Source organism: Xyrauchen texanus, chromosome 5 (assembly GCF_025860055.1).
Source record: "Xyrauchen texanus isolate HMW12.3.18 chromosome 5, RBS_HiC_50CHRs, whole genome shotgun sequence".
NCBI lineage: Eukaryota > Metazoa > Chordata > Actinopteri > Cypriniformes > Catostomidae > Xyrauchen > Xyrauchen texanus.
Genome location: NC_068280.1, coordinates 8,590,578 through 8,817,258, shown reverse-complemented (window position 1 = coordinate 8,817,258; position 226,681 = coordinate 8,590,578). Strand labels below are relative to the sequence as shown.

At 37.3% G+C, this 226,681-nt stretch overlaps 6 protein-coding genes across 12 annotated transcripts; 5 read left to right on the top strand and 1 right to left on the bottom strand.

Annotated features, from left to right (window-relative positions):
• The first annotated feature begins 13,965 nt into the window (after positions 1 to 13,965).
• pkn1a (protein kinase N1a) lies at positions 13,966 to 74,665 on the top strand. 3 transcript variants are annotated; one of them, XM_052126972.1, is made up of 22 exons: positions 13,966 to 14,690; positions 50,335 to 50,635; positions 51,977 to 52,125; positions 52,210 to 52,330; positions 58,247 to 58,392; positions 59,809 to 60,022; positions 60,348 to 60,542; positions 61,918 to 62,027; positions 63,331 to 63,474; positions 63,655 to 63,730; positions 63,880 to 64,009; positions 67,750 to 67,837; positions 68,775 to 68,857; positions 68,987 to 69,062; positions 69,288 to 69,379; positions 69,605 to 69,781; positions 69,906 to 69,968; positions 70,098 to 70,174; positions 70,360 to 70,502; positions 71,231 to 71,338; positions 71,558 to 71,638; positions 71,886 to 74,665. In XM_052126972.1, the coding sequence occupies exons 1-22, from the start codon at positions 14,670 to 14,672 to the stop codon at positions 72,087 to 72,089; spliced, it is 2,799 nt and encodes a 932-aa protein (XP_051982932.1). In that variant the 5' UTR covers positions 13,966 to 14,669; the 3' UTR covers positions 72,090 to 74,665. The 3 variants fall into 3 exon arrangements, with proteins under 3 accessions (XP_051982932.1, XP_051982929.1, XP_051982930.1); XM_052126969.1 differs by lacking the exon at positions 13,966 to 14,690 and adding an exon at positions 42,306 to 42,534; XM_052126970.1 differs by lacking the exon at positions 13,966 to 14,690 and adding an exon at positions 48,536 to 48,613.
• A 1,666-nt stretch (positions 74,666 to 76,331) lies between these two features.
• On the top strand, positions 76,332 to 103,599 carry LOC127644156 (dual specificity mitogen-activated protein kinase kinase 7-like). 2 transcript variants are annotated; one of them, XM_052127191.1, is made up of 12 exons: positions 76,332 to 76,471; positions 82,561 to 82,608; positions 84,729 to 84,873; positions 84,965 to 85,031; positions 88,461 to 88,574; positions 88,917 to 89,036; positions 89,267 to 89,374; positions 90,682 to 90,861; positions 93,673 to 93,753; positions 93,936 to 94,078; positions 94,242 to 94,287; positions 96,570 to 103,599. In XM_052127191.1, the coding sequence occupies exons 1-12, from the start codon at positions 76,351 to 76,353 to the stop codon at positions 96,711 to 96,713; spliced, it is 1,317 nt and encodes a 438-aa protein (XP_051983151.1). In that variant the 5' UTR covers positions 76,332 to 76,350; the 3' UTR covers positions 96,714 to 103,599. The 2 variants fall into 2 exon arrangements, with proteins under 2 accessions (XP_051983151.1, XP_051983152.1); XM_052127192.1 differs by lacking the exon at positions 82,561 to 82,608.
• Positions 103,600 to 106,867: 3,268 nt separating this feature from the next.
• Positions 106,868 to 153,048, bottom strand: LOC127643970 (patatin-like phospholipase domain-containing protein 6). 2 transcript variants are annotated; one of them, XM_052126926.1, is made up of 34 exons: positions 152,994 to 153,048; positions 147,189 to 147,269; positions 142,859 to 142,918; positions 142,633 to 142,720; positions 142,288 to 142,462; positions 142,055 to 142,195; positions 141,140 to 141,299; positions 140,846 to 140,926; positions 137,074 to 137,202; positions 136,898 to 136,978; positions 136,574 to 136,703; positions 133,317 to 133,391; positions 132,560 to 132,663; positions 132,202 to 132,369; positions 132,020 to 132,097; positions 131,610 to 131,815; positions 128,779 to 128,910; positions 128,414 to 128,537; positions 127,596 to 127,785; positions 126,726 to 126,875; positions 126,575 to 126,638; positions 126,303 to 126,471; positions 125,922 to 126,104; positions 125,697 to 125,815; positions 124,031 to 124,187; positions 123,628 to 123,744; positions 123,367 to 123,436; positions 115,472 to 115,588; positions 113,786 to 113,934; positions 111,642 to 111,794; positions 111,002 to 111,118; positions 110,613 to 110,700; positions 110,316 to 110,467; positions 106,868 to 108,686 (listed from the first exon to the last, which is right to left on the bottom strand). In XM_052126926.1, exons 2-34 carry the CDS (start codon positions 147,231 to 147,233, stop codon positions 108,609 to 108,611), a joined length of 4,050 nt encoding a protein of 1,349 aa, XP_051982886.1. In that variant the 5' UTR covers positions 147,234 to 147,269; positions 152,994 to 153,048; the 3' UTR covers positions 106,868 to 108,608. The 2 variants fall into 2 exon arrangements, with proteins under 2 accessions (XP_051982886.1, XP_051982887.1); XM_052126927.1 differs by having other exon boundaries at positions 110,316 to 110,464.
• A 3,269-nt stretch (positions 153,049 to 156,317) lies between these two features.
• Positions 156,318 to 157,601, top strand: lipt1 (lipoyltransferase 1). The gene has a single exon (XM_052127492.1). The coding sequence runs from the start codon at positions 156,478 to 156,480 to the stop codon at positions 157,597 to 157,599; it is 1,122 nt and encodes a 373-aa protein (XP_051983452.1). The 5' UTR covers positions 156,318 to 156,477; the 3' UTR covers positions 157,600 to 157,601.
• Positions 157,602 to 158,515: 914 nt separating this feature from the next.
• Positions 158,516 to 180,219, top strand: LOC127644282 (eukaryotic translation initiation factor 5B-like). Its single transcript, XM_052127399.1, has 24 exons — positions 158,516 to 158,631; positions 164,143 to 164,262; positions 164,385 to 164,460; positions 164,655 to 165,309; positions 167,201 to 167,409; positions 167,488 to 167,638; positions 167,736 to 167,828; positions 167,983 to 168,069; positions 168,850 to 168,915; positions 169,033 to 169,322; positions 169,442 to 169,549; positions 171,164 to 171,274; positions 171,378 to 171,445; positions 171,547 to 171,688; positions 171,782 to 171,913; positions 172,029 to 172,211; positions 172,298 to 172,459; positions 172,683 to 172,814; positions 173,039 to 173,170; positions 173,377 to 173,453; positions 173,546 to 173,710; positions 176,870 to 177,008; positions 177,249 to 177,410; positions 177,761 to 180,219. Exons 1-24 carry the CDS (start codon positions 158,597 to 158,599, stop codon positions 177,866 to 177,868), a joined length of 3,603 nt encoding a protein of 1,200 aa, XP_051983359.1. The 5' UTR covers positions 158,516 to 158,596; the 3' UTR covers positions 177,869 to 180,219.
• Positions 180,220 to 180,887: 668 nt separating this feature from the next.
• On the top strand, positions 180,888 to 226,413 carry LOC127644095 (rho guanine nucleotide exchange factor 7-like). Of its 3 annotated transcripts, XM_052127114.1 has the most exons (22): positions 180,888 to 181,162; positions 188,625 to 188,708; positions 199,608 to 199,692; positions 200,469 to 200,602; positions 201,467 to 201,668; positions 204,064 to 204,152; positions 212,238 to 212,332; positions 212,425 to 212,520; positions 214,370 to 214,492; positions 214,676 to 214,814; positions 216,365 to 216,424; positions 216,549 to 216,695; positions 218,899 to 218,985; positions 219,310 to 219,388; positions 219,497 to 219,630; positions 219,777 to 219,998; positions 221,366 to 221,459; positions 221,734 to 221,823; positions 222,593 to 222,760; positions 224,889 to 224,988; positions 225,092 to 225,146; positions 225,250 to 226,413. In XM_052127114.1, exons 1-22 carry the CDS (start codon positions 180,998 to 181,000, stop codon positions 225,370 to 225,372), a joined length of 2,571 nt encoding a protein of 856 aa, XP_051983074.1. In that variant the 5' UTR covers positions 180,888 to 180,997; the 3' UTR covers positions 225,373 to 226,413. The 3 variants fall into 3 exon arrangements, with proteins under 3 accessions (XP_051983074.1, XP_051983075.1, XP_051983076.1); XM_052127115.1 differs by lacking the exon at positions 222,593 to 222,760 and having other exon boundaries at positions 180,889 to 181,162; XM_052127116.1 differs by lacking the exons at positions 180,888 to 181,162; positions 188,625 to 188,708 and having other exon boundaries at positions 199,677 to 199,692; positions 200,522 to 200,602.
• Positions 226,414 to 226,681: the final 268 nt, after the last annotated feature.

Here is a 226,681-nt window from a genome sequence, read left to right as displayed (position 1 = left end):
AAAAATAAAAAAAATAAAAAAAAATAAAGGCATACAGCAACGTAATTGCTCTGCCCTGTTTACATCACACTTATTAATTTTTTTGGTCCTGTGAAATGACTGCTGCTGTGTGGTACATTTCCAGCTTTGTGTATATTATTGTAATTTATTATTTTGAAACAAAAAATTATTTCTCAAGTGTTTTAATGAGAAAAGTGGTAGACCAGGGCTGCTGGCAGGAATTTTCTGTAATGAATTACATGTCTGCAATGTATTTGAATGTTTCCATCATGAAAAATAAAGTTGATTGGAATTGAAATATAATCTTGAAGTCTTTTATATTTAATGGTCTTTCCATTAGTATTCTGACTCTCCTAACACACAACAGAAATGGCAGAACAGCCAGCACTAGAAAAAGTACATCCAGCAGGAGAATAAGCAAAAAAACATTCTGAAACACCCAACTGGTGAAAAAGGTCAATCTAAAGATTTACAACTGTTAACTGTGCAGTTGTCACCCTTTAATAAGAGAGCAACTTTATGAATTTAACAGACCAAACGGAATGGGCGAGGCAATTCCCAGCACATTCTTATGTTTCGGCAACAGATGTGCTATTTATTTTCTCAGACAACAGCACCCCCAGCAGGCAATTTGTGGCTGTGCAGGATGAGGGCTCTTCACTTCACAGACAACAGCTGCTTGTACTGAACACAAGGGACTGAACACAACACCCTTCAACACATACGCAGATAATTAGTAGCTAGCCTGACATGGTTTACCATAAGTTATATACACATTGCTTAAAAGTTGATCTCAAAATTATCTCTAATGAGACCGAGCACTTATCAAGGATAAGTTTGTTTCTGGTAGCTTATTTAGAGCAAAGCAGACACTGTTCCTACACTGTTCAGTCCTTAATTTCAATAAGAGGATTGGGGTATTTTACTGGGGCATATTGGGTTAGGTGTCGGGAGAAGTAATTTGGAGAATTTTAATGACCATTTTTCTCAACATTAATGTGGGACCGAGTACAGCTAATAGTCCATTACCAGTCAGTGACGTCCTCTGTGTCTGGGTCAGGATACATCTGGACCCACTGGCCGATAGGCTAAATCCTTGTCACTCTTCTATCTCTCCCAGTATCTGTCCTTTCTCCCTCGCTCTTTTCTTCTCCATTCTTGTCGTCTGCTGCCTCAGGAATATCCTCAAAAAATTGTGGAGGTGGATGTTGTAAAGATCATCTCCTGCTAAAATTAAACTAAAGAGAAACCCTTAGCTGTGTAAAACTACTATAATAAAAATTATAGGATGGCTTGATCCTCTAACTCTAAAAATCCTCAAATGGATAGTTAACCCAGAAATGATCCTTCTCTCATCATTTACTCTCATTATTTACTCACCCTCATGCCATCTCAAATTGAATGACTTTCTTTAGAGGAACACGAACGAAGGTATGTTAAGGCTGAATTATGTTTTTTTTGTGGATACAATGTACTTACTGTAAGTCAGTCGGGTCCAAAACTTTCAAACTCAAAATAGGACATTAAGGTAGCATTAAAGTAATCCGACTCTATTGGTTTAAAGGGGCCATGTTATGAGGAATCAAATTTTACTTAGAAGAGGTCATTGTACTATAAAAACACACTGGCGTTTCAGAACTCAAAGCTTCCTCTCCAGTCCAAAAAGAGCATTTATTGTTTCCATCCTTCAAAACCAACTCCTATAGTGACATAGAAACGTGGTGTTCATTTGAATAGCCCCACGCCTCCACATTCACAACATAATTAATCGTTGCAGTGAACTGATAGATTGACTAAAATACTTCAACACTGAAAGTTGTTCTTTTGTTACTGTAGTTTGTTTTTAACCAATGAAAAGATTAAGATGTCGAGTAAGGTCACCATATGTTGTGGAATGAGCTGCTTAAATTTATTTAAAGTAAGTTCCTGAATGCATCAATATGGGATTACAAGTTTGATCGGCACATTTCTCTAAGGATTCTATTGAGAACGATTATGAGTCAGGCTTTCAAAGGACCTTAATTTAAAAAATGGAGCTGTGCCTACTCTATCAACACAACGGTGAGTCAACGTGCCGGTGAGCAACAAATGTAGTACTACTGTTTCATCTTTCTGTGTTTGTTTGATATGTAAGGAATTGTATAGTCAGTCATTTCTGTCGCAGAATAAACCATGCACAGGACTCCAACACAGAGCAGATCATGCTTATTACATGGTTAATACCAAAGAAATACATAATTGCTCACAAAATATTGATGTGAGATTTAATGATTTTATGGAAGAACATGTAGCACAGAGTGCAACGAAAGACAATTGTGTAGTATAGCCTAGAAAAGTTGCCAGCTGTCTCAACTCTAAAATAAGCTGGACGTCATGCATTTTGGCTGAAATGAATGCATTGGGACACTTGCTGTCCCATATTTAAGCAGCGAAACGGTCGAGGGGAGTCATGTATATTACTTTATATCACCACAGTGGTGGTGGCGGCGTAGTGGGCTAAAGCACATAACTGTTAATCAGAAGGTCGCTGGTTCGATCCCCACTGCCACCAACATTGTGTCCTTGAGCAAGGCACTTAACTCCAGGTTGCTCTGGGGGGATTGTCCCTGTAATAGGGCACTGTAAGTCGCTTTGGATAAAAGCATCTGCCAAATGCATAAACGTAAATATCTTAAAGATGAAGCACATAGAAAGCGTGTGTTTCAGACAGAGTGCCAGAGACAGGGTGGAAATGGTCATTTAATACTATTAATAATTTTTGTGCAAAAACCTTCACTATCATAAGTCAACCTCACAGAAAATAATAATGTAAAAAAAATATATAAAAAAGCATGACATGACCCGTTTAATCCATGTCTTTTGATGTGATACGATCACCTTGGGTGTGAAACAGACCAAAGTCCTTATTCACTATAAATCTTCACATCCGGCCCGATTGGAACACAGTGCAGGCTTCAAGACAGTCATTGCTTGATGCTGCATGAGATTATGCAGATAGCTAATTCCGATATCATTATACATCAGTAAAGCTGGTGTTTCCCTAGTTTATTTTTTTTTTAATGATTTTCAGGTGTTAGCTTCATTAACATAATCACCAGCCAGGCAGAGGGAGTTGACACACACATTAGCACCTCTCAGCAGGAGGTGTTCATCTCTTCACCATCGGGACTTCCTGCTGAGTTAATGGCAATATCATGTAGCAATAAAAAAACATCTGTTTTGTTTGAAAAAATTATTCTGTCACTAAGGTGGGGTCTTGTGTTCTCAAGTGACCAAGAAGTGACCTTTCTTTACATTTACATTCAGTCATTTAGCAGACACTTTTATCCAAAGCTATGTTTTTTTACTGAAGAACTGACAAGATGTCATGTGGATCTGAACTTTTTTAGCACACTCGGCTGCATATCATCACTGATTGAAATCCATGGTGATTCTGTCACCAAGTTTTTTTCCCTAAACTAAAATTACATTATAAAGCAGTCACAACAGTCTGTTTTTATTGATCGAAATGTATTTTTACTCACTGTAAGCTGCATATGGACAATAGCACCTCGATGTGATAAATACACATTCACGCACTTTTATAAGGTCTTCACGATTCACTCTTTTGGACAGCAGCAGAACAGACACAAGTAGGATGGCTTCAGCAACTTTTTGACAGAAAAATCGTGTCTCCACTCTTTAAGTGTGTATGTGTATGCAAGAGTGCAGCGAGATAGAGAGCTTTGTGACCGTGAGAACAGGTCCTTTTCAATGCAGAAATAATGCAAAATAATGGAAGAAAAACTGATGACAGATTCAAAATAGCCATGAGGGACATTTTACAGTTTTGGTGCATATACAGTGGTGGCCAAAAATATTGGCACACTTGGTAAATATAAGCAATGAAGGCTGTGAAAAATATGTCTTTATTTTTTATCCTTTTGATATTTAATTCCAAATATTCACAAAAATAGATCCTCTAATGGATATCAAACAATTGCAAACACAAGTTTTATCAAAAAACAAATATTTTTGTGGCACAATTATTGGCACCCTTTTATTCAATATGTTGTGCAACCTCCCTTTGCCAAGACAACAGCTCTGAGTCTTCTCCTGTAATGCATAATGAGGTTGGAGAACACATGACAAGAGATCTGAGACCATTCCTCCATACAGAATCACTCCAGATCCTTCAAATTCCAAGCTCCACATGGATGACTCTCCTCTACAGATCACCCCACAGGTTTTCTATGGGGTTCAGGTCAGGAGACTGGGATGGCAATGGCAGAACCTTGATTTTGTGGTCACTGAACAATTTTAGTGCTTTGGATCATTGTCCTGCTGGAAGATCCAACCACGGCACAGGTTTTGATTTAGTATCTGTAAGTATTTGATAGAGTCCATGATGTATGTATCCAAACAAAATGTCCAGGACGTCTGGCAGAAAAACAGCCTCACAACATTAAAGATCCACCAACATATTTAACCGTGGGCATGGGGTACTTTTCCACATGCTTACCTCTCTGGGTGTGCCAAACCCATCTCTGGTGTTTGCTGGCAAAAAGCTCTATTTTTGTTTTTTCTGACCTTAGAACCCAGTCCTATTTGAAGTTCCAGTAGTGTCTGGCAAACTGAATATACTTGAATTTGTTGTTGGATGAGAGCAGAGGCTTTTATCTTGAAACCCTCCCAAACAACTTGTGATCTAGGTGACGCCTGATTGTAGTTTTGGAGACTTTCTGACCCCAAGACCCAACTAGTTTTTGCAATTCTCCAGCTGTGATCCTTTTAGAATTTTTGACCACTTCAACCATCCGCCTCACCGTGCTTGGAGACAATATAGACATGCGTTCTCTTCCAGGTCAATTCTTAACCATAAAACAGCTAAGCAGGGTTGAGCCTGGTCAGTACCTGGATGGGAGACCTCCTGGGGAAATCAAAGGTTGCTGCTGGAAGAGGTATTAGGGAGGCCAGCAGAGGGTGCTCACCCTGCAGTCTGTGTGGGTCCTAATACCCCTGTATAGTGATGGGGACACTATGTAAAAAGGTACCATCCTTCAGATTAGACCTTTAACCAAGGTCCTGACTCTCTGTGGTCATTACAAATTGCAGGACACCTTTTGAAAAGAGTAGGAGTGTAACCCCTGTGTCCTTGCCAAATTCCTCCCATTGGCCGTATCACTTCAAAAGCCACTCGAATCTTATGGATTGCTTTTTTGCTTTTATGTCCTCCATGGAGCTTGAAAGTTTAGGACCCCATTTATATATATTGTATGGACAAATACACATACATCCTTCAAAGTAACTTTGTTTGTGTTCTGCAGAGGAAAGAAACTCATAAAAATTTGAGATGCATGAGGGTGAGTAAATGATGAGAGAATTATAATTTTTGGGTATACTATCCATTGAAAGCTAAAGTGTGTAATTTGTGCACCACTAGCATCACAAAACAGAATTGCAAAAATAAACATTGCTTTTGTTGTGGCAAAAAATTATCAACCAACCATTATCACTGCGTAAGAGACACTCTGACTCAAACAGTCTTTTAAAATTATTTATTCTTGCAAGAAGGACCCGGTCATTACACAGGAGTTAATCTGTGCCGTGAGTGGGACCCAGAAAGGGAGGGCCGACTTGTATTTTATACTCTTTTATCCCAAGGTTTTCCGACAGAAGCAGATCCTCCCCCTCTGCATCCCTTAGACACAGAGGCATTCCCTTGCAATGACTATTACTGATCAATGAGTATCAAAATTTCTACAACACTTTCAAACAGCTTTTTTGAACACTCCTCCCCCTGTCTGCTGTTGATAGAAAAAACTGATAGTCCCAACCCAAAAATCTAAATTGTCTCAAATGAATCTTAATTTTGTATATACTAGGGTGAATATGGGCTAAGTGGGACACTTGTGGAAATGTTCCATTTCTTGACGCTTTTAATTATGATCCAAACACATAACCTAACATTATACCAGTGAAGAAACTTAGGATGTCTTCTTCTTTAGTTAAAAGCAAAAATGAACTTCCCAGTGTTAAGAATCTAGAAAATATTTACAAAGTATTTGGAATCAATATTTATATTTTTGTATACACTTTTACATCATAAATCATAGTGTAACATTTACAGGCATTACACCTCTAAATATTTTGTAATTTTCTTTACCGTTGGTTTTCCCACCAGTGGTCAGAAAATGAGCACTGCCACACATCCCAAAGTAAAATCATCAATTTAAAACCTAAAAAAGTTAAAGAGATAGTTGATCCGAAAAATCACAATTCACTCATCATTTACTCACCCTCATACCATTCCAAATGTGTATGACTTACTTTCTTCTGCTCATTCTGCTCATTGTACTAGAGGCAAAAACTTTACCATGAGACCAATTATATATCCATGTTTTTGCGCACTGACTAACTAAATCCCAGTCAAGTTATCAAATTAATTACAGTATGGGAAATATTTTTTGGAGCTCTTGAATTTGTCACCAAGACCAACTGTTTATCAAAACAGTGAATGATTACTTGAAATGATCTGCATACAACCTAATTGATATTCATGATTTTTGCCACTTCGTGGCTTCACTTCCTTTAGCGCCCTCTTATGCTCTGCGCATGCGTCAAATACTAGGAAATGTAATTGAGCTTGAAATCATGATCGTACATAGAGACTGCAATTACACGATGTACAGTGAAAAGTAGTTATATTTTGGTCTGTTCTTAGTCTGTTCTAATGGATCACTTCAGAAGACATTGATAAAACTACCAGAGTCTTTTGGATTACTGTAATGCTGCCTTTATGAGTTTTTTGGAGCTTCAAAGTTCTGGTCACCATTCACTTGCATTGTATGGACCTACAGAGCGGAGATATTCTTCTACAAATCTTGTTCAGCGGAAGACAGCCATTTATAACCGGGATAGCATGAGGGTGAGTAAATTATGAGAAATATTTCATTTTTGGGTGAAATTTCCCTTTAACATTCTAAACAAACACATTTTGTTCCACCTAAGAAAGAAAGTCATAATGACAACGTTTTAATGACTGGTTCAACTGACTGAAACCTGTCACCGAAAAAATGTCTAACTAGCTGTGCTTGAAACTCATCTGCCTTGTTCAGCAGGAAGTTAAGTTTCTTTTCAACGGGAGATATTTTTTCATCCATCATTCTCTTCTCCTGATATGATGGAAAAGGATCCGTTGCGACTTAAATCAAGCAATACCTCTCATTTCCAAAAGAGGGCGCCATTTAAACGTCCTCTGCAGAAGGAAGAAAAAAAATAAATGTTTCTGATATGCATCATTGTGCCGATTTGAGAGTTAATTATATTTTTCCCCCCTCTATAACCCATAGTCTGTGTAGTCCTTTCTGCTTATTTCAAAAACTGGTTTGTTTCGTTCTCCTTGCAAGTAGAAGACAACTCGGTGTCTTTTATGTTAGCCATCATGGTTTCAGTCAGCTAGCCTAAAACCACGAACTAATGAATTCTGCGACTAAACAAAATATGCAATAACACATCTACAATTACTTAACGGCTGTTGTTCTTGCCAATACAATCGACAGTAAAGCCTACCTGTCTAAATACCGATAACTAGCCTGGTCCAATCGACATATTATTTTTTTATTTATTTTTAAAGGTGTGCTATTAGTGAAAAGAGTGCAATTGAGAAACTTTAACCACGTATAATGGTTGACTTTAATGATTATATTCGTATATTATGTTCCACCTGTGACACACCTTATAAATAAACAGTAAAGTTAATTGAGCCCAAGTGTAGTATATTTTTCTGTTGATATGCCACTACTAGCAATTGGCTAGTTGATTTTACGAACGTTCCATGATTGTCAGACGTCACTGGTGGGCGATGGTATTTCCGGTCTAATGCTACGTTAAGTTCATCGACGACGCCGGTAACTGTCAGGTAAGACTAGGACCAGATAAACATGGCTTTCTACACCAGATCCCTTCAACATCTGCCAAGGATAACGATAAATGACGTACACCGAATAATTCAAGCGTCATCATCGGCTCCCAAGAGCAAGAGGGAAAAGGGTTTCAAGATATACGTCTCTTCATTCATTGACAATTATGAAGGTAAGTTATGCTATGTCTTTAGCTAGCTGTAGCCCTAACGTTAGCGATGATGCTAGGTGACGTTAGGCTAGAAAGTAACCTTTACAAAATACTTAATAAACGATTAATTTTAGTTGTTGGTCACATGTGGTTTATTATATGTTCATTTTACTATCTGACATTGAATAAATGTATGGGCGTTTCTTCAACAAGGGGCACTTTTAGGCTTGTGAAGTTGAATAAAAAAACTTGTTCAAAAGTCACGTAACACCGTCTCATAAGTTTAAATTATTTGTCTAGTTTTAAGGTCTGTAAGAGGACAAACTTAGATTACAAGAGAAGTTATGAGACTGTGTTAGTCTCATAACTAAGAAGTTATGAGTTATTCTGTTTTTAGATAACAGCAGTGAAATGTCATTTCCACCACATCTCAATGCTGTTATTTAAAAACAGAATAACTTATGTCAGTCAAGAATTGTCTAGGATCATTTTTGTAACTAGTTTTATCAGTTTTTCCACAATGTGCAATAATTATACATTTGTCAATGAGATAAATTAACTGCCCTAAGGACCAAACGGTGAACAGTACACCTGTCACACTCCGAAATGTAATACTGGTTTGGGCAAGAGCTTATTAGAAAATAAATGACTTGCATTTTTATATTAAGTAGAGCATGATCTCGTAAATTGTGGATACATTTTTAATGTGTGATGAGAACTTTTTAAATATTTTTAAAAAATGTGGGTGGTGATGGAAATTACAATGAATTAACGTGAATGTAGAGAAACAGTGGAGATGTTTATTAGAAAAACAATTAAACTCATCACACTCAGTAAACTCAATTCACAAAGCCATTAAACATACCCACAACTGTTTTTAGTGTAGTGCTGAGTTTGATGTATACAACTGATTTGTCTCACAGATGAACGGTTACAGTGCATGTAAATAACTGACACAACTTATGGCAAGGCAAAAATATAAGCAATAAATGATGCAACAAAATTTAATTTTCATTCATCTAAATGAAATCAATTAATATAAAAGTATAATTTAGAAATAAAAATAATATTCTAATCTAAATATAAAAAGTATTGTAATGTATTATAATATAAAAAGTATTACACAAATCTACTCTTGCAATCCATATCAATTGTACTTTGGTCATATTTTAAAAAATGACATTTTTGGTTACAAAGTACATAAAAGTGCCCATAGTCTAAGAATCACCCATATACTAATGACTTGTGTTGTTCAGTTACATGTATTGACAGTATTTGGTTATCCCCAGTATCAAGTAAAGACAGACAGGGAGAGTCAGCATCCGTGCTACCTGTCATAGGTCTTTGAGGAAACATGAGAAACCTCACACCATCAGAGTAGGATGAAAGACAGTTCAGTTGTTCGTCTGATCCAACCAGTTCTATTCTGGGGCTTCAATTTGGCAATGATGGGTTAAACTGGCAAACAAATGTATAATTACCTAAACAAGTTGAACATCTTAGACAACTATCTAGCTAGCCAAACGTTTGAAGTAGGTAACACTATGATGACACGTGCCTGCCCTATTAGTGTTCTAGTAGACCTACCATTCCTATATGAAACCCCAGAAGCTGGTTGTTGAGACAGTTGCTTTGCTGTTTATATTGTGTTGTGTTTAACTTACTTACTTTCTTACTAACCCTAAAGTAACCTCATTCTATAACTCATAGTAGCTAACTTGAAAAATAATGCAAAATGCACTTTTGACTTTGAGATATCTGATCAGTTTGTGATCTCTGCTGATTATAACACACTTTTTTGTTTTTTAAAAGATTGTCCTAGAAGAGTCCACTCCTGTTCAGCTCTATGAGGTCGAGTGCTCCTGTGTGGCTGGCAGAGCCTTAATCATAATGTTGCATTACTGTATCAGACTGTACAAAACATGTGTTTGTGTGAAAATCAATGTAAATAGTTCTCTTTAAGAAATGCACATGTACATAAACAACAAACCTATACAAGGTACCTTTTGTTATTATGAATTCAGTGTTAGTAGTTATTAGATTACATTAAATTTTATTGTCATTTAGCAGAGTACAGGTACAGAGCCAATGAAATGCAGTTGACATCCAACCAGAAGTGCAAAGAAGCATTAAAGTACTGTTGAGTACTGTATTACAGGTGAAACTCGAAAAATTAGAATATTGTGCAAAAGTTAATTAATTTCAGTAATTCAACTTAAAAGGTGAAACTAATATATTATATAGACTCATTACAAGCAAAGTAAGATATTTCAAGCCTTTATTTGATATAATTTTGATGATTATGGCTTACAGCTTATGAAAACCCCAAATTCAGAATCTCAGAAAATTAGAATATTGTGAAAAGGTTCAGTATTGTAGGCTCAAAGTGTCACACTCTAATCAGCTAAACACCTGCAAAGGGTTCCTGAGCCTTTAAATGGTCTCTCAGTCTGGTTCAGTTGAATTCACAATCATGGGGAAGACTGCTGACTTGACAGTTGTGCAGAAAACCATCATTGACACCCTCCACAAGGAGGGAAAGCCTCAAAAGGTAATTGCAAAAGAAGTTGGATGTTCTCAAAGTGTTGTATCAAAGCACATTAATAGAAAGTTAAGTGGAAGGGAAAAGTGTGGAAGAAAAAGGTGCACAAGCAGCAGGGATGACCGTAGCCTGGAGAGGATTGTCAGGAAAAGGCCATTCAAATGCGTGGTGGAGCTTCACAAGGAGTGGACTGAGGCTGGAGTTACTGCATCAAGAGCCACCACACACAGACGGGTCCTGGACATGGGCTTCAAATGTCAAACGTCTTACCTGGGCTAAAGAAAAAAAGAACTGGTCTGTTGCTCAGTGGTCCAAAGTCCTCTTTTCTGATGAGAGAAAATTTTGCATCTCATTTGGAAACCAAGGTCCCAGAGTCTGGAGGAAGAATAGAGAGGCACACAATCCAAGATGCTTGAAGTCCAGTGTGAAGTTTCCACAGTCTGTGTTGGTTTGGGGAGCCATGTCATCGGCTGGTGTTGGTCCACTGTGCTTTATTAAGTCCAGAGTCAACGCAGCCGTCTACCGGGACATTTTAGAGCACTTCATGCTTCCTTCAGCAGACAAGCTTTATGGAGATGCTGACTTCATTTTCCAGCAGGACTTGGCACCTGCCCACACTGCCAAAAGTACCAAAACCTGGTTCAATGACCATGGTATTACTGTGCTTGATTGGCCAGCAAACTCGCCTGACCTGAACCCCATAGAGAATCTATGGGGCATTGCCAAGAGAAAGATGAGAGACATGAGACCAAACAATGCAGAAGAGCTGAAGGCCGCTATTGAAGCATCTTGGTCTTCCATAACACCTCAGCAGTGCCACAGGCTGATAGCATCCATGCCACGCCGCATTGAGGCAGTAATTAATGCAAAAGGGGCCCAAACCAAGTACTGAGTACATATGCATGATTATACTTTTCAGAGGGCCGACATTTCTGTATTTAAAATCCTTTTTTTTATTGATTTCATGTAATATTCTAATTTTCTGAGATTCTGAATTTTGGGGTTTTCATAAGCTGTAAGCCATAATCATCAACATTATATCAAATAAAGGCTTGAAATATCTTACTTTGCTTGTAATGAGTCTATATAATATATTAGTTTCACCTTTTAAGTTGAATTACTGAAATTAACTAGCCTTTTTTATATTTCCTCGTCCGTTGTCAGTCAATTTGGCCTACTCATCAACGTATTAAAGTTAATATATATATCATTTGTGTAAGTTATTATCTTAAACAATACGCAAACCCAAAACTTACGACCTGCTTTCTTCTCATTTCAATGGATTTATTATTTTATTATTGAATACCTCATGCATTGTGATATAATGCCAACCAGCCCTGTTGGTTTCAGATAAAACCTATGACAGTCACGCACATTGAGACTGAGCAAGTATCACGTTTAGAACAATGAACTATCTGTGCTCAGAACTTGATTACAAATTACATGACTAAAATTGTTACCAGTAATTGAATCAATTGGTTTACATTTTTAAAGTAATCTAATCTGATTGCTTTTGGATTACATCTGACCTAACTCTTGTTTTTTGCTGTGACGTGCATTTAATGAGGATAATACCACTTTGACATAATGTTGCTTAAATGCATTAAAGAAAACATAAAGGAATATTCCATGTTCAATACAAGTTAAGCTCATTCCACAGCATTTGTGGCATAATTTTGATTACCACAAAAATTTATTTGGATTTACCCCTCCTTTTCTAAAAGATAAATAAATTCTTGGTTCCAGTGAGGCACTTACAACGGGTCAATGGGGCCAATCTGTAAACATTACAATTCACACTGTTTCAAAAGTATAGCCACAAGATGTTAAAATATGTTTGTTAACATGAATCTAGTGTGATAAAATCGTTTATTAACCTTTACAATGAACAGTTAAATCCAATTTTACAACTTTGTTACCATGACGATGTAATGTCAACAAACCCTAAAACTCTAAAATGATTATAAAAATGAGGATTTAAACAACTTTACAGCTCAAATAATACATGAGTTTAAACAGAAGAATTCATGTAAGTGCTTTTATAAAATTATAAATTTCACATTTCTGCCTTCAAACCCTTAAAAAAATAGGCCCCATTCACTTCCATTGTAAGTGCCTCACTGCAACCTCTATTTATTTTTTATTTTTTTAGTAATCAACAGTATGCCATACATGCTGTTGATTGATCTTAACTTGTATTGTAACTGGAATATTCCTTTAAAAGATCAACATTTTAGAATGTATATAATTTGTGTGTGCGTGTGTTTTACTTTCTATAAGTCTGTTTCTGAAGTAAATAAAAAGGCACTTAAAATGTTCTTACTATACTTAAGCAATTTTGGTATTCATATGTGATAACAGATCAGACCAGTTATATTTGTGAATCAACATCACAAACCCTCAAAGGGATCATTAAATTATGAACAATTTACTGTCGTTACCTAGTTAATATGTGATCATGCAATCCAAAACAAAATAACTGTTATCTAATTACAAGTAATTGATTTTTGTTATCTGATTACATAAACCAAATGACGTGTAATCCGTCACTACCCAGCACTGTGAACTATTTTGTTTTAGAAACAGATATACTGAAATATTGTTGCTCAGATAAATGCTTAAGAGCTTAAATATTTTATATAACAACGTTATATCGCTTTTGTACAAAGCACCCTCTGTAACCTTTGGACATTTATACTCATTAAAGGAATATTGCAGGGTCAAAACAAGTTAAGATGAATCGACAACATGTGTGGCATAATGTTGAACACCACAAAAACTTATTTCGACTTGCCCTCCTTTTCTTTAAAAAAGCAAAAATCTAAGTTACAGTATGACACTTACAATGGAAGTGAATGGGGCCAATTTTTGGAGGGTTTAAATGCAGAAATGTTAAGCTTATAATTTTATAAATGCACTTACATTAATTCTTCTGTTAAAACTCATCTACTATTTGAAATTGAAAATAAAAAATCATAATTTTTAAGGTTTTAGTGTTTGTTGACAGTACATCATGGCAACGTTGAAAATGTTAGTAACCGATTTTTTAAAACTAAAATCATGTGGCTATACTTTTGAAACCGTGATTATTATAATGTTTACGGATTGGCCCAATTCACCTCCATTGTAAGTGCCTCACAGGAACCCAGATTTTTTAAGAAAAGGAGGGGCAGATAAAAAATATTTTTGTGGTAATCAATCATAATGCTGTCGGTTGAGTATAACTTGTATTGAACCCGGAAAATATTCCTTTAATGTGACTCATCAAGGAGCGCCATGGAAGTTAAATAAATTTGCATGTGGATGCACAATGCAAGGTCATGTGACTCACGGGAACGCGCAAACGGAGCACTGGCTGTGTCCACAATGCGCGCTCCCGGGAATAGTAACGACCCTCCCGCGCGAGCTATAGACACTGGCGCGAGACCAATACACAGAGAAGATGCGCGGCAATCCTCTATAAACGATCGTTTAGGACGTTATTCACCGGCTGTGAACGTGAACTCCTCTGGTCTCGTATGGTAAGGAGACGGCAGTGATCATATCCGTTTATATTGGCGAGGTGATGAATTAAGAAGCGGAGCTCAACTCTGTCGTCTTAGTACCCTGCCCAGTTCAAGTTGCGTGTGCGGTGTCTGTGTGCAGCTTCGCCAGAGTAAGTCTTTTAGGATGCCGTCATGGAACAATATGTGCGACTTTACTGCAAGCTGTTGGTGTCTACCTCCCAGTAGAGGGTAAGCGTGAATACCCGTTGTCGTTTAGAGACCTGATGCTTTTGTGTCGTTTTAACTTGTAGTTCTTTTATTTTGGCCCCTCGCCTTGAATTTGAGGAAAGTGCAAAGGTGATTTGGTGATATCCATATAACACGGATCTGCTTCAGGTCTGACAGTGATGCAAACGCCTTTAATACAAGCAGAGAGTTTTAATCGACTGGCGAAGCGCGACTGGATTTTACACTGTTGCACTGGAAGCTGACAGAATAATAGGACGTCTTTGTTGGCGAACATTGGCAATCTGGCAAGAGGATAAAAGACAACGCTGATCTGGGTGTCGTGACACTATCCCAATACAACCATGGCAAATGACTCCATCCAAGTAAGTTGATTGATATTGTAGAAACATACAGTCGAAGTGTTTCACTAATAGCCTCAAACTTGAATAGAATCGATGTTGCAAGACCACCGCTTGTTTATTTTACCAAAATAATCCTATGAATTTGGGGTCAGACAATAGAGTTGCTTTTAAACCCCTGCATATGCGTACACAGTTATTTAACAAAGCCATTCGAATGGATGAATGAAACCAGTTCATCTCTAAAGTGACGGAGTCCCCTACCCACCCTATATGTGAGGGGGCATTTCTCCCACCCTATATGCGAGGGGTCATTTCTCCCACCCTATATGCGAGGGGTCATTTCTCCCACCCTAGATGTGAGGGGTCATTTCTCCCACCCTATATGTGAGGGGTCATTTCTCCCACCCTAGATGTGAGGGGGCATTTCTCCCACCCTATATGTGAGGGGCAGGGTTTCCGTTGTCCGGTAATTACCGGACATTGGCCGGTAAAAAAATTAAATGTCCGACAAAATTAAATTTCTCCGGTCAAATTGTCCGATTAAAATTGCCTAATAATCCCGTCCCCCTAACACAATCTGAATTTGAGAATAAGCCTAAAATGTATAAAGCAAAAATACACCGATCTCTTGCTATGTTATAAAGGAACAGGCTCTATCGTTTGAAAGTTATGAAACAACATCGCATGCTGCATTTCAAATAAAGCGCACGTCTAAAACGGCTGTAATATAGACCTAAACGATTGCGCAACTCCCACCCTGTATGCGAGGGGTAATTTCTCCCACCCTATATGTGAGGGGTCATTTCTCCCACCCTATGTGCGAGGGGTCATTTCTCCCACCCTATATGCGAGGGGTAATTTCTCCCACCCTATATGTGAGGGGTCATTTCTCCCACCCTATATGCCAGGGGTAATTTCTCCCACCCTATATGTGAGGGGTCATTTCTCCCACCCTATATGCCAGGGGTAATTTCTCTTCCATTTGGTGGCTAAACAAAGACAAAGTGTTTGGGCTGTACACAACATTTACAGCAATTAATATGAAAAGACCTGCTTTGTGTTAAACACCAATATTTATGTTTCCCCAAACACTCCTCATGGTGGTTTGTCAGAGATATGTGTGTCTGGAATCTGTTTTCCCAGTGACATAAAAACAATAATGGTAAAGTCATAGTTTAGAGCAGGCTTTGTGTAGATTTCCTTCATATTATTTAATGACTTCTGTAAAGTCTTAAAAGACTCTCTGATGTTTTTTAACAGTTTTACACGTATTACTGTTTATGGTCAACTCAATACAAACCAGACTTTTGTTATGTAACATGGACACATAAGCTATTTTGGCAGAAATATAAAAAGCATATGATTATAAACAATTTAAAACACATTTATAGCTGGCTATTAAAGTGGTAGAGTATTGTGAGCATTATTAACTGGCCAATGCAACAATCCCTATTATTTGGTACATTTTGGAAATTTTGAACATTTAGGCTATTGGACCGCCAACGTTTCGCCAATCTGAACCTTTCTGTTTATACAATTACTCTGGGCGAATGTGAATGATTGTTGTCTTGTTCAGAGGTGGTGGTCAGGGACACATGGACAAAGTGATAGTTGTACACAAATTCTCTCAGTTACCGGTACATAAATTCACAGTCTCTTGTAGCATAGCCGTACACACACTTGTTTCCACACTTAGGATGACTTAGCAAAAGCAAGTCATTATTAGGAATGTGAATGTGATTGAGTCAGTGGCAAACTGACTGAATAACTCAATCACTTGTGTTGTGTTCGTTTGTGTTCCTTTTGTGTTCTCGGTCAAAAATGACCGGCCCACTAACATTGTTAGTAAATCTTTCTTATTGCATATATTGTCCCAAGATATTGCATTCAATAATAAATTCATAACTTAAAATAATAAAATAATAACTTAATAACAAAAAAATAACTTCTTTTTATTGATATATTGATAGAAGGATTCATTGAACTGAGCTTATACGGGGCTATTGGGGGGCATTCCCTGCAGGAAAAAAAACTGTAATAAATTATTATCCACTTGCTTGATCTAAACAAAATAGGGATCATTTTAAAGCTTAGAATCTGGACTTTACAATGCAGATACGTATATCCTTCCAATTCGTAAATAATGCTTTTTAATTTGCTGTCAGATTAGAACTATTTTGTTCTCATAATTAGCAAATTTGTTATCATAACAATTATATTCAGAGGTGTTAAAAAAAAAGATGAGATAGCCATGTGTTTTATATATCACTGGAAAGGTCTGAATTAGTAAATGCAATGAGCAAACTTATTTTACTTAAGGGCCAAACTGCAGTGAGTTTTAGAGTATGAAATTCCCACTGACACACATAAATATAATAATCAGGAGTGTCTTTTTGTTACACTTTTCCTTATTACCTCTTGAAACATACATATACCATAGACAAGGACTCACCTGATTCAAATGAGCCCAAACACATCATATGATAAGTAGATCTTGAAATGTTCCCCAAAGATTGTACATGGAAAACAATGCACAAAAGGGCGCACAACACATGTTGTGTGTCTGTGTGTGTGTTTGCGAGCACATGTCCAAGAACTTTGTGTTTGGAAATGCACTTCCACAAATGTGCTCATCTAAAGGATTGTGATTCTCCTGAACACTTAATATTTCTGTATTTTGTAATCTAATCCATTCATTTCCAATGGCTGGTCACTTTAGACCAGGAACACAAGTGTAACAAAGTGATATAAAACTAATAAAATTGTATGAAAATTATCGTAAAAAGTGTATATATACATAGCAGAGTGTTCAAATCTGTCCTAATCCTCACAAAGACACACAGCAGGATATACTGTACACAGATGCATCTCACAAACATGACATAACAGTTTGTTTGCTCAATAGATTACTAGTTCACAGATGGAACTGACAGAACTTAATGTGATGTGCTAGTGCCTTCTGTAAAGCCTCATCCCATCTTGTTGTGTGTATCTGCGTGTTTTATTAAGTAAGTTCCCGTTATGCATTAGACCAGCTTAATGGGGGTTGTACGAGTAAGCCTATTCCCAGTTTCCTGCCCTGTCTTCACTTCGCTGGCTTTTAACACAACTGCATATCGTTTTTGTCAATAGGTAACATCAGCAAATTGATTCTCTTGTGTGTACGTGGTGTATAGAATTAAGTAGACCATGCTCCTGCTCTGCTCAATATTTTGTCTTCACCTCTTGATGGGAAATTGGAGGTTCATTTAGTTTAGAAAGCATTTTTTTGCAGTCCTGCTTAATTGAGAAGGAGCAGTGGTTTTTGTGGTTGTAAGAGTATGTTTTTGTTTGGCTTATACAACAGTTAGTTCTGGTCCATTAATGTGATTGGACAAGTCAAGTGGCATTTCAAGAGAGTTGATATTTTGTAAAACAGCACTGGGATGCTTGATGCTTCACTGTTTTTATCACTCTGTTTGTTTGTGTTCACTATATAGAATTCCAATCCTATCCTCTGCAGCATTTTTACAGGGCTATTTTCATTGGCGGAACATAATTGTGTCAATTACTGACCATATTGTGTCATTGCGTCGATATTAACTAGGGCTGGGTATTGATACAGATTTCCCGATTCGATTAAATTCCAATCACAAGGTCTCAATTACATTCTGATCTCAATTTGATTCGGTATTGATTCTTATGGGTGCATTTCTGCTTCAGCGTCCATTTTGCTCACATATAAAATACATTTTCTCTTATTTATAAAGGAAATTCCCTCTTAATTATAAAGGAACCTTCTACTAGGCAACCCTTCTGGGTACAATTTGAAAATATTAATTTTACAAATGAGATATTATCATTAGTTTTTCATAAAATTGGTCACATATTAGCTTTTGAAAAATTTTCAAATTCAGTCTATTCTATCAATTATTGTCTTGAAATTGCATATATTATGTTGCATATATATTTTTAGGTACATATTTATTGTTTCCTTGCATAATTTGTTGATCCGATACCTGATCTGTATCGGCTCCGATACTGAATCCGATAATGTGTGTTAGTCATGTTTGTTACTGTCAAGCTCAAAAATGAACATAAAAGAACCATAAAAACACAATTAAAGTTGTTCATATGACTCATACATTTTATTCAAAGCCACTTGAAGATGTGCGATAGCTCTGTGATTCACAAAAGGCTGTGTTTAATAAGTAAAATGCACGCGCAGTGAATGTCGCTGCTCTGTTTACACACACACACACACACATGTTGTGTTTCCATGTTTTATGGGGACTTTCCATAGACATAATGGTTTTTATACTTTACAAACTTTATATTCTATCCCCTAAACCTAACCCTACCCCTAAACCTAACCCTCACAGAAAACATTCTGCATTTTTACATTTTCAAAAAACATAATTTAGTATGATTTATAAGCTGTTTTCCTCATGGGGACCAACAAAATGTCCCCACAAGGTCAAAAATTTCGGGTTTTACTATCCTTATGGGGACATTTGGTCCCCACAAAGTGATAAATACACGCTCACACACACACACACACACACACACACACACACACACACACACACACACACACACACACGTGGCTATATTTAGCCCTCATGCAGTGCGCAATATTTGAGCGCTACTCATGAACAACAACTCAGATGTAGATGCTGAAAAGTTTGGTTCACTTATAATATGCATTTAGAACGGCACCGGCGGTGCTTTAAAAAAAAAAAAAAGTATAAATATAAAAAAAACACCAGTTTAGTTATTTTAAATAATTATTTTAATAATTATAGTTTAACAATAATAATTATTATTCTCCAGAACTCCATGTTTTTAAGTTTAATTGAATTTCATTATCAAAATGGTGTCTAATCAATTAGTAAAAATGTTATTGCTTTTTTTTTCAGACTTTTATTCAACAGCAGTCTTGTTTGTGATATTTTGAATAATAATAATCCATCCATCCATCCATCGTCAACCGCTTATCCTGTGTACAGGGTCGCGGCAATAATAATAATAATTATTATTATTATTACAGTGAATATTACATTTTACTATACAGTTGTTATATATTTCTGTTACAATTACTTCAATTTAAGGCATCTATCTTTTATTTTGATTGTGCTTTTATTATGACGAAATCTCATCTTTTTACACTGGCCTTTGAGTCTGACAAATGAAATGTAGGAAACAGTTTTGGAGTGTTTGTATTTTAGACTACTGGTGTTTGTGTATGTGGTAATTTTGAAATGTTTTGTATTCAATTTTATTACTGTGAAGCACTTTGGTCAACTCTTGTTTTAAATGATATGTACATAAGTTTGAGCTGAGATTAAAGTGCAAATACTGTGATTTAATTATATAAATATGTTGTTTGCGTGTGCTGTGTGGTTCACAATGGATGAGTGCTCTGCTCTGTCATCTCATACAACGTGAATGTATCAACGTCTGTGGAGTTTCTCAATGTCTGTGGAGTTTCTAGTGGATGAGTGGTCAGATTTATACATTGAAAGTATGCAGCTCATTCACACTAAGATTGCAGCTATTAGCAGTTTAATAAATTACCCTAGGACATGCTACGATTTTAATTCGATACATTTCCATTTCAGTGTAAAAGGAGTTACAGCACGTGTTCAAATTAAGCCTGTGAGCATTTTAAAGCTGTCGTTGTTAGTAGGGCTGGGCTATAAAACGTTATCGATATATCACGATAAAGAAAATCCACGATAAGCTTTTGAGGAATTTTCGATATTTACTGCGTGTCTTTAAAACACAAGCAGTTTGGCTTTCTCAGGCTGCGTTTCCACTTGGGCGGACAAAATCCGCTCAAAGGCGCTCACAGCGCTAGGAGAGAGCTTGCTCCGCACCGCTGCCAATCCTACGAGCATGACGCTCGGCTTTCATAGGTATTAATTGAAAACACTCTCAGCTTCTATCACAACGCGCCAGTGGTAACGTAGGGTCTGACTGGATGAACTTGTTAATGCTAGCTGCCTTGCTAACAATTTGGTTACGTCGGAAACCGGATTGATTCCATCCGCATCTCAAGACTTCATGACAAAGATTGCGCCCTCTCATCGTCTCTAGTGAAGAGCGCGACAGAACAACAGGGATGTGGACAACAGCTCTGATCTTTCTGCGCTGTAATCTTGATACAAAAAATATTTCATTTTAATGTAAAAATATTCCAACAAATACTGGACTGCTGCCACTATGCTTCAGAACAAACAGATGATCTTTTAACATTCATTTTCAATTGATAAACGGTAAAAGACTGTAAAATTGGTAAAAGATCCCGCAGACCCCACTGCTTTGGCCGTCTAGACCCCACCATTTGGCTGTTTAGAATAAATGTTTTCTTCTTTTCTTCCATCAACTTTGAAATAAAAAAAGAAAGTGCAATGTGTAAAGGTATATCGTGATAAATATCGATATCGAACAATATGAAAAAGATTATCGTGATAACAATTTTGGCCATATTGCCCAGCCCTAGTTGTTAGTCATAATGCATGCTGGTAAAGGATAGAGTCATTGCAGAAACACTGATATCATTACACCTTTTTTATTTTAGTATTGACTTGGTACCAAAATACCATTGCTTTTGACAACACTAGTATATATAGCTAGGCGCTAGCTACAAATGTAATATCCGCAATTTACTCACACTGTATGGCGACGTACGAATTACGCGGCGTTTCAACTTGAACTTAATATTGAAATAATCATTGTGCCACATTGCCATTATTAATTACAGGACTTACTATTAGCTGATTACAACTGTATTTTAGTTGTTACTACAAAATGCAAACGTTACTGTGTAGCTAGCAAAATACTCATCGGCCACTTGAAAGCAAGCTACATATTATCTGCAAATGGCAACAACAGTTCACTTTCTTTGTCGTCGTAGTTGTCATTTAGCTAGTTGTCTCTTAGTGTAGTGTCTCTCAGTTTTCCAAAAAAGTTTGGAAAAACAATCAGAACTTTCACAACTTTTCCTGTTCCGCAGATGAGCGAACAGGTTGGAGGAGTTCCTGTGTTTCTCTGCCTCATTTCTGCCACATGTTTTTCACAAAAGGAAACCATTTCCATAAAACAAACCCAAAATACTTCCTTAATTCAGACTTAACCCTATTAGAAGGTGAATAAAGGGTTAGCTGCATTCCTCCTTCTGCTTCCTTCTTGTTCACATTGCTTTTGTTTACATCAGAGTCCACACGTGTCATTTTTGCTGCATACACACGTGCTGTGAATCTTGATACATTAGTGGGAAAAAAATTACTGTGCTTTCAGAAAAATCTAAACAATTTGGCTAAAAGTTTAGCTAGAATTATTTACCGTAGTTTAAAGTGCCTACGACAACAATATTGTGCATGTTAATTACCGTGAAATACCATATTACCGAATACCGTCACATGTGTAAACTGCATGAAGAGTTTCTCTGTAGCTGAGTTCACATTCACAACAGCTGAATACTGTTCTCCTAATTTTAACATTTCCTCTTCTGTCCAAAAATACCTGGTTTCATGGGTAGTATTATTTGTATTAGTATTAGGCCTGTCACAATTATGAAATTTGGCTGGCGATTAATTGTCTCTTTAACACCGTAAGAAGTAATTTTTACATATTTAACTTCAAATTTAAAACGTTAAAGCTATATGAATGACATACAAATATGTGTATGTATATATAATATTAGGGCTGTCAATCGATTAAACATTTTAATCAAATTAATTACATGAATTAATCGTGATTAATCGCATATACACATTTGCTGAGAAAGCCCCTCATATAACAATAATTCAATATATATTGATTAAATAATTATACATAGATATCTTTAAATATAAAAATATTATATATATAATATATATAATATATATATATATACAAAATACAAAAATATTCAGATAATTAAAATGCGTTACATTCTTGTGACAGAAGAGTTAATCATTGATAAGACAATACAAAAAGCGGCTTTAGAATACAATGTATTGTTTACTACCATATTATTGATCATAAGTCAATCATTGGCACACAGTTCACAGCAATCCATTTCACAAGTGAATTTCTCAATCAGTTGGAGATTTATTATGAGGGCTTGTTTAAGGACCCGTCAATGCACACCTGCGTCAGAGATTTTTTTTTTTTAGAAACAACCCTACAGATATATATACTACAGATATATTTTACAATAATGCCAAGACATTATGTTCATTACATAGTGCAATGGTTTTCAATGCTTTGGAGTTGTTGGAGGTACAAAGAGTATTTAAATAATATTTTAAGTCTTTACATAAAAGTGCAAATAGGGGCTTTATAGACATAAATTTACACTTATGTATAAAAAAAACACATTCCAAAAAAGGCGAGGGGCAGATTCATCTACATCGTTACAGAAGGAGCAAGGTGGGTCTATTTCAGGGAGCATGTTTCTTAAATAAAGATTGACTGGGTAAAAATGGTGTAACAGCTTACAGGAAACCTCCTTAACCTTGTTGGTCATTAAATATTTGTGAAGTAAAGACCATACGACCTGCGTCAGACATGCTTGTGTTGTGTCTCGGGTGTGTTGCATCATAAAAAAAAAAGTAAAATTTTTAGGTCACTGTGTCAAGATAAATATATTGTTTAATACTCAATCTTTAAACACATCTTAAGATTCCTTAGTTCACATTTGCGCTCCTTCAAGTGTTTTGAACGCAAGACCGTAACGCACGTTTGTGTGTGTGTCCCCGCTGACGGGTTGTGAATGTTTTGTTCACTGTAATAAACTGTGTGTTGCTCACACAGCTGAAATTTCACTTACTGCCCTCTGGAGTAAACAGGTGGTACTACAAGCTTGCATCTCTCAGGAAAGCATTGCGATTAAATGCGTTCATATTTTTAAAGCGTTATTTTTTGTAAAATTAATCGCACGTTATTAACGCGTTAAATCGACAGCCCTAATATATATATATATATATATATATATATATATATATATATATATATATATATACTTTTTTTTCTCCACAATTTTGGAATGCCCAATTCCCACTACTTACTAGGTCTACTACTTGCCGTGGTTACTCACCTCAATCCAGGTGGCGGAGGACAAGTCTCAGTTGCTTCTGCTTCTAAGAGCTTCAATTTGTGCATCTTATCACGTGGCTTGTTATGCATGACACCGCGGAGACTCACAGCATGTGGAGGCTCATGCTACTCGTCACGATCTACGCACAACTTACCATGCAAGAATCACTTAATCGCAACCACGAGGAGGGTATCCCATGCGACTCTACCCTCCCTAGCATCCGGCCCAATTTGGTTGCTTAGCAGACCTGGCTGGAGTCACTTAGCACACCCTGGATTCAAACTTGCGACTCTAGGGGTGGTAGTCAGCGTCAGTACTTAATTGTCATATTACAGAATTGCTCGATATAGATTGCTGTTCAGAAACAAGATAAAGCCGAATTAATCAGAGGTTTAATAAACAGTAAACAGTTGAGAAGATAAGTTTGCGTTCCCTTTTTTTCTCATAAATGTTCACACCACTTTCATAATTTATATAAATATAAGAGATAAAATATTTTATTATTTAGTACTGCTCTTAAAAATCTACATTACAGATATTTACATAAAGTACTATGCACCTTGTGTAATAGTTGTGTAGAAGTCAAAAGCTTGATTTTATATATACGGTGCATGTATGTATGGTATGTAATGTAATGTAAAATATTGCCTTAGTCTTGCTTTACTGTTACCGGATTGCCCATACAGAGACTACAAGAGAGCAAATCGAATGAAAAAATAATGCAGTTTATTGTGATAATCCAATTTTCCACAGGTTTCCACGGGGCATTGAAAAGCATTAAAAGTCATTAAATGGATTTTGCGAAAATTAAGGCCTTAAATGGCTTTAAAAAGCTTTAAATGTTATTCCTACACGCATTAAAAATATAGATAGTTTTGAGAAAATAATATTACAAATTTATTTTGAATTTAACCTTCATAATTAATAACTTTGATTTGATGTCGCAAAAATATGTTCATTGGTGTGATAAACACTCGGAACCAGTTTGGTAATTGCCACCGGCCGGTGCAAAATTGCCGTAATGCCGGATGTTTGGACAGCGGCAGGCTGGGACCTGGAGGAGTTAGAACAGAGAATGTAAATTTAGTAAAGTCGAAAAGAAATGGGTAAGTGCAGATTCCAGCAAAAGTGGCTAGAAGTCAAAGAATTTAGGACATGGTTGCAGCCCGTTGGTTGTCAACATGGAGCCGTTAAATCTCATATGCAGTCCGATGGCCACAAATCGGCTTTAAAAAGCAGACAGCAATTAACTATCTCTAGTGCTGTGACCGACAAAGTAACCTCTTCAGCAACTACTACTACCATCACAAACACCACAACTGCTGCTGTAGTGACCACCGCTTCCTGCGGAGCCACTACCGAAGGAAAATCGATCGACCTTTTAGCAGCGTTTGGTTCGAATGCGACGCTGCAGGCAGAGGTGCAGGCAGACGTTTAAGACACCAGAGCGTGCAGCACCACTCATACGAATCAAAAGAAGGTGTTTCTGAGTTGTTCCAGGGAATGTTTCCTGATTGGCAAATAGCCAAATCTTTCACCTGTGGAAAGGACAAAACCAGCTACATTTTAATATGTGGACTTGCCCCATACTTAAAAAATAAACTGATATCTGCGATTAACAATGTAGCCTCAGCCAGGACCATATACAGGATAAATACAATAATAATACAATAAAAAAAAATACAATAAAAACCACCTGACCTGACCTGACCTGAGGATCTACCTTGATGAAGAGAGGAGGAAGAGACAGGGTGCCACGTGTGGACTTAAGAGAAAAGCTTTGGAAGATGAGCTGGAAGAACTGAAAAAGAAAAGGGAGGTGTTGATGGAGATGTGCGCCAGCCTTCAGAATGATGTCGATCAACTAGCTGAGCAGGCCAAAAACAAATCTAACACTCTCATGTCTCAAATGATTACAAAATCTAATACTCTGAGGAGATACAAGGACAAATGCAATGAATTGAAAAATGTTGAGTCAGAGTTGGAACTAAAAGTGAGCAAACTAATGCAATGATTAATTATCTTATTTACACAAATTTAAAACTGTGTAATTTCTATAGAACTTGAATTTTGCATAAATAAAGTTCCAGCCTTAAAAAGTTCTGAGTTTTTCCTTCGCTGTCCAGACTGATTGAATTTGGGGATATAGTTGAAGGAGGTCACGTGTATTCGATGGTGGTACAATTTACACAAACATAAACATAGTGGCTTTTTTCAAGTCATGGCTTGATGTGTATATGTATGTATATATATATATGTGTATGTATATAGAGTATATGTGTGTGTGTGTGTGTATATACGTGGTTAGTCATGGCTCGTGTATGGCATTATTTTTTTTTTAAATGGCATTAAAAAAGGCATTAAATAGCATTAAATTAGATTTGATGATACCTGCAGAAACCCTGACTCCATTGTATCACCACAGCTCCAGATCGTGTTCACTATTGACATCATGTCCTGCTCTGTCACCACACCCTCAGCCTATTTACAGACCCATAGGAGCATGTGTGCACATAGCTCGCTGCTGTCATGTTTGTGTTATCCTCCTGGGCAGGATTATGTTATTGTGTTAAGCTTAGAATTGGACTAACTTGGTGGTTTCTGTATTCACTCGCTGACCACTTTATTAGGTTCCTAATAAACTGTTGCTGAGGTGTAACATGGGTTGGTTTGCCTGTGATCACTAGTAAGTCTTCATAGGGCGTTCACTAGTGTTCATGGCCTCATATAGCGTATATCCAACCCTGCGAAGAAAGTATTGGTATATTTAAACTTATCAACAGCTGTTTTAATACTTTGTCAGTACTTTGGAAACTTGATCGTTCCCCTCCCCATTTTTCACCCAAGTGTAGAACAGCTGCATTTTCTCATGATCTCATAAAGACTAACTATATATGTGTCCCATAGCCTTGTTCCATTCCTGCCCCTTCCCATTGTGACATCAACAGTTCTGTTGCCGTGATGAGTTCTGCTCATTATCCAGTGTTTAAAGCTCAGCATCAGAGCAGCTTTGCTTGCATAACTGTCCCATTACAAAAACCACTCTTCCATTATTTCAGAGCCTTGGGCTAGTCCTCCATACATTGATGCTGTTGTAAAGCACTCATTAACTTTGTAAAAGCTAGCCCATTCTCTCTTGCTCATCTCGTACTGATCTTCTGTTGTGTTTGAGTTGCTTGATAGAATCTTTCATTCATCTTGAATAGCCTATCAAAATTGGTTGTTTTTTTGTCTGTTAAATTAAAGGGATTGTTCACCCAAAAGTTTTAATTCACCCTCATGCCATCCCAGATGTGTATGACATTATTTCATCTGCTGAATACAATTTTTTGAAGAATATTTAATCTTTTTCTCAGCAAACACACTTATCTTGTCTCTTCACAAGACATGGATTAAACCATATTGATTTCTTTTATGGTACTATGTGCTTTTCTGACCACCATTCACTTGCAATGTGTGGACCTACAGAGCTAAAATATTGTTCTAAAAATATTTGTGTTCATCAGAAGAAAGAAAGACTTGCACATCGGGGATGGCATTAGGGTGAGTAAATGATGAGAATTTTCCTTTTTGGGGGGGAAGTATTCCTTTAATGTTTTATGAGTGTGTTCATCTCCTCAAATTTCTAAAAAGCTCTGGATAAAGGCCCTGGTTTCCTTGTTAAACACTCAAAAATAAGAATTATTTTAATTTCACTCGCCCGGAATAGTTTTCTTTGGATGCCACCCTGTTAATTCATTCCAAAGCAATGAATATTTAATTCTGTAAAAGCCATCATACTCCACAGAAAGACACATCCTCCCCTCCCTTGGACACTGTCCTGTTGCTCTTTGTCTGAGAGCGGCAACAGATAGGGTGTTGTAAACTGATCCACAGGGTGTAGTAGTGCCTGTAATCTCTCTCCCTTTCTCTCTCCCTCTACTTCTGTCTCTCTTTCCCCCTTCCTCTTTGTTCACAGCAGAAACACCAGCTGCTCTGTTTCTCACTGAGCTCCCCCGCCTTTACTCCAAAATTCCCCTCTCTTTCTCCCTTTATCAGACATTCTCCCTCATTCCCTGGCTCTCTTAGATTTCCTTGCTCAATTTAGGATTCAGGCACTCTTTTTGGAGATCTGATTGGTCTGACAGAACATGCTGAATTTGAGCCATAATTTTGAGAAATTTTCCGCGTTTTGTGTGCCTGACAAATGACGATCATTGAAACCTTAGTTGCTAGGGGTGTAACCCATCAGTCTGGATCGATGTGCAGTGGCAAGAAAAAGTATGCTCATTGATTATTCAGAAAATGTCTCGCACAGGCACATAAATCACACAAACACAAAAGCCATCAATCAGCCAGTGATTTTTCGTCATTTGTGTCTCTCTCTACTCTCTTTTCTTTCTGGATAACAAAATCGACCAGTGATTGTCTTGCAATCGACTGGCCGAACGTGATCAACATCATATTAGGGATGCACCGAAATGACATTTCTTTGCCTATACCAGTACTGATTTTAACAAATACCTATTGTCCGATACTGATATTTTGTCTTACACATTGCTGAATGAAGTGCTGAATGAAGTGCTGATTGCAGTCTATTTTTTAAACGAAGCCTTTCAAGTTTTTGTAATCGTGCAAGACAATATTGCGATTTCAATCTTAACTCAATCAGTCATGCAGCCTTAATGGATACCATATGCTGCTGGTTTGAAAGCGTTTTGGATGGTTTTACCTCATCATGTATAAATGTGCCACTCTCAAAACTGTCACTTCTGTTAGAAAGTTTTTTCCTCAATGTGAGAACAAGAATGATTATAAATTAAATATTACATGTTCTTGGGAGTGCCAACACTTCTACATTCTGTTGCTATAATTATTTCTGGATTCTACATTTGAATTCAAATAATTTTTACAAAGTATGTTTGCCATTTTTTATTTTTTTTTTTATCCCCTTTTCTCCCAATTTGGTAGGTCCTCGTGGGGGTGCGGTTACTCACCTCAATCCGGGTGGAGGACAAGTCGCAGTTGCCTCCGCTTCTGAGACAGTCAATCTGCGCATCTTATCACATGGTTCGTTATGCATGACTCCACGGAGACTCACAGCATGTGGAGGCTCATGCTACACTCCGTGAAACACGCACAACTTACCACGTACCCCATTTAGATCACGAGGAGGTTACCCCATGTGATTCTGACCTCCTTAGTTACCGGGCCAATTTTGGTTGCTTAGGAGACCTGGCTGGAGTCACTCTGCACGCCCTGGATTCGAACTCGCGACTCCAGGGGTGGTAGTCAGTACTCGATGAGCTACCCAGGACCCCCAAAATCTGTTTATAATTAATTATAAATGAACCATCAGTTTTTCATAGCTGCATTTTCATGCTTAACTGATTTTCAGATGGTTTTAATTTGGTCAATAATTGGCCAATTAATATTGCCGGTCGATACATCGGTGCATCTCTACGTAATATGTACTTCTGTCATTGAATAAAAAAAGTTATGTTGTGATTTTTAGAATCAATATCAGAATCATTCAAATGAACGATCGCAATTAATCCAATTTTGTTTTTGTTTTAATCCAGCCCTAATATTTACTATATAATTTGATCTATATAGTTTATAATATATATATAGTTTAGTGATTGGTTTGATCCAAAAAAGATTCATGCATACTCTTAGCAGTTTCTGCGTAACAGTTTATTTCTTGATTGAGTTGTATGCGCCCTATTTCTTTAAAGCCAACACTTTATAGTAGCATTAGGCTATGCCTAAGTAATTTTACTTAAATTTATGTTTTTATTATATTACTAGGTAAAGAGAAAAGTTCTGCAACTGCAGTCACACCTCAGTTGGTAACCAGAATGCACACATTCATGTCAGAGCGTGTAAGAGAATAATTAGACAAAGAGGAAATTTTCAATTTCCCAGAAGATTTTTTTTGACTAAAACAAGGCAAAGTAGATAAGTTAATAGGTTTTATTTTTACATTTATAAAGAAACTTAGTTGGACACTAATTTTATGTAAAAGGAAATCAAAAAGTCAGAGTGCTTGTGTTTTTTCTTGTCTGTCACATTAGAAAAGAAGATGTGCACATGCCTTCCTGTGTTTGTGTACATGACCACGTGTGTATGCGTGTTTGAAAAAGAGAGAACCTACTCTGGTCAATGTGTCTCTGCCTAGTCCCCTGACTCTGGGTGGGTCCACTGTTATATAGTGTACTTAATGCTGTATGTGTGTGTGTGTGTGTGTGTGTGTGTGTGTGTGTGTGTGTGTGTGTGTGTGTGTGTGTGTGTGTTTTTCGGTATGAAAAAGGTACTTCTCCCTTTCGCAACACAAGTGGCTACAACTCAACAATCCCATCATTCATACAATCCAAGATAGCAACACTCTATATGATCTACTCCAGGAAGAAATAGACTGATCTTATCCACACAAACACACACTGAGCAGAGATAATGAGATGTATATGGAAGTAGAATGGCAGTGAAATATAAGCCTATGTAAACTAAATTCTCCATTCATCAACAGTATCTGACAGTTTGCATAAGGAAGCATATTTTAGTTTGATGTTGCTTTAACTTATGCAAATACATTACAATGTGGTTTGCAATGTATTTAGCATTTCTCAAATATTGTTTTTGTTTCCCCGTCCTGGTCGTTTTTTTGACGTTTATTATATACACATATAGAAATTTAGATCAACTCTGCTGGGTTAAATGCACATTGTGTGAAAAGTGATACATGTGAGACCCAGGAACCTGCATTGGGTGTGATCACAGACAGGTGTATCCACTATACAGGTGTATCCTGGACAACAGCTGCCTTAGCAACCACGATTAGTGATGTCACAGGATATTCTCTCACAGGAGAGGGGAAGAACACACACACAGAGCTTTTTAATTAGCTCAGGCACTTTAATTAAGGAACATTATGTAACAATATGTATTAACATCATGTAAAAAATCTCATTCTCATTATTGTAATGACAACCCCCCCCCCAATAATAATCTTATTTAAAATGTTAAGAAATTATAACATGTTGTACTCTCTGTAATTTATGCCGATATTATAAGAATAGTATTTTTTTCAATTTGGATAAAAAAAATGTTGGTGATTATTTAAAAAAAATATTGAGATTGCAATATGATTGTAAAACAGTTAAAGGACGGGCAAGGAGGAGGCGAGAACTGGCTTGTCAACATAAATTATATTTTAATGAGAAACTCAAACCAAAAGCACAAACATAAACACACATGACGGACATGCCCGTAATTATCTCTCTCTTGAACCATCGTCAACGGCCGCCTTTATCCCTCGCGCGCCTCATCAGGCCGATTGGCGACCGGGCACGCGATATTCCGACCCGGTCCCGCCCCCCTCCGCTCCACAATTATTTACATAAAAAAGAAAACAAAAAAAAAAACCTATAGGCATTTCCTTTTGGCAAACATACTCTACTGCCAATGGAAATACTGTTCAAGAAATTGTATTCACATTTGACTCCTCTTAAAAAGAACTAGTATAAATAAATAAAAATACAGTAAAACATACATCTTTACATTGTATCTGTTCACTGTGTACCTGTTTTTGTCGACTTTGTGATATGGTCTCAGCCCACTTTTAATCAGTATTTGGGAACCCAATAATAAGAAATTTTCTCTGGAATATATACTGCCTGCCCAAAAAAAAAAGTTGCCGTTTGGATTTAAATAAGTAGACACTTAAGAGCCTATGATTGGATCATTATTGCTATGATTAATATGTTTCAGCTGGCAACAATTCTTTTAACCCTAACTGATGCAGTATGTAGCTTCTCATTTCTTAAACAGCCATGTTGGAAGACGTATCCCGTGGCCATGGAAAAGATGTTACTGTGTTTCAGAAGGGGTGAATTATTGGCCTGCATCAAAATAAGAAAACAACTAAGGAGATTGCTGAAATCATATATATATATATATATATATATATATATATATATATATATATATATATATATTAGGGCTGTCAATCGATTAATTAATTAATTACATGGTGTCCCGATTAATTAATCGCGATTAACAGCTGAAATTTGACTTACTGCCTTGAGTAAACAGGTGGTACTACAAGCTTGCATTTCTCAGGAATCTTCCTTATTATGGTCCGTGGGCATGCGATTAATTGCGTTACTTTTTTTAACACGTTATTTTTTTTTATTATTATTAATCGCACTGAATTAACACGTTAAATCGACAGCCCTAATATATATATGTGTGTGTGTGCGTGCGCACATGTTGGTCTATCTATCATTACGTGTGTGTATGTGTTTTAAATTCTGGAATAGCTTTGGTGATGAGATATCCACTCATGTAAATGCTCACTGTTCTGATTTAATGAAGAATGGTGGCGGGCACTAAAAAGGTCTGTGTTTTAATGACGCTCTTTGGTCTGTTTGTGGTACTGCGACCAGATGAGTAGGTCTCTGCTTAATGTGCCCCCTCTCACACATCTAATGTCTGCATTTTGAGGTTTGTCATGTAAGTGTATCCCTGTGTGATAGAGGATTTACTCACAGTGGAGGAAGAAACCACCTCTAACATCATCAATTCATCCCACGTCCTTACTCATGATAGGTGTGAAGAATGCTGTTTGGAGCAGATGAGATGCACCTGTTGCACCTATTCACCACTGCTATGTGCACTTGCTAGAAGAGTACACAGTGTAGCAGAATTGGGACACCTCATACCCTTTGACTCAGTACCGATCTTTCCTGATGGTGTTAGGAATAGGATACCCTGAATCACAAACCACTTCCTGGAGACTTTAGATCCTCTTCCTTTGTTTTATTAGTGGTGATTTCTAAGGCTAAGCATCACTATGTTGGCTTTCATACTGTTATTCTATGGACTTGATTTTTTTTTTTTTTTAAATGCCTAAACTAAGGGCACAATTGCTGACTGTAACTTGTCCCAGTGCTCTCAAGCTACATCATCCAAAAACACAGACCTTCAGACTGTTCTGACCCAGGTCATGCTATGATTTTTCAAACTGATCATGCTAACGGATTTCACGTAGTGAAAGAGCCAAAATCCCATAGATTTACATTGACTGATTGTTCAAATGGGCCAAGATTCTTCAAACTCAAACTGTCAATAAATTAAAATCAAATTCAAATCCATCCATCCAAAATTTTCAACCAGTGTTTAGAACTTGAACAAAAAATTTCAGAATCGAATGTCAAATTGGTTAATGTGTCAATTGCATACATTCTTTTTAGCCGATTAACATGTTAATTCTGACAGCTCTAGTAAAAATCGAATTTTTCTTACACTGTGAAAATGTCTGTAATTTTAACAGTAAAAGTCTGCAAAAATGCTACAGTAAAAAATGTTAATTGTAAATGGGCAGTTTATCTTCAAATATATGGTAAAAATTATAATATATTTAAAAAGACAATGTAATTTTACAGTACAATGTTGTAAAAATGTATTTATTTTCTAAGCTTTTACCATATAATTAACGTTAAACAATTATATTATGTTAACAAGCGAGTACGTGTACTTTTTATGGTAAATTATTTTTTAAATTACGGTTAAAAATACAACATTGCATTCCCAGAATTCCCTGCGTTACCCATCACCCTTCATTTCATTATATTGTATGGGTATAGTTATGTTTGGGGTGTTCTGTGTTATATTTGATGTAGTTTAGTTAATATTTATTATATTATTTTAATTTCACATGCATTACCCTGATGGTGTTGTGTTTGTGTGAGTGACACTGAGCAATACCTCTACATGTTTATTGATCATTACTCTTGTAAAGGCCACTACTGATGAACTTCATGTCATCATGTGCCTTTCTGTAAATTCTACGGTGGGTAACAATACATTATAAAGTGAAAAGAAGATTCTTACTGTTTTAGAAGGTTAAAGTATTAAGTTTATATATTTTAATAATATAAATGGTAATGCATTGTAAAATATACAGGCATCAAAATTGCATCCCGTAAAGCCTGAATCGTGGTTACCGTATTTTTCACAGTGAATTTTTGGCTTACAGCTACCAGTTTTTTTTACTGTAAATTTTACAGGATTTATTATTTTTTTTTCAGTGTAAATAAAAGCCTTTCCAAGGCCAGTCACCACCGCTACGTTCACTGTGAGTTCATATATCCGGAGATAGAGAATCAGTATAATAGTTTATTATGTCGTTTTTAAAGTGAAAGTTCAGGAGTATTTAATTTAGAGTGTAATCCACTCTACACAATGATAGCTTACAGCAGTCTGTGGGATTGAGTCAGTATAGCAGATACTTTAGGAAGGCTTTTTCCTGACAATGCTACAATGAAACTATTCATCTGAACTCAATGCACACTCACACACACACACACACACACACACACACACACACACACACACACACACACACACACACACACACACATCATTCATTTCAACCCATAATGAACACACTGAAATGCAACAAAATGACTTAAAATACTCTTTGCCTCTCCATGTGCACAAACACACACAGTCGGTGTGCATCTGTTGGCGCATTGGATCATATTGTCAATACATGAGATGGCCATCAATCTGGGAAAGAATCAGACATTTCGCAGTTCTGTCTATGCCATCATTATCTTTATATGTTTAGATACAGTAGTGTGTTTGTGGGCGTCTGTTTCTATCCATCAATCTGACACTAAACACTAAAGCTCACCACACGAGAATGCAAAGAATGCTCCAGATGTGTCTCTGTGTGTTTGGGTGTAGTAAAGAGGCCAACAGCAAGCTTTTCCACTTCTTTTCCATCCCTTTTCAAACTGTTCTTATGAATGGATGGCCACTTTGGCTTTGTTCACACTGCACATGAATCTGATTAATTTGTTTTTAATCTGATCTTTAGGACTGACTGTTCACTGCCATTATGCAAGAATAAAATGCACAATACCAGTAAGACAGCATGTCAGCGTCCTCGTCTAACTAAACTTGATATAAGCAAAATCTCACCAAAAATTTAATCAAACTGTCCAAAAACCTTGAGTTCATGGCAACTGTAGCAAAATGTAATGAAATGTTACTCTACCAAGCAGAGCCTCTTAGCACAACTGCATGAGAAAGGAACGCAAGCTTTCCCGGATCCAAGTGCTGCTGAGTTTCTTTTTCTTGGATCTGAATAATTCATAACATTTCTGCAACATCGATTCTCATGCATCGATCTTGGAATATGATTTTTCAATTATGAATAGTTAGTCTTTGTCAATAATCGATTTAAAATATATAAATATTAAATTATTACGCGAGTGATATAAATGAGACATGCATGGCTTCATTCTCTAGCGTATCCCGGAGCATGCGCTCTCACAGATTGCCCTTCACAGATGCGTGGTGCTCGCTTCCATCATCCTTCATGGGATCTCAACTGCTCTCCGTTCCATCCGTAACTCTCATTGAAGCTTTTTCTGTGCAGCTTTTCAAGTATTTCAAGCACCTTATATCTGGTATCTCCTCCAAATGGCCACTATCTCACGAGCAAATATCAGCTCGCAATAGCACTCTTGTCGTGAGTCAAACACGCTCAAACCAATTGATACAGCTGCCAACTCACTGCGTTGCCACTACATGGATGGAAATTAACGGGAGCTTGGGGCAAAAATGGCATTAAAAATGGGGCCTGAAATCCAAATTAGGTGACAAAAGAAATCCCTCATAAGGAATTCTTCCATTTTTTATTTGTAATCTAAATATGACTTTTGGACCATCAAAGTGCTGGCACCCATGCATTTCCATTATAAGGACCTGACAGATCTCTATCTTCTAAAAATCTTCATATGTGTTCTGCTGAAGAAAGACACATCTGGGATGGCATCGGGGTAAGTGAATAATGAGATAATTTTCATTTTTGGGAGAGCTATTCTTTTAATGTGTTAATTAGGGATGGCCACGAGTACTCGGACGTGGCAGCAATGATCGATCATGAAAACGATGATCGATAGTGATCACGCATGATGTGACTTTTCACTTAATTCAAAATCCAGTGACAATTACCTGACAACTAAACACAAACGTGTGAAAGAGGGAGCATATTTTTTAATTTTGAGATAGATTATATTGTGACTTTGAGGGGTAAATTGATTTGACTTCTCATGGCAAACAAACTGATACGACGCTGCAATGCTATTGTTACAATAATCAAAACAAAGAGAATGTAATTATCTGTGTTCTGAAAACCTGTCCCTGTAAAACTTTTGCTGAACACGCTTTATTATCATTTAATGTAAGAACTTTGACTTGTTAATGGATATTATTTAATAAAAGTGAATGATAGTCACTGACTAAACCTCCCTGCCCTGCGTGACGTAACACACACCTGCATCTTGAAGAAAGGAATGAAGATTTATGCTCGAGATTCCAAGTTAGATATCCGATATAAAGTGTCATTCCGTTGCAGTTTCCTCAGTTGACAGGTGGAAATTCAGACTCTCCGAGTTGAACGAACGCTTCATGAATCACAGCAACAACAATACAGAGCATCGTGGCTTTCCTCACAAGAGCGCACATTTGGACACACACACATTTAAACATACGCACCAAGCGCGTGTGGCAGTGTACAGCAGGCGAGTGTTTCAAACAGATAGACAGAGCTAGACAGAGTGCAGTTAAATGCAATACAATGCAGCATCTTCAAAACTGAACTTCAATTTAACATGCACATTAAAACGCAATGGTTATGGCATCTCCTTTTATTTGAAAATAGACGGTTCAGATAGTCACAAAAAAACAACAAGATGCAATGCAGCAGTCATAGATGTTTGTAAGACATGTTATTATACAGTTATGAACATGTAATTGCCCCTTTAGAACTCGACGAGTACTCGAGTAATTAGTCAGAATACTCAAGTAGACAAAATGACCAAATGCCCATCCCTAGTGTTAATATTTTGATTAGTTTACTGATTCAGTGTCCCCACAGTCATGTAAAACCTGGAAATATCAGGGAATTTTAAAATTGTGATTTCAAGACCTGGAAAAGTCATGCAAATTATTTTTATAATGAAATATCGAATACTTTTCTAGCTATGTTCAGCTCTGAAATATTTTATTGGCACATTGTACTCTTATACTATTATTGTATTCCAAGTAGCCTGTATATACAGTATATGTATTTAATATGTTTTCTTTCAAGTTACTTTTGATGCCATAAACAATCTTAAGTAGTTTGTCTTTCTTTTTCTTGCCAAATGCCTTCTACACACAACACGACTTTCAAAGCCGTCGGATCATGGTACTATTCATATTGCACAACTGTCTGTCTTGTCATATAATTCATAGCGTTTTCAAATTACACGGAATCAGAGACATGGGTGAACACATTACAAGTCATTTCACTGTTGGTGAATCCCCGACAGTTCTGCCTGGACTCCAAATTACGTTTCACAACAGCGTACACACGAGAAGTGATACGAGATACAAAAACAAATGCATGATCACATGTTATGCGTTTCAGAATATGATGTGTATATTTTTAAATAAAAAATATTTTATTGGTTACAATATGAAAAAGTACCTCATTCTGAAAAATCGATCTATTTGCTTACCTGTCTGTCCAAGAGAATTGGCAATTGCTCTCCAACTCTTCTCTTTCTCCACCCGGTTGTGGTACAGTTCAGATGAAACATCAAATCTGGGTCTCCTGCCAATGTTCCACAAATTTTACCTCCATTGCTTCGGTCCAATGTGACTTTCTCAATACCGCACGCAGCCTGTTGCAGGTACATCAAGACTCACACTGAAACTTTCCCTGCCCCGTTTCTTGCTCTCTCATTGTCTGTAGGTCAACGCTGCAGTTGTATTCAGTCAAAGCATATTTCACATTGCACGATTTGGAATCCGACTGGTCCAGATATTTAATATTCCAAAGTCGCTGATTCTCTCAGATCGCGTCTTTGATAATTCATACATTGGAATCGTTGCTCAAGGGGGTGAGCTCTGATTTGCCTACGATTTCAGGCTTTTGTTGGCGATCACCACAAAACTGTCGGCGAGCGAAAATCGGGCTTAAAATTGTGTAGTGTAAACTCGGCATAAGACACATTAGGGAAAGCATTTATAAAATACTATAAATGCATTTGAAAAAAATGCTGAATTGAATTGTTAATCAAATCGAATTTCATTGCGAATCAAATTGAATTGAATCGTTTTAAATTTGCAAAAATCTTTTTGAATCTAATCCAAAACATTTGAATCATGAATCTAATTGATTCGCTGTCAACACAAAGATTCACACTCCTAATCACCACTTTGATGACATGTTAACTCTTTATAATGAGACCATCAAGCAACTGCTGGGCTCTACTTCGGGGTGGATGATGTAAATGTGTTAGCAGCTAGAAATGTTCAACTATCATTTCTATCGCGGTTATGCAAAATCCCACCACGTGGCAGGGAATTAGTGTTCCAGAAAATTATGATATTATTTTTATAGGTCATTATACTTTTGCATTATTTTGCATTTCTCACAAGTAAAACAAGAAATGGAATGCTTCAATAGACTGTTATATGTTAACTTAGTGTTGCACATTTGCCTACACCGGTGCCATAGTACTACCACATGCTCAAGCTTCATAATACTGGTGGTACAATAGTGTTTTCCATTAAATACTGTTGTATTTATGTACCTAATGCTTATGCAGCAAGACGCTGATAGGAGAGCAAGGCATAGTCAAGACACAACCGGCAAAGACATCCACTTCGGGGGTTGTTCACTCTGAACGAGGTCGTCTTTTTTTATGAAAGCATGCGATAGATGGACGTCTTTGACCATTGCGCCATGTCTTGCTTTTTTTTCTGCGTCTCCTGCAGCAACGATGCTTTTTTTTTGGCGCTGTGTCCATTTAAAACAAAGTTAAACTTTTAAACTGTGTTTTATTAGTTGCACTGCATCTGTTTTAGCCCAAGAATGTAACTCATCGTCAGTGCTTGACACACATCCAAAATTCGAATGCTCATTTTAGCATTTAGCATTTTTATGTTAAATTCAAATTTCAAATTTGACTACTTATTGTAAATTACAACATATACTAATACATTATTAATATTAAAAGTTGTATACGTTACCATTAGTTAATGCATGAACTAAAAAATGAACAATTGTATTTTCATAAATTGACATTAACCAAGATTAATGCTGTAAAAACATTGTTCAATATAAGTTCAAGATACCTAATACTAATGTGAACAAAAATAACCTTATTTTGAAGTGTTATCAGTCTTACCAGTTACCATTCTCACAGTTTTGCCCTCTCTCTTTGTCAGAGTCCTAACCTCTGTCCTTTTCTCTCTCTTGCACACCGTTTCTTTATTTTATCTCTTTTTCTCTTTAAGTTTATGGCCTTCATTCATTCGTTAACAGTGACATTTTGAAGGCCTGAAACCAAAAATGGAATGATTAAGGTAAATAAATATGGGGTGAGCTCATGACTGGGCAAAGTGAGGAAGACAGAAGGAAGGACAGTCATTTTGAATTCTCCATTTGGCCTGAGGGGTTTGAAAGATCTCAGAATTGCTGCCATTCTCACAGCAGCTGAATAGAGCTCCCTTTGTATGTGTGTAAGCGTGACTGAGCACTGTTCAGTTTTAGAGTTGAACAGAGCAAGTTCTGATATCAGGGTTGTCTAGGTGACTTTCTGTGTTGTTCAGAGGTGCATAGTTTTAGGTCTGCCCCCCATATTAAATAAATGTATGGTGTGCAGTCTTGAGAACAGATGGTAAGAAAAGGACAAAACATTTGAATGTTAATCTGTTTATACAACTCAATAATACAACATTTTATAATAATATATACAATATTATTATTGTATAATTATTAAATTGATATTGTAATATAATTTCAAAAATTATAATTATATTCTAAATTATAATCAATGTTATATTATTATTATTATAAATATTATAATTATAATATAATAATATTGATTTAATTTTAAATATGCCGATTTGTTTGTCATTTTGAAAAGTGATTTATTTATTTACATTATTTTTGTATTAATAAAAAAAATCAATTATTTTTTTAAGTGACACTCCTCATTTTCCACAGTTTTTGTGACCATGTTATGCGTGCAAATTATTCTGTATGTGTAACTGAGTTGAGTTAAATACTTCGTCATGCTTCTGTTAATGATTCTGTGTGTATGTGTGCGTTTTCTAAGCTTGTTTAAGTATTATAAAACAAGTGTGACTCAAATATATGCGTGTACACTCCCTAAATGACCTGCCCCGCCACACACACACACACACACACACACACACACACACACAAAGTTCCAGGCTATTTATAGTTGGCTACATCATCATACCATTAAATCTTCATTAAACTGAGGCCTTTTAGACATGCTCTGAAGACACACTTAATATGACCTTCATTCCAGATGCTCATTGAATAACAACTGAGGTATGATCTGAAGCGAAACGGAGTGGAACTAGATTGGGTTTAGTTAACGCATTGTACTGCTTGCTTTTATCTTTGTGTCTCTCATTATTCAACTACTTTTAACATATTTCACCCTCTTCATCTTTTTATGCCCCTGTCTAGTGGCTGCATCTGCATTCTGTCCTGTTTTGCCTTAATATGACAGCAACACTCTTCCAAATTAACATCAACAAATGTTCCTCCCACACACTGATATCAAGCAGACACTTTTGACTAAATTCTTTGAACATAAACTGTGTTTTCACAGTAAACACCCCCTAGTGTCCAAGCATAGAAGTACAACCTGCATTTTGCAAGCACACATGGGAATTATTTTCCTTGCAAACCTCTGTTTGTCTTTGATGCACCTAGACAGACATAGAGATTGAGAGCACATGAGCTGTTATTTGACTGCACCATTGATGCATTTCATTTTCTAACTTAAGTACTCAGTAGCGGTGTTTCCACTATTGGCCCAAATGAGGGTGTGCTATTGCGAGCCAGAGACAGTGGCGTTCCCACTCTGACTTCCGGGCTTCATTGTGCCGCCACAGCGATTTGTCCTTGGGGCAAACAAGGCCAACTGGGCATTGAAGTGGGGTCAGTGTCAAAGGCGGAATTTTGCTGAGTCAAGTCAGGGGTTTCAGCACCAAGATCACCGAACTTGCAGGTTGTGTATCCAGCTCACAATGGTGCAGGTTCTGGAAAAATAGAAAAAATTGCAGGCAGAGTACAAATCAGTTAAAATGCACAATGGACAAGGCGATGCCCAAAGATCATGGTTTGAGATCATGGATCATGTGCTGGGACACCATCCTACTGTTAGTGGAGAGTCCACTCCGGACACCATAGCAGTTACATTCGGTGAGTTGTCAATGCTAACTTATCTTGCTGGCTTGCTAATGTTTACATACGATATAAACTCAATATTCTAGATAACATGATATCTCCGCTTGAGCTTCCCTCGTGCTTGTGAAATGGGTGGGGTGTGTGACGTTGGCACAAGGGCGGTGTATTAAGGGTAAGTTTTAGGTCAACGCTGCGGGGCCGTTAGCCCAGTGGTGGGAATGCAGATTGTTTTTGGTATCGCGGCTATTGGCCTAGGTTGGCCATTTGTTAGCCCTTGCACGGTCTTGATAGTGGAAAAGCAGCTAATGAATTGCAGAAATTGGGAACCAGCATATGTGTCTGAGTTACAGGTCTGCAAGTGCTTTAAAAATAAACCTGACCAGTACTCGAATGGTACAGTCAAATTTTAAGCCAGGGCCCGACCCCGAAATCGTTTACTCTCTTTATAATTTCTTCTCCTAGCAAGTATTGTTGCAATAGGCTGTATTTTATGCAAGCATCGTTAGCAACATTCGTAACAGTATTGAAACAGTAAACATACACTGTTTTATAAAGGCCCAGAGCCCCTGAATACACTACAGCAGAAAAAATTTCGGATGGCTTGTTCATTTTTTCATTAATTACAAACCCGACCTGAACCTGAAGTCCTACTTGAAAAGTGACCCTGGTGGGCTCTCAGGTCCCGTCAGGCCCAGGTCGGGTTGCAGATTTCTAGTATCAGATTTCCTGTTGTAACTGTGAAAACATATAACTCTCACACTCAGCTCATACACTTTAGTGGAGTAGATTGGGTACATCCACTTCAGCACCTTATATTCCATTTACACCGTGCATAAACCGCAGTGAAGCTTTATTTCTATTCTTCATCAACAGTACAGAAAATGCTTACCAACAAAACTACTGTAAGCATTCCCAGTTACATCTTATTATGATCAATTACAAATATCTTTCACATTGATTCTTGAATTGATGCACCCGTAACTTGGAATGTTTAAAGACAGTCATGAGTTTCCAATGGATAAATACAACATTCTTGTGGCATTCATGTGTGCTTATGTCAAAATACATTTCTCCTCACTATGGTCAGAAACATACTTTACACAAGTATGCGTAAACAGATCCGAGCAACACACATCATTGGTATAATATAGATAGTCTCAGAGTTACTGTTGAAAGTAAGGAAGTAAAGGGCGGGACTTATTTACAATTTCCCTCGCTGTCTTAATCTCTCGCTCTGCTTATTTGTCCTCTATCTGCAGCTCACTCCCACTTCGTTTCCGTTTTTTATGCCTTTCTTTAGTCGAGGGGGAAGCTGTGTCTCTGTGTTCTGTAGTGGGACTGATAAAGAGGGTCTCAGTGGGGGGTGGACTGACTGGAGATTTTATTAGCAGTATTTATCACGGCTGGGTGGGCACACGCAGTTTGATAGAGGGTGTGACATGGATAACGAGGAGGGAAGAAATACATCCCTCACGGAACAGCACGACGACATCACTCACTCTGAGCTTGCAGCCACAACACACGGGGTAGGCCTGGTGAAGACACCCCAAATCCTTTTATAGCAGAAGCTGAGCAAAAACTCAGAAAACTTAGAGTTTTGTTGAAGGATGTTCAGAAATACAATTTTAGATTTGAATTTACAATGGAAATAATATTAATGGAGTAAATATTCATTGTATAATAGGTATTGGAGGGTACAATTTGTTGTACAAGTTGGTTGTGCATCAAGTATTTGTTCAAAGAAAGTGGCCAACACTGTTTTTATATATGCAGTGTTGCAATACTTTATACTTTTTTATGCAATAAGTTCTTTGCTTTCCGTGTTTACTTGCACTTCCTTAAAAAAAAAAAAAAGCAAGCTGTTTTTGTCACAATCTTTGACTTTCTTATTTTCTCCTTGCGTCATTTCTCTCATTCCTGTATATTTCCCCATTTCAGTGTTTTTTCAGGAGTTAAACTGTGTTCCTGTGCAGACTGACTTTTTGTTTTTGTGGACAGCACCCTCCCCCATCATCTAATATCTTTGCGAGTTGCATCACGTCATTTCCCCTCATCACCCTCTTCCTCCTCTGACTCTCCCTTGTGCTTTACTGTCATTGTTTATGGGTTTATGGTTTTCCTTAGTTTGACACCCTTATTTGCATCACTCTGACTAAGTGATTTTCTGTTCCTTCGTGAAAACTGACGTAGGCCTGTCGCGATTATTAAATAATCGTCTGATCGCGGTTATTTAATCTAAACATGGTTATTTGATAACCGCAATTATTGTGTACTTCAATTTTAAAAGGAATTTTAAGCTAATAGGCTAAATGTCATCAATGGCACAAATGTCAATCAGCCGCTTCTGTCTGGAAGAGCACGTGAACTGCTTTTCTCATGCGCACTGATGCATGCACCATTAGCGATCGTATAATGGCAAAAGTTTCTGGTCATTGTGAGATCATATACGCAGTGTTAATGACACAGAAGAGGAGATCTGCGTTTACTCTATTTCTGTGGAGTGATGAAATGTTGAAACAAAATCTCAAAGTTTTGCTTCATGAGAAATAAGTGCTCGTGGTTTTTATCAAAGAGCATTAAAAATGTGTGAAAGTGAAGAAATTAGGACAGAAATATTTACTATTGCAGAACATAATATAATATTTACAAAATTATATATATATTTTTTTATAAAAATATATAATATAAAATACAGGAGTTTCAAAACAACAGTGTAATATAAACCTGACCAAAAACGAAAGTTGACCAAAAAGAGGGACAAATGTATTTAGAAATATTATTGATATTTAAAACATTCTTTTTTATGTCATTTATACATTTTTAAAGCCTTAAAAGGAAATCATATCCCTGTTTTATTATTTGATTTATATCTTTGAAGATAAATATGAAATGTGACATTTAATCTTGAAAGCCCTAAAATAGACAATTCTCATAATTGTGCCAAATTTCATAATCATGACAGCCCTAAACTGACCTGCCCCACCACAGTGAGGTTCACTCTGCATCATTTTATTTTTACATTGTATTATCTCAGTTGAGGTCTGATGATTGGCACCTTTGCAAAATGGCTGAAATGGTGCTGTAGTTTTAGGCTCTAACCATAGTTGCTGTAACATTATCAGTGTAACCACAGCGATTAGCTCTGATGTCATGACTGAATCCCCTATGAACTGCTTTAGGGTTATTCTCGTAGTGTTTGTTTACCACCAACAACCTATGAGTCAGCAGTTGCACTTTGGACTTTTAAAGGTGCACTAAGTAAGTTTGTCCACATTTCAAATAAATTCAATAGAATTTTGACCAATTCAATTAAACTGATATACATTCACATAAGAAGAAGACTTATGCCACTGGTCAAAACAAATCTGTGATTTGCAGGGTTCCCATTGTCATGGAAAACCTGGAAGTCGGCATGAAATAAAAATGTACCCTACTTATTTTCTTAATGTATGCTACTGGTTTTATTGTGAACAATTTATCGATGCATATTTGTTTATATATATATATATATATATATATATATATATATATATATATATATATATATATATAAATAAAATTACCTCCTAAATCTTCTTTGACTTCTCTTACCTCCCGTATGTGAGACCTCATGGCATTTGTGTCCAATAGCCAATAGTCAAATGTTTTTTAATCAAGGTCACATGATGGCATGGGAGGAGCAGACGTATGAGCGACGAGCTCTGCGCACTTTGCTAGTTTTTAAAAGAATTATTTTCATGTTTTAATCCGGTGAGATTCGATACGCCAAGTTACATATTCGTTCTTTGTGGTAAATATGGCAAAGAATTCAAAATCCTCGGGCTCTGGAGATATAAAAAGACAATTACGTGCTCAAGATGAAACCTCTGATGGGCCTGCAGACCGGGGACTCGATTTGGATGGCAGGGCTGGGAAATTCAGCGTCAACTGTCCAACATGTCGGTGATACTGACGGAGGTTGTTGCTGACTTGGAGGATCTTGCTGTAATATGACGATTGATTACAGCAATGTACCACTACAAGTTAACCTTACCTGTCAGAGTCCCAGTCATAGCCCCGCTGCATTCATCAGTAGTTTTGGAGGAGGACTCCTGTGCTGGGCATGTTCATGGAAGCTCTGTGGCAGGAGGACTCTGAGAGGATGACTGCACCAGCTCGGTCTTCTTGCAGTTGAAGACGGAGCAACTTTCTGCTCTTAAGTTTATTCCGTGCACTGTCAAGTGCTTCATCAGATTTGTCGTGTTGCCGGTCTTGGCAGCAATTATCTTGTCGCAAATATTGCATTGCACACTGTTGGCATCGAGCCTGGTGAAATGTTGCCACACTTTTGATCTTTTCCACATCTTTTACATCTATGGGGGTTGGGACGCATACACACTACAGCCTCACGCAGTACCGCCGCTCCTATACGCATACTACGCAGACTGCGTAGGGCACCAACTCCCTAGGAGGGCACCAGAAAGTCCTTACTCGCACGTTATATGTTATTCAAGGACCCGAAAGCAGTTGCGGAACACAGACGTTCACTTCACGCTCAAATCACGCGAACACCCCTGGAACTCTGCGTAGGTCATCAATTTGGCCAGCGGCGGCCCTGGCCTCACGTGTGAGCCGTGTTTCTAGGCATAACCGGCCTAAACTTGTATTTTTCCTTGATGTTTAAACACAGCCAATCTCTGGCACTTTTAGATTTGGGCAGATCTAACATGCTACATGCTTATCACTGACGTTGACGAGATTAACCCTTTACATATCGAAATTTGGTAGGGAACAACAAGAATTTTTTTTATACTCGATTGTTTGGAGGCAAATCAGTCAGTGCCTAAAATGTATCGAACTCGATACCCAGCCCTACTCTTCCACACTTGCTCGTTACTGCCATAGCGTGAATCAGCCGAGTCTCGGTTGACAAATGAACTCAACAGAGATATATGGTTGTCACAAACAGTAATACAGGTAAAAAAGGTAAACCTGCAATAAAGGAGTTGAGACATCTTCTCTCAAATACATAACTTTTTGTGATTTGCATTGCTTACCTAAAATAAATCTTAAAAGAGGGTAATAGATAATTATGTGTCATTGCTTTTGAAGCTAGTATTGGATATAAATGTCTTGTTTTGAGGGCAGTGTATCTCTGGTGTGTGTTCACTAGGTGGCCAGTGTGTCATGAAAGTGACAACAGAACAGATCATCATCTTTCTATATAAGGCCAAACATTTTGACATTTCTCAAAATGTAGATTTTAATTGTACATTGTCATTTTTTAAGAGTAGTGCATTCTGCTGCAGTATATGTGCTTGTCACAGGTTTTTTTTAAAAAATTGTAAAGAACCACACTTTTACAAGTATTATTTATGCCTATTGGCTATTTTTTTTTAATGGGACAAGCCGTTCGACATGCCCCGCCCCTACTTTCTAATTCAGTTGGAAAATTGTTTACAAGGCCTGGGAAAGTATGTAACAAAATGAAATGTAACAAAATCAAGGGAAAAAAGGTGAATTAATATTTTTAGTTTTTTACAGCTCTAAAATATTTCATGAGCTAGATATTGCTCTTGTGTAGTGGTGCATGATATGTCGGTGAATTGTTCTTTTTGAGCAAGTTATTTTCAATAAATTAGTCTAAATGATTCGTTAGCAAATCAATCTGAATGAAAATAGTAAAAAAAATAATTATGAAAAGATAATCACAAATGCCTTTAAATTGAATGGAAAAGAAATGGAAATGAATTGGCCAATAAGGGTGGGAACCTTTAATTTGATCATAGTTCTAATTTGAATATATAGGTTCTGTGGCTATGTTTCTATGGGAAACATATTCAGGTGGCATTTTTGACCATTTAGCATACATAAGTAACTATTTGGGGTAGAATTAGCTAGTGTGTGTTGGCCATGTAGAAGAGGGTTGTTTCAATGCCAATGAGTCACAAATCTCTCACACACACTCCTCACATCAATCACATATTACTGAAATGACTCAGTGCATGCCAAACTTTACTGCAATAGACTACCCACTGTGTGTATGCTTATCTGTGTTTGAATCTCTGCAGACGTTGAAACAATGTTTAGTATATTTTGCAATTATCCCCTGATAAGTGCTAGCCTTGGGCTCTTCTGTATTAATTTGTTTTTAGATCAGATAGCAGTCTGATCTCAAAGCCTAGTGCACGACTCAAGCTTGTCTACTTTGATGTATTGAGGCCCACTGTGGTCTGATTAACATGCACAGATGATGGAAAAAAAGTAATGCTTCAATCGCATTATCTTGGTCTGTTAGTCCAGCTTCACAGAGTTTTTGGGGATTTCAGGTGGATAAGCATTTTACATGACATTTTAAAAGGACAAGAAATTATTGTTTTAGTCCAACTAAAAGTGCATTCAAGATGCAGCAGATGCAGAAGTGGTATATTGCGTGGAAAGTATTTCTCTCCCATTATTATCAATAAAGTTGTCTTGCAGTGCCTGTTGTGGCATATTGCTATGTGTCTGTTGTTGATGGATGCCCCGTTTCTATATTTGATGCACTGCACAGCTATTCCAGTCACTTTATTTTCTCTGTCCAACTTAAAATTATTTTATTTTCAAATAGCATTAATTTAATTTTATTTGTTATATTTAAATAACTTGAAACCGTTAAACGCGGTCTATAGCAGGCACGTCCGTTGATGGGACGCAACGCAACGCAATGGCTTGAGCTTGTGTTCACTGGATGCATCGATACGAACGTTCTAAACCATTTATTTGGAAGTAGTAGCAGCAACATGTGCAATGCAAAATGGAACGGGATATCCGTTTACAGTTAGTGTAGACAGCAGCATTGATAATAGAGGATTCTATTGCTTTTGTTGAGATGTGTCCGGTATCGACAGGATGTTACATCAAAGCCAGATTGTCTCTGGCCTACTAATTTAAATAAACATTGTTTCTATCCATAAACGCAATTGTAATATTATGTATAATATTTTTTATAAACAGCAGTTTTCTGTGCAGTTCAGTCACAGAAAACTCTGACACAGAATATTTTTCCAGTCTTACAACTTGGTATATCTTGGTATCTCTCTCTCTCTCTCTCTCTCTCTCACAAATTCACTTTTCTCCATGTTTCTTGTTCTCTCTTTCTCACTCTACTTCTCTGAATAGTTGTGTATTGTCCATTCCCCTCTCTGTTTCTTAGTAGTCTTCTACCACATATGCAATCCATGGTTAATAACGTGGAGTGAAACGTGGAACTTGGCAAAGCCAACATAACATAGAGTATGTATCATTGTTACTAAACCATGGGTATTATTATTAACATGAAAAAAAGAGCATACACACGTGCATACACACACATGCCATATCCTGACTGCTGGTGTCATCTAGTAAAGCCAAACCTCACAGAAAACAGGAAGAGACCGTGCAGAGGTTTAACCGGATATCCTGCACAGAGAGGGTGACCTCTGACCACAGCTTTCCTTTCCTCGTTACTCTCTAGCTCTCTCTTTCTCTGTCTTTTCCAACTCACTCTCCCTCTGTTTCCATGCTACTGGATGGTGTCATTGTACTGGAGGAAAGAGAATGTGTTGGTCTGGTGAATGGGATCACTGGGAATATCTGGACATACAGGTGACATTCCATGATTGACATGATTGTTGGTCGTTAGAAAGAATAATCTATACTACACTTTATTTTTGTGTTTTAAATGAAAAAAATCTGCTTATTGCATGTATTTCCCATCAGTTAAATAGTGGAGTGTTGCTATAGCAAGGCAGTGATTGCAAAACTGCCACTATAGTACACAGTTTCACAAAGTCGGCTGGATTTAGGATGGCAAAACAGTGGTAGATCATTGGCTAATTGGAATATTGTGGAAAAATATTTTTGATTGTTTTATGGGTGGGTTTAGTGGGCAAAACAAACCTGTAAAAACAAAAATGTTTTGCAGTTATATAAAAGTTGTTTTAGTTGCAGTTTTTGTGTGGCATGCAGTAGTTTGTTGTTTTTGTTTTTACACTGGATTCATATGGTCAGTTCTTAGACATAGTTACGTCCTGTTCCTGTTAAATCTTATATTGTTGTATGAAAGTGAGCTGTTGCTTTGTAATGATCTTTCTGTCTGTTTTTTTATGTCTTTGATCCAGAACTTCAGTATTCTGTGTTTCTGTTGTTTCCTTTTTGGACAAAACTCAAACTAAGCTTTTTCCGCGAGTTTGCATTCAGTCATTGTAATTGAGGGTTGGTGCTAATTTACGTAGTCTTGATAAGTCAGTCAAAACATATTTAGGTTAAAACATCTGTTCTCGAAGACGAGATTGTTGATTTGATTGATTGCAAATGCTCCAAGTTCATTCCTTTGTGTGAAAACATGGCGAAATGACATAAAGTTGACTTTCACTTTGACTTATATATTTTGACTTGAATATTTTCATTGATTTCTTGAATTTAATTGAAATAGTTTTTTGGCAGGCAGTGGTGAATGTTACAGATCTTTGGAGCAGTGATTAGTATCCTGATGTGGAAGTCAAGACTAGCAGGATGGGAAACAATGGGGAAAGTAACCTCAAAAGTCTTGATTACATTGTTAATGTTTGTAAGTTGCTTTCAGCGAGAGCTGGAGTTCAGACTCTGTGATCTGTGAGATCTTTGAGTCTAATATGATTCATCAAGTACATAGAATGATTAAAACATCCCATTACAGTACAACACTTATTTTTCTGAATGTTTCTAGACACAGCCTAATTAGATTAGAAAATAAAGTTAAAAAGCTAAATTAATTTAAAAAGTTTTCAGATTTTTTTGATATATTTGAGGTCTATTTGAGGATATTCTAAACTGTATGTTGTGTAACAGACAAGAAATATGACTGGGACTAGTTTCAGCATCAGAAAGTAAGCCCATGGACTGTCTGATACATATTATTTTTCAACATTGGAAGTCTTTCAAAATGGCAAGTTCCAGTCTGATTAGCTGGCTTCCACACCATTTCCAAGAGTCACGATTTGAAAGGCACCAGGCAGCTATAACAGTGTTTTTGAGGCAGAACTAGTCATTGGAATTGACAAAGTTTGTGGCATTGATTTTGCATGTTAATGAAATAATCAGTACTTATTACTTTTGGACCAAGTTCTGGCCACAAATTTTACCTGCAATTTTAACCCATAGCTAAGACTGTTGTGCCATATTTGATCCATACATTTAGTGGATTAATTGAAAGATTCATTAGCTACTGTTAAGATATTTGAAGCTGAATTTGATATGTACATTTGATTTAATTCTGACCTAGATATATTAAATTACACTTATGGCTGGCCCGGCATCATCTGTAATTTTCATATTTCTGTTTACAGAGTGATCCCGGTGGGCTGTCTGTTCTAGAGCAGCTGGGATTGGACCACAGCTCGGATTTCTCCGACTCTAGTGTTCAGCAGCGATTGGATGAACAGCGAGAACGTATCCGTAGAGAAATCCGGAAGGAGCTGAAAATTAAAGAGGGAGCAGATAATCTCCGCAGAGCCACTACAGATAAACGCAATGTCCAGCAAGTGGAGAGTCAGTTACGGAGCTCTAACCGACGCCTGGACTCACTCCACGCTCAGCTACAGGAACTGGATGCTCACATTGTTGTCAAAGGGACGGATGATTCACGTGGTGAGTGGGCAGAGCATTGAGTGTTGATGAAGTAATGACTTTTAAATTAAAAGAGCAAATTAGTAATCATCTACTTATTTTACTATAGCTATTGACCTTATGTACCAGAGAAACCCGTGAAAATTTTGTCTCGGAACTTCTGTTCTAACGGTTCTAAATAGATTTCTATGGTGTTTATGTCAATGTGTAATTAGCTAGCAAAGTTGATTTACAGCTTATAGAGTTGTCAAAAGATATCATGAGTATTTTAAAGTGTTCAGGGGATATCATAATAACTGGAAGCACAACGGGAAGATTTTAATACAAGAAGAGTAGTTCATAAATACACAAGATCCCACCTTTGTTCTGTGGACATACTGATATGCCTCTGTGCTCATGAAACTCTAAGAGACAACACTCTCAGATATTTTTAAGTCATTAAAAATATCTCGTACGACACCTCTGACCATCTTCTCGTGTCATTCACCCATCGTGGTATAGTTAAGGTAAGCAGATTTTTTTGAGTGTTAAACCGGAACTCGGGGAGGGGTTCAACTATATATATACACACACACATACATGTGAAAGTGTTTTATTTAATATTTACAACAATTTTAATTATTAACCAGTTGAAATCAAAAAATTAAGCAGAAGAAATTTTTTCTGAATGTGACCTGCCAGGTCCAAATTACCTACGTGGATATTGAAAAAAGAACATTTAGAGTGACAGAAAAAACACCTCATTAGCATTTTCACGTAGTAAAGGGGTGCTGTAGACCATCACCTCTTGGGGAAAAATACTTTCTTTGCTCCCACACGTAATCCATTTTGATCGACTCTTCTCAGTAGCTTCAATACAAACAGGAAGTTAGATGACAAAATTTTTATGGAAAAGGGGCGGGCTGAATAAGGTGAATAAGTATAGATATAAACATATATTTTAAACAGTGTTTGGACTATTAAGTAGATGTTAATAGTCAAGTTTAACAGATAGCTAAACAACGTTTACACAATATACTGATGGCTGATTGAGTGAAAATTTCCAGAACAGTTCTGATTTTGCATCTGTTGTTCTAATATCATAAATATTTAAAACCAACAAGAACAATTATGTTTAAAGTCTCAAATATAATTTATTAATGACTGAAATATTAATTATTTATGTATTTTTTGATTTTACATTTTGTAAGTTCCATTCTTAAATCCCTCAGCAATTATGTAGACATTCACACAAAGGTAACAGATCATCCAAAAATTTTGTTTACACTGATTACAGTAGAGCCAGCTTCCTCTACTTAGATATTAGCCACTAAAATAAATCTGGTCTCAATAAATCTGAAACTTTTCACATTTTACTTCTAGATGAAGCTCCTCATTCTCCAGGCACAGAGAGCCGGTCTTCGGCGCATAACGAGAGAGTCGCTGCGCTGGAAAGACAGCTAAACATTGAACTAAAAGTGAAACAAGGTGCTGAAAATATGATCCCCATCTATGCCAATGGCTCCACCAAGGTATATACACACAGTCTGTCAATAATAGAAATGAGATATTTACTTATGTAAGGAATAACTACAATGATGCTTGTGTCTGTGAAGGATAAGAAGATGTTGCAGACTGCACAGCAGATGCTGCAGGACAGCAAGACAAAGATTGACATCATCCGCATGCAGATTCGTAAAGCTGTACAGGCTTATGAACACAACGATGATTCACAGGGTATGGCTGTGTGTGTGTGTGTGTGTGTGTGTGTGTGTATGTGTGTGTGTGTGTGTGTGTGTGTGTGTGTGTGTGTGTGTGTGTGTGTGTGTGTTCACTGGGACTGGGAAATAGATATTAAATGTTCACTATACATTGGCAGACAGGTTCTGCTCTTATGGAAAGAAATTGTTACTTTTTTCACCAAAGTGGCATACAGCTGATCTTAATGTATAGTCAGGACATTAATAACATTTACTAATACAATTTACTAATAATGTTTATTAGAAACTGCGTCAAAGAGTTCTCATCAAAAAATCCTCCACGTGCAGCAATGACAGCTTTGCAGATCCTTGGCATTCTAGCTGTCAGTTTGTCCAGATACTCAGGTGACATTTCACCCCACGCTTCCTGTTGCACTTGCCATAGATGTGGCTTGTGTCTTGTCGGGCATTTCTCATGCACCTTACAGTCTAGCTGATCCCACAAAAGCTCAGTGGGGTTAAGATCCATAACACTCTTTTCCAATTATCTGTTGTCCAATTTCCGTTTCTTTGCCCACTCAAACCTTTTATTTTTCTGTTTCAAACGTGTTTTTTTCTTTGCAAATCTTCCCATAAGGCCTGCAGCCCCTGAGTCTTCTCTTTACTGTTGTACATGAAATTGGTGTTGAGGTGGTAGTATTCAATGAAGCTGTCAGCTGAGGACATGTGAGGCATCTATTTCTCAAACTAGAGACTCTGATGCACTTATCCTCTTTTTTTATTTGTACATCTGGCCTTCCACATCTCTTTCTGTCCTTGTTAGAGCCAGTTGTCCTTTGTCTTTGAAGACTTTAGTGTACACCTTTGTATGAAATCTTCAGTTTTTTTGGCAATTTCAAGCATTGTATAGTCTTCATTCCTCAAAACAAAGATTGACTGACATGTTTCTAGAGAATGCAGTTTCTATTTTGTCATTTTTTATCTAATATTGACCTTAAGACATACCTGTCTATTGCACACTGTGGCAACTCAAAAACAAACACAAAGACAATGTTAAGTTTAATTTAATGAACCAAAAAGCTTTCAACTGTGTTTGATATAATGGCAAGTGATTTACTTGTACCAAATTAGCAATTTAGCATGATTACTCAAGGATAATGTGTTGGAGTGATGGCTGCTGGAAATGGGGCCTGTCTAGATTTGATCAAAAATGACTTTTTTCAAATAGTGATGGTGCTGTTTTTTACATCAGTAGTGTTCTGACTATACTTTGTGATCAGTTAGTTGAATGTCACTTTGGTGAATTAAAGTACCAATTTCCTTCCGTAACAGCAAAATCTCTACATTATTCCAAACTTTTGGCCGCCAGTGTATAATTGTGATAATTTTGTGATTATCTTAGTTGCAAACCTTCAGTAGAAAAAACAGATAGAGTTGGCAAGTTCGATTCATTTCTGTGAATCAGTTCAAACTGTCCATTTTAATTAATCAATCTGAAATAATCCATCACTCCAATTCAATCCTTTTTGTTTTTGTTCACAGAATTCTATGTAAACTGTTTTAGGTGCCAAGCACAGAAAGTGTGAAGCCCTACTTCTTATTATTATTTTTACACTAAAAGTCTATGGCAGCCCATGAAATTTGGCACACTGATGGAAAATACTCAAATGTAACTGACCCAAATTTGGGGTCTCTCACTTAAACCCTCTAGTGCCACCAACAGTTCAATGTGTCACTTACGTTTTGGCCTATAACCTTTGAACCGTAAGTCCTAGATAATTATTTATTTATTTAAAAAATTTTTTTTTCATTTTTTTAATCTGATTCTTTGTTCATGCCCCACATGAAATTAGCATAGTTTTTTAGAAACTTACTTTGTCATCACAAGCATGACCTGAGGATACCTGCAGCGTTTCGGCACAGTGCCACCTAGTGGTTAGGATATATACAAAATATTTTTGCTTATAACTTCTGAATAGTTTGGCCTAAAATGATGAAGCTGGTCTCTTTAGATTCCTTGGGTAATGCCGAGAACAGTTATACCTAATTTCCCACAGTCGTCCATACTTCCTGTCCAAATTTTTTATTTATTTGAATCATGCTTGTGTAATGCATCAACGAATTTAATGGAAACATGCTAATAAGGATCTGAGGCTATATCTTTACAATGCTTTGCCATATTGCCATGAAACTTTGTATGTGCTATAGTGACCACACCCTGACAACATCACCTAAATTTGGTGACAGCACCCCCTATTGGTCAAAAGTTACAATTAATTGTATTGTAATATTAGTAATTCTTCCTGTTTTTTATGCTGCTTTTCTTAAAGTCATAATCAGTGATGTCCAGTGATACTTCCTTACATGCCATTGGTGATCTTGGCCCTGTAATTGCTGCTTGCAGCTATATTTTACTTCTTGCATTAAACATTTTCAATATACCTTGCACACAAAGGATGTTTAGTTGAAATTATAGTTTCTATAACAGGAAAAAGCCATTTCAACGCAAATATTTAGTGAGGTATTTATATACCTTGAAAATTGTTAAAAGGCTGAAAGATATTGCTAGAATTTGTTTAATTTCTTTATCTGTATTGGCCAGCCCTTCACTACAGTGTTATTGCTTAGAGTTCAATTTCATAGACGAGCAGAGAGATAAACAGATCAATAACCACCTGGATCCCAGAAGACAAGTGGTGTGTGATTGCAGGGTGTGTACAGGGTGAGAAGTGTGCTTGTGGAATCTGGAAATCAATAAATGTCTGAAACATTGTTTGAGTGAATCAAACACACACACACACAGGGTTAAGCTGATCTCAGCTCCTTTTCTGTCCCTTACTCTTCTTTCAATTATGTCTCCACACATACTCAACAACACTTTTCAATCTTAAATGCTTTTAAAGTAAATTTACTCCATGACCTCATCATTCAAACATAGACCAGAGGCAGGATCATATGACACAGAAATATTGCAGGCTCAAAGCGTCATTATAAAAAGCACATTCTTTAATATTTCTGAATAAACATATCAATGTGTACATGTTCACACATCTTTCCCTAGAGTCTGTTTCTAAATTATGTTACATGGGCTTACTGGTGTGGTATTTAGATCCATGCCTTTTATTGGACAAAAACTTCCACGGTTAATCCTTCTCACTCTTCATACCTCACTTATACCAGAGTGGGGTTATTTTAGGCCTATTTTTACATATGCTGTCTCCTATAGAAGGGAAAATTAGACAGGTAAAATAAATAGAGCTACCTTTATTTCAAGACATTTGTTATCAGTTAATATTATAAAAATTAGTCTGTGACAGAAAGCCACAAACAATTGGCCTTTTAAAAAAAATGTGATCCATTGGGTCAACTTGCCTCAAAGTTAGGGATACATTTGCTGTGTCACAACAATCAGTAAACCTCAAATTTAAAAGAAAAAAAAATACTTTGGCCAGCAAAAAACACTCTTTGTATAAAAAATGTTTCCCTTTTCCCATGTGCTTTTACTGTTCACAGCCAGATAGAAATGATTAAAGGTTCATACAAGGTGCTTGAAGTGCTTGAAGTACTTGAATTTGGCTTTTTCAAATTTAAGTCCTGGAAAACCCTTGAAAATAGACATTTTTAACAAGAAGTGTTTAAAAAGTTTTTGAATTATAGAAAATCTTTAAATAAGTTGCCTAAATCATTTAATAAATTTAATGTATTTATTTATTTATTTTTGGAAAAACACAACGACAGACCACTAGACCGCTGCTGAAGCAGGCATCGCATAGACGGCGCTGTCAAGTGGCACCTGTTACTTTTGGTAGCGCTGTTTAGAATGGGCCAATCACAATCGAGTGTTACTGGAGGATTTAAAAATATATATTGTATAGATACTGCAGTTGTGGATTTAACAAGTATGAATCCTTGCATCTATCAGTTTTAATTACAATTTACTCTCCAGAGTGAAAGAATTATATGAGATGTAAAACGTTTGGAATGATTTGAATGCAGATCAATGGAGGATTCTGTTTTGTGAGCCGTCTAGTGCCCCCTTCTGTAAAGAAAGCTTTGTGTCTCACAAAATAGGTTATTTCTGAAAACATTTGGGTCAATATCAAAATATGTCCCTTGACTTTTTTAGTCATGAAAAAGCTTTCAAATAGCAATTTTTTATATGTCATTTTATAACATAACCTTTAATGGTATGAAATGGCTTGACTCTTGAAATTTTTTAGACAATATATCCTTGTTCCCTTCCTCTGGTACACTACTTCTATGAAATGTAAAGTTATTTGTGTATTTATTTTGTACTTATTTTTAATAAAAGCATTAGTACAAGGCCGAACAAGTGTGCAAAAAAGCAAAACAAAATTATTATTAATAATATTAATAATTTAAAAAGAATGTTTGTCCCTTGACTTCATGTTTTTGGTTTTATCAATGTTAAAAACTTTTTTTTATTACAATTAAATTAAATTAAATTAAAAACACATACCTGTGGATGTATTTTAAGGTCACGAAGCCTTGGCAGTACCAAGGCTTCATGAACTGCAACAATTTATTTTTCAGTATATAATTTTCAGGTGTGTATCAGCTGCACGCCCAATGCCGGTGTTTGCTGCATCGACTGATAAAAAGTCAGTTTTCAGCGGAATATTCTACGTAAAAAAAAAACCTTCGGATTGTCAGATGTTTGGATTGTAGCGGCATCAGAATACAATGTTATCATCCAAAAGCTTTTTCAGAACAAATATTCGTACCAAAAAAAACAGCTTTGGTGTGAACTGGCTTTAAAGCACATTAATATCATTGCAATATTTACAATGTTGCTTAATTTTATCACAAATATTAGTGTACTGCAGAAAGCTAAAATGTGATATTTTTATAAACTGAAGGACGAATAGACATTTTCTGTAATCAACAGTAGCCTCAGATGCTGTCAATGGAACTTAAATTGTATTTAATCTATAATATTCCTTTAACTCAAACACACACTAGCCCAAACAAGCACTCTCTCACCTAGTCTCAACAAAAGTAAGAATATAAAAATGATTGAATAGGAAACAAACACAGCCTGTAGTGTCATCTATGTCTGAAAAGCTGGAGAAAGTGCTTTTTCAATACTCTTCACCTCTGGAAGGTTTAGAATATTTACTGTAATGCTTTGAACGGCTGGTATTTCAGTCAAAACTAAACAGACGAATATGAAGGTTTATATAATCCCTGAACACCATGCTTAATGTTTTTGATGGTTTGGCAGAATATAACACCACAGCATCTTAATCTTTCTGTTTTTAATCCCTAATAATCCTCTTATTTCTAAAACTTTAGCTGGAAGCATGGAAGACCTGGGTTGATTTTTAATATCTACAATCAATTCCCCGTTTGCATAAGTATAGTAATTACTATATGAAAACTTGCTGTCCTAATTCAACATCATCTCTCATCCTCTTTAGTCAACCCGATTTGGCCTCTTAATGTATCTTTGAGTTAGCATCTGTTTCAGGGTCTCATATAATTGAGTTTCATTGCAGTTAATGGTTAGTTGACATAAAATGTCTACAGTCTGACATGCTTTATCGATTAAAACTGTTATTTTAAAAATAAAGCTTTTTGACAATATTTATGTATTTGCTCTGAAATGGCTTAAAAGGGAGACTAAACAACCACGGTTGTCAAGTAGATTCAAAATATATAATGCAAGATATAAAATAATCATGGCATGTTTTCCACTTTTTTCACAAAATTAGCACAAGGAAGAATTATATTTAATAATTTTCATTCATATGCATCAATATAACAGTACATTATAATAAACAGCTATATTTACTGAAACATTGTGCTGAAATGGCTCTGACCTCAATCCTTACCAGCACTGCAGCCATAATTCAGCTTGATTGCTTGTGTAATTCACAGTGTTATTGTCCCTGATATTGATTGCCCAATCTGTGTGTTTGTGTCTCTTCAGGAAAGCTTGACCCATGTGGTATGGAGCTCCGGATTGAAGAGCTCAGGCATCATTACCGCGTAGAGCATGCTGTCGCTGAAGGAGCTAAAAATGTCCTTAGACTGCTGGGAGCCAGTAAAGTACAGGACAAGAAGGCCATGTCAGAGGTCAAAAAATATATCTCCCCACACACATACTCCCAGTTTGAGGCCACTTCTAAATTAATACACTTTTATTTGAAAACACATCTTTTTCTCTAAGTTTTAGCCCTCCGTCCACACTGAGACAGCGTTTTTGACAGCAAAAATTTGGTAAAAAAAAAGCTGTTCAAAAACGCTCTCCCAAGTGGATAAATTTGAAACTGCCATCTTCACGCTGTAGTGTGGACAGGCAAAACTGAGATTTTCAAAAACGATGATGTATTTGTTGTCATATGGCGCAGTCATGCGATCCATTCAACCCAAAACATTCAAGATGGTGGCCCATGTTGTTGCGGCGTTGTTGTGCGTGATATTCACTTTGAAAGCGTTGTTACTTTGTACAACCTTCACATTGCATTCCTTCAAAGGTAATGGGAAGTTTACTCAGAATTGCTGTCCGGCGATAGAACACAAGGACAAGTGCGTTTCAGACTGTACATGGAATGGTGATTTTTCGCATGAGCAGAAAGGGGATTTAAAATGTTTGTTTCAGTGTGGATGAGAAACTTTTGTAAAACGCTTGAAAATGGTAGTGTGGACAAAGTGCGTTTTGGAAACCAAAACGCCATTTTCAAATAAATCAGGATCCATGTTTATGTAGCCTGAGTTTATTAAAGTACAGGATATCAAAACCATACACTCTTTTGACATGCTGGCTCTGTTACACAACATGGTGAGCTGCTTGCTGTCTACTGCCTACATAGGCAGCTTTTCATACCAGATATGTTCTTGTATTCTCAGTCTGTGCTATTTATTTAATTATTGGTCCATGTAAACATGTGTTAGAGGTCTTTGAGGACTGCAACATCTAAAACAAAAACATAAAAAAAAGTCTTGCTGCTTTTTCAGAGACTTTTGCGCCATTCCAAAAGAAGCTATCTTAAAAGGCAGCATGATGGGTTATCACGATCCAAGATTTCAGTAGTGGTTACCAATAACATAATTTTCATGATTAAATCAATTTTGATGCCACAGCAAAAACTTACTTGCTAATTGTTCACACCCTTTTATTAAAAAAATTTAATATTAACAAAAATTAAAACAATGGCATGTAATTTTCAAGCATTTCTTAATTAATTAAACATTTCATTATGCAAGTAAACAGTCAGTAATAAAATAGAGAACAAATAAATCAAGAGCAGTAAGTGGTTGTCTCTTTTATTGTCACTATTGTTGTTTGATTAATATTAAAGACATTGTAGACCGCAGCAGGTATATTTGGCTGCATTTACACCACATTGTTTAATGCAAATCCAAGTTTTGGAACAGCTTCATGTCGGGAACATGCCTATGATACTTTTAAATGCTGTTTAGGTAGGCAGCTAGGTTTTTGAAACAGAGCCATTATATCTCACCTCTCACCTCCTGTTATTCTCACTTCAGGCTCAGTGTCGTCTGAGTGAGTCTTCTCAGAGGTTGGATCTGTTAAGAGATTCATTAGACCGACGGTTAGCAGAACTTCCTGAAGATCATCCCAAAGCATCTCTGATTAAAGAGGAGCTGGCGTTAGCCTCATCACCTGCATTCAGCTCCCGCCATGGCGCCCCCTACCAGCACAACCAGTACAGCACCCTCTGCAAACCTTCTCCCCTCACTGGTATACAAAAGTATCATTTACATCTCTATGTTGATGTACAATTTTGCCACTATCTTTTGCCACTTTTTAGCACAACCTGTCTAATTTAATATCCACCTACAATAAGTTTAACCAGGTGTTAAATGTACTGAAAAAGTGCTAGGCAGTGAGGATAGTAATTATTTCTAGAATGAAAACAGCCCTCTGTAAATTAGGCTCATAATAGATGGCCCCTTAATCACAAAATGCTTTCTTCGCAATTTCTGCCTGCAGAAAGCATTTTTAGAGATATGAGGCTTGCAACTTCTGATTTAGTTTCTTTGTGTGTGTGTTTGTGCGCATGCAGGCACACTTCAGGTGACATTGCTGGGCTGCATGGGTGTGCTAGAAGTGGTTCCCGGCCGTTCCCGTGGCAGCCAGGTAGTGTTGCCATGTTACAGTCCTGGAGAGGGGCGGTCCTTCATGCGGAGTGGAAAAGGCTTGTACAGTCGCAGTGGCAGTGTTAGTGGAAAAACACCCCCCAAAACAGATGAGCTCTCCTGTGAGTCTGTGTGTTAAGTTTGTTGAGGATGTAACATTCTTAGTGTGGTTTGTCAGTGCTGATGTGTCAGTTTTGATGTAACTAGATATAATCTGTTGGTCTCTCAAGTGTGATGACAGCTTTTGCATTTAACAAAACTTAAAACCAAATGGGGTGGAGCATTATCGGTGCTAAAAATACTTGCACGTGATTGGTTGAAATATTCAACATGACCATGTTGGGCTTAAAAGAATATTCTGGGATCAATACAAGTTAAGCTCAATCGACAGCATTGGTGGCATATTATTGATTACCACAAAAATATATTTTGAGTTGGCCCTGGCACTTAAAATGGAAGTGAATGGAGGCAAATTCGTAAACGTTAAAATACTCACTGTTTCAAACATTTAGCCACAATATGCAAACAATATGCTTGTTAACATGATTTTAGTGTGATAAAGTCACATACTAACCTTTTCTGTGTAAAGTTACTTCCAATATAACAACTTTGTTACCATGACAATGTAATGCCAACAAACCCTAAAACCCTAAAATGACTGTAAAAATTATGACTTAAACAATTTTACAGCTTTAATTACACATGAGTTTTAACAGAAGAATGAATGTGAGTGCTTTTATAAAATTATAAGCTTCACATTTCTGCCTTTTTAAACCCTCCAAAAATTTTCCCCATTGACTTCCGTTGTAAGTGTCTCACTGTGACCTTGAATTTTGCCTTTTTTTAAAGAAAAGGAGGAATGAGTAAAAAAAAATTTGTGGTCATTAATTTTATGCCACAAATGCTGTCGATTAAGCTTTATTTAAGGCAAGCATCACATTACTATCGCTCATATGAATAGTTTGTGATTTTAACAAATATAATCTAAATCTTAAACCTAAGTATTACATTTTGTTGAGTAACTCATCCTGCACCGTTTGTGATATGAACATGAATGATAGCTCAAATTGCGCAACTTGTTGAGGAGAGTTGTGCTATTATTTTTCTAAGCAATTAGACTTAAAAACTGTGACAACAAATTTTACTTAAATTGAAGAAAAGACCTGTGTCTACATAATAGAGACTTGGTAGTGGGCTTTTGACCCAGTACAACCTAGCATCCACCTATCTATACAATATAAAACACCCAAGCAACACATACGTAGAAACTCACTAAAAACCATTTAGAACAATTCGGCAACAGTATAGCAATGTTCTGGCAATCACCCACAACTCCCTAGCCTTCTGGCAGAATTATTTTTAATGGGCAAGCACCCTTAAAACATTTTTTACAAGCAAGCACCCATTACATTGATAAAAACAAATGTTTTTATCTTTTTGTTATCGCAAATGTATGTCTATGTGTGTGATCTCAAACATGTCTTTGTGTGTTTGCAGCGGAGGTGAGCGCAGTACTGAAGCTGGATAACTCAGTCGTGGGTCAGACAGCATGGAAGATGGTTGGAGAACAGGGCTGGGATCAGACCTTCACTGTAGATCTGGAGAGAGTGAGTTCAGCTCAATGTTAATAGTAGATTAACACAGATTAAAGGTTCAGTGTCTATTTCATTAATTAAAGCTTCAGGCAATAGGCTGTAATTATCAAAGTTCTTTTGTTGTTGCAACAACAGTGCCATGACCAGTGACTGGAGCATATCAAATGACTCTAGTTACTGTATCACTCCTGCTTTTGTCATTATTATTACTATAAAAAAGATAGTTCTGGATAATTGATGTACAGTAGTTATTTGTATAATCTAATGGGGCATTTCTACAGCACGGTACAACTCGGCTCGACTCGACTCTGCTTGCTTTTTGGGGGTTTCCACTGTGGATGGTACCTGGTACTTTTTTAGTACCACCTCGGTCGAGTTTCCAAGTGAGCCGAGCCGATACTAAATGTGACGTCAAACCCTGCAGATCACTGATTGTCAGAGAGAATCGTCACTACCAGCATCACTGGATTTGGAACACGGGACATCAACCTGCTAGATTTAAATTTAGCAACAGCTATAGCAGTATCATTTGTTCACGTGACTTTTGAATTATAAAAAGAAATATCTGTGCGCAAAACCACACCGTGGTCAATAAACGAGGTGCAGATGTTCCGCTCATTAGCGACGAACGAAATGACGTGAAACTAAAAAGTCTTTCAGGAATTGTCTTAGCTGTTGGCCGCACACAGCTACCACTGGACCTACCAACAGTATAGGGAAAAGTAAAACATTTATTTTAAAGTGACTACAGAACCATCAAGGAAAAGTGGAAGTGGTTCGTCCAAATGGACGCTATCTAAACCGGCGAGCAATGGAAGGGAGAGTGCCCTAGACTGATCCACGATGGAGGATTGTATGTTTTGTTATGTTAACTCTATACTCTGCTTGAAAGCTTCACTTTATTTAGTTGACCAGCTACTGGAAAGCTTGCTTCTAAAACAACCAGACCAATTTAACTTTTACACTTGTGTAAAATCACCACGCAACAACTGCTTTATGCAGCACAATGAGCAAGTAGCTAACAGCTAGTGGTCGTGATATTGTTTTTGGTCAGTAATGTTTGTTGTCGCATTTAAGATGTCACAGCAGTAGAGGCAGCGCAACTATGACGATCAGCCTATAATCCCACCCACGTTGAGGTGGCACTAAACTGCAGTGGAAAAGCAAGCTCAGAAAAGTAAAGCGAGTTGAGTCAAACTGTATCGTGCAGTGGAAAAGTGCCATAAGTGATGCATTCTGAAACTAAGAATACATTTGTGGTGAAGTAGTACTGTGGAATCTAAACTCGCTAATGCCTGATTGGTTTTGTGTGCAGTCCAGAGAGATGGAGATCGCAGTATACTGGAAAGACTACCGCTCTTTGTGTGCCTTGAAATTTCTAAAGCTGGAGGATTTTCTAGACAACCAGAAACACAGAGTCCAGCTCGAGCTAGAACCACAGGGTCTGCTGTTGGCAGAGGTACACACACACAATCAAAAATATGTTTCTTGTGTACTAGAATCATTTCTACTTGAATTTGCTTTATAAACACACTATCACACAGACAGTAACAAATCCAGAACATATCAATGTGTTAACAGTGTCTTTGTCACTATTTATCACCATTGAAATGTGTGACATGATGTATCTCTTCGTCAGGTCACATTCTTTAACCCTGTGATCGAGAGGGTTCCACGACTAAAACGACAGAAGAAAGTTTTCTCCAAGCAACAGGGTAAGACAGAAATTAGTTTTTCTCTCTGCTCAATAAATGAGTTAATTGATTAATTTATCCATGTGAAAAAAGAAAAGTGGTATTGAGTGCCCTCTTGTGGTCCGAGATGGAATAACACTGTAAGTAATGTGTATTTTGTTCATGGGCAGGGAAAGCATTCTTGCGAGCTCGTCAGATGAATGTTGATATCGGCACATGGGTGAGATTACTGAGGAATGCCATACCAACTGTCAACAACACAGGAACCTACAGCCCTCATGCACACACTGTACAGACTGGGTAAATGAGATGCACACACACTTGAGTGTAATTTACAGGGTCTCTTCGTAGTCTGAACTGAAACATTCCTCATGCATGCACATTTCTTCACATTTGTTCAGGGTTTAGAACAGTGGTTCCCAAACTTGGTGCCATGACGTTTGCCAAGGGGTGCCGAAGAATCTCTGCCTATTTCACTATTTTAATAGAATTCTATTGTCCTCACTTTATACCTTTCTCCACATATAAATACAAGATTTTAAAACATGTAAGAACATAATAAATAAGTTAATAGACGATGGTGTCTTTAATATAAATACAAATTTAAATGTGTTTTTGTGCCACCACTTGTTCTCGTGAGTGCGGATTGTCCCGCTCTTTTGCACAGTTTTTGATTCCCGGCCTTGATGGAAGAATAAAAGGCTACAAATGGATAGATTTGTAACTTTAAAAAAAAGAGAAGCAGAGACATTATAGCTCAGAATACAAACTAGGTCCAAACTAGAACCACCACCAGCCAAAAAAAAAAAAAGATTAGGCAGTACATTGAAAGCTACCTGGCTTTTGGCTTCACGTGGATTGGAGATACTAGCTGTCCCACTCCCGAATGCCTCGTCTGCATGGAAAAGCTATCAAATGCAGCAATACTGAGTAAGTGAGACATTTTGACCTAAGACACCCAAGTTTAGCCTGCAAAGGCATAGAATACTTCAAGCGATTGAAAGAAAAAATCTAAACAGAATCAACAAATGATGTCATGTGTACGTGTTTCTTTTTTTTTTGAGAGAGAGTGAAAAGAAGAACATAAAAAAGCCCCCCCACAAAAAGCGATAACAGAATGAGATACAATAGCAATAGTGATAACAGTAATGGAGAAAGTAAAATATGTCCTTGATACAGTGGGCAAATATGGGGGGGTCCTTCCACTTGAGCAAAATTAGGTGTCTAGCAAGGAAAGTAACAAAGGCGATGCAATCATCTTCTGCTTTTGACAAAATAAGATGGTCGGATGAGACACCGAAAATGGCTGTGAAAGGGCAAGGTCTACTGAGATCATTCAAGCATTCAGAGATTGTTGTAAAGATAAGAGACCAAAATTCATGAAGTTTATCGCATGACCAGAACATGTGAGCGGATGTGGCAGGTGATAATTTGCAATGAATGCTGATAGAATTTAGAAATGTTTTGCTTTGTCCAATGTGAGCGGTGCAGGATTTTGCTTTGCATGAAGCAGTACCTAGCGCAAATGGACGTAAAGTGAACGCTCTTTAAAATAGATTGCCACAATTCCTCTGTAATAACCATGCCCAAGTCCATTTCCCAGGCCGCCTTTATGGACAAAAGATGCGAATGATGTTCCAGAGACATTTTTCTATATAGTATAGAAATAAGGCCACTTAAAGTCAGGGGTCATTCTAAGAGAACATCACTTAAAGGGCATGTTGGCTGGGCAGGTAATGATGGCGACATTTTACGTTGATCTTACATAAATCTTTGACTTGTAAGTAGCAAAACAAATAGCTATTTGTTAGATTAAACTTGGAGCGAAATTGTTAGAACGTTTAGAAAACAACATCAATGTATAGATCATTAAAAGATCTAATGCCAATTTTGGGAGAGTATTCATTTGTATTGAATAGATACGGCCTGCCACCGAAAGTGGTAGAGACCACCAATGCTTAAGACTAAGCTCCATCTGAACTGCCAGAGGAGAAAATTAGCAGAGAATGTTTGGTGAAATTGTCTGTGATGGAGACACTGAGATATGTACATTTGTGTGTTACTTTGAAGAGAAAATAATTACTGTACTGACGAGCAACTTTGTTTATAGAAAATAACTCACTCACTGATCTAGAATATGAAAAACATGAGTTAAAGATTTAACAGGGTTAGAAATGTTCAAAAGCAAGTCGTCTGCATACAGGGAAACTCTTTGTTCAAGGCCTTCCCTAAAAATGCCTGTTATTTTGTGTTATGTGGAAGAGCAAGTGATAGAGCCATCTGCTCCTGGGCTCTTGCCACTTTACATGGCAGTAATATCGTCCTTCACCGCTGCTAATGTTAAATGTTAAAATTTATGAAAATCTTCAGAGCTAGGATTTTGTTCAGAAAAATAGAGTGATATATAAAAAATCTGAAAAGCTTTATTAATTTCTTTGGGGTTGCAGCTAAGACGACTACTTATATTGATTTCTGAAGTTAGTTGCGAGGTGGAAGATTGCCGAAGTTGATGCGCCAAGAGCCTATTCGGTTTAACACCATATTTAAAATAGGTGTGCCTGGATTTGATAAGCATATCCATTGCATCGGTGGGAGAGGGGTTATCAAATTTTGCCTTGAGAGAAGTTTTTCTTCATATAACTCGGTGGACAGAGAGAGTATATAATTGTTGTCTAGTCATAGAATACGGTTGAGATTTGTGAGAGGAATGTCATCTTTTATCAAATGATACGCAAGATATTAACTGTCCTCTCATATAGGCCTTGAACGTCTACCATAGAGTGATAGGACAGGTCTCAGGGGATGTATTGGTCCCGAAGAAAAATGTAATTGTTTCCATATGAATTCAACAAAATTGGCATCAGATAGCAGTAGAGGTCGACCGATATGGGTTTTTTCAGGCCGATGCCGATCTTTTGAAATCCGGGTCAAACGATGGCCGATTAATGCGGCCGATTTATTTTGTATATATTTGGCCGATATGTGCTTGTTTTTAACCTCTTCTTTGAACCTTTTATTTGAAAGATAAAATGTAACACAAATAATTACTTAAGATAGACAAAATTTGTCAACAATTACATTTATTGAACACTTGACCAATCTGCACTTGTAAACTTAAATTTAAAATGTATAATGTAAAAACACATTGTATAAATAATGTATAACAAATATATTAAATAAACAAAGCAGGTGTTACGAACTGCTCCGAGACACGAAGGTTAAGATCCAAATACAGCTTTAATTAAGGGGCAATCCAGACACGTAATCCAATATTCAGAGCATCCAAGAGAAGCACAGGCATAACTAGGGATGGGTATCGTTAAGGTTTTAATGGTATTACTATCTTACCAATACTGCTTATCGATCCGTACTTTAACGGTATTCTTAACGGTTCTTTTTGTTATATATATATATATATATATATATATATATATTAAACAAAGATAAACAAAAGATAAACAATTACACAAAGATAAACGTTATATAGGCACAGTGATTTAATTTCAGGAAGTACTAACATTACTGTTCAGGTGTGGTCTACTGTCTGTCAGGCCATAGAGAAACAAAGGCCTGATAATAGCAGATATAGTGTTGTTACCATCAAGACTGCGTGGTGCCGGTTGGTCGACTGGAAGTTATTCAGGTTCTTCATCTGAGAAGCTCCATCAACGGAACTGCTGGGGATTTTGGAAGTCACTGTAAAGTGGCACCTTGGTTTCAGAAAGTTTGGCAACCACTGGTTTAGACTGACCCAAGTTTAACACATTTAAGTGCAGTTCATTTAATAACAGTGATAAAAAGAAACTGTGTATTACTTAAATAACATAAAAATGTATAACTTAAACTACTATTACATAAGCTATAGAGTGTGCTCTTAGAAAGCAATAGAATCTATTATTAAATAACACACTCACAGGTGTGATTGCTGCACATGATTGTATAATTGCCTTGTGAAATGAGTGTAAATCTGAATGTACTGTGTCATGCCCTGATGACAAACAAGGTGGAATGTCACCTTCATATATGCTTTTGTGTTACAGAGATATATCAGTGGAGAAATTGAGCTTAGACGGTGACACACCCATGAAGGTGGAAATCTGGCAAGATGTGACAGACACACTCACACCGGTGGGAAAATCTTGTCTAGATAAAAAAATAAAATAATTTTAATTACAAGATATTCAACAATGGAGGGAAAGGCATGAGGGGAAATTGTTTTTTTTTTTATTTACTCTGTAACCCCTCCTCTCACTCTGGAACTCCTCCTCTCTTTAATTAACCACTCCCCTCTCTCTGTAACTCCTCTTCTCTTTCTGTAACTCCTCTCTTTCTGTAACCCCTTTCCCCTCTCTGTAACCCCTCTTCTCTCTCTGTTACTCCTCCTCTCTTTCTGTAACCCCTTTCCTCTCGCTGTAACTCCTCCTCTCATTCGTAACCCCACCTCTCTCGCTGTAATTACTGTAAACCCTTCATTCTGTAACTTCTGTTTCTCTGTAACCCTTCCATCCATTCCATCTGTAACCTCTCCTATTACTTTCTATGTAACCCCTCCCCTTTCTCTGCAACTCCACCTCTCTCACTGGAACCGTCTTATCTTTCTGTAACCCCTCCTCTCTTTCTGTATACATCTTCTCTCTCTGTAATCCCTCCATACTCTCTGTAATACCTCTCCTTCCTCTCTCTTTAACTCCTTCTACTCTCTCTGTAACCCCTCCCCTTTCTCTGTAAATTCTCCCCCCTTTCTGTAACCCCTCCCCTCTCTCTGTAAATCCTCCACTCTATGTAACCCCTCTACTCTCTCTGTAACTCCTCCTCTCTATGTAAACCCTCCCCTTTCTCCGTAACATCTCTCTTTCTGTAACCCCTCAACTCTCTCTGTAACCCCACCTTACTCTCTGTAATTCCTCTAATGTAAACCTTCCTCTATCTGTAACCCCTTATCTTACTTTCTCTGTAACCCCTCCTCTCTCTCTGTATCCACTCCTCTATTTCTATAACTCCTCCCCTCTCTCTCTATGCTGGTTTGTAACTCCTCCCATCTCTCTCTCTATGCTGGTTGGTACAGGAACAACAACCGGTCACTGAGCCCATCTCTCCTCCTGACCTCACCACTCCTGAACGACCAAACAGAACACAATCACTAAGCAGGTATACACACACACACACACACACACACACATATGGTATACAGATATCATCATTAGTAATCTTTCATGTGTATCACTGTATTTAGGCCTCAGTAATAAATTGTAAGTGTCTGTGTTTTTGTGTGTGCAGTAAGCAAAAAAAGACTCCTTTGAGTCTGCAGGATTTCAGGCTAATTGCTGTTCTTGGTAGAGGCCATTTTGGAAAGGTGATCTTCATTTTCTCTTGTCTTTATTGTGTTAATTTTCAATACACTTCTGCACTTTTTGATCATTCACTCCATTTTAGAATCTTCCTTGCACCTTTGCTTTTCAGTATTTGTACTTTTTCCATATTCAGTTATTCGATTTCTAAAGCTACAACACACACACAAACACTTTTCTATCTCTTTCTCACTCACATTCTCATAGTATATCACATCTGTGTCTCTCAGGTGCTGTTGGCAGAATATAAGAAGTCAGGCAGTATGTATGCAATTAAAGCGCTGAAAAAAGGAGACATTGTGGCCAGAGATGAAGTAGAAAGGTAAACAAAGGGGCACGGAGATAAATTAATAAATAGGGATAGATAACAGAGTTAAATTAACCAAGAAATAAGATGCAGAGTTAAACAGACTTTTAAATGAAATCTTGATTGGGCTATTTTACTAATACATTGTATTTAATTTTTTTTTGTCAACTGGTTTCAGTGTTTTCAGAAGTCTGACTAATTTACTCCCAATTTCTTGCTTCTCTCTTTTTCTTCCCTCAGTTTGATGTGTGAGAAGCGGATTTTCGAGACGGTGAACAGCACGCAGCATCCTTTTCTCGTGAACCTGTTTGCATGTTTCCAGACTCCAGAACACGTGTGTTTTGTCATGGAGTACACGGCAGGCGGCGACCTTATGATGCACATACACGCAGAGGTCTTCACTGAGCCACGGGCTGTGTATGTAAACTGTGTCTGTTTATTTTGAAAACCAAACCATACATTTTTACTATGCATTATTATTGTGTGTTTTTACATGTGTTTTAACATTTATTTATTAGTGTGTTTGTATGTGTGTTTTCAGGTTCTATGCTGCTTGCGTGGTTTTAGGACTTCAGTTTTTACACGACAACAAGATTGTGTACAGGTGAGGATGCTAAGAATTGTGTGCACATGTTCTGGCTGCTGCAAGAGCATTAAACATGCATTAAATGTATTACTACATACATTGTGCTTTTGGAAATAGCTTAAATAACTTTTGTCATTTCTCCTTCAGAGATCTGAAGTTGGACAACTTGCTGCTCGACACAGATGGTTATGTGAAGATTGCTGACTTTGGATTGTGTAAAGAAGGTAATGACTATGTGATGCACTCTTTCTCTCATTCTGCCTCTCAATAACTTTCAAGATGTTACTTTTCCTCCATACTTGTCTGATCATGTGCTTGGTAATGTTCACTGCATGTTGATTTCAGGTCCGTTGATCTGTTGTGAAGGTTTGTCAGATTTGCTTGTCTTCTTGTCCGCTGTCTTTCACAGGTATGGGTTATGGAGACCGGACCAGTACGTTTTGTGGAACTCCAGAGTTTCTGGCTCCAGAGGTGCTAACAGACACATCGTATACACGAGCAGTGGACTGGTGGGGTCTTGGAGTGCTTATATATGAGATGCTGGTGGGAGAGGTGAGAGAGAGATGGTGGAAGACAAGGGTTTTGAGTATTGAGTTTTTGAGATGTTTTGACGATTAATTTTGGGGCCATTAATGGTTCTCCCAAAAATGGAAGTTATCTCATCATTTACTCACCCTCATGCCATCCCAGATGTGTATGGCTTTCTTTCTTCTGCAGAACATAAACAAAGATTTTTAGAAGAATATTTTAGCTCTGTAGGTCCATACAGTGCAAGTGAATGGTGACCAGACCTTTCAAAGTCAGCATAAAAGTAATCCATGTGAATCCAGTGATTTAATACATCTTGTCAAGCGATGAAATTACTTTGGGTGATCAGTATTTATCAATATTTCAATCCTTTTTTTGCATTAAATCTCCACTTTCACTTTCAAAATGTGAATGTAAACGTGGAGATTTATTGTAAAAATTGACTTAAATATTGACCTGTTTCTTTACCACACCTATTATATTGCTTATGGATTTAACCACTGGAGTCATATAGATTACTTTTACGCAGCCTTTTGTGTGATTTTTGGAGCTTGAAAAGTCTGGTCACCATTCACTTGCATTGTATAGACCAATGGAGCTGAAATATTTATCTAAAAATATTTGTTTGTGTTCAGCAGAAGAAAGTAAGTCATACACATCTGGGATGGTGAAAATGAGAGAATATTCATTTTTGGGTGAACTGTCCCTTTAAAACATCAGTAGATTAAAAACTCCTTTTGGTCTCTTTCTAGTCCCCATTTCCAGGTGATGATGAAGAGGAAGTTTTTGACAGCATAGTGAATGATGAAGTTCGATATCCACGTTTCCTTTCTTCTGAGGCCATTGGCATCATGAGGAGGGTAAATAAAACATACACACACACATCATTTGAGGGATATATTGGTGCTTCTATATGTCTTATCTGTCCGATTCTCTCTGTCTGATTCTCTGCATATATATATATATATATATATATATATATATATATAAAATGTATTTTTATTTTATTTGTTTTGGTAGATAAAGCAACATGGAGGTTATTGTGGAGATTTTGACTAAGGTTTTTTTGTCTTTAACAGTTACTAAGGAGAAATCCAGAGAGACGACTGGGCTCCAGTGAGAAGGATGCAGAGGATGTAAAGAAACAACCATTTTTCAGGGTGTGTTTTTTACCTAGTATTATAAAACTGGGCATTATAAAAAAAATGCAGTTTGCTTGCATCACCACTTTGAACAGTGTAATTTGCTGTACATGAAATCAGACATAACATGACTAATTATACAAATTATGTAAATATAGTCCATACTTATCTTTTCACAAATTGTATGCTCAAAGGTCCACCATTACAATGATAACAAAGACCATAGATAGATTAATAAACATTATGTTGCTCCTCTTTCTCTAAGAATATGGACTGGGAGGCTCTTCTCCTTCGTAAACTCCCTCCACCCTTCCTTCCATCTATCCGTGGAAAAGAGGACATCAGTAACTTTGATGAAGAATTCACAACAGAGGCTCCGAATCTCACTCCACCCCGTGAACCCCGGGTGCTCACGCGCAAGGATCAGGACAGCTTTCATGACTTTGACTACGTCTCTGACCTATGCTGAGAGTGTAATCACTGTGATGGTGCCGTAGAGAGAGATTTCTGCTCTGTGACTCAGTGACTGTGAAGAGAATAGCGTCCAATCTAGGTTTTGTGTGTGAATTCTGAATGTGCTGGACCTGTGAACACTGTGATGGTCAAGAGAGCTTGAGAGAGGGCTGGAAAAGACATCAAGAAGCTAAGGATTGGATTAGAAAGAGAAAAGAGGATTGATGTTTAAGCATAAACCTTTAGATCAAAAATGTTTTAAGATCATGGAAGCAGTTAAGTGTATCCAAACTTTTGACTAGTAGTGTACTTGTTCTTTCATTCTCACAGTAGTGATAGAAATGGTCTCAGTGAAAGGGGTAGTTAACCCAAAAATGTGTGGGGAAAACAAGATTAGGCTAACATTCTGCTGGACATCTTTTGTGTTCCACGGAAGAAAGAAAGTCAAGGTAATTTTGATGACCAACTGGCAACAACTAAAAAAAAAAATCTTTCTTCATCCACACTTACCTTTCTCTGCATTTAAATAGGACCTACTGTTACTCTGAATTATCTTCATTGGCCTGATTTGGACCAGGAACCCAAAGGAACTTGGGTTAAGAGACTCATTTCTGCATACACTGTGACATCAAAAGGAAGACGAGAGTTACACTAAGAGCGGAGCTTATTTAAATAGACCAATTTATGTTTGAACCTTTGAATGTGTACTTGCTCTTGGGGTATTCAGTGGTCGAGGAGTAAACAACCTATTAAGATCCATTAGCTTTGGGTTTGTCCTGCCAAAATGCATCTTTAAATTCATCATCTTTTAAATGTCATGTGTGTAAGTCGAGCATATTGAACTCAATGAAAACAGTCTAATGAACAGCTTGGTCTCCACTTATTAAGTGCACTTTCTTGTGGAAATATTAGAAAAACAAGTGATCCTCTCATATAAAAATTGGGTTAAAAATATGTATTTTATGCTGTTAATCATTTGACTTCACTGAGGGAGCCAAACAGCAGAAAACTTTCATCTAGATTGGAACTGAACATTAAAAAATATCAGTGAAGAGAGATCTTTTTCCAAACTCTTTGAAATACATTTTGAGGTTCTGATGGCCTGTTTCTCTTTGTATTTCAGGGTGAGAACAGCTCTTGCTGCACTAAACCTTAAAGGGATCGTTCACCCAAAAATGAAAATTATCTAATTGTTTACTCAACCTCATGCCATCCCAGGTGTGAATGACTAACTTTCTTCTGCTGAACACAAACAGAAGATTTTAGAAGAATATGTCATCTCTGTAGGTTCATTACAATTCAAGTGAATGGTGATCAGGTCTTTGAAGCTCCAAAAAGGAGATAAAGTCAGCATCAAATCAGAATTGCTTCAGAAGACATTGATTTAGACATTTAGATTATGTATATTCTGACTTTATCTCCATTTTGGAGCTTCAAAGTTCTGGTCACCATCACTTGCATTGTATGGACCTACAGAGCTGAGATATTCTTCTAAAAATCTTTGTGTGTGTGTTCAGTAGAAGAAAGAAAGTCATTCACATCTGGGATGGCATGAGGTTGAGTAAATTATGAGAGAATTTTATCCTGAGCTATCCCTTTAAGGTTTAGTGCAGCAAGATCTGTTCTAACCCTGAAATGCAAAGAGAAACAGGCCATCAGAACCTCAAAATTAACTATTACAAAACGATTTCTTTAAGTGGGGAAATTAGTATTTACCTTTTATTTATAGGTTTTTCACAAAAGCATATGTAAAACTGGCACATGCTTATCAAGACTGTCAAGAAATTACAGGTCAGATTGATTCAGAGGTAACGTGAGATCCGTGTAAACTCGATGATCATTTGAATGTGTGTGTTGTATTGAAGCAAATGAGGAAGAATGTGTTTGGTTGAATATTTTCATTTATTTCACAAGCTCCAATAATTGCTTTTTATTTTTTGTCATCACTGAAATTGCATGAGGAAAAATTGTTAGATGCCTTGGTAAAATTGACCAAACAGGGATAAAACCACTTCTCTTTGAAAGACTCCGTGGCCTCAAATAGCAGATAGTGTATGATGGTTTGTCTCTATTTTATATATATATTATTTAAATACATTTTGATATTATTTGTTAGATTTACTTTCTGTTTGTTTTAGCCTTGATGTGCATGAACGACGACTAGTGACTGTTACAGCAAAGAAATGGACGTGTTCTGGTTTCACACCCTTCATTACCTCAGAGCTGTTTTGATGCATTTGAAACCTAAGTTTGTGAAGTTCATATTGGTTAGTACAATACACCAGAAACAGACCATGCCATATCTGTTTATATTGTTTTTTTAAGGATTTTGATTTGACAAACATGGATCAAGCGGAACTTATTGTTTTTTTATTATTTTTTATGTGTAGCAGAACTGCAGCCCCAACACATTCTCTATAACACACACACTATTTGCAGTTGAAGAATTCTTATATGCTTTAAGACTAATCTGATCTTAATTTCCTTTAAAATGCCCTTGGATGTGTTTGACTGCAGAATAAATGTATGTCCTGTACAATTATACAATCCATCAAACTTATTACAGGAATTGTATTTATAAAGCTGTTGTTGAAAAGACCACGTGTTTTCTTTGTAGGTTAGATTTTGAAGACCATCTTAAATTGTTCACGGACTTCAGCTTTGAACATTTATGCAGGAAAATCCAATTAAAACTTAAGAATTTGGAAACAGAGGTTAATTATCTAAAGAAAACAGCCTTTAGAAGTAGGCTATTTATAAGAAAAGTCTCAAAAGTGTGCATAAAACTTTCCATCTCACGTACTCAAATATACAGATAAACCGAATGATCGACCACGTGATGCTGATTTTCCCGCCTTTGGGCCTAGAGGCGATAAGTGTCTCTGTTTTCCCACTAAAATGTTTCCAGATGTATTTCTCCTTAGCGGCCACTAGAAGTCAGTAAGTGGCTCTTTTTCTCGTAACCGCTGCTGCGTGGCAGTAAGTGAGAAAGTGGTACTGTTTTCCCCACAGTGGCCACTAGAGGTCAGATCATTTCAAATTCTTGGTGCTTTATTACCGTAATTGTTTAGCAAGCAATAGTCGTTTTTGGAATGGGATACTACATAATACATTTACTATGAAAACAACGACAGAAAAAAAGGTTTGGTGATATATGGTAATGGTTATGGCAAGTACCTAGTGGCGGCCACTAGAGGGCAGTGGGTGGTGCTGTTTTTCCTTCAGTGGCCACTAGAGGGAAATGGCAGGTGCTGTTTTTCCCTCAATGACCGCTAGAGGGCAATGAGTGGCGCTGTTTTTCCTACAGTGGCCACTAGAGGGAAATTACAAATAATGACAGGTGCTGTTTTTCCCTCAATGGCTGCTATAGGGCAATGAGTGGCACTGTTTTCCTTCAGTGGCCACTAGGATGCAGTGACAGCGAGTAGGACCTGGCTGCAGCCTGCAGAATGAGGCGGGGCTACATATGTCGCCCCGCCCATACTATAGTCTCATTGGTCTGATAATCTTTCATGAAATTAATATTAATCAATTAAAATGTTTATATAACAACACTGAATACACATTTGTCATTCTATGGTGATATTAAGTATGGTGATATTCACTCTATGGTGATATTACATTTATTACATATTTTATAATTGATTTAATTCATAAATGATTTCTCTAACCGTGCGTTATAATGAAGGCTTTGTGAAATTTGAATGACAGCAAACACATCAACACAGTTTTTTCATCAGTCCACGCCTCAGTCTTTCTAAATTTGTTTGAAATTACACGTGTCTTGCCTAAATTATGTAAACACTCAATACGACCGCATTAGAGCTGAATCTTCGCCATAGTAGGATTGGAAACGTTGTCCCCTGCTTTCAACATGTCTGAAACAACAAAAGGCTGCTCAGTAAGACTCCTGTCACATCTGTTTGCAATGCACCGTGAGGTACCACATAATTTCAAATCACTTACGAGCCACAGCACTATAATACAAATGATCGGGCTACACTATTTTAAAAAGCATCTGCTATCATGTACACCAATAAAAGATGATCGAGCCAATGAGAGTACGTTATGGCCGGGGCGACACATGTAGTCACGCCCTAATGCGTTGCCCCGCCCCGCCCCGTTCCGCAAGCTGCAGCCAGGGATACAGCCGCTAGAGGTGAACATGTTTTTCCCTCCGCGGCCGCTAGAGGTCAGTCTTAGGCGCTGTTTCTCCCCCTGTGGCCGCTAGAGCGCAGTAAGTGGCGACATTCGATGGTGCTGCTGAAGTTTTCAAGATGTCGCTAGAGCAGAGACTCTCACGAATCGAGGAGAAACTCAAGCAGGAAAATAAAGAAGCCCGCAAACGCATCGACCTGAACATCGACATGAGCCCGCAGCGGTCGCGTCCGAGGCCAAGTGAGTTTGTGTGATGATGAAGGAATGATAGTGGTGTGATGATGACGGAGGGATGAAACACAGCCTACATGATATAAACAAACCGATCAAATCCTGACACTTCACTCACATTCTCTCTAATGATTCTCTATTGAAGGTCCGGATGACTCAGTTTTATCAGGGGTTGACCTACAGACTGTTTTAAATGATCCATAGGTTTAGTATTGAAAATATATAAATAATCTAAAAATCTGGCAATCAGATCACTAGCGTTAGCCTGGTGGCTAGCAGTGTTTAGCAGGCCCTTATACTCGCAGATCAGTCTGTATGTGTCTCTCTCTGTATCTGATACTCGCATATCTGACTGTCTATCTGTCTGTTAAGCTGTTTGTGAATCTGTCTGTCTGTCTGTTTCACACAATATCAGGCATAGTGTGGAAATACAATCATCTAGAGATGTTGTTGCTAATTGTTTTGTGTTGTAAATTACAATGGTCACAGTCATGGCAGTCTTGTGAAATTGCTGGTTTGTTTGCTCTTTGGGTCTCATGGAGTGTCCTTGTCTGTTTTAAGGGGAAATACATGTTTTCTTATTTTTTTCCGTTATTAAATTGCTAACAACTTTTTATTTTAAGAAGACAGACATGTCAGATAGACTTGACTTGCCACTGTTAACCTATACATTGACAATGTGTTATTAATTGCCATAATTGATATTCTAGATTAATATTCTTGAATATCAGTGATACCCACTAAACCCAGTTTAGAAAGAATCCCTGCACTGTAAAGTACTGTTTACTTGTCAATTTCAGTCTCGTGATGGCCTGGGTTTTTTGTTTGTTTTGTTTATGTCCCAACATCTTTTAATTTCCCCCCTAATCATAAGTACGCTTTTTTATTATTGTTATTTATTGGAACCGATTTATTTTTTTAAGTCACCAGAAAAATTTAATTAGCACGTTTCTGTTTTCTCCTCACAGAATATCATGTTTGCCTGTGAAATGTATGACATTATGAAAGAAAATTAGTTCCATATGTGGACTTTATTATAATCCAGATCTTGCTTTTTTATGTTTATGGCCAGAGATGTTTTGCCTAGTAGACTAAAGGGTGTAAATTGAATTCCAACTGTCCATCCTGGTCCATGGTCAGGAAAGACTACAAAAAAAAGCAGTAGAAGTGAAAGCGATCTGCGAACTTGCTTTGGATTCATTGTTGGATTCATTAGATTCAATTAATTGTTGAAGTATATATGAGATTGTGAGTTAAATAATTAGAGTGAATGAATCAGCTGGATGTGTGTGTTGGCATTGGTATATTTATTCATGAAAGTGGCATTCATCTGATCTTAATGTATATTCAGGACATTAATAACGTGAAAAATTACTATTACAATTTGGAAAACAATTTCAGAACTTCTTAAACTGCTTCAAAGTGTTCTCATCAAAAAATCCTCCACGTGCAGCAATGACAGCTTTGAAGATCCTTGGCATTCTAGCTGTCAGTTTGTCCAGATACTCAGATGACATTTCACCCCACACTTCCTGTAGCACTTGCCACTAGGGCTGGGATAAACAATTAATTTTAAACGATTAATTTAGCGATTATTTTTTCCGATGCATCGATTAATCTAACGATTCATTTTTCCAGTCCGATTCGATTTCGATTCGATTATCTCCCCATTAATTGACTAATAGCAATTTATACATGTTGATTTACATATCTGAATGAAAAAAAAAAATGAATTCCTTAACATTGCAATATATGTTTATTGCTCTTAAAATCCCAAAATAAAAGACTATACAAGTGAAAAGTAATGCATTCTTAGTCAGAGGTAGCATTCAGTAAAACCTTGAAGCTTTGAAAACACATAGGCCTAGCTTACTGAAAAAAAGTGCATCTTGTAATTCTTCTTTCAGATTAAAATAACAACAACTTGATGTCTAGCATTCAATAAAAAAATAAAAAGGTCACCCAAAATACTTGTTTAGAGCAATTGAAAGAATAAAGTAACCAATGTAAACTTGAGGGATTTAAGCTAATACAGTAGTGCTTTTCCAACAAAAAATAAAAATTAACAGCAACCGTGGGAGCCAGCAGACTGTCATGGCGTCCTTCCTGAACCAACAGAATTGAACATTTATGTTAAAAACACATAGTCCTAGCTTACTGAAAAAAGTGCATCTTTTAATTCTTCATTCACATAAAATTAACAACAACATATAGTAGTAATACACTCTGCCACTCAAAATTCAAAAATAAAATTCAAGTAAAAGTGTACAAGAGCAAAATAATGCAGGTCACCCAGCCACCCTTTCTTAGAGCTATTGAAAGAATACAGTAACTATTGTAAACTTGGGGGCTTTAAGCTAATACAGAAAGTGCTTTTCCAACAAAAAATAAATAATGAAAATAAACATTCAGAATTCAACATTTATGTTGAACATACTGAAAAAAAGCATCTTCATTCACATGTAAATAACAACTTACAATCTGACACTTTCCTTTCACCTTAAGAATACTGTGTGTGTGTGTGTGTGTGTGTGTGTGTGTGTGTGTGCGCGTGGCGCCTCTTCAGGTGCTGGTGCATTGGCGTGGTGCTAGAATGGAAGGCCATCTCCATTTTGCAAAGACGACATATCACGGAATTGTTTCCTTTAATTTAAAAGAATTCCCATACTTTAGAGGAACGAGTGCCTTGCACTTCTGATAGTCTGAGGAGCCACTCGTGTTGCTGCTACTCTCCGGTGCCGCCATCTTTGTTTTGGGTCTGACGAATCGACGCGCATATTTTGCGTCGACGTATTTTTTGCGCGTTGTCCCAGCCCTACTTGCCACAGTTATGGCTGTCTTGTCGCAAAGATCAGTGGGGTTAAGATCCATAACACACTTTTCCAATTATCTGTTGTCCAGTGTCCTTTCTTTGCCCACTCTAAACTTGTATTTTTGTTTTTCTGTTTCAAAAGTGGCTTTTTCTTTGCAATTCTTCCCATAAGGACTGCACCCCTGAGTCTTCTCTTTACTGTTGTACATGAAACTGGTGTTGAGCAGGTAGAATTCAATGAAGCTGTCAGCTGAGGACATGTGAGGCGTCTATTTCTCAAACTAGAGACTCTGATGCACTTATTCTCTTGTCTATTTGTACATCTGGCCTTCCACATCTCTTTCTGTCCTTGTTAGAGCCAGTTGTCCTTTGCCTTTGAAGACTGTAGTATACACATTTGTATGAAAGTATTTTATATAGCCTTTATTCTTCAAAATCATGATTGACTGATGAGTTTCTATATAAAGCTGTTTCCTTTTTGCCAGTTTAGAAGTTGAGTTCTGAAGTTTTTTTTTTTTTTTCAAATTCTAATAGTACATTTTCACATTATTAATGTCCTGACTATACATAGTTATCAGATGAATGCCACTTTGGTGAATAAAAGTACCAATTTCTTTCCATAAGTGCAAAATCTGTACATTATTCAAAAATTTTGGCTCCCAGTGTATATCCTCCTGAGACCCTGTGTGACTGCTGTGTGCATTTCCCATTTCTCTTTTTGATTTGTAACTAACAGCATCTAATAAACAAGCAAAAAATTCTAGAGCAAATAAAAATGTATGTCTACATATGTGGACAGCGAGACCACATTGTGAAATTTTAAATAACACTAAGCTATAGAAAGTCAGATATATTTTTTTTTATTATGTTTCCAGAATTGTTGGTTATTCATGTATTTGAAATGTTACAGACATTGCAGCTGATTTTCTATAAAGTTGAGTAAATTATTCTTAATTCAAAGTAATGACCAGCATCATCCAATCACTGCCAACCATGTTAAAATAAAATGTTGCGTTTTAAAATTCTGAATCTATGCACTGATTATCATTGTCCCATGACTGCCAAACTTGTTGAATGGTTCAAACATCATCTGCTGCCTGAAACTGAACTTTTGTTTGGATTTTAGGATTGAATGCTCTTGGCTGCATAGAGAGCTATAGGATGCTTCCTTGCTCTCTATTTAGTGAATGACTTAAACTCCAGTGGTCTCAGTACAGTTAATAATGTACCTTATTTTCATACTACATATGAAAAAGCAAACATTTTCAGCTTTTGGATGAACCCATTTATTCTCAGTCTGAAAAAGCACAATAAATATATAGGAATGCGTTTATTAATGTTAATGAATAAAATCATATTGCAGAGATAACAAAATTAAACATAACAAAAAGTATATTAAAATGAAGCCAAATGACCCACAGATGTGTTTGAGTTTAAAGTTATTTAAAATAACTAACATGTTTTTCTACTTTTGAGAAAATGCAGTGCCAGTGTCCACATATGTAGACATCGTGTTTATCAGCGCGCTGATGTGCGATATGTGACAGATTTTTAAAGCGGCATATCAAATGAAACTAGAGATGCTACTCTTTACAACCAATTAGGTTTTAATAAAACAAACTAAGATATTTCTTACCAGAGGCACATATGTTGGCGCTGCGTCCGTAGGAGCGCTTCAAGGAAATCAACAGCATGCTGTCACATGACTCGGTGCTGCAGAAGTTCACCCCCAAAATGACAGTCTAGAATCTTGTGAACCGTATTCAGGCAGTTTTTATTCATTTGAGTTATGCATATTGTATAGCGAAGCCAAAATACAACGTCCACACATGTTGATGCAGGGTCGCACGAGGATACATATGTCATTCTTTTGTAGATAATTGTGATTAATTGCAGATGTTTAAAGTGCTGAAGTTTGACTATATATGCTTTTTCCTGTCAAAATGTATTTATTTCCATCTTAGGAAAGAAAACAAAACCGTATGTAACAATAGAATTCTTTATTAACATCTTCCAAACAAACCCGTCCACCGTATAAAGATAGAAATGCAATAAAATAGCACCAATTTGGGTAACATTAAACATTTCCCGAAGTCTAATTGAGAGTTTGACTAATTGAAAGAACTAGTACCCCACCTAGGTTCCATTTACATTGCAATGGGCATTAAATCTCTTAAACTCTCATCCTTCACAATATTTATCAGCAGGCAGACTGTGGCTATCAGCTTCCTACAGAAATTGTGATGCTGTGTTCATGATTCGTGTCAATGTCCAATAATGTCCAATGTTGACTTTGAATTCCACATGAAAAGCGCTTGGAGACAAAAACATCTAATTCTGCATTTTGGTGATACTTAAGACTTGGTGTGCTTCTGTGGTAATTAAAATGCACCTTCCATTTGAAGTACCATCTGGGCTTAATTAATATGTACATCAAATAGCGTTAAAAGCGCCTTTCTCCATCGCTTGATCATTGTGTTGTAAAGTTTGTGCATCAGTGTACTCCAGGCAGGCACATTACAAGGGTTCTGCCCTACTAACAAGTGTTTATGCTGGTTTATGCTGTATTAAGGGAAATTCATTAGTCACAATTAACTGGGTGGCTGTGGCTCAGGTGGTAGAGTGGGTTATCCACTAATCACAGGGTTGCCAGTTCGATTCCTGCCCCACATGACTCCACATGCCGAAGGGTTCAGTGTCTTGTACAAGACACTGAACCCTAAGTTGCTCCCAATGGCAGGCTACCGCCTTGCATGGCAGCTCTGCCGTGTGTGTGTGTGTGTGTGTGTGTGTGTGTGTGTGTGTGTGTGTGTGTGTGTGTGTGTGTGTGTGTGTGTGTGTGTGTGTGTGTGTGTGTGTGTGTGTGTGTGTGTGTGTGTGTGTGTGTGTGTGTGTGTGTGTGTGTGTGAATATGAATATGAATGGGTGGGTGAAAGAGTCACAGTGTAAAGCGTTTTGAAAACCACTGAGGTTAAAAAAAACAAATACTCTTGAAAATTTACACCACAATTCATGTACATTTAATGGCCTATTGATAAATCTATTTTTGATGATGGAATAATAACGGAGGACCGCATGTTGAGTAGCGCTGAGTGTATATTTAGATGATGACCATGCTGAAGGGGAGCATGTCTGTGTGCATGTCAAAATGCACATAATGTTTGAATGTGAAGAAGGAAGCAGTGATTCCTGTAGGTAGGTAGGTAAGTGTGTGTGTGTGTTTGTGTGTGCGGGGGTTTGATAGTAATGAGTGTGTGTGTGTGTATTTTCTCTTCTCTGTATCTAGTCATCGTGATCCAGCTCAGTCCAGCTCCTGCCCCCTCCCAGCGCGCAGGTACCATCATCACTACATCTATGCTGCATCATCCTCTCTCTCTCTCTCTCTCTCTCTCTCTCGCTCTCTCTCTCCACCTTGCAGGTTACATCTCTCTTTTGTCCTCTCATCTTTCTCAGGCTCCTTCCTCCATTTTTTATTATTCTACCACCGGTCATTCACACAGCATTCTTTAATTACTCTTTCATTTACATTAAAAATAGGGATACACTTACACAAAATGTGTGTGCCGATACAGTATCTGATCACTTAGAACAACATCTGCCAATACCGATACCGATAGTTTTGTGGTTCTGCTTTTTTAAGCTACCTTGTTTCAAATCACTTATACACACATTTGAAAGAAATTTAAATAATAACTTTATTCTCCATGTCTTGAATTATTTTCAAAATAGCATTAACATTCTTCAATCACGTTAACTGAATTTTGAAAGATTGTTTTTTAGTTTTCCTTCATATCATTCATTCTTTTATTCCTCTTTCCATCTGCTCAGCAGATCAGTGTGTGAGCGTGTGTGAAAGAACCATATGTAGGATTAACTTGTTTTGCTACGAGATCAGACATTATGCATGATGTGGCTATAACTGCATGGCCAGATTGCGAACAAACGCGCACAAACTCTACACATGGTGTTCTGCATTCAGTAACTGTAGGTTTTGAGCTTGTTTGAGGCCAGACATTATCTGAGGCCAAACTATTTTTTTCCTTTTCACTCGGCTCTTTCTCAGCTCTCTGTCCGTTCTTTCCACAATCGTTTTTTTTTTTTTCTTCTGGAATAGACTGCTCTGTCTTCACCACAGATGTGGATTATGGCCATGCGGGTGCCTGTGTTTGTGTCCAGCAGGTGTGTCTTGAGCTGTGTGTGGCCGAATTGCCTGACCTTTCTGACTAACACAAGCTAACTGATTATCTCCCATGAGCAGGGTTTCCCGAGGAGGAATCAGAAGTTCAATGATCTATGCTTTCTTTATCTTTTATCTTATTTGCGAAATATTTACAGGAGTGGTCCGTTTATACAGCTCAATTATCAGCACAATTTGAAATTGTTGTTCATCCAAAGCGTAGTACAATTTTACAGTTCTCTGCTCCAGCAACAAATTGTCAACAACAATATTAAACGCTTAGATTTGCATGGTTTGGTGAGCGAATGTCAAATGTCACCTGGTGGTGGCTGCTTGTCTCTTATTAGCCCCGGTGCATGCTGGGAATGCTAACACTAACTCCAGTGGCTGGTTTTCACTGTTTCATTGACAGTGACTTCTGTATACAAATATGTCTGATCTTGGCATGTTACTGATGTAGCCTTAGGATTTTAAATTTGTGACGCAGGTCATTACATAACAAGGATAACAAGGGGGCTCTTTTTTATTTATTTATTTTTTTAAATAAAGAGATTCTGAGAATGAGAAAATGACTGACTGAATTTCTATGGCTTATATAGACTACAGTAGTTGAACTTTGTAGTAGTGCTCAAAACAGATAGCTCCTGACAACTAGGATATAGGGATGAATCTCATTTCTATTACTTTAATGCAGAAAAAAGGATCATCACTGTAATGCAAATTAATTACTGTAGTGTAAAGTTAAATTGTTAGAATACATTTAATGTACTTAATTTATACTAAAATAATACATTTATTGTATTGTGGCCTGATGGGTTGATTTATGTTTTTTAAATGAGCATAATAGCTGAGAATTGTGCTTAATTGTCATGAAGAAAATACATTTCCAATGCAAAAAATAATTTATGCAAAATATAATTAGGTTTATGTATGTGTGTATATATATATATATATATATATATATATATATATATATATATATATATATATATATATATATATATAAGTGGTTTTCATTTTTTCATTTGATTTTGGAGTGAAATATGACCAAGTTATTGCTTTGTGAGATTTACCTGTAGAAGAATACTAAGAGTCCTGATCTAGAATTAGTGTCTGCGTATCTCATATCAGACATAAAGGAGTGAATCTGGATTCTGGGTGGTCTCTTAATTTGGGATGCTTTATAAACCGTGTTCCCAGTAAAGACCATCAATTCACTGACTTTCTGTTGTCTTAGTCTCATTCTCTCCATCCTTCCCTCTGGTCTTTTTTCATAGCTCTGCAGTTACCGCTAGCCAACGATGGAGGAAGTCGCTCATCCTCTTCTGAAAGCTCACCTCAACACCCCTCATACCCTAGCAGATCCCGACAAATGCTTAAGCTTCCCACCTCACCTTATAGCCAACCGAAGAGCCTGGAGAAGTATGTCAAACACACACACACACACACATATGGAGCATGAGCTAGTGGTGAGGGAGAGTCAGTGTTTTAATGCATAATATTTTTTCTTCAGTGCTGAAATCGATCAGAAGCTGCAGGAAATAATGAAACAAACCGGTTACCTGAAGATTGACGGACAGGTGAGAATCACCATTTCCAGCTTTCCTTTGTAGATCCTGTAAAGTAAGGCTGTCAACTAGGAATATTCTTTGAATTAACATTTTAAATTTGGATGTGTGCCAAGCACTTATGATCTCTTGGGCTAAAACAGACACATTGTAATGAATAAAACAGAACGCGGGTGCCTCGAGATAGACCAGAGTGTAACTACTGTGTGCATTTTCCATTTCACTTTTTGATTTGTAACTAGTAACAACTAATAAACAAGCAAAAAAAAAATAATAATTGTTTCTAGAGTAAATAGTTTACCAAAAATGTGTCAACATGCACTACCTTTCAAAAGTTTGGGCTCATGATCTTAAAAAAATCTTTTGATCTTAAGGCGTATACTTAAATGTTTGAAATTAGATTTGTAGTCAAAAATAAAATTGTGCCAACATTTTAATTTATTTAATTACAAAACAAATTTATATATATATATATATATATATATATATATATATATATATATATATATATATATATATATATATATATATATATATATAAAAAAAAAAAAAAAAAGTTTTTGAAATGGATGACTTGGGCCGAATAATTAAGAAAAGCAGCCACTAAGTGCCCAACATATAGATGGGAACTCCTTCAATACTGTTTAAAAAGCATCCCAGGGTGATACCTCATAAAGGTTGGTTGAGAAAATGTCAAGAGTGCATTTCTGCAAAGTGTGGCCACTATGTAAAATATTACATAGATTTGATTTATTTTGGATTTTTTCACAACATAATTCCCATATTTCCATTTCTATTATTCCATAGTTGTGATTACTATTATTCTAAAATGTGGAAAATAAAGAATAAGTGACCCTAAACATGGTAGTGTATGTGGACATTGAGACTTAGTTGTGAAATTTTAAATAATACCAATCCATAGAAAGTCTGACTTTTTTTTTCATCAAATTGTCTGTTCTCATGTTTTTGAGACATTACTAAAGTTACTTCAGAAATTAGCATAATTAATTCTGATTCAAAGTAATGTCCAGCATCATCCAATCACTGCCTTCCTTGTTAAAATAAAATTATACATTATAAATTCTGAATCTATGTACTGTTTACCATTTTCCCCTGTCTGTCAAACATGTTGAGTTGTCCAAACATAATCTGCAGCCTTTTAGTAATGAATGTACTCACTAAATAGGGAGCAAGGGAGTATTCTCTAGCTCTCTGTTCAGCTGAATGACTTAACCTCCAATGTGCTGTCTGTCTGCACTGGTCAAAAATGTTCAGCTTTTGGATGAACCCATTGATTCTCAATGTAAAAAAGCACATTGAATATAGAAACGTGTTTGCTAATGTTAATGAATAGAACCATATTGTAAAGTGATAACAAAATAAAATATAACCAAATTTATATTAGAATGAAACTAAATGTCCCACAGATGTGTTGATGTTGAAAGTTATTCAAAATAAATAACTTTTTTTTTCTTTTTCTTTTTTGAGGGGATAATGTCCCAAAGATCATATATGAGGACATCATGGTTATCAGCGTGAAAAATGTATAATTTTCAATGCAAAAAATGTAAAGAGGTTTTTTACCAGAAGTACTTTTGTTGGCTCATCGCCTTTAGAAGTGATGTGGGGCGTCAATAGTTTAACCCTTCAATAACATTCTAGAGCAGGGCTCTTCAACTACATTCTCACGGATGCCAGATTATCCAGATGAAATCTTGGCGGGGGCCAATTGTTTTTACGTAATTATCTTAGCTAATACTTTCATCTCAAGTAACATGATACTTTAAAAATATCCTTAATACTGTGCATTATACATATTAAAATGGTCACAGGGTTTTCACTATTCCATTTTCTCTATAAAGTACCATCCTGTTCAGTGAGAAAAAAAAATGTCTCCTGCAAATATTGTGAATTTGCACACAATAGCCACTGCAGGAGCCAGATTTTTGTGTAGGTAATTATTGGCAAAATATGAACAAACTGAGTTGATACTGTTCGTGATTAAGAGGGCTGATTCACAGCTGTATAAAACCTGTATATATTATAATTCTTTTCCAAGCCCTTCAGAGCTTGAACAGATGAGACACGATCATTTGACACTTCAAGAATATTGAATAAAAGCAAACATTCAGCACATTTTCTTTGAACATTCAGTTTTCGTAATCGTTTGCTTTTGTTGCCTAATGTGTATACAGTATGTGCTGACAACATTTCTGTCACAACTGCGGTGATCATTTTATACATCTGTAGATTTTAATGCACTCCACACAACTAAGCAGTTTTATATGAATATATTGGATTGAAATAGACGCTATAAAATGCTCACCTAAACGGTGTAATCCATGTTTAGCAAAGCTTAAATGCACGCTCTGGTCCGCACAACTGATGATGGCTGAATGCTCTTCCACGTTCCAATGAGCGTTGTTAAACTCATCGCTGATTGCTGAGGCTCGAGTCTATGAACACTGAGTTTTGCACAGAAAGGGATCTGATATTTCAGATGGTGAGACAATTTGATGAAAAATTAGTTGGAGGGCCAGACAAAGATGATTGGCAAGCCGGATTTGGCCTCTGTGCCGCCAGTTGACTAGCCCTGGTCTAGTGTGTTGTGAACAATATTCAGTTGGTTTAAATTAATTGAAATTATACGTTGCATATAGTGAAGCCAAAATACAACGTCCATGCATGTGGATGCGGGGTCGCGTAAGGGTAAAGTTTGAGTTTCCTTTTAAATTGACACCGTGTATATAAAATACAACTTAACTGCAAGAGACACTGAAAAAAAAAAATCGAGACAATGCGCAATGGTCAAAGATGTCCATCAAGCGCATGCTTGCGTAGAAAAAGACAGGTGTGTTCAGAGAGAACTGCCCTCAGATGTGGAGGTCTTTAGCAGTTAGGTCTCGCTGCATAAGAATTAGGTACATCCACACAACTGTATTTAGTTGAAAACACTGTGGTACCGCTGGTATTATGAAGCTTGAGTCTGTGGTAGTACTATGGCACCGGTATAGGATACTGTGCAACACTAAGTTAAAATAGAACCATCTATTGAAGCGTTTCTTTTCTTATTTTACTTTTTGTACTTATTTAAGAATATGACCAGATTAAATCTTTGGACTTGTTCATTTTATGCACATTTGTTAACAGCCAGATATGTTCTTTGCAATAAACAAAAGCTAACAAAATAACACTGTGATAATTAATTTGGTTCATATTAATATGTTGCGCCCTCTTGTGGACGTAGGAGACAACGTTGATTAAGAAATCAGATGTCTTGTAGATTTGTCCCCCTATCTGAAATAATATCTTAAAATTTTGAATATAATTTTAATTTTGGTTATATTTCAGTGAAAGATTTCCTTTCTCAGCCCTTTTGACAGACCTACTCTGAATATGGTATTTAAAAAAAGTGCCAGACCTCTTCTTTGTGTTATCTAGCGTTATCCCGCAGAGGTGACAGATCTGATCAGCGAGGGAGAGATCGGCAGTGGAACATGTGGACAGGTGTTTAAAGTTCGCTTTAAGAAGACTTGCCATGTCATCGCTGTCAAGGTCAGTTAAGCTTTCTGTCTCTCTCTTCACAGTCTCATATCCCTGATAATTAGAAGAGAATACTTAATAATCATCACTGGCTTCTGGATGGGAATAAATTACAAGGCCTATTAAATCACGATTCTTTTAAGATTTCCAGTGTAGCTGCTCACCTAGGTAACATGAAAAGCGTTTAATCAGGCTTGAAGGTTCTTTACTGATCTCAGATCAGCTTTTGGATGCTTTTTTTTTATGATGGGATTTTGTGTTCATTTTATTTGTCTAATTGAACTTTTCTTGTAAATATGGAGTCATTAAAACAGCAGTGCAGCTCTGGAGTAATTACTGTGTTTTTATCTGCAGCAAATGAGGAGGACAGGTAATAAAGACGAAAACAAGAGAATCCTTATGGATCTGGATGTGGTGTTAAAGAGTCACGACTGTCCATACATCATCCAATGCTATGGTGCTATAGTCACCAATGTGAGTAGCACACATACACACACTTATTATCTGTGCAGTTTTACTGCTTTTTCCAAGTCCTATGCTATGCTGCATCAATAACTGTATTCTTATTAATAATTTAGTTAATTCAGTCATTATTATTTGTTAAATATGCATTATTTGAAGAATCAGCTCTCTTGGGTCTTGATGGTAAATGTTTAAGTATCTTGAATGACTTCAGATCTCAAGGTCTCTCTTCTCCTGTGCAGACGGATGTGTTCATTGCCATGGAACTAATGGGGACATGTGCAGAGAAGCTGAAGAAGAGGATCCAGGGGCCCATACCTGAGCCTATTCTGGGAAAGATGACCGTGGCGGTAAGTCTTCTTTATACCAGTAGTTCTCAACCTTTTTCTGACGAATACCCCTTTACTTCATTCTCTAACCCCAGCCACTAATATTGCATGTTTTGTCCCACTGAAATTCTCATTCTACATTACAGCATTGATTTTGAGTTGATCAAAATATTATCATCTGTATTGAGGACATCTCGCTCTCTCTCTTTTAATTTCAGATAAAAATCAAGATAGTTTTATCGCCCAGCCCTATTGATATCATTGCATTAATCTCTTACAGCAGCCCAATAAACTCAGTGATAGATAGCTACATTATAGGCACATAATCTGGTATGCAGAAATATGAAATTTACCTCAATATGTTTCTTAAAATTTGAGGCAGGATTAATGCTGATATCTGGCTTGAGCAAGTTAAACTCACATGACACAGTCAAGCAATTTACCTTTTTCACTGGGAAAAGCCCTTTCAGGTGCGGCCGTGATGTTTAGGTGTTAAAATGTGTTCTACAGCTGCTGTTCACATTTTTGTACGTGTAATTTGATGGGAGTCACGAGACTCTCCCTAGCCAATCATGTTGTTTGATTAAAATAAAATCAGGACAGGGAAGTAGCGAACACAGATGGAGGGAAAATAGCGCAGAAAAGGTATTGTTACAGAACTTAAAATGTACTCAAGTAAAAGTATAAAATGTTTAAACTACATAAAGTACATTTCCTGGGAAAAACGAATTGCAGTAATGAGAGTATTTGTAATTCGTTACTTTACACCCCTGGTAGCAAGACCATAGTAAGCACATGGAAGTATGGATCTTCACTACTATGGTTTGATGTAACAATTTCTATTGCACAAATTTAGCCATTTTTGTAATTACAAAGAGTAGGCCTACCCTAAACAAATATAAAAGTAATAAATGCAAAATATAATCATTAAAAAATGTATGTTCCCTTACTCCCCTAATGTAGCCTATGATAAATTTAATAGAGCTGAAGTAGTGAAATGATAATATTTGAATGCAAACAGGAACTTGATGATATTAACGCCTCCCATTTGTAACCTAACGCCCACCACCACTAATTTGCTCTCAGCACCCCCTGGTATCCTTTGAACACCCCCTGTTGAGAACCACTGCTTTTACTCTCTTGTTACAGCAAAATTCAAAATGACCTCTTCTCTGCCATGGCTTGGATGGCACCTCATATTTTCCTCAAATAATTAATGTTTCACAAGGTGAAGAGTGGTTTTCACGAAGCACTGCTCCAATCTTTTTTTTCTCTCTCTCTCTCTCTCTCTCTGCTGCTCTTTCTCACTCTGTTTATCCTTAATATAGATTGTGAAGGCTCTGCTGTACCTAAAGGAGAAGCACGGTGTGATCCACAGAGATGTAAAGCCATCAAATATCCTGTTGGATGCCAAAGGGCAGATCAAACTGTGTGATTTTGGCATCAGTGGCCGACTGGTGGATTCTAAGGCTAAGACTCGAAGTGCTGGCTGTGCTGCTTACATGGCGGTGAGCACACAAACACATTCTCTCACATACGTTCAAAGGTGCTGAATGCGTACGTCAGACTGAGCCTCCAGCTATTGTTGGAGAGGAGAGAGTAGATTTATAGATTCAATTAATGGAGGGGGATTATTAGGAGGCAATGATTGATACGGGCCAATTGGGGAATTTGGCCAGAACACTGGGGTTATGCTCCTGGGAAGTACCCTGGGATTTTTAATGATCAAAGAAAGTCAGGACCTCGGTTTAACATTTCATCCAAAGGATGGTGCCTTTTCACATAATAGTGTCCCCATCATTATACTGGGGTATTAGGATCCAATTTTATAACTTTGCAAATTTATTAAAAAGAAAAAAACTGAAAATCACATTGACATAAGTATTCAGACCCTTAACTCAGTACTTAGTTGAAGCAACTTTGGCAGCGATTACAGCCTTAAGTCTTTTTGGGTACGATGCGACAAACTTTGCACACCTCGATTTGGGGATTTTCTGCCATTCTGCTCTGTCAGGTTGGATGGGTACCGTCGGTGGACAGCCATTTTTAGGTCTCTCCAGAGATGTTTGATTGGGTTAAAGTCCGGGATCTGGCTGGGCCACTCAAGAACATTCACAGAGATGTCCCTAAGCCACTCTTGCATTGTCTTGGCTGTGTGCTTAGGGTCATTTTCCTGTTAGAAGGTGAACCTTCGGCCCAGTCTGGGGACCTGAGCTCTCTGGACCAGGTTTTCATTCAAGATATCTATGTATTTTGCTGCATTCTGCTTTCCTTCTACCCTGACCAGTCCCACAGCATTATGCTACCACCACCATGCTTCACTGTTGGGGTGGTATTGCGCAGGTGATGATGGGTACCTGGTTTCCTCCAGACATGACGAATTGTGTGCCTTACCAAATTATGTCCAATCAATTAAATTTTCTACAGATGGACTCCAGTCAAAGTGTAGAAAAATCTTAAAGATGATCCAGAGAAATTAGATGCACATGAGCTAAATTGTAAGTGTCATAGCAAAGGGTCTGAATACTTATGTCAGTGTGATATTTCAGTTTTTCATTTTTAATAATTTTATCAAAATGCAGTTTTTTGCTATGTCATTAATGGGGTATTGGGAGTAGATTGATGTGGGAAAAAAGCATTTTAGCATAATGCTGCAACATAACAAAATCTGAAAAAATGAAGGGGTCTGAATAGTTTCTTAATGCACTGTAAATATGATAACATGATTATTGATGAAATTTGCACTTTTATTTTTTCAGTCTAAAACAACAGAATTCACGTTTTAAATGCATGTACTATATATAATGGAACATTACAATTTCATACTATGCATATGTTGGGCAATTCCACGTAAATGTTAACCACATCAAGGAAAAATAAAGTTTAAACAAAAGGAACAAAAACCCCTTTTAAATTCCTTCAATATAGTGGTTTAATGGATAATGCTGTCCAGACCGCTAGAGGGCACTGCTTGCTCACACAGCACTTGCTGAAGCGCTGAATGCAGAAATGCAGCCTTTTAAGGTAAATATAATCATGCAAGGCCATATTGCGATTTCAGTCTTAATGCAATCAATCATGCAGCATTAATAGATATCATACCGATGCCTCAGAAGTCAAAGTTTGCTGGTTTCAAAGGTTTTTTTGGGATGTAGCCTATAGGTAAGTGCCATTTTCACTCAAAGTGTCAAATCGCAAGAACAAGAATTAATAAAAATTTTAATATTACACGTTCTTAGGAGTGCCAACCCTTCTACATATTGCGGCCATAATTATTTCTGGATTGTGCATTTAAATTCACTTTTTACAAAGTGTGTTACTAATTAATTATATACCAGATTGTCTACACCTGCTGTCGTATTGGTCACTCCAGGTTAACACACAAGTTTTTAATATTAGGAGAAGATTCACCAACATGTACCTTCTGCCAGAATCTATTATCCCTGAAACATGTTTTATTAGACTGTACTGGTCTTAACTCCATGGGAAACCTTTTTTATTTAGTCAGCACTCGGGAAGAAATTTTTAACAAAGTCAAACTGAACGCAATTTTAGAGTTTTTAGGAAAAATTTATATTAAAAACCTGTTATAGAATTCCTTACAAATTTCTCGCCATGGAAATAGCCATAGAAGCTGGCATGGCGTTAAAAACACGCAAGCAAACAAACAAACTAATTAATTATAAATCAACCATTATTCATACCGTTGTTTTCATGCTTATTAGCAACATACAGATGGTTTTAATTTGGTCGATAATTGGTCGAAATATATCGGCAGCCAATACATCGGTGCATTCCTAGTTGTACCGTTGACACAGTCACAGTGCCGAAGAGCAGCGTTGCGTTTTCTCACAAGTTGTCAAACAAAAGTAACAAAATAGCACCATCAACTGGCAACTGTTATGAATTTTAATATGCCGTTAAACATAAATTATCTGCTTCAACAACTACAACATGCAAAATTATTGACCAGCAGAAAGCACATCAAAGTCTTCTGATTGGCTGATCAAAGAATTTGACAGAGGCACATGGCCATATTTTGAGGTATCTCAGGACACTTATGCCAGTGATATCTTTCAGGGAGTAGGAACATTTTCTGCATGCCATTTCATATAAATCGCTTACAGCACCTTTAATTACACATTTCCTTTGCATATTTGATTTTGGATACACTGATCATAAGACAGATGTATCACCTATCTGCTTGAAGAAATTGAAGTTATAGTGGCATCATGGATGATGCTATTACAGGCATTTCTGTTTTACTCTGGCAGCATTTACCACACGTTAATCTTCATAATCTCTTATGTGTTTCTCAGCCTGAGAGAATAGACCCTCCAGATCCCAGTAAACCAGACTATGACATCAGAGCTGACGTTTGGAGTCTTGGTATCTCTCTGGTGAGTTTCTTCTTCCTTTTGTTGGTTGTTATGCATCCAGCAGTTGGTCGCTATGAAAAATTCAGGGATTTGCTCATGTAGTCATTAACTGTGGAATTGAAATGTAATTAAAGTGCTGGATTTCAAAACACCATCTTCTTGAATTGCTATTAACAAGTATCTATATACCTTCCTGGCTGTAGGTGGAGTTAGCCACGGGACAGTTTCCTTACAAGAACTGCAAGACGGACTTTGAGGTTCTCACCAAAGTTCTGCAAGAGGACCCGCCGATCCTTCCTCTCAGCATGGGCTTTTCCACTGACTTCCAGTCCTTCGTCAAAGACTGGTACATCCAACCACAAGTTTTAGCTTCAGAAAAAGTTCAGACGATCTTTGATTTCTTTCTGGACACATTGTTGGAGGCATATTTGTATTCACACAACACAAGTGTACTTTGGTTGTATTTGTTTGTGAATTTTGTATAGGCCTAATTTTTTTTGTCTCTGCAGCCTCACAAAGGATCATAGAAAAAGGCCAAAATACCACAAGCTGCTTGTAAGTGTCAGTCTTCCAACTGAACTCCCATTTTACTCCCCTGCTCTTATTGTTTGTCCACATGTAGAGTGTCTTTAAAATAGAATTACTAGGGCTGTCAATCAATTAAACATTTTTATCAAGGTAATTTACACCTTATATTCCACCTAATTAATTGAATCGCATATAAATATTTGCCGAAATAGACCCCAAAATAATCCCCCCAAATAGAACAATTAAAATGATTATTCAAAATAAATGTTTTATATATATATATATATATACACACACACACAGTATCTCACAAAAGTGAGTACACCCATCACATTTTTGTCAATATTTGATTATAACTTTTCATGTGACAACACTGAAGAAATGACACTTTGCTACAATGTAAAGTAGTGAGTGTACAGCTTGTATAACTGTGTAAATTTGCTGTCCCCTCAGAATAACTCAACACACAGCCATTAATGTCTAAACCGCTGGCAACAGAAGTGAGTACACCCCTAAGTGAAAATGTCCAAATTGGGCCCAAAGTATCAATATTTTGTGTGGCCAACATTATTTTCCAGCACTGCTTTAACCCTCTTGGGCATGGAGTTCACCAGAGCGTCACGGGTTGCCACTGGAGTCCTCTTCCACTCCTCCATGACGACATCACAGAGCTGGTGGATGTTAGAGACCATGTGCTCCTCCACCTTCCGTTTGAGGATGCCCCACGGATGCTCAATAGGGTTTAGGTCTGGAGACATGCTTGGCCAGTCCATCACCTTCACCCTCAGCTTCTTTAGCAGGCAGTGGTCACCTTGGAGGTGTGTTTGGGGTTGTTATCATGCTGGAATACTGCCCTGCGGCCCAGTCTCTGAAGGGAGGGGATCATGCTCTGCTTCAGTTTGTCACATTACATGTTGGCATTCATGGTTCCCTCAATGAACTGTGCCGGCAGCACTCATGCAGCCCCAGACCATGGCACTCCCACCATGCTTGACTGTAGGCATGACACACTTGTCTTTGTACTCCTCACCTGGTTGCCGCCACACACGCTTGACACCATCTGAACCAAATAAGTTTATCTTGGTCTCATCAGACCACAGGACATGGTTCCAGTAATCCATGTCCTTAGTCTGCTTGTCTTCAGCAAACTGTTTGCAGGCTTTCTTGTGCATCATCTTTAGAAGAGGCTTCCTTCTGGGATGACAGCCATGCAGACCAATTTGATGCAGTGTGCGGCGTATGGCCTGAGCACTGACAGGCTGACCCCCCACCCCTTTAATCTCTGCAGCAATGCTGGGAGCACTCATACGTCTTTATCCCAAAGACAACCTCGGGATATGACGCTGAGCACGTGCACTCAACTACTTTGGTCGACCATGGCGAGGCCTGTTCTGAGTGGAACCTGTCCTGTTAAACCGCTGTATGGTCTTGGCCACCGTGCTGCAGCTCAGTGACAGGGTCTTGGCAATCTTCTTATAGCCTAGGCCATTTTTATGTAGAGCAACAATAATTTTTTTCAGATCCTAAGAGAGTTCTTTGCCATAAGGTACCATGCTGAACCTGCTCCCCATTCACACCTGAGACCTTGTAACACTAACGAGTCACATGACACCGGGGACAGAAAATGGCTAATTAGGCCCAATTTGGACATTTTCACTGAGGGGTGTACTCACTTTTGTTGCCAGCGGTTTAGGCATTAATGGCTGTGTGTTGAGTTATTTTGAGGGGACAGCAAATTTACAGTTAAACAAGCTGTACACTCACTACTTTATATTGTAGCAAAGTGTCATTTCTTCAGTGTTGTCACATGAAAATATATAATCAAATATTTACAAAAATGTGAGGGGTGTACTCACTTTTGTGAGATACTGTATGTATATGTAATTAGTAGCACTTAATTAACACATTAAGTATTTATTTGTAGTTGACCAATATGTATTTTTTTAATGTGTGATGGTCAATATAATATAGGATGGTCAATATAAAGATGACCTAAATAGCAAATAAGACATCTGCAAAATTGCTGAAGTTCAAGTAAAACATTTTTTACATTATATATTTTCTCACAGTTAATTACATTATTTATATAAAACAGAAAATGTGCTTCATTGATACTTTGACAAGGCTGTTGTCACAACACTTTTGAACTGATACAAGGAAACAGTTCTATTAATCAGCTGAACTGAAATTAATTTAGGCTCACATTGATAATCTTAAAATCAGCAAATATCAAATTAACCAACCTATTCGATATAATGGTCCATCACTAATTCACACCTTTAACCAATTCTTTGTGTGTTTTCCCATAGGAACACAGTTTTATCCGACGTTATGAGGTGTCAGAGGTTGACGTGGCGGGTTGGTTTCAGAGGTTGATGGAGCGCACTGAATCTCCACGCAGCAGCCAGTGCTTCAACCATCACCAGCTCCACCATTCTCTCTTCAACAGGTAGCCAGACGGAGAGAAAAAGAGACACGGAGGGAGAGAAAGAGACAGAATGATGTGATGTTGATTTAGAGACGGGCAGATAAAATGTACATTTGAACGGATGCGAGGAGTGGATAAGGACAGATTGTGAAAGAGAGAATGTAAATATGGGAGTTTGACAGATTGACAGACAATCCTGAGCAGGTTCGATGTACAGTAAATTTGAAATATTTATGTCCTCATCCACCCATCAAACAGGTTGGACCATCATGCTTTCGTTGGGGGCCGTTCGGACCGAATACTGAAAAAACAGCAGGGCTTGACGCAATGGTCAAAAACGTCCATCTAGCGCATGTTTAAGTTTGAATGGCCCCTTACACACTCACTGTGACATACATGCACACACACATTTACAATAACACACTGTTTCACATAACCTACAAGCATTTACCGCTATAAAATGTTTAGCCACAAGTATATATGTATTCCTCGCTGCACGCAGTGGGATCTACAAAATGCTGCACTGGGAACTTCACTTCTGATTCCGCTCAGTCCATTCAGTTCAAAATCAGCACGTCTTGAAGTCCTCCATATAGCCCCTTACTCAGGGACTGAACAGAGTAGTCAAACAACACTGTGCAATGATGTGCGTGAGTGTGTGTGTTTTCCGTTTATCAGTCTTCGCGTTCAGTGTGTGGCAAGTCTTCACTTTCCTGTAAAGTTTGAGAACAATTGTTCACAGCCATTCAGTAAATCTAATAGAAACTAGGGAGCGATTTTATGATGTATGTTTTATAGAAATGTTCTTTTCTGAGCTTGCAAGCATCATCAGTTATTTCAGTAATTGTTACATATATTTAAAGAATTAGTGATTCTTAGTAGTAGAACTTTTAATCCTTGAAGCTCAGATTGTTATAATTAGTTTGGTCTGGAATTTCATGTATGAAAATAGATATATTGGTGAAGGGAGAAATTTTGTATTTAAAAAAAAAAAAACGAGTGGTTGACCGATTCTAATACTGATATCTAGAGAGCATGGTGGCATATGGATAATTATGATGAAATGGCTGTCGGCATATTTTGGACCTAGGCGAAATGACAACTTGACAAAATGGCCAAATAATAGGCGATTAATAGGTCTGGCCAATATATCGGTCTATCACTAAATAAAACACACAAAAAATTGGTACAGATTGTGTAAAGTTGTGCACAGTGCACACCTCAGGTCGATGAGTGTTAGAGATATGGCGAGAGTTTAACAGAATTCAGTTCTGTTTCGGTCTTAAGAGTGTCTGAGGAAGAAACGGCAATTGGCCACCAGAAGAAAAGATGAGAGATGTTGTCATAGGCACTCCGAACACTTTTATGTTTTTTGTCTTGTGTTGAGAGACAAGCGGGGAAGTTTTTGGAGTAATCAGAGGGAGAAAGCAGGTTATTTTAGTGTTGCCTCCATTTCATTCTCATGGACCGTTCTCTTTTCCCATCAACATTTGAGTTCCTTCAAACAGGGTTCAAACCTCAAACCAAAGCTTTTTTTTTTTTTTTTTAAACACTTTTTGACACAGGAGCACTGCTTTGTTTTTCTGCCAAGCTGTTGTTCTCAGTGGATTTCAGCACTTGTTCGTTGGTCGCGCTGAAGATGTTCAGTGACTTTCACAACCAAAGCTGTAGAGTTTGAGATTCACTGCTTTAAAAAGCCAAATCACCACTAGAGTGACAAGAGAGAAAAATGCACAAATGGGCTTGGAGAGAATCGGAGGGTAATTGTATGTTGAGGCAGGAAGGGACTATGGTGTTTAAAATTTTTTTTAAAAAAGACTGTGCAAAGACTATTGAACGTGGCAGAGGAAATAACAGACAATGATAGGTGGAATATGGAAAGTATGAAAGATAGACTGCATTTAAGTCTTATAAAAGTAATGGCTTTCTTTTTGAGATTGTTTTGTGTGTAGGTCTGGTGAGGTTTTAGGGTTGAGCTGGAAGGTGTTGGTTATTTCATAGATGTTGTGAGCTGGCAGGACATTATATAAAAGCTTTGAATTGTATTGAACCAATGTACCAGTTCTTGGTACATTTGTTTGTTAATTAGTTTGTGTTGTTTTGCATCTTACCCTTTTGTTATCCTTGAAACTTTTTTGTATTATCTGCTATTATTATTATTTATTTATTACCTTACTGCTGCTACTGATTACTTTAGATGCTGCTGTCAATGATTTTATTCCCAAAGGAAAAGTTTTTTTCTAAACCAAATGCATAAAACAGTGTAATGTCTATACATTTACCAAATACGAGAATGATTACTGGTGGAGCGTTGGAGGAGCTCATGATGTAATCCATTAAGAGGAAAAGAGAGAAAGCAAGAAAGTGTAGTCATTTGAGAATATCTATATCTTAATGGTTTGCTTTTAAAACTAAACCACTATGCTGATTCAGACAAACGTCACCGCTCACTATGGGCAACTAATAATGACAACAAAATTATAGACATCAGCTGGTAATATTTATATATATTTGAGGTAGATTTTCCATATTACACTATTAAATGTCGATCATGCGGGTAGATATTTTTGTAATTGTCTTCCTGTGATCATCCTGAGGTGGATGGAGTCATGTTTTTAAAATCCGACCACTTTAGTCATCCATTAATAAGTTTGAATATATTCCCCATATTAAATAACTTGATTATAAACAGGGCCACACTGAAACTCTGTCCGCAGACTTTCACAGAAATCTGCAGAACGGTGATCATTCACAAAGTTTTACGTATTTCCCACCCATTCGTGTGCATTTATTAAATATGTAATATCAATTTGATTAGCTTTCAGCTACCAGTACTTCCATTTGCAGTACAAAGCTCAATTAAACACATTTTATAATGTTTAAAGGTGCACTTATTTTTTTTAAATACACTTTGACTTGACACCTAGTGGCTTGGATGCAGCATCATTCAAACACAGTAGTTTTCAGTTTCAGATGCCATTGTAGACATTCACCTTTCATAGATTAATCCATGAGTGGAAGTGTCAAATAACAGGGCTGTTGCTGAGATTAACATGTAACAATAACATGAGGGGATCCTTTCCATGTAGAATAAAACCGCTTTTATAAGGTAACAGATATGACTGAGTCTTCATCTCATGTGAGTGCTCATGATTTTATAAACATGTGTTTCAAAATTACTATTAATTTCTTTGAAATGACTGAGTTCACCTTTAAATGCATGGTACGCTCACATCATGTCATATTTATTACCGTAATTATGAGATACTTGCAAAAAGCCGTTCACGTCTTCATAGAACTATAGAATTCTATAAAAGCTCAGACTTCACAATGAATTACTGTAAAAAGAACCAAAATTGCAGCGGCATCAACAGTTTCATATTTTTTTCAACAAACATATTTCAGTTTCATATGCCATTTTATTATTGGCCGTGTTACCTGGAGAGCTTTCTTTATTCTTTAACATTTTGCAAGAACATAAAGAGGTGCATTAATGAATTAATAGTGATTACATATTTTGCTGTCATTAAAAACAAAACCATACAATGATCCTTTTTGGTGTTATGAGCGTTGCCGTAGAAACAAACATTTTCAGTCATAGATCATGAACTGCAGCAAGTAACATTTTCATACCGTCTTCTCATAATTACAGTAATTCTGACCGGTTGTGAAAGCAACCTCATTCTGCAGAATTATGCAAATTTTCCTCCAAAATCAGCACAGAAAATGTGAAAAATATGCAGATTCTGTCTAATTCTGAATCAAATGAATCTGAAGGAATCAGAAACCGTATGAAACACTTGTTCCGTTTTTCCAACACTACATTAGTAACAGTGCTGTTGCTATTTACCTCCCAGTAGTTTCTTCACTCCACAAATATTTTTTCACAAGCCAAATAGAGCCTATAACTGAACTTGCCATCAACATAACATTGATTTCCTGTTAACTCATAACATGCTGTTGAAATTCATCTCTGGTTCCTGCCTGTCTGTCCGTCCGTCATTCTCTCAGTAGACCTCATAGATATAACTGCAGCATTACACACCAAAGGTGTCATCAATAAAACAAATTCAAACCAGTGACGTTTTTATTATTGATATTGATGTTATATTAGCTGATGCTGGATTGTTCTTAGCTGAGGAGGACCTCAAGTGAGGCAGGGAATATGCAGCTTCATGTATGTAAATGTCTGTGAGAGAGTGATCGGTGAGGTGCTGGTGTTCAACAGTCCAATGCCATTCTGATTCTATCCCTCCTCCACACACTTTAATATAGCTCTTCATTTCAGATTTGGACACGGCACCTTAGTGGTCTGTTATCGGCAGTTCCTCACCCTTCACTGTTGTATTGCTGACCCACACACACACACCTATGGAAATATGGCTTGAGATCCTTATTTTCTTGGTTTATGCTTGTTTTAATGTGTACTTCTATTCACTGTTTTCTGGCACTACTGTATTTTAATTTATCTTTATTTTGTAATGATTCTTATGTTTTACTATTATAAGCATCACTCCTGTGGGTGTGTGTGGCAGCATCACTGATATTTTTGGAGTGTTAGCTTAGGCGTGTACATTGCATCATGGAAAATTGGGTCTTTGTTAAATATAAGAATTGCTGTTGTTATTATTTAAGTTATCTTAAGGATGGCCCACCTGTAATTAAACCAAATACTCACTATGCAGTCACTCAAATCAAGTCAATTTGCTTTTTCCGTTAACTTCTGTATATACACAACTACTGGAGCCACAGGGAATTTTAAAGGAATATTCCAGGTTCAATATAAATTAAGCTCAATCGACAGCATTTGTTGCCAAATATTGATTCCCACAAAAAAAATATTTTGACTCGCCCATCCATTTCTTAAAAAAAAAAAATAAATACAAATCGAGGTTACAGTGAGGCACTTACAATGGAAGTTTAATGTGTTGTTTAATTTATATTGAACCTGGAATATTCCTTTTAAGTCTTGTTGTATCTCTTTTTCTCCAAGACAAGTGAGTGAATATCATGTCCTCAGTTAGTGCGAGAGAGAATTTTTGATCAATAGTGTGAGAAGTGTTTTCTTTTTATTTTGACAATGACATATTTAAGGATTGTATTGGGGTAGGGGAAGGGTGGGTTGGGGGTGTGTTTGGGGTCAGATGGGGTTGGTTGTTTCGGGATTACTTTGTCCAGTGCTGTAAGTATATCAATTGCATGTTATTATCTCTGAAGTAACTGCTGTTGATTTTACACATCGTTTTGGGTTGGAGGGAGGGGGTAAGGGAGACATAAAAGTTGTATCTTTATTTATGATTTTTACAAGCATATATAATTTATATATATTCTGTTTTTTTTTTCTTCCAAAAAATATTAATTGTGTTAGAAAAAGACACACTTTTGCCATTTTATATCTCCTGACATTGTTTTGATCTGCATATGCAGAATTTTTACTTTTATTATTATTTGCTGATTTCATGCTGTTAATAATGTTGTCATTTATATTGATTCATGAACTTTTTGTTTGTTTTTCATCCATGTTGTATTTGCGTTTGGTTGATCTACAAAAGAGTGCTACTAGAGGCATAGTGTCTTCAGCTGTTAGAAAAAAGTCTGTAATTTTGTATTAGTTTTGGTACTTTTTGTTTTCAATTTTACATTTTTGATAACCATTTTGCTTATTATTGTAATGATTTCTATCATATTCAGGGTGAAAATCACACCAAATTAAGAGAAATGCTCCTTGAGAAAAGAGTTATATTTCAAGGTGTTTCACAAGTGTTTCTTGGGAATGTTGCGTCAAAGGTGTGTCTTTTTCTGTTGAAGCCAAGCAATCCCTTTTCACCCTCTGATGTATTTTTATTATTATTTTATTTTTGCTGAATGGTTAATGTCTCTTTGTGGAAATCTCTATTCGTAGCTGCTGTTGCACTGGAGGGTTTTTTATATTATTTTTTGATGTGATGGAATTTAGAATCGTTTAGTTCACAAAAGTGTTTAAATCTGCTTATTTTCTCTTTGATGAAGCAATTGAGATGCTGTCAAAAGCAATGGTTGTCAATAACTTGTGTGCTCCATTATTGTTTTCTGGCATATGGATTTACAAATGTTATAAAATATAGACATTATGATGCAACATTTTGCTCTCTTTTGGGGATTAGTTTGATTTAAAGTAAGATTTTTGGTGTGAAATGTAAAAAAAAGTGCAGTAAGCGATTTTATTTTTTCCCCATAGAAAGATATGCAAAACAATTTTCTTCTCCCTGAAAGATATCACTGAAATAAGTGTCCTGAGATATCTCATCTGTCTCTATGAAATCACTAGACATTGTAAACGGCAAACTAAAATGTGTCTCTGACGCTTTCTGCCTGTCAATCATTTTGAGCGTTCGAATAGTGCTGTTGTTGCAGCGAGTTGTTGAGGCTTAATGCTATATTCGGATTCATAATTTATCAGTTGAAGGGCGCTATTTCGCTACTGTTGTGTTTGACCACCGAACATGCTTTGTGTTTTCAACTGTATCTGTGCGGTGTTTTGGACAGAGGGGCGTGGCTAAATCAACGGCTCAGTCTCGTTGAAGTTAGAACGGCTAAAATCGTTTACAGCACCTTTAAATACTACCGCTAAGAACGAATATAACTTGGCTTGTCTTTGCTGTTTTTTTTATTATTTATTTCTTTTCTGGGTACCATCTTAATTTTAGCCTGGAACAAAAGCATCCCCCATTGTTGTGTTGTATTGTATTGAGACACAGCAACACAGTTTTCTCATTGTTTTAATGTTTTTCCCCCTTCCCCACTTTTCTTATCTAATTATTTCAAATGAAAGAAATGCCATTATATTGTGAATACCTCAGGATTTTTTTTTTTTTTTTTGACAAAAAATTAAAAACTTTTAAAAACCTAAAACAAATATAATTTTGTGTGTGTGTTGTTTATTTAAGTATTGTAAACAGACGTCACCCTTTGAACATTTTGATCCATCTCCTCTGTCTCTATGAACAAGTAGTAGATAAAAAATAATCTTTAAAAATGTCATCTGGGCCTGAGATCCTCCAGTGAGATTTAGTAATATTTTGTCTTTTCCTCATCTTTCCACCACAACATTTTGAGTTTTAATGAGCTTGACTGATTAAACATTTTGTGAATTTCACTATAACTGCCGTTCTAATTCTGGGCTGCTGGAGGTATTTGTCAAATTTCTGTGTTCACTCAGATTGTTCATGACAACTTCTAAATCTATATTCTTTGAGCTATCAATTTATTATTGTTTTTTTTGTTTTTTTAATGTTAAACAAAGGTGCACTCAGTAACTTTTTTCTTTTTAACTTTAAGTCTGTGTGTCATCGTGGACTTACACTGACACCTAGTGGCTTGGAAGCAGCATCATTTAAAATCGGTAGTTTTCAGTTTCAGATGCCACTGTGGAAATTTACTCAATGAGTGAAAGTGTCAAATAACAGGATGGATGGTTACTGAGTTTAAGCGAGTAGTATTTGGCTGGTCATGTGTCTCCAAAATGGCAGCCCCCATGTGTGGACCCTCTCCATGTAGAATAAAACTACTTTTATAAGGTTACTGATATGACTGGAGTCTTCATTTTAATGTGAGTGGTCATGATTTCCTACATGTATTGTAAAATTAAAATTAATGTCTTTAGGAGTTAAACTATTTTTAATGAGTAAAATGTTACTGAGTCCAGTCATTTAAAGACATCTGTCAGAGCCATGCCACAGTATAGTGAAAATATTATCAGTTCGAGTCATGCCGGTCATATATCCCAGTCCCATTACCCCCTCTCTTTCTCCACCAATTCCTGTTTGATCTGTCCTCTCAAAAAACTACAATAAAGTTAATAATACAAATAAATGTCACGAGATCAGCATGGTATTACATCAGATTTCTTTTATTTGTTAGTGTTTTATCATTCAGCATTTATTTCTGAGGCTTACAACAGTCACACGTGTTTGAACTTCAGTTGCCTCTCATTTTAAGACTATAAAGAAAATCAAAATAAATGGGGTTTTTCCCATTATCAGTGCAAAAATGCTAATCAAGCAAAACAAGAAACAGTTAATCATTATTCTCTTTTTCCTCTGTGTTGACTGTTTAATAAACCATTTCAATATCTAAATGTTTTTTAAACTGTTAAAAAGCCAGTAGTAAAACAAATAAATTCAATAGTTGGCAATCCTTTTAGTTTTCATAAACATATTAAACAAAGTTTTTCTTAAAAAAAAAATTAAAGTGTCAAAGGTTAAGGGATTTGTACATCTTTTCCAAAAGCAATGAGGATTCAGAGATACTGAATGTACATGCAGTGATTACAGTGTTTAGGTTGGTAAATATTTGGGAAAGATGACATTTGGCTATGGAGTGAGATTCAATGAAAGTACAAATCTGATCCAGTACTGGACATGGCACTGACCATTTGCATCAATCCCACCTGCCCAGTGAAAAATCTGCTGTGGTCTCAGTCTACCCCATGTTAAATGTGATATTACAGGTGTTTTTATTCTTGTTTTACTTTGGGAATGTGCAATTAGAAAAGGCATCCACCTTGTCTACTGGAAAGACAAGTTCAAATCTAAACCAGCGCATGCATGCACACACACAAATATGATTTTTGGCATTAATGCAACCTCGCTAAATCATTCTCTGCCTCACTTCTTCACTCTACCTCACTCACTTCCTTACTGCCAACATTGTTTATTTCCTCTCTCTACCCTCCTCATTTCCTCACTCCCTTCCTCGCTCAATTTTTCCCTCACTCTCTACCACCCTCAAATGCTTATTCAGCCTATATTCTTGTTTCTTTTCTTTTTCATTTTCTCCCCTTTTCTCCCAAGTCTGAATGCCCAATTCCTACTACTTAGTAGGTCCTCGTGGTGGCGCGGTTACTCACCTCAATCCGAGTGGCAGAGGACAAGTCTCAGTTGCCTCCACTTCTGAGACCGCAATCCGTGCATCTTATCACATGGCTCGCTGTGCATGACAACGCGGAGACTCAAAGCATGTGGAGGCTCATGCTAGTCTCCGTGATCCACTCACAACTTACCACGCGCCCCATTGAGAGTGAGAACCACTAATCGTGACCAAGAGGAGGTTACCCGATGTGACTCTACCCTCCCTAGCAAATGGGCCAATTTGGTTGCTTAGATTAGAAGACCTGGCAGTATTATGCAATTCAATTACAGACTTTTGTAGCTTAATTATTAGAGATGCACCGATTTTAAATTCTGGGCTGATACCAATGTTTAAAATAACAATTTGGCCGATTACCGATTTTTTTGTTGTTATTTATTTTGTTTTTGTTGTTATTTAATCCCCCTTTTGTGCCAGTGAAACAAAGAAATGTTCAACATAAAGTATTTCAGCCCTGCATCACACTATCTTTGAATGAGCACAAATTCAATCATACAAATTTTAGAAAGAACGTTTAATATAACCTTCTTTCACATGACAAATATTCTTTCTTTTTGTGAAAAATAACTTTTCAAGAGCCTCTTTAGCCTGCTATACATCTGCCTACTCAATGAGAAGAATTTTTCAGCCCAACAACAAAGAAATGTGTGAAACATAAATGTAATTCAATTTAAATGTAAAAGTGATAAAAGCAATAAAATAAAAATTAAAGATAAATAATTCATAAATACAAACATAAATAGGGCTATCTTTTAGCTCTTGTGGTTTTCATACAGAATACAAAGTTCTTGTGTTTCCATTAAGCACAAACTTACAGTAGGTTGAAACATGGGGCTGAACATGGGCCTCTTTACAAAACTCAAATTGGCCTCTTAGGAAATACGTTCCCATACTTTTGCAATTGTGTGCCCAGTGGCACCTGCATGTGTACGGCTGTACGCACTGTGCATACCATGAGCGTGCTCTGACTGACCTGAGAAATATTTACTCTCAGAATATTTCACCAATCATGAAACGTGCCCCTTATTTCTGTTGGCTCTTTAAAAGAACAAGCAATGCTCAATTTGCGAATGAATAATTCTTTTTTCAGTGAATTGCCCAATCGGGATTGCGAAATGGTCTGAATCGATACGTGATCAATTCGTTCAGAGCACTCTCGTTGAATCATTTGGAGATGTTTTTCACATAGTAAAACAACATCTGGATATTTATGGATACAGTGCTCGATACACTGTAAATTTACCCAAAGTCAACTGGAACAAAAGTCTGTCTTTTTGAGAGGTAACTTTGAGAAACTTCAGCTAGTGCTGTGTCATGTGAACAAGGGGCTGTTCAGACTGAACGTGTTTTTGCGTCTGCTTGCGCTGTTTTTCAATCGTCTTCCTTGTAAACATTCCAAGATGGATGTCTTTTGACATCATGTTTCGCTGTGCTTTTAGCATCTCTCGCGGGAGCGCAGCATTTTTAGACGCCGTGTCAAGTTAGAAAAAATGTCTTCAACTGATATAAGCGCGTCTCGAGACTCCTGCGTTCTGCTCTATTCGTTGTGGTGCCATTTTCTTTTTTAGCGCGAAAATGCGTCTGTCTGAACAGTTACTGTAAGAAATGCTTAGCCATGAATGCTACTTATACTCGAGAAAATAAATAAATTCTTATCTCAAAGTCACCAGAATTGAACTCGTTGGTGTTGGTATTATAGTACCACCTGTTGGATCTTCTCCGAATCTGCAGCTGGTTAGGCAACTTTTGTCCAAGTCCACCGCAAATAACCAACGCATATAAACAGATAAACATCGGCCACTGCCATCGGTGATGACATCATATTTGCAGATAGGCCAATGGCAGTCAACAGATAAATCGGTGCATCCCTATTAATTATCACACTAGGACATATTGCAATTTTAATTTTGATTCAATTCATTTTCTTCCAAATATGTAAAATTCCATGACATTCTGCGTTTTATAGCTAATGCCATTTATAGCTAATGCCATTTTATGACAAGAATGCGCCCAGGTTTTCTGCATACAACATGTGGTAACCGCAGTATAAGCAGACTCCGATCAGTGAATTATTGAAAATGTATTCACATCCTGAGGTATTAATGCAGAATCACCATGATAACATCCCAGGGTGTGACTTAATAAATAAATAAAATGTGTGGTCCGACCATCATTGTTGTCTAAAGTTTATAACTCAAATGTTTTTGGGTAACAAAAATGAAATGGAATGAAAAAACTATATTTTGTTTAGATCAATTTTATAGTATTTTGCACTATATCAATACTTAGCAAAGCAGAGATGACAGCAGATGAGCACAGAATGTCCGTGACTGGGATTTGTATATGATGAACCTTTATGACGTTGTTTCACAATGCGCAGTCGGCAGCAGTGACAAAACGACACATATTTGTATATTTGGCTCCTTTTCCGAGTCTGAATCATTACGATGTTTTTGTACATGTAACAAAAAAACTTGTTAGCAACAGGGTCAAAAAGTTTTAAAGGTTTTCCAGGACAAATCATTATTTTCCAGGACATTTAGGTATTTTTCAAATTGTCCATGACTGGAAAACTGCATTGCAAAATCCCAGGGAACTCTGACATAAGTATAGTGGTATACTGGCCATAGATATTATTATCAGAACACTCTCTCACCAAAACAACAAAAAAGAGGTAGAATCCCTCATTTCACTGGCACAGTCTCTCAAGAAGTTGTTCCCTGTTTATGTGGGTCCTTAACTGTCTTGGTGAATGCCCACAGTCCCTGGACCCTTGCAAAGTCTTGAGAAAAAATTCAAAATGGCAAAACGACAATAGAGGGAGACAACGTTTTAGTGACAAGTAGTGGATAATGTCGTATTAATGAGTCTGTATCAATATCTTTGGTGACTTCCCAACAAATGCATTAGTTCAGAAGTCTTCTGTGCCCATTTTTATACTCTTCAGCCCCTGGTAGGAACCTACTTCTCTTTCCAGTTCTCTTTGACATCTAGACCTTGCATTACTTTCTTTTCAGCAGTCTGAAACTTCAGAGAAGATGTTGGAGTCCCTGGCAATTCTCCTCCTCTGACGGACCGTCTTCTCTTCGTCCTACCCACACAAACACGCACACAGAACACAACATCAAATGTTTTATTTTGTTTACCCGGTTATTCAAATCTTAAGCTGTTCAAAGGTGTAGAGTTTGATCTTGTATCTAGACTATGTTCTCTGAAAAGTTAGATTTGTGTGTATTTTTACCCAGGCTTTGCTATTTGTGGGGACACATTTTCTGGAAATGTTACTTGAAAAATGGCAAAACCTGACCAACAACCTTGGGGCTGGCCAAGGAAAAAAGGCACATAAATGGACTAAATAATGTCTTAATTCATATCTAAAAATGCTGGATTTTCAGGGTTAATGTTAGTCTACAGTAATTATTATTAGTTTATATCAAGAATATTGGTAAGAGAAAATAAAATTATGTCATCAATTAGTCACCCTCATTTTATTCCAAACCTGTATGACTTTCTTTGTTCTGTGGAACACTAGAGAAGATGTTGGGGAGAATACAGCCTCAGTCACCATTAGGGCTGGTTATTGATACAGATTTTTCAATACACAAGCTCTTGATTTGATTCTGTTTTCATTCAATATTGATTCATATGGGTATATTATAATGTCCTCATGGGTATATTTCAGTTATAATGTCCGTTTTGCTTACACATAAAATACATTCTTTCCCAGCAAATGCTGTTAATTATACTAGGTACATTAAGAAAATATGAATAACCAACACTCCTGGAAACAAACAATTTGATGAAAATAAAATCTGACTTTCTATAGCTTAGTGTTATTTAAAATTTCACAATGTAGTTTCGCTGTCCACATATGTGGACCTTCATTTTAAGGAAAACTATTTGCTATAGATGTTAGGTGCTACTAGTTACAAATCAAAAAGTGAAATGGAAAATACACACTGTGGCCACGCAGGGGTCTCAGGAGGATAATTTGTAGTATTTACACTGATTAGTTTAACATGTGCTAAAAACGGTACTGTCACTTTAAATAAACCCGGCATTTCTGTAAACAGTGTCTTTAAATGAGCAGACTCGAACGGCTTTATCTCATCTGTGCCATTCATGAATGATTTAAATGTTTATTTTTTGTTGCTTTTGATTATACTGACTGTAGAGAACCAAAAGGGTATTAAAAGAGACATTATTAAATGACAAATGTGTCACATGGATCACGTCTTTGGACACACACATTACAAAGAACAACTTTAACTCTCAACATGCAGTGAAAAGATCTCACTGCTGAAAACTCCACCAAAATACTACACAATTACTGGTGAGTGAAATCTAAACATTTACCAGCCAGTTGCCAAATATATAATTTTTTTGTCGTATAGCACGAAATTTGGTCGCAAATTATTTCCTCTCATTGTAGTAGAGGGTTGCGTATAGACTAGAAGATTGAACTTGGGATTTAAGACTGGATATTGTGATTGTTCAAATTAAGATTGAGATGCATCGGGAAATCAATATTTTTACACACCCCTTGTCACCATTCATTTTTCATTGTATGAAAAACTAATGCAATAAAAGTGAACGATGACTGTGACTAACATTCTGTCTTTTTTTCCCACAGAAGAAAGTCATAAAGGTTGGAACAACACGAGGGTGATGGGTGAACTTAAGGCTATATATGCAAGGTTGTGTTTATATATATACTCACCGTTGTAAAAGCCCCGTTTGGTCCCCATTCTCCAGGAGAATTGTCCTCAAGGTCTTCAGCCTCCTCCTCCTCCTCCTCTTCTTCACCCTCCTCCTCTCTCACTGGGTCCATCCCATCCTCCTCATATTCCGTTGCATAGTCTGACTCTTCTGCTAGACATACGGGCAACATATTGTTCACAATTATGTGATAGAACACTTCACATTCATGCATATATACAGTCTAACTCCAGCTTAAATGATGTCAATTGTAAAATTTTTAGTTTTTACATGTGAGGAATTTCTTTGAGTCACTGACCATCGGCTCCCAAGTAGCTCTGCACCGGCTCAATCCTGGATACAATCTCGGCTAGATCAGTAAAATCTGCGCTAGGACATGTGCAGGACTGAAATAAACAGCAACAGAAAAATTATTGATGGATTATAATGAACTGGAGAGTGAAGAAATATCCCATATCTAACACATCCCACATTTTCAGAGTGCTGATCTAAGATTGTTGAATCTCTTGTTATATCTCTGTTCAAAAGCAAAAACTCAAAAAGTTGTGCTGAAAAGGTGAACTTTACCACTTATTCTATAGTAAATTATCGAGTCCTATATAATAGTAAGGTTGTAACATTTCAGGAAGTCATTGTCAAAAGGATGATTCAAATGTGTTTTTTTAATAAGAACCTGAGAGAACTCACATCATTTTTCTTGCTGTCATTATAGTCTGCTGATCGATGGTCTTTCAGCATGTTTTCAATGATGTCACCACGAGCCCACTCAGTAAACACCAATTTACCATACTGGTAACCCACATCCTGAGAGAAGACAGAAAAACCTTCCATTTAGCAGATGTGGGAAGCAATAGTTTTCCCTTTGGAATTCAATACTAATATATTATAATATAATACTATAATAATAAATGTACTACATAACATAAATACAATTTATTTACTATATATTTCATCTAAATAATACCAGCTAAGAGGAAGACCTGTACATATTTAACTCCGGCTCATAAAAAAAAAGAGATTTATAGTCAAATAAATATTGATCTGTTTCTAACCCACACCTATCATATCACTTCAGAAGACATGGATTTAACCAATGGATTCTTATGGAATACTTTTTTGCTGCCTTTATATGTTTTTTGGACACCATTCACTTGCATTCTATGGACCTACAGAGCTGAAATATTTTTCTAAAAATCTTTGTTTGTGTCCTAAAGAAGAAAGAAAGTAAAACATCTGGGATGGCATGAGAGTGAGTAAATGATGATATAGTTCATCCAAAAATGTCAATTAGCCCTATAAGTCCAACACTAGTCTGTGAATTTCTCACATAGATTTCATCAAATTTTCCGAAGTCCATGGTCTTAAAGCGGTCGATAGGTGGGCGAATGTACTCGCAGTATGCACTCTTTTTGACCAACTCCAGCTGCCGTACACAGGATACGTAGGCCAAACGGGACTGGATTTCTGCCATGTCAGGCACCTGAAAGACATACATACTTTCACTTACAAAATTTATGCAGATCAAGCATGATCCATTTCATATGATGTACAGTTTTAAAATATTTTCTTGACCTGGGAGTGTACATTTTTTATTCTGTACCACAAGGTTTCCAAATGGGGCTCACAAACTACTAAAGAACTGCTAGGTGTTTGTGTGATAGGAATGCCAATGTCAAATTAAATTGAACAATTAAAATATATATATATATATATATATATATGTATATATATTTTTAATAAAATTGATCAAATTAAAAAATAATAATCCAAATATAACACTTTAGTCAAGAGCTGTATGTATAAAACCTATCAGAAATGCCCTTAAAGGCCAAAGTATACTTAGGGTGTGTGCGTTGTGGATCCCTCAACGCATAGTATGAGTGACGCATATTGCGTCATCAGCACAGCCGCTGACTTTACCTCAAGCCGCCTAGATATTCTTGACTCGTGCACGTGGTCCTCGTCTGTGCTTGTCTTCTGCGCATGTGCTAACCATTGACTGTACTAAAAGAGTCACAAAGCACTTGTAGTGTATGCGTCGAACGCGTTCCTATTTGTTTGCTGTCAGAAAAGTACACTCACAAAGGCAATGCGGTAGACCGGGCACGAGGCGATCCGGAACCCGCAAAACGAAATACATTATACCTGGGCCTTTAGAATAGTCTAAAGTTTTAACTTCAGGGTCAAATATTTCTTAGCAAAAAGTAGGACGTGTGTAAAAGCTTTTTATAAAGAAGTTAAAAGTAACTTTCAGCAAAGTCTTCTTAAGATTCTTAAGGGCTGACTGAGTTGACACTTACATTTGAGGTCAGAAGTTTACATACAGCGTAGCCAAATACATTTAAATTCAGTTTTTCACAATTCCTGACATTTAATCAGAGAAAACGTTCCCCGTCTTAGGTCAGTTAGGATCACTACTTTATTTTAAGAATGTGAAATGTCAGAATAATAGCTGAGAATTATTTATTTCAGCTTTTATTACTTTCATCACATTCCTAGTGGGTCAGAAGTTTACATACACTTTGTTAGCATTGCATTTAAATTGTTTAACTTGGATCAAATGTTTTGGGAAGCCTTACACAAGCTTCTCACAATAATTTGCTGGAATTTTGGCCCATTCCTCCAGACAGAACTGGTGTAACAGAGTCAGGTTTTAGGCCTCTTGCTCGCACATGCTTTTTCAGTTCATCGGATTGAGGTCAGGGGTTTGTGATGGCCACAGATATGGGACAATGGTAATCAGTACATAGATTCAGATTTAGATTTATTCATCAACAATAATAACTTTCAATATACTCAAATGAAAATATGATGCAATTAAAAAAAATTCTCGATGGCATTTGCCCATATTCCATTTTCATGTAAGTTTAACACTTTCTTTTTTGTGAGTGCGTGGTTTCAACACAGTCATTGAGCTACTCCTAACAAGGTTAGAATAGCTCTACAGCAATCTGAAATAATTTAGGACTTGAAAACTAAGACTTATTGCTTTTTAACCTTTATGCACGACACTTATTCTTAAGTCTATAATAATACAAATGCCCCCAGATCTAACATATATTTAAAATTAAATAAATACATGTATTACTCATTATATTTATTGAAAGATTTGAACATTTAAAATATCAGTAGATACTTGAATAATAACAAGTAATACAAGTACAAATTGATGTAATAAAGGTTCAGCTGGCAAGGTGTTTGAAAATCCTATCTCAGTCAATCTGTTAAAGAACTGTCAAATTCTTTCTGTAAAAGTCTCCTTTTCTTTAATCCCATCATCATTTTTATTTAAAAAAAACAAAAAAACAGCCACAGTAAATTGAGATAACATTTTCAATCTAAAAGCATTTTGAGGCCGTTTCTTATGTGCAGCAGCTGTGAAATCTGAAAAATAATCTTTCTAATACTAAGTTCTGCAAAAGCTGCATGTGAATTATAAGAAGTTCTAATATCCCATAACAACATTCTCACCTTCACTTTCTCTGCCCACGGGTTGAGTCGTTTCCATAGCAGCCACCAGCCAGAAAGACAGTCACCGTAGTTGCACAGATCAGTCTCATCTTGGCTGCCGACATCAATGGCGATGACCGTTTTTGTGCCCATGTTACGAGCAATGTCCGCTGTATGATATTAAAGTGCCAATTGAATGCAAACACACACGCACACACACACACACACAAAGATGGACATCCACAGGGTAGCAGGAAGAATAAAAGTTTTATCAATATTTTATCAAGAAAATAATCAAATCCAAATAAACAAATGACCACCAATCAACAGTGTTTTACCAATCCTATTGTTGAAAATGTGCTTTTTCATTATAAATTTGAACACAGGTGATATTCAGTATTATTCAAGACATTTAACAATTAATTAATTCTAAAATCTCTTTAAAAAGCAGTATGTTGTGGTGAAACAGCGTTGCAGGTGTGTTTAGTACAAAAAAATAACAAGGATGGAAAAAGACAATTTGAATCAATGATGAATCAAATCAAAGACAAGATTAAAATCTACCAATGCATCACCCATCAAGGCTTTAAACATTTGCATAACATATTTAACCAATTTTAACATATCCAATTACTTTGTTCAGAAACAGATGATGAGGATGCAAAGAATTATTTTGTATTTTGCAGTATAATTTGCTCCGATATAAACTGCCAAATCAAAATATTTACACAGTGTAATGTTACATGCCAAAAATGTTCTTTTCCCCTTAAGACGTTCCAAGTTGAAATGCAACATCTGAACTATTTAAACTATTTCTTGTTTAAACTATAACTATTGCAAACTGAAAGACATTATGCCATTGCTGTCTGGTGGCATTTTGGCATTTTTGAAAATGATCATTTGCTTGTTTTTAATTAATTTAGATTAAATCAAATCTACTTATATTGCAAGAAAAGCTCCAGTTTAAGACCAATCACAAACCAGACAACAACATCAACTTGACAAATGACTGACATTTACAACACAATCAGATCACAACTTCATATAGGCTGGTGAGGACTAAAGGTCAAACAACAGACTTTCTTTGTCCACACCAACCAATCCCTGTAAAACTTTATCCATTTGAATCTCTGAACATATCATTAAATTTTCCTTGATCTTTTGACATATAAGAGGTCTTGTACTATGAAAACATACTGCAAGTTTCTGAACTCAAAACATCTCGCTGCAAAAAGAGCACACTTCTCACTTCCGTAGCCCTCCCAGTAGCGGTGAGCAGTGAGATGCCAATCATAACAGTGGGTTTTTACTGTGAAGTCTTAAAGGAGAAGCAGCGCAAAAAAGCGTTTCTGTCAAAGGTTCAGAATGAGGGTTGAAAATGATAATGTTTTACAAATATATGCCTGTTTTTCATGCAAACATTTTTTAATAATATTATAAATGAACCTCAAGGAATATATTAAAATAATAAAAAAGGCATGTCATGACCTCTTTAAAAAACTGCACTTTAGACACAAATTCTGATTTCAAATGGATGAAGCAAAACCACTCACTCTACCCTCAAAATGATAAAGTACATCACATTTTACTTACCCAGAGCCACATACCTCTTACAAACAAAATTAAGCAATCTACCAACTCAGATTTATTTTCTGACCCAAGTGGCCCTCTCTCAGTAGAGATTGGGATGCTTTGGGGCATACTTGCCTGGCAGGTTGTTGATGTATCCTCCATCCATGAGCAGGTTTCCATCTTTGGGGTCACAGAGGGGTGGCAGGTACCCGGAAAGAGTCATGCTCGCCCTGACATAACGCCACAGGGAGCCTACCACACCAGGAGGAGGATAATGACCTCTTAATAATGTCTAGAGAACGTATAAAAAACGTCCCAGCAATGTTCGGAAGCGAAGTCACATTTTTGGTTAGTAGCACACAGACCAGGAGGGAGAGACTAATGGTCACCCCAAGGACAGTGTGCAGTGATTTAGTTTGTTCTCCCTCATACAGTGAACCCGACCTTTGACATTTTGAGTGTGTGGGAGTCAAAAGTAGGGTCAACACTGATGAGGTAAGGCAGACTTGTCTTTCAACTCTGCCTCACTTCTCCTGCTCTTATCACAGAGTAAAAAAAAAATATATATATATATATATATATATATATATATATATATATATATATATATATATATATATATTTTTACTATATAAAGTAGAAAGTAGTCTTATTTAAAAAAAAATAAAGCTCATTGGAGAAGCAATTATACCCCAACCTTTAAAATATGGGTTATTTCTCAAAATGTACATCATTGCCAAAAAAATAAAACATAAATTATGCAAATATATTCTCTTAAATCATACACAGATTGTATCACAAATGCTTTATTTTCATAATGATTTACTACAATCGTACTGTGCTTCTATGGCAGAGAGCTTTGAGGAGACAGAGTTTGAAAGACAGTAAACATTGGGCACTGCCAGCCTGTCCCAGCCTGCAGTACAACACTCGACCAGCAGGTGTCAGGAAAGGCGTGGCAGTGAGTAACATGAGTTGGAAGGAGAGAGAAATCGAGAGAGGCAGGTGCATTCAGCGAGTGGCACTCATAAAGGTAAAACAACATACAAGACATGCCAGCCGAATCTGTCTGTTGTGTCTAAAGTTGTGTCGCATTCTTAAAGGGATCGTTCACCCCCAACAGGGTGTAACCCGCATTACTTTCTTTCTACCATGTAACACATTTCTTATAAGGAAGAAATGATGTCATATGGGTCTGGAACAGGTGGTGAGTAAATAATGACAGAATTTTAAATCTGGAAAGTTCCAGATATAAAATTAGAATGGATGAGCCACATTTTAAGCCATTTTATGCACACCTATGACCGTAAATTAGCCGAGATGTTGCTACCTTGCTTGGTAATTGTAAACAGGCTACGGATATGCTAATAAACTATATTACTTGCCAGAAACATTTTATCACATGGCTGTTACCACCATTTTATTAAAGCAATAAGCTACTTGATGCTACGTATTACAGTGATTTTACCATTGTTTTGCATAATGCCTGGGGAACAGTCCTTAATTCTCTCATCATTTACTCTCACTCATGCCATCCCAGATGTATATGACTTTCTTTCTTCTGCTGAACACAAACTAAGATCAATAGAAGAATATTCTAGCTCTGTAGGTCCATACAATGCAAGTTAATGGTGGCCAGAACTTTTAAACTCCAAATAGTATATAAAGACTGCATAAAATTAATCCACATGATAGTTAAATCCATGTTGTCTGAAGCGATATGATAGGTGTGGGTGAGAAACAGATCAATAGTTAGGTCCTTTTTTACTATAAATTCTCTTCCGTGCCCAGTAGGTGCTGATATGCACAAATAATGTGAATCGGCCAAAACACAAGAGCAACTGCAAAAAAAAAAAAAAAGTTTCTTAATTTGTATATTTTTTTTCCAGTAAAACATATCAAAACTTTCTTAAAACAAGATACATTTACTCGATAAACAAAATGGTATAAGATATTTTGTCTTATTTTCAGAGAAATCCCAATAAATTGCTTAAAACAAGAAAAAAACTATTTGCCAATGGGGTAAGACGACGTCTCGGTTACGTTTGTAACCTCGGTTCCCTAAAATGAAGGGAACGAGACATTGTGTTACTGTTGATGCGATCGACCTGGCTTACAAGTCGCAGGGTGTGAAATGCCCAATTGATGTTGAAGTACACTCAACTAGAGGCGTGGCCTCTTCATGGGCATGGATGAAAGGTGTGTCCTTACAAGACACATGTTATGCAGCAGTATGGTCTTCTCAAACCACATTTGCAAGGTTTTACAATCTAGACGTTACGTCTCTTTCATAGCAAGTCGTCTCTGTCTAGAGCGCTTGTTATTTCATTGGCCAAACATATACTTATGCCCCTCTTTTTAAGTACGGGCTCCCTGTCTTTTTACATAACCGCATGCATTCAGACCATTGTATTTCCCAAACGTCACAGGCACTTTCATTACAAATAAACTTCCTTCCCCATTGGGTTTGTGAAGGGGTTAATTCATACTATTTGACCATATTTCAAATAATGAATGTTCCCCTCCTGGCTCACAATAAGGGTCATTCACTTGCGACATAATCATGTTGGTCGTCGTCCCTATGGACTACGTCATCACATTTCCTTTCTGGGAAGGTTATGTCATGTAGTGCCGCATGATGGGAATCAGCTTAGTGACGTAATGTCAAGTGAACTGAATTTTTAGGGAACATCTCGGTTATGTATGTAACCTCGGTTCCCTGAGATGAAGGGAATGAAATACTGCGTAAGCTAGCCGCACTACGGACTCAGGTTTTTTGAGGTGCGAGCGATGCGCTTTTATACCGGACAGCTTTGTGCCTAAAAGGGCGGGGCTTATACACCATAGACAATACTGTCTTTATTGTAGAAAGGTTTCAACTATGTCATGTAGCAGGACACTCCCCATAATGTCAGCTTAGTAACAAAATGTCAAGTGAACTGAATCGTAAGAGAATTATTTCTTGCAGTGAAGTATGTGAACGTAAAAGTGGGAATGATATTAAAAAGGACTTAAACATTATTTGTTAACCACTGGAGACATATGGATTACTTTTACGCTGCCTTTATATGCTTTTAGAGCTTAAAAGTTTTGGACCCTGTTTACTTGCATTGTATGGACCTACAAAGCTGAAATAATCATCTGAAAATCTTTGTATGTGTTCAGCAGAAGAAAGAAAGTCATACAAATCTAGGATGGCATGAGGGTGAGTAAATGATGAGATCATTTTCATTTTTGGGTGAACTATTCCTTTAACTGAGGTAAAATTACTGTAACCCACAACATATTATGGCTTATTGCTCTCTTAAGTAATAGTGTGGAGCGGAGGGGTGCGGGACCGGGCTGGAATGTCGCACGCCGGTCCCCAATCGGCCTGATGGGGAGCGCAAGGGATAAAGGCGGCCGGTGACGACGGTTCGAGAGAGAGAGAATTACGGGCATGTCCATCATGTGTGTGTTCATGTTTGTGTGTTTTGGTTTAAGTTTTCATAAAATTATTATTTATATTGACAAGCCGGTTCTCGCCTCCTCCTTGCCGGGTTTAGGCACCAATGTAAGGGGGTTAAGATCGGCAAGGAGGAGGGAGAACCGGCTTGTCAATATAAATAATAATTTAATGAAAACTTAAACCAAAACACACAAAAACGAACACACACATGATGGACGTGCCCGTAATTCTCTCTTTATCCCTCGCATGCCCCATCAGGCCGATTGGGGACTGGGCGTGCGACATTCCAGCCCGGCCCCGCCCCCCTCCGCTCCACAAATACATACTCTACCTACATACAAACATGTTAGTGAACAACTACATATGTAAAGACATACTGTATATGGTAGACAAACGATTATATTGCACTCATGTCATGAATAATAACATTCGGTAAAGAAGAGGAAACAAATCATAACAACAGGAAGCGACTGTGTACCACTAATCCATGGTTAAGAGCCAATGTGTGTGAAGTGTCCTTTACAAAAAAAAAAAAAAACTAAACAGGGAAAGACTGGGCTTGGATACATTTTAATTGGAAAAATTACATTTAAATTGTGTGAAGCTTATTGGGTGAATCTCATGAAACCTTTTAAATGAACAGTTCACCCAAAAATGATAATATTCTCATCATTTACTAACGCTTATGCCATCTCCAACTTGTATGACATTTTTTGTTGTGAACACAAACAAAGGTTTCTTGATGTGTTTTTGTCCATACAATGCAAGTCAATGGGGTCCAAAACGTTCAAGCTTCAAAAATGACATAAAGGCAGCATAAAAGTTATCCATGTAGTTTAATCTATGTCTTCTGAAGCGATACGATCTGTTTTAGGTGAGAAAGAGACCAAAATGTAACTCGGAGTTTATACACATCGCGCTTGATGCATACTGTATGGATCACTAAATCGTAAGGATTAGTCTTATGCTGCCGTTATGTCCTTATTGAAGGCTGAAAGTTTTGGACCTTGTTGCTTTGCATTGTATGGACAAAAACACATCATATGTCCTTCAATATATGTTTGTTTGTGTAATGCAGAAGAAAGAAAGTTGAGTTTGAGATGTAAATGATGAGAGAATGAAAATTTTTGGGTGAACTATTCCTTTAAGAACGTGTCTGGTCATAATTCACCACATATCTAAAGAAAGATATTATATTTTGCTTAAAGAAAAATAAATATGGAAAGCCTATTTTTAGGATCATTAAGATTACTTGCAATGCTGCATTATTTCTACAACATTTAATAACATCCCCCAATCGAATTCTCATTACCTTATGTGCAAAAATATCTTCTTTAAATTGATCATATTTATACATCACAGTAGTATTGTTGCTAAGCCTGTAATTTATGCTAATTTATACTGTATCACTGTATTCACATCTTAATTGTTATGAATATAGGCTTCTAAATATAGGCTTTATGCAAAGTATACTTTCTTTTTTCTTTTTGCTTTTGGGGTGAAAAGTGACATGGATATGTTTGTTTTTTAATTCAACCAAATCTAGTATTTATTGTGGTTATGAAGGCACAGTCTCACTTCTCTATGCTTTCTCTCATTGGATACAGCACAATGTTCCTTCCAAACCATGAGTTCCCAATGTACGCAGGGGGTTAATCTTGTTTTAACAGGACAAGAGACAATAAAAAGCAAAGGGTAACTGAGCGGTTTGTTGTCACAGGGATAGCAGTACAGCTGCTTTTAAAAATTCTTTTGGTTTTTGGAAGTTGGTGAAGGGGGAAATGGGGGCAGAATCCTGACCTGGGACATTGTTAACATAGCAACCATCCACGAGGAGGTGGCCATCCTTGGGGTCGCAGAGAGGAGGCAGATAAGGGGTATAGGAGGCACTGGCTCTAACATAGCGCCAAACACAGCCTGGCAAATGAAGATGGAGAGTAAATCAAAACTGGACAAGACTTGGAGAGAGACGGAGCGAGAGGATGAAGAATGAGGGACAGTAAACAAAAGGAGACAGATGAGTGAGAATGAGAGAGGAGAGGGGGAGGAACACACCCTCCTGCAGTGTAATGATAATCATGCCGACATTTGGATGTCCCAATCAATTCTTTTAAAATGTGTTTAACATGAACAACAAAATCTCCAACAAAAGTTCCACTGAAGTTTAGTTAATTTCTTATCTCAAGTAAAAGATGCTCAGAACATTTTGGATACCTAACTGAAAAGGTTGTGAAAGTTAATTATATAGGCAAATGCATGTATTAGAGATGACATTCTCTGCCATGCCAATTAGGATCAATGTATTAAAAAGTGAGGCATTGGGAGAGGTGAAAAGCAGAAAAGAGTGAGACTGAGAAATTTGCAGGCTGTTTAGTGTTATGGCACACACACTGGTAACATTGCACTAATCATCAGAGCATGTTAACTATAGGCCTATTCTCTGTTTAACCCATGATGAAACTACTGTAACTGGGATTTATTGTGGGTTACACTGACACAAAGGTACTATATGAACAGCTATGCAATGCAGTTTCAAAAATAAAGCCACAAGATGTAAGCATTATATGTGTTAATATGATTTTACTGTGATAAAATGTCTTACTAACCTTATGTATGGTTATATCCAATATTACAAATTCATTATCGTCACAAGGTAACTTTGGTAAACCCTGATAATGGGGAAATATCAGTAAGGCTGGTAAATCCCTCATTCTATCATACTAAGCTCATGCTAATACATATAATGTTTACGTTTTGTGGCTATACTTTTGGAAAACAGTGTGTGTTTTAATGTTTATGGACTGGCCCCATACACTTACATTGTAACTGCCTTACAGTAACTGTGATTTGCTGTTTTTAAAATAAAATTATTTTTTGTGGTAATAAACATTATGCTACAAATGCTGTTAACCGAACTTGTTTTAAACCTGTAACATTACTTTAAAACTAGCAAATTACATGTACGCACAATTTCTAAAATTAAAGGAACATTAACATTTACAAAATTATTTTAAAATTTACAAAAAAAATTATTTGAACAGAAAATGTGGATTATCCATTGACAAGGTTGTCATTAGATTTTGAAATTAACACAAAGCAAAAAAGTTATGATTATCAGTTAATGTCAATAATCACAAAATGACCAAATATTGGCCCATACAGTATATATATTGGTGTATTACTACAGAGGTTTTGGAATTGCTTTACTACGATTGAACTACAATTGATGTTTCTGTGAAATGAGTTTGACTAGATTACTCTCACACTGTGAAACAGCTTGAACTACTTTTGAAGTGTTTGAACCATGCATGTCTTCTAACATATGAAAACCAATACGAGAACCAACATCCTCTAATGAGGAAAATGTGGACTAAGTAATTTGAGTAATTACATACTGTAAGTTGTGACAAACTGTTTTGACCTGTGATGTAATTCTTTATGTGTGCAGTGTGGGAATTAGAGACATGTAAGCAATGCTACACCAGCAGCAGAGAAAGGAAATGGTATTTACAGGGGAGGGGTGAGCAAACGAGTGATGCGTTCGGGATCCTACAGAGATCAATAACAAGGATTCTACCTTCTACAGCAACGAAAGGTGTACACTTTGAGATAACATACATTCGGAAGATAATAGAAAGAAAACATAAGACAAAGATGTGTGAAAAGGACAAGAATGAATGAAACAACAGATGTATTTACAACACAAAAGCACAGTAAGACGGAACATAGCACAAAAGGGAAGACTGACAGACATTAGACAAAAGAGTGGTGAAATATAGCAGGAAAAAGCTTTGTTCTTGCAGTTAGTTAGGCATGCAAAATTCAATTCAATAAGCCATTTGGGCAAACTGGGGTGACCACGTGACCATCATAAGGTCCCCAAATCCAGTAGTTTACAGCAGTAAACATATTGCATAAGTAACTGAGCAAATCTGAATGCAGATAAGAGACTAGACAAAGTATAGACAAGTGCATCAGTGTCAATAACATAAACATTAATTGATTTTGTCAAACGGCAGAATTTCATCTGGTCCATGACTAATTGATACTGAACTGAAATTGAGGACTGGATCCAGAATTGAGGATTATTGGATATGCCATTGGTAAATCCCAAAACATTCCTAACATCAGTGCCTATGCATTTGCCAAACACTATAAAGTCACTTAATTACTGAATGTGAGTTAACAAGCATGATGAAATGGGCATTTTCCAAGTCGCTTTCAGGAACCATCACTTATTTCAGACCATTCAGCAAATCTAATTAAAAAACCTCTTGATGCAAACTAATACAGTTATTTCATGCAGTTCAAAAAAGCTAATTAAACAATCAAACAATAAGATTTAACACCCCCAAAATTTCTGTTAATGGTTACTTTTAAATATTTGAGAATGTTTTAAAAAAAATACTCAATGCACCTGCATTTGCCAAAACCATTATAAAAATATTCTACAAATTTAGCATTATTATGATTAATCATTTATCACAAATTGGTTCTAGAAGTCAAATGTCCCTAACACTGAACTATGCAGAATCCCTGACTTAAGCAAAAAACAGGCTGTAAAGGTTCTGTTTTCACTCACCATCTTTATGAACCCGCATTGCAGAAGCTGTGATGTCTGTGGTCACGTTAAAGTAAGGCAGCCACAAGTCCTACAAATATAAGGAAGAGAAGAGAGCATGAGGTTTTCACGTTTACATTCATGTGATCGCCATCCATCTTTAGTACATCAGCTTTTCTTTCCCACAACTTTTCTAAATATCAACTTGACAAACATTTAAACTGCTATGAAAAAGTCATTCGAAAAATTAATAATAACAAAAGAGCTGCAGTGACCTCTTACCTCAATTTGTTTCTCCTCAAACACTTTGGAGATGCTAGTGTTGAAGGCAGAGCCAGAGAACATGGATGTGATTGGATACGTCAGATCCAGTACTGTTTTGAATACAGAATTCATCGCCTGAGAGCAAGACAAAAAATGATAAGCTGAATAAACTCAAATGATGTCATCTGGAAATCTTCTAACAGATCCAATTTCTGCTTTCCTCTTCTGTTTTAACATGTCTGTAAGGCTATAAAATGCAAAAATGTATTCTAAAACAGGACTGAACAGGAACAGGATTGACATTCATTATTTATTACTACCTTTACTCTAAACATGATGATTAAATCCATAAGCCACCAGAGTATGTAATTTTCTCACAGGTAAGAGGTGTTCTTAGTCATGATGCAAAATGTCATATTACCTTGGACCACTCTCTTGCCCTCTGCTTGACCCGAACAGCACTTCTCTCCTCTGCATAAAGAGCAGCAATGAACGAGCCAATGGATGTTCCTCCCACTATGTCAATAGGAATTCCTGCATCCTCCATGGCTTTGATTACTCCCACATGAGAGCATCCCCTGTGAAAATGGCCAAAAACATTAAAATAATACCCTTTTTGTTTGGAATACAAATCCGTAAGTCAACTACCAACCTAGGTAACATTTATAGTATAGCAACAGATTTAATGCAATCATTTAAAGTCCCTTTTTTTAAATAGCCACTAGCATTTAGTTTACATCACAGCCATGGACCATGATTCGCTACTTGTTACTGCTAGTCAAAATTAGGTGGTATTAAGCCCAAAGTGTACCAAGTTTTAACACGAAAGCTTAACGTCTGCATGTAGTCGAAATGCTAGTCTTTAAATGTAAACTTCATTGGGGGCCTGGGTAGCTCAGCATGTAAAGATGCTAACTACCACCCCTGGAGTTGCGAGTTTGAGTCCAGGGTGTGCTGAGTGACTCCAGCCAGGTCTTCTAAGCAACCAAATTGGCCCAGTTGCTAGGGAGGGTAGAGTCATATGGGGTAACCTCCTCGTGGTTGCTATAATATGGTCTTCGTTCTCGGTGGGGCACGTGGTGAGTTGTGTGTGGATGCCGCGGAGAATAGCGTGAAGCCTCTACACGTGCTAGGTCTTCATGGTAACGCGCTCATCAAGCCACATGATAAGATGGATCTTATCTTATAGATTGACGGTCTCAGACGAGGAGGCAACTGAGATTCGTCCTCAGCCACCCGGATTGAGGCAGGTCACTATGCCATCACGAGGACTTTGTGAATTGGACATTCCAAATTGGGGTGAAAAAAAAAAGTATCCTTCATTTGACTGTCCACCATACACAGACGGTAGGCTCATACACGCTACGACTGCTATGAGAGACTGGACTATTTATCTTCAAAGGTTTAGACCAATAAATATGTTTTTATATTCCTTCAGACACAAATGATAGAAATGCAGGTATCTCCTGACCTCCTTACACATGCGTTCTGACGTAACCATCAACTGTTGTTGTTTCCACATTCGTCTGCAGCGATTACATCTTTTAGTGCTCCTTTGTGACAGAAACGGCTCAACTGTGAGTGTTGCCACCTTGTGGACCCAGTAATTAGTACAAATAATTCCAGGCACATGCGCATTCTGCGTGTTTAGAGTATGCACAGTTAGAACAGTTCAGTGCTCGAGCACTGCTTTTGATGTAATTTGCATCACGCGCCCTGAACACAGACGCCTAGCGTTCACTCTGACTGATGTATACTCTTGGATTTAGAGGGAGGGACATTCTCATTCTAGAGAGCATTTGATTGGACAAAATTATCGAGTGCAGTAGGAGTCATCAATTTTTCATCTGTATTTGCAGAAGAGAGGAAGCAACTTTTAAATGTGCATAATCTACCTGCTAAAATTCAATTGTGACTAATTTAGGAGTACACTAGAATATAGATGCCGTCAAATCTAGCAGACATGGTAAAAAACTAAAATTTGTATTTCACATGGCAAAAATCCTATAGTCTCAAATATGCAATACTGTTTTTTTAAAGGTTTATATTTAAACTAAAGCAAAATGACTGTGTTGGGTGTTGCTCACCTGGCTCCGCCTCCCCCCAGCACAAGGGCAATGCTGTTTCCTGTGAGCACTCTGGCCAGCCGAGAGAAATCACTGTGTGTGTCTGCAGTCTTCTCAAAGACCTTTTCATACACCTCTCTCTGTGTAATAAAACAACCACATCCATATCAAATTTTAAGACTTCATAAGAGCCTTTATAAATATCTTGGCTAAAAGATATTCTGAAAATAGGTGTGGACTTCTTACCAGTTTGGAGGGGCCTCTTCGTGAGAACACTCTACGGGGACACTTCAGGTGAAGGTGTCCAGAGCACCAGCTTCGCATGTTCAGCCATTCGACGGTTCTAGAGGGGCCCGGCCCATCCTCACGATGCAACAGAACTAACTGCTTCAGGGCCCGCACTGCTGTGTTCTCCAACATCTGCTCCAACTGAGAAGATAAGCAGAAGAGACAACTAGATATGATTTGGCTAGACAAAGCATGGTATGTAAGTTAAATACAAAGAAAATCAGTTTTAAGGTTATAACACGCCATTCCTTGCTAGTTTTGAATTTACAAAACTTTTGATTACTAGTGTAGCCTTGATCTTCAACCACTACGCTCACTATTTCTCAAACACATACACACCTCTCCGGGTGCAGGTTCCTGGTCCCCAAGCCCCACAATGAGGATGCAGTCAGCTTGTCTGATACAGCGCTGCGTCCATGGAGTCATACTGCTGTCTGTCTGATACAGCACTATACGATTAATGTCCTCCTGCTGAGCAAGCCAACCTGATAACCTGTACTCATGAATACTACAAAATAAAGAGACAAGCAGTTTAAATGACAATTAAAAGATGAATACAAGGAAGACTAGAAAGAGATAAATAAGTTTCGCTGTTCTAACGTCATATTCACCTGTCCAAAGCTGAAGCCCCGAGTCTCTCTTTGATGATGTCACTGGTTAGAAGCAGGGTAGGTCCTGATTGAAGAATGAGGATACATTAGTGATACAGATGTTATGAATGTCTAAACTGTGCCAACCACTGTATATCAACTACTAGTGTACCTATGGCACTGAGGGCGTGGCTAAGCTCCAAATTGAAGGCATTGATTGGCACCTCATCACAAATAGGAAGTACCGCCACAGTGGAGAGATTACTGGCTGGGTTAGTGACATCTGGACTGGACGCCATGCTGGGCAGACCCAGAGCAGAGCCTATAAGAAGGAAAGAATAATTTTTTTCTTACATTTTAAATATGTATATTTTTTAACACAGAGAAAGTTCTGTTTCATGCTCCTTGACTATTTACAACCCTTGATGCAAAAAGAGCTGGCAAAGAGGAAATTTAGTAATTTCATATTTATGATCTGGCCTAAACACATTTTCTCTCCTAAGATGTTTTTTTCCCCCTACAAATGTATTATCTAAAAGCACTTTGACTAAAGCTTTTCATAGGGTGTGAAATATTTATATTAGAAAACTACTTGAAGGGCATGGGTAGCTCAGCAAGTAAAGATGCTGACAATCACCCCTGGAGTCGCAAGTTCGAATCCAGGGCATGCTGAGTGACTCAGCCAGGTCTCCTAATCAACCAAATTGGCCCGGTTACTAGGGAGGGTAGATTCACATGGCGTTACCTCCTCGTGGTAGCCATAATGTGGTTCTTGCTCTCGGTGGAGCATGTGGTGAGTTGTGTGTGGATGCCGCTGAGAATAACGTGAAGCCTCCACACACACTATGTCTCCGCGGTAACGCGCTCAACAAGCCACGTGATAAGATGCGAGGATTGCCAGTCTCAGACGTGGAGGCAACTGAGATTTGTCCTCCGCCACCCAGATTGAGGCAAGTCACTACGCCACCATGAGGACTTAAGAGTACATTGGGAATTGGGCATTACAAATTGGGGAGGAAATAAGAAAGAAAAAGAAAACTACTTGAAAAAGGTCCACGGGGCTGTTGAAGGTTTCCCAGAATCTTCTGCCCCAGTAGATGGATCAAGCGGGTCACCACCTGTGGGTATCTTCTCTTTATATTGTTGAGCGTTCCCTCTGGAAGCTTCACTAGCTCAGTGTCTCTGACTGCATGGACTGTGGTGGCACGTGGCTGCCGTGTCAAAGCTTCCACCTGAGAGAAAGTGAGACAAATTAAAAAACTGAGAGTTCTAAATACCTAATCATATAAAACTAGGGTTCATTTCAAAGCTTTATAGTGATAGTTCTAGCAAGCATTTTAATTATCACATAATTTACACACCCTCTATGTGTATGACTTTATTTCTTCTGCTGAACACAAAGAGTTTTAGAAGAATATTTCAGCTCTGTAGGTCCATACAGTGCATGTGAATGGTGGCTAGAACTTTGAAGCTCCAAAAAGCATATGAAGGCAGCATAAAAGTAATCAATAAGACTCCAGTGGTTCAATCCATGTATTCAGAAGTGATATAATAGGTGTGGGTAAGAAAAACATCAATATTTAAATACTTTTTTAATAGAAATTCTCCTCCCTGTCCAGTAGGGGGCAATATGCATTCCCAAATGTGAATCACCAAAAACAAAAGAAGAAGAATGTGAAAGTGGAGATTTAAATATTGATCTGTTTCTCACCCACCATTCACTTGCATTGTAAGGTCCTACAGAGCTGAATTACTCTTCTAAAACTCTTCTTTTGTTTTCTGCAGAAGAAAGAAAGTCATACATATCTGGGATGGCATTAGAGAATTATCATTTTTGGGTAAAATATCCCTTAAACTCACCACTCCAATGAGATCTCCTCGTCCATACTCCCCGACTAGCTCCTTCTTCCCATTGGCTTTCCGAATGACAGAACGCAATCGTCCATTCAGTACAATGTAGGTACAATCAGACTGATCGTCCTGCCTACAAATCACACCAGATTTATTTATGCCAATTATTTCACATGCCAAAAGACCACACCAAAAACAATTATGCAAGCCATATAAAGATGCAGAACTGAACATACAAGAACATCATCTGAAAAGTTATTCTAATTAAAAGAGTTTCATTATCCAATTAACAATAATTATCCAAGTACGTTCTCAACTAAAGAAATGGTGACAGTAAATTGAAGGAACAATAGTTTAGGAGTGAGTGATAGTACCGGTACAGGGCACGTCCTGCCTCCACAGCCATCCAGTCTATGGCGAAATCCATTTGCCGAACGAATGGGGACATACGAATAGCAACAGTGTGAGCTGCGCTGAGAACTACACTCGGCTGCTCGCGCATGATCCTGTAGGGAGCAACACAGAATAAAGACAATATTAACATTGCTGCACTGCGGATGTGGATCTGTTCTATTGCAGGAAGAAGAAAAATTAACACTTGGATATTTGACGCCATCCAGCCATTAACTTTTTGTGTAAACATTTATTTGAATGAATACATTTTATATTTTAGGTGCTGTGACTGTTCATGACAAATAAATAATACTACTAAATAATTATAAATATTCCATGAAGTCTCTCATGAGCTCATCATATCTGCATGCATAAAAATGCTAAAATAATTAGCATGATACAGTTTAAAATTGTTATAGATGGAGGACAGCATATCACACCGCAGGATATGTAAACCTCCCAAAAGTAGAATATTTCATGTCAACTACCTACTTAAACACTCACTTGAAACTAATTTTGAAGTATTTTTCATCATAAACTTTCTATTGCTAATATCCTGTAACTAAGGGGGCTTTCACACTGGCAGTTTAGACTAAAATGAAAAAATTGGTAATATGCGGACTGGGGAGCAGACCGTGGTACCGAACCCAAGACTAACTGTGGAAGGTGGTCTGAGCTCGGTTGCAATGGAATTGTGGCATGGTTTGCATGAGTGAGAAAGCAAGCTATTATCGGCCCTGCACTTGTTCAGCAAGCAAAATAGCCTGCACATGCGTTTTTGCTGATTTAAGCAAGACAACATCATCAGTTGCACAAAACACACACACACACACACACACACACACACACACACGCACGCACGCGCACCAAGAGTGGCAGGGGAACATAAGCAGCACTGCAAATACTGCTTGCAACCAACTGACCTCAAAAAAGACTGTTTGCGAGCATCAAATATAGTAACCTTCTCCCGGACATGCATATCTGCAGAATTTTGGCAAGCGACGCACAGAGGCGTCATTCACCCTGGTGTGCCTAATGTTTCCTTTGAAGATTCCACGTTTTCTTTTTTTTTATTCCGTGTTTTAAAGTTTAAATCAATTTCACCATTGTGTCATGTCAAATCAAATGAATACAAACTTTAAACAAATGAAAACAGAACAATTACTTTTCAACATATCATTGCATTTGTTTTATGAAATTAAGTGCTTTAGTAAAGATCCTCACAACATAATATAAAACACAACATTGGTCTTAATTTTGTCAAATAAAGTGCTGCAGAACAGAGCATCACATTATAAATGAAAATGTTGATGAACACTTCTGTTCAGTACAACAGCACTCTTGCTTGTGAGATATAGGTTCAACAACAACATAATAAATATAGATGCAAGCAGCGATGACGGGCCCAAGCGCCATGGGTCCATTTCCACTCGGTGTCTTTCGGAAAACAAACCATGATGGACACAGAAACAACTCAACATTAATGCAAACTTGGACCCTAAACATACAATGTGTAATAGATATATGCCACCATTCCATTTAGACTACAACTTCATGTAATTTAATCCACTGCCATGACAACACTATTAAAGCTATCAAGCATTCCTTCAAAATTTTCCATTAGCAGTGTCTAAAAAATTTTGAAGCAATTTGGGTAAAAGTAAGAGGACTATTTCTAAGTCTGTTGTAAGTGCCACACTTCCTGCTGCCTGTTGGTAGCGCTATGACCGTGACCCACAACAGCCACATCCATGTGATTAACCCCCAAGAAAAAACATGAAACACCATGCAGGCAGAAGATACGTGACACTTCCTGTTTCCTTATTTTTGCCAATAATTTAGTGAATTGCTATGGCAACACAATTCGATATTTAAAAATCTGTTTGCAATTTAACATCTTCTATGTCTTGGCATAATGTTGTCTAAATGTGGCGACAGTCTCATGAATCACCATTCAGAGAATCAATCAATCTATCTATACATTTTTAACTGTAATAAAAAAAATTTTTGCTAACGGATTAATTTAACATGGAGAAGTTTTGACATGCCTTGATAATTGTGCTTTTTTCAGTTGCTTAAAAACATATTCATTTAGAAAGTCTTATAACACTGTATTCAGCACAAACTGGGCTACAATAGTATGTGAGCAACATGTACATTTTTGTATTTTTGAGAAAATAAAGTTTATGCGTGAGTTAAAAAACAATCACTGAAATAAGGCCATATATCACATACTAAATATTTGTTCACAAGACTTTTGAGAACCGGATCTTGTAGCCTAGAATTTTTGCTACAAAATGATGTGAAAACCATCCAGCGCACAGTGTATGCAGACTGTATATTTATTTAATTAAATCGCATCCTTTTGCGGTTTAATAATTACACTAGGACATATCACACATATTGGTAATTTCTGTGTAAAAGGAGTATCAGAACACGCTCTCAAATGAGCGTTAGCATTTATAAGCAGCAGCCTGTCCGTCAGACAGCAGTCGGTGCTCAGTACTACCAGTACTGTAGAAACACTGGTATTGTTACATCTTTTTTATTTTAGTATTGACTTGCTACCGATGTACCAGTACTTTTGACTAATGTGCACATTTGTGATGACACAAGTTGATGATGGAAAAGCAGCACGGTTCACACCAAACCAATGCTGCAGAGGTCACTAAAAACAATCATATGCAGCAAACGTGCCCAGTATGAAAACCAACTAAATATACGAAGCCCCCGAGAGTGGAAATATAATTTTTAATAGCTGAATTCGGTAGAATTAAGAGTTTGTGTGTGATTGCTCGGATATTACACTTACTCATAAAAGTCGGATTTGGAGATCTTCAGGAAGGTGCAGTCTTTCTCTGCTTTGATAGTGAAGATGAGCGGCTCTCCTGTCAGCACAGCCAGCTGACCCACCATCTCACCCGGCTGGGTCACAAACAGACACACCGCCTCCTGCTTGTCAATCATTTTCTGGTAGACATGAAGACAGCCTGAGAGGACAAAATGCAGACTCACATCCTGAAGAAGAGAAAACAAAAAGAAGAGTGAGTGGGGACATGGAGCTCCAATACAATCTACATGAAGATCTCAAATAGAAGCTTTCACTGATTAATAATGTAAAGTCAATGAAGGTCTAAGTGGCAAAACAATTTAACAAGAGGTGTATGGTTACTAATAAGGGCACCAGAGAAGAAAGTAAAGGAGATTAGAGAGGATGAGCACCTGGTCTCCCTGTCGGGCTAACACAGATCCAGCTTTAGCATGATGAAGCGTCACTCTTCCATTGAGAAGCGCAGGGTCCTGAAGATCAAAAATAAACAGAGTGGTGATGAAAAACTGGAGGCAATGTCAGTGGAAATCCAGTGTAAACACATGAACAGCACCATGAATGCATAAGCATATACCTCAATCTTCATAAGCCTAAGAATCTCTTTCTGTGCCTCCTCGAACAGTGTGATATTAGGTCCCCCTGGAAACTGGCCATAAACGTTCTCCATTCCTGACTCTTCCTCAGGATACAGATACACACCTGATGGAACCTCATCCACAGTCACCTTCCTCTCCCGTTGATCCTGAGAGACAGAAAACAAACATGATGAGTGAAAACGTAGGTTAAGATTGTGTATATGAGATTATGTGAGCGGTTTACTCATGTGAATCAGTGCGCTGTTTGTGCACATGTAGTCACACATGTACAATATGTGTACATGTGTCTGCGGTAGAGGATAGCTCATGTCAAAATCTGTGTGTAAATATACTCACTCGTGTGAAAGCGGGTAGGGTAGGTGCGCCATCCTCAGCAGATACAGAGATACGGCCTCTCTCATAAGCCATGTCAAAATCTGAACGTAGACTCTTCTGCATGCCTGTGACACGTGCGTAAAATTAAAAGTTCAACAATTATTTCAAAGCATGACAAAAAAATAAGCATAGATAATTTATGCAGATAAAAATTTACAGAACCAACACAGCTTAGCTCAAACTGTTTTCAGTGCTGTGAGCTCTAATGCAAGCACATCTCAGGGGCCATGTCCGGTCTTAAAGGAATATTCCGCGTTCAAAACAAGTTAAGTAATCAACAGCATTTGTGGCACAATGTTGATTACCACAAAAAAAAAAAATTCGACTCATCCGTCCTTTTCTTTAAAAAAGAAACCCCCCATCAGGGTTTTATTTTGCGATAACAAACGGCTGTACATTTCCAGTTGCATCACAATCGTCATTTAAATAATCTTGATAGCGATAATTAAATCTCAACATTGATCTTCTACTATATGCACATCTCTCTACTATGCATGTATATCACTCGCATATAAGACAAAATTTCACGCTATGTAACTTAAATGTCTTTTATTAGCAACTGACTGGTGAATGGTAAGATTTCACTCACCAGTGATTGAGTAGTATAGCGGCGAAAAGTTCACTGCATATTGTGAGTTAAAGTTTGATTTGACACATTCACCCCCAAAAAGCACACAGAAATGTTGTGTGTTTTGAAAGAGACACATGTTACACCAACCTGCAATGTCTACAGGCATGGATATAGTCCTGCTGAGAGTCGGGATTGTGCCGCCATCCTTGCCATTATCCCCAACTGTAGAGAAAAAGTGACATCATCAATGGTCAGCTCTCCCTCTGAACAGTGTTAAACAAATCTATAAGGGCCAAACATTACTCGATGCCATTAGAAATTCTCTAAATCTCACTCTGGAATGTGTTTTACACAATTTTTTTTCCCTAACTAATTAATATCAGGACTGAGAACAACAATATTTACATTTGAACTGCAATTTGAAGTAAGCCTACTTGTGAGGGACTTTCTCAATTAACATTAGGCAGTGTTTATGCAGCTGAATTCAGATAGAATGCTGCATTTCTCTTCACAATAATATATATATATATATATATATATATATATATATATATATATATAAAGCCACCTTTGCCTTTAAAACAGCCCCAATTCTCCTATGTACACCTGGACACAGTTTTTCTTGGTTGTTGGCAGATAAGATGTACCAAGCTTCTTAGAGAATTTGCCACAGTTCTTCTATCTTTTTAGGCTGTCTCAATTGCTTCTGTCTATTACTTTTTGCAAAAGTAATGTTTGGGAGTCTAAAATAAATTTTTCCTATTGACACACTAAAGCTGAAAATATAAATAACCATCTTAAGACAAATGCTTTTGTGAAACATCTTAAGTGCCTAAAATCTTTGCACAGCACTGTATGTATACAGTGCATCCAGAAAGTATTCACAGTGCTCCACATTTTGTTATGTTACAGCCTTATTCCAAAATTGATTAAATTCATTATTTTCCTCAAAATTCTACAAACAATACCCCATAGTGACAACGTGAAAGAAGTTTGTTTGAAATCTTTGCAAGTTTATTAAAACATTTAAAACGAAAAAAAAATCACATAAGTATTCACAGCCTTTGCTCAATATTTTGTTGAAGCACCTTTGACACCAACTACAGCCTCAAGTCTTTTTGAGTATGATGCTACAAGCTTAGCACACCTATTTTTTGGGAAGTTTCTCCCATTCTTCTTTGCAGGACCTCTCAAGCTCCATCAGATTGGATGGGGAGCGTCGGTGCACAGCCATTTTCAGGTCTCTCCAGAGATGTTCAATCGGTTCAAGGCTGGGCTCTGGCTGGGCCACTCATGGACATTAACAGAGTTGTCCCGTAGCCACTCCTTTGTTATCTTGGCTGTGTGCTTAGGGTCGTTGTCCTGTTGGAAGATGAACCTTTGCCCCAGTCTGAGGTCCAGAATGCTCTGGAGCAGGTTTTCATCAAGGATGTCTCTGTACATTGCTACATTCATCTTTTCCTTGACCCTGACTAGTCTCCTAGTTCCTGCCGCTGAAATCCCCACAGCATGATGCTGCCACCACCATGCTTCACTGTAGGGATGGTATTGGCCAGGTGATGAGTGGTGCCTGGTTTCCAGACATGCGCTTGCCATTCAGGCCAAGAGTTCAATCTTTGTTTCATCAGACCAGAGAATTTTGTTTCTCATGGTCTGAGAGTCCTTAAGGTGCATTTTGGCAAACTCCAGGCAGGCCGTCATGTGCCTTTTACTGAGGAGTGGCTTCCGTCTGGCCACTCTACCATACAGGCCTTATTGGTGGAGTGCTGCAGAGATGGTTGTTCTTCTGGAAGGTTCTCCTCTCTCCACACAGAAATGCGGGAGCTCTGTCCGAGTGACCATCAGGTTCTTGGTCACCTCCCTGACTAAGACCCTTCTCCCCGATCACTCAAATTAGCCGGGTGGCCAGCTCTAGGAAGAGTCCTCGTGGTTCCAAACTTCTTCCATTTATGGATGATGGAGGCCACTGTGCTCATTGGGACCTTCAATGCTGCAGACATTTTTCTGTACCCTTCCCCAGATCTGTGCCTCGATAAAATCCTGTCTCGGAGGTCTACAGACAATTCCTTGGACTTCGTGGCTTGGTTTGTGCTCTGACATGCACTGTTAACTGTGGGACCTTATATAGACAGGTGTGTGCCTTTCCAAATCATGTCCAATCAACTGAATTTACCACAGGTGGACTCCAATCAAGTCGTAGAAACATCTCAAGGATGATCAGTGGAAACAGGATGCACCTGAGCTCAATTTTGAGTGTCATGACAAAGGCTGTGAATACTTATGTACATGTGATTTTAAAATGTTTAATTTGTAATAAATTTGCAAAGATTTCAAACAAACTTCTTTCACGTTGTCATTATGGGGTATTGTTTGTAGAATTTTGAGGAAAATAATGAATTTAATCAATTTTGGAATAAGGCTGTAACATAACAAAATGTGGAAAAAGTGAAGCGCTGTGAATACTTTCCGGATGCACTGTGTGTGTGTATATATATATATATATTACACGATCAGTCACAATATTAAAAACATCTGCCTCCTCAAGCTGCCAAAACAGCACCAAACCACATCTCAGAATAGCATTCTGAGATTATATTCTTCTCACCACAATTGTACAGAGCAGTTATCTGAGCTACCATAGACTTTGTCCATCTGTCCATTCTCTGTTGACCTCTCTCATCAGTATGGAATTTCTGTGTGCAGAACTGCCACTCACTTGATGTTATTTGTTTTTGGCACTATTCTGAGTAAATTCTAGAGACTTTTGTGCATGAAAATCCCAGAAGATCAGCTGTTACCAACAGTCTAACACCAACAATCCTCCATGTGATTATCTAATCAGCCAATCGTGTGGCAGCAGTGCATAAAATTATTCAGATACAGGTCAGAAGCTTCAGTTAATGTTCACATCAACCATCAGAATGGGGAGAAATGTGATCTCATTGATTTGGAATGTGGCATGATTGTTGGTGCCAGACGAGCTGGTTTGAGTATTTCTGTAATGGCTGATCTCCTGGGATTTTCACTCACAACAGTCTCTTGTATTTACTCTGAATGGTGCAAAAAACAAAAAACATCCAGTGAGAGGCAGTTCTGCAGACAGAAACACCTTGTTAATGAGAGTGGTCAACAGAGAATGGCAAGACAGGGTCAAACTGACAAAGTCTATTGTAACTCAGATAACCATTATGTAAAATTGTGGTGAGAAGAACAGCATCTCAGAATGCAGTTTTGGTGGCACGAGGGGGACCTAAACAATCTTAGGCAGGTGGTTTTAATGTTGTGGCTGATCGGTGTGTATATATATATATATATATACACACACATTCATACATACACACATACATACATATATACAAGGCCTTACAAAACATCTATAAGAAGTATATATTGTGGTTTCTAACATGTAGCATCTCGGACTGCAGCCTCACGGTGTTTGTCAGGGACAGTGAGGCTGCCGAACCGTTTGCTGTGTCGTACGGGGCTAGAACGTGTTGGATGAGGAGAGACAGGAGAGGAACGAGGCTGCATGTCCTGAAAAAAAAAAAAAAGACAGATATAAAGAGTACAGAGACATAAAGCAGATAATATGAAGCCTCTTAAAATTTGCTACTCACTTTCTACTACGCACGATTTATTAATCATTCACAATATAATGAGTAATAAGAAACAAAGTGTGTGCAAGTGCATGTGTGTGTGTGTGTGTGTGTGTGTATATGTATACTCACATGGCTGAAGAGTTCATTGGTGAGCCCCAGGTAGTTGTGCAGGGCCAGAACTGTCACTCTCTGAAGACGCACCATGATGATCTACAGATGGACAAAACAGGACACAGGACATCACTTATTCAGCACATAAAGTGTCCTTATAAACACACCGTTTGAATCCCTGTATGAATCCAGACCTGCACAACTCGCACAAGGCTTTCAGGGTATTTCTCAAAGATGGACAGGAAGGCATCCACAGGCAGTCTGAGGACAGTGGACACTTCTGCTGCTCTCGCTGACACGGTCTTATATGGTCGCTGGTGACCCTGAAATAAACAAATACACACATTCAAACAACTTTAATTACTGAATTCTACATAATATCCATAGCATGTCATTTCCTATGGGGATTTTCCAATATAAAGTGGGATTTATGAGTTGTTGACACATAACATGTCCATTAGTGCTGTCAGTCGATTACAAATTTTATGGCAATTAATTGTATAATTTTTTGTAGTTAATCGCAATTAATCACAGATTTTAGAAGTCTCTGACAGGGAAGCACTGGCAGAGATTATTTGTAGGTATATGGATGAGGATATACAAATTGAAGAAATAGTTGATGCAATTGCTTCCTTGAAAACAGGCAAGGCCCCAGGTCCTGATGGTTTCCCGTCCGATTGTTATAAAGCATTTTCTAAATTATTATGCCCATTATTACTTTTGTTTTTTTTAGAGAGCCACCAAAATTCTAAATTACTCCCAACCTTTTATCGAGCTACTATCTTATTAATTCTCAAGAAAGATAACCCCCCCTGACTGCAGTTCTTATCGTCCCATATCGCTTTTAAATTGTGACTACAAGATACTAGCTAAAATATTATCTATGCAGCTTGAAATAACTTGCATAGAGTAATTTCACCTGATCAAACTGGTTTTGTTCGAGACAGACACTCTTTTTTTAATATTAGGCATCTTTTTAATGTTTTATATTCAACTCATTCCAATAATGCGGAAGTTGTGGTCTCACTAGACGCTGAGAAAGCATTTGACCGAATTGAGTGGGACTATCTTATAAATGTTTTGGAGAGGTTTGGATTTCAATTTTTTTATTGAATTCTGCTGCATTAAGTATCTCATCTTCAGAGTTGTTAATAACCAATTTAGGTACCTGGGTGTCCAAGTGATACGTAGACATGCTTATTTAAAGCCAATTTTAGCCCTTAATTTGATCTCACAAAATCTTTGTTTTTTTTCATGGAAACCCCTTCCTCTCTCATTGATGGGAAGGGTAAATGCAGTTAAAATGAAAATTCTTCCCAAATTTTTATATTTAATTCAATGTTTACCCATATTTATTCCTAAGTAATTATTCTTCTGTCTGGAAAAAACTCTCTCTTCATTTATTTGGAATAACAAACTCATCTTGTTAACCCAAAGGAGGTGGGAGGTTTGGCTTTACCTAACTTTCAAACTTACTACTGGGCAGCCAACTTTAGAAACGTATTGTACTGAGTACAACGTACAACATTGCAATTGTGTAAACATCTCTGGGTGCAAATAAAGGCGGTATGTTGTACCCAAGTCACATTAACATCTATGCTCTATTCTCCGATCCCTCCTACTCATCGTAATTTGATTAAGAAACCAATTGTTAAACATTCTCTGAGGATTTGGACTTAAGTGTCTTTCTTCAGCTGCACCCAGTGCCAATAATGTTTCCTTTCCACCCTCTCTTTTTGATGGGGCTTTCAATATTTGGAAGTCACAAGGTCTAATTACGATTGATCAACCATTTTTAGACAATAATTTTGCTTCGTTTAACCAACTTAAAGAAAAATTTTCTTTGTCTAATTCACATTTATTCCGGTATTTTCAAACTCTGAGCTTTGCCCGTAAACATCTCCCGGAGTTCCCCTCTGCCTCTCCTAGTGGTGTCCTGGAGTGTATTTTAAATCAGCATATATGGGGTAACATTTCAAAGATTTATAATATAATTAATGACAAACAAACCCCATCTAATAGGTCATTAAAATCTCTCTGGGAGGAGGATTTGAGTATTATGTTAGTATTATGTTAGAAAATTAAACTTAGGATACTGTCTTAAAAAGGATACATTCTTCTTCAATTAGCTCTAGGCATAGGCTTATTCAATTTAAGGTAGTACATCATATTAATTGGTCTAGGGTGCAACTCCACAAGATATTTCCTGATTTGGACCCCACCTGTCCACGCTGTATTGTGAAACCAGCCTCTCTGTTTCATTCTTTTTGGTCCTGTTCTAAGTTATTAAGGTTTTGGGGGAGAAGTTTTAGTTGTTTCTCAGACATTTTTACACAGTAATAGACCCCAACCCTTTGACAGCATTATTTGGGGTTCTTCCAGAAAATGTTAAACTGACAACTTTAGAGATTGATAATATTCCACTTTGCACATTGTTGGCTAGACGACTTATACTAATGAATTGGAAGCTGCCATCTCCACCATCCTATCGACAGAGGGGTTTTGACCTACTTTTTGCCCTCAAACTTGAGAAGATTAAATTTGGAGTCAGAATGAAACCCGATCTCTTAATAAAATCTTGGAGCTCATTTTTAGATTACTTTAAGGAGACAGGCTTTAAAGTGTTTTCTTTTTCTTTTCTTGTTATTTGGATGTTTAGTATGTGTATATACATATTTTATTGTAATTATATGTGGGCATTTATCATGCTTTTCTTTCTTCCACTTTCTAAAATAAATAAAAATAAAAATTGGATTATATTATATTTCATTTATTAAACCTGTGAACGTAAAAGACAATGTCGATTTAAAAATCAGATGTCTTGAAGATTTTTCCTCCTGCCTGAAAAACATTTCTTTAAAATTAGAATATAATCGAATTTGGTAATATTTCAGATAAAAATTTGAATTTAGTTTCTCAGTCCTTTTGACAACCCTAATATCCATAAGATTTTTTATGTCAAAACATCTGTTGTCTTTTAGTTCATTTTAAAATGTCATTTGGTGTGACAATAAATTTTTTTAATTAAATTCACACCACATGACATATCAACTTACCAGAAGTATTTAATATCTACTACTTGTCTTAAATGACAGCAGTTTGACCTTGTGGTCAGGACCATTTTCACGAACAACATAGATGAGTGAAGAAAAAGACAATCAGAGGTTGTGTAATGTGCAGGGTTGGGAGGGTTGCTTTTAAAATGTCATCCACTACAGATTACAGAATACATGCTTTAAAATGTAATTTTTTATGTATTCCATTAGATTACTCAAAGTCAGTAATGCAATATAAATACTTTGGATTACTTCAAGCACTGGCAGATTTTTTTCCCACTTGTTTTGACTATAAACAAGTTATTAACAAGTGAAAAGATCTGCCAGTACAGTAAGACAAAATACACTTATATTAAAAATACATTCTCTGAAAAAGGCCTAAATATATTATGCAGTGTAGCTTCTAAAAAAAGATTGATCTTGTTTTAAGGATTTTTAGATATTTCTTTACAGAAAAACATTACAACAATTATCATCAAGAATAAGATTGTTGCTTTAATATCAAAAGTCTCACTGGAGAGGAATAAATCTAATCTAATGTGGATTTCCTTGATAGAAAAAATATGATTGTGCCTGGTAAAAGGTGCAAGTAAAACGGCTAGAAATAGCATTTAAGCTTAGCATAAAGCTAAATGTTCACATGACAATTTACACAAGGTATATTTCTATTTCTGCTGCTCCAAACTTTCTTCAAAATTAATTCTCTGTCTCCTCGTATGAATGTCACATATCTAAAGAAAGTTTTTCACCGCTGTTCAAATGCTCTTTGGAACGCTCTTACATATTTTAAATACATAATCCCGTTACATGTATTCCGTTACTCCCCAACCCTGGTAATGTGTTATATAATAATACAAGCTCTTGCCTGCATTGAAATGGCAGAGAAAGTGGAATTGTGGGTGTGACTCACTGTGATGACATCAAGGATGCTTAGCAGACTGTGAACACTGTCTCCAGGGAAAACCTCTTTGACCACTCCATCCTTCCCATCCTGAGCCACCAAATGAAAGAGAGATATAGAGAGAGATATAGAGAGAGACAGAGAGAGATATATATATATATATATATATATATAGAGAGAGAGAGAGAGAGAGAGAGAGAGAGAGAGAGAGGTGAGTCACAATCAAACAAGCACATATTATTGTACACAGAAAACTGCTTTATATTAATTGTGGCACAACAATGCATTTACACACATACACACCTGTCCAGTAAGACATAACTCCAGCTTGCCATCCTGTACCACATAAATACTGCTGTCAGGCTGACCGGGTCTGAAGACATATTCACCTTGCTGGAACTGTAGAAACACCATGTGCTTACACAGCTCCAGAAACAATGGCTTCTCAAAGTGACCCAACACACTAAAAGAGAGAGACAGAAAAAACAATGCCACACAAATGTACTGTAGTTAATAACTGCATAAGAGACTTGTAATAACTATTAAAGTAAATAAATTTTTTTCATCATATTGCACTGCTCTAAGGAATAGTTGCTTCTATTTGGTCAATCTCTGCATTCTGTGGTCAAATAATCTTTAGAATTGACTGTTGTCCCAAACAACCAAATTCCCTAGCAGTGCTCATTCCATGTCTTCTCACATAACAGAATAGAGGTGCTCCGATACTAAAATTTTGGCTTTGATACGATACCAGCCCCGGTACCCTGGTAAAATCTGATTAATTGTCAAATTGTAATCGTTTTCTCAAAAATGTCACATCCCGTAAAATTTTGCTAATATCACTATAATGGAGTATGGTACCGAAATCAGCAACAAGATTTAATCGTACCGTTTTCAAATGTTTGGTTTTGCAATATTTCATTAATACCAGTATACAGTGTAACCTTTTAACAGAATTAACTTCCACTCAAATCAATAATAACCATTTATTTATTTACGTGGTAAGTAAAGTATCAGTGTAAAAAGCAGGATAATGAAAAGTCATACAGACATTTTCAGAAAATTAAGGCCCTTTGGGGTAATACAAAATCATCTTGTTTATTTATCCTGATTAGGGTAGTCTGGCTTCATTCTGTGATATATTTAGTTACCGAATGACTGTACATTATACCTTACATTTCACATGTAAAACAATGAACACACACACTGGGAGCGTACCGGACATTCTTGAGCATATAGAGCACTTCAGATGGCAGGTGAGAATTGGCCACGTCAAACTCTGTGAGATCTGCCTCCAGCACTGAGGGAGGAGGCTCCTTCATCTGCAAAGTGGGCACTTCCTTCTTAAAGCGCAGGATCCTGAGACGGAGACAGAGAGAGTCATGAAATGTGACTTAGGGAATCCTCTGGGCCAATAAAAATGACCAAATAATTTAACAAATGCAAGATACTTTTTGGCAATGTTCAGCATCTTTTGTTTCTTTTTGAGCCGGGGTCTGGAGGAGGAGGTGGAGCCCACAAGAGAGGAGGTTGACTCAGACACTTTCCTCATAATCTTTCTCCCATAAAACAAGACTTTGTCTCTTTTACGAAAACGATACTTCGGTGCTTCCTGAGCCTCAAGTTCTGAGAGGAGATACAACAATTACAGACATATTCATCAAATTAAATTATTACAAATCTAGATGACTTGATAGTTTTACACTAAACAACCAAGAAGAAAAAGATCAAAAGAAAAAACAGGAAATGAACGATATTTAAATTAAATAGCATGAATTAGTATTAGGAACACTTACGGCGGAGCTTGATCCTGCGGAGGACAAAAAATATGAGGACAGCGATGAGAACGATGGTGACGCCAGCGCCGATCACGATTCCCACCACCTGAAGAGAAAATGATAGACAGAGAAATAGAATAATCTAGAGAACACTTGAGTGCCATTCAAAAGGCAAACTCAAGCTTAATGGAAAATAAACTGATTCTCTGTAACAGTGTATGTATATTCTTGTGTATTTACTTACCATGCTTGTCTGTAACTGATCCTCCACTAAAGACTTAATGGTTCCAAATCCCTCCTGTTGCTAAACACAATAGATATTAATATAATCCATGTCGCAGAATGTGACAAAAATGTGGGGGTCCCCATAGTGAATTTCAATTTTTTTTTACACTGTTACCCATCATTTACAACACTACAAAACCTGAAGAGACCATTTCAATTAATCAATTCAATAGAATTATTGACATTTATGGATGAAAGGTAAAAATACCCCTGAAAATCAATTCAAGGGGGCAAATACTGCTTCTTCATATAACTAATTTCTGACAGTACAACCTGTTTTTGCTGAGCTGAAAGACAGCACTGAGGTCAAAAATATATATATTGGCAGCTAAAAGTTTGGAATAATGTAGAGATTTTGTTGTTTTGGAAGGAAATTGGTACTTTAATTAAAAAATGTGGCATTCAACAGATCACAAAGTATAGTCAGGACATTACTGATGTAAAAAATATCCTCACTATTTGATCAAAATTATTTTTGAATCATGCTAAATTGCTAATTTGGTAAAAGAAAATTTCTTGCCATTATATCAAACACAGTTGAAAGCTATTTGGTTCATTAAATGAAGCTTAATATTGTCTTTGTGTTTGTTTTTGAGTTGTCACAGTATGCAATAGACTGGCATGTCATAAGGTCAAATATGGCAAAAAATAAACTGCTTTCTCTAGAAACAAGTCAGTCAATCATTGTTTTGAGGAATGAAGGCTATACAATGCTTGAAATGACCAAAAACTGAAGATTTCATGTAAAGGTGTACACTAAAGTCTTCAAAGACAAAGGACAACTGGCTCCAACAAGGACAGAAAGAGATGTGGAAGGCCAGATGTACAACTAAACAAGAGGATAAGTACATCAGAGTCTCTAGTTTGAGAAATAGATGCATCACATGTCCTCAGCTGACAACTTCATTGAAATCTACCCACTCAACACCAGTTTCATGTACAACAGTAAAGAGAAGACTCAGGGGTGCAGGCCTTATTAGAAGAATTGCAAAGAAAAAGCCACTTTTGAAACAGAAAATCAAAAAGAAAAGGTTTGAGTGGACAAAGAAACACAGACACTGGACAACAGATAATTGGAAAAGAGTGTTATGGATCTTAACCCCATTGAGCTTTTGTGGGATCAGCTAGACTGTAAAGTGCGTGAGAAGTGCCCGACAAGACACATCTATGGCAAGTGCAACAGGAAGTGTGGGGTGAAATGTCATCTGAGTATCTGGACAAACTGACTGCTAGAATGCCAAGGATCTGCAAAGCTGTCATTGCTGCACATGGAGGATTTGAAGTTGTTTTAGAAGTTCTAATAAATGTTTTCAAATTGTAATAGTAATTTTTCACATTATTAATGTCCTGACTATACATTAAGATCAGTTGAATGCCACTCTATTGAATAAAAGTACCAATTTCTTTCCATAAGAGCAAAATCTGTACATTATTCCAGACTTTTGGCCACCAGTATACATATACATACATACATATATATATATATATATATATATATATATATATATATATATATATATATATATGCAAAAAGACAGATATAGTGTCTGGTTCATGATGAGAGAGATAAAGAAAGAGGGAAGGAAATGAAGAAAGATGGCATATGATAAACCCTATTAATCTCTGCGCCACAATTTTTCAGAGCTATCGCATGTCTTCAAGTGGCTTTGAATAAAATGCACGAGTCATATGAACTGCTTTAATGGGGTTTTTATGGTTCTTTTATGTCAATTTTGGAGCTTGACAGTAATGACCATGACTAACACACAGTATTAGATTTGGATTGGGCTCATCGGACCGATACCCGATCCATCGAAAAGCTTCAGTATCAGAGCCAATACCGATCCAGGTATCGGATCGGTGCATCCCTATGTTCAATGATGAAAACTAACTATATTTTTACATATGTGTTAGATCCTTTGTCAACATGAGGAACTACTTCAATACAGAATTGGTAGATTTTATCTTGAGTGTTTCTGGTGAGTCAGGGAGATGTTAACATGCATCACTGGACTTATCTAGAGACACTAATCAGTGAGCAGCATTTACTCAGTGTAACATACATTTGTATTAAAGGAATGTCTGTACATTGTCATAACTTGACGGAGAAATTGTTGATCTCTCAGTACAAGGCCTTGTGATATTGGGCAATCTTTGAACAGAGTGATGGGTGTGTGCAATTCTTGCTGGAACAAGAAGGCTTATTAAGGCCTATTCACACCAAGAATTTTCTTTCTAAACAAGCTTTTGAATAGGAACAATGGATTCCCATGGTTCTATTCAAACTGGGTCTGACAAATCCTCCGGCAACATTTCTATTTTTATTTTTTTTCGGAGAACAGTCCAAAAGATTTTCTTCAGACAGTGATGAAAACTGCCTGACCAATGAGATAAGTCAGATTTTAGAAGATTTTCCAGAGTCACTGCTGCTGCACATCCCAGCGTGTTGGTGGCACAAATCAACTGGCAAACAGCGGTGTAAGGATCTTTTACTCGTCTCATGCACAAAAACTCTGAATTCAATGCAAATATGCAGTAAATAAATAATATAGAAGCTGTAAACATGTTATTTCTTTTTTATAATATATATATATATATATATATGTGTGTGTGCTAAAACCTCATTTTATATAATATATTTGGTGTTTTGTCTTAATGTACATTATTTCATATTTATATAACTTTGCCTGATATTTTATTCATGCATTAAAAACAGCAGAGATTCAGCACTTCGTTTGGACTAAGCTCATATTAAAATATAACAAAGACTCTTTACATGCAATACTTTACCACGAGTGCAGACAAATGAATTGCTGAACCTCACTCCTGTTAGGGATAAATTGCAAAGATAAATTAATTGTTCCTGTAATGGTGCTATTTTTCTCTCCTATGGTTCTCTACAACTATGAAATAATTAAATCAAGAAAAGATAATGAGGCTGTGTCTTCTTTTATATTGTTTTTAATGTTATGCATCATATTTTATGATACACCTGTTTTACTTAATGTATGTTATTTCACGTGTATTTATATTACTGTTCCTTGTGTTATCCAGGCATTAAATAAAGAAGCTGGGTGCGAGAGTTAGTTTGGAATATACTTGCAGCAAAATACATGCATAAATATAAAGACATAAACACGGGATGTATGCAAAAGCGCCCTTTACTCATTTTATACTTACTATAGTTTTAGATACGGACACGGGTCCGTCTGACATCAGAGTTCAGTTTGTTTGGTTGATGTGAAAACTGTTTTCTGAAATCGGGTGAGCACCAACAAACCACATCCGAGTCTGCATGACACTGTGGCCCGAGGTAACATTTATTTGAATTCTGTTATGATTATCAGTGCCTGCCCACTTTTTCAGCCATCTTGGTTCCGAGAGTACTTCATAACACCATTTCAAGCCATGAACTACGCCAACCAGCTCTGATGCGAATCACAACTTTAAAAACTTTGATTTGAAGCAAAAAATAATAATTTTATTCACAGGAAGACAAAAGGTACAAGACTGATTGTGATTGATGTAATCGAATTAAACATACTGTACAAATATAAAGCTTCAATGAAAGTTGTTGATTAGAAGTATAAAAACAATCTGTTTAAAGTATATTGCATAATAATCAGATTTATTTAAATATTTAAGTAGTTTGAAAGTGTAGGGAGCACAGTAGGGACACGGTTGTGTCATTCACCGTGCATCATTGTAGTGGTCGGTTCGTGATTCTATGATTGGTGGATTTTCCCACTCAGGATCATGGCTAGTGTAGTTCTTAACCAGAAATTCAGCTATTAAACAATGCGGACTGATGGCGTCAACAGAATACACCATTGATTATCACCTCGTAGCTCATGGTAGGTCTGTCTTTAAAAGTTTATAAGTTATCAGAAATAAACAATTCCACTATGGTAAAAAGTTATTGGATTTTTACTTCCAGAACCAGACTGTGAGCCACGATTGATGTCAAATAATTTGCCTTTTCTATCATAATGCATTTGTCATTGCTGCCTGTCTCTACAGAAATTGCCTTGAGCATGCAGCTTGCATTATTTGCATCTTATGAGACAAGCAGAAGCAAGGGATGTTGTGGGATCAAACTCAAATTCGGATCAAGCAATCAAACAAAGTGTGAAAACAGCCTAAGACAAGCCTCTTCCCTCCCTGTGTACTTGAAATCAAGCCTCTGCATTACACTCAAGATGACTCACCTTTAAAGTAGTTAGGAAAAACTCCTCTTATGGGTTTTGGGTAAGTGGGTGTGTGTTTGGTAACAGGTTGGTAAAGCTCACCTCTAGAAGCTCTGCAGACTCTGGGCCCGATGTACTCTGTCCCATTCTACCTCAGCGCACAGCTGGGCCATCTAACAGTCACTGCAATACACAGCAAGGCAACAGGCTTCATGCAACATGCAAAAAACAGTGTCTCACACCCACAGAGTCAGTTAGGATTGCTACAGGCTGAAAAGAAGCTAGTTAAAATAACTCAAACTTATTTTACGTGTTGGCTATTTCGTATGATTTTGTACAAGTTTGTTTGTATACATTTTTACGAATTCATCACGTGCAAATGCCCGGATGTCTAATGCTGTAAACATGAGTTTTGGACACGAAGCGTTCAGGACATGCTTATTAATATTATGCCCTTACCCAAACCCCTTATCTAAACCTAACCAATCAGTAGAATGTATAAACATGATAGGAAGCTGTTGTGTGTGACAGAAGCAAGAAATTGTCAGGTTTAATGGAAACTAGGGCGGCCCCCAACCCAAGATTCTCATAGACGACTAGTAGGTGTTAGTTTAAGCTATTTGCCGACTAGTTGTTACACTTTATGATATTAATTTAATTACTTAAATATATACAGTATATATATATACAGGTGAAACTCGAAAAATTAGAATATCGTGCAAAAGTTCATTAATTTCAGTAATTCAACTTAAAAGGTGAAACTAATATATTATATAGACTCATTACAAGCAAAGTAAGATATTTCAAGCCTTTATTTGATATAATTTTGATGATTATGGCTTACAGCTTATGAAAACCCCAAATTCAGAATCTCAGAAAATGTGAATATTGTGAAAAGGTTCAGTATTGTAGGCTCAAAGTGTCACACTTTAATCAGCTAAACACCTGCAAAGGGTTCCTGTGCCTTTAAATGGTCTCTCAGTCTGGTTCAGTTGAATTCACAATCATGGGGAAGACTGCTGACCTGACAGTTGTGCAGAAAACCATCATTGACAACCTCCACAAGGAGGGAAAGCCTCAAAAGGTAATTGCAAAAGAAGTTGGATGTTCTCAAAGTGCTGTAACAAAGCACATTAATAGAAAGTTAAGTGGAAGGGAAAAGTGTGGAAGAAAAAGGTGCACAAGCAGCAGGGATGACCGTAGCCTGGAGAGGATTGTCAGGAAAAGGCCATTCAAATGTGTGGGGAGCTTCACAAGGAGTGGACTGAGGCTGGAGTTACTGCATCAAGAGCCACCACACACAGACGGGTCCTGGACATGGGCTTCAAATGTCAAACATCTTACCTGGGCTAAAGAAAAAAAGAACTGGTCTGTTGCTCAGTGGTCCAAAGTCCTCTTTTCTGATGAGAGCAAATTTTGCATCTCATTTGAAAACCAAGGTCCCAGAATCTGGAGGAAGAATGGAGAGGCACACAATCCAAGATGCTTGAAGTCCAGTGTGAAGTTTCCACAGTCTGTGTTGGTTTGGGGAGCCATGTCATCGGCTGGTGTTGGTCCACTGTGCTTTATTAAGTCCAGAGTCAACGCAGCCGTCTACCGGGACATTTTAGAGCACTTCATGCTTCCTTGAGCAGACAAGCTTTATGGAGATGTTGACTTCATTTTCCAGCAGGACTTGGCACCTGCCCACACTGCCAAAAGTACCAAAACCTGGTTCAATGACCATGGTATTACTGTGCTTGACTGGCCAGCAAACTCGCATGACCTGAACCCCATAGAGAATCTATGGGGCATTGCCAAGAGAAAGATGAGAGACATGAGATCAAACAATGCAGAAGAGCTGAAGGCCGCTATTGAAGCATCTTGGTCTTCCATAACACCTCAGCAGTGCCACAGGCTGATAGCATCCATGCCACGCCGCATTGAGGCAGTAATTAATGCAAAAGGGGCCCAAACCAAGTACTGAGTACATATGCATGATTATACTTTTCAGAGGGCCGACATTTCTGTATTTAAAATCCTTTTTTTTAATTGATTTCATGTAATATTCTATTTTCTATTCTATTCGGGTTTTCATAAGCTGTAAGCCATAATCATCAAAATTATATCAAATAAAGGCTTGAAATATCTTACTTAGCTTGTAATGAGTCTATATAATATATTAGTTTCATCTTTTAAGTTGAATTACTGAAATTAATGAACTTTTGCACGATATTCTAATTTTTCGAGTTTCACCTGTATATATATATTGAGGGCATCAAATAATGATTTGAGTTCCAGGGCTGAGAAAGAATGTTATAAGTAACATTGCTAACACTGTTCTACATTACAGAGAAATACTAAACCGCAATAATGAGCCTTTAAAATATACATTTTACAAGCGCACAAACAAAGCGATATCTGCAAAAGCTGTAATGATTATAAATGTGTCAGAAAAACCAGCAAGGAGACTGTCTCGATCTCGGGGATCGACGATGATCAGAGTGATCGTCAATAGCTGATGCCTTTGATCATGTCATGACGATATTTGGCTCGTTTTCCCATGTATTAAATTATATTATTATTATTAAGCTATTATTATTATTATTATCAAATTACTATTACACATAATTTGCCTGTAGACACACAGAATAAACACACTTTATTATATTATTAAGAACAGATGACAGAAAAGCTGTCTATGCACATGTATGACACGCTGTTTGTACGGAACCGTGCAGTCTCGTGGAACACAAGCATCTAAAAGGTTCTCACTCTTTCTTTTTTTTTGCAAAAACAGTATCATCTACAAGTCCTGCAAATGACCTCAGACATCTCAGCTCAGGAGGTGCTTTGAGTTCACTTTATTTCCACAGAGCAGTTCATTGTCTGCAGACTGTACATCTGTGATAAATCATAAAAAAACTAAAACACGTACAACTCGAACCGTGATTTATATTTCAGTGATTATCATCATCATTATTATAATAATAATTATTTTTACATTTATAGTTGTTTTATGTCTTCATTTGTGCAAGAAATCTTCTGCCTGCATGCTTAGACGGATACTTGCCTGACGGTAATTGGAAAGGTGGTTATATTATTGTTTTGATCACTTCATTATTTTAATCGATTTTTAGTTTCGTTTGGAGTGCAATTTGAATTTAGAAATTTATTTTATTTAAGTTTTTAAATTTTTTTAATAAATTAATTACAATTTCATAGCAAAATTACTAAAGAAAGTATATTCACTGATCCCTCAGCCCGAAGGTTGCCGATGTAATTGGATATTGAGATATATATATATGTATATCGTGAAGGAGGGAACAAAATTTATCCACACACATGATGTATTTTCCCAGACAACGAAATACCCAACCGGCAGAGTATGCACAGTTGAAGCAGGTTCTTTGCCAGAGATGTTGCCCTTCACAAAAGTCATCTGTCAAAAAGTTGAACAACACATATTTTTTTCCCTTGAATCCAGGGTGTGCTGAGTGACTCCAGCCAGGTTTCCTAAGAAACAAAACTATCCTGGTTGCTAGGGAGGGTAGAATCACATGGGGTAACCTCCACGTGGTCCTCATTAGTGGTTCTCACTCTCAGTGGGGCGCGTGGTAATTTGTGTGTGGATCGCGGAGAGTAGCATGAGCCTCCGCATAAGGAGTCTCAGTGGTGTCGTGCACAGCAAGCCATATTATAAGATGACGGTCTAAGAAGTGGAGGCAACTGAGACTTGTCCTCCACCACCCGGATTGAGGTGAGTAACCATGCCACCACGAGGACCTACTAAGTAGTGGGAATAGGGCATTCCAAACTGGGGAGAAAAGGGTATGAGAGTGTGTAGAAAAAGCAAAAAATAGGTGGTTGACATGACATGGTTTTTATGTTCATGTCAATGTAATTATTATCTGTTTATATTGGTAAAAATAGCAGAACAGTAGGATAGACTTCCACAAACTATTTACAACTAAAATCAGCTAAACTGTAAGTGACAGTAAAAAGAATATATGTAAATATGTTTTCATATTATTAATGTAAACAGTGCTCACAAACAGGTCAGACAAGACAATCAGCAGACAATCAGCAATGAACAGAAGTCTCAAACAGTAGCCCCTCCCCCAGTGATGTCATTATCCCTAACAAATCCCAATATCCCACATCCACACACTTCCATATGGCCTAAATACACATCAGACACGTTATACTCCCCTCCATCATTTACATTTCCCCATCAAACCATTCCTTTTACCTCCAGTGGTAAACAACACGCTTGCTCCGACATCTCCCATCAACACTAAAATAAACGGAGTATGATGCCATCTAAAGCCTTCCAATGATGACATCACAAAGTCTGGAGGCAAACAACTGCCTGAAATCAATGGGGGTGGATAGAGGATTAGATTACCAAGATCACAGCAGACATAAAGGATTTACGTTTCATATCTGAGAGTGTGTATAAAATACACCGCTAATGACTGGCGACATGAGACTTAGCTCACTGCTTATACAGCTGAAAGATGCCTACCAATAGTTCCAGTGAGTGATTGTATCACATTGAGACTGATTACAGGGAGAGATAGCATTGAACAACTCTTGCTGTTCTTCTAACTATGACATTCAATAACAAGAGAGCGAATGAAAATCACAAGGGAATAATGAGAAAGGGTAAGAGAAAAGCTGAAATGCCAGGCAGGATTCTTTACTCACTAATGGGCATCTCCTAATAGCCATTGTCGTTGGGTAACAATGCCCTTAGTATGCAACCTTTAAGCATGAGAGAACTGGAAATAATGGACACACTTACAGACAACTGACAAACATAAATTAAACTCAAGGCTTCGAGAACCAACAAAACTGCAATGCAGAGGACTTTGACATGGTCGAGAAGTGTGAACAACACCTCTTTTTAACTTCCTATCACACACACGCTCACTCAATTATCTTTTCTTAATTTAAATGATTAAATGCACACAAAACTTAAGAGTGAAAAACACTTGAGTCTGAACTGAAGCATGACTTTGATGGCAACAATTGCTGCATACTACAACTACTCTGCTGAAAAGACAAGCATTGCTGGTCACCAGCATCTGTTGTGTTGTGGATGCTGGTATGCTGGTTTTCCTACCAGGATTCTTAGGGTTTGTTCACACTTGGCAGGTTTGGTTCAATTAAATCTGGTGCGATTGCTCTGTTAGTGTGGTTCATTTGAACAAGTGTGAACATTGCCATCTAAACCTTGGTGTGCACAAAACAAGCGGACCGAGACTGCCTGAATAGTAGAGGAACAAGCCCAAATCATTATATACTGTATAAACCAGCTTGGGTCAGCATGCTGGTCTAAACTTATTTTCCCCAAGCAGGTTACAAATAAATCAGGCCAGTCAAGTACACACAGATCAGTGAAATTGTGGTCCATTTTGTTACACTGATGATTAATGTGCGCCAAGAACTAAAACATGCCTGTGAGCCACATGCTGCTATAGCACACTGGAATCCAGGTAACATGATATTAAATATTGAATGCAGAACATAATATCAGATGCTGGAATAACGAAACAGCATCATACGTATGTCTGACCAGCTGATCATGGGTTAAACAATATGTCAACAGCAAATAAACATAACAGTACACTTAAGTTAACACACATTAAAGAAATCGCCCTCTATTAACCCCAAATAATCAGCCGTGATGTCTTGATGTTTTCTCTCTAAATAGACGCAGTGTTGTGAAGTGCTGCTGTTGAAAGTGATGCTGTGCCGTGACCTCGTCAGATAAACAACACAGCATCCTCAGGCGGGAAACTCTTTCGCCATTAACACGAATACAATAAATCAAAATTTAATACACAATGTGCTGACATATAAACTTAATGGCCAATAAGCATACTGTATACTGCACACTATGTAGTATGCTTGTTAACGTACCTGAAAGCGAGGATCCGTCCTGATCTGTCGAACAACGGACATACCGGAAACATCCGTTCAGAACGATGCGTACACTCCGCCCACTGAGTGCAGTACCCAATCAGAGACGACCATCTGGCCAATCACATTTGAGGAAAAATGACCCTCACTGAGTTCCTCCCCCACTGTTATTTACAAACGTTTGGTTAAAAGTAAAGTGAACCAGAAAAGATTACGTAATATGTGTTATGATGAGTTTAATATAAAGGTAATGTAAAAAAATATGAGTGGTGATTTTTTTAATAAAAGATGATTATTTTACATTACAGTACAAGTAAAAAAAACACCCTGTGACTCAAGAGCCTACAGCAGATAATAAATTCAAATAAGATTAAATCAAATAAAGTGATAATTCCAAGTATACTATTTCAACATATGGTGTGAGATAATAAAGCCTCAGGTCAAAGTGGGTATTCAAAATTAAGTAATCACCTTATGAGATTTGAACAGCTCACTACAATGGTGATTTCTTAACTCTTTATCTAAATGTCATTACTACCTGACCTATGCCAGGAAGTGCAGTCAGCACACAGGTAAACTTAAAAATTTAACTGAGCACTATATGTCAAAATGCTTTCATGTTGACTGCATTTTGTAGTTCCTCATCTAATTCTTAATTTTAATCATTAACTTGACACTGAGAAATTAACTGATTACATTACAGCTGTCAAATTGCACCTGAAGGTATCAACTCTCTAATATAATTTTTTGGTGCTCCTGAAATATTCAGACTGTTGACAAAAAGCACACAAATAAATTTTTCAATTAGACTGAAGAAAGGAAAAAGCCATAATTTAGTGTCATTGATTTCAAGGTGCACTCAGTCATTTTTTTCCCCCAATAAAAAAAGATTGACTCCTTAAGAAATTAATTGGAATTTTGAAACATGTATAAACGCATGACTGCTCACATGAGATGAGGACTGTAGTCTCATCAGTAACCTTTTTAAAGCTGTTTTTATTCTACATGGGGCAGGGGTGCCCTCATTGGGGCTGCCATGTTAGAATCACATAACCAGCTGAATACTATTTGCTTAATCTCAGTAACCATCTTGTTATTGGACAGTTTCACTCTTGGTTTTGAATGATGCTGCATCAGCACAACCAGGTGTCACTGTAAGTCCAAGATGACAATAGCAAAAAGTTACTTAGTGCACAAATATAGATGCTCAAATGTGATTCATAACAAAATGGTTGTTTATATAAATACTACTACTTCTACTAATATTACTTCTGTTACTACTTATAATATTAATACACACTCACTGAGCACTTTATTATGTACACCTGCTTATTAATGTGATTATCTAATCAGCCAATTGTGTGGCAGCAGTGCAATGCATACATTTATACAGATACGGGTCAGGAGCTTCAGTTAATGTTCACATCAACTATCAGAAGGTGGAAAAATGTAATCAGTGATTTCGACCATGGTATGATAGTTGGTGCCAGACGGGCTGGTTTGAGTATTTCTGTAACTGCTGATCTCCTGGGATTTTCAAGCACAACAGTCTCTAGAATTTACTCAGAATGGTCCCAAAAACAAAAAACATTTAGTGGGCGGCAGTTCTGTGGATGGAAACACCTTGTTGGTGAGAGAGGTCAACGGAGATCAACCAGGCTACGGTAACTCATATAAACCCTCGGTACAATTGTAGTGAGCAGAATAGCATCTCAGAATGCACAACACTTCGAAACATGCAGAAGACCACTTCAGGAACTTTATTAGGACCATAGTGTTCTTTATAAAGTGCTCAGTGAGTGTATGTTATAATTAGTGAGTGTACAATATATGTATAAAGGTAATTTCTGTCTGCCTGTCTCTGGCCCTGATATATTTAAATTAGCTTCTCTTAATATTAAATCACTTCTCACCATAAATTCAGTCTATATTAAAGGAATGCAATGGGTTCCTTACAAGTTAAGCTCAATCTACAACGTTTGTGGTGTAATGTTGATCACCACAAACTCCTCCGTCCTTTTCTTTAAAAAAGCAAGATTCAAAGTTACAGTGAGGCAGTTACAATGGATGTGAAAGGGGCCAATTTGAAGGTTTTAAATGCAGAAATGTGAAGCTTATAATTGGAAAAAAAAAGCACTTAATATAAAATTACTGTAATTTTTACAGTAATTTTATAGTTTGATGACATTACATCGTCAAGGCAGCAAAATGATATATATCTTTAAACATAATCTTTTTATTTTATCACACTAAAATCATATTAACATGTTTTTATTTTTTTTTATTTTGTGGCTATACTTTGAAAACAGTGAGAATTTATCATCACTGATCCTCCACCAAATTTCACAGTGGGTGCGAGACACTGTGGCTTGAAGGCCTCTCCAGGTCTCCGTCTAACCATTAGACAACCAGGTGGAGGTTCAGTGATGATCTGGGGGTCCTTCAGACAGGCTGGAATTGGGCAGATTCGTCTTTGTGAAGGACGCATGAATCAAGCCACATACAAGGTTATCCTGGAAGAAAACTTGCTTCCTTCTGCTCTGACAATGTTCCCCAACTCTGAGGATTGTTTTTTTTCCCCCAAAGCAGAACAATGCTCCATGCCACACAGCCAGGTCAATCAAGGTGTGGATGGAGGACCACCGGATCAAGACCATGTCATGGCCAGCCCAATCTCCAGACCTGAACCCCACTGAAAACCTCTGGAATGTGACCAAGCGGAAGAAGGATGACCACAAGCCATGAAACAAAGCCGAGCTGCTTGATTTTTTGTACCAGGAGTGGCATCAAGTCACCCAACAGCAATGTGAAATATTGGTAAAGAGCATGTCAACATATGAAAGCTGTGATTGAAAATCAGGGTTTTTCCATCAAATATTGATTTCTGAACTCTTCCTAAGTTAATATAATATGAACTTGTTTTCTTTGCATTTTTCAAAGTCTGAAAACACTGCATCTTTTTTTTTATTTTGACCAGTTGTCATTTTCTGCAGATAAATGCTCTAAATGACAATACATTTATTTGGAATTAGGGAGACGTTTTGTCAGTACTTTATAGAATAAAAACAAATAAAATTTTACTCAAACACGTACTTATAAATATTAAATCCTGAGAAACTGGTAATTTTTCAGTGGTCTCTTATTTTTTCCAGAGCTGATATATATATATATATATATATATATATATATATATATATATATATATATATATATATATATATATATATATATATATATATATATATATATATATTTATGAAGAGTCAATATTTTGCTTAATATGGGACTTTTATTTTGCTTCGCAAGGAGTAGGGATCCCGGATGTACATGTGTTCTGCAGACAGGCATGGAGGGAAGTAGTGCATAAACTGCGCAAATCAGTTATATCAAATCCTCAGTTTGAATTTGCGTGACACTGTCATACATATTTTTCTGAATAAATCACTCGTCCTTACAGGCGTTTTCGAGAGTTTAGAAGTCAGCAATGATTTTGAGACTGTCAAACAGAGCATGTGTCCTCTATGGATCAGTTCGCCTCAAAAGCACCCTCACAACAACGTTTTTCGACGAGATGGGAAAACCTGGAACCATCCTTCTATCCGCGTCAACTGGCATATTTGAGAACCTGGCTTTAGAAGACTGGATACACGACCACGTTGATCTGCAGAACAGAAGTATATTGCTATTATGGAGAAATTCGCCAGTGGTTGTCATCGGCAGACATCAAAATCCCTGGCAGGAGTGCAACCTTCCCTTAATGCGGCGCCTGGGGATCCCTCTAGCCAGACGCCGCAGCGGAGGCGGGACGGTTTTCCATGATTTGGGAAACATCAACATGACCTTTTTCACCTCCAAAAAGAAATACGACCGTCACAGGAATCTCAATGTTGTTACCAGCGCGTTAAAGACACTGAGGCCCAATCTAGATGTCACTGCTACAGACAGATTTGACATTTTGCTAAATGGGCATTACAAGATTTCAGGCACTGCTGCAAAGTTGGGCAGAACCTCTGCTTATCATCACTGTACATTGCTGTGTTCAGTGAATCATTCAATATTGTCACCAGTTTTGAACAGTAACACTTCTCATGTTATCAAGAGCAATGCTACCCCAAGTGTTCCTTCCCCTGTCAAAAACCTCTTGGATGAGGACCCCACTCTTGACACCAACAATATCATGGAGGCGGTTGCCTCCCAATATAATAAAGAATTTGGATTTAATAGTCCAGTCTTCATGGTTGACCCCAGTCAAGAGACTCTCACGCCTGGTATTCATAAGATGGCACAAGATCTTCTGACATGGGATTGGATTTATGGCCGGACTCCAAAGTTCCATGTTTGTGCATCTTTGGTGTTAGATGGTGTGAATGTTGAGCTTGATATGGACATTAAGAATGGCACAATTGAAAGATGTGCCATAGGCGTTCCCAAAGACTGGCTACCACCTGAGATAGTGAATGAGTTTACAACAACTTTGAATGGAAGCAGATACTGTCCAAATGAAACCGCAGTGCTGGTGGCGGCTTTCATGAGAACTAATTCACTGACAGTTGATGCTGCTATGAAAATCCATAGCTTGTATGAAGGTGTGGTTTCAGTAATGTGAATAAAAACTTGAAAGGATATCAGACTTCTTTTACTTAGGTTGTTATGAATATTGTGATACACAAATATTCCATAAACATGACAATGGACTTCAAAGAGGCCTAATTAACTCTTGAAACTCTACCCACAAATACGGTCATGTGATATGAAGCAAACACACAAATCCTCATACTAATACTATGCTGAGGCCAATCGAACAATATATTTTTAAGCATATCAGAATCATAGAGTTATCAGAATTATTTTTTTATATATATAAATGGATGCATATTTAATTTACATGCACACACACACACACACACACACAGATATATATATATATATATATATATATATATATATATATATATATATATATATATACAGTGCCAGTCCTACTCCATTTTGGCACCCTAGGCGACACCATCCAACGTATAAATATTAAAGACTTAATGCACAAATATGCTTGTAATAGAAACCATTAATAGTTTACTAGTATTAATATAGGAATAGTATAATATTATATATAATATAAACGGGGTTATAATATACGAACAAGTAATATATATTTAATTATATAGGCCTATCATATAATAATATAACATATAATGGGAAGTAGTGCTCGGTTTGCTGATATTTCTATACGCGCGTGCGCAGTGCTTGTGTCGCGCTTCCTGATAACAGAAAGCATGTAACTTAGCACAGATTTGTCAGTCATATGTATTTCCTATTTCTTTATTCCTTAAATATCGGATTCTCCTATTTCATTTGTGGGTTTGGCTGGGGAAAGCAGCAAAAAATTCATGATTTCCGTGTCAAAGTTACCAATTGTGTTTGAAATTACATCGTTTATTAAAATTAAACATACAAACTTTCCAGATACGCTACAGATCTCCGTTTAGGCAGCGGTGTGCGATTACTCATCACCAAGAGCGCATGCGCAATGTGAGCACGACCAACTTGATGTGCTAACACCGACTACGCCGCACCGCAACGAGGAGGTTACAGCTACACACATTATGGGGAAGAAACAGAAAAACAAGGGAGAGGACGGGTAAGTTATGGCTTCTGCGAACAAGTAACTTTCACACTGTTGACAGGACAGTGGCCGTGTTGTTTATCATTGTGACTGTTGCAGTCTAATAATACATACTGTTAGCCACCTGGCTAGCCTCTGATGTGCATGAGTTCATGTGCTGCTGGTACTAGGCCTATCCTGCTCCTCTCCCTCTCTGTTACGAAACTGCTCACATAAGTCGAGGAATATCATCATGAGAGCACTGATATTTATTCATACGGGTCTAGACACCAGGCTGATGGGGTGGTTTAAACTAAATACTCTGTATTTCTTTAGTTGGTAGCTCTACAATCAGACATGAGGAGGTCTTTCCAGTCGAGATCCACCAGCTGTGAGTCTCAGATTAGTTGCAGTTCACATCTGTTTTCATATCAGACAGTGTCCAAGCACAGGAGATATGAGCATTTTAAGGTCGTGGTCTCTGTATGTTTCAAGCTGTACCTGATCTCTCATCGCCTGGCAATGCAACCTCATCCTTTTCCATTGTGCTATCCGGCTGTTCTGCATTGTCTTCAGTAACACGCTTCTGTATGGGATGCCAGCGACCATTGTTCTTATAGAAACAGTGACAGTAAGAAATATCAAGCTCTGGGAATGTGAACAGCACCCAGGACTGGGAAGGTCATTCTCCTCTTTATGGATGGATACCTGCTGAATTGATCAGGGTGAGCTTTCCCACTGAGATCAAAGGATGTGAACAGGATGCAATTCACTGTAACACAACGTCGAGGACATATTCAACTTTTCTTATAAAGCCCTTTTATTATGATTAATTGTATTGAATTTGATCCAGATCCAAAAATGAAAATTCTGTCATCATTTACTCACCCTCATGCCATCCTAGATATATATGACTTTCTTCTGCTGAACACAAAGATTTTTAATAGAAAATGTCAGCTCTGTTGATCCACGCTATGCAGGTGAATGGTGACAAAACTTTGAAGCTCCTAAAAGCACATAAAGGTATCATAAAAGTTATCCACAGGACTCCAGTGGTTTAATCTGTGTCTTCTAAAGCGATTCAATCTTTTTTTTTTTTTTTTGAGTGAGAACAGACCCAAATGTAACTTTTTTTCACAATAAATCTTGACATCAGCAGACTCCTTGGTAATCATGATTTCAAGCTTGATCACACTTGCTATCGTGACATCTGGTGCTCTGCACATACATCAAGCACTTCGAAGCGTTATCGAGCATTAAATCGTGATAGTGTCTAGAGGCTGAAGTGGCAAGATGTACTGTGAAATTATTTTTATTTTTTTTGTCTTTCCCAAAACCAACTGGATCAGCTCAAATGACATGTGCTGCATCCGAAACCACATACTATCACAGTATCCACTGTATTTTATGAAGAACACATTATTTAAGTATGAATGCAAGTAATATGAGTAGATTTCGGGCATACTTCATCCAGGGATGTTGGGATCGTCTCATGACCCCAAATATATGACAGAATAACAACAACCACGAAAACCGTCTGCTTTGGTTTTGTTAAGCAAGTATCATTCAAGCACAAGAAACAATTATCTTGGTATATATAGCTCTTACAGTTGAGAAGAGGCGTCCGCCTCACAATTCACCGGCAACCCTTTAAATCCAGTGTTTTGAACGTGATGTCGCCTCACCCCGCGAGGGATTATGTGATCGCTAAGTTTCCAGTCTATCCGCACTTAAAAATCTTGCTGGAAATAGTAGGTCGTCCAGGTTTTTCTAGCTTACTGCTGCATGAATTCTGTGGATTTGGACATACTATATAGTAGAGAATAATGGATATTTGGATGCAGCGATGGATAAAACCACTGGAGGCTTATGGATTTTATGCAGCCTCTATGTGCTTTTTTTAACTTTAAAGTTTAGTTCCCCAATTATTTGCATTATATGGGCCTGGGATATTTAAAAAAACAAAAACAAACTTAATTTGTGTTCTGCAGAAGAAAGTTTTACACATCTGGGATGGTATGAGGGTGAGTAAATGATGGAATGATTTTTGGGTGAATTATCCCTTTAAGGTCCACTTATTTTCAGTATAATAGCTATTAATTCATTATAATTCATATGTATTGAATATTCTTCTCTGCTCAAAATATTTCATACATTGTAAGTAATTTTAACAGTAAAATACTGTAAAAATGCTACAGAAATAAAATGTTAATTGATTAACAAATATTAACTGTAAAATATACAGTAAAATCTTTTAAAATATTTTAAGTCAATACAGTAGTTTTTTTCAATAAAATTATGTAAAATGTAATTATTTAAATGTAAAAAGATTTTCCTGTATAATTAATGGTAAAAAGAACAAGAGAGTACATGTACTTTTTTACAGTAAATTATTGTTAAAATTACAGTAAAAAACAGTAATCGGGTGTTCCCACAATTCCCTGTGTGACCCATTACATTTCATTATATTTTATGGGAATAGTTATGTTTCATCATATTTTTAATATCAGTTACGTAACACTGGGGTGTTCTGTGTTATATCTGATGTAATTTAGTTCATGTTTACGTCATTATTTAAATCTCATGTGTTATGATGGTGTTTAGTGTGTGTGAGTGACACTGAGCACTGTCTCTATACGTTAACTGGTCATTGCTCCTGGAAGAGCCACTATTGATGAACTACATGTCATCATGTGCCCTTCTGTAGCTACTACGGTGATTTACAAATACCTTATAAAGTAAACAACAGATTTTTACATTTTCAGAAGGCGAGTTTATTAATTTTTTTACTGTAAATTTAGCAATGTTTTTTTTTTTTTTTTTTACAGTGTCTGTGTAAATTACAACCATTTTAAACTGTAAAATATACAGGTTGTTCTGTAAAGTGGTTTACATTTAACTGTATTTTTTACATAATCTGGCAACCACAGCTGCCAGATTTGTTTCAGGATTTTTTACAGTGTAGGTTAAATACAAGTAAAACTTGAGGCTAGGTATGTTTTTTTTAATTTTATGAATGAAAAATTCCTTTCAGTCAGGTTCATTAAAACTGAATGATTCATTAGTGAATCGGTAACACTTAACAATCATTTCTATTAGTTAAAGAACTAACAATGAACAATCATTTTAAGTGTTTTTTCTAAATATTGGTTAATGTTAATTTCAATATATAGTAATACATTTTTAATATCAACATTTATTAGTATACAAGTATAAATGTTAATATTAGTTAATGCACTTTTAACTAACACAAACTAACAATGAACATTTGTATTTTTATTAACTAACATTAACAAAGATGAATAAATGCTAATATATGATAAGTTAATGTTATTCATTGTTAACGAATAGAATCTTACTGTAATGCATTAGATATCATGAATTAACAGGGTGTTACCAGCGAATCTGTCTTAAATGTAATCATTTTAAATAAATTCCTTTTCTACTAATTACAAATGACTGGAAAAGTTATAGAAATTCCCTGTAATATTTAATTCTTTTTTTTCTTTGTTTTTTTCCCCAGTCTGTGCTTTTTTTTTTTTTTCTTCTTCTTCTTTTTTTTTTTTTTTTAAATTAAAGTTAAGGCTTTATTTATGTGTTTTTTTATTTGAGCTTCACGTTAAGGTCACTGAGGAAATGTAGGACAGGTAATGCTCCTGGTTTGACCTGTGGTTTTCTCGACTCTGTGAACTGTCAATTATAACTTCTCCAATGGCTAAATTTAGTTGTGTCTGACGCTGAGCAGATCAGATGGTGTTCTTACTGTTTGTCCTTTGGCCTATCAGGAGGCAGTTAAGTTGATAAGCACCCTAATGAGTTCAGATTCACAGGTCAGATTCTCTAGTATTAGTGGTTGCTATGCAGTTCCCTCCCTGTTCTAGTGGTGTCAATGATATTATGAACTAAAGACCAAGTCCAGTGTGAATCACATTACCATGCCCACAAGCTTAATAAAGAGCACAAGATCCTACAAAAATGTATTACTGTCTTTTGATAAGGCCTGGTTTTAGGTCAAAAATGTTTTCCCACTTCTAAAATCTTTTAGCATTTGGTAAACTTCCCTCCATCTCCTCATTCGTTCATCTTTTCATTTGCTAGTCTTTCATCACCTGTGTATGCTGAAGGCATCAGTTTGTAAGAGTGAGGGCCCTGTAATGACCCGCCCTGTGAATGGTGCTTTTCCCTTGCTGATGCAACAGACATGCAAGGAGAGCTGTAAACTCCACTATATAAGCAGAACAAGTTTTTCTTTCTTGCTATTTGCTGTCTTTCTCTTGACAGGTAAGGTGCTTGACATCAGATCTTCAACTTGCTTAGTCTCAGTTTGTTTCCTAAAGCAGTTTTCTGGGTTGTGTTTATGGTTTGTCTTGTCTTAATGGTATTTTTCTTACACTGCTGTATAATGTTAGTCAGTTTTTAATAGTGTGATGTAAAGAGGATAATGGACATCTTGTTGTTTGTATCCTAATCTCATTTGAAAGATGTGAGTTTTCCTGGTTCATAGCTTATTTCTTGGTTAATGATTTCTGGTGGTCTATGTTTACTCTGAGGTTACGCCTAAGTGCTTTATTGCTTAAACGTGTTTCAACCCAATTTTCAATGTCCTAAAGTCATTTGTTAATCGCAATATTTAATGTTAAAGTGATAATTATCATCATTTATACACCCCCATGCAATCCCAGATGTGACTTACTTTCTTCTGCAGAACACAAACAAAGATTTCTAGAAGAATATCTCAGCACTGAAGGACCCCATGCAAGTGAATGGGGTCCTAAACTTTGAAGTTACAAAAAGTACATAAAGGCAGCATAATAATGGTAATCCATAAGACTCCAGTGGTTAAATCCATGTATTCTGAAACGGTCTAATTGGTTTTGGGTGAGAACTGTCCAAAATGTATCTCCTTTTTCACTTTAAATCTTGACATCTGCAGTCTCCTTGGCGGTCATGATTTCAAGCTCGATTACACTTCCATAGCGCCATCTAGTGCTCTGCATGCGATAAGTGCTAGTAATTGTAAAAGAGCTTGAAATCATGATCATGCCTACAGACTGCAATGGGATGATTTGCTGTGAAAAAGGAGTTCAAGTTTGTTCTGATCTCACCCAAACGGTTTAGATCGCTTCAGAAGACATTGCTTAAACCACTGTAGTTGTATTGCTAACTTTTATGTGCTTTATGGAGCTTGAAAGTGTTGGAACCCATTCACTTACAATGTATGGACCCACAGAGCTGAGATATTCTTCTAAAAATCTTCTTTGTGTTCTGGAGAAGAATGAAAGTCATGCACATCTGGAATGGCAAGAGTAATTGATGTAATAAGAGTAAGTGCGTAAATGATGAGAATTTTAAGTTTTGGGTGAACTATTCCTTTTAAATGTATGCATTAAACTTGCGTTTACAGTTTCTCATTAGTCATATGCCAAATGTATGACCCAGTTGGTTGTAGTTCAGTGCTTGTAGCGTTACAATTATTCACTGAGCATTAAAAAACACAGAATTATTATGTGAAACATTAAACATATGTTTATCCTCTGCTTTGCATAGTGCCAAAGACGACGGCATTGACATTGACGCTCTTGCGGCAGAGATTGAGGGAGCGGGAGCAAGCAAGGAGCAGAGCAAAGCAAAAAGCAAGAAGAAGAGAGGAAAGAAGGACGACTTTGAGTAGGTCTACATGTGTCTTGACACAGATGTAGAGGACAAGCATTATGCTCAAACTTACTGTACTGCGGAAAGTGTTCTTACAACTGTGAAAGCGCATTACTGATTAACTGTTTGTCTTGCAGTGAGGAAGACATCCTGAAAGAACTGGAGGAGCTGTCAATAGAAGACAAAGGAGAAAAGTCTAAAGAAACAGCAAAGGTTTAGTTTAGGAACACGAAATAAAAAGCACTCCTTTACATGCCACCATAGCAACCACAATATCAACTTCGATACCACAGAAACATGCTTTAAACACTCAAGTTTGACCTATATTAGGTATATTAGTAGTGCAGGTGTTACATTTCAGTCACATGTCATTGACAGCCATGTTTCCATTTGCTTTCCCAACTTAGAAATCAGATTCAGTAGAGGACATTGAACCAGAGCCCCCTCTGACTAAAGCAGACAAGAAGAAGTCCAAGAAGGTTAAGAAGGTGAACTTTGATGATGATGAGGAGGTTGATGAAGATCAGGGTCAAAACAACATGGAAAACGACCACAGGACGAAAGATAAGCAGGCGGTGGAAGCTCCCGCTCCTGCTGGTCCTGCTTCAGACTCTGAGGATGAGGACTCGCAGTCACGGCAGAAGTCCAAAGCCAAGAAGAATGGCAGCCGAAAGGGTATGTCTGACTCAGAGGAGAACGATGAAGATGGTGGTGCGAAAAAGGGTGAAGGAGGAGTGGGTAACAACAACGAATCGGACGACGATTCTCAAACTGCACGCAAGAAAAAAAAAGGTAAAGCAAAAGCCAAGCAAGACAGCGATGAAGAGGAAGAAGAAGTGACCTTCAAGATGAAGACGGCGGCGCAGAAGAAAGCAGAGAAAAAAGAGAGGGATAAGAAGAAGAAAGAGGAGGATAGGGCCAAGGTGAGGGCCAAGAAAGAGAAAGAGGAAGAGGCCGCAAAGAAGGAGGGAGGGAAACCAGCTGCCACATCTTCAATAGAGAGCAAAGTTGTTGAGGCATCAGAATCGGTGGAACTGGATGGAGCTGATGTCCAGGGAGAAGGTGCGATTTTCCAACTGAATTCTAATTTTGTCAGTTAGATTAAAAATGTTTAAAGCAAGAACTAAAAGTACAAATTGAGTTAATTATCAAGGCACGATTTCCACACTGTCACAAAATGAACACAAGAAGAATAATCAATCATTTTTATTTATGTGCAATAAATATCATAAAAAAAATATGTAAATGTAAATACCTACATATGTTTACTAAACCATTTTAATGCACGGGAAATTCCACCCAGGGACTTCTATTAATGTTGTTGAGCGATGATGCAATTAAATAATTGAATCAATTCATTGAAATGGATAGCTTGAAATGGATCAAATTTACCAAGTCTAATGCCTGTTTTGTTACTGAGGTTTAAGTCTGAGACATTTGTATTAGAGGCCAAGCACTGAAGGTGCAGAGCCTCTATTTTATATTGTACATGTTGAATGACTTGTCCCATTTATAAAAATAGCCAATAGGCTTTAATTTTTAGCCACGCACAAACACACACATACCCCTTTCCACGTTGCTGTTCATGTCAGAGTCGCTAACCAGGGAAACTTGAGAAGTGATCTCAATACTGGCCAGCTTTTCTAAAGTTGAGATGCGAATGATCAAACTATAATTGTTAATACAAAGCCAGCCCGCAAACGCGCACAGCATAGTCTTTGTTTACAATGAGGCTGTAGCCGTTGTGCCAATATAGATGAATGAGATACAAGTAAAAAACAATATATCCATTTTTTCTATATCCAAATTGTTTTGATTAAAGATTAAGAAGGCAAACCATTTAAAAAAAAATCTAATAAATCGTTTATAATAAAAAGAGCAACATCCAATCAGAAATTAAGAATTGTCAATTTTGAATTCACGGTGACTTTAATGACACACTCAAATGTAACAACCAAAGTCCTCTAGCACCACCAACAATTCAAAGTTGCACTTATGCTCATCACTTTTCAACTTCCAAGTCCTAGAAACAAAATAATTTTTTTCTCTGATTCCTTGGCTCATGCTGAGTTGATACTATGGTTACTGCAAGACCGTATTTCCTATTCGGTCAAAATTTGACCTGTATCATCTATAGACACAACAAAAAGTTATAGAATTCATGATGATTGACCGAACCGATATTGTACAAGGCCTCAACAAAATCGATGGCGAGCATGCCAAAATAGATGCGAGGCTGTATTTTCGCAGTACTTTGCCATGTTGAAACAAAACTTGGTATATGTCACAGCCGTTATGGCCTGAGGATACCTGAGCAGTTTTGGCACAGAGCCACCTACTGGTCAAAAAATATGACAAATAAAAACAATTCTGCTTATAACTTCTGAATCGTTTGGTCTAAAATCATGAGACTGGTCTCTTTAGATTTCTTGAGGCATAACGAGGCGAATAATACCCAATTTTCCTATGTAGGCCATATTGGGTGTCAGCAATTTTGGATTTTGTCATAAAATGGTGTGTTTTACAAAAGCACTGGCTAATTGCTAATATAATATCATGAATATTCAATATTTGACCTAGTCCTAGTGTTAGGTCAAAAAATGATAGTTATTTTGCCATGTGTCTCCTTTAGATGCCCTTGTTTTAATAAGTATAATCCAGTTTGGTTATCCATGTTTACATTTACATTTATGCTTTTGGCAGACGCTTTTATCCAAAGCGACTTACAGTGCAATTATTACAGGGACAATCCCCCCGGAGCAACCTGGAGTTAAGTGCCTTGCTCAAGGACACAATGGTGGTGGCCGTGGGGTTAGAACCAGCGACCATCTGATTAACAGCCCTGTGCTTTAGCCACTACGCCACCACCACTCAGCGACCATCTGATGTTTATTTTCTAATCACTGTTTATTGTCTTATTTTTTTTTCCCTCTCTCCTCTGCTTTTTTTACAGAAGAGGCTGATGGGGACAAAAAGAAAAAAGACAAGAAGAAGAAAGGAGTGAAAGAGAAGGAGGAGAAGAAAAAGGGGCCAAGCAAAGCCGCAGTGAAAGCCATGCAGGAAGCACTGGCCAAAATGAAAGAGGAGGAGGAACGAGCCAAAAGAGAAGAGGAAGAGAGACAGAAGCGACTGGAGGAGCTTGAAGCTCAGAGACTGGAGCAGGTTAGTGAAAGAGATTCATGCTCATGATGTCAAATGCTATGATTATGATCCCCTCATCTTTGAAACCTTTATCTACAGGAGCGTCTAGATGCTGAAAGGAGGGATAGGAAGAAACAGAAGGATAAGGAACGAAAAGAGAGACTGAAGAAGGAGGGAAAGCTCCTCACCAAGACCCAGAAAGAGGCTCGAGCCAGAGCAGAAGCCACACTACGAGCGCTGCAGGCTCAGGGTGAGAATTTGATTTTACTAATCCAAGAATGTAATGATGTTTTGTTTTTTGTTTTTTTGTTTTTTTTGACCTGATGATTTCATTGGTTTCCTCTCAGGTGTTGAAGTACCATCAAAAGATGCAATGCCAAAGAAGAAGCCCGTTTACTCTGATAAGAGAAAAAAGAAGCCAACAGCACAAACTCCTGAAGGTTAGAATCTATTGTCATCCCTTTTGTTTGCAACTTTATTTTTCCCATCAGAACGTCTGTTATTTCCTGCATTATGTATTTGACTACAAGAAGTTTAATCCATGGTAGTGAAACATGGTTTAAAACTTCTCAACATTTTATTTTCTTCTGTCAGAAACGTCAGAGGTGGCATCACCCACATTAGAGACACCTCAGCCAGTTACAGCAAAGATGGAAGTGGACCAGCCTAAAGTAGAGCCAGGTAATGACCTAACACTGGTGGTGCTGATGGATTGTTCCTGATGGAAGTTTTTAGTTAAAGCTTGTGGGGAAAGTGAAAACATTTTTGTGGCCTTAGAGTGACTTTTAAGGATGAATAGATATGGTAAATGGCATATCCTTTTTTCAGTCACCAAATGTTGTTTTCCATGCTTTTAATTTGTTTTATATTGTTGTGAAGTTTAAATGAATATACACTGCCTGGCCAGAAAAAGGAAAAAAAATCCTGTTTAGATTTAAATAAATTTTATGATCTTCAGTTGGTCAGGTCTAGTCTCAGCAAGTCAGCTGAGTATCTGAATGTACTGAATGACCAGGGTATCCTGTCAATTGATTTTTTTCTTCCCTGACGGCAAGGGCATATTCCAGGACGAAAATGCCAAGATTCATCAGGCTCAAATTGTGAAAGAGTGGTTCAGAGCATGAGGAATCATTTTCACACATGAATTGGTCATCACAGAGTCCTGACCTTAACCCCATTGAAAGTCTTCGGGATGTGCTGGGGAAGTCATCCATTGATGGGATAACCTGGTCATTCGGTACATTCAGATACTCAGCTGACTTCATTTTATTGCCACATAATGTTGCTGAGCCTAGACCTGACCAACTCAAGCAACCCCAGATCATAACATTTATTTATTCATAAATGGTGACTTTTTTTTGGCCAAGCAGTGTATACTTAAGTATTTGTGGTTGTAAGGAAGGATGATGGCATGAAAAATTATCTTTAAAACTTTGGATTGATAAATTTTAATTTAAACAGTCAAGGAGCCAAAGGCAGAGACTGCTTTGGATGACTGGGAGGCAATGGCAAGTGACGAAGAGAAAGGTGGGTGGTTTTTAAGTCATAATGATCTTACAAATATAGCATGCAAAAATACTTAAAAGAAAAGGTACATAGTTTGTCGCAGTGGATGATTAATCAGATTTTCATTTCCACTCACAGAGATGAAGAAGGTTCACATCGAGGTCAAGGAAACAACTACACAAAAATCCGCTCAAGACCAAGAGAATGGCAGTGAGGAGGATGAAGAGGAAGAGGAGGATGAAGAGGAAGATGAGGATGAAGAGGAAGATGAGGAGAGTGAGGAGGAGGAGAAAGACAGCAGCAACCACAAGACGGCACCAAGCAAAGCAAGAAAAGAACCGAGCTCCGAGTCGAGTAGCGGGAGCGATTCAGATGATGATCGAAGCAAAGAGGAGAAACTTTATGACAAGGCCAAGAAACGCATAGAGGTACAAACACCCCAAAAGCACTTTGGCTTAATTCTTGCTCACCTGCGATTTAATCAAATTGTACAGATCCTTGTTAGCAGGGTGAAATCACTGACTCTTGTTTATCGTTTTGTGTTCAGAAACGAAAGCAGGAAAACCTAAAGAACATTAACCTGGACAAGCTCCGATCTCCTGTAGTTTGTGTACTGGGCCATGTGGACACTGGAAAAACCAAAATCCTGGACAAGGTTTGTTTGAAAGTGCCTTACATGGGCTTGGCTTTAGGGCGCCTAAACACTAGAGTTTAAGCTGCATCAGTGAACACTAAAACTGTATTGCTTTCAATTAGGGAAGGTGCGTTACAAGGACGTAGAGGAGAAACGCACAGGTTTGCGAAAGTTACTCCCTGTCATGCAACCAGAACTTAAAATCTTGTTGCAACACACTCTAAAGGCCTCGATATGCATGCCGGTGTGTTCACGTTGAATACAGACTGAACAAAGTACTAGGTGGTGCTCCAGGTCACATCTACGAATGATGTGGACCATTGTCAGCAAGAAGGTTTCCTAAAAGTTCACTCAGGCGAGCTGTTATAAACCACTGAAACGAATGCACACCATCTTTTTGGCCAGATTTTGTTCTAAATGATGTCACACCCATTTGTTTTGTGAAGTCTTATTAAGTGTATCTGAGCCTTAATGTAGACATCTGTTGACAAATAAGCATTTCACAGAGGCGGGGCAGTTGTGCTTCCAGAAAACTAATTTGTTGTGATTTCAAGCTGACACAGCTCTTTTTACACCCTCAAAATGGATCTGTTCTGTCCAAAAATATTAATCTTTTCTATCCATCAAATCTCTGTTAATGCTTGCTCTAGTGTGTTGTTGCCCTTAGGCCAGAAACAGAAACGAATACACTAATGCGAGTGCTTGAAAACTTGTCTGGTTCAACTTCAACATGCTTCGGTCCTAAACGTATTCCACACATGTACTGTATGTAAACGCAGACGCAGTAGCTCATTTTTGTGTGTAGTTGTGTTCCAAAATGTGTCGGACCACAATTCAGAACACTGCGCAAGTACGTGTTTCAGTCTCAACATTGCCACAAGAGGCACTATTGCGAGATTAGTGTGAACTGTCCACTTCTACGGCAAGTTTTCTCTTAAGCCAACTAATATCATGGCGGAGCAACAGTTTGAAAAAATGTTTGGCTAGCAAGTAAATTAAAGTCGGTATATTTATAGCAAATTTCCAGAATAATAACACATTCTATCACCTCCTTGAGTAATGAGGTTTGTTCTCGCCATGGTGAATCCAAGAAATGCACATTATGTCTGTTCAACCGGACTGTTTGTTGGCAATGTGGTGGCCATGCACTCGCATCTGCGTGCATGCCTTTTAATGTACGTTCCTGTGTTTCTGTTGTAATAGGAAACCTCAGTACTCATACCTTCAAATGTTTATACCATTAAACTAAATGTTATTATTCAGGTAAGTTGCTATAAATATACTAACTTCAAACTGTTGCTCCGCCATGACTGTAGTTGACTTGAAAGAGAAAACTCACTGCAGAAGCGGACAGTTCACACATTTGCGTTGAGTACATTTCGGCCTTGAGACTTTAAGACTTTAGTCAACTGTCAATGTACAGATGGAATATTTGCTGAGGTGACACACCTGGCCAATTGTACAAAGGTGCCTGGAATTGTTCCTGGCAGAGGCCTCTAACCCCACCCCATCCCTAATACTAACCATATAGAGCGGAGTAGCCTGCCAGGAATAACACTGGACACCTTTCTCCCATCGCAACAGTCGGGTGTTATTTGTGTGTTTAATGTTGTTTTACACTCCTCTGTCCATCAGCTGAGACACACACATGTTCAGGATGGTGAAGCTGGTGGTATCACACAGCAGATCGGTGCCACGAACGTTCCACTGGAAACCATTATTGAACAGACCAAGATGGTGAAAAACGTAAGTGCAACCTTATACTGTCACACCCACATACTCGCATTCTGTTTTTACCTGTGATATTGTTTTGAAGTGGTTAAGAAGTGTGTGGGTATATTTATGTCAGTTTGACAGGGAGAGCGTAAAGGTTCCTGGAATGCTCATCATTGACACGCCTGGTCACGAGTCCTTCAGGTATAAACAAATGTTATTTGAACAAAACTACATTTTCAGTGTACCCAACCATACTTGACATCTAAACTGTGTGCTTAACGGTGCTCTTCTCTTCCCTTCAGTAATCTGAGGAACAGGGGCAGTTCTCTGTGTGACATTGCCATCCTGGTGGTGGATATCATGCACGGTCTAGAGCCGCAGACGCTGGAGTCCATCAACCTGCTAAAGGAGAAAAAATGCCCCTTCATAGTAGCACTTAACAAGGTACCAGATACTGACTATTGAATTACTGGGCAGTGAATACTAACGATTCCAACAAATATTGATTAGTTATTACTTCATAACTTTCTTTCTCAGATTGACCGTCTGTATGACTGGAAGAGGAGTCCAGACACAGATGTGGTGGCAACACTAAAGAAACAAAAGAAGAACACTAAGGATGAGTTTGATGAGAGGGTTAAATCCATCATTGTAGAGTTTGCTCAGCAGGTCCATTTGCTTCACCTTCTTTAGTGGTCATTATTGTACTGTTAGCCCATGTTAGTAGTCGGCAGCATATTCAAGTATAACTTACCTGTCGCCTTGTGTGCCTTTGAATCCTCAGGGTCTTAATGCTGCCCTGTTCTATGAGAATAAAGACCCTCGTACGTTTGTATCCCTTGTTCCCACCTCGGCCCACTCGGGCGATGGGATGGGGAACCTGATCGCCCTCCTGGTTGAACTCACTCAGAACATGCTGGTCCGCAGACTGGCCCAATGCGACGAGCTCCGGGCCCAGGTCATGGAGGTAAGTGTTCCAGAACAGTAAAGTGCATATCCTCTTATATTCAGACATGATAATATATCCTCTGCTGTCCACATCTTATATCTCAGGTAAAAGCTCTGCCTGGCATGGGTACTACAATAGACGTGATCCTGATCAACGGCCGCCTGCAAGAGGGCGATACCATTATTGTCCCTGGTGTGGACGGACCAATCGTCACTCAGATCAGAGGGTTGCTCCTCCCACCACCGCTCAAAGAGCTCAGAGTAAAGGTATCGTGTACTTTTATTTGTTCATCTCTGAGGAAAAAGGGTAAAAATATTATAAACTCATGTTATTGCAGTTTCTATATGGTGTGACATCTAATTTGACTAAATTTAAAATATTTTTATACAAATATTTGTATAAATATTTTGTTTTGCATGGCAGACACTATAATACATTCTGTATATTGTAAAGTCCTGTAATGGCCAAATGTTTTGGCTCTGTGTACAGAATCAGTATGAGAAGCATAAGGAGGTGTCCACGGCTCAGGGGGTGAAGATCCTGGGGAAAGATCTGGAGAAAACGCTGGCAGGTCTGCCCCTCCTTGTCGCCCATAAAGAGGATGAAATACCAGTACTGAAGGTAGCCACAGCCCTTTGCTAACCGATCATATTACATCATATATTTTTAGGGGATTTTGATGTTCTCTCCCTACCTCTCATGTTTTTACAGATTCTTGTGCACTGTTTAATGTGATTATTGCCTATAGTAGCAAATCGAATTGATGCACTGTGACTCACTCCTTGTAGTAAATTTGTTTACATCCATTCCTACATCCTTGCACATGTTTGTTTGACTGTATGTAGGATGAGTTGATCCGTGAACTGAAACAGACGCTGAATGCCATAAAACTAGAGGAGAAGGGTGTGTATGTCCAGGCCTCTACCCTTGGCTCTCTAGAGGCCCTCCTGGAGTTCTTGCGTACATCCAAAGTGCCTGTAAGCCTTCAAAAACCTCACACAATCCTTCATAAAACTCATATTAAACCCTATTAATGTAATAATTCAAAATGACCTGTAAAACTAGTACTTAATTAAATCCTATTCTTTATTTCTAGCATCTGTGAAATCTAGTTTATTAGGTTTCTTAGTCTCTCTCTCTCTCTCTCTCTCTCTCTCTCTCTCTCTCTCTCTCTCTCTCTCAGTATGCTGGCATCAACATTGGTCCTGTTCACAGGAAAGATGTGATGAAAGCATCCACTATGTTGGAACATGACCAACAGTATGTATTCAATATATGATATTCAATATCTGTCCTTAAAAGACTGTCACAATGCTAATATTTTCTCTTTTACTGTCTCGCTCCTCCTGTAGGTATGCAGTGATCCTGGCATTTGATGTTAAAATAGAGAGAGATTCTCAGGAGATGGCTGACAGTCTTGGTGTGCGTATTTTCAGCGCTGAGATCATCTATCATTTGTTTGATGCCTTCACTAAGTATCGGGAAGACTACAAGAAACAAAAGCAAGATGAATTCAAGTGAGTTAAATTTTGCTTTGATTCTACCTTATTTATTTTTACACAAACACACACACACACACACACACATATATATATATATACACATACATACATACATACATACACACACACACTGTATATTAGAGCTGTCAAAATTAGCACATTTATGCATGCTAAATAATTATATATATATATATATATTTGAGCTGTCAAAGTTAGCGGATGCTATTTAAAGTTTAATGCATTGATTAGGCAAAATTAAGTAATTATGGCCCAGGTATACTTCGTTTTTCTGCATTAGAGATCGGATCGCACCCGACCGCATTGCCTTCCAAAGTATATTTTTCTGACCACGAGCTAATACGAATATGTTCATCGCATGCAAATTACTATGGTTTATGATACTCTTTTAGTACAGTCAATGGCCAGCGCATGCACTGATGATGCGCACAGACGAGGACTGCGTCCATGGGTCAAGAAAATCTGTGGCTGTGCTGATGACTAAAATTGCATTACGCATACTGTGCGTGGAGCGATCAGCAACGTGGACTACTGAAGTATACTTTGGCCTTTAGACTGCACACAACCCAAAAACACACAAAGCAGTGATTCAGTGTCTGTGATAAAGTGAAGCGGAAAAGAGCTCTTGAACAAAACAAGTCTAGATGAAACTTGTGACAGAAATCAAGTGTCTTTCAGCCTAAGTAAGGTGCGTTTTAATTACCACAGAAGCACACCAAGTCTTAACTATCACCAAAACAAAGTTAGACGTTTTTGTCTACAAGCACTTTTCATTTGTATTTAAAAGCGATGCTGGATCTGACACCCTGAGACAAATCATGAACGCAGCTTCATGATTGCTGTAACAAAGCATATAGTCACAGTCTGCCGGCAGATTCATATATTGTGGAGGATGAGATTTTAAGAGATTTAATGACCATTGTAATGAATATGCGTGGTGGTGGCGTAGTGGCTAAAGCACAGGGCTGTTAATCAGAAGGTCACAGGTTCTAACCTCACGGCCACCACCATTGTGTCCTTGAGCAAGGCACTTAACTCCAGGTTGTTCTGGGGGGATTGTCCCTGTAATAATTGCACTGTAAGTCGCTTTGGATAAAAGCGTCTGCCAAATGCATAAATGTAAATGTAAATATGCAACACATGTGGGGACTAGTTCTTTCAATTATTCAAACTCCCACTTAGACTTTGAGACTTTAAATAAAAATCAGCAATTGCCATTGAAAGCATCCATACACAGATTTTTAGTGAGAAAGGGATTTACATTAAGTAAAAATAGTTTTTGACTGTAGTTAGTGATTATTTCAATGCTTGGTAATGTGACTAAGTTGTGAACCGGAAGTCTGAAGCATCTGCATTGAGAGTATGCGCTAAGCATAATGGGTCATTTTGTAAATTGTGGATACACACAGTTGAAGTCAGATGTTTACATTAAAACTTGTTTTTAACCTCTCCACAGATATAAAATGAGCAAACTATAGATTTGCAAGTCATTTAGGACATCTACTTTGTGCATGACACAAGTAGTTTTTCCATCGATTGTTTACAGACAGATTGTTTCACTTTAAATTGACTATCACAATTCCAGTTGGTCAGAAGTTAACTGTGCTTTTAAGCAGCTTGGAACATTCCAGAAAATTACGTCAAGCCTTTTTGCAATTAGCCAATTAGTCAATTGGAGGTGTAGCTGTGGATGTATTTTAAGACCTACCTTCTAACTCGGTGCCCCTGCTTGATATCATCGGAAAATCTAAAGAAATCAGCCAAGAATCAGCAAAATTGTGGACCTCCTTCGGAGGAATTTCCAAACACCTGAAGGTACCACGTCCATTTGTACAAACAATAGTGCGCAAGTATAAACACCATAGGACCATGTAGCCATCATTCTGCTCAGGAAGGAGACCCATTCTGTCTCCTAGAGGTGAATGTAGTTTGGTGCGAAAAGTGCAAATCAATCCCAGAACAACAGCAAAAGACCCTTTGAAGATGCTGGAGGAAACGGGTAGACAAGTATCTATATCCACAGTAACACGAGTCCTATAATATATACATAACCTAAAAGCAAGGAAGAAGCCACTGCTCAAAAACCCTCATAAAAAAGCCAGACTATAGTTTGCAAGTGCACATGGGTACAAATATCTTACTTTTTGGAGAAATGCCCTCTGGTCTGATGAAACAAAAAATTACCATTATCAAGTTTGGCCATAATGACCATCATTATGTTTGGAGAAAAAAAGGTGAGAACATCATCCCAACCGTGAAGCATAGGGGTGGGGTTGCTTTGCTGCAGAAGGGACTGGTGCACATCACAAAATAGATTGCATCATGAGGAAGGAATAGTGTGTGTATATATTGATGCAGCATCACTATATCAGCTAGGAAGTTAAAGCTCTGTTGCAAATGGGTCTTCCAACTGGACAATGACTCCAAGCATACCTGTGGCAAAATGGCTCAAAGACCACAAAGTCGAGAAAAAGAGTGTGCGAGCAAGGAAACCTACAAACCTGACTCTGTTACACCAGTTCTGTCTGGAGGAATGTGCCAAAGTTCCAGCAACTTATTGTAAGAACCTTGTGGAAGGCTACCCAAAACGTTTGACCCAAGATAAACAATTAAAAGGCAATGCCACCAAATACTAAAAGAAATAAAAGCTGAAATAAACAATTCTCTCTACTATTATTCTGACATTTCACAGTCTTAAAATAACGTAGTGACCCTAACTGACCCAAGAATGGGAATGTTTTCTACAATTAAATGTCAAGAATTGTGAAAAACTGAGTTTGAATGTATTTGGCTAAGGTGTATGTTAACTTCTGACTTCAACTGTGTGTGTGTTTAAAATGGATGCCACTTGGGTTTGGTGTTCTCTTATCTAATAGATAAGAGAATATCAAACCCAAGTGGCACTTATTTTAAAGAAAGGTACCACAAGCAATTGTTTCAAGCAAAACTTTACACAGTAAGGAATTTGTTAGGTGTTAATTTATGAAACAATATAATGATCTAAATTAAGAGTTAAAGGTTAAGGTTGGTAAAAAAAACATTTTTTGGTTGATCTTGATTGACTGACTACATTTGTTTTTTGTGTGTTATGCTGAAGAAGAGATGATTTATCCTGAATATGTGCAGTCTAATGTCATTATTTTGTTTTGCCTTTAGGCACATAGCCGTGTTCCCCTGTAAGCTGCGAATATTGCCCCAGTTCATCTTTAACTCCAGAGATCCCATAGTCGTGGGCATCAATGTGGAGGCTGGAGTGTTGAAAACGGGCACTCCACTGTGTGTGCCCAGCAAAGGGGTAAGAAAGTGTGGGGGTGTGTGTGTGTATATGCATGTTAGTGTCCTTTAGTGTATACCTTGTATGCTCAACAATGTAAAAAGCATTGAAATTCCTTCCTCTACCAAGCCTTTTTCTATATGTCAATTGTAACATTTTAGCTGTTTGCTTTGATAAATTGAAATCGTAATATACTATACTGTATATTTCTGTTGTTTGCATGAATGTCATTTGTTTTAACACACTCTTTTATTCTCTCAGTTTGTAGATATTGGTATTGTGACCAGTATAGAAGTAAATCATAAGTCTGTAGATACCGCTAAGAAAGGACAGGAGATCTGTGTGAAAATAGAGCCAATTCCTGGAGAATCACCCAAGATGTACGGCCGACACTTTGAAGCTGTAGACGTCATTGTTAGCAAGGTATGGAGTCGCTTCAACCCGAAATACAAAATAAACAAATGGTATGATTTTGGTTCCGTTAACTATTCTTGAAAGTGCACTCATCTGCTAAATTGGCCGCAACGACCTGCTGAGGGCAGTAATTCCAATAATAAATGCATTTCTTATTTCCAAATATTTCTTTCTCAAAAGTACTAAAAGAATCGTTAATGAAACCAGAATTGTTAAATACCTTATGATTCTTATCTCCACTCAATGCCAAGAATTAGAAGTGTTTTCCTTTTCACTTGTTATACATGAGTGTGGAGTCTGCTCATCTGGCCTGTTAAACCGATTGATATAAATAACTTTTTTTTGCTTTGCTTTTGCAGATTACCCGTCAGTCAATCGACGCACTGAAGAACTGGTTCAGAGACGAGATGCAGAAAACAGACTGGCAATTAATCATGGAACTGAAGAAAACCTTTGAAATCATCTGAACACATCAGTGACTGTGACTGATCTTAGATGTCAAATGACCCCCTGCACACACATCATATACACTATATGTTGTACACTCCTAAGATCATCTGCGATCACAGAGTCATCAGTGTTCATACTTTTAAAGACATTTTTACACACACAACCTTGCACAGTCATGCACGTGTGTGTGTGTGTGTGTGTGTGTGTGTGTGTGTGCGGGGTGAATATTCAACACACTCCCCTTTTCCTCCAACTCTTTTTGGCTGGTGGGGAGTGTTTAAAAAATTAAAAAAATAGAAAAGTGGAAAAAAGGAAGGGGAAAAAAAGGTTTTTCTGTGAGAAACTGAATATATTCCCACTGTTTTAAACAGTGACAAATGCTAGAAAATGTAAGACAACCTTTGCAACTATTCCAAACGTGCCTGTTCTCTCTTATTAATCGATTTTTCTTTCATGAATTGCCCCTCTTAAAGTTCACTGTAAGGCTGGATTAAACTTGAGCTGCTGATTTGGACCTGCAGTTTGGTCTTGGATTTAGGCTGAGGTTTAAAACTAAGGGTATAAAACTTTCACGATAACTGCAGGAGGCTGAGTTTTTAGGATTTTAGATAAACAATTATTACCATGTCAGTATTTTTCATTCCTCCTGGCTTTTTTGTTTTTTGACTGCAGAGTTCTTAAATGGGCTTTTTTAAAAGTAGACCCCACACTGCTCCTAGCCACAGACTGTCCCTCTCTCTCTCTTCATCTTCCACTCTGGGATTTCCTTTGTAGCCCCTGATACCTTTACCCAGAGTGTCGACTTGGAATAAAGGCATCTTTTACTTATTTTGAATCAGAAATGTAAGATTGATAAAATCATCAACAATAAAAAAAGATGGCCTATTTATGATGTCCCAAAGTAATTTGTTTGGTAACGATGTGAATATGGCTTGGGTGAATCTCATCAAAATTGTTGAGAAATGTCCAGGTCATATGTATTTTACCCCAAAATCAAAAGGGAGAAGTATATACTTTGTATGAAATTGAAGGAATTGCATTCAATTCAACGTTTTTCACTTCACCCAAAAATTAAAATTCACATTATTTACTCACCCTCATTCCATCCCAGATGAGTGACTTTCTACTGCTGAACACAAATTAAGATTTTTAGAAAATGTCTGTAGGTCCATGCAGTGCAGGTGAATAGGGTCCAAAATGTTGCATATAAAGGCATAATAAAAGTAACCCATAAGACTCCATTGGTCTAAAAAATGTCTTCTGCAGCATTCCAATCGGTTTTGGGGGAGAACAGACCAAAATATAACTCCTTTTTCACAATGAGTCTTTACATCAGTAGTCTCCTTGGCGATTTTGATTTCAAGCTTGATTACAATTCCTTGCACCATCCAACGCTCTGTGCATGCGTCAAGCACTAGGAAGTGTTTTTTTAGCACAGTAATGAGAATTTGCGGGATAAATGTGCTTAAATGTGAAAATGTCGCAATGCCAAAAGTCTTAATGTTTTAAAAATAGGCTTAATTTTGCTTTTTGTAAAATATAATAATTTCCTTAATATCAAAATAGGAAAACAGATATACTTTGCATGAAATTGAAGGAAGTGCATTAAATTCCATAATATTTAGCAATAAATCAATCATTTTTAGGACATTTAAGATTTATTGCATTGTGATGTGATTTTCACCCCATTCTCATTATACAGCAAACAATATTTCAATGTAAAGCAGAATTGTGAGTACATTTTAGTAGTAGTATGCCAATCTTTGTTAAAGTGTTTGAACAGACTGTTTTACAAAACTGTATTGCCGTAATGAGTGCTTTTTCACATTACAGTAATATTTTTATTTTTGCAGCACAGTAATGAGATTTTAGTGGACAAATGTGCTTAATTGTCAAAATAATGTAAATGCAAAAAAAAAAAAAAAAAAATTACATTTTCCTTTTTGCTAAATATAATTTCTTATTTCACCACAAAAATCAAGAGAGAGAAAAAATACTTCGCATGAAATTGAAGCATTCAACTCCATATGTATCAAGAAATCAAGCGTTTTTAGGACATTTCAGTTTTTTTGCATTGTGACATTTTACCCCAATGCTCATTCTCACTACTATAATGTGAAAAATATATGTATTCAATTAAGCAGTAATTATATTTTTGAAAATTTGCTTAATTGTCAATGTCAATCCGGAAAAAAAATCTCAATGGTTTTAAAAATAGGTTTCATTTTCCTTAATAGAAAATTTGATTTCTTAGTTTGTCAGAAAATCTCATCAAATCATGGGATACACCTGTGCACATTAAATATTTTATACTATAAATGAATCCTTGTCCTGGTAAAATGGCTATTGTAAAGTAAAGGTTAATTTTATGTTGTCTTCATAGATGTTATTACTGATCTACTGTAGTGTAACTGGTCTGGTGTTGCGTGTGGTATGAAAATCCGGCTGGGGTCGCTGGAGATACATGTGATTTTCAACAGGAAAAGTGTTTGTCATAGTCTTTATAACGCCTTGTTCTATCTTACTAAGTCCAGACTTGGACTTTATAAAAGTATGCAGTCTGCAAAGCATAATACTGACTACTGTTCAAGATTTCAATCTGGCCATGTGATCTTACATTTTCACACACAGTAACAATTCTTGATGTACATGAGCAGTCTAGTCTTGATAAATCCTTAATATTTCATTTTCACACACAGTAACAATTCTTGATGTACATGAGCAGTCTAGTCTTGATAAATCCTTAATATTTCATTTTCACACACAGTAACAATTCTTGATGTACATGAGCAGTCTAGTCTTGATAAATCCTTAATATTTCAATGTATTTTTTTCCCCAAATCTGTAAAGTATTGAGTGTCTCGAGGATGTCATGTGGCGGGAAATTATTCTAGGTAATTAGTTTGGTTAGTTTAACACAGTGAGCAGCTGACATCCTGCCAGATGAAAAGAGAACGAAACCGGACCTGCCAGATAAACCAAAACAAATCGTCATTTCTCACATCCAGGGAAGAGGAGGGATCAGATCCCTTTCTCCAAATATCCTGCTGGTGTGGTTTACGCAGGATATATGTCATTTCTAGCGCCTTTTTGCCTTTAACTTTGCTTATGGGCTTCTCTTTTGAGATTTGAATGCATATGAGGACATGAATTCGGCCGAACAGACCATCACATGGTTAATAACGCTGGGTGTCCTGGAATCACCCAAAAAAACACTATCGGATCCTGAAGGGTTTTTACAAGCGTCCCTCAGAGATGGAGTGGTTTTGTGTAAACTATTGGAACGGTTGCGACCCGGTGCGGTTCACACGGTAAGACATCGGTCTTCTGAATCTAAATAGTGTAACATATGAGTAACAGGTTAAAAACAAACTTAAACGCGGGTGATTTGTTGGGCCGATACTCACGACTGCTGTTTTTGTCGTCTCGACAGCGGTTTACGCACGAGAGATGTGTGTGTGTTCGCTGCACGAGCTAGAATTAATCAGCGTTTCCGCTGGGGGTCTAATGTGTACATTATCATAAACAGTTTCTTCTTTTTCTATCCGTTCTTTTTATTGTCATTTCTATTCATTTTGGTGAAATTAGGGATTCTGTAGAAATCATGTAAATATAGAGTGCATTCAGAAAGTTTTCGGACCACTTTATCACATATTGTTATGTTGCAGCCTTACGCTAACATGCTTTAAATTATTATTATTATTATTAACATCAATCTACACTCCATATCCCATAATGACAAAGCAAACTTTACAAATTTATAAAAAATCTCGAGGTTGGATGGGAACATCAGTGGACAGCCATTTTCAGGTCTCTCCAGAGAGGTATGATTGGGTTCCAATCCAGGATCTGGCCACACAAGAACATTCACACAGTTCTACCTAGGCCACAATTGCATTGTCCTGGCTGTGTGCTTAGGGTCATTGTCCAATTGGAAGGTGAACCTTCAGCCCAGTCTGAGGTCCTGAGCACTCTGGACCAGGTTTTCATTAAGGATATCTCTGTATGTTGGGGGCCTGGGTAGCTCAGTGAGTAAAGACGCTGACTACCACCCCTGGAGTCGCGGACATGTTATTTTAGTGAGTTTAAGAACAGCATTTACATTTTCTTTTGTAGCTTGAATATAAATATGGTATATAATGCATCTTAAAGTATTTACATGACCTTGCTAGCTGAAGTTTCTCACAATGGCCTTTAAAAAAAAAAAGAAAGTAGCTTGCTGTGACCGTACCATGGTAGTTTGATTTAAACCATGTTATTTAAATGGTATTCTAAGCCTTAGAATCTATGGTATCTGAAGTATTTTAGTTATTTTCCATCTAAGCTTCTGTAACATTTTGAATTTTATCACAGATTTTTATATATTATTTTTACTTTAAGGCGCAATGTAAAATCCAACAAAATGTAATTAACACCTTGTTCAATAAGAAATGTTATGAGACTAAATAAATGATCTTACTGTATGCCTACCAAAGACCATTTCACTGAGTTGGGACTGTGCTAGTGACAATGTTTATTTTCTACTCTATAACAGATATTGTTTTCCTTTCATTAGACTCTTAATGATTTAAGTAATCTTTAGGAATATTTGAAGTCAAACATGGTCAGTTTATTTAATAAACATCATTCATGAAGAAAACCCATTGCACAGGATGAAAACTTTGTCCATAATTTTTCTTGGAACTCCAGACTTTAAAGCCCTTTTCATTTCCCTTATATTTACAGTGCAATATTATAAACAGATAAGACCATGGATGGCTCATTAGTACTGTGGTTAGATCAATGTAGCTAGTCTTTAGTCCTCGTCAGTGCTGTTTAGCCATGAGATGTTTGATTTCCTGCACTTTAAACTAGACCTAACGATGGACCTGTCTCCACACATAATCTCTGGACCTCAACCAGAGTGACCATCAGGTTCTAGGTCACCTCTCTAACTAAAGCCCTTCCCCCCTGATTGCAGTTTGGCCTTTCAAGGAAGACAAAGAACAAAAAACATATTTCCCCTTTCTTTAGAAATACATATATCCTGTCCAATAAACCTGATTCAACACCGCTGTAAATGTTTTTATTTTTTTATTTTTTTTATTAAGGATCATTTTTAGACTAAAATCTGTAACTGCTTTCTCTTATAATCTCACTTTAAGTGTCTCTCTTTCCCTTCTATATTGACTACACTGGAGAATTACGTGCTGTTCTTTCTCCCTCTCCCTACAGTACCAACATTTTCCATCTTGATGTTTACCTATTATTACTAATCTCCCATTTAACCCACAGTGTCCTAATCTAAGCCTTGTGTATATTCCCTCCTCCTTTTTTACTTCTACCAAATTATTTTTCCATTCCCACCATAAAATTGTCGCATTTTGGCTTCAGCATCCCACCCCTCTTGCCACTTTTGCATCAGTACCTTTTTTAGTAAACTTTTCCCTTCCATCTTGCTCACTGGCACTTCAACATCCTCCCTCTCCCTTTTTAATGTTCTTTTAGCTAAATTATCAGCTTCTTCATTTCCCTCAATCCCCATATGTGCTGGCACTCATATAAAACAAACCCTACACCCAGAACTAACTATCCTTGATTGCATTTGTGTCATTTCATACACCAAATCCTGCCTACTTTTAGAAGTGTCATTTTTTAATAAGTTATAGTAATTAGTAAATTACCACTCTTTCTGGTCTAAACTCCTCTACCCACTCTAATGGCCATATCACTGCCATCATCTCTACAGTAAACACTGCCAAATGGTCTGTTGTGCATTTATACACTCCAACCCTTCTCCTTGAAACTACAAATGCAAAGCCTGTGCGCCCAGATTCAGAATCTTTTGATCCATCTGTGTATATATTTTCATAATCAAGTATAATATTTGCTACTGATTGAAACTTTCTACTGATTGCCCTTCCCTGTTTTCTTGGAAAGTCTCTAACACTAGCAAATCTGCTTCTGGGTATTTCAGTATCCATGGAGGACTATGTGACCAAATAACAATTGGACTATCTTCCCTCCCAAACAAACCTAATTTTTCTGCCTGCCTGATACCCTCCTTAGTTGGGTGAGATTTACTGTGACTTTATAAATGACCCCAGTATGTGCCTAAAATCTGATTCCCTCTTAATTTCCAAGGCATCTCATCCCATCAATACTTGTAATGCTGCAACTGGGTCATCCTAAAAGCCCCACAACAAAATCTGAGCGGTTGTGTGTATAACATCTATCTTCTTTAGAAATGTTTTTGACGCAGATCCATACGCTACACACCCATAGTCCATAACCAATCTCACTAGGCCCATAAATAATGTATCCCTATTACTCTGTTCATATCAGACACATTACATTGATTACCTTTTTACATTTAACTATGATTTTATTTATGTGATTTGCCTATGTCAATCTTGAGTTAAACATCATACCTAAAAACCATAATACTCACACTTTTTCCACTTCATTTTCATACAACTTTAAACAATTCTTCATCTACACTTTTCCTTGTGAAAATGACTGTTTTAGTTTTATCAACAGAAAATGTTAATGCCCATTTCAAAAACCACTGTTCTACCAACCCAACTGCCTCTTGCATTTTCTTCATTATATACTCTATATTTCTACCTCTCTTCCACAATGCCCCGTCATCAGCATAGAGACAGACCTATGGACGGATCTATTTCTTCAAACACTTTTTTTATCATAATGGAGAAAAGTATGGGACTTATAACACTCCCTTGAGGAGTGCCATTCTCCACCATATATTTATTTGACAGTATCCCACATACTCTTACCTGGATTGATCTTTCATTTAAAAACACTTTATCCATTTCTTTATCCTTCCTGTCACACCTAACTTATTAAACCTGATCATTACACCTTCCTTTCGTAGGCCTTCTCAATGTCAAAGTATATTGCTACCACTGATTCTTTGCCGCTTTGAGCTTTCCTTATTGCTGATTCAAGATTCAGTATTGGGTCCATCGTCTCTGTCCCTTCCCTGAATCCACTCAGATATTGTGAGACTAACCCACTACGTTCTAAAAACTATGCCAACCTCTCTGTAATCATTCTTTCCATTATCTTACACATGTGAGATGTGAGGGCAATGGGCCTGTAGTTATTTGGGTTACTTGGATCTTTCCCTGGTTTCCTAATTGGAATTACATCTGCCTCTTTCCAACGTTTTGGTAATATATTTTTTTCCCCATATACTATCATACAAATACAAAACATATTCCAATGATTCATCGTCTAGATGTTTCAACATTACAAAGTTAATCTTATCCTTTCCTGATGCAGTTGGTCTTGTACGACTTATTGCTCTATTTAATTCACCTATTGTAAATGAAGCATTTAACGCTTCTTCCTCATCCTCCCTTCTCACACTCCAATCTTTGTATTTTTCCCTTCTGCTCTCCCTGCCTCTTAATACTTCTTCTGATAGATTCTATGAACTGTGTATTTTAACAAATGTCTTTGCTAATAACTGCATTTTCTTGGTTGCTATTAGGTGTGTAACGGTTCACTCATCTCATGATTCGGTTCGGTTCACAATACTAAACTCACAGTTCGGTTCCTTTCACAATTCTTTAAACTAAGCTTGTATCAAGAAAAGTTAAGATAGAAAATGTTATATTATTATTATTATTACTCTATAGACATATGCAAAACAGTTTTCTTTAAAAAGTAGGTAAAAGTGCTGTTCTTAAAAGTGCTAAATAGTCCATTAGAGATGTATTTGGATTAAAAACAGCCCAGAACAGATACAAACATTTAAATAGGCTATTTTTAAATAAAAATGTTATTTTTCTAAAATAGTGTTGCCTCAGATTACATCTAAATATTCTTTTCAAAAATACATATTTAAAGGAAGTTCATACTTATCCAGTTAAATAATAACAATTTACTGATGAAATCAAATCAGACATGACATTTTGCATTAGGATTATATTTACCCATAGCATTATTATACATAATATTCAGCAATATATATAGTAGATTAATATGGCACTCTCATTATATCTCTTTAAACTTAAATTTTCTCTTGTGAGGTCAGAGCAGATCACTCTCGCGCTTTCCGCGACATTCCAACACACTCTCAAGGCGAAATTGTCAGGATTTGTACTACTTTTCTAAATTTGGCTAATTTGTATGATATCGTTCAACTGCACTCATTTGAATTCCTATGACTTTTACTACAGTCAGTGAAGTTGCTGGACATCGTTTCCATCTAATATGTGACAATTACTTGCTTCTGTCACACACAACAGCTTCCAATCTTGTTTACACACTCTACTGATTGGTTAAGTTTAGAATGCCTGCGTGTGTGGAACTCACGCTTACTTTCTCATTAGACATCCGGGAATTTGCACCAAACGAAGTCGTACGAGTTTATGCGAACATCGTGCAAGACCATACGAAATAACCAACTCGTAAATTATGTACGAATTTTCATGAGATTGGGGTGGACAGTCAACCCCTCCACGAGGCTCAGATTTTAACCGTGATGTATCATGCCACGATAAACCATTAACACCCCTAGTTGCTATGCATTCTTCAGTCTTCATTTCTGGATAATCCCATACTCTATATATTCCATTCATATTCCACTCATCCCCTATAGTGGTTTCTTTCCATATAATGCTACAGAAAATACGGCAATTTTCTCTCTTAGCCTTTTGAACCGTTTTCCATACAATTGCCTATGTCCTTCTATAGATTATTAATAGTTGGAATGTATGTTTCCTTTTCAACTCTTTGAATGCCCTATCTCAATCCCTAATTGCATGGTTATATTCTTCATTCCATCATGGAACAGCCTTTTTTTCCCCATTGCTTTTTGGAGTCATATCACTTGCAGCTTTATTATTGCGTTCTGAATTTTCTAATTTAGAAGATCTATTTCATTATTTACTCCTATCCCACTCAGCTTCTCCCTGAACACTTCCTTAAATTATTTCCACTCTGCTTTCTCAAATACCCACTTACTTACAGGTTCACTTCAGTCCACCTCACTTCTCATTAATATTTTACAAATAATTGGATAATGGTCACTCTCTGAAGTACAATCCTCCCATACATTTACTTGCAATGTCCTTTGAGGCCAATATCAGGTCTATTGCATTCCCATTGCCTGTTGTTGTATTTATTCGTGTTCCTTTTCCATTATTCAAAAATGAACGGGGTAGCAGCCGCGGCCGTCTGCCTGGGGACGGAGGGACCGCTGCCGGCCCCCGAGAGCCGGAGGAACCACTGCCATCCGCAGAAGAAGGGGAGGGGCGGTTCTGTCTGGGACCAGAGGACTTGCTGCCGTTTAACTGTTACACCAGGTTATCCCATCAATGGATTTTTTCTTCCCTGACGGCACGGGCATTTTCCAAGACGACAATGCCAAGATTCATCGGGCTCAAATTGTGAAAGAGTGGTTCAGGGAGCCTGTCCTGTCCTTAACACCATTGAAAGTCTTTTGGATGTGTTGGAGAAGATTTTATGGAGTGGTTTGACTCTCCCATCATCAATACAAGAAATCGTCCAAAAACAAATGCAACTCTGGATTGAAATAAATGTTGTGATGTTCCATAAGGTTGTCGAATTGTGGTGGCTTAGCGGTTAATGTGAATATTTTAATAATCATAATGAAAAACACACATGATCAAAATAATAAGATTTACGTGACAGCCAGTATATCAGTATCCTCTTTATCCATATGAGTCAACCGCCATTGACTGAAAGAGGAGAGAGTAAAACACCTTAAATATTTAAAGAAACAGTACTTTCAATCAGTACTGTATATTGTTTGAGGACTGGGGACGATTTACATTTTTTTAAATTGTATAAATGGAATTAATATAGCCTATTTGTCAACGGTGTAGATTAATTGAATGCATTGACTCAACATATGCTTTAATAATATTTAATTTGGTGATGGAAGGTTCTTTTGCCAGGTGAGGCGTTTTTATTTTAACTGTGTGGAGTTTATTATTAATTGTATGTAGGCCTATATAGCCTATACATTATATACTAGCAGCAGCTATGATATAAATGAGTAAACAAATGCAATAAGTGGTATTTAGGTCCATGTGGCTCTGTCAACTACACTGTCAGTGTAGTACAGTTAGGGTTGGGAGTCGATTCCAAAAAGAATCACATTTTCCGAGGCGTTGGGAATAGTAGGTTGCATTCAAAAGACTGTAATGCTTGGAGTCGATTCTTAAGACTCTATTTTGCCTCCCGTTTTTAAGAATGGAGAAAATCGACTCTTGAAATCGATTCCGAAAAACTAAAATCAGAAACATTTCTGGAATCGAACAGTCCTAATTACTGTGTATTACTGTGTAAATATTATTGAAAATGATAATATATCGTCTGTAATATCCGCTGCCAATTGGTATGACCGCATTAATTAAATATATGCGTAAAATGAGATTCTGAACAAGAAATGCTCCAATCAAAAGCCAAGTTCCAGTGTAACACCGTCCCACCATAAAACTATTGTCGCATATTTGCAAGTCATTACTAAAATATTAGATTTTGCTCCGACATGTCAAGTAATGTTTGCCTGTGACAGCATGCCCACCGAACCCAACCTCAAGCCATAAACGCACGTCATTTCCGCTATTCCTCCGCCAACTTCCCTATGCAGAATAAGTGGCTTTTTCATAGACAAGACGATGAACTGTGACATAAGCAAATGTGGATTTCCCTGTATAACTTTTAGTTCATCCTTCGAGCAACCTGATTAAAAGTGCCCCTCGGGAGAGGATTTATTTCTCTTGGCATTGTTTTCAGATCTATCAGGACCCGAGGAAGGAGAGCGAGTCTTTGAGTAATATCAGAGAGTTTGTGAAAGGCTGTGCATTACATCACATAGAGGTGAGTGCTGCATGATCTTTAATCTTTTGTTTTCAGTCGTTTTCATTTGCATGCTCATTTATATTTAGGATCATCGAATCAGTGTCTTGTTTGTGTGGTTTAGAGCAAATCAGGTCGCCAGACTGAGTCTCAGCTGGAGTTGGGAGCAGACTAATCCTGTGTGTTTTGGTTTTAGTTATCAGAGTTGCACACAATGTAAGCAGAGCAAAGACTGTAACCATGACAAAGCTATAATGTCTTTTCTGCTCTGCTGCAACAATGTATCTTTTGTAGCTGTGCAGTAATTTGCAGTATTTTGTGTTTAATACAATATCAATAGTATATAATGCACAGTGCATCACACTAACACACCTATCTGTGTACAGTCCATCTGTATTTTTGATATTTATGCTAATTATAAGTGCTTTCATTTATTGTTTAAGTGTCTTGTTAAGATATGCTATTTGTTCTGCACTGTTATTGCTGAAGAAACTATTCATTTATTTTCTTTTACTAGACAGAAGGATTGACAATAATTTGACTTTGATTTGGTAACCTGTTTCATCCAGTTGGCTATGTGTTTAATAGTACTTAGGGCTAGTTCACTCAAAAATGTATATTCTCTCATCATTTACGCACCCTTATGCACTCCCAGATGTGTATGACTTTCTTTCTTCTGCTGAACACAAATTAAGATTTTAGAAGAATATTTCAGCTCTGTAGGTCCATAAAATGCAAGTGGATGCAGCATAAAAATAATCCATATGACTCCAGTGGTTTAATATTTCTAATTTCACTAAATTTTAAAGCAGCTTTACAGAAAATGCTGTAATATAGTAATGTCTTCTAGTCACAATTGTGTGGTTTAAAAAAAAATACATGATTGTTAATTGTGCCTTCAAATATATAATAGAAAATAATTATATTTTTATTTCGACCCCAGTGTGCAAGCTTAAGGTGACTGTAGCAAGGACCACAAAACTCCATAAGATGTTGGTTAAAGGAGAAAAATAAACCTGGGGGAAATCAGGTTCACTGTGGGGGCCAGTTCCCCTCTGGCTAAACAACATGAATATAATGCTAATATTAGTTGTTTATGTGTAGTACAAGACAAGATTTAAAATGAGCAAACTAAGTAAGTGTTTGGGTGTCCAGAATTGACCAATTTAATTGATTCATGTTTTAGAATTTACATTCTTATGTAACTGAGGAAGTGCGAACAGATGCGTTGTCTTTTGTCATTTGGTTGAGTGTAGTCCTTTGACCAAGATGATGCAGGCAGAGGTCAGTAAGGTGCATTGAAGTTTGATTGTAAGCTTGTGGCAGATTCATTCCTGGTGGAATCCATCTTAAGTCCAAGTATCTGGCAGTGTCCAGTGAAATATCCCATGTCTTGTGGTTGGTGCTGGCATCAGTTTTTCCTCTGTGAAGTCCATAGTAGTAGACTGAAGTGATATCTGGCTGGCACTGGCTTCAGTTAGTCATCATCACTCCCAACATGCAGTAGTGGGAGTCGGACATCAGGCAGGACCAGAGCTGTATCTGGCAGGCTCTGGTAACCTCAGCATATGTATCCCGAGGTTAAAACAAGGAAACAAATAGAATAATATTAGCGTAGATGCCATTCACTTTAAAACAGGATTATAGAATATTAGATGTGTTTCTGGTTCCGGCATAACTAATACAGCATAACTATGAGTTTATAAATTAGATGTATGGCTCGCTGAAAAGCAGAGTCTTTATTCTAGACTTAAACTGAGAGAGTGTGTCTGAGTACCGAACCATCTTTGGAAGTCTATTCCATAGTTTAGGAGCCAAATAGGAAAAGGATCTACCTTCTTTTGTGGATTTTGATATTCTAGGTATTATTAAGAGGCCAGAATTTTGCGATATTAGTGAACGTGATGGAATGTAGCGTGCTAGAAGGACACACAAGTACTCTGTACCTATACCATTCAAAGCTTTTAAGTTGTTAGTGATGTTAGTAGAAGTAGTTAGTAGAAAATTAATACAATATTTATCAGGTAGCCAATGTAGCAACGCTAAGATTGGGCTGAATTGATCATATTTCTTGGTTCTATTCAGCACTCTAGCTGATGCATTTTCAACTAACTGAAGTTTATTTCTGGAACTTGCAGGACATCCTCCCAGTAATGCATTACAATAATCTAGTCTTGAGGTCATGAACACATTAATTAGTTTTTCGGCATTAGAAACAGAGAACATGTGTTATAACTTAGCAATATTTCTGAGATGGAAGAATGCTGTTCTACAAACATTGGAAATGTGTTTTTTTAAAGGACAGATTGCTATCCATCATATTTTATCCTTTAAAAAATGAATTTTCATTACTGTAATGCAGTAATGAAATTCATCTTGTTCAAACATTTGAATCCATTCGTATTGGGTCAGAACAAACCAAAATGTTAAAAAATTTCACTGGACATCTTGCTATTGCAGTCTATAGGCACGATTATGATTTCAAGCTTGATTTAACTTCCTAGTGCTTGACAAATGCGCAGAGCGCTAGATGGCGAGCTTGTAAAATTTTGGTCACCATTCACTTGCATTTTATGGACTTACAGAGCTGAGGTATTCTTCTTAAAATCTTTGTTTGTGTTCTGCAGAATAACATTTTACACACCTGGGATGGCATGAGGGTGAGTAAATAATGAGAGAATTTTCTTTTTTGACTTTCCCTTTAACATGGACTGCTGGATTACTTTTTGTAAATATCTAATAGATTTTACAATTTCATAACGAACAGAACACGTTCTCTTCGGCAGTAACAGGGTGTACCCATCTGTTAACTCTCGTTGTCAGGTCAAATGTATTCAAAGACATCCAAATTGTGTAAACCAAGTTAAGCACTATGATAAAAAATTGCAGTGTTGTGTAAAAGCATTGTATACTGTAAAGGTGACTGTTAACCAGTTTGCTAACATGGTGTTCTGGCAGCTCGTTGTCCTTATAGAATCCAATGGGTATTAGAGTGAGATTGGATCAGAATTTTTATTGGCTAGGATTAGAGTCAGGGCTGTTGTTAAACTAATCAAAATACTTTTAGATTTATTGGCTCAGACCCAGCTCTGCATTTTCCCTGCAGATATGGGTGTTGTGTTATAATAGTCAATAGTAACTCTGTTTGCTATTGAACTACATACTGCTTTCTAGCTGTGCAGGAGACTGCATGCTGCTTCTTGAAACAGCTTGCAAGAATGTGCACAGTACAGTCATAAATTATTCACATAATAGTGCACTAAATTGTCACGTGACCTATGATCTACTGCAATTCTTGAAGGCTGGCTCTGTAATTAATTGTCTGTGATTTAAATTTCTTTCTTTCTCTCCCAAATGCAGTTTATGCTATTTTGAACACAACATCTCACCAATTGCTGATGTGTCCATAAAAGCTGTCTTTACATTTTAGAGGAAATATATGTTCACAAATACTTCTGTGCTTGGAAACGTTTGGCATTCTGATTTTTTCACTGAGATATTTCTGCCCATAGTGCGTATGTTGCCCTGCATGTCATTTGTTGCTCTATATGAGTGTTGTTGTGTGGGACAGTTATGGCTCTGTGTGTTTGCGCGTTGCAGTAGTGCATGTGTCTTAATTTACAGCCAGCTGTAAGAGGATGAGACAGGCCCTTTATTGTGGTGAATAGACTTGTGTGTTTGAATGGGCAGAGCTGCCAGCTCATTAATGGTGCTATGGGGTTTGGCACAGGGCAGAATGAAGAGAGGCACTCCACACTAAAACAGTCTTCTCAGAAGGCAGGACTGAGTGCTTGTTTTAATCAGAAAGAGAGCTGAAGGAAATTTAGTTTCTCTGCGGTGATGTTGGATGATGTAATTTAGGCTTATTTGTAGGGGTGGGTAAAAATAGCGATTTCCAGATGCATCACAATCATTATTTGAACGAGCTCGATATCAAATCATAATTCCCAAGATTGATCTTTTACTCTATGCGCAACCCTCAACTACAATGAGAGTAGTGATGGAGTATTCAGCAGCGAGATCCTTTCACTGCGTTTTGAGAGTAAAAGTGGTTCTTTTTAATGTGTGGTTTCCAAAGACGAGATCCACATGACCCATTTGCATTGAATAATATCTCTTTTAATACCCTTTCGATTCTCTACAGTCAGTTGTTGATGAAAAACTATAAAAAATAAGTATTTAATTCTTATCATGCATTGCAAATGAAATAAAGACATTCGAGTCTCTCTCGTTAACATGCACTCATTGACCAAATTGGCCCGGTAGCTAGGGATGGTAGAGTCACGTGGTTCGCACTCGGTGAGCGCATCCACCGTGGAGATGCTGCGGTGGATGGTGTGAAGCCTCAACATGCGCTATGTCTCTGCGGTAACGTGCTCAACAAGCCACAATATAAGATGTGCATGTTGAATTCTCAGAAACAGAGGCAACTGAGATTTGTCCTCTGCCACCCAGATTGAGGCGAGTCACAATGCCACCATGAGAACTTAGAGTGCATTGGAAATTGGGCATTCCAAATTGGGCAGAAAAAATTAAATAACTAAATGGCATAAAGTTATCAAGGTAAAGTTATGTTTGGCTAAAATGTGTTCATTAGCCTAAGCAAACAATATCTAAAGCCAACAGACACCTAAAGCAGGTCTATCATTTACATTCAAGTTTTAATACATTTTCACAGAACGGAACACAAATTACAATCTGCAGAAAAGAATGATTTTTTGATAATATGGATTCAGTCAGAGTTACTGAGCATTAAAGTGAACATGTTATTGCATCTGTCAGATGGACATCTTTTTCATTACATGATTTTATGTTGCTTCATAAAAGCCTATGTTGCAAACTATTGTGTAGATAAATAGGTTTAGAGTGCATTCCAATGTGTTTTTTATCCACGCTAACCGTCGTAAGTAGGCAGAGGCGAAAATTTCATCAAAATGTTGGGGGGGGGGGACAATAAAAATAACAATTCTCAAGAGCAATTTTTGAAGGGGACACCAAGGTTTTTTTGTTGTTGCCCCATTTGCATTTGTGTTATTTTATTTCTTAAACAATTATTTTAAGAATATATCATTATATTATTTACAATACACATATTTTAATGATATTTTAGGTGGGGACAACCCTCAGATGGGGGGGGGGGGGGGGTCCTGACCAAAAATAAATCACAAATCCACTGAGTTCTGTATGAATGAATAGAAATCTTACATACACTTACAAATGGTGTAAACAGCTTGACTTGAATAGTCACAACAAAAAATGTATTCTATAAAACTAACTCAAAATGTTGCAATTCTACTTAAAAGTGGCGTAAATGGTTACACTTGAACAGGCCCAAGTTCAACAGTAATGAAACGGTTATTAATAGTTCTGTTGTCTATATCAAAATGCCATTGTGACATACTGACAACCAGTAAAAACCATGAAAGCATCAAACACCACAGAGATACATTAAAAAATAAGAAAAGATATTCATAACTAGCTCTACAACTGCTCCAGTGAGAAATCATTAATATCTATGGTCTGTTTTATATCTGTGGTCTTTGAGTTTTGCTGTAACACAAATCACTAATTATTAAGCAAATGCATGAAGACGCGGTGTCGTTATTGAAGGTTAAACAGTTTTATTTATTAGTGGTATTGTGACCAACATTAATCTGATTTAAAGTGTGACTGATGATGAGATATTGAGAGCACCTGAAGAATGCACGTCTTTAAGCACTCATGTTTAAAGAGAGTAAAGCTAAAAGTGCTCATGATTGCTCAAACAGTGTCTATCACTCAACACAACGTCTGATTGTCACGACTCACGTCATTTATCATGTATTTGCATGTTTATTTGTTGTTTAATTTGTTTTTAAACCTGTTAGCAGCCTCTATATTTACATTTACATTTATGCATTTAGCAGACGCTTTTATCCAAAGCGACATACAGTGCACTTATTACAGGGACAATCCCCACGGAGCAACCTGGAGTTAAGTGCCTTGCTCAAGGACACAATGGTGGTGGCTGTGGGGATCAAACCAGCGACCTTCTGATTACCTGCTCAGCACTTTAGCCCACTACGCCACCACCACTCTTCCTGTTCACTGTAGTCCGAATAACTACCGTATAACTTATAACGACTCTAGAAAATGGGCAAATTAATATTCATACACAATATTCAGACACAAATTAATATTCATACACATGTAATTCTTACACAGTTTTAAAAATAAGCCGGCATAGTCATCTCAATTACATCATGTCTGAATGTTTAAATTTGTGAATGCTTAGAATTGCCAACAACTCACCCTCCACAGGCCATTCTGTCATGCTTCAAGGGCTGAGAAAGCACTCATTCATTAGAGGAGCATTGTATGTGTGATTTCCCTGCATGCTGCAAAAAAGATCGGCCCTAAATCTAGGCACGATCTGCCGATCACGGATTTAAGACGAATATAGGCCAATTTTGATCACCAGCCGATCGATCGGGACATCTCTAGTCATGAGACAGTTTAGTTTTATCCTACTGATTATGTGTTGTTGCAATAGTAATCCTGCTCAGTATGAGGAACCGCAGGCTCAGATATTTGGTGCTTGTCCTTGGCTGAGGAGCCACTGATGCGAAAACTATCATCTGTGGGATTATGACTGAATGCCTCTAAGGCAGAATCCCCCCTAAACTTAATGCTACCACAGTGCCGCAGGACTCCAATTGACCTGGGATAGCCGGCACGAGAAGGCCCTGCGAGGAGAGCCGTTCGAGACGGAGCCAGGGCACGGCCCATCACGCACCGCACGTTTGTGGAGAATGTGTTGCTAAACGTGTTGACTCGTAGATGACCTGATTTCAATCATGGAAATGATTGACAGATTGATAGCTCTTTTTCGATTTTGTGGGTGATGGTGCATGGCCGTTCTTAGTTGGTTGAGCAAATTTATCTGGTTAATTCCGATAACGAACCAGACTCCGGCATGCTTAATAGTTACGCAGCCTTGTGCGGTCGGCTTCCAACTTCTTAGAGAGACAAGTGGCATTCAGCCATGCGAGATGGAGCAACAAAAGGTCTGTGATGCCCTTAGATGTCCGGGGTTGCACACACGCCACAATGGGTGGATCATCGTGTGTCTACCCTGAGCTGAGAGATGCATGTAACCCACTGAACCCCACTTGTGATCGGGACTGGGGATTGCAACTATTTCCCATCAACGAGGAATTCCCAGTAAGCCTGGTTCATAAGCTCACATTTATTAAGTCCCTGCCCTTTGTACACACTGCCCGTCGCTACTACCGATTGGATTGTTTAGTGTTAGGTCCTTGGATCAGCCCCACCGGGGCTCCTCACGGGCCTTGGCGGAGCGCCGAGAAGACTATCAATCTTGACTATCTACATAAAGTAAAAGTAATGACAAGGCAGCATGTCCTGCATGGAAATGAAAGGCTCAACTTCTCTCGCGCATCTTGACGTGCAGCACTGCAAATCGCATTCAGTGAACTTACTGTGCTGTGTCTGGCGGGTCTGTGAAAAATGGATGTCATCTTTTCAAGTGCTGTTTCATTGCTGAAGTGATTTTATGGTTTTTCAGGTCGACTGCATTGTTTTTCACATCCAAAATAAAGTGCTCTCACACTAACACCTCTTGTCATTATGTGTTGGGACACTTTTCCGTGGACTGCATCACATCGTCACCGTCAGCCCTTATTGTTAGTGCTGCACTGTTACATGTTTTTTTTTAATGAAAGAAAAAGGGGGACAAGTCCAGATACATTTTTGGGATAATCAACGCAAACACAGTTCACACAGCAGCAGAATATGGTTGTCTGACCTGTTTTGAGTGCTTAACACAGTTGCGTTCACACACAATACGGTTATTTACAAGTGTGACAACTGCATTCTATAACCGAAATGACACCTGCAAATTTTCAGTTCTCACAACCGCATTCTTGGCAAACCTGTGCTGTGTGAATGGAACTAAAGTGCTTTTTTAACTCCCAGAGATGGAGATATAAGCTGTGTGTCATCCGCAGATCCAACTGCTCTTTCATCGAAGCTGCTTGTGTTTACGAGCCGCACGTCAAATGCTGCGCTCTTAACTCGGTTAAAAAGCATTCAAAGCCGCTGTCGGTTAATTATGATCTGATAAATGATCTCGCGCCTCATTTGGACTTGTTTATTTAACAACACGTGTCAGTTGTGATAAGACACGCTGGTGTTGTGGACGTCGCCATCTTTGATATTTACATTAGTCACCATCACTATGGTTACAGCTATTAGAATACGGTTGTGACTTAGTTGTTCGTTCATATAGACAGTATTCAAGCCGCTTCTGTAAGCTGTTGTTTGAACAGGACATTGCATGACTCACACCTGTAAGTAAATGCAGATGTCAATCCCAAATACTGACAGTGTGACTGAAGCTAACATTATGCCACAAATGCTGTGGATTGAGCTTAACTTGTACTGGACCCTAGAATATTTATTGAAATTTCAACGGCCACTTTTTGCAATCCAATTACTTTCTGATGGATATAATAAATTCCAGCCTTCATTTTTTTTTCTCATTGAATATACTTTTTCACTTAAAAATGCTGCACTTACGTGAAGTAAAATGGTTTGAGACTGTTGTTTCATGTTGGTTTTACAGGTATTAGTTATTCAGCAATGGCACCCATAGCTTCTCTTGCACTGTTCTGTATCTTTGTTTGAATTGTTTATAGCTGCAGTCGTACCGGTCCTCAGAGAAGACTGAACTATAGGACTTCTATCAGAGTTCTTATCAGTGTTCACATTAAAAGAATACTGATCTGTTATTGCTCTTTAAATTATAACAATAATAGTGATAAGCAGATGAGCTCATCCTAACCATGGTCTGGCCATCAAGCTGTGTTGCAGTCAAGGAACATTGCAGTATTTTTGTATGTTGTACAAAAGGTCAGAGTTTACATATCCATCCTAGTTTTGCTTGGGAAGGGATCAGAGAGCTGGGTGTATGTGTCCAGATGGTCCAAAGACCAGCAGGTAGCCTGAGAGACAGTAACACACACACTCACATTCTTTTAGCTTGGCAGAATCACATTAAGTCAGTCTCTGTCATGTAAAAACATTCTTAGAGGATCTTAAGATGCAAATATTTAGAATATAATATTTTGACAAGGAGGAGGGTTGGGCCGGGCCGTGAGTACGCACGGCCGGCTCCCAATCGGGCTAATCAGCCGAGGAGAGGGATAAAGCCGAACCGGATGTGGCAGTTCGAGAGCGAGAGCCACATGCATCTGCCGTGTGTGTTCCTCTGCGTCCAGGCGGCCAGCAGCGACTCCTCCGTCCCCTGGTGGATGGCTGCGGCTGCTCCTTTGGACGGACGGCAGTGGCGAGGACTCCGCGACAGTGCATCCCTCCTCCTTCCCAGGTTTCGGCACCAATTTAACATGGTTAAAATGGATAAGGAGGAGGCGGGAACCAGCTGAACAGTCAAAGTAATATTTAATTTAAACAAAAAGACACAAAACACAAATACACACAGCAGCTGCGTGTTGCTCTCTCTTTCGAACTGCCGCTTCTGGCTTGGCTTTATTCCGCTCCTTGGCTGGTTAGCCCGATTGGGGGCCAGCCGTGCGGCCCGGCTCCACCCTCTTTACCACAAATATATATATATATATATAACTCACTAAGTGCTGTTTGTTTGTTTGCTGTACATGTTGTGTGTATACATAAGGAAATTTCACCCAAGTTGTGTTCATTAGGATGGTCATTATGGATATTTCTATTATGTTGCCTGCCAATTCAGTCTCGAACAGTAAAATCAGGAAGGGAAGAGTTTCTATATATAATGTGCCATCTCATAAATGTTTGATTTGGCAATGATAAAGCAATGTTATAGAAGACAGTCATGTTTCTTTTTGAATGATTGTTACTGTTCTGCTGCTTTACATATGTATGGCCTCTGTGTTTGCATATGTAGTATTAAATGGCAGAAGTTACAATCCACCCTCTCCTAAAGCTGTGTGTCCAAATGTAGATTTTAGGCCTTAAGCTTCTGAACTTAATTAATTTATGTGTAAATGTATAATAAACTATAGTAGTGGTGATTTTGATTTTAGTTTTTTATTATTGATTTCTGGGGGACACCAATATACACCTTTCCTTTACCTTGCCTTTACTTTAATCTCTACTGCTATACGTGAAACTGACCAGTTTCCTCTTTCTTTTGATGGAGTAAACCTCATGCCATTAAGGATGAAAATAGACACAAAGCTTGGCTGAAAATGCATCTGTAAATTTATGGCACTTAAAGGAATATTTCACCCAAAAATGAAAATTTGCTGATAATTTGCATAATTAACAGTGCAAGAATGTACTCCATTTTTTGACGGTCCAAAATGCATATTTAGGGTGCATCAAAATAATACACACGACTCCAGTTGACAAATAAACATGTTATTAAGATGTTTCTCTTGTAAACAATGACACGTTTTCACAGAGGAACTTAATTTGTCGACTGGAGTCATGTGGATTATTTCGATGCACCCTTAAATATGCATTTTGGACCGTCAAAAAATGGAGTATATTCACTTGCATTGTTTAAAGGAGGAGGCCTGAAATGAAATTTCAGTGTTTTCAGTGGTTTCAGTGTTTTCAATGCTGAAGCAGACTATTGATTAAATGTCTTTCATCTCTGCTTAAAAGGGCGATTAGTTATTTCAAACACTTTAAGAGTTGTTTGTTATGTTGGCATCATCATGCACCACAACATTAATGCAGGAGTTTCAATAGCTAGGCTATTAAAATATTTCATTAATCAATTGAATCTACTTCATATAGGGCACCATGATGAATGCAATATCAAAGATTTAAATGTTGTTCTGAGAAGCTCTGTTTCTTTAATTTTACTATAACATTTTTATTTTAGCTTGTGTAATTGTAAAATGTTTCTGTCTGCAGGTATTTGAGGCCAATGAGCTGCTTCAGGGCCAGAACTTCACGAAGGTTTTGAATTGCTTGGTTGCACTCAACAAAGCAACTTCAGGTAAGATTTACCTTCAGCAGTAATCACTCTGTGTGTTTTAGAGGAATATTGGCAGATTTTGATCGGTGGCCGATCGATCGGGACATCTCTAGATCCAATGGTTCCTTCAAGTCTTCAGCTGTCTTTTTTACTTCATTGATCATTCTGCACTGTGCTTTTTGAGCCATTTTGGCTGGACGGCTGCAGTGCTAAATTATCTCCATTTATAGACAGTTTGTCTAAATGCTCTGCTCCAAGCTCTTCTAAATAAGTTTATAACCCTTTCCAGGTTTAAGCAAAGCAGCAATTCTTGATTGTAGGTCTTCTAAAATCTTGTTTTTGCAAGGCATGGTCCTCATATAATAAACTCAAATAATAGCAAACTCAAAATGTTTGAGTGCTTTTTGTAAGTCAAAGTAGCTTTAACCCACACCTCCAATCTGGTTTCATTAATTGGGCTAAGGGGTTCACATACTTTTTCCTACCTACTATGTTAACGTTTGAATGATGTATTCAATATGTACAAGAACAATACAATGATAATTTGTGTGTTGTTAGTTAAAACTAATTGTGTTTGTTCATTATTGTAACTGTACGATGAAGTTTAAACCCAATTTTAAGACAAATTTATACATATATGCAGGTAATTTTCAAAGGGTTCACATACTTTTTCTTGCCAATGTATATGTGTGTTAGAGGTGTTTGTGTGTATTAATTGTATTCTTTTATTATAGATATTTTGTGTTGAGTGATTAATTTGTACATATACTTTATGGATCATTATTCTCTGGTTGTAGATTGCGGTGGTGGGAGTGATTCTGTGTGTCTTCATAACTCGTCTTCTCTCCAGATCAAGTCCTTTGACTCCATCAACTGTCCATCCACTCACAGTAGATCCTCCAGACACAAGTACAACCAGTACCGCAGTCTGGTGAGCATCACAACTACTCTGAATCAAAAAGAACCAGTCAGAATTTCAACTTTAATGTTGTGATTGTGCGATAAGTGATACTTTATTGAGGGCTGTTCACACTGAACATGTTTTTGTGTCTGGCTGCACTGTTTTTAAATTGTTTTGCCATGTTTAGATGTGCTAGACAACACATGTCTTTGACCATTGCGCCACGTCTTGTTTTTCATCATCTCATTCAGGAGCACCTTGTTTTTAGGATGCTGTGTCAAGTTAAAATGAACTTTTAAAAAACACATCTTTTGCCACTTGCATTCTGTTCTATCCGTTGTGCTGTGTGTAACCTTTTTTCAGCACAAGAAATCATTCAGTCTGAACGGCACCAAGTGTTCACTGACCATTACAACAGTTAACATGGATTTATACTGACACCTATCGTTGTGGATGTAGAATTACGCAAAAGCAAACATTTTTTTTGTTACTGATACCATTGTTGAAATAACTTATTCACAGGTGTGTTTTCTTTCCTATGTTTAATCCATTCCACAACCAAAATTGCCTGATAAATGGGGGTTACCAATATAAAGTAAGTTTTTTTTCAGCTGGTCATCTAATCTCAACATGGATGACACCATGAAGTCAGACCCCCTCCTTGTGTAGACAACATTTTTTAGGTTTTTATAGGCCACTGATGTAAGTGAATATAAATGTGATATCTAAACATATTTCTTATTTACCTAACATAAATCTTATTTAATTATTTGGGACAAAACATTATTTACTTATTTATGAAAAATATATTTAGTGCACCTTAAAATTGAGACCTCAGATATTTGAAATTCCCAACCCCCATTTGTTTGTATTTTTCTGTCTATCTCTCCCTAGGACATGTCTGAAAGCAGTGGCCTTCAGGTGCTGGTGAAAGCAAAGTTTAACTTCCAGCAGACCAATGAGGATGAGTTGTCCTTCAGTAAGGGTGACATGATCCAGGTGACACGGCAGGCAGACGGTGGCTGGTGGGAAGGGACTCTCAATGGCAAAAGCGGCTGGTTTCCTAGCAACTATGTCAAAGAGATCAAAGGCTATGGTTTGTGTATATCACTTTGAAACTTTGAAAAGGTTTTGCTACAGCTTATGTGGTTATTAACCCAGACAATGCCTTATAGGCTGCCATGGAAAAGAGAACAGAATAATATAGACTCTCCTGCAAAACCAGGCAAGTGAAATTAACTATAGTTTCAAATACACCATGGACTGCCAATACAAACAGAGGAGAATATGAGAGAATTGTTAAGAGCTTTTTTAAACTCCATTTACCTGCTGACTTTTGTGAACTAGTGCCAACATAATATGTTCATAAACAACCTGCAGAGTGTGTATATAGACAAGTAATATCACCCGACTTCTACAGACATCTGTATTTTGGGCTTTAATCATTGTAGCGCTCTTAGAAATATGTGGGTCATTTTAAAAGCCAAATTTTATATGGTTAATACGTGGCATTATGAGTTAAGCATGTGAAATGGACTCATGTGTCCATTAAAATGGTGATTAAAACAGGACTTACAAGATTAAGTAAACTGTGCCAGAAGAGAACTGAATGGCTGCTGTGCACAAAATCTAAAAACATGGAGATTATTATTAACATTACAGTCACAGCAGAGAGAAATGATAGAAATAACAAACAAAAAAAATAGGCGAGGAAAAGGCCAAGACGGAGCGACAGTGCGAGAGAGAACAATAAGCTCACTCACCGGTTCTCTGATGTGCCATCGCGCAGTCCTCGATCACTCACTCCTCCACCCTCTCAGGCGGACGACAGCCGCTCCTCCTCGGGCGAACCAGAGTCAACCTCCGACCCCCAGCGGACAGAACGCCCCTCCGCTTTTCTGGCGGCACATTGGAACACTCCTCCGCCCCTGGCAGCGACTCCATCACTCCAGGCGGTCGGGGAGTCCCAATTCTCCTCGCCTCGCAGACGGTGGCCGTTCCCCGCATCCGGGCGGTCGGGCTACTCTGTCCCCCGGTGGATGGCAGCGGCGCACCCCTGGGTGGACGGCAGTGTTGAAGACTCTACGTCGGCATCCCTCCTCCTTCCCAGGTTTCAGCACCAGTGTTGTAAGGGCATTTAGATGAGCAAGGAGGAGGCGAGAACCGTCTTAACAATATAAATAATATTTAATTAAATAAAAAGACACACACAAACACATACAGGGCAGCTGCCAGTAATTCTCTCTCTCTCGAACGGTCATCCTTGGCAGCCTTTATCCCTTGTGCGCCCCCATTAGGCTGATTTGGGACCGGGCGTGGACTGTTCCAGCCCGGCCCCGCCCTCCTCCACTCTACACAAACATAAATGGCATATACACCCCATGATGCCAAACAGATACTTCCTATGTAGGTGGAAACAGCCTTTTTGTGTATTCAGCCCAGCTTGAATGGAAATACTTTAGCATGGCATCACTGAACATCCAGAGCTGACCAGGAAGGAAACTATATCTACAAAGACAGGAAGTGCAGCAGCCAGAAGACCTTTATTCCCCTTTCCTCAAAATATGGCTCCACACTCCCATTTCATTCAAAACTTTAAGCTTCATTTGCGAACCAGACTCACTTATATGATTTACTAGTATTAAGTGCATGAGAGTAGTAGACAGTAATGTTATATTAGGATATGCATTATATCTCACAAATGGGTTCAGTTATGGCAAGGGGAGTGGCATGGTGTTCTTGATAGCACCATTTTGGTAGGGTTCATATTTATATGATTATACATGATTAAAACTTAACCACTGAGTGCTTTCCTGTGCATAACTTGCACCACAATGCTAGGGTGTTATTGATGGTTGCTAAGAAATGGTTTGATGCAGTTGCTAGGGTCGTCTTGATGGTTGGTAGGTGGTTGCTCTTTGGCCCAAGTCAAAAGCGTCCACTCCCAAGTCCCTGATAAATTCTAGTCACTAGATATGGCTCAGTTTCCTCCTTTAATGCAAGTCTATGAGAAAATTTTCCTGTTTTAGTATTCAGCAGGCAGCAAGTTGAATTGCTTAAGTTATTGGCATTAAAAGTAATAGCACACCTCTTCTTATCAAGCTGTGTGATTTCGGGTATCATTTATATTCATAGCACAAACTTAAACACAAAGTATACTTTTGATTGGAATGCTTAGAACGGAGGTTGGCAACCTTTTTTGTTGTTGTTGTTGTTGTTGAGGTCTAAGAGAAAACAAAGAGAAATACCACATTTCAATCAATGTAAGAAAAACTGGTAAGAATGAACATCTTGCTTATGATCCTAACCTGAAGAGAGGAATATGTTGTAACGTGTTCCTGTAATCTCAGATCTCCCCCTCTGGGTATCTAAATCTAATATTCCTTCCTGACTGTTCACTGTGGGAGAGGTGTACTTTAATATTCAATCTCACAGAAACAAAATGATTCCAGATGTTGACCCTCCTTTTGTTGTGTTTCTCTCTCAAACAGACAAACCTGTGTCTCCCAAGTCTGCATCACTGAAAAGTCTGCCCAAGGGCTTTGAGACTGCTAACGTCTGCAAGACATACTATAATGTGGTAAGGGAGATGTGCTGTAGCTCTGCATTGTTGGTGTTGGCATGTAACTCTTCCCACATGGAACGAGTTGATTATTTATGATGTATGTGGTGGAAGAGATGCTTCTTGGGAACTTGTGTTGTACAGATATTTCCCTAAACAAATAAGTACTCAAACACCTACCCACCAATGTGTACTTGACAAATAAGATTATTCTTCTGATACATGAGCATATCATTTTCAAATGAGTTGTTTAATAATATGATTCACAGGTTTTTGATTATAGAGTCTCAGTGGAAAGCAAATGTTTTGGCTCCAACTAATGATTATCTAATGCGGCTTTAATAATATAAGCTTTCGTTTTTAATAAACCATCTCGAAGTCTGTGTGTGTGGACTGTCCCCTTAGCCGTTTGGACACTGAACTGCACACCTGAAATGTTTGAACAGGGTGATGTGTTATGGATTCTTTTGCTTTTAACTATTAAGAGCATATTCACAGTATACTTGGGCTATACTTATCCACATTAATCCAGATACATTTGAAAGAGGCTCCACACGGCCTTTATCAAATGTTTTCCAAAAGTTTCTTGTCCACACTAAAACATATAAAAACTCTTAAATCCCCTTACTGCGCATGCGAAAAATTGCCATTCTATGTACGGTGTGAAACGCACCAGTCCACAACGTCCTGTCGCATTTGAAAGAATGTATTGTGAAGGTTGTACAGCGTAACATTTATGTTTAACAATGCTATTAAAGTGAATAACAGGCACAACAATGGGACTACAGCGTGGGCTGCCATCTTGATTGTTTTGGGTTGAATGGATCCCATGACTGCATCACTTGACAACAAATACGTCATCATTTTCAGATATCTCCATATTTCCCTCTCCACTCTACGAAGACAGTGTTTTTAAATGTATCCACTTGGGAGGCCTTTTTTGAAAAGCTCAATTTTTGCTGTCAAAATTGCCTCAGTCTAGTCGGAAGGCCAAAAAGTAGAGAGAAAGACCTTAAGGCCACGTCAACACTAATACATTTAATAGCACATCTTTTTCTCTACGTTTTGGCCTTCCTTCCACACTGAGACTGTATTTTATGTCCTGCGAAAATAAATCTTTTCGAAAACGCTCTCCCAATTGGATAAATTTGAAAACGCGGTCCGTTGTGTGGACAGGGAAAACTGACATTTTCCAAAACAATGACATATTTGTTGTCATGTGATGCAGTCATGTGAACCCAAACAATCAAGATGGCTGCCCATGTTTTAGCGGCATTGTTGTGCCTGATATTCACTTTGAAAGTGTTGTTAAAGATAAATGTTACTTTGTACAACCTTCACAATGCATTCCTTCAAAGGCGACGGGAAGTTTACTCGGAATTGCTGTCCGGCAGCAGAACACAAGGACAATTGCATTTCACATCGTACATGGAAACGACGAAGGTCCACGCTTATGTTTTTTCCCCCGCATTTGCAGTAAGGGGATTTAAGAGTGTACAGAAGTTTCAGAGTGGGCTAGCAATTTTTTGGAAAATGTTTGAAAACACCATTTAAAAATTTTAATGTGGACATAGCCTGAGAATAATTTTTCCATTATTGTCGTTGTTGCGACAATATGGATCATTTTGAGGAATATGCCTAATATTAAAGAAAATGTTTAGCACTGAAGTAAAATATTTTTTCTTTACAGTTTAAAATACTATATTAGTTAAACTAGGACTGGATGATAAAACTATGTAGATTTTTATTTAAAAAATGTTTTTTCAATTATTTATAATTATTCAATATTTTTGTTCTACATCTGGACGATCGGATCAAATAACTATCGCAAGCAGTTTGGTAAATTTCACACACAACTGACTAACTAAATCTCAGTCATGAAATCAGCTGGGTAGGAAGTATTAGCTGGCTAGTGACTACCTCGCCCTGTTGTCATGTGAACCAGAAGGGCTCTCTGTGAATCAGTAGTGAGGCTCAGCAAGCTAGCTAGCTATCTGGTTAATATGATATCATTGTGTATCAAACAAGACAGCACTGACAATGCAATACAGCTATCAACTGAACACAACAATAACTCCGACAGCAACACCATTGCTGTTTTATTTATGTTCTGTTAAGTTTAATAATTTAATTGAAAAGAGGCCACACACACCTTATGTAAAATTAAATCCCAAAGTGAGCATACTTCTTGAACTTCAAATTAAAAGGCAGCGTACCATGTGGATTTTACGTGTAAATAAACATGTTATGATTAATTCATTCTTGAGGTCCAACAGACATGTGGAATGCATTTTCTCCTCCATTGATGGTATGAAATGTATATTGTGATAAATATCTATGTCGAACGATGTAAAATATGGTGATAATATTTTTGGCCATGTCGCCCAGCCCTAAATTAAATGTTGAAATGGTGTCTTGTGAGGACATTATATTCATTCGAGAGGTTTTTGGAAGCAGTGCTGTGTCCAGTTTTCTTAGTCTTTGCTTTAGTCTAATCCTAAAATGTATAGTCGTTTAAAGGCTTTAATCTGGCTTTTAAAACCTGGACAAACTAGAGTTAGAGTAATAATCTCAGTTTAGACACCCACTAGCAAATGCTGCTAAGAGCTGTGTTTTATTTGAAGTCAATAATTAAGAGATCCACAAGTACAAAATTAAATTAATGACAAGCATATATTACATCTTTGAAAGGAAGTTTATCTATCTGTAGAGTTGTGTGTGGGTGGTTTATGAGGACATTTTTGTAGGTTATAAACTGGTAATTACAAGGGTATTATGCTATAAATGTGGTTTATCAGGACATTTCTAGTGTCCCCATAATTAAAATCGCTTAACAAACTAAACAACGTTTTTTTAACCCTAACCCTAAATGCAGAAAGTATTTTGTGAGGGTTAGGATTAGGGGATAGAATCTATAGTTCGTACAGTAAAAAAATAATTATGTCTATGGAGAGTCCTCATAAGGATAGCCGCACCAGTGTGTGTGTGTGTGTGTGTGTGTGTGTGTGTGTGTGTGTGTGTGTGTGTGTGTGTGTGTGTGTCATGGCCTTTATTGTGCTCCATTTCCTGTCTCAGCAGCCTCCCTCTGAGCTGCTACAAACCCAGTGAGCCGTTAATGTTAACGTGTGTACATAGCTATAATTTGAGGACAAATATATATATAAATATATACCCAGAAGTTGGGTAAATCTGTCAATATTAACTTATTAGGGATGTCTTCATTTTTTTAATGATAAATAATGTTAAAAAATAATAATAAATAAATATATATATATATATATGTGTGTGTGTGTGTGTGTGTGTGTGTGTATATATATATATATATATATATATATATATATATATATATATATATATATATATATATACACACACACACACACACAGAAAATTGATTTAATCAATTTTGGAATAAGGCTGTAACATAACAAAATGTGGAAAAAGTGAAGCTGTGAATACTTTCCAGATGCACTGTGTGTGTGTGTATATATATATATATATATATATATATATATATGAATGTGATCTCTGTGATTTGGATGTGGCATGATTGTTGGTCTCCAATATATTGTAATTTAGAGCATTTATTTGCAGAAAATGACAACTAGTCAAAATGACAAAAAAGATACAGTGATTTCTGACCTTGAATAATGCAAAGAAAACAAGTTCATATTAATTTATAAACAACACAATACTAATGTCTTAACTTAGGAAGAGTTCAGAAATCAATATTTGGTGGAAAAACCCTGATTTTCTATCATCGGTTTCATACATTGGCATGCTCTTTACCAGTCTTTCACATTGCTGTTGACTTTATGCCACTCCTGGTGCAAAAAATCAAGCAGCTCGGCTTTGTTTGATGGCTTTCCAGAGGTTTTCAGTGGGGTTCAGGTCTGAAGATTGGGCTGGCCATGACAGAGTCTTGATCCGGTTGTCCTCCATCCACCCATTGTTGACCTGGCTGTGTGGCATGGAGCATTGTCCTGCTGGAAAAAAACAATTCACAGAGTTGGGGAGCATTGTCAGAGCAGAAGGAAGCAAGTGTTCTTCCAGGATAACCTTGGATGTGGCTTGATTCATACGTCCTTCACAAAGACAAATCTTCCAGCCTGTCTGAAGCACCCCCAGATCATCACGATATATATAATATTTAAGCAATATCGCAAGAGTGTGATATGGACCTACATCAGCACTGCTGTGATTCGGCCGCAGGCACGAGGCCGTAGGCAATCACAGCAGTGCTGATGTAGGGCCGTATAGCATGATTACGAGTGTGATATTGCTTATATACAACAGTTCAATGAACAAGTACATTTTTTAACATTTGGAAATACTGAGTACTGTCATAACAAATGCATTTGTGCATGGAATTATTTTCTTACGCGGCATATCAGAATCTGCCATTGCTGGTTCAAAACAAATAATGCGCCCAAGCCTTGGTTAGTAAATCAAAAATGTCACTTCAGAAATAGTATCATGGCTTGTAATGTTTCTAATAAGTTATTGGATAAACAAGGATGTGTGGGTGTGAGTGAGTGAGAGAGAGAGTGAGAGAGAGAGAGAGAGAGAGAGAGAGAGACTGAGCATGTGCGATCACCTGTTGCCACTCCCAAACAGAGATGCTGTCAGCTTTCTGAAGATCAGCTTTCTCAGTGGAAAAATAGCGTCCAAGCGGGAGAACTTCTCCCTATTTCACGGAAGCTGGTGCACAAGAGACAATCACTATAGAAACCGCAATGTCCTCTGCCCTTTCAAACAGCATCCATTGTGTAATTAATCAGTCTGTTGTGTCTCTCAACTGTGATGAGCTGTAATGCTGAAGTTCGTTTAAAGCTATTTCCTAGCTTTAGTAGTAATACAAGCAATCATGAAGAGCTGTTGTATGTAGACGTGGATTGACTTCACGTCACCTAACTGTCTCATATTACACACAAAAATTATCTTTTGCCACCTCTTGCTGGCATATGTAAAAAAAAAAAAGAAAAAAAAAAGACATATGCACTGCTCTTACACTTTAGTTTAGAACAGCATGAACACAAGCGGAGTGATGCACACAGTGAAGCGTTGGAGTGCTCATGGAATGTCTCTCGTCCAAACAGATTCGAGGACCGGAACTAACTGGTGTGTGTGTGTGTGTGTGTGTGTGTGTGTGTGTGTGTGTGTGTGTGTGTGTGTGTGTGTGTGTGTGTGTGTGTGTGTGTATATATATATACACACACAGTACTGTGCAAAAGCTTTAGCCACCTAAGATGTTTCACCATTTGTCTTAAGGTGGTTATTTATATCTTCAGCTTTAGTGTGTCAATAGGAAAAATACATTTTAGACTCACAAACATTACTTTTGCAACTAGAAAAGATTAGAATAGAAGAACAGGGCACTCTGTAAGAAATGGCATTGCCCCCACAGAGATCCCCACCGAACATCGAGTCAGTCTGGGATTACACGAAGAGACAGAAGCAAGTGAGACACTAGTGCTGTTATGCTGTGGTGCAATATATTGGAGGTGGAGATAGAAGAAGTGTGTGTTTGATCCTCTATTTTCACATTCATATGTAAATCTGTTGTTATGAATGTCTGTCTGTATTTAGTTCTCCGTTCTGCCTCATGTAGACCTGATGTGCGTGCGTGTGTGTGTGTGTGTGTGTGTGTGTGTGTGTGTGTGTGTGTGCGTGCGTGCGTGTTTGTGTCCGGACTGCAATGTAATATAGGTCATCCTTTCCATCTCATTGACTCTTGGGACAGCTGCGCCAGAGGCCCTGCGCTGTCTCTGTCTGTGTGTCTGTGTTTTGTGTGATGAATCAGATAGTTGCTGTTTTCGTGAGAACGTGTAGTAGCTGTCCACTGGCCAAACGTCTCTTCAAGACTGATCTAAAGCAGACTGGCCATAGAGTCGCCCACACACTGTGTGTGTATTTTTCAGGGTGAGAGGGTTCAGGGTCTATCAGAGTTCAGGTGTCAGGTAATGAATGCTTATACAACTGTCTATGACGAATTGATTTATTGAGACATCTCTGGATTATGGGATGCATTCACTGAGGTCAAACGGCTATGCTCAACCAGGAAAGTTCATACTCAAACTTAAATTAGTCTGAAATCAGGCAGTTTTATATCATGGAATAACTGGCCCCATTCTGTCATCTCTCTGTGTTTGTTCTTCATTCTCTCTCAGTATGCCTGCAGTGTTTTAACTGAATGTTGAAATGGACTCTTGAAATATCTAGATTCAAACAGAGAGAAGAGTTTTTTGGTCTACTTTTATTTGATATGATAGATGTAAAAGCATAACGTGAAGGCATTTTACTTTTCATCTCAATATGTTTATATACATTTACATTATTCTTTTGACTAGGGCTGGGCAATATATTAAATATTTATGATCTAATCTCAATGATTTCGCTGACGTTATAAAACAATTAAGCAATATCGAGAATATTTTAATGTGCTTTTTATTTGGTCATTAATTATCATACAGAGTGCATCAGTAGACTAATTCTAACTTCATGGCTGCACAATTAATCCTAATAACACCAAAATGGGGATGTGGTCATTTACCATTATAAAACTTCAAAAGGATGCATTTAAAGATGGATAAACATGGTCTGTGTGCAGTTTAGACAAATCGGGCGACAAGTTGTTCTGTGTACAGGCGGGGCTCATGTTTTTAGCGCTTTTAGAGCCGTTTAGATGCATTTTTAGGTGAGGTTCAAGCATTCAGGCAATTCAACTCTTTTGCAAACCCCTACAAGTAATTACAAATCTGCAAAGGCGGCACAGTATAACAGAAAAGGAGATGACAAATGGGGCAGATGGGGCGGTCACACTACAATTTGGGCTCTATTTGCTCCCATTCAAATGCATCCGAATGTGGGAGACCGGAAACACAAGCTCACGCAAAGAAATTTTGTGTGATGCTGCGTTCCAAATCTCAAGCTTGGTGAAACCTGAGCTGCGAATCTGGATGATGAGAGGACTTGTTTTTAAATCGCTTTGAAGTGTCAGTTTTTGCAATAATTATGCAATTAATAAACATTATGCTGAATATTAGATTATTTGGTAAATATTATTTACTAAAACCAGAAATCCTCCCGTGTGACATCATAAGCTGATCGGTTACATGGTACGAAAATGTTTTGCTTGTTCAAAGCCTTGTGACCGCCCATGAACATTGTAAACTACAAACTGTAGTTCCTGTAGTAGAAACTACAAATTTCAGTGTCAAAATCACAGCTCCAATTGAAGTATCAAAATAAAAGCTCCAATTGGAGAGGTGTCAAAATAAAAGCGCCAGTTGGAGAAGTGTCAAAATAAAAGCTCCAGTTGGAGAAGTGTCAAAATAAAAGCTCCAATTGGAGAAGTGTCAAAATAAAAGCTCCAGTTAGAGAAGTGTCAAAATAAAAGCTCCAAGTAAATAAGACAGAAATTTTACTATTATATATTACAAATCTAATACTATCCAAATATTAATGATAAATTATGATTATATTCAAAAAATTTAACTTGACTGGGTCCCACATTAATAATATGGTATTATGCGATATTCAATCGTTTTTGCACACCTTGTTTATTCTCCAAAAACGTTTTAGTAAAAATATATATAATGTAAATAATGCTTTTTATTAAGCTACTGTGTGTATTCAATATAAATATAAAAAGCGTATCAATGAAAATTATTAAATCTCATCATTTCATCATTTAGTGAAAAACTGGGTAACAAGCCTTTATTATTTTAAATAGATTATTATTAAATACCTTTTAAAATATTGAATCTTCTTGGCTACAATGGCTGTTGGGATGAAATAATGGTTTATGTTATTTTGAGCTAGTTCAGAGCAAATCAATTGAATCGATTGAACAATGTAAACATAATTAATTTGTTACAAGAGGAGAAAGTCACCTTTATATGAACTAATTGATTATTCCCTTTCTATTCTAATTCTTTCACACTGTATAATTTATTCTGACTATGAATGATATACATAAAGTTAATCTGTTATCTCTGTAAACTGTAGCTAATTATGAATTGGTTTCTTCTCTTATGTCAAGCATTATGTCACTTCTTAAATTGAGTTTAATCTCTCTGGTAATTCTTGTCATTTGTGCAGGTGGTTCAAAATATTGTCCAGACAGAAACGGAGTACTGTAAAGAGCTGCAGACTCTCCTCTCGACGTATCTAAGAGTGTTACAGCCCACTGACAGGTAAGTGCACACACAGATGGTCCTTTATAACTAAAAAGAAGAGGAATATTGGCTGCATCTGGATTCAGTCATTCTCTCTCTTTCCCTCTCAGGCTCAGTGTGTCAGATATCAGTCACATCATGGGCAATCTGGAGGAGATCAGCTCTTTCCAGCAGACACTGGTACATTCACTGGAAGAAAGTGTCAAGTAAGAGTTTTATACATTTATACAATCTCTCACACATTCTCAATCGGTCCACAGCGACATCTAGTGATAGTTAGTGTGAAGGTCTCTGAAATGTCCTGAAGTACTACCTTGAAATTGTGTTGATAAATTGTTTGGTTAATCTAGTGATCTGCCCCAGAATGTCTTATATTGTGGTAATTTAAATCTAAGAAATGAGTCATATAATTAATATACACTCACCTAAAGGATTATTAGGAACACCTGTTCTATTTCTCATTAATGCAATTATCTAATCAACCAATCACATGGCAGTTGCTTCAGTGCATTTAGGGGTGTCGTCCTGGTCAAGACAATCTCCTGAACTCCAAACTGAATGTCAGAATGGGAAAGAAAGGTGATTTAAGCAATTTTGAGCGTGGCATGGTTGTTGGTGCCAGACGGGCCGGTCTGAGTATTTCACAATCTGCTCAGTTACTGGGATTTTCTTGCACAACCATTTCTAGGGTTTACAAAGAATGGTGTGAAAAGGGAAAAACATCCAGTATGCGGCAGTCCTGTGGGCGAAAATGCCTTGTTGATGCTAGAGGTCAGAGGAGAATGGGCCGACTGATTCAAGCTGATAGAAGAGCAACTTTGCCTGAAATAACCACTAGTTACAACCGAGGTATGCAGCAAAGCATTTGTGAAGCCACAACACGCACAACCTTGAGGCGGATGGGCTACAACAGCAGAAGACCCCACAGGGTACAACTCATCTCCACTACAAATAGGAAAAAGAGGCTACAATTTGCAAGAGCTCACCAAAATTGGACAGTTGAAGACTGGAAAAATGTTGCCTGGTCTGATGAGTCTCGATTTCTGTTGAGACATTCAGATGGTAGAGTCAGAATTTGGCGTAAACAGAATGAGAACATGGATCCATCATGCCTTGTTACCACTGTGCAGGCTGGTGGTGGTGGTGTAATGGTGTGGGAGATGTTTTCTTGGCACACTTTAGGCCCCTTAGTGCCAATTGGGCATCATTTAAATGCCACGGCCTACCTGAGCATTGTTTCTGACCATGTCCATCCCTTTATGGCCACCATGTACCCATCCTCTGATGGCTACTTCCAGCAGGATAATGCACCATGTCACAAAGCTCGAATCATTTCAAATTGGTTTCTTGAACATGACAATGAGTTCACTGTACTAAAATGGCCCCCACAGTCATCAGATCTCAACCCAATAGAGCATCTTTGGGATGTGGTGGAACGGGAGCTTCGTGCCCTGGATGTGCATCCCACAAATCTCCATCAACTGCAAGATGCTATCCTATCAATATGGGCCAACATTTCTAAAGAATGCTTTCAGCACCTTGTTGAATTAATGCCATGTAGAATTAAGGCAGTTCTGAAGGCGAAAGGGGGTCAAACACAGTATTAGTGTGGTGTTCCTAATAATCCTTTAGGTGAGTGTATATGAATATATGGTGTGATTTAGCTATACCTTCATGAAGGGTTAGGTTAGGGTTCGAGGGTTAAACATTACTTGCTTTGTGCTCAGAGTCTTGACATTAATTTAATACTGGTGTGTCTGCAAATATCATATATGTCATATATTTGAAATATATCAGATATATATAAAAAGTTATAATTTCATAAGCAATTTTTTACTATACAAATCATGTTAACAAAGACTGACAAACAAACGAACATTATATTAGATAAACGATTTATTTTGTAACGTTGACTAATTACAGTTTCTTTATCCTGGTTTGTTGCAGATTCATGGTTAGCTTGTGATAAATGTTTACGTTTATTAATGCACAGTATGAAGGTCATGTCTATAATGCATTATTTCTAAACAACGCTGGTTTTATTGTGTTGAGCAGAGTTCCAGAGAGTCAACAGAGATTAGGAGGCTTCTTCCTGTCTCTCGTCCCTCAGCTGAGGGGCTTGTACGTGACCTACTGCTCAAACCATCCATCTGCTGTTAACGTCCTCACACAACACAGGTACAAAACATAATGCAATATAACACAGGTACAGGTATACACACCTACAGACACACACACTACATAGATCATTAGATTTTTACAGGTACTTTTTATTGATTTTTAACCATTTAGCCTTCATCTACACCCTTTAAAATATATTCCTAATGACATCAGCATCTGTTTATGTGTGTATGTTTTCAGTGAGGAACTAGGGGAATTTATGGAAAGTAAGGGTGCGAGCAGCCCTGGAATTCTCACACTCACCACAGGCCTTAGCAAACCCTTCCTGAGACTGGAAAAATACACTACACTACTCAAAGAAATGGAGCGACACATGGAGGTACCGATCTGTGTGTGTGCACAGATGTAATATATTTAGGGCTGTCAGTCGATTACATTTTTTAATCCTGATTAATCGCAGATTTTGAAAATGCTGTAATTTGATATATACTTATTTTTCTTTCAAAATGAATTTATTGCCATCTTAGGAAACAAAACAATATGTAACAATATAATGCTTATTTAACATTTTCCAAACAAAGCCTTCCCAAACGTAAAGATAGAAATAAACTAAAATATCAACTATACAAGTGTCATTAAACTTTTCCCAAAGTCTAATTGGGAGGTTGACTTATTGAAAGAATTAGTTACCCATAGGTTGAGTATTTATTCATATTTTCATTTATTCATAGTTTTACATCTCATAACATTATTTATGCATTTGCAACTGCTGTGGAAAAGCATTTATTCCTGTTCTGTGAAAATGCACCTAATTGTCACAAATGCAGCTTCTGTGCCACCTTTGCTGTGTAAAGATGGCTTTAGTCCCCATAGGTGTAGGATTCATTGCAGTTGGCATTAAATCTCTTAAATGTTCATCCTCCACAATATGAATCTGCTGGTAGACTGTGACTATCCACTTTCCTTCAGCAATCCTGAAGTTGCGTTCATGATTCGCGTCAGAGCGTCAATGCCAGCGTCTTGCGCCGCTTTGAACTCAACGGGAAGAACGAAGTGATAGTTAAGTCTTGGCATGCTTCAGTGGTAATTAAAATGCGCTGACAATGCTTGATTTCTACAAGTTCCATCCAATTTGTTTGTCTAAAACATTGTATGTAACTAATCTTTTTATGAATATTTTACAACCAGCTTGGAGCAAACAAATTGCCGAACCTCGTCGCTATTTTTAATGCAATGAGAATATAACAGGAACATTGAAAAACATATGAATGTACATTTAAGACAAAAAACATAAGCAGACTTTCAAAAACAGACCTGGTTTATGTTTGCAGTACCGAGGTTTCATGAACTACTGCTATTTATTTTTAAGTATATCATGTTCTGGGTGTGTATCAGCTGCGTGTCCAATGTCAGTGTTTACCAGTTGATTAGCAGCACCAACATGCTGGATAGAGCAGCCGCAGTGACTCTGTGAAAAATGACAAAAAGCTCTTTTCTCATTGGTCAGTCAGTTTTCATCGCAGTACAAAGAAAAAAAGTCAGACCACTGTCCCTAAAAAAAAAACATTGGATTGTCAGCAGACGATTGTCGGACCCGCTGTGAATAGCGCCATCGGAATGCATTGTTACTGTTCAAAAGCTTGTTCGGAACGAACAATCGCACCGAAAAAACAGGGTTTGGTGTGAACAGGCCTTAAGAGTTCATTTCTCCATCATTTTATCACTGACAGGGAAGTGCTGTTGTGGTGTGTGTGTCAGTGTAATGGCCCCTTATTTTTATGTATGTGATTAATTGCGTTTAATTTGATTAAACGGCATGTCGTGATTAATTAGATTAAAAGTCAGATTTACAGCCCTAAATATAATATAATATAACATAATGTAATATAGTGAATTAAAACACTCATGTTCTTCCTCTGCTCTGTGCAGGAGATCCACCTTGACCGTCCAGACATTCAGAAGAGCATGGCAGCATATAAAAATCTCGCTGTGAGTCTTTTGCACATTTTAAAAACCAACATCACCAATTAAATGTTGATTTGTTCATCTTGTATTATTATTATTATCAGATTGTAATGCTGTACATATTTGTGTGTGTCTGTCATGGCTGCAGGCTCATTGTCAAGAAGTGAGGAAGAGGAAGGAACTTGAGCTGCAGATTCTGACAGAGTCAATTCGTGGTTGGGAAGGGGAGGGAATTAGGACCCTGGGCTCTGTTCTCTACATGTCACAGGTCCTCATTCAGAACCATGGCACTGAGGTAAATGTTTCAACCCAACTGCAATGTTTTAGCTAAATCCGCTAGGGTCTTTTAATAAAGGTTGACACCTTGGCTGTTCGCAGTCATTTTTGATCGTATACAATACAGGTCTAACTTTTTTTAAAGAAATTATTATGTTTCCCTTTTCCCTGAAATCATAACAACTATGCACTTCTTTGGGGATTTTATGCTATTTAGATCTTATTAACCTGTACATTTCTCAATTACCCCATTCATTTGCGTTATGTTGACTTCTCTTCAGTAAAAACCTTCACTTCTATGATTTGAAACATGAAGAAAATACGAGAATGTGTCATATATTAGGGACAGATCGCTGACATCTGCTGTGGAAAAAAAAGAACGATTACAAAACTTGAAAGTCATGACAGTAAAAACCAGTAGATGTCTGCAGAGACTGTGTGGGCTGATTGCTTGTTTTAACTTAATTTTAGGTCATCTAATTTTGCCATAAGATTAGATTATCACAAATTATATATTTAGACATTCTCAAACTTATTTGTCAAAGTTTGGAATTTAAAAAAAAATCATTTTGAAGTGTTTTTTGCAATAATGCCACATTATTATGTTTACAGTCAAACCTTATGGAGGACCAGGAGTGCCACTTAAAAATAAAATGAAGATTCAATATATCAGTTTAATAATTCAAACATAAAAATGTATATAAATAAATCACTTTTAAATGGACAAATTAATAGACATGGTGCATGTTACATTTACAAGCAGGAGACAGGCGAAAGGTGATTGGTTGCTCCCACGTGTGTACTGTCCAATAGCATTTTTTAACTCGATTGACAAATGGATAAAGAAAAGCATTTGGCAAACCGACAAAGAAAAGCATTTGGCAAATAGATAGAGAAATGGTTTGCCAAATGCTTTAAAAAAAGCGATTTAACATGTGCCTTTAAAATGATTTATTAAAGTACTTTTTATTGTTTTATTAATCTACGTTTTAAAACGTGAATTAAATAAACAATGTTAAATGTGTCTATTTATTTATACATTTAAAATGTTTTTATTTATTTGTTGTTTTATGGTTTTATTGCAATACATTTAAAAACACGAATTAAATAAACAACTTTAAAAATGTCTATTAATTTGTCCATTTAAAAGTGATTTATTTATATACATTTTTATGTTTGAATTATTAAACTGATATATTGAATCTTCATTTTATTTTTAAGTGGCACTCCTGGTCCTCCATAAAACCTGACCATAGAGTTACAAAGAGAAAACACAGAATAAGCAATTTGATACAAAGGATTTAAATATTGATCTGTTTCTCACCCAAAGTGATTGTATCGCTTCAGAAGACATATTTTAAAACACTTGAAAATTTCTTCTAGAAATCTTAATTTGTGTTCAGCAGAAGAAACTCATACACATCTGGGATGGCATGACAGTGAGTAAATGATGAGAGAATTTTCATTTTTGGGTGAATTTTCCCTTTGTTACTATAACAGAAAGATGCAGTGTTTTGTCTAGAAGGTGCGGCTCCCAGACCTAAGCATAGACATCAAAGAGTCAGACTTTGCTTTTGTTTCATGTGTGTTTGTGTGGGAATGTTTTGCACTCTGGATGTTTTAAAGTTTCACCTCTTCATTTCTGTGTGTGTTTTGTTTTGTGGCTGATTTATTGATTGCATTCAACAAATCTTAAAAAACAAATAGCTCTGTGCTATGGTGTCTCCCATTTATTTCCTATGTGTCGCTTTTTATTTTCTACGACCGCTTAGACTCATCTAATCAAGTCCTATTTTTTTTTTTTGGATGTACCGATTGGAAGTCTAGGAAAAGTAAGCAAGTCTTGTACCACTCAGATAAAAAAAATGACCGAACAGCCCAGGAAGGTTAAATGCTTAAGGGGGTCGTTCACCCATCCACCCATCCATCCATCCATCCATCCATCCATCGTCAACCGCTTATCCTGTGTACAGGGTCGCGGGGGGCTGGAGCCTATCCCAGCTGGGATCGTTCACCCAAAAATGAAAATTCTGTCATCATGTACTCGCCCTCTTGTTCTTCCTAAACCATAGGAATTTCCATAGGAAAGATGTAAGGCTGAAGTTATAATTTATTTTCATTATATGAAAAAATATGCAATGAATGTGAATGGTGATATATTAGAATGCAATATTTATTGAATGATTATAAACTTCACAGAATTTGTTTACATCTTTTTCTAGGAAAAGAATGAGCGACACTTGTTGCTGTTTCCTCACATTCTTCTCATGTTGTCCACCAGCCCTCGAATGAGTGGTTTCATCTTCCAGGTAAATCCTTCACCATATTAGTATAATTAAGGGTTCCTGTAGCTCAACTGGTAGAGCATGGTGCTAGCCAAGGTCATTGGTTCGATTGCCAGTAAACACACAAACTGAAAAAATATCTAAATCCACTGTAAGTTGTTTTGGATAAAAGCATCTGCCTGCATAAATGCAAATAATTGCAAACTCATTATTTGTTTATTTCACTGTTATCTCATATTACTCAAAATTGCTGTCTTAAAAGAATAGTTCACCCAAAAATGATATGCATCAAGTGTTTGTAACTCTTTTGAAATACTGGAGTCTCATTGTCTGATTGGCTTTATACAGGGAAAACTCCCTCTAACAGGAATGGCTGTTAATAAGATAGAAGACAATGACTCGACAAAAAATGCTTTTGAAATATCTGGTAAGTTTCCCACCCAGTTACCATCATGTTTATTTAAATTAAATCATGATTGATGTTGATAGTGCACATGCTTGAGTCATAATGGTGTGTGTGTGCGCGTGTGTGTAGGAAATATGATTGAACGGATCCAGGTGATCTGTAATAACCAGAGAGATCTCCAGGAGTGGATGGACAATCTGAACCGCCAGACCAAACGCACTTCAACCAGCAATATAAAACCACAGAACACACCCTGCCATACAGTGAGAAACACACTCTCTATTCATTTAGGATATTGAAAGTCTTATCTGACTCTGTGACACATCTAGGTTAAAATTACTCTTGTATGATTATAATTGATGACTGATAATCAGTTTCAGTTACTCATCTGACCTTCTCTTATCTTCAGCTGCCTTCTCATCCGTTCACACCATCCAGACACTCAGAGAATCGAGTTCTAAGCGGATCTCCAGTCTACCACACTCTTCCTCACCTCTCTTCATACGGGACCCCACTCAGTGGAATGATGTGGGGCCCCCTTGAACCCCCTAAAACCCAAAAACCATGGAGTCTCAGCTGTCTCCGACCTGCACCACCCCTAAAACCATCAGCTGCATTGTGCTACAAAGAGGTATCATGTTGTGAGCCATGTTAATTCTGTCATCATTTACTCACCCTCATGTTGTTCCAAACCCATATGACTTTCTTTCTTTTTTCCGTGGAACACGAAATGAAAATGTTGTATTTTTTCCTGCCATATAATGAAAGTGAAAAGTGACTTCTGGCTGTCTTGGTCCATAAAGGACAAAAAACACATAAAACTGCAGTAAAAGTAGCCTATGTTACTCGCAAATTTTCTTCTGAAGCTATACGATCACTTTTTTTGATGAACAGAATGAAATTTAAGTTCACTCTCAAATCAACTCCCGTAAGCAGCACAAAATTAAATATGGTGACACATCAATAGCATCAAACCTCATTGGCTCACGCGCGTCTCGTGACCAAACATATTTGATTTGTGTGAATTAGGCCTGTTGAGATTTATTAAATAATGGTCTGATTGCAGTTATTTGATGTAACCACAGTTATGTGCACACAGTTAAATCCAATCACATTATACTGTTCATTCCTTACAAATAAGGAATGAACGGCGAGTTTAAGGGTTTCATGCAATTTCACTCTGACCGTCTTACTGAGCCATACCGCCTACCGCACTGAGTGCAGCTCCTGAAAAGCATGTGAAGATTAACTGTTTCTGAACTGGACCTGAAGTGCTGTGATGCACCTGCCATCTGTGGAGGTTCGCATTAAATTCCTGTGAAAATATAAACAAGAATTTTAGTGAATGCAAAGCACTCTGGTTTTACTTTAATTTAATGATCATTTAATGGCAAATTTAAATTTTACCGAAATTTTTCTAAAGAGATAAAAGAACGATGAAACACAGAATCTCAAAGGTCTTTCTTCATGTGAAATAAAGGCTTGTGGGTTTTAATCAGAGAGCCTTAAAGTAACACGTAAAAGTAAAGAATTTTGGATATAAATATTTTACTATTGCATAATTGTATATTATATTATAGCATATTATAGCAGATAATTGATATTTGGATTGGCTGAGTTCCAACAACAACAGTGTAAATGCAAACTGGACCAAGAATAAAGTTGAAGTATTTTAAAATGTTTTCATTGTCATTCATAAGTTTTAAAAGCCTTAAATGAAATCATGTAAAAGTTAAATATGAATAAATGACTTCTTAAGAAATGTATAAATGTATTTATAATATTATGTCTCTTTTTCAAATGTTAATTTTTTTGGTCCTCTATGGAGCTTGACATCCCAGAGTGAAGATTTATGAAGATTTTATTTTGTGTTCCACGGAAGAAAAAACATCATGTATATACTAAACAGCAGGTATATACTAATTTGAATATGAGGCACTTAGGCTTTATGTAGTTTTTGTGTTAATATTTATGTTTTATTTTGCAATGTCTTTTCAGGATCTCAGCAAAAGTCCTAAAAGTATGAAGAAGCTTCTGCCAAAACGGAAACCTGAGAGGAAGCCATCTGATGAAGAACTGGCAGTAAGAAAAAGTATGTTACATTAAAGTAAAAATGTTCTGCCACTTGAATGTTTGCCCATTTTGATGTGTTACGCATGTAATGTATGTGTGATGTATTCAGTTTTTTGTAGAGAAATTATCCAAAATGCCTTACTAGTATATACAGAAAGTAGAGGATCCATTAGCAGAATACTATTTGTATTTAGGACAATAAAATGTCTCTCTTTATTCTCACAATGTCAAAATAGCATCGTCCATTATGTTATTACTGAGATTCTTTGTGCTCCCTTCCTGTTTCTCATCAGGCACTGCAGCTCTAGAGGAGGATGCTCAGATCCTGAAAGTGATTGAAGCATACTGCACAAGTGCTAAAACACGACAGACACTAAACTCAAGTAAGACCAACCTAGACATGCCAAAAACAACCAAAGAACCAAAGAGTTTTTGTGTCTGTTTGAGTGTTTGTGTATAATGTGAAGGAACTTGGAAATCCTCTTTGCAAAACTGTGTGTCTGAGTGAAGGTAAAAAAAGATATCCAATAGTCTATCTCAAATAATCGTCTTAAATGTTTAGTTCAGCATAACATTGAAGTTCTGTGATCGTTTACAAAGCCTTATGGGTCGTTTCAAACCTGTTTGACTATGTGAGCCAGAATAACCTCAGTCACCATTTACTTTCTCGGCATCTGTTTTCCATACAGTAAAAGTAAATGGTGGCATTCTGCCTAATTGTACTATCATTTTACACAGAAGAAAGTCATATGGGTTTGGAACAACATAAGGGTGAGTAAATGATGACAGAAATATCATTTTTGGGTGAACTTCTTTCTTAATTGTATTCAGCTTAGGAACTTCTCATTCTTAAGGTCATCTGTCATGATGTTGTGGCCTTCAGCTTTAAACTGTCTGTTAACTAAACTCTTTACCAGTTTGTTGATCATTTCTGCTCTTTTAACATACATCTTTTTCTCTCTTCCTCTCCCTTCCTTCATTCTTTTGCCTTTTCACCCATTTCTCTTCTCCTTATTTTGTCCTTACCATTGTTATTGCTTTGTTATATCAAATTTCCTTTGTCACTTATAATTTATTGGACTCCCCCTCATTTGACTCTTGGTTTGGTCCATCCTCTCCCATTTGACTGGTTTGATCCCCATCCCTTATTAGCATGGCAGGGCACCGATTTGATGCATAATCACGTGCTGGCTGATGTTGACCAATCGTGTGTGGATGCCATTGGTTGCCGTAGCAGTGGATTTCCCTCTGACCAATCAGAAGACTCTGACTATGACAGTATATGGATAAATCACACTAACAGAATGGGCTCAATGTCCCGTAAGAGCTGTTGCTCGTAATTATACGTCACATGAAAATTAAAGTGCTCTTTCCTTTGCTTTTTCTTTCTTCATTGAATGTGAAGAGCCCTTGATTTCAGTGTTTAATATATAGATGCGCAATAGCTTTTATGTTATGATTTCCCTTAAACTTGCTTCCCAGATATTTCTTTTCATTGGCATGTTTTATATCTTTCTTTCTTGTTGTTTTTTTGTCATGGTGGGTGGGAATGTTCTTGTGTGTCCAGTATTCAGATGTCTGTTGGTGTGTTTTGAGACAGAGTTGTGTTCACTAATGATTATTTCAATGGTTAAAACGTTGCATATTTTAACATTGCTTTTATTAGCACAAAACCCTATATTGTAATATTAATTTAAAATTAAGTGTTTCATAACAGTGTTTTAGGGTTGCGTAGTATATTAGTTCTAATGAAATATCGCAATACCAAAACATTTATAATGGTACGATATTATCCTGATGCTAATTTCGTTACCATACTTCAGTGTGGTGCTATTAGCAAAATGTTATGGGATGTGACATTTTGTAGATGAAATCAATTACAATTTGACAATTAATCAAATAAAAATCTTAATAAGGCCAAGTGTGAGCATTAAACAGCAGAAGGATGTCATTTAATTAAACAATATGCAGTCTACACGTGCTGCATGAGAGAGGTGCAGCTGTGCTCTCTGTCATACTGTACTTCACAAAAACATACATAAACAGATTGCACGTGATGCAGCGTGTTTAGTGTATTAGCGGCTGTGAACACTCACACAAACTCTTCTCATGCTGCAAGTGAGATCTCAGCTCACGGGTATTTCAGTATTTTATTTCAAATGAGGACCTTATTAAAAACTACCACACAGGAGGAACTCAAAGATCTGTCAAAATAAAAGTTCTGTTTACGACACAAAAATATTACTATTATATAGAAAAATGTAATAGCAATAATACTTCTAAAAACAATAATAATAAATTGTTTATTATTACTAGTATTATTATTTATAATTGTTAAAAGTATTATAATGTAAGCGATCAAAAGTGTACTGAATATCAGCACGCTGAGATTCAAGCGTAACTAATCAGATTGTTTTCAATACTCTTTTCATCTTGTGAAGCTCTGTTGTGCAACATTTTATTTTACCAACATTTTTGGTTGAAAGTTAATCATTATGTTTACATTGATTAAACTTGATGTATTCATTTGATTAAACACCGTTTTAATGATAACATTTAACATTTAACAAAATACATGGAATCCAGAAAACTTCCAATGGGAAATCCAGAATTTGAAACTGCAAGACTTTTTGCCGTTCTTTTAAAAAAGTCCTTTTCTGTGTGATTTCATCAGTAATCTGAGGCTATTTATTTGTTGCCGAAATTTAGATTTATTATCGATACTGAGGTACCAGGGCTGGTATCGTACCAAAGGCAAAATTTTGGTATTGGAACAACCCTACTGTTTTTGAAGCCTTTTTGGCTGTTTTGGTTACTCCTGCCATTTTTCTAACTTCAACCACAAACAATTTCTCCAAAACCCTGCCCTCCAAAGACATGTTGGCAAAACCGATGTCACCAAATCCGAATGCAGGCAGAGAGGGTTTCTGATAGCCTTGTTTTCTAACCGCTTGTATTCCATGAGTTCCAGAGAAGACGAATTAGCTTGTAGTTGTTTTTTTTTTTAAGACCAGGGTTCCCCACGGTCATGTCAAACCTGCAAATATCAGGGATTTTTAAAATGGTGTTTCCAAGGCCTGGAAAAGTAATGGAAATTAATAAAATCTCAAAACATTGTTCTGTTTTTACTCTTCTCTAGAATATTTCATCAGCTATATATTGCCCTTGTTTAGAGTAAAACATTCTCCCAAGCCAATAGTGATGTCCAATTTGTCAGTGAATCGTTCTTTTGAGTCAAATGGTTCAGAAATTGGTCTTAATGATTTGTTAGCAAATCAGTGTGAATCAAAATGTTTTTTAAAAATCTGTATGGAGTAATCACAAATGCCTGGAAAAATTTCCTTTCACATCTGAATAGTACCCCATTCTAAAAACTTGTTTCTTTAAGAATGACATAGCCTGTAAATTAATCTGTTGATTAAAGTTTTCATTGTTACACCTCTTTCAGGCTCAAGGAAGGATTCAGGGCCACATATGCTTTTTCCTGAAGAAGAGAAAATCATTGTCGAAGAGACCAAGAGCAACGGTCAAACCGTAATTGAAGAAAGGTTAGCTTTATTTATCTATTAATTTACTATTTGTTGTATACCATGTCTCATTGTTGATTGGTTCATGATGATAATGATAAGGTCACCTCTATGTCCATTAAAGGAGTCTAGTGGATACAGTTTATGCCTTAAGGGATGAGGTACAAGAACTTAAGCAGGTGAGTCCACAAACTTTTTTTTATGTATAAAACGATGCCATTTTGTTGACTGTTGGTCAAAATCTGGTGCCGTGACCCGGATGCTTTTATTTTCCATTACCAGGACAATAAGAGAATGAAACGAACTCTTGAAGAAGAGCAAAAGGCACGGAAAGAGTTGGAGAAGACTGTCAGGAAAGTGTTAAAGAGTATGAATGACCCGTCCTGGGATGAGACTAATTTGTGAAGCTCATTGGTGCATTCATGTCTTAATGCAACACTTTTTACATGGAAACTGCTAATATTGTCTTATCTAAATGATGAATCAGTCTTAACTCCTGACCAAAAAAATATTGTAAATATTGTGACAGAAATGAACTTTATAAGGCTTTTTATTTTTACCCAACCCTTTTCAAGCCGTTTTCGTTTGCATTGCCAAGTATGTAGTTCGACCAATTTTTTAAACATTCTATAATGATAAAGAAAATTAGTCTGGACATCATTTATTACCACAGGAACATATCTCTTGTCTCTACAGGATCAGGTATGGTTTGGCCAACCTGTCCAAATGACTTCTTGCAGTTTGATCATCTCAAGGACAGGTCATTGGTTCCTAGTCTGAAACTGGGTGTCTCAGGGATGATAGACAATACTGTATATTCAAATATGTTCCCAGGTCTGCATCACTTGCTGTGTCCTCTGACTTTTGGAAAGTGATGACATTCATTTGGATTTTTCCAATGGGGAAAAAACCTTGCAATACAGTCCTGGAGACATTTCAGTAGGAACTAGGTTTTGTTTTTCAGAGATTTATTTGTTTTTTGTTACACATTTCAAGGTTTTAAAATGACCTCAATTTTAATTTTGTTTGATTGCTGTTGTGCACATTGCAGCTTTTACTATGATCCGCTATACTTATTGTATGTTGATTCACCGATTTTTGTTTTGTACAGAAATAATACTATAATGCTCAGAAAGGTGCCTTTTTTTGAACTGATATTTCCAGAATTTTGTCAGCATTTCTAGTTCTGTCAGGATTTTAAAGAACCTTTGTGAGAGACCTGTACGATAAGATTGATTTTAATTAACACTAAATCTGTGGTGAGAAACTTGTTGTCTAATTTATGTATTTAAATGAACTATTGTCTACTGCAAATCTACTGTGTATTGTGAAATTGATCCCTTTCTTCCAGATAACCTCAGCTACTCTTTCTTCCCAGAGCACTCTCTCAAACTTACTATTTCTTGCTGATTGAATTAAATAAAGTTATTAATCCGACATGTCAAATGATAATTACCTCTCTTATTTTCTTGCACCATTTTTGAAAATCAATCTCCAATTAGAATTTCTCCATGACATTGATGGTTAATTTGAACCTCCAGTTGCTTGTTATACCACAAGAGTGTTTCTAAGTAATGTACTGTCAAACCTCAGCCTTTTATTTATTACAGTTGGCCCAAAACCTCTGCAATGCCCACCACCTAAACTGTCTTCCTGTTAATTCCTCCATTGTTTCCTTCCCATTGTCTGGGGGTAATCCTGGGCTGAATTGGCA

Coding starts and splice junctions, on each gene's coding strand:
- pkn1a (XM_052126969.1), top strand. CDS start 42,448: ATGGATAACGAGGAGGGAAGAAATACATCCCTCACGGAACAGCACGAC. Junction 52,331..58,246: donor ACACAACGATGATTCACAGG/GTATGGCTGTGT, acceptor GTGTCTCTTCAG/GAAAGCTTGACCCATGTGGT. Junction 67,838..68,774: donor TGACAGACACACTCACACCG/GTGGGAAAATCT, acceptor TGGTTGGTACAG/GAACAACAACCGGTCACTGA.
- LOC127644156 (XM_052127191.1), top strand. CDS start 76,351: ATGTCGCTAGAGCAGAGACTCTCACGAATCGAGGAGAAACTCAAGCAG. Junction 88,575..88,916: donor GCCATGTCATCGCTGTCAAG/GTCAGTTAAGCT, acceptor TTTTATCTGCAG/CAAATGAGGAGGACAGGTAA. Junction 90,862..93,672: donor GCTGTGCTGCTTACATGGCG/GTGAGCACACAA, acceptor TGTGTTTCTCAG/CCTGAGAGAATAGACCCTCC.
- LOC127643970 (XM_052126926.1), bottom strand. CDS start 147,233: ATGGGACAGAGTACATCGGGCCCAGAGTCTGCAGAGCTTCTAGAG. Junction 126,105..126,302: donor AGGAACCTGCACCCGGAGAG/GTGTGTATGTGT, acceptor TTATCTTCTCAG/TTGGAGCAGATGTTGGAGAA. Junction 108,687..110,315: donor CAAACGGGGCTTTTACAACG/GTGAGTATATAT, acceptor TTGTGTGGGTAG/GACGAAGAGAAGACGGTCCG.
- lipt1 (XM_052127492.1), top strand. CDS start 156,478: ATGATTTTGAGACTGTCAAACAGAGCATGTGTCCTCTATGGATCAGTT.
- LOC127644282 (XM_052127399.1), top strand. CDS start 158,597: ATGGGGAAGAAACAGAAAAACAAGGGAGAGGACGG. Junction 171,689..171,781: donor TCATAGTAGCACTTAACAAG/GTACCAGATACT, acceptor TTTCTTTCTCAG/ATTGACCGTCTGTATGACTG. Junction 173,454..173,545: donor ATGTTGGAACATGACCAACA/GTATGTATTCAA, acceptor CTCCTCCTGTAG/GTATGCAGTGATCCTGGCAT.
- LOC127644095 (XM_052127114.1), top strand. CDS start 180,998: ATGAATTCGGCCGAACAGACCATCACATGGTTAATAACGCTGGGTGTC. Junction 212,333..212,424: donor GTGTTACAGCCCACTGACAG/GTAAGTGCACAC, acceptor TTTCCCTCTCAG/GCTCAGTGTGTCAGATATCA. Junction 219,389..219,496: donor AAATGCTTTTGAAATATCTG/GTAAGTTTCCCA, acceptor GCGTGTGTGTAG/GAAATATGATTGAACGGATC.